Source organism: Falco rusticolus, chromosome 3 (assembly GCF_015220075.1).
Source record: "Falco rusticolus isolate bFalRus1 chromosome 3, bFalRus1.pri, whole genome shotgun sequence".
In the NCBI taxonomy this organism is placed as follows: domain Eukaryota; kingdom Metazoa; phylum Chordata; class Aves; order Falconiformes; family Falconidae; genus Falco; species Falco rusticolus.
This window is the reverse complement of record NC_051189.1, coordinates 114,893,491-115,163,975: the sequence shown is the minus strand read 5'-3', so window position 1 is coordinate 115,163,975 and position 270,485 is coordinate 114,893,491. Positions and strand designations below refer to the sequence as shown.

At 52.7% G+C, this 270,485-nt stretch overlaps 21 protein-coding genes and 4 long non-coding RNA genes across 46 annotated transcripts in view; 14 read left to right on the top strand and 11 right to left on the bottom strand.

The window, feature by feature from the left end:
- The window catches only part of LDLRAP1 (low density lipoprotein receptor adaptor protein 1), a 21,705-nt gene extending 6,561 nt beyond the window's left edge, over positions 1-15,144 (top strand). For 2 of the 8 annotated variants that reach the window (XM_037379832.1, XM_037379836.1), the window contains exons 4-9: positions 953-1,067; positions 3,887-3,959; positions 4,393-4,473; positions 5,825-5,955; positions 7,603-7,637; positions 8,731-8,919. In XM_037379832.1, the coding sequence (XP_037235729.1) occupies positions 953-1,067; positions 3,887-3,959; positions 4,393-4,473; positions 5,825-5,955; positions 7,603-7,637; positions 8,731-8,896 (601 nt within the window). In that variant the 3' untranslated portion in view covers positions 8,897-8,919. Of the gene's footprint in view, positions 1-952; positions 1,068-3,886; positions 3,960-4,392; positions 4,474-5,824; positions 5,956-7,602; positions 7,638-8,043; positions 8,920-9,629; positions 11,726-11,823; positions 12,093-13,374 lie in introns of those variants that run through there. The other 6 variants (XR_005103127.1, XR_005103128.1, XR_005103129.1 and 3 more) reach the window with 6 other exon arrangements.
- A 16,274-nt stretch (positions 15,145-31,418) lies between these two features.
- Positions 31,419-100,159, top strand: MAN1C1 (mannosidase alpha class 1C member 1). The gene is given in 18 exon segments (XM_037381877.1): positions 31,419-31,766; positions 32,523-33,222; positions 33,224-33,526; positions 54,385-54,481; positions 76,713-76,828; positions 79,065-79,145; positions 81,352-81,377; positions 81,379-81,440; positions 85,845-85,912; positions 85,914-85,961; positions 86,175-86,186; positions 88,433-88,526; positions 92,071-92,186; positions 92,375-92,594; positions 94,776-94,837; positions 94,840-94,950; positions 95,848-95,962; positions 96,634-100,159. Coding segments are annotated over 17 exon segments (1,821 nt in total). The 5' UTR covers positions 31,419-31,766; positions 32,523-32,958; the 3' UTR covers positions 96,660-100,159.
- On the top strand, positions 96,896-121,506 carry SELENON (selenoprotein N). Its single transcript, XM_037380073.1, has 15 exons — positions 96,896-96,900; positions 97,388-97,784; positions 98,765-98,866; positions 105,320-105,469; positions 110,404-110,521; positions 111,334-111,464; positions 111,960-112,172; positions 113,016-113,140; positions 113,891-114,028; positions 115,679-115,760; positions 116,756-116,944; positions 118,034-118,139; positions 118,997-119,109; positions 119,812-119,913; positions 121,095-121,506. The coding sequence occupies exons 1-15, from the start codon at positions 96,896-96,898 to the stop codon at positions 121,263-121,265; spliced, it is 2,142 nt and encodes a 713-aa protein (XP_037235970.1). The 3' UTR covers positions 121,266-121,506.
- Positions 105,628-109,079, top strand: LOC119144465. Its single transcript, XR_005103135.1, has 2 exons — positions 105,628-107,359; positions 108,612-109,079. It is a non-coding gene; the product is annotated as an uncharacterized LOC119144465 (long non-coding RNA).
- A 2,533-nt stretch (positions 121,507-124,039) lies between the features above and the next one.
- Positions 124,040-135,693, top strand: MTFR1L (mitochondrial fission regulator 1 like). Of its 6 annotated transcripts, XM_037379928.1 has the most exons (8): positions 124,040-124,134; positions 124,258-124,359; positions 125,121-125,225; positions 125,940-126,049; positions 126,844-127,055; positions 130,367-130,679; positions 133,040-133,261; positions 134,662-134,774. In XM_037379928.1, the coding sequence occupies exons 2-7, from the start codon at positions 124,345-124,347 to the stop codon at positions 133,221-133,223; spliced, it is 939 nt and encodes a 312-aa protein (XP_037235825.1). In that variant the 5' UTR covers positions 124,040-124,134; positions 124,258-124,344; the 3' UTR covers positions 133,224-133,261; positions 134,662-134,774. The 6 variants fall into 6 exon arrangements, with proteins under 6 accessions (XP_037235825.1, XP_037235828.1, XP_037235823.1 ...); XM_037379931.1 differs by lacking the exon at positions 133,040-133,261 and having other exon boundaries at positions 124,041-124,134; positions 134,662-135,693; XM_037379926.1 differs by lacking the exon at positions 124,258-124,359 and having other exon boundaries at positions 124,050-124,134.
- Positions 135,694-137,211: 1,518 nt separating this feature from the next.
- LOC119144463 (aurora kinase A and ninein interacting protein) lies at positions 137,212-141,030 on the bottom strand. Its single transcript, XM_037379925.1, has 3 exons — positions 140,798-141,030; positions 140,197-140,332; positions 137,212-138,359 (listed from the first exon to the last, which is right to left on the bottom strand). The coding sequence occupies exons 1-3, from the start codon at positions 140,888-140,890 to the stop codon at positions 137,416-137,418; spliced, it is 1,173 nt and encodes a 390-aa protein (XP_037235822.1). The 5' UTR covers positions 140,891-141,030; the 3' UTR covers positions 137,212-137,415.
- Positions 141,031-141,908: 878 nt separating this feature from the next.
- On the bottom strand, positions 141,909-147,613 carry PAQR7 (progestin and adipoQ receptor family member 7). Of its 2 annotated transcripts, none has more exons than XM_037379921.1 (3): positions 146,381-147,613; positions 144,056-144,285; positions 141,909-143,249 (listed from the first exon to the last, which is right to left on the bottom strand). In XM_037379921.1, the coding sequence occupies exon 3, from the start codon at positions 143,208-143,210 to the stop codon at positions 142,170-142,172; it is 1,041 nt and encodes a 346-aa protein (XP_037235818.1). In that variant the 5' UTR covers positions 143,211-143,249; positions 144,056-144,285; positions 146,381-147,613; the 3' UTR covers positions 141,909-142,169. The 2 variants fall into 2 exon arrangements, with proteins under 2 accessions (XP_037235818.1, XP_037235819.1); XM_037379922.1 differs by having other exon boundaries at positions 144,056-144,172.
- A 96-nt stretch (positions 147,614-147,709) lies between these two features.
- Positions 147,710-152,077, bottom strand: STMN1 (stathmin 1). The gene is made up of 5 exons (XM_037379924.1): positions 151,993-152,077; positions 150,346-150,416; positions 149,546-149,718; positions 148,558-148,749; positions 147,710-148,206 (listed from the first exon to the last, which is right to left on the bottom strand). The coding sequence occupies exons 2-5, from the start codon at positions 150,356-150,358 to the stop codon at positions 148,138-148,140; spliced, it is 447 nt and encodes a 148-aa protein (XP_037235821.1). The 5' UTR covers positions 150,359-150,416; positions 151,993-152,077; the 3' UTR covers positions 147,710-148,137.
- Positions 151,223-157,335, top strand: LOC119144462. The gene is made up of 2 exons (XR_005103134.1): positions 151,223-151,293; positions 156,302-157,335. It is a non-coding gene; the product is annotated as an uncharacterized LOC119144462 (long non-coding RNA).
- A 6,479-nt stretch (positions 157,336-163,814) lies between these two features.
- Positions 163,815-169,277, bottom strand: PAFAH2 (platelet activating factor acetylhydrolase 2). The gene is made up of 11 exons (XM_037379920.1): positions 169,243-169,277; positions 167,887-167,992; positions 167,588-167,738; positions 167,277-167,373; positions 167,051-167,119; positions 166,822-166,936; positions 165,343-165,456; positions 164,911-165,002; positions 164,641-164,811; positions 164,379-164,527; positions 163,815-164,151 (listed from the first exon to the last, which is right to left on the bottom strand). Exons 2-11 carry the CDS (start codon positions 167,974-167,976, stop codon positions 164,057-164,059), a joined length of 1,143 nt encoding a protein of 380 aa, XP_037235817.1. The 5' UTR covers positions 167,977-167,992; positions 169,243-169,277; the 3' UTR covers positions 163,815-164,056.
- Positions 169,278-171,445: 2,168 nt separating this feature from the next.
- On the top strand, positions 171,446-179,713 carry EXTL1 (exostosin like glycosyltransferase 1). 3 transcript variants are annotated; one of them, XM_037378965.1, is made up of 13 exons: positions 171,446-171,502; positions 171,895-172,061; positions 172,203-173,424; positions 176,461-176,554; positions 176,638-176,745; positions 177,188-177,307; positions 177,398-177,530; positions 177,609-177,727; positions 178,098-178,193; positions 178,632-178,718; positions 178,906-179,066; positions 179,141-179,312; positions 179,396-179,713. In XM_037378965.1, the coding sequence occupies exons 3-13, from the start codon at positions 172,490-172,492 to the stop codon at positions 179,579-179,581; spliced, it is 2,211 nt and encodes a 736-aa protein (XP_037234862.1). In that variant the 5' UTR covers positions 171,446-171,502; positions 171,895-172,061; positions 172,203-172,489; the 3' UTR covers positions 179,582-179,713. The 3 variants fall into 3 exon arrangements, with proteins under 3 accessions (XP_037234862.1, XP_037234863.1, XP_037234860.1); XM_037378966.1 differs by lacking the exon at positions 171,446-171,502 and having other exon boundaries at positions 171,639-172,061; positions 179,504-179,713; XM_037378963.1 differs by lacking the exon at positions 171,446-171,502 and having other exon boundaries at positions 171,642-172,061.
- A 121-nt stretch (positions 179,714-179,834) lies between these two features.
- On the bottom strand, positions 179,835-183,536 carry SLC30A2 (solute carrier family 30 member 2). Its single transcript, XM_037378967.1, has 8 exons — positions 182,507-183,536; positions 182,135-182,340; positions 181,754-181,900; positions 181,291-181,444; positions 181,048-181,204; positions 180,773-180,878; positions 180,544-180,678; positions 179,835-180,461 (listed from the first exon to the last, which is right to left on the bottom strand). Exons 1-8 carry the CDS (start codon positions 182,554-182,556, stop codon positions 180,316-180,318), a joined length of 1,101 nt encoding a protein of 366 aa, XP_037234864.1. The 5' UTR covers positions 182,557-183,536; the 3' UTR covers positions 179,835-180,315.
- Positions 183,537-183,623: 87 nt separating this feature from the next.
- TRIM63 (tripartite motif containing 63) lies at positions 183,624-187,313 on the bottom strand. Of its 4 annotated transcripts, none has more exons than XM_037378970.1 (9): positions 187,079-187,313; positions 186,796-186,962; positions 185,394-185,562; positions 185,005-185,100; positions 184,602-184,835; positions 184,455-184,477; positions 184,144-184,268; positions 183,954-184,031; positions 183,624-183,849 (listed from the first exon to the last, which is right to left on the bottom strand). In XM_037378970.1, exons 1-9 carry the CDS (start codon positions 187,235-187,237, stop codon positions 183,836-183,838), a joined length of 1,065 nt encoding a protein of 354 aa, XP_037234867.1. In that variant the 5' UTR covers positions 187,238-187,313; the 3' UTR covers positions 183,624-183,835. The 4 variants fall into 4 exon arrangements, with proteins under 4 accessions (XP_037234867.1, XP_037234868.1, XP_037234865.1 ...); XM_037378971.1 differs by having other exon boundaries at positions 183,624-183,846; XM_037378968.1 differs by lacking the exon at positions 183,624-183,849 and having other exon boundaries at positions 183,871-184,031.
- A 2,730-nt stretch (positions 187,314-190,043) lies between these two features.
- PDIK1L (PDLIM1 interacting kinase 1 like) lies at positions 190,044-198,408 on the top strand. 2 transcript variants are annotated; one of them, XM_037378973.1, is made up of 3 exons: positions 190,044-190,105; positions 191,125-192,552; positions 195,180-198,408. In XM_037378973.1, the coding sequence occupies exons 2-3, from the start codon at positions 192,268-192,270 to the stop codon at positions 195,918-195,920; spliced, it is 1,026 nt and encodes a 341-aa protein (XP_037234870.1). In that variant the 5' UTR covers positions 190,044-190,105; positions 191,125-192,267; the 3' UTR covers positions 195,921-198,408. The 2 variants fall into 2 exon arrangements, with proteins under 2 accessions (XP_037234870.1, XP_037234871.1); XM_037378974.1 differs by having other exon boundaries at positions 190,051-190,105; positions 192,251-192,552.
- Positions 198,409-205,049: 6,641 nt separating this feature from the next.
- On the top strand, positions 205,050-206,568 carry FAM110D (family with sequence similarity 110 member D). Its single transcript, XM_037378972.1, has one exon. The coding sequence runs from the start codon at positions 205,072-205,074 to the stop codon at positions 206,107-206,109; it is 1,038 nt and encodes a 345-aa protein (XP_037234869.1). The 5' UTR covers positions 205,050-205,071; the 3' UTR covers positions 206,110-206,568.
- A 133-nt stretch (positions 206,569-206,701) lies between these two features.
- On the bottom strand, positions 206,702-208,425 carry C3H1orf232 (chromosome 3 C1orf232 homolog). The gene is made up of 4 exons (XM_037381852.1): positions 207,765-208,425; positions 207,569-207,655; positions 207,383-207,480; positions 206,702-207,126 (listed from the first exon to the last, which is right to left on the bottom strand). The coding sequence occupies exons 1-4, from the start codon at positions 207,849-207,851 to the stop codon at positions 206,877-206,879; spliced, it is 522 nt and encodes a 173-aa protein (XP_037237749.1). The 5' UTR covers positions 207,852-208,425; the 3' UTR covers positions 206,702-206,876.
- A 33-nt stretch (positions 208,426-208,458) lies between these two features.
- ZNF593 (zinc finger protein 593) lies at positions 208,459-210,007 on the top strand. The gene is made up of 3 exons (XM_037381851.1): positions 208,459-208,859; positions 209,343-209,405; positions 209,542-210,007. Exons 1-3 carry the CDS (start codon positions 208,474-208,476, stop codon positions 209,681-209,683), a joined length of 591 nt encoding a protein of 196 aa, XP_037237748.1. The 5' UTR covers positions 208,459-208,473; the 3' UTR covers positions 209,684-210,007.
- Positions 210,008-210,656: 649 nt separating this feature from the next.
- Positions 210,657-212,149, bottom strand: LOC119145410. Its single transcript, XR_005103408.1, has 2 exons — positions 211,873-212,149; positions 210,657-211,550 (listed from the first exon to the last, which is right to left on the bottom strand). It is a non-coding gene; the product is annotated as an uncharacterized LOC119145410 (long non-coding RNA).
- Positions 212,150-213,306: 1,157 nt separating this feature from the next.
- On the top strand, positions 213,307-220,476 carry CNKSR1 (connector enhancer of kinase suppressor of Ras 1). Its single transcript, XM_037380072.1, has 21 exons — positions 213,307-213,331; positions 213,789-213,961; positions 214,312-214,502; positions 214,588-214,672; positions 214,879-214,920; positions 215,006-215,254; positions 215,338-215,397; positions 215,823-215,891; positions 216,281-216,400; positions 216,545-216,630; positions 217,158-217,279; positions 217,365-217,525; positions 217,786-217,816; positions 217,936-218,108; positions 218,211-218,284; positions 218,689-218,760; positions 218,843-218,916; positions 219,189-219,253; positions 219,330-219,444; positions 219,673-219,854; positions 219,936-220,476. Exons 1-21 carry the CDS (start codon positions 213,307-213,309, stop codon positions 220,134-220,136), a joined length of 2,370 nt encoding a protein of 789 aa, XP_037235969.1. The 3' UTR covers positions 220,137-220,476.
- A 711-nt stretch (positions 220,477-221,187) lies between these two features.
- CEP85 (centrosomal protein 85) lies at positions 221,188-233,807 on the top strand. Of its 3 annotated transcripts, XM_037381141.1 has the most exons (14): positions 221,188-221,235; positions 222,684-222,755; positions 223,368-223,520; positions 225,779-226,509; positions 227,170-227,303; positions 228,129-228,246; positions 228,628-228,813; positions 229,176-229,328; positions 229,573-229,727; positions 230,237-230,357; positions 230,807-230,857; positions 230,944-231,051; positions 231,697-231,925; positions 232,204-233,807. In XM_037381141.1, exons 2-14 carry the CDS (start codon positions 222,701-222,703, stop codon positions 232,365-232,367), a joined length of 2,358 nt encoding a protein of 785 aa, XP_037237038.1. In that variant the 5' UTR covers positions 221,188-221,235; positions 222,684-222,700; the 3' UTR covers positions 232,368-233,807. The 3 variants fall into 3 exon arrangements, with proteins under 3 accessions (XP_037237038.1, XP_037237039.1, XP_037237041.1); XM_037381142.1 differs by lacking the exons at positions 231,697-231,925; positions 232,204-233,807 and adding an exon at positions 231,194-231,682; XM_037381144.1 differs by lacking the exons at positions 221,188-221,235; positions 222,684-222,755 and having other exon boundaries at positions 223,408-225,410.
- An 810-nt stretch (positions 233,808-234,617) lies between these two features.
- SH3BGRL3 (SH3 domain binding glutamate rich protein like 3) lies at positions 234,618-236,635 on the top strand. Its single transcript, XM_037381279.1, is given in 4 exon segments — positions 234,618-234,679; positions 234,681-234,798; positions 235,123-235,290; positions 235,687-236,635. Coding segments are annotated over 4 exon segments (414 nt in total). The 3' UTR covers positions 235,753-236,635.
- On the bottom strand, positions 236,262-249,503 carry UBXN11 (UBX domain protein 11). The gene is given in 15 exon segments (XM_037381280.1): positions 236,262-238,400; positions 239,221-239,358; positions 240,142-240,209; positions 240,453-240,553; positions 241,680-241,800; positions 243,217-243,294; positions 243,649-243,807; positions 243,810-243,865; positions 245,246-245,339; positions 245,341-245,358; positions 245,819-245,870; positions 245,872-245,893; positions 246,938-246,992; positions 247,633-247,733; positions 248,019-249,503. Coding segments are annotated over 15 exon segments (1,236 nt in total). The 5' UTR covers positions 248,026-249,503; the 3' UTR covers positions 236,262-238,234.
- Positions 249,504-251,913: 2,410 nt separating this feature from the next.
- LOC119145624 lies at positions 251,914-254,073 on the top strand. The gene is made up of 2 exons (XR_005103465.1): positions 251,914-252,103; positions 253,659-254,073. It is a non-coding gene; the product is annotated as an uncharacterized LOC119145624 (long non-coding RNA).
- Positions 254,074-256,208: 2,135 nt separating this feature from the next.
- On the bottom strand, positions 256,209-264,042 carry CRYBG2 (crystallin beta-gamma domain containing 2). The gene is made up of 19 exons (XM_037380071.1): positions 262,033-264,042; positions 261,508-261,555; positions 261,300-261,418; positions 260,868-261,024; positions 260,643-260,782; positions 260,429-260,555; positions 260,088-260,123; positions 259,881-260,008; positions 259,531-259,657; positions 259,088-259,230; positions 258,880-259,006; positions 258,731-258,763; positions 258,515-258,627; positions 258,254-258,383; positions 257,942-258,081; positions 257,706-257,829; positions 256,984-257,142; positions 256,440-256,599; positions 256,209-256,297 (listed from the first exon to the last, which is right to left on the bottom strand). The coding sequence occupies exons 1-19, from the start codon at positions 264,040-264,042 to the stop codon at positions 256,209-256,211; spliced, it is 4,110 nt and encodes a 1,369-aa protein (XP_037235968.1).
- A 5,368-nt stretch (positions 264,043-269,410) lies between these two features.
- Positions 269,411-270,485, bottom strand: part of ZNF683 (zinc finger protein 683) — a 1,114-nt gene continuing 39 nt past the window's right edge. The window contains exons 1-3 of the mRNA XM_037380070.1: positions 270,369-270,485; positions 269,909-270,037; positions 269,411-269,824 (exon numbers count right to left, since the gene is read on the bottom strand). The exon at positions 270,369-270,485 is cut by the window's right edge and continues 39 nt beyond it. Coding sequence (XP_037235967.1) covers positions 269,411-269,824; positions 269,909-270,037; positions 270,369-270,485 — 660 coding nt within the window. The remainder of the gene's footprint in view (positions 269,825-269,908; positions 270,038-270,368) is intronic.

Below are 270,485 nucleotides of genomic sequence, written 5' to 3'. Positions count from 1 at the left end.
CCTGTTTGATCTGTCCTGTGCTCAGGGAAGAGGCTTTGCTCGCTGCTAGCACCTGCCGCCTTGCACTAAACCTCTGGGGTGCTCCAGCCTGTGCTTGCTGGCTTCAGATGAGACACTCAGTCCTGCAGCTCCTGGCATGGATGGACCCATGGGAGATGGTGGTGGCTGATGCTGAGGGACCCACTGCCCTGCAGAAGGGAGCTGAGCCCTCAGTCACAGCCTGGTCTCCTCGAACAGGTCAGCCTGTTGCACTTCCAGAGCCTTGTTCAGCATTTCAGAGTCAGCTTTGCCCTGCCTGGGGGCTGGGAGGGACACGGCCATCCTGGGGATGCTCCACTGAGGTGGCTGAGCCTCCTTCCCTGTGGCCTGTGTGTTCAGGGGTCTTGGAGCATCCTGTGCATCTGCTACTGCGGATCTCGGAGCTTGAATTTCAGCCTTTTCAACCGCCTTTCTTGGGCACCCCTGCATCAATTTCTTTCCCTGGTTTGAGCCTCAAGATAAAATCGTAGGCTGAGAACAAGTCCTTCTCTCTCCTTGCAAGCTTATTCTCCAAGGAAAATCTTCGAAGTCTCTCTTCTGAAGGCAGAGCATTTGTCAGGTGCAGTCCCAGGCTGGCACACTGCAGAGTCTTTACCTTCTTTAACCTGTCCTTTCCCACAAGGCGAAACATTTCCTCTTCTCTCCTGCCTCTGCGTGTGATGCTTGTGGTGCACGCCATGGCTGCGGGAGTTGCTCCGGGCTTCTCTTACGATCAAGCCAGCGGTATCAACTCCTCTGCTTTGGGAAGGAGTTGCCCTGAAGCCTGGTAATGCTCCCGTGCTCCCTCTGCCTTCCCTGCTTGTCCCCAGAGCTGGAAGTCCTGGGGCAGGCATTGCTGGTAGGTCAGAGGAGGGGTTGGATGATCTCCCTTGTGCGCAGTGCCCCAGACAAGACATTTCATTCTGTCTTTCAGGATATCCTACTGCACAGCAGACAAGATCCACGATAAAGTGTTTGCCTACATTGCCCAGAACCAGCTCAATGAGAACCTGGAGTGCCATGCCTTCCTCTGTACCAAACGGAAAATGGTCAGTCCAGAGGAAGAAATGGGGATGTGGCTGTAGGAGGAGGAAGGAGAGAGAGGCTGTGTCGGTGAGATAACAGCTCTGCCCCGAGGGAGAGCGAGGCGGCCCCGGCAGATGGCCACAGGAGAGCACCCAGCCTCCTGCTGCCACCGCCGCCTGCCCGCCCTGGCAGTGCTGCCCAGTCCCTGGCCACCGCTCTCCAGCAGGTGTAACTCCGGGCTGGATTCAGCCCATCGTCTTGGCAGGTAAAAGCCTTTCTGCCCCAAGGCCCGGGGCAGGAGTGAGAGGTCCTGGCCCTGCACCGGCACCTGAACCCCTTGCCGTGCTGTGGTCCAGCTGCTGGGATTCTTCCCTGCTCAGCATCCACTTCCCCGGGCTGCCAGAGGAGCCGGTCTGAAGTCTGAGCCCAGCGTGCCGAGAGGCTTTGGCAGGCAGGGAGGTCTCCAGGGAGGCTGGCAGCGAGGTGCCCAGGGGCAACCTCATTGATGGGAGGCATTTAGCCAGCGGCTCTGGGCTCGTCGCCCTGGCTTCCTTCCATTTCTTGCCATTGAAGCTCCTTATCCAATTTTTAGCGGTGTCTTTCCAGACGGGGCCGTGTCCTCCTCACAGGAGCAGCGCAGGAGACCCCGCTGTGTGCTGAGGATGGAGCTCAGGGCAGAGACCTGGGTATAGAAAACAGTCTCTGGCTCTCGCTTTGAACTCGCTCATGGGCTTTTTTTCCATCATTTTTGATCCAGTGCATCAGGATGGGCAGGGACCCAGCACTGACGAGCTGGCGAGGGAGAGAAGTGGGTCACTGGGCACCGGCTGCAAGTGGGGCCAGGAGAGCCCCGGGGGTCTCTCCAGTGGAGCCAGAGCTGGGGCTGAGCCCCCTCTGTGTGGCAGGAAGGGGAGGTCAGGTCCCGGGATCTCCTGAATCTGCGGGGAAACAAACCTCCCGAGAGCCATTCCCAGCCGGTGCACCCTGGCATGGGCATTCCTGGGTCCTTACGAGCATCCCTGTGCCCAGAGCGTGGCCACCGCAGCTCTGTTAATATTCTGTGCTTCTCCCGATTTAGGGATTTTTATTTTTTCTGGGGAGAGAATAATAGAAGCTACAACTTGTCTCTCCTTTCTGTGGCGTACGCTCCCATCCTTGCACAGTGAAGATAAGCTTCTCTCTGCAAATTAAAATTTAAATCTCTCCAGTGCTAAAAGAATTATCTCAGTGGTATATCAGCTTAGTGCGTCTCCCTCCAAATAAAGTTCTCCAAGGCCTTTTGTGGCAAAACCTAGAAATATTTCTTTTTTTCCTTGTCTGTAAAATGCAGGAACATCATGCTGGTAAGGTGATGCCCTGCTCCCAGACCAAGGACCATCCCTGCCCCAGGGCAGGGTCCCTGAATGTATGCACAGCTACCAGTCACGGGCATATAATTAGTCCGTATTTTTAGTTCATGGGTAATTCTCAACGGTAGCTGGGTCTATTAAACTTGATTCAGATGTGACAGCTTAAATTGTAAACAGCTGTGAGGAGTTTCATACTTAATTACCATATTTAAGTTTTTGCCATAAAGCGTTTGCACTTCCATCAAAGATGTAAATAGCTCCAACATTCAAATGAGCTCTCCTGCTTTGCAAGGCTTAATTGCCACCGATAGGTTTGCTGGGTTTCCTCACCCTTCCCGTGTGGGAGCGCCTGGCTTTTGGGGGACGCCTGTGCTCCGTTCGTGTTTCCCCCTCATCTCCATCCTCCAAGCTACCAGGGGCTGCGGGTTACGGACCCGGATCTGGGTTTGTTTAGTTTGCAACTTCATAAAACAAACTCACGCCTCAAGGCTCCTGCAGCACGCCAGCCTTGCAGAGTGTTCCTCGTTATCTCCTTGAACTTAAACTGCTCGTGAGCTCTGCCTTCTCCTAATGAAACTGGCATTTATGTCACTATTTATATATCTCCAGCAACTCAGGCTATTTAAGGTGGTGGGTTTTTTTAATGCTGCTCAAGCTCTTGGCTTGGGGAGGAGTGGAGGGACTGAAGGGGAAGGTGTCCCTCCTCCTGCTACTGCCCCGGCTGTTGCAGAACAAACCCACGCTGTTGGTCAAAGCCAGCGAGACCCCGGCTTAGCTTGGGGGAGCCAGGGGAAGACCCTGGTGTCTCTCTTGTCCTGCTTCTAAGACTGCTCCCCATTGGAGAGAGCTGCAAAGCCGTGGCATTTTACCCTCTTGCCCTTGGAGCATCCTTGTGCATGCAGTTGTGCGCGGTGCTGGGGAGGGATGGACCACAGCTCTGCGCATCCCTCCCCAGCACTGGTGTGGCCAACAGCGGCATGGTCCAGCACTCGGCCCAGGCGCTGATTCCCTTCAAGATGTTGGTTGTTCTGGTGGGTGATGCTCTGTGGCGGGTGCAGCGCAGCCGAGCCCTGGAGCAGGGAGCCACATCCTTCAGGGGAGCTGCAGGGATGAGCCTGGGGCTATGCAGCACTTGCATTTGTTTAGGTCATGCTAAGGTGTGGGGTGCAGGAAGAGCTGCGAGTGCCTGACGGTCAGGAGCAGCTCTTCTCTCTCCATCCGTCAGCATGATGGCTGTGACAGCCATGTCCCTGCCTCCTCTGTCTTCCCATTACACCTGAAGACGTGTTTACAATGAGCTGCATGTCCTACATGGAGCAAGGCTCTGCTTCCATCAATATTTGATTACCCCTCCCCAGCCATGCAGGGAGCGTGCAGAGCAGAGGGCTGGTTGGATCCAGGTTGACATGAATCTGCAAAGCAAAACCTCCAGATGATTTAAATCTACATGAGGACCGGTTGATTAACGTGCTGCCTCACCGCTGTCTTTGCAGGCACAGGCGGTCACCCTCACCGTAGCCCAGGCCTTCAAAATTGCGTTTGAGTTCTGGCAAGCAGCTAAGGAAGGTGAGGTTTTTTCCCCTCTTTCCATGAAAGTCCAAGGGATGATTTTGATTTTTTTTCCAGCTTTCAAGTGCCTTTTCCTCTTACTCTCCAAATTGCCAGGCTGCTGTTAAGGTTGGTTCGACCTCTGGTGTGATTTAAGGCATCTTACGTGTTTCTCTTAACAGCCTTTTAAATCCACCCAAATTCTGGCTGCACTGCTTTCTTGCAGGCAGAGTGGGAAGGACCTGGGGCTTGTCTGTGGTACCTCAGAGCCCTGCTGCTGTCAGGATTCTTGCTTTCACCTTCCACGAGATTATAAAACACATCCAGAGCCTGGGCTGCTGTGGGCAAAGGAGACCTGGTGGCCCGTCCTAGCTGTCCCCCGCCGGCCCTCCTCCCTAAAAGCTTGCAGGGGAGTACTCGTGGGCAGTGACAGGGTCTCCTTCTTTTGCAGAGAAGGAGAAGCGGGAAAGATCCATCTTGGAAGAAGGGCCGAGCAGCCCCACCTTGGAAGCCCCAGCCCACCCCAATGCACGTAAGTCACCAATAGCAGAACTTGGCTTCAGGCTTGGCGATGGGGAACAGCCTGAGGGTTTTTGCTGGAACGGGGCAGGCTCCTGGGAGGGGTTTAAAGACCAGCGAGGAGCAAACATTTTTGTCGTAGCAGAGCTGTTGCCCTCAGCAGTGCGCTTGGGATGCAGTGGGTGCCTGCTGAGTCCTTCCATCTCCCTCTTAAATATCTAGTGCAGCCCCTTGTACAGCCACTGCCACCCCGGATCCGTTTACTTCTGTCCTAGGCAAACTGGCCGTAAGATCCTTATGAGATTAGTATGGACCCCCACGTCCCAAGTTTGATTTCAGGTTTGTCTTGGACCTGAAACACTTGGAATCCCATCAGCTGAAGGAGATGGACATCCAAGTGCCACCCTGCCTCCGGCTCCCCAAAGGAAGGAGAGGTGCTTGAAAATGAATAGTAAAGCCCCTAATTCAGCACCTGGCCATGGGTCCTCTGCTACCTCTGAAATGCAAGACGCGTGGCCAGGGAGAAGTGGGGCAAAAGGCTAATCTCTCTTCCATGCTGGCCACTGAGATAAGAGGATTTGGCACAGAGGAAAATAGCATTAAACTGGGCTTCCTTCCAGGCTGGCACATCTCGTTTCTTCATGTGAAGGCCCAGGACTGGAGGAATCTGTCACAAACGGTGGCATATTGGGATAAGCGAGGCCTGGGGCTGCCGCGGGTGTAAGAATGAGCTCCAACATCTGCCTGGGGGATGCTCCACACCCGGGGCTCTTCTGTATCCACCCGTACTGCAGGGGCATGAGGAGGATTTGGGGCTTCCCTGAAACAACCAGCCTGCAGTGTCCCAGCAGCCCCTGAACTATAAACTGTTTGTCACCCAGTGCAGGATTTGCCCTTGGTCCTAAAAAATAATGAGGCATCTCTGTAAGATGCTGAATCAGTGGCGTGGGCTGAGCTGTATCTATCACCCAGGGTCTGTTCCCACCCTGGGGTTGGGATGTCCTGGGGTGGGATGTGTCAGCTTTGCCTGGGGCTGATCCTGACTCATCCCAAACGTAAGTGGGTACCCAGGAGCCTCCCCTGATGGCTGCTGGAGGGACGAGCTGGCTGATCCTCCCCTGCGTCACTGTCAAGAGGGTCTCGGGTGCCTGATCTGAGCATCACTAATTATTCAGGCTGAAACGACAGCCCCTGCTGGGGTGAATGCAGCTCCCTCATGCTAAAATCTGGGGCTATCCTGCAGGAATTTGATGCAACCCTTTGATTCCCCTCTTGAAGGGAAGCGATTACTGCAAAAAGGCTTGGTTTCGCGTCATCTCTGTTTTCCCCTCCCCTGCCTCATTCCCTCTCTGCTCTGTTTGCAGCAGCAGCCACAGGGAACTTGCTGGATTTAGAAGACTCTGCCAAATCACCCCTGACCAGCAGCGCAAACTCCCCACACTTGGACAACAGCATGTTTGGGCCCAGCTCCTCTGTAAATAACAACGTGGTGTGGGTAAGTGTGTGCCCAAGGTCCTGTGGCATTTGCCAAGCCAGGGGGGACGTGCGATGCCACCTCCATTTCATGTGCTCCAGATCCCGTCATGGGGCTTTTTCTTGGAAAAAATCCCTCCCCGGGAGCTCTGGGGTGGCTGAGCGGCTCAGGCAGGGTTTCAGAGATGCCCAAGCGAGCTGAGTTTCAGTGTCCCACTCAAAATGATCAATTAGTGTTCAAGTACCTACTGCCCTTTTTAGGCTCTGTAAATAAATGAACGAGATTGTGTGGCACTCTGAAAAATGCTGCTGTCAAGTAATTGAATATTATTTATTCTTGAGCTGCATTTCTCAGTGGTTTGTCACTTAATTGAGAGACCACCTAACTGCTCTGTTCAGGGGAAAAAATCATTATGTTGATGGTTTTTGTTTACTGTTCACTAAAACCAGGTTATATTTATGTTTGTTATTACTTGTATTTTTCCCTTGGTTTTGTTTGTGGCTCTGTCTGTCTCACCTGAGCATGGATGGTTTCTCTAAAATGTTCTCGGTCATCTGGCTTAATTGTTTCGTGGACCAGTAATAGAAAAATAATTAGCCAGCCCACATGCCTGGCTGTGCATCTGTCCGGGAGCCTCCTCCATGCCTGAGTGCTCCATCACCAGTCGGGCTGGGGCTGATCTTTGAAGCCCCGCTTGACCTGGGACCTTGTCCCAGCCATGAGCACTCTCTGGAAACATGCTGCCTGCTGAATTTTGGAGAACTGAATGATAAAGGCCTTCACCTGGAGCCTGTTTCTTGAGTCTGCTGGGTCTGAGCCTGAGGCTTTTCAGGTTAAACCTGAAGATCAACTCTTAAGTCGTATCAAATCCTTATCGGTGGTCTCTAATCCCTCCCTTGTTGCAGAATTTTCACACTTTACGTATTACGTGAAGTCTGTAAGTGCATCGCGCAATTGTGGGAATAGTCAAGTCTGTCCATAGCAAAGCCCTTGCACAGAGTCCATCTTCCAGCATGGGAAACCTTTCTCCCCCAAGCAACTCAGATGCTTTCCCTGGGAAACCTTAAGAGCAGCTCGGAGGTAAAGCACCCCAGAGCTGCTTTCAAGCAGCTCAGGTGCCCCCTGTGCTGATACAGAGTTGCTCTCCAGGCTCCTGATCCAGAAATGCCCCGAGGGATGCCTGGAGCATCTTGCCAAGCTCTGTCCAGGTCTACCTCTTAGCAGAATCCTGCAGCAGGTGCCAGTCGCCTGCCGAGGGCTGTGGTTAACCCCAGAGGGGATGTGGTCCAGCTGATGGGCCAGATCCAGCCCATGCAGGCAGCGGGGCAGAATTAGCCCAGTTTGGAGGTGGTGGGAAAGGGCCAAGCCCCTGCCCCGTCCCTGGGCTGTGGGAGAAAGGTGGCATCCCCAGCCCGAGCCCTGGGATCTGCTCTGAGGAAACCTGGACCACCCAGAGTTATGCCTTTTGGCCTGGGGCGTGTGCAGGGAGTGAGATAAAACCAATCCAAGGAGGCAGAGAGGAGGCAGATTGCTGAGAGGAGCGTTGCTTCAGGCACTCAGGAGTCAACATACATATATTTTTTGTCTGCTGTGGAGCTGGATCTCTAAATACACTTTTGTGCGTTCTCTTAGCAACTACTTCTCTCTTTTTTTATCTCTTCAACAAAGGAAATGGATGATGGTCTCGACGAGGCATTTTCAAGGTAATTCTAATAACTCCCTTTACAAGTTCACACCACCAGGGACCAGCCTGGGAGACTTGACTAGTGACTGACTTTTAATAATGCTTCTAATCTAATCAACCACTGTGATCTGACCTAGGCAGCTGCCCCATCAGTGCCTCAGCTGTTAATTGAAAGATAGGCTTTGAGGCTGGCTGATAAGCCAAATATTTTGACAACCTTTTAAGGATGGAGAGAGGCTGTGTGTGATAGGGAATTTAATTTCCCAAGCAGTTGGCATGTCCGCTCCCACTTGCCAGGGTGGTTTGAGGCTGTCCATGCTAGCTGCGGCAGTGCTGGTCCCAGCTTCTGGCACCGGGGGCTTTACCCTTCCTCACCCTTCTGTGAGGTTTAGACTAACCCTGAGTCTTCAACCGCAAACCAACAGCAACTGCTGAGGGCAGCCTGCCTGTTCCATCCGTCCCTGTTGCAGTGGGGTCACAGCAGGGCGACTGAAGCACCAATTTGAATTCATGCAGGTGAGCACATTCAGAGTTTGTGGCCACGGTTTCACATGGCTCAGTTTACTTTCCAGTCCAAATTAAGAGCTTCCCTGCGCATGCCTGCCGGCAATCTGGCAGTGTTGAACAAATCCATTTTCTTCTGAATGAGTTTTCCTGGCTGTCCTCGTGCAGGCAGGCCCCCGTGGGGTGATGAGGATGCTTTAGGTTTTGTGGGTCCCATCCTCCAGATCAGCTCATGAAGCCGCCCAGCTGCCATTTGGGCAGCACACCCCGGTTTGGGCAGTGAGCTGCCTTTGGCGCAGATGCCAGAGGCAGCAGAGAGGGAAGGTTCTGAAGGAGGGAGTCAGGCAGCAGCGGGGCTGAGCCTGGTGCTGTCACCTCCCCGAGAGCCGCTCGCCTCTGCCCGGGTTTGGAGCAGTGCAAAAACTGCGTGCTCAGCCCTAAGGAAACAGAACTTCACATCTTGTGTTTAGCTCTCAGGAATGATTTACAGCTTCCGCTTCCATGGTAGCCCTGTCCCAAGTCGTGTTTGATAAAGGGGCTGCTTGAATTTATGTCTTAATGTCATCTATTTTCCTCACCTCTGTTCCTTGCCCTATTGAATTAAGCAGATGTTGTTGGTTGCGGTCTTTTGTTTTGCATTGCTGGATGCCGAGCTGTCACATCACCCTTGGCCTTCTGGTGACTCAGTATTTGGACGGCTCATCCACCAAGGCGGATGCCTCTGAAAGTGTTCCTGCCACAACATCATCGCTGGACATTTTTCTTCTTTATTAAAAAACGTGCATGTGGCTGGTTCAGTCTGAGGCTTATTTGACACCGTGCCTCCCCTGGATGAAAGACCAAATATTTGAGTAAACCTTTGGCCCTGGGAGAAATGATGCTGCAGTGTTACGTTTTCGCAGAGGTACTTAACATAAAAACAGACTGGGGCTTGCTAGGTTTTGCAAAACATCTGGAATGTGCTGAGATGAAGACATCTTAAAGCTCGTCCTGTGGGCTATTAAACATCATCTGAGTCCTGCTGTGTCGTAACCCAAAGAGTTAAATCCTTGGGCCAGGGAGTGAGGCAGGCAGTGACTATGGCACAGCCTGCGTGTCCAGACACACCACCGTGAAAATTGAGTCATTGCAGCGAGGCTGCTCCTTTGGTCGGCAGAGCCTTTACGCTGAGATAAGATCCCAGCAAACGATGCACCCGCCAGCAGTAGCTTGGGGGAGGAAAACAGCAACGTTCTGCCAGACCATTAATATACGGGATGCCCAGACTGCAAATTCCCTGGATGCCTGTAGGGGAAATGTTAGGATAAACCAGCAGCAAAGCTGCAACAAACTTGAGAGAGCTGCAAATGTTATGTGCCAGCTCTCCCCTTACTAAATTATTTCATTCCATTGGAGGATTTTGAAATGTGGAGCTGCAGCTAGGGTTCGGCATTACAGATGCATCAGGCATCCAGGCTATAAACTGCATGGATTTGTGTTCTTACTTTCTGTTTTTATTCCCTCTCAGACTGGCTCAGTCAAGAACAAACCCTCATGTCCTCGATACAGGACTGACAGCTCAAGATATCCAGAGTGCAGAAACACTCTCACCTGTAGACTGGAATAAAATAGATTCCAACGCAGGCGAGAAAGATGATCTGTTCATGTTTTGAGGTCAAATGCATCTGAGAGCTGACGAGAGAATAACCACTAAAAGTCTATGGACTGAATCGTGCTGTTTCGGGTGCTGTACGCAAGGGACTCTTCTGAGGGCTCTTCACCAAGTCAGATGATGTTGCAGCACAGTTTAGACCAAAGCTTTAGAAACCTAATGCAGAGTTTTGTACCTTGCTTTTACCTAAACCACAAGATGCTCTTGAGTATATTTATTCATAGCTGTTACAGTTTACATGTGTATTGGAAGGTGTGTAGAGCATCTGCAGTGTTATGTGGCAATATACCATGGAAGAACCTTCAGCAGTGCCTGTTCCTCTCCGAAAAAAGGCTATGCAACACCAAAGTCTCTCTGTATATACTTTTCTAGACAAAGGTCTGCAGATGGAAATGCAATTGCAAGCACAAACTGTTACTAATCCACTGTTTCTTGAACAACACATCACCTGCCTAGGCGGAGGGGCGGAGATTTGCAGCAGCTGCTAACAGCGTTAAAATCAAAGAGGTAGCAGAGATCTTGCTTTTGTTGTGAATGTCTGTGATACTCTCACAGTTGTCAATCACCCCTATGGGTTCTGGCTGTTTTCTTCACCAGCTTTGTATGGGAATTGACACTTTTTTTTTTACCCAAAGACTCTATGAAGTTTTGCACTTTAAAACTTGGAACTGAAAGCAATGGTCCGAATTGTCAAGGTAAGCAGTGCCTGTAACTTCTCTTCAGAAGCTATTTACCCAAAAAAACCCCAACCTGGCAATGCCGCGGGTCTGTTTCAAAACAAGACTATTCACATGCACCATTTCTGATGTGACACAAAATACTAAGGCTCCGTTGCACTGTTGGCTTTAAAAGCAAAACGGCTGGGGAGTAACAATTTGTTTTGCTAAAGCGCGTTGAAAATTGCAGGTTGGGTGAACCCAGTAGCACAATAGATCTGTGTTCTTAGCTCTGCTAAGTGGATTTGGCTGTGCATGCCTTTTTACTGTCTCAAAACCATTTGGTTGTTGCTCACTCAATAGACTCAAATGGAATTGGATTAGGCAAGACCAATACCTGGATGTTCAATTAGCAGGAGGTGCCCCTTCCAGCGGTACTCCGATCCTCTTCCCCCCGTCTCCCGTGAGGCTTGGGAAGCTGTCTTCATCTGCTCCTGGAACTGAAAATAAGTAATGGAGGTATAAAGCTTATGCTAATTAAAAGATTAAGTTTAATGATCCTAAATAGTCGCACTGACAGTTTGCAGTGTTTGTGGCCTTATGTGAAGTATACTAATCTGTTTTATAGATTTGTAACTTGGTTTTGAAACACTAATTCATTCCGCAGATAGCTCTTTATAACTCTTTTAAAACTGCTTGCAGGAAAAAAAAAAGAAAAAGAAAAACCTCTTTGTCAGCTGTAAGAATTTATTAGGAAACAGCTGAGTGACTCTAACTTAGATTTGATTTTTTTTCCCCCCTAAGTGTTACTGTGATAAGGTACCGAGGACTTGTGAAGTTGACTCATCATGTCTTAATAAAACATGTGCTATGTTTATCTTGCAAAATTGTGTTTAAAGCAATTTTACATCTTGAAACTCTTATGCCCATGACTGACTTGATCTCATATGTAGCATCAGTCTCTTGCGATTGAAGGGATTGCTCAAAGTTTGCCCGTGCTACAGAGGCACACGTAGAGACGTGAACCCATTGTGTAAGCAATGCCAAAACTGCAGGAGTGGTTGTAGCAAGCGCCTTGTCCCGACCCCGAGGAGTGATGATCCTAGGAAAGAGCTTGGGCTGTAGGAATGGACTGTGAGGATTTGTCTGTACATCTTTCCCCTTTTCTAGAGACTCTAGGAGCATATACTGATGCACAATGCTATATATGTATGTATATAGTTTTTTTAAGAAAACCTTGTACTGTAAAGAATATCTGTACTAAGGAAAATAAAAGTTCTGCCATTTTTTGGAGTGTCTGTGCTGGGTGGCTTTATTTTTACCATAGTCCTTTTAATGTGTAGAGGCCTTTGTATTTCTAACTGGTTGAATTCTCCATCTGCTTTGATGCCCAGCAGTAAGTGATCGGAAGCATCCACGGGAAGTTTCTGTCCATCAGAAGGCTGTTCCCAGGGCCATCCAGGTGGGAAGACGGCTGCAGTTAGACACTAGTCTGTGGTGCTGCCTCCAGGAAACAGTTATGGGACTGGATGCAGCCACACAGGGTGCAGGGGGACAGGCAGCAGCCGCTTTCCCTTCTGCGCTGGGCCACGAGGTGACCGTTGCAGCCGGCTCAGTAAATCTGTCCCTGCCTGAGCCCCTGCCTCGCTGCATTGCCCTCCAGGTAAGGGTGTGACAGCAGATGAGAAGAGGGAGGTTGGTGCTTTGAGCTTGTCAGCAGGTAAATGGGGTGTTGGTAACATCAAAAAACAAAATCTCTTAATTGATAGTGTGTCTGAGTCACAGTGCAACGTGCTTCTCCCTTGAGGGGAGTTTAATTCGTGCAGTTGCCTTTTAAATACAGGCAGCCCGGAGAGCCCGGCACAGCCTTGTGCACTTGGCCTCCCCCTGCAATTCCTGCCTTTGCTGGCTGCGAGCTTGGTGTGACTGGGCTCCTGCAGCTACTGGCTAATCACGCTGCTAACGCTTGGCTGGGAAGCACACAGAGAAATTCATTTGGGGATGCTGACAAAAAGATTTAACCTGCGTGTACCACCATGCTCCCTTTGTGGTATCAGAGCTGGGCTGCGGGCAGAGCAAAGGGGCTTTGCAGAGACACCTCTCTTCCCACAGTGTTAGGCTAACCAAAAAAAAAAGAATTAATAAAAGTTCATTTTTTCTATTTAAATTGCCTGTTCAGTGTAAAGAGATGTCCCAGATTATGAGTACTGAGTACCAGCCGTCTGCGCCTTCATGCATAACTGATGGCGATGCTGAGGAACAAATTGATCTTTCAGTTTCGATGTGACCTTTTTTTAAGTGCCAGTTAAGAAACTTTCAGCATCCATTTCCTTCACCTGCGATGGCTGCGTGCTTGGGAGGGAGGGAGGGAGGAAGGGGCTCACGGTGGGAAGACACAACTCTGCCATGAAAAGGCAGCTGCTTGCACAGGGGCTGCAGCATCTGCTGTGAGCTGGGGGAGCTGCCGGCTGTTCTCACCCCAGACCCCTATTTTTCGGGAGGGGACGGGGACACGGGGACGGGGACATGGAGTGACTTCGCTGCCTGTTTTCCTCCCTTTCAGCAGCCACAGCAGCCGAAGTGGCGGTGTGGGCTGCGCTGTGAAATGCTGGTCTGTCACCCTGCTTTGGCACAGGGTGTATATAGGACATTAACAACTCCATCCATCCTACAGGCGGTAGCCAGCATGGGTGAGGAAACTAACTCAGAGCTCATCTTCAACCTCCCTCTCAAAATCACCTGCTGAAGAAACAAAACCTACAGCTAGTGCAAGCCATGTGGTTCAGAGCTAATTTCTTAAACTGCTAGTGCTGTAACTCATTAAACTGATTTAATGCACCCCCTGAAACTGCAACAACCAACCCAGCTTGTTGCTGCCAAGTTACTGGCTGGGTTTACGTGTAGGCATTAAGTTTACCAAGTGTTGCTGTTTCCTCTCTTTTCAGCGAGTGCTCCTGAGTGATGGTCACTTGTGTTATGTGAGTTGAGGCCAAATCCAGCTCCGAGGTTACAAACCGGCTGATTCGGGGAAATGCTGAGCTGTTAAGGACGACAGCGTGCACTGCGGCAGGTACTGAGCTCTGAACTTCTCTCTCCTTGGAGCACTGAGAGAGTTTGTAAATTCGTGCCAAGCTTGAGCGAGAGCTGTAGGGCCGTCGTTACCCAGATCATTCTTTTTTAAAGTACAAATAAAGAGAGCAACATTTCATCTGAACACCTGAATGCTGTATTCTGGGTTTTATAGCCAGCCCCAGGGTGCCAGGAGCTGCGGGCTGCTCTGCAAGGCTTTCTGTGCTCTGAAGCAAGAAGAAATAACCGTCCTTGTGGAGAAGCACAAATGCATTTTGGCTCAGGATGGAGGGAGGTGTTAGTTAAGCGCTGCTCTCCTCCACTCTAACATGTCAGCGTTGCGTGACAGCTGTCTACAACAGCAACAGCAAACTGCCAGACCCTGAAGAGATTCACCCCTGTCGATGCCAAGGGGAGCTGAACCAAAAAAATTGCCAGGCAAAGGCGATGTTTGCTGAAAGCCCCCCCGCCAACCTCGTGGGGACCCCAGCAGGGGCTTGCTCAAGAGGAGCTCACCGCAGGTCAGCAAACGGTCCTGAAGGGGTATTTTGCGAACGCATCTCTGCCTCTGCTTTTGAACTTCTTCCAGGGGGTTGCAGCAGTTAATGGCAGGAGACGAGATTGCAGCGGGAGACCAGAGTGGTGATGCAGCGTTAGCAAATGGCTTTTGTCAAAGTTTCCATTGCAGGGAGCTGTGGAGCCGCGTGCCAACGCAGCTGCCCTCGGTGAACATGAACAACGAAGGGTGTGGGGTTGTTCTGCCAAATCTCTGCTGTGCATGAAAGTATCTCCCGCTAAAAAAGCTGTAATTTGAGTGCCAAAACCCCTTAAATTTCCCAGAGTTAACTTTTTTATGCCTCCCTTCAGAGAAAATCTTGCTGACTGGTCCACCTCTCCCTGAAACCTGGGGCCTCGATTCATCATGTCGATGGTAACCTGGGGGTGACGGTGCCCGTGCTGTGCCCCTGCTCTGCTGCAAAATAAAATCTCCCAGAGCGGCTCCTTCTGTGGAGGCAGCACAAACCCTGCTGGACACCCAGAGCCAAACAAGATGCAACGTGGGCTTGGCAGGACCCAGAAGCTTTCCCCGCACAGAGCAGACCTGGGAGCCCACACCAGCACTGCAGGGCCAGAAGCTGATGAAATTACCCGGTGCAAATGAGAGCGAGTGAGCAGGGCCTCTGCTGCCAGCCCTCAGCTTGAAAGTCATTTTAGCAGCAAGCCGGCATCTGACTGCAAGCAATTTATCAGGAGTGAGTGGATACTGCTTATGACAGAGGGAGTCTTAATATTGCATTACTTCATTTATTTAGCACCTCTCCTCTAATGCCCAGGGGAAGGACAATGGGAAGGAGTGTTGCGGGTTGCTGGGGGCTGGTTGTGATTTTTCTTCCCTGCTAAAAGCAAACGTTTTCCAGCTGGTTCTTGGCTCAGAGAAGAAATATTTGCTTTACAAAAAGAAGGGTTGTCAAGTCATTAAAAGCTGCAGGAAGAGGAAGTCTTCTGAGATGGGAGTGGAAATGGGGCCAAAGAGCTGGAGCCAGAAAGCAGATGTATGAAGAGCAGGAAGATTGGAGGTAGTGAATGTAAGGTAGAAGGTAATTAAGTGACCAAGTGCTGGTTAATTTACTGCCACTGGTATCTCACGCTGGACATGCACTTAGTCCCTTTTTTGCTGGGCTCTGATCTTCATCAGCAGCAATTGCTTCTCGCTCCTGGCTCTGGAGCAGCTCCCAGCACGGCGGCTCTCTCGGCCAGCAGAGCCAAAGGGACCCTCTGCTCTGCCCAGAAAACGGATTAGCACTCTGCTATCAGGGCCACGCGCCGCTGTCAGCCGGTGCTGGCCTGCAGCCAGGCGCCTCGGAGCGGGGAGCCGGAGTCCAGGGTTCTCCATCCTGCCCAGCACCCAGCTGGCACCGCTCACCTTTGGCAGCATTGAGCATCTCCCAGGGCATCAACCTGCCGGAAAGCTGTTGGCCTCGGCTGTGAGCAGAGATGTGTCATTGCAATTGAGTGCTTGTACCTTATTCCCTGTAGTGTGGTCTGGGGGGCCCTTTGGAAGTCAGCAGGAGTCGCAGGAGGTGGGTTATGCCAGCAAACCCAGCACGGGAGTGCAGGGAAAGCGGTGCCGGCTGTGCTCACAGGCAGGGACCCTGCCACCTTCCAGCCCTCCACTTTTCCTTCCAGGAGCCAGGCATGATTATCACCGATGTCACTGCGCCCACGTCAGGGCTGTGGGGTTGCTCCTCTCCCTGCAAAAGAAAATATCAGGAGAGGCAGGTTGTGAAACATCAACCCCGTCAAGTTTTGGCTCTAAAATCCCTGCTGACTTGTGTGATTTATCATTCACCCAGCTGCTACTCACAGCTTGGAAAAGATAAGTGAGGGGAGAAAAAATGGATTTTAAAAGCTTGGCTTTAAAGCCCAGGGCTCAGGCCAAGACTCCTGTCCTGGCTGAGGTAACAGGATGGGAAGAACATTACAGGTCACTGCTGAAATAAAACAGCCATCCACTTCAGGCTGCGGTACACAGGGGTATTTCTGCCACCTTCTCTTCCCTAACACATATCTTTTGAACCATGATGCGAGGAAAACAGTGTTTAGATACCAAAACCCCTGCCATCTTCCTTGTCTTTGGATTTATTCTCCAGGCATCTTGTTTGCCCCAAATTTTTGCCATCGCAGTTTCCATGTCAGGCGAGCAGAAGCAAATACATGCCCAGAGCATCACTGAGCCATCATCTCTCTGGTAGACAGGGTGATGTCCAGGGGATTCTTCTTCCCCTCCTTTCAAACCAGCTGCTCTGCAAACTCCACTCCAGATCACTTGCTTTCTGCCTCCAAGGGGTTTTTTTCACCTTTCCAGCTACTGCTGTCAGCATTCTTTTCCCCAGCAAAAACTCCAGCCTCCATGCAAGAGTTTTCCTGACACTCTCGCTGTAAACCGCAATGGCAGTTTCTGTCTCGGCTGTTAATAATCCCACGGATGGTAACACCACTCCAGGCAAAGTTTTTGCTTAAAAGCTTTAATGATGATACTTTACAGGGAGTTATTTGGCTTGTACCTTTGTGTTTCCATCTCCCTACCCAAACCTTGCTTAACAGCCCCCAAACTCACTGCTTGTCAGGTCTTGTTTTAGCTACAACCCTCCTCCATCCCCTTGCTTGGTGGCACAACTTTTAATGCGACATCCCAGCACCAGGCCTGTCACTTGGCTGTTGCTTGTATCACACACTCATATGTACGAGCCCCAGGTCTAATTAATGTAATAAAATGTGTAAAAGTACTAAATCTCCTCAGACGTGGCAATTTTATCACTTCTATATACTGTCACAGCACAAGTAAAACTGACAGTAAAGAATAAAACAGTTATGTCGCTGGCATTTTTTATTACTTTTAATATGCTACCTTTTTTGTTACTGGAAATTTAAATTATAATGGTATGCTTCGCTTAAAAAAAAGAAAGTATCCATAGCAACAGGAACATCTAAATTATTACAGGCTGATCACTTCTCTCCTAGAGTCACATCACATGCCTTTCAAAGACAGTCCCAGAGGTGCAGGATTTTAATAGAATATTTTTTTTTTACCTTTTTTGCAAATAAACAACTGTATACACAGCACTTTCTCCATCAATATGCTACCTACAGAAAGATCTGAACCTAATAATTGCCAGCATGCTTCATTACCCAGAGAGAGAGGGTTTCAATCCTTACTTCATACGAGTCTTTCTCATCTGAGTCAGTTTTCCCTGGTTATCCCATGTGAAACTGGAAAATTACCATTCACTTCAGCTGATGTAAATTCTGACTTGAATCAGGGGGAAGTAGGAGGGGATGGGGAAGACCCCTGAGCCTGCAGCATCAGGAAGCCGCTTGTTAGATTAGAAGCTGGAGTCAGTTTTATTTGTATTTTATTTTTTAAAAATTCCTGGTTGTCATCCCCAGAAAACAACTTCAGCAGCTGCTTAACATTTAAAAGGCAATCAGTGGGAAAATACTCAGGTATTTTTCAGCCACCATCCCTACATCTGAGTCTCCTTGGTGACTTTTGGTCCAAAGCACTTACAGCTTTCCACTCTTGAAAAATTCCTTCACCTTATTCATGAAAGAGCCCTACCAATACATGCACAGAGCTGTCAAATGTAAGAAGCAAATATGCTGGAAGAAATAGAAGGACTTTTTTTCCTCCAACCTCAATTATAGGAATCATATGCATCATCTGGATCAATAATAGGTTGAAATTGCTCAGCCAGAAAGATTTTATATATAAAAAAGCAGCAGCTGATAGCCTTCTTCTAAGCTCATGTATTATTATGTTATAACTGAAATTATGGTAGTAAACCATGTTTACAGACTCTCTTGGAAAGCTCAGGTTAAGAACAAAGGCTGAATAAATGGATTTGTACATAGTAACAAGATCTCAAACCAAGGCTGTATGTATCTGAGATCTTATCATGTTCAGTAATAGCAGAGAATTGCTTTTTATGTCCTTTGTATCCCACTGCCGTGTGGTACATTCCTGGGTCATCCTTTCCTGCATTTTCCCCCAGAGGTAGCTGCAATTCAAGGAGTGTATATTCACCGAGCAAAACATGCAAATTACAGTGGAACGAGGCAGCCTTTAAAAACATAAAATATTACTTATCACTTAACCTTTGTAGAATAAGAGCTGATGTGCAGACAAGTGGTTGTGGTTCACCAAGGACAGCACAAAGCAGAAATGATAAAACCAAATAAAATGTGTCGGAGTTCCCTGGTTTGATTGGTTTGTGAGGAAGGGTCAGGGAAGCTCTGCATCCATGGGAAAAAAGGGGTCTCCAAGGAGAGAGCTTGCAGGTTTTGGATACGGTCATCAGGGGCAATACCAGGCAAACACTATCACAGGAACCAGGTGTATCGTCTGTCAGTGACTTTCAGATCAACGTGGTTTCATATGTGAGTTACAAAAAAAGTCTGAGTGAGAGAAGGTGGGTGGTTAAAGAGGACAGAGAATGATGCAAAAAATCTGTCGGACCTGCAGATCCAGCTCACATTTGAAAATCACCCTCTTTATGGCTCCCGTGAAATCACCTTTTAATAAAGAGTCTATAACAGGAACCTATAATTTTGTGGTTGATGCATGAGCCAGAAGACAATCTAGTTCACTCCCGTGTAGCTTTATAGCCATGGGTCCAGCTGGAGTGAGAAATACTTACTTACATTGAGCACACAAGATTGTACAGAAATACTGGGTGCTGACCTTTGTAAAGCTGTCATTGCCCGTCCCACCACCTCCCTCCCAGCTGTATGGCATCAGGTCTGGCAGGAAGGCTTCCCTAATCCGCAGGTGGAGCTCTTTGACTCACAGCTTCCCCGAACCCACCCTCTTGACTCTCAGAGTAATTAAATAAATCCCAGAAGCCACAGCCCCAGGTACCTGGGAGTATTTGTCATCCAGTGGGATGTCTGTGGGCTAGGGGGATGGGTCTGTGCTGCTCTGCTTGGCATCAGCTTCTTAAATTGGGCTGGATTGGATCCTCAGTGTTTATGTTGGGGGTTTTGGTGCATCCGTAAGTGTTTTAGGGCTGCGCAGCAGGTAGGAGCTCATTAGCAAAATGTGATTGTAAGTGCCTGAAAACAGTTGGTGCTGGGAGGGGAAGACCTTTGCTTTTAAGGGTGACAAGAAGGTGGAATTTGTTTTTTCGTGTTGGTTAAGACATTGTGATCCAGGGGATGGCTGGTGGTGTGTGAGTCAAGGCTAAACTCTGGGGGAAGACTGTCGGTATCTGGGTTACTTGCTCCTTCATGATCTCCCATTTATATATTGAGCTAACCTGACCTCAGTCTGTGGAATGTGATGGGAGAAGGGGAAAAGCTTCTGGTGAATTTATTCAAGGACTTTAGATGGCATACAAGTCATTTTATAACTATGACAGGAGAAACTTGCCTAGCATGCTAGTTATATTTCATAGGTGCTTCCTCCTGCCCTTGATGCTCTGTGCCTTTCCATTTCTGCTTTTTATGGCCTCAAAATGAGAGCGTGGTCTCCTGAGGCCGGGGTAAGATAGAGCCAGCACAGGCTGGAGTGGATCTTTTCAGTTACAAGTGTTCCCTCGTCTCGTTAACCAGATTGCATAAGGAGGTGCAATACTGCTGAGCTTGAAATTACATCTCTTTATTTCCTACCTGACACAGCAGTAGCAGATGAGAGAGACAGCTGCAAACAAGTTTAAAAGTATTGCTTCCTCAGAGCAAAATTCCGGAGATGAGACGTTTGGGTTTCATCTGGCTAACCAAAAGCCCATGGGGAGTTCTGGATGCCACTGCCTGATGCCTGTGACTGCCACGGCTGTGTGATACCGGCTCTGGGCTGGCCCAGAGCACTGCAGAGCTTTTGAGAGCGCCCACCCGTGTGTTTTGCAACAAGATGTGATTTATGGGATGCCTGTGGAGCAGCTGGTCTCTTTGTGATAACGAAGGAGAGTCTGTGATGTGACTTTCCTGAGAGCCGGGAACAGACTCTTCAGTGCTGGGGGTCCTTTGTCTGTCCCCACAGTGCCACTGCATCCCAGCTGACAATATGATCCCACTTGTCAGCCCCTCTTTGGTCCATGATCAGCAGACCAGGTCTGATGGCTGCAAGATGATCCCCTCATTTTACTCAGAGGGGGTGCAGGCTGGTCCTGCCCTTGTATTGTCAACACTTCCTCCCTCATGCTGTTCCTACCAGCTTTAGTTAAATGTCATTGAATCAGTCTCTTCCGAGTGACTAACCCCTCTCAAACCCTTGGTTTGAACCACATGCTGAGCCAGGAGTGATGGAGCTGGGAGATTTGTAGCTGGAATCTGGGAAATGTTCAGTCTAGAGCAAGGTGAGCCTAATCCTAACCTGCCTCGTGTCTCTTGCTGTGGCTGCAAAGTTTGAAGCAGGGAGTGATAAAGCCTCCTTTAAGCACTGGCTACCCTGATGAGCTCGGGCTTTATCTGATTTGGGACCTACTAAGGCCATTTCAGGAAGGCGCTGAAGTGATAACATAATGCAATAGCTGGAAAGGTGGTTTCTGGCTGTGTGGTAAGAATAAGTGCAATAGATTGTAAAGCCAGGGGAAACCATTATCAGCATGTAGTCTGATTTTATACAGCAACACATGCTTTAAAGATGTCACTTAGTAACATCTGTGCTGGACTTTAAACTACCATCTGAATTACCAGATCTCTCTAAAACCACACGCAGTCTTCAAACTTGGGGGAGGAAAGACAAGAATTTCTTATATCTGAAAGACCTTCCCAGCCCTGACACAATACTGTATTCCCTCTCCTCAAAAGTTTGATCCACCAGGTGCAAAAAGGTGGGCAACTAGTTCAAGAGGAGCATGGTAAAGCTTCCATGTAAAGCAGCATTCTGCAATCAACCATTTGATCATCTGTCCCAGGATTTTTCTTCTTGTCTCTAGGATGACTCTTGGCAATGACTATTTGAGGGCTGAAATTCCTCCTCCTTTTATCTGTCAGAGCTGATGCCAACACTAGGAGGATTTTCTCAGCTTAAATGGGAAGAGCCCCAAGCAAGTTGGGGGAAGAGCTCTGGAAACAGGTCATTACCAAAGTATTAAAGGTTGAGGTGAATTTGCCTTTGGCAAATACAGACAGGCTTCCCTGGTTTCTGCAGGCTTCTTCCTGGCCCTGATTTGAGATGCTACTGGATGCCGCTGCTCCATCCATCCCGCAGGCGAGGAGCCCCGGTGAGCAGGGTGCACGTGTCCGTCTGCCCTCCTCCGCACCACACAGCCCACGGGCTGCCCTTGAGAGCCATCACGGACTCGGTGGCTTGTGTCAGAGCGATGGCTGGAAAAAACACCTGACAAATTGAAGCAGACACCAAGCAACAACGTTCCAAGATCAGCGTAGGTGACATTGCTTTTCCCCTACCAACCAGCTAGAAAATGAGCAATTACAACCTCCCTACGGTGCTAGCTAACTCCTACAAAGCTTCTTGAAAGTACGTGGCCTCGGCACTGGCTATGTTGATTAACTCCATACCCCATTCAGTAGTTACAGTCTGTGGGCTTCTGCTCCAAGGAAGCTCAGCCTATCCTGCACCTCTCTGGCTTCAAAGAGCTACAAAACCTGGGAGAATATCAGCAGCATGAAGACTGTCAGTATTGCAGCTCTCCATCAGAAACCCATCAGCCAGGCTAGAAGACACTGTGTCCCCACAGGTCATGCATTTCATGTCTTGACCAAAAAATCTTTGGCGTTTGGTCCTTCCTGAAGCTGGGACAGGAGGACGCTGCCCTGAAACATTAATTTCCTTAACTTGCCCTTCCCCCATAACTTCATTTCCCCACTCCCTTGCGCTTCTGATACCTGCAAGGTATTTTTATAATCCCTTATTTTGTTATTTTCTGCAGTTCTCATTTCCTATTTTACAGCCTGGCCACCTGGTCAGAGCCTTTTAATCTGTATGCAGTGTGCATGGCTGGTGCAGCCCATAGGAGACCTGTATTTAGAAATGCGTGCTAATATACAACAGCTTGAGGCACAGAAATACAAATGCTTTTTTCCCACTCTCTTTTGGGCACTGCTGCCAGCTGCGGAGTGAGCACACTCGCTCACACAGACATATGTGTTGGGAGAGGGAGAAAGCACCAACCTATACGAGGTTTGTTAGGGTCCTCGAAGGGGATCTGTTTGGTCTGGGTGAGGATCCAAGGAAGATTTTTCTTGTTCTTTGGGGTAATTGGGCATTGCCCTACGTGCAAGCTTAAGGTAGAAAAGGAAAGACCAATGCCTCCTGAGTTGTAATTGGATCTATGGGTCAATTAGATTTCTCATTCCATGGGAACTCTTAGGTGACAGGTGGGGAACGATGGGATGGTGAGTCTGGGCTGGTACCACCCAGAGACATCAGATGAGAGAGGCATTTTCCTGTTTCACAGGGCTTCAGCACCATAGAATTGTTTTATTTTGTACTGACCTAGGAAAAATTGAAAGGCAACTGAGGAAGACTCTTCTGAATTCCGTAGCAACACGGAGGGTCAAACCCCAGTCTCCCACCAGTCTGCAGCAGGCTCCTTCGTACGGCACAGCCTTTGCTGGCACACTTCCACCGGTGAAGCCCTGCAGTAAGGAGCCAGTTGGTACTGGGAAAGGGAGCTCCTCTGTCAGCAGAATGCAATCGCCTCTCCAGTGCTGATGTGGGGATGATGAGGTATCTACAAGCTGTGTCTGTGTCAGAGGATGTGTTTTGCCTGCATATGCCATGACTTAGATGGGACATCTCTGTTCACCAGACTTACGCTGGCAAAATGTCAACAGTTTGGTATAGACCTCCCCAGGCTCACGTATAAATATAGTGTAGACAGTGATTCATCTGAGCCATGTGAGGAGTGACCTGTTTCTCAGGTTGGGACAGATGAATGTCACCCTGAAGGTGACTTAAAAGTTATTCTGGGCTATGCTGGGCCCTCCTCATACTCCAGTATTTAGCAGGGAGCATGGTGCAGTGCACAGCAGAAAGAAGGCAACTGGCTGAGGTGGATTTGGCCTTACAGGAGGATATTGGCATTCAGGGGAAAAGTTGGGGTTTTTTTAAAAAAGTGACAGCCCTGCTTTTCAGGGGGAAAAAAATAACCTGCAAAATAGGACTGTGACACCAGCATGTCTGCAAAGTGCAGATTATTCTTCTTTTATGGCTTTAGCTTATGACTTCCCATGATAATTTAAAATCTTAAGTCGTATTTCTTGTCTGGATACTAATGATCTGACACAGGAACTCCCACTCTGGAAATGTGAACTCCACAGTGTCTCTATTTTCCTGTATTGGTTAATGTCTGGACAGGGAAAAGGGTAATTCTATAATTTGGCAAAGCAATGCATAGCAAAGCGCTTCAACAACTTTTACTCCTCTCTACAGGGAATAGAAATATATTTAGCTGCTGGAACATCTGCCCCGTTAACCTTATCTCTTTTTTTTTTTTTTTTTCTTTTTTCCTACGCACTATTGACCTCTTTGAAAGAGGTTTAAATTCTGCTTACCTTGAAAGTCCCTGGGGAGGGACTCCACCTGCCAGGCACCAGGATCCACGCAAAACATGTGAGGTATTTATCCCAGTCAATAACATGGCAGGTTCAGATCACTGCAGAAAGAGGCTGGGAATATCCAAGTAGTGCCAATAAAATACTCTGGAACTTGTGTATTAATCTTAATATAATTGCCCAAAGGGCATCTACTGACCTACTTTACCCTCCAGCGTAAGTTACTGTACAGTTGACAAATGATTTTAACAGAGCCTTAGTGGTCACCTGGGGATGGCCAATATATCGCGCCGTAAGCTGGAATTTTCATTGCAGCACATAGTTTAAATGACTTTTAACTCTTTGGAAGTGCTTCTTTTTCCCTATAATGGAAATATTTACGTTACCCTATTCAAATGCTCTAAGGTGTCTTTATTTCTCTTGGCCTGGCTCGTAATGGCCTAGTTCAAAAGCATTAAAGTTTAAGGGAGATGAGCTTGGCACCAAGAGAAGTAGGAAAACATTTTTCCCCTCTGCAAGATGGATCTGTTTGCGTTCAGAAGATGCTTGTTCTGTAATGGTGCAGGGTTCTCATTTACCATGTGCAGGGGAGTGTCTCTGCAGCAGATTCAGGGTCCCTCTACATCACTTTAGTAGCACAGGAAAATAATTGAGAGGGGTTGATGGTTTGATCCAATGAGTTTATCAAGGATTTCCTAAACAGTGTCAGAGAGAATCCAATCTAAAGGCAGCAATGTTGGACAGTAACTTAACCTATCTGTAGAAAAATGGCCAGAGGACCTCCAAGCTAGTGGAGTTATCACTTGCCATTAAGTCTAATAATTGCAGTTAATAATCCGACCCAAAGGTTTCTTACACTGCTGTCTCTTGCTGAAAAAAAACCAAGGCTGCTTGTCCTGTAACAGCTATTTTGATAAGTATTTTTGCACCCTCCATAAACCAGCAGGTTTTAGTCTTTGACTTGTGGTCTCCTAAAAACAAATGTCCTCTGTCTAGATTTCCATATGGTTTAAATGAACTTGTTTTTTTCCAGTATTTTTTTATAGATTGCTACAGAGCAGTGTATTAACCCCAAGGGTCTGCTAACCACAAATTGGAGATCACCGTCCTAAATTATTGGAGCACTTATCCATTAGCCCAGAAGAATTCACATACTAATACTCATCTAAAACTATACCCTTTGGGCATGAGCCTCTTCAGTTTCAGCACCAGAGCTGAAAACTGCTGAAATCCCTAACCCCATGGCATAATTATTAACAGAAGTGACAATTCGGGCAGCGGGTCCGAGGTAAACCATTGCTCGTGGGGCTGACGTAAACAGCGAGAGCTCTGAGGCAGGTAATGAAAATGTGTGACTGTGTTTCGTCTTTGCCCAAAACACCGAGCAGAATGAAAAGAATTTTTTTTTTTTTTTCCTTTCTTCTGGTCTGTGGACAATGAATAGGATGAACAGAAAGGCTTTTCCTCCCATGCTCCCACATGATGATTAATCTTCCCAGCATTTGAAGATGTTGGTCATTATTTCCTGGCCTTGAAATCCACTCTCTAAAAAGCAGCAGCAGGATATATTTATATGATGAAAGAAGATTTTTTGTGAAATATGCATTTGTTTCAATGTTCTTGGAGCGAACCTAGCCCAATGCTTCATGGAGAGCAGAGATTATCACATCTGGGGGGAAGCAGAGACTGCTGCAGACATATGAGAATGTCTCTGGATTTGAGACTTGACAAGGGACTACACAGATGATTGTCAAATAAATGAAAATTAACCCTTGGGGAGATTATTTTCCTTTAACCAGACTTCAGTGACTACCAAGAAGCCTGGCAGTTTCTAAAGGCATCATTCTGGTTGGCTTCTTCTGTGGCTGGAAAATTCCTCTGTTTTGTCAAATAGGGTCCCCTGGCACATTTTTGAGCTGCACTTGGTCCCCACCAAGATAAGATGAGACTGTCACCTCCTGGTGTCTTTCCAAGTAGTTTGATGACTGCAGACTTGTTAGGAAACTGAATAGCCAAATTTTACCTGGAAAGGAGGGGAGATCTTCCTGCTCCAAACAACTCCAGGTAAAAAAAAATACTATAGACTGTCGAGGGAAATTCATTCCCCAGGATGCCATTGGGGCCACCGCATCTTATACAAACTGCTTTTTGGGTTGACTCCAGATACTTTTTTTCATCCAAATCAAATGTTTAATTTTGGTTTAAAATTGTTGGGTGTTCTTAATGCTTCTGTTTGTTGAAAGCCATTTTTGTTTCCCTTTTCTTACACAAAACTACTCACCAGTTCATAACCAATTTGTCTGCAGTCCTGGTTAGCCTGAACTGCATTTTCTGACAAGTCAACTCTTTTTCTGAAAATTATTCTTAGACATTTTCCACTTGGGACCTTATTTCCAAAGCCATCTAAATTAAGATGTTGCTTCACATTCACAACAGCAAATTCATTACATTCTTGTGGCCCTTATCTTACTTAAGTAGGGGAAAATGGAATACAGTCATGACAATGATGCAGATTTTAATGAAGAAGAAAAGCCTGTGCAGCCTGTGATATTAGTCACCTGGTGTTACAAGAAAGTAACGAACTAGAACTGTTTCTGCTTTTTCCTCTGTGTACCTTATGCTGTGTTTCTACTTTTGCACTATTTTTCATCTTGGTTTATATTTTCCCTAGCACAGAAGAGGTAAGATCATTGAGATGTAAGCCTCTACCATAATTAAGCAAGATTTCTCCTCTTGTGAAAGCTCATTCCTACCCAGTTCTGGTTTAAGGGACATAGAACAGATTGTTATCTCAGATGTGAATGGCTTTTCCCCTTTTTCTTAGAATACATAAGTCTGGCTTATGTGGTGGTGGGTTTTACATTGTGCAAATGTCTCTCTCCTGCTAGCAGAGAGCTGGCATTTGGATTCTCAGCAAGGCTCCTCTGCATCCCTGAATGGGAGTCTTAATTCAGATAATTAATATCTCGTATGTATGAACGTGGAGTTAAAAGCAGTCAAACCTGCAGATCAGTGCGTGGTGGTGTGTCTCAGTTCAGAGGTTTGGGGTCTAGCTATGTTGTTTTCTGTGGTGTGAATTTGGCTGTAGCTGCTACAAGCATTTCAGTGGCTTCACAGGCAGGATGAGAGTAGCTGCCTTCTCTACATCAGCCGTTCATTCTTGACTGGTAAAGAGACAAGGAGACTTAGTAGCCACTTGCTTTACAGGTTTAACACATGAAAATTATCACATGAAAATTGGATGCTTGCAGAGCACATACCAAATGAAATCAGGGCAAAATCCATGACTGGTTTATCTGTTCTTGTAATTTATAGCCTGAAAACCTCCTCCTTGGCTGCACAAGATGGTCAATATATGCTGATAAATTTGGAAGAGTAGGAGGGCTGCTCTAAAGATCCATGCCTTAAACATGTCCTGTTCGCACAGGAGCGGTGCTCCAGCCCTCTGAGCACCTTTGTGGCCTCCTCCAGACTTGCTCCAACGGGGCTGTGTCCTTATGCCCCAGAGCTGAGGGGCTGAATCACCTCCCTTGACCTGCCAGCCATGCTGCTTTTGATGCAGCCCAGGGTACAGCTGACTTTCTGGGCTACAAGCACACATTGCTGGGCCACATGGAGCTTCTCATCAACCATCACCCCCAAGTCCTTCTCCTCGGAGCTGTTGGGCAGAGAATAGATTGAAAACCTGTATTTGTACTTGGGATTGCCCCAGCCCACATGCAGGGCCTTGTTGAACTGCAGAATACCTCCTACTAAAACAATCCCGGTGATCCATCAGCAATCATGCTTTTCACTCTTTGCTCCTTAAGTAACACAAGGCAACAGCACACTCTGCTAGGTTAAAAGCAAGCTACTATATACACTGTGAAACTGCAATCTACTTTCACATAGCAGATAACAAAGTTCCTAATTATCTAGGCTTCTCAGGAGCCTCATGTCCTCTGCTTGTATTTCTAAGCCTTAAAATAATCAATATCAGACAGATTTCTTCTGTCCTGAGTCATTACATGCCATCAGGGATTGTTTCACTCGTTCTCACCTCGTGTAGATGAGCCCTGCTTTGAGAAAGTTTAGGGTTGTTGTTTGCATAATGTATCAGCCGGTTTAAACATATGGATCTCCCCTTATCTGATCACAACCAGATAAAACGAGGGTAGCTGCAGTGGGCCTGACAGCCTACATGCATCTAAGCCTTTAAACAGAAATGAGACCTCGCTGCTTGCAGGTGAGGAAAAGCAGCCTTGGGGCTGTACCGAGAGGAAAGATGCTGCAGAAGAAGCTTTGTCCTCCCCAAAATGCTCCCTGCTGGGCCACACGTGAGGAAGAGGCCAGGGTGGGAACAGCCAGCAGCCATCTCACACAGCATGAGCCCTCCCTTCCTGGCGGGGAACTCAGCAGCTCATAAGATCAGGCTTCAGAAAGCCGAGCAACAAATTAGGCTCCACGCGGTAAAGTGTCAGAAATCTTTTAACTATGCGCTGAAAGATGGCACCTTGTTCTGTCAGCTGCTCTGCTTGTTCTTTTAGAGGTAAAGGATTCCTTCGTTTTTAAAGCTGGCATTTTCACCAGGTTTTGTTGTCACTATCTATACTTTGTAGTAGCTATCAACAAAGTTTAGGCATCTGGTTTACAGGCTGAGGCTGCCCTGTTTTAAGGATGCATTTAAATGTGCTGTCCCTTTGCACTTCAGTGAAGCAAGGCGATTGGATTGGTTTTCTTTTCTGGTCTTTTCTTTTTCTCTTTTGCAAAACTATGTTAACCCTGCAACCATCTGCCAGTAATACAGAGACTTTCCTCCATCTGCCTGCTCTGTCCTCTCATTGCTGTGATGCCTAAAAATCACAGGTTTGAGTGGTTCTGGGAGTTGGAGAGGGCTTTCTGGCTAAGAACTGGAGTGTGCTCCAGCACAGGGGGAGACATCCCGGCCACTCCGGCAGCCAGAATGGGAACATCTACAGCGAGAGGGGAAAAAAACCCAAGCCTGCTTTAAAAGATAGGCCAGAGGCTTGAGTGTAATTATCTTGCCAAACTCTTTTGCCTTGAGTATTATCTATCACTCAGTAGTTTTATTCCTCACAGAAAGGTAGATATTAAATTCTATTTTTCTTATAGCCATAAAAAAAGTAATTTTCTCAAAATTATTTCTTGCAGTCCTGCTAAAAACAAGAATGATAATGCAGCAGGACCCCCATCTTTCCAGTAATTACACTGCCTCCTAACTCCTTCAACACCAATTTCTCAATTTATTTGCCTTATGTCTGGAACTGCAGTCACAAGCAGAGACTGAGCGCTCTGTCCTATTATTACACAAGCTAAATTGTTTTAAAAATGTAATTAAACATTTACCTTGAAGACAATGCTTTGTCTTCTTTAAGAAGCATATCTTAATTTAACCTAATTTAGAAAATCTTTAATTTCTAAGCATTTACCTTCAAGACAATGTTATGCTAAATACAAAGCAAAACAAAAAGATTTCTTAATTTAACCTAATTAAAAGATAAGCCTTCAACTTTTCTATCACTGCTGTATGAAATGAAAAGCTAGGCATAGCCTTTTGGTCTGTTCAGAACTGTCTATTTTATTATCCCTCTGGTTTGTTCTCAGCTGTTGATTTTATTATCCCTCTTGATGGCCCCAAATCCTCTTAGAAAGCAGAGCTATCTAAACTTTTTGGTCCTGCAGCCATGCATAATAAGATCAAGGGACCACCACCTCAGTAGCGTAGCTTTTTGGTTTGGTGGGGTTTTGTTTGTTTGTTTGTTTGGGTTATTTTTTATAAGGCTGAGACAAAATGCAGCCTGCTGTTGGAGGTGTCCCCAGGGAAGAGGAGATCTGAGGAGGGTGAAGGATTGTTTCCATTCAGTCTGAGGCCAAGGCAGGATGCTAGGTGTTGGAAGAAGGGATGATGGAAGCCCACGGAGCAATGGTCTCTCGCTGGTGCTGATCCCTGAGGGACCATTGATAAATGCATGAGGAAGGGCAGCAGTAAAAGCCTTCCCCACTGCACTGGTGCTCAAAATAACGTAACCAGCAGCTGGCTTTTGGGTTTTCCCCCCCTTCTCCCAAGCTGCCCTGCGAAGACGTGTGAAGAAGCAAAACCAAATCATTTTTTGCCAGCAGCTCCCCTGGGCTCCAATGAGCCTGTGGAGCATCTGCCATGCTCAGCGAGGCTCCTGCACGACCTGCCAAAAGCGAGCAGCCAAATCTACTCCCCTCTCCCTCATGGTGCAGCTACAGGGCAAGGAAAGGGAGAGCAGCTGGGCAGAGCACTCCTCAAGCAGCTGCTCCGGAGAAAACCCTGCGCGGTGGCTGAGAGTGGTGCCTGCATCTCCCTCTTGCTCACACTGAACTGGTCGTGCCTGCAAACCACAGGGGACGGTTCAAAGGACACATTTCAAAATGAAATAATCAAGATGCAAATTTACCTCCGAGGGCAATTGCGTTCAAGGTCTATCGAGCATCCAGCAAAAAGCACAAGGAAGGCTGGCTTTTTTGGTTTTGTTTCGACTAGGTGAAAACCTGCGGTGGTTGTGGAGGGGTAAGGCAGGGTAAGGCAGGAGGCTCACCGGCCTTGGGCACAGCTGGGTCGATGGCAGCTCCTGAATCCTGCTCCCAGAGCCGCTCTGCCGCCTGCTTTATATCACTTAAAGCACTTTTCACAGGAAAATGCCAACACAACCGATTCTCAGCTGCACAGTTCAGAATGCGGGGCCCTGCAACGTGCTCCCACTAGGCCCAGCGATCAGCTCAGGTATTCCTTTCCTGCGGCGTTAGTTATTTATGAAGGAGCGCACCAAGCGCAGGAAGACACAAACAGCAGATGATTTCTTTCCTCACAGCTCCAGCTCCTTTCCAGCCTACAAAATGTTCTCTTTTAGCTCTTCCAAGTTTAGTCACATCAGGGCTTTGGGTGGCTGCAGTTTACCCTTTCCTGTCAGCCTCCTGCTGCAGCAGCTGCTCTATCTCATGCTCGCAGCACCCAAAAATCGCCTCTGGTGGCCTCCTCCACCCTCCTGCTCTGCTCCTGGATGACTTCAGCATCTGCTCTTGGGTGGTGCCCCTTTTTTCTCTCCTCTCCTTTGTTGTTAATTCTGCAGAAGACTTAGGGGTTTTTTTGGTAACGTTTATGAGCAGGAACACTTTGGTTCACCATCTTCACCTCCAGTATAGCACTATGTCACAGCAGTACACTGAAGGTTGAGGTGTGTGGTGATGACTTAAATATTTGGGATTCAGATTTGCTTCATGGCAGTCGACTGTGGGCTCGTAAAACCCAGAAAGGACAGTTCTGTGTGCAGAGCAGCGGTTCCTAAGCTGCCTGAGGGCCCTGCTTCCCTCGTTGTGCCAGGTGGTGCCCGCCAGGCCCTTGAGGTCACACCAGTGGCAGGGGACAAAGTCCTTCCTGAGGGCTTTGAGCCTCCAGCACCGCCAGACCTGGGGTGGGGGACCGCGGGGGGCAATCCCTCCCTCACGACGCCTGAAGGGAAGCGCAGAACGACGCCCGCCGAGCCCGCCCTGCGCCCTCAGCCCCTTTTTAAAGTATCAGGGCCCCCCTCCGCCAATCGCAGCGGCGATGGGGCACACCTCGCAGCCAATGGAAGGCTGGCTGGAGGAAAGGGGCGGAGCGAGGCGCTCCCCCAACTCGAGCCGGGCGACCGTGGTAAACAAGCGGGCGTATCTCCTGGCTTTCCTGGCGTTTGGAACAGCCAACGGGAGAGGGCAGGCTCTGCCAGATAGCCAATAGCGAGCGGGGGTGGAGCGTGGCGGGGGGGGCGAGCGTCACGGCGGGCAGGCCCCTGTCTTCTGATTGGCTCGCGGTGCCCCCGCCTCCCCTCCGGGTGACCGTTGGCAGGCGGAGGGGCGGGGCGGGGGCGGGGCGGGGGGCGGTGCTGCCGGCGCTGTCGCAGTGAGCGGCGGCGGTGGCGGGCGGTGCGGGCGAGCTGTGTGTGCGGGCATCGCCGGCGGGTCCCCTTCGGCGGGGAGGAAGGCGGGGCGGGAAGGAGGTGAAAAGCAGAGGTCTCTAAGCAGCTTGATGCGGTTAGGTGCTTCCCTCTTGGATGCTCGGATGGGCAGGAGGGAGGAGGTGCCCCTCGGAGAGCCCGGCAGGCAGCCAGCTTCTTCCTCTTAATTTCCCGGGCGCTTGTGAGCGCTGACAGCAGCGAGGGGTTCTCGCTTTTGGGATGCGCGGGCAGGACTGAGAAGATTTTGCTCACTGTAGGACCCAGAGTGGCTTGGATGTGTCCGAGGGGTGAGTAAACAGGGCTGGGAGTAGGCAGGCGTCTGCCCAGGGGGTTTGACGGCCTGTTTGGGGGCAGCGCCGTGCCTGCCCGTAGGAGCAGGGGTGATGTGGGGCTGGGACGTAGGTCTTCAAGACGTGTCCTGCTTTTTGAAAGTGGTCCTGCTTGCTTTCGTGGTCTGAAAGTCGAGCTCTGTCTCTGCCAGTATACGTAGGGAGGGGATTGGGTGTGTGTGTGGGGTGAATACCTCTTAACAGAGAGGCACAGATTTGGGAGAAAGGGGGAATTTACAGGGATTTGTTTAGTAAAACCAAAATCCGTAGATTTTTTTCCTCAAGAAACTTCGCCCGAGCCGAGCTTTCCGCATCGCTTGTTTGCAGCCCCATCGTCTCCAGCCCTGTGCGGGCGAGGGCAGCTCCTGGCAGCCTGGTGAAGAGAGGAGCAGCCTCGTCCCTGGCTGGCTGCTCCCTGTCCCCGGTCACCCGGGGTTCTCCTCGCTACCCCTCAGGGCGCGGTTCGCCCCTTGGCCCCGGGGCTGCCCCGCCGGGAGTGCCCGGAGCTGTAGGGGCTGGTGCAGAGCTGGTAGCTGCTCGCAGACTAGAGAGTTGATAGCAGGTCCGGAGAGAGGGAACACCTGGTGTGGCTGGAGAGTGGGGGAACGGCTGAGGCGGTGGCAGACCCGCTGGGACAAAGGCTTATAACGCGGGCTGCACCCTTCCTGGTGTTGAATGAACAGGGTCTTATCTTACCCCCCCCCCCCCCCGCAGAAATGCTGCAGCATGAACCCACCGCCTAGAGAGAAGGGACCGCACCTCCTCAGCGCCGCAGCCTGAGCCAGCCCGACACAGCCGTCCGGCGGGGAGCCTGCTCGGGGGACTGACGCCGGGAGCAGCCCAGCCCTGCCGCTCCGCCGCCCGGCCCCGGCGGGATGCGCTCGCCGCCGCCTTCATGCCGGAGGGGGGGACTGTGAGCCGCCGCTCCGAGCCCTGCAAACCTCTCGGGCAAGAACCTCGGGCAACGGCGCGGCCCCGCGGCGCAGCCCGGTCCGGAGCCATCCACGTGTCACCCGCCGGCGGCCCCCGGTGAAGGCGCCCGCTCCAGCCGGCGGTGCGGGGGGGCACCCCTGAGCCTTTCGCCGCAGAAGCCAGCGGCGCGCCCCGGGGTGGCGGCGGATCCCGCCCGGCGGCCGCGATCCAGTGCCCCATGGTGCTGCTGCGGAAGCTGCCGGGCATGCCGGGCTGGCCGGCGGCGCTGGGGCTGCGGCTGCCGCAGAAGTTCCTGTTCCTGCTTTTCCTCTCGGGCCTGCTCACGCTGTGCTTCGGGGCCCTCTTCCTTCTGCCCGATTCCTCCCGCTTCAAGCGCCTCTTCCTACCCCGCCGGGCCACCGCCTCCGCCTCCTCTTCTTCCTCCGCCTCCTCCGCCGCCGCCTCCTCCTCCTCCACCCGCGACACCGACCTGCCCCGCAGCCCCCCCCGCCGCCGCCGAGCCCCGCCACGCCAGCCCCGCCGCCCCCCGCCGCCTCCGGGAGAAGCTCCGCACCGCCGCCCGCATGGCCGGCCCGCCGGCCCACACCGCGCCGGGCTCCCGACAGCAGGTGCAGGGCGGCGAGCGGCGAGCCGAGCCCGCCACCGGGGCGCCCCCCGCCCGGGAGACGCGAGCTCCGTTCCGCTTCGACTACGAGCGGTTCCGCCGGAGCCTCCGCCACCCGGTGCGGGGCAGGCGGGCCGGCGAGGACCCCGAGACCCGCGCCCGCAGGATGAAGATTAAAGAGGTGAGGAGTCTCCGCGCTGCCCTCCGTCAGCCCTCGCGGCCCCCCTCAGTCGGCCCTCACCTGCCCTCGGGGCCATGGCCTCCCCTCGGTCACACCTTATGGCCGTGTCCCCCCTTGGTCAGCCCTCGCCTCCCCTCAGTTGGCCCTCACGGCTGTGTCCCCCCTCGGTCGGCCCTCACCTGCCCTCACGGCCATGTTCCCCCTCAGTCCCCCCTCAGTCAGCCCTCATGGCCGTGTCCCCCCCTCAGTTGGCCCTCGCCTGCCCTCGCGGCCATGTCCCCCCTCAGTCCTCCCCTCAGCCACCCCTCAGGGCTGTGTCCCCCCTCCCCCCGTCAGTCAGCCCTCACGGCTGTGTCACCCCCTTGGTCAGCCCCTTGCCTCCCCTCAGGGCCATGTGTCCCCCCCCCAGTCATCCCTCACCCATGTGTCCCCCTTGGTCAGTCCCCATGGCTACGTCCCCCACCTCGGTCAGCCCTCCTCCCCCCCCCCCAGGGCCGTGTGTCGTGTCCCCCCCCCAGGGCCATGTGAACCCCGTCGTCCCCCCTGCCCCACCCCGGGCCATGTGACCCCCATCCCCCCCCCCCCCCCCCCCCCAGGGCCATGTGTGTCCCGTCCCTGTCCCCGCCCAGGGCTGTGTCCCCCCTCCATCAGCCCTTGCCACCCCTCATGGCCCCATCTCCTTGCCCCTGCTGTCCTCACACCCCGCTCACTTCCCCAGCCTTGTCCCCATTTCCCAAGGGTCCCTCGGGCCCCTTCCTCTCTCCCTCCTTTTTCCCGGGAAGGCGACGGGACTTGGGGGGTGTCTCTCTAGGTAGGGGGGTCCTGCGGCATGGCCCTGCGCCAGCACCGTGCCCGCGGGCACACCTGCCTGTCGGCGTCGGCACTTAGGGCAGCCTGACAGGGTGTGACTGGAAATTAAAGAACTGAAATTAGGCAAAGGGATATTTCAGCTTGGTTATTAGGGGAAAAAAAACCCCAAACTTGCTTGGCGGGAGGCGGCTGCGGTTGTGCAAGAGGCTCCCTCCCTGGGGTATCAGCATAAACCTGGCTGCTTTACACAAAAGCTGGGAGATGGCGAAACTTGGCGCTGCTCAGTGGGGACAGAGGGATGGGATGTGCCCTCGAAGAAGTCCGGGAGGAGGCACGAGGCCAGCTGTCTGGGTAAACCCTGTTGTCACTTACTCCAGGTGGAGCTGGCTTGTGACTTGCTGCCCACTATCAGCGACCTGAAGGCTGCCCTCGCTTAGACCCCCGCTGAGCCTGGGTAACCTCACCGGTGGGGTTACAGGGGTGTAACGGAGGGGGGAATTTGGCCTGGTGCCTACTGTTTGTGTGTAAAAGCCTGGCAGCCTCGAAAACGTTGCAGAGCAATCTGTGACCTAGTTAACCAAGAGCTGTACATTTTGTGTAGTACTCAATTGTGTTTGTTGTATCTTTTGCTATGATGGATAACCGACTTGGAGTGAATTTTGGTCTAGTAAGAGGTGCCAATAAGTAAAATGCACAGATTTAATTAAGCAGAGTATAAATTTCCTGGGTTTGTTCTCTCACAGAGGTGCAGGCATTCTGCAAAGATGCTGCCCCGGGTTGAGCAGAGAAGAAAGTCAGAGTAACACACCAGGGGCTTTCATCCACTGTGTTTTAAAAGCATTTTTTTAAAGCTCCCCTCCTGGTACCTCTGTCAGTTGTTAAAACAAAGGCTGCACCTCTGGTGAAATTCCAGCTTCTCTGCCAGGCACCCAGACACAACACACCCAGGGGTGCTGGGTTTCTTTATGATCCCAGGCATGACTGAGCCGTCCTATCATTCTGCATCTCAGCTGCAGGGTATTTGGAATATTCCAGTACCTGGCCCTCTTGTGTGCTTGGGAGTTGTGGAGCGTGTGCTTGAATATGCCGTGGACCCTGGCTTCCAAGGTATGCTAGGGTAGCACGACATTCCCGTGAATAACCCAGCTTCCACTCTGTACAAACAAATCAAATTGGAAATCAAATTTATGAAAGCCAGTGGAATTCAGTCCTTTATTTGTAGTTAATTATTTTTTGAATGTAGGATTATTTCAAGTTGTATGGATTCAGCCCCATCTGTTTATAACAGCCATAATCAGTGCCGGGTAGCAGAGTTAGATTTTTCAAGGATGAGAATCCATAAATACTAGTTTTATGCTGACAGCTAATTACTCTTCAAACAGAGCCCTTATTCCTTAAAAGTGCCTGCACTTCTATTTATTCAGAAAGAGACAGAGAAGCAAATACGGTGCTGAGATATGAGATTGAATGTGCAAAACAAGGGATGGTGGTGCAGCTTGTGGAAGAGATAAGGTGTGTCCTTTTTTTTGCAAATCAAAAAGACATGAAGAAAACAAATCAAGAGAGGTTAGAAGACAAATGCTATATAAAAAGAAACAGATGGGTAAAAAAATTGCTAAGGAGAAATAAGTCATGATACAGCATTTGGGTTAGCAAATATTCTTCATGTGATATGAAAGATGCTGGCAGGGGCAGGTAGTAGGTTTGCTGATCATTTTAAGGTGTTGTGTGCAGTAGCAGGAAGTAGCTTTTCTCTCCCTCTTCCAGAGCTTTAAGCCCTGTAATTTGCTAAAATGTGTTCCAGACTGTACTGGTACAGTTTTGGGTTGGGTTTTTTTTCCCTTAGGCCATTCTTTACAGGTCAGCACCTATATACCAGGGAGGATGGATATGGATGGGATCTGTTGGTATTTTTCTCATCTGTCTGCCATAGCCTGGATGAAAGCCAGGAGAAAGTACTGGTGCATGATCAAAGACTGGGGCTGATGCCCCACCTAGAGACTTGGAACTTCCTATTTTCTTGTAGGACCCTTCAGTGTGAGCAGGAGTCCAAGCAGACATCCATGCTTTCCCACCCAGCCTCTCAGCTGCTTCATGCTTCAGCCGAAGAAGAGGGTGTGCCATTAGTTTCCTGGCAGCTAAGTGTGGAAAGTGTCAACTAATGGAGTCTTGCTAGATTTTTTCTGCTTAAAAGATACTGTTGTCCAGAGCATGAAACCCACTGCTGTGGTATCTCCTACTTCACTGCTGTTTGGGAAAGCTCTGAGCAGCGCCAGGGCCACCAGAGCTGTTTGCAGATTAAGGAGTCTGGCCGGGGATATACCTGCCTCACTTGCTCTGTGCTCGAATACTGTGTTTCCTGGTAGTGCAGAAAGGAAAAGATGTGGATGAGCAAGTTGAAATGGCACGTAGAAATCTGTTGAAAGAAGTAAGTGCTGCAGTGAGCTGAGCTGACGTGTGCATGCAGGTATTCTGCTTTGCACTGGGGTAACTTAGCAGAGTAGCAGATTTCTTTGATTTACCTTTCTAAAGGCAAGTCCAAAGTCAATAAGCAGTTGTTTTCCTGAGAAGGAAAAAAGAGAGCACCTGTATTGCACAGACTTGCTTACTGCAAAAGGTCATTGGTCACCTGGAGAATTGCCTAGGATATACTGCTGTGTGTTACCGTGGGCAGCCGACTACTGTGGGCACTCTGACCTTTTGAAGAAAACGGCAGTAAAACCAAGTTAACTATCTCCCCATGCTGCAGGTTGGGAAATTTAAAAGGGCTTGGGATTATTCATCTCTTAAACTGACCTCTGAAAAACATATTAGTTCTGTAATTGATCAGTCATGCATGGCTTCAGGGAATAGCTAATTTTTTACTTGTGCCAAATACTAATCACTGATGTTCAAAAAAAAAAGGAAGGAAAAAAAAAAGTGGTTGTATTTGAAAAAGTGACTGCAGAAATGCCACAGTGGGATTCCGTATTTATTTGCTCTCAACAATTTCCAGATCAAATTGGCTCAGTGAAAAGTCAAAATGATTTCCCCTCCAACTGCTGCTACTGCAAACTCAGCCTCAGATCTGGGAAAATCAGACCGTGTGGTTTCTGCCTTTTGCATCATAACCAGTAATAAAGATTTTGCTGTTGGAGCTGAGCTGACAGTTTTGCTGATGATGGATGAAGCAAAACAGACTGCTTCTTGCTGTACTGTTGCTGTGTTGGCTTCATGGGTCTCATAGGTAGGCAAGCAGTGGGGAGAGAGAACAGCATTTCTCTTGAAGTATTTTTATACCAACCCTACTGTTGCCATCCAGTGCTTAAGGACAACCACGGTAACCAGGTAGACCAGAAAGTGTCTATCAGTGAAATTTAGGTAGCTAGCTTACCTCCAGTCATGAGATGTGAGAAAAATGTGAACAGTGAAAGAGATTTACTGATTTTTCTTTTCCTCTTTGGCTAAAAAGGCAAGTTTCTTTCCCTGATGCCTGAGAATACCTAGTGCTTTAACGTGACAGTGTCCTTTGTCCCTTTCAAATAAGGGAATATGTCAAATTCAGGCAGGCTTTTAGTCCTCTGCTGGGATTGTACCCTTGGGTTTGACACATGCATTCATTTCCTCAGGATTAGTAATACTGAAGCCTATTTGTTTCACAGTGCAGTTCTCTTCATCCTTGCTTTTCTTCCTGTCTCCACCTTCATTTGCCTTACCTTGCTGTCTGCTGTCCTCTTTTAACACAGCTCTAAAGATGTATTTGCTTTCAAAAATCTGACCCCAGGGGGGGGAAGGCCATCAGAGTCCATGTACGCGATTATCCTGCATCACTCTGCAGATTAGCAGGCTCCTATTAAGGTAGATCAGTCTTTTAAACACAAATATCTTGACAGGTTGTCACTAAAAGATAATTAGCAAGAAACAGGAATGTTATCAGGAGCTCAGCTTTTGCGGAAAGTTACTTGGCATTGGTTGCCGAGTTCCCTTTGTGTGGTTTTGACAGCCCTGAGCAGTGATCCCTTCCGCAATGAAGAAGCGGGTGGTGTTGGGGCAGAGCTGGGGCGTGCAGCTTGTTCTCCTCCTGAATTCCTGCCACAGCCCTGACCCTGCGTGGGAGCAGTGTAATCTGGGCAGATGCTCGTCCTGTCTCACACACCGTGGTGGAGGCAAGCCGTGCGTCTTCTCAGGGGAGGATGTGTAAGCACTGGGAACCGGGTTGTGATCACCACTTTATTGAAAGCAGGGCTCAAAACAGTTCTCGGTTTGAGTTACAATTGGCCTGTTGCTACGATGCTGTGAATCACATTATTGGTCGTCCCTGAGCCATCTCATTTCTGAAACCAGCAGTAAAAAGATTTCAGACATCTTCCCTTTCCCTACACTGTGCAACTTCTATACTTCCATTTGGAGAAAATGCCTTTTCTTTCTGTAATCTGGGGATGAACAGTACTACAAGCAAATAATGTAATCTGTCAGTGGCTTCGGTACGTGAGTAGCACCACACACAGTTCTGGATGGAAGTGCACCTCCCCATGCACATCTTTCTCACTGAGACCCGTGGAGAGCGTCTGATCCTTTGTGCTGGTCAAATGTAAATCCAGTGCATTCCAACAGACTCATGGACACTGGGGGTAAAGAAAACTGTTCTCAGTAAAATACTTGTTATAACAGAATAGAGTGATGACCTCAAACCAGTCAGGTATACTGCGATCAGATCCTAGTTCTTTCTCTGGGGTAGAATACCTTGCAATGAGAGAATTTCTCCGCAGCTTGAAGCACAGGCTGGCTCCAGGCTTGCTGTAATTTTCCTTTGCTCTATGCTCCTTCTCATGCATTTATTTACTGAACCTGTGAAAAAGGGTACTATACTGTAAATCCCACAAATGGTGCATACAGTGTGTTTTTTGCTTCACTAGCCTCCGGTGGATTCATGCAAACAAAATTTAGACCTAACCTGTCTCAGCCTCTTTTGGTTGTAGGGTATACAGTTAATTGACTACAAATGTGTTTGTTCTGTTGGCATAATACACAAGGATAGAAAATACTCGCATGCTGTGATCTGTGCTACAGTGCTACTTGCCTTAGAGATGCCAGTGATACCTTAGTGCACACTATTACTGATATTTCTCCAGCTGAGGGCACTTTGGAATTTGAGAGTACTGTGCAATTTGAAGACATTTGTTCTTATCTACAAAATCTAGCAGCGAGAGCACTCTTTCCACAACAACTAAATTTGGTGTGAGGCTAGTTTATAAACAGCTACTTACAAGACAGTGCACTGTTCACACAACAGCAAAATTGCTGGAGTGCGGACCTCTCCAGGCAGATTACAGATAATGACTGAAGGCAAGTGCTGGACATGGTGAAATGAGTTTCCAGGACACACACAGGCATGTCGTGCAGAAGGACCTACATCTTGCTGAATTACTTCAGTAAATACACATAAGCTCTTGGAAAGTTCTCGGATCTGAAGATGAGGGTTTGGGGCAGCAGGGCTGGTGTCTGGTTGCGGCCGTCGGTGACGTCCTGCTGTAACCGTGTTTGCGTACCCTTGGGGAGCAGGACTGAAGGTGGCTGTGGTCCAGGCAGGGGTTGTGCAGCTGGGGGGCTGCGAGGTGGCCTGCTGTGCCTCACTGCGTGGTAACGGTGGTGGGCCAGGCTCCCCTCACCCCCCGTTCTGCCATCAGTCTGGGGACCGTGTATAGACAGTTGTGCAAATATTTACTAAAAAGTAGCCACCTTTGTTAAGATTTCTTCATTCCAGCCAAAATATTTATAGACTCCTGATTAACTTTTAAATCAACAATTAAATCTGCCCCTTAGTGAGAGAAAGACTTTTATGTTTGGTGTTCTTCCCTTTGGATCTGTATGCAAAGCTTTACCGGGTGGTGTTAATCAATCATGTTTGTTTTCTATTAGTCTATTATTGTTGTTTCAATTGTTTATCATTTTGTTTTGATGTTTTTGAATATGTTTTCTGGTATTTAAAACAATTCAGATTTTAGATAGGAGACTGAGGGGGGGAAAGAGAATGTATCTTAGATCAGTCTGTCATTTAGTTCTGAATATAAAATTGACGTGAAGCTGTCAAAAGGAGAAAGAAGGAAAGAGTATTCACTTTGTTGGTGAGAAGAAGAAATCTTGTGCTTGGAGCATTCTAATTTTTAAACTTAGGGAAAAGACTAAATTTACACTCCCCCCCAAAAAAAGTACTTTTCACTGAATGCTGTGAATGGATTTGGCGTGAGGAGCGGACACACTCCCACAATTGCTGTCTTTACTGCATATCCCCTTGGTGCTTCAGTTCATCATATGACACAGTATTTTGGAAGGGCTCCAGAGAAGCTGTCATGGGCAGTGGTGTCAGTGATCCGTGCATAATGCGAGTGTATTGTGCATGATGGACCCAAACCGTTGTAGGAAAGAGAGCACAGTGGGAACACTGAAGGACTGGATAATAAACATCCTCTGTTTATGGGACAGGGATGTTACTCATTTGTACTCTTACTAAAGGGGGCAGAGCATCTACTGTTAATTAGAACAGGACACTGGGTCCTGGGTTCTGTTCCCGATGGCAGATTAATCTGTATGGATCCAGTATGTACCTCTCTAAAACGGGCACAATTTTTTTAATTCCTAATCCAGCAAGGTAATATGCAGCAAAACTGTTTCCTCTCAGGCACTTCAGTGTTCCCTGGGAGGACGCTGGAGCAGAAGTAATGGCTAAAGGTTGCACTAAACTGAAGTGACTTTAGTGCTTCCTTTTTAGCATCTACTTATCTTGACAGCAAAGATGCAGAGTCCCTCATGTGTGTATCTGCTGCGTACTAGAATCAAGGGAGAGATCTCGACGGTGCTTGAAAAAGGAAAGTGTGCTCTTAAGGCTTACTTCTTCCCATAGCAGAAAGGTAACGGGACCTGATTTTCTAGGAACAGGAGTCCTGTGAGCTGGAACCCCCATGCGTCCTTAGACAGCCCTCGAGCAGCTTGTACTTTCTCCATCCTTGTGTTTGTAGTTCCTTGGGTGTCACCCACCCTGCCCCGTGGTGTCTGTTGCTCTTTCCAGTGTTCCCTCTCGGCTGCGTGGGCCAGAGGCAGCGATCCAGCTCTGGGTGCTTGGTACACATAGCTGTCTGCTGCCCAGCGGGCTGTGGCTCGACAGAGCGGGAGCTTGTGCTGCTCCTCTGCCTTTAGTGGAGCACTCCGTGGGTCTCTCCACCAGTCTGCTGGCAATTTGCACTGAACTGTAATTTCTCTGTGGCCTTTCCCCTCTGTTAAACCCGATTGAGGTTCTCCAGCTCAGAAGTTACCGGGGAGGATGGCCAGATGACAGCAGAGCAGAAAACAGTTCTTGGGCTTATTTGAGCTAATTGTTCTGATGGTTGTGATTGAGCAAGAGCCAGGAATTTACTAGTTTCTAATCTGGCCTCCAACACTTCCATTGCATGGCCATGGAGCTGATGTAATAATTCTCTCTCTCCTAGTTTATTAGTGGGTAGAACGATATCCTAAGAGTAAGGCTGCAAAGAATAATAAATGCAAGAGTCTTAGAAATTCTGCAGCATCTCATCGTGCCAACAGCACTTGCACAGGGTGATGATATACAGTGAAGCTGTATGTTCAGTATATCCTAGAGAATGTCTCTACTCTAAGAGCTGGTATTTGCTTCAGAGGAAGTCGGTGACAGAACTCCCACTGATTTACAGAGCAAGATGGCTCTGAAGACTGTCTGCACTGAGAATTGGAGCCATGTTAGTAACATCTGAGCACACTGTGTTTAAAACAGGGTTCTTGCTCTAATTGTGTTAACATGATTTCCCTGGGCAGTAAAGAAAGTGCATAACCATGTACTTTGCAAAGTAACAAAAGATAATTATAATGCAATCACATTTTATCCATCCTCAAACCCTCCTGCTGTCTGGGTTAGCCAGCAATAAAATATTTCCAGTAGAAATGCTCTTCCATCTGAGCCTCCATTTTTTTCTGGAGTTACCTAGGAAGGACGCACATTTATGTTGGCAATTCAGCATTGTGCTAGATGAGCCCAGAAAAATCCTTGGCTCGTTTCTGGTGCTGTTTTGGCTTTCTTGAAAGTCTTCCGCCAGTACTGAGACCATGTTAGGATTCCTCAGTCCTGAAACACCATAGTTGTATTTGATTGTCTTACCTATCAGACCTGTGTTGTGCATGTTAGTGAGCCCTAACAACAAACAGAACATTGTTGCTGCTGGGTGCAGATCTGCCCGCTCTCATCAGTGGATGAACAGTACAATAATTTCCAAAGATTGTTTTTTTGAAAGGCAGCTCCTTTGCTGCTGTAGGATAAAGCTGAAGACAGCTGTCTTCTCTTCTGCTTCTTTCATTTCTGGATTTCAAAGACTTAATTAAAGTTAGTGTTGAATATTAGGGTGAAAATGGGTAAGTGGAACAGAGCTGACGTTTGTTCCTTAGGTCTGGAAAGGAAGCACAGCCAGAGCAGTACTGTTGGAGCCACTCCTACGTTGACAGGGACATGAAGTCTGTGACCTAGGAGGTGCCTTCTGTCTCTAATTTTGATGAATCTTTATGATTCTTTTCTTTAGTTTATTACCCAGATCCCCTAACTTGCCATTTCTTGCTTTATTCGTTCAGCAGTTCATTAATCATTGTCGTGTGATGACTGTCTAGTGCAGTGCTGGAATGATGCCAGGGCCAAGCCCTGGTCCCTCTCATGATGGGAGGTCAGGCTAAATGAAAGCGAGTCCCCGTCATCCTGCCAGCTGAATTCTAACATTGTTCTAACAACCACTCTACCAACTTCATTTTTATTAAAGATACAGTATTTGCCACCTGATTTGTATGATTTATTGTTGACTGTGGGACTCTTGGAAGAGTTTATCAGCCTCTGGCTAATAAATTTGCTGCTGTGGTCCAAGAATTTCTTGTAACACTTTTGTAAGGTGACAACTCTGACATGAAGCTCAAGGGAGGCTGTGAGCAAGTTTCTTGTGTCTGTTATTAGCTATTACCTTTGATAAATTATTGGATTAATCTGTCCTGACTTCTTAATGCTTGAGAATTGCTGTGTTCCTCTCTTCAGAAGTTCAAATCACAAGTAACTCTTGAAAGGGAAGAGGAGGGAGAGGACAGCAATGCTCCCATCTGTCCCTCTGAGCAAGGACTACAAAGACAGATGGGGAGCAGGTGAACCAGCAAGAAATCATTAAACTAAACTCATCCTCCCAGATCTCTCCTGTTAAGCCATCCAAGTGTGAGATAAAGCACAAGGTGTACTGGCAGTTCTCAGCTTCCCTCTTTTCTCCTGTTCCAGCATTTGGACTGAGACAAAGACAGCTTCCAAACAGATGTTTATTCTGTTCCCTAAGTCCGTTCTCACAGTGCAAAACAGGAGCGATGCAGGGTAACACTTGGCCTGTATTTACATTTTTTTTCTTTCTTTCCTTCCTTCAGTCATCCCATCTGCTTATGACTGCTTTTTGGGCCCTTGAGCCATCCATGTGTCAAAAGCAATTCACAGTTTGCTGGTGCTGGGAAGAAAGAGGCAGATCAGATGTGTGGTCCTGAAATGGAACAAGTTAGACGTGTGTATTGAGTCACTGAGGGAACCTGTGACTGTGCTAAGTTTTTCTTCCAAAGAAAAGGACTCCTTTTGTATCGTACATATTCAGAGCTGTGATTCCTTTTTCCAGGTTTAAGGGCCTAACAGAGCCCTGTTCGATCTGTTTAGGTTGTCATTAGCCAAGGTTGTACCTCAAGCCATGGTATGAAGCGTTCAAGTCTATCCACCTGGCTCCCCAGACTGACTTAGCAGCTCCAAGTCACTCATGTTCCAGAGGATTTTGCGGTGTCCTGAGAAATCTCTTCTTCCCAGGAGAGGAGGATCTGGCTGATTGTAAGGGTGGTCTTCACTTTTTATGTCTGAAAATGCTTTGGAGGTGTTTCTTTGGTTGAACTAGAGTTCTTCAGCTGTCCAGCTTGGGCTGCTGGATTCAGAACTTTACAGAACCCCAGCCTTCTGGTACATCGTAATTTCCATGATGGTGCTTCATGGTGACTGTCAGGATTTCTGCTCTGGGCAAGGGAGGTTTTATTTACTTGTCGCAGGATGGTGCTGTGGCAGATTTACAGACAGAGGCTCTGGTCCCTGTTTAGTCGTTCACTTCCATACCCACAGAGTATTCCTGCCATGGTCCCACATCCAAGGCTGAGGAGTACAAAGCCTCATATCTTCTCTGTTTTGTTTCTTTTCATAATTGATCTGTTTGATGTCTGTCCCACAGGCTATCAAACAGGTAGGCCTAATATGTTCTAGAGACTTTTTTTCTTTTCATTACTTTCTTTGAAAAAGAAAAGAAAAACGTCCCCACGCTTTTTTTTTTTTTTTTTTTGCCTTGCAGTCAACCCATTTTTGGTTAGTTATCACTACAGCTTCTTTTAGAGCATCCCCCTGGGCTCTGGCTCTCCAGAAATGAGAATCCTGTGCAGATGGTATCTTCAGGGAAAGAGAAAATGACTTACCTTGTCATAATGCAGGTCTGGAAAAACAATCTTGCTTAGTGTTTGTGTTTCCATCCCCCTTCCCTTTTACCAGGAGAATACTATGGCGAGGAGCTGATGGATTCTGGCCTGGGTGTTTGATTGTTGTACATCACTCACCTGGAATGTTGGTCACTTTTAAGGAGAATTTGTAGTCTGTGTGTAGTTAGGGATTTGTGAAGACTGTGCGGTACATGCTTGAAGGGATGTAGTTGAAATGGAAGAGCCCTCAAGGCAGCCTATAGGTGTGTCACAGTGCCCAAAATCTTAAGAGCTAGGGGAATTTCCTGCATGATTTATGCTGCAGGCACAAAGCTCAGGAGGGGGACTCTGAGGTGACATTTGAAGAAGCACAATTACTAGGCAAGTAATTTTTTTCCGCTTTCTTTCCTCAAAGCATGCTGGGATGAAATAGTAGTCACTAAGAAAAGCCATTACCAGATTGTCCAACCTAGACTTAAAAGGACTTGAAAAATCCAAATAATAGTGTCACACAAAGTGTATTGCTTGCTCTCTGGGTCCGCCTGCCGTCCTTTGTGCAGGCAACCCCTGGCAGTAGCTGTAGAAAAAATTGTTGCGTGTTTGACTGACATCTCCTAATATGCAACTTTGTTAGCAAAAGTAATCTTGTGAAGTGAACCATTACGTTAGTATGTAAAGGTAATGATTTGTGACATCGCAGTAGTGTTGGGGAAAATATTTGCTTGATATGCCCCTTTGTGCATGAAAATCTGTATATATGTATTTGGATATATGGTACCTTTTCACTTCTAAAGTGCAGCACATACAATAATATGTGAAACTAGCTAGCATCATGCTAAAATATAGCACAGTGTGATGTATTTCATAGGTATATTTTAATACTTCTGAGTATCTATTATTATAATAATTATCGAATATTCCAGTATTTTACAAAAAGAGATGGATTTCCTGTCTTCCATTGTTACTTGAACATATTCTGCCATCTTCTACTTTGAAAGCACTTTTAAGTGCTACAGATATATTCTCACAAGTTACACTTCCTTCTAAGAGATCTGTTTTGGGGGAAATATGAACACGTGGAAGTGGTAAACGAGGGCTGAGTTCAAATTCTGCACAGTAATAAAAAAAACCAACCCAGTGTTGTATAGGGACCTTACATTTCTTTTCTGATTTCCTCATACTTACAGATGCTACTGAAAGAGCTACTTCTGCATTCTGTGGTAATAACAAGGGAGATCAGAATTATTACTATGGTTTTAAGCTCATCTTTCTTGAAGTGTCCTCTCTTCAATTTTTAATCTTTCCTGTATCTCACTATTTGCTTTCTGTATGTTTGCTGGCACAACATCTTCACTTTCATCTGTATCACACAAGCTATAGTTAGATTTGCTCTTTGACATTGACCCCAATTTTTTCACAGCATGCCAAATTACCTTTTGAGTATCCATCTATGGAAGAAATCATCCCTCAAATTTAATAGGGTCAGTTCCTCTGGACATCGTGGATTGCCTTTTTGTGCCAGTTCTCTAAACCTCATGACAGCAAGTGCTTGAATAGCAGTTAGATGTAACAAGCTTAGGACAAACAGAATCTTCATCGTTTTTATTGCAGGCCTTGTTGTACAGCATCAGCTTTGGTCATGCTCTGGAATATCGTGTGTTTCATCAGTTATAGGGGCTTGGAGGGAACACAAAGCTGACAGCATTAGGGTGGTCAAGAACACAAATACCTTGTTATTTTTATTAGAATTTTCCACAAGCTTTGATTCTCGGAAGCAAAGGAGACGAGACTACAGCTTTGCTCATCTCTCTACTAAATCACCCTGTGCTTTGGTCTAGACTTGCAAATTTGTTCTCAAACCATTGTCGTCCTCTCACAGTCTAGCATCTCATTAAGGAACTAACTGCAAAATCAACTGCTCTTGCTGACATGTTTCCTGATTTAGATGCAGCTGGATCCAGCTGGGTCTTAATGCCTGAGATAGTCCTATCGAAGGATTTTTTTTAATTCCCCCCCCCAACATGGTTAAATCTAGTTGCATTAGGAATTTAATTAGGAGTTAGTTTAATTGTGTTTTGAGCTGTTCTTTCTCCCATTCAGCTTTCCTAGCAGGGGCTGTGAGGCAGGGAGACTCTGGAGTTCTATTTCTGTCCTTGTCACTAACACTAACGACCTTGGACTGCTCTGTGCTGGGGGTTTTTTGTGTTCCCCGAGTGCAAATCGGGCTTCTAGTCCTGCTTTTTTCCTGATTGTGGTAGGGAGAGAGTGCTTACCTCTGCAGATCTGAGCTGAATAGCTCTCCTTTACTCAGCTGGACTGCCTGTCTGGGAACAGCAAGCAGAAGTTTGAACCTTTTTTTTTTTTTTTTTTTTTTTTTTTTTGTATTGCAACTTGGTGGAAGGTGATTTCTTCTAACTTCATAAAGAATTCCTCCATTACTTCCAGTGATGGATATCAGGTTTTGAGCAATGGTCTGCTGTGTCTTTGGCTATTGTGCGGGAGAGAACGAGCTGTGATAGTAACTGATGTGATAAAAAACCACCCATGCAAGTTTGAAAACAAGACTGCCAGAAATACTGAAGCTAAGGCCCACTTGCCTGTTGCTTGAATTACCATTATATTTACTTCTAGATAAAGCGCCATGTAGCAAGTAATTCACAGTATCTATCTATCTTCTAACACTAAACAATCACCTGATGTATTTACAGTCAGTGGGCTGACAAGGTTTGAAATTTTGTGTTAAAATCCGTTAGAAAAAGCTGGAGCACATGGGAGGGGTTGTGTACTCAGGCTGGTGCTTTGGAAAAACAAACCTTTATCTTGGGTTTAAGGAAACATTGAGTAGGACCGTGGCAAAGGCAGCTGCCAAAGACCTGAGGCTTTCCTGAACTTTGGGCGTCATTCCAAAGGGTGTATTTGCAGAAATTTGCTTTTGAGGAAGTGGGTTTGTGACAGCAATCAGTTTTGTGTTATCTGGGAGGCTGCTCAACCTCCTGCCCTGGTACAGTTGTGCATAATCCCAGTGCTCGCTTGCACACAGCACCCTTTGACTGAGAGGTCTGTTACTGTGATGGTGCAGCTGCAGCAGAGAATTTTATACTCTCCTGAGTTAGGGACTTTGCCCAGGTCCACGCACGTTTTGCTGCCATATCATCATCAGTGATGCCAGGTACGTGCAGACAGGTGTTGAGTTTTGACACTGAATCTGCCGCTGCCTTCTCCTGCAAAATGATCCCGGCTCCTCAAGATCGATGGGCGAAATAATATTGAGCACAAATTCACCGAGTGAACCCAGTCCCACGCTGTTCAATAATACACATTAGTTATTTCTCTTGGTTATGCCTAGTGCTCTTAGAAGAAAAGGATGAGGTCTGTGTTGTGGAGGGGTAAGGTGAGGTACGTGGTGGTGGGACTTGCCCACGGGATGTGTGAGAAGGGTCGGGAATGGAAAGCAGAGGGGAAATACCTCGGTGAGATTGTCTTCCCTTGGGTTTGCCAGGTCTTTCATTTGGTAGTAATGGGCTCAGGTTTTACGTGCAATCGCCCCTTTACCATCAGTTAAAAGAATGATACTTTATTTAAAAGTTATAGAAATGAGGGGACGTTAGATTAACGCTTACCAAGGTGAGACTCCGTAATGGTTAGCTGTTGTTTGAAGGCCTGTTAAATGAAAATCTCTGCAATTCGCTCTAATGTTTTATTCAAAGGCGGAAGCTAACATGGATGCTAGAAAGCAAGCAGGTTAGCTAGTGTGTCTCTAAATTGCTCAAGTTGCTGTTGGGATCTATTGGATTTACTGTAATCTTTAATTATAAAATGTAATTACTTTAGAATGGATTATCAATGTCGGTGTCCGTTTCTGTGGGTTGCTTGGTAACGTCTTTCATGTACTGAAGCACTGTCTGTTCTGCAAGTTACAGGCTTTTAAACCCATGGAGTGAAAGCTTGTGGATATTGGTGTCCGCCTAAATGGAACCTTTCAATCAACTGGAGTTAACACGCAGGTTTTTTGTTATTATTTTGCCATTACGTTAAACATTCCTAAGGACAGTGTCCCAAAAATGTAGCCTGAGAAGTTGCTCCTTTTATACTCAAGTTTTTCAAATAAATTCTAGCCTTTTTATAACATTCTGCCATGGTGTTTGTATGGATATTTATGTCTCTATGTGACAATATTAAAACCAGCAACAGATAATAAACACGGTACTATTTCATTACCTTTCCCGCAGTTAATCCTGACTTATACAAGTGTATGCAAGTCTGATTAGGAAAAAATACCACCCATTATTCCAAATATAAATGGCTTATCCTGTTGTGTTACAGGCAGGCTTTTTCCTCTGTCTTTAAGACTGACAGTTGGTTCCTCTTCTTCTGTGCATCTTGTCATCTGGCAAATGATTTTTTACACAGCTGGGGAAAATATATGGCATTATATTGCAGGTTAAAAATCCAAACTAGAACAGGGCTATTTTGGGGTAGCAAGAAGGTCAGAGATGGGAAAGAACAGGTCCTGGTTTTGCAACTGGTATGACAAGTAATCTTCCTCCAACTGTAGAGAAAGGAAGAGAAACCTGTCTGGTAATTCGTGGTGGGAAAAACCAAGTAAGAAATACAACAGGGAAAAAAATCATAAAAATTACACCCACTCATCACCTTTTTTTTTTTTTTTTTTTTAACCCAATCCTGGAGTTTCTTAGATAGTTCAATAGTTAAATATCTGAAGGGGAGTTGAAGAAAGGAGGCTAAAAAGCCACAGAAATGGTTATCTTCTGAAGATAATGGCTATGTGTGATGTTCCTTGGAAGTTCTTGAAAGGGGCTGATTGGTTGGTATATTTAGATTTCATCTTTTAAGCATTTACTAATTATCCCAGCCTAGATGGATAAAACTAATCAAATAGCTGTTTGGGAATGCTCTGCATTTTGAAATCTTCCCTGGTAACAAAAGGAGGGCAAATGATAGTGTGGGGGATTTTTTTTTTTCTTTTTTCTTTTTCTTTTTTTTCTCTCAACTCTCTGCCTTTTGCAAGTACATAAATCCAGGGAATTTCAGTGGTTTAGTTATTACCTATGTTGAAGAACATCAGATTTGCGCATCTCTTCAGAATGAAAACACTTCCTTGGTCCATTTTTTATCCTGAACCCTGTTTCTGCGTTTCCTGGATCACAGAATTCGTTAAATGCATTTTTTTTTTCCTTAATTCTTCCTGACTGCCTTTCCTCTGGAGTCTGATTTGTCCGTAACCTCAGGTTCCCTGAAAATCAGTAAAGTGGCAGCACTCCAAAAATCAAGACTGTAGTACCTGTGGACAGAAATTGTAAATCCCAGCTGTTTGATGCCGCCGGTGTTACAGCCTGGGTGGCATCCAAAAAGCACCACCAGAGCGAGGAGCAGTGGTGCCCTCCTGTAGTGTGTCACGTAGGATGTGCAGAGGGTGAGTGTTACCAACTTTCTTGTGGCTTTTATTTACTCAGTCTGGAGTGGTGATTTTTATTGTGTGGTTTGGCGTATTTGATCTTGGAAAACGTAGAAATTCTTGTTGAGTTGAAACATGACAAGAGCAAATGGAAATGAGAGAACGGGCAAAGGCGTGGTAGTGGTGCAGGGGCTGTTGTGATGCACAGGTCACGTTGAGCAGATGGAGAAGCTTGGGGCATCAGTGAAAACATTAAATACTTGTAGGATTTCCTGCTGCAGTATTAGAGGGGACACAAGCACTTAGTGTTTGGCCCAGTATTTTAAAGGAGATTATTTATAAAGCTGACTTCTAAATAAAAATCTTTCTGTACATTAAATAAAAAAAAAAAATGCACTGAAAGCAGTTTTAACCTAGCCTTGTTCTACATCACTTTTTTACAATCTAAATACCACAGCGTTGTGAACCTGCAAAGGCATAGTTGAAGACCCTGAACCAGCAAATAGCTTTGTGCGGGATTTTGCTCTTAGTGCCTGGCTCTGAGTGGCTGCAGGCTGCTGCCCATCTGAAATATATACGGGCTTGAGAGCAAGATCTTTTTTTGGATTTGGATGGAGCAGAGCACAAGAAAAGGTAATGGCCTAAATGATGAAACCGATAGTGCGTGTTTTCAGAACTCAGTTTAGTTACTTGTAGTTGATTTTAATAAATAATCATCTAGCTGGGTAGCTGAAACTCTTGAAAGTAAGAAGTGACTTACAGATTATAGAAAAGAAAGAGCAATCTGACAAATTCAATTATAAATTTGGAAGTCTTTCCTATAAATCAGCTGAAAGCCAGGGTGATTAGAATTTCAGGGCCAAATAGATAATTGGCTATTAGATGGCAGATGGCACACTAGTAAGAACAAAATCTAAAATTATGGATCTATTTCCATAATTTTTGTGGTTCTGGTGCCATTTTTCAAATCTAAAGTGGCATAATGTTAATGCTGACGTATTGTGATCTGTCATGACTAGAATGGCATAAAATATTCACTTCTAACCTTGGCGTCTCATCAGAAAGCTGACTTAAAACTCCTCGCTATGCAAATTTCCATTTTGCACCTCTCTGCTCCGTCCCCTTCCATTTCAGCCTGGTATTTGGAACCTCTGTCAGAGGAAGTTTCTGAAAGCTCCATTTCAGTCCTCCGTACGGGATATAAATGTGGAGTCCCCACTTTTAGAAACTTGATGAATCTCTTTAGTGGTTTAGAAGCTGAACTGCTAAATTTGGATTGGAAGACAGCTGCAGAAAGCCAGAATGGGCAGAATGGCACAGATGCTTTTGGCTTTTAAACTTTTCCAGTTGCTGCTTTTGGACCCGTCATTAAGGGAGGAAAGCTTGATCTTGGAAAATGAAAGGGTACCTCATTATGCATCTTGCCTCCCAAATATACAGGGTTTAAAAGCAGTGAGCAAAATTTTGTTCATGTAAAGGAAAACTGACAACGCTTTAGTATGACGAGGCAGCGTATCCAATCTCATCCATCCTCTGTCTGCCTGATTATCGGCTCAGGACAGAACAGAGAAGGAGAGTTTTAAGACACTGCAGCCAACACAGCTCAAGAAATCATTTTGTAGTGGAACTTTTTGCAACACCGTGACAAATGCAGCTTAAATGCTTGAAGAGGCAAATTAAGAATAGATGTATTTATTCAAATAGCACTTGTGAGTCACTTTGGAGAGTCTGTCAGCAGGCCTCATGCAGTCCCTCCCTGTGTGAGAAGAGAGAAGGAAAGAAGGAGATCTCCCTTGGATAAATGGCAGTTGAAGGGAAGCATGGGGTAGTTTTCTTGCCTGTGATGGAGTGTCAGTGAGCTCTGGATCCCAGAGAGCCATCTGCACCAGTGTGGTGGAGGTGCCTTGGTTTCTCACGTGCTTTGAAGAAGAAACTTCAGACCTTCTGGAATGGAGGGGTTAAAAAGGTTGAGGGAAGGAAATAACTTCAAATTTCATACTCAGCTTAAAATGAGGCGGATTCAGAATTACAGCGTTAGGAGTTTTGTGCAACAAAAAAATTTCCACATCCTCTCCATGTCTAGGCTCTCTATGTGCCAGAAGGGTGGGTCCTCCTTCCTCAGCTCTGATTTAGAAGAGAAGTGAACCAAGCAGATCGCTTAGCTGTTTCCTTTTCGGTGCACAAGCCCTGTGGCTCACTGTGGGAAAGCTGGCTTTATGGAAACAGCATCTTTCATGCAGTAAACTTCAGGATCAAGCTCTGAGACATAAAAGCATTTTCTCGGTACCATCAGAGAGAGTGTAGAGTTCCTCAAAGATTTGCCCTGTTACGTTAAAGCAGTATGAGAATTTCCCATTTAGAATAATGCTGCCGCTTACAAAACCCCAGAGACTTAGCAAAAATGAAATGAACACCCTGAGTCATATGACTGAGGCATGTTTGACTGAATTTTGTGAAGGGTTTCTTCTTCTTCCCCCCCCACCTCGGTCATTATTTAGTTTTCTCGGAGCAGAGTGCTCCAGTGACTAATGGATCCCACACTGAGTTTTTAAAACCCAAGTTGACTTTATTTGTTTGTCCAACGTTCCTTCTTCTGGTGGTGTTGGAGTCTGAATGTTGTCAATCAGTTCAGTAAATGTTTATTCTCTAGCTTGGTGAAACTTTACTTTGGAAGCTTGATGTTTAAAAAGGGGAGGGGGGGAAATCTGGTGATGTGGCTTTTTGTGTATGTGTGCTAATTAAGGAGGATAGTGCCAGAGGCTTGCAATGTTAGGTTTGTGAAACGCACAGCTGGAGGGAAGGACAAAAGTAAGAACTGAAATAACAGTAGGAATTTCAGACCAAAGTAACCTGCATATTCTGATCCCAAAATAGAGCTGTAAATGCTGTTGCAGACACTAGACGGGGGCACTCTGTGGAGGAATGATTTGTTTTAAACTGTCATTTTCTCTGAAATGTCTTGTTTTGAGTGAAGCGTTTTAGAAGACTTCTATCTTTGTTGAGCGGCGGTGGAGAATATTGTTGATTCTCTGAAGCTGCCTTCTTTCCCTTTGTTATCTGACTTTTTTTCCAGGGATTGAATCAAAGAATGTACAGGTCACTCCGATGCTGGGGCTGAAACTGCTCAGAGCCAGCCTGTGTGGATTATAAAAGGGAGCTTTATTTAAGGCACTCTTTAGAAGCTGACAAGTCCTAGTCTTTCCTAGCTGAAGAGAGGATACTTGCAGGTTTAATTTTTCCTGCCAGCTGGAGCCAAAGGGGCGGGAGGACAGAAAAAGCTGTGCTGGTGTATATGTGTGTGTGTGTGTTTTGGAACTTGCACAAACACACTGCCTTGCAGTCCTCCGGGAAAGGTTAATGTGCTGAGCCTGGGCAGGACAGTTCAAATGTCCCAAAAGGAATTGTTTGAGTTGGAGGGTGTTTCTCAGAAATCACCCAGCCCATCTGCAGTGTTCTTTCAAGAGGGCACGTTTGAGTTTGGATAGCAAGATACCAAAATGCAATGGATTTCCCTTTTCTCCTTTATAAATGTATTCTGTTCATTAATAGAAAGAAAACTTCTGTGCAGTCCTTAAACAAAGACCAATTTCTTCCTTTGCTCACCGCAGTGTTAAGTGCGTTGTGTACCTCCGTGGTGCTGCGTTGCCAAAGTTGTGCGTGTAACTGCTGCAAGGTGGACACGTAGTAGATGGTTTTGCAGTTTGATCAAGTTACATTTTCACTATCATAAAGAAATGTGAAAACCTGGAACATAACATCGCTATACTTAGGGACGTATCAGCTTTGGCCTTACATTTTTAAGCCCGTTTTTATTACCATTGTGAAATACTGATACTCTGTGAAAAAGGTCAGAAATTCAGAGATGGAGACACCTTTCTAAAATTCGTACTTGGTTCACACAGATCAGGGAAAAAGTGGACTCTCGCTGTGTTGGATACTGTGGTACTTACTTCTGAAATGTCCCAGTCCCAAGTTCCACACCAGGAGCATTCAGTGTGAATTAAGATTTTATAATTAACAGGCCATTGGTTGCCAGGTTTAGCTGCGAACGGGAAACTCCCATTTGTTCCCAGACCTGATGTTCAGAAAACTTTCAGTTCTGTTAAGTGCTTTAATTCAATTTTTCTTTTTACAGATGATGAAATTTGCTTGGGATAACTACAAACAATACGCACTCGGGAAAAATGAACTGCGACCGCTAACTAAGAACGGCCACATCGGTAATATGTTTGGTGAGTTCTGAATCAATTTTACTGCAATTTCATTGAATTTTTTAAAGATCACATGTCCACATCAGTTCCTTTCTCTGCAATGCAGTGAGGTATCTGTAACAGCTTTGGCCTCTTTGCTCTTTCCACTGTTACGAAGCAAGACTTTCAGCACAGCTCCTAGGGGCTACCTATCCATATCCCATTGCTCGGAATCTCATTCCTACAGCATTTCTCAATGCCCAGCCTGTATCACCTCTGTACAGATCTAGCACCAGACGTCTCTGGGAACAGTGCTGAAACCAGTGTCTTTACTAAAACATGAAGTCAGTCCAAACCTGACAATGCTGCTATTTGTCTAAGCTTGTAGACATCAGGACCTGACCAAACAGAGCATTTTCTCTCGTTGCTCCACTGTTGAGCAAGATGTGAATTCCATGAAATATTGAGTAAGTGAATCAATATTAAAGGCTCTTTATGCTATGTGCTTACTGGCTTGTATAATTTCACTTTTTAGCAGATCACCTTTTTTTTCCTGTGAGCCACTTACATAATTTCAGTGCTGTTCATTTCCCTACTCATTCTGGTGGGATACTTGACTTTTTGGGATATAAATTGTCTTTTTCCTCAGTTGCCCTCAAAGCGGTTCACTGTTCTTCTCACTCTGCCCTGGCTTGGCCTTGCCTGCACAGGTTGTGCCGTGGTGAGAAGGCCAGCAGAATCTGCTTTAGCAGCCCTTTCCCACCCGTCCTTGGGGGAATACTTTTTGTACAGAGGTCTCTTGGCTTCTTTCTACGGGAGTCTCTTTTGCAGAGATTATCTCCCAGAGTCCCTGTCCCAGATTAGGGTAGAATAGAGTTTTATTTAGTGGGCAAATTATCTGTGGCCTTTATTTCCTCAGGGCAAAGGGACTGGACTAATACAGTTTGAAGAAACGCTGCCATTCCTGTTTCTGCAACTCTCTAGGTGCCCCAGTCCCCTACATCAGGTTCATGACATGGGTGTGATCTTTCAGACTATAATGTGAAGATCTACTGCTTTGTGTGGAGACTGAGTACAGCCTCCTACGCTGGCCTCATTAGCTTTAGGGAGCTATTAGATGTGTGTGAAAATGAAGGCTCAAAGCTGGAAATAGCATCACATGTCTTCTAGGGTGGCCAGAACCTTGAAGAGCAGCAGCCCCATTTGGCCTCTGGACTGCAAGGGCAGGTGGCCCTGATGATGATGGCAGAGGAAGGGCTGGCTTTTAATTTAGCCATATCACGGGGAGAAACCTTGGTGTTCTGCTTCTGGTGCCGCCGTCAAGTCCTTTTATTGCCTCAGGTGTGCCTCTTAAGTTCCTGCAGAAGTACCAGGAGAGTTAACTCACATCTGGTTGTGCAATACTGTGAGTTGCATGGAAGCTGCGTTGACGATTGCTGTGGTATCTGGAGGATAACCCAGCAGTTTTGGCAGTGTGCCTTGAACTAGCACAAGCTGTGTGTGACCAGCCACTGCTTTTGCCCAGTCTCGCTTTGTCGGGAGCAGTGATTTGGGTTGGTTTGTCCTTTGCCTTCATCTTCAAACAACCCACGAATACGCGGGTTTCTTACTTGAGAATCTGCCTTAACTTCAGCACTAAGTTAAGCACTTTGCAACTTTTCCGTTCTAGCAAGCTTGTCAAAATTCCTCAAGGAGCGTGCCTATGAACAGACAAAAATACTGAAAGCTTTTAAATGTATTTGTCATGCTAAAACAATTGGCAGTACTTGTGCTTGTTTGTAGCGTGCCTGTGAGCACTCTCAAGGAAAATGCTTTGGAGCCCAAGGATTTGCAGGCAATTGCAGAAAAGAAGCTACATGGTACATTTCAGCCTCTTAATAGGCTTTTCCTCCTTTTAACTGTGGCTGGTAAAGAACAGAAGCATGAGGCAATCCATTGCTGCAGCCATCTATCCCTCTTGCCTTCGGAGACTTCAGCAATTAGGACAGGGCACTGTTTGCCTTCTTCATTGTTGCCCATTCCCCCTCTGGTCACATCATGCGTCTTCTTATTCCAAACTACAGATGTAATGGAGGCAAATCGGGTACTCTCCAGGCTGGAGGTGTCAATATTAAGCTGAGATTTTCTGCAGCTGCTTCCATGTAGGAGGGAAGGAACCTCTTTAGGGCTATTCTCAAGTATTTTTGTGTGCATGAGAAACAATCAAGTTCTTCAAGGGTGATACGTTTTCCTGTTGTGGATGTGGTGCTTGCTTGTAGCCTAGCCTTCAGTTTAGCAGCTTCACCCTGGAGGAAGTGGGGAGCTGCTCTTTATCAAATATTCTCTCTAATCAAAGTAGAAATACAAAATAAACACTCACCTTCTGCTCTTACATAGCATTCTGCTTCTCTTAACAGCAATGAGCTAGCATCCCTCCCCAGTGTCTGCCCAGATGGCAGGAAAATGACAAGCAGAAAAGCTCTTGCATCTCCACCCCAGTTAATCTCCTTTCTCCTCTGCCTTGGAAGGTGGCAGCTTGCATCTGGGAGAGTAACTGTACAGTTCCCATACTTCTTCATATAGAGTTCAGACTCACCCACTACCCAAGTAAATGCTAGGCTGCTGCATACCCTGGAAGGCAGCGTTCCCACTCACGTGGGCTTTGATCCGGTAACTTAGTCTTAGGTTCCTAGTTGTGATTGATGCTGCCCAGATCCTCTTCCTAGGGCATCAATTTCATCAAGATTCTCCCATGTTGTGGATGTAGCTTAATGGTACAGAAGTCTTCTGATTTCTGTCATTTATAATCATTGCAACTTGAAAGCCCTTTCATTAAACCCACTAGTTGTGGTTCTTTGGTGATTATTTATTTATTCATCTGTGATGCCTGTGGTAAGATGTGCCATGCTAAACATCCCATCCCATGCCCTCCAGTCGGGTAAACATGTTTTATACTTGCAGCCATTTCAGATATGTGATGATTTCCCTCGAAATTATGCCATGGAAATGGGCAAAGCATACTGCTAGTGTGGAAGGATGATCTCTGTTAGAGCAAAACCTGCACCACAAGGTTCCAATGTGAGTGACTGCACAGCTGTGGAGTTTTCAGAATTATCAGCAAAATTTCTCTCTGTGCTTAATCTCACTCAAGAAAGACCTGCAGAGTATCTGGCTACTGTTAGAATCAGGCCCCAAACATGCTTGCTTAGGAGAACTATTCGAGAAAAATTACACAACAGGGCTTGTGGCTAAAGGTGAAGGCTAGAGATCCACAGGTATGTATTCTGTTCCCAGTGCTGATCTAGTTACTTTAACCCTTTTTATGCCAGCATCTCAACATTCCTATTTTTGGTGTTGTGAGCATTAAATTAATGGATGTTTGCAAAGCATGTTGAATTCCTTGGAGTGAGGCTGCTGGAGAGGGCGACCGTATTATGTAGTGCAGCGCTTGAAATGCACCTGTCACTGTGATATCCAGCATTAGATAGCTGAATTATTATTCTGCCCGCTCCCTGGGTCTGTCATAGCCACTTATTTTTCTGACAAAATGTTTTTAAAATCCTGTTAGATTTACAGAGTTTCTCTAGCTATGGGAGAGTGAGCTGGCATCTTATTTCTGCTCATGCATCAGCTGAATTGTCAGTTAGATTTTGATTGCACAGTCTTTTAACAATGATAAGGTAAGAAGCCTGATTTTCAGATATCTCTTGAAGTGTGCAGTGCTGGCAGCAGAAGAATCCTTCTTTGACTTATAACCTGAGCCAATTTGCTCTGAAATCAGTGACAGCAAGTAAATATGGAACCTTGCTGTGGTGTTAGACAGTCTTTTTTCACCACCTAACTTCACATTAGTATATTAATTTTAGTATAAAAATAGAAGTCCTTTAACTAGGTTCCCCCCCTTTTTTCCTCTCTCCCCACTTGAAATCACACCTAAAATTATGAATTGCCTTGTCACAGCCATTGCTTCTCTCAGCATATGCTGAATTTGTGCATCGTTGTGAAGCTCAGTAGCTTCACCTGATGTGAATCCATGTGACAACTGTCACATCTAGGACACAGCCAGGTCACCAGAGCTGGATGGCAAAGATCTGACAGCAGCTGGATCTAAAAGATGTAAGGCATTTAGGCTTCGTCCTCGTGTAGGACCCTCCACGTTGTTCCACATTTGATTGCTTGGTGACAGAGTACACAGGGCTATCTGCACAGGCTGGGTGTCAGTTCTTGGAAAAAATCAGTGGCTGCTTAGGCTGTGTTTGTGTACTCAGCTCAGACTTTGGCCTGAACTGTCCTAACAGTTTGTTTTGAAGGCAGGTCATTGGTCTCGGTTGCCTGGAAATAGTGCTGCTTTGGCTCTCCGGGATTAAAAAAAGGGTTTGAAGTGGCTGGGGCAGAAGAGTAGTGGCCACATGAATATATACAGAGAGGCCTCTAGAACGTACCAAGTTGATTGTCCTGAGATTCAGAAACCTTCAGGTTTTTTTCTCCCTGGCAGGTGCAGTGCAATCCTAGTGGACTTTCTCACTGCACTGTGACACTATCACCTGCCCAGTCTCTGTTCTGGATGGGGATCCAAGTAACATCTCTCCACTGGGCTCACACCACCCAGCTGCTTTCACAGGAACTTCTAACAGCAGCTAGAGTGCTCTTTGACCGCCACCTCAGGTGCTGGGCCTCCCTGGACACAAAAGGCTCCACACCCTGCAGCTAGTCCCTTCAGCCATCCAGTCTTGCTTGTTGAGCCAAACATTTTCCAAATACCTGCTTCCTTCATCAGTGATTTAGCTAGGGAAACCATGAAGCAAGCAGGAAATGTGCCCACCTCAATTAGAAGCAACAGGAGTTGATGTATGAACATTTAACGTGGGAAAGGTAATTGGATGAAAATACTAATTTAGCAACATTCTAACTACCAGAAGAGAAATGGTAACCTCCAATTGTGCAATCACTTGGTGCAGCTTTTCTGTTCTGCCTATGAATCTGTTTCCCTGTGATCACAAAATTACAAAACCTTGGAGTGTCTTTTTATGTGATTAAAATATTAATAATAATAATAATAATTGCTCTCTGAATTTGTATGCGGAATTATTCCTGCTGCCTATTGCAGATGACATTAGACTGTTGGCTCCATGGGCTCTTTGAAGAGAAAAATATATTGTAATGAAGATGTTGCTCCCTGGCATCATCATCTTTTTTTTTTATGTATAATGTTACCCAGTTGAATATTGTTTTCAGGAAGGACATTTTGAGTTGACATTGGCTTTTGCTGTCACTGAAATCTGTGGCAATAAACTTCTTTCCTGTCAGCAGGAAGCAGTGAATCAGGATATCCCCCAAATATCAAACTCATTGGAGACCAGTCGCATGATTCATGTTAAAGCTGACATTTATCCCTGTTATGGGGTTTTATTCCCCTGCTCTCCATGTGCCAAAGATCATGCCTTCCAGACACCAAGGGTTGTCATTTATACTGCAGGAGATCTGTTCTCACTCTGCTCTCACCTTGGGTCATGCTGAGAACGGTGGCTTCTAAATGATTCTCTGATTGTATGATTCTGTGATTCCTTTAAATGTGCCGTTTCAAGCATTAGCTCAATCATCAGGGCTCCACTGAACCCTAAACCTCACACAGAGAGATTTAAGCTTATTACAGTGGCTCAGCTGACAGGTAGTAACTTGTCAGCTTGAAATACTCATTTAAAAAGTTTAAACAGAAAAAAAATTATTAATGTCTCATATAGTGGCCTGGGGCCTTCTTCAGACACCTTTGCTTGTCAGAGCTTTTATTCTGAGGCTGAACTAGACCTGATAGCTCCATTGTGGCAGCAGTTCTTGAAAAAAAAAAAAAATTATTTGAACCAAATGGTTTCATCTCCCTTCAGCTGAGATTTACATCTTGGAAAACAAAAAACAAACTTGGAAAATTCAGTGGGGAACAGCCTTGGCCTAAGATGCGAAGCATTTATGCACGTTGCAGTGTCTCTCTGCATTCAGCCCTTTGGATCGAAGGACAGCTGCAAAGATTGGACAGCAAGGGTTTGGTCTGGGCCTGTCTTTAGCAGGAAACCGGGCAAACTTCACATTATCTCAGTGTAAAAGCCATTAATCATCTCAGGCTTCCTCATGAGTTTCATGAACTTTCCATTGACCCTGAACAGAGTTTTGAGTTTAATGAGGCCTAAAAGTACGAGAGTGTCTTGGGATTTGTCAGAACTGCTTTGCACAGCAAAATGGAGGAGAAGGAAACAACAAAAAAAATTAGAAAAACAGCCATTAAAGTAGCAAATCAAAGCAGAAAAAGGAAGAAAATTGTGTTGAGATGTTGTGACTAGAGAGTGGTTTTTGGGACCTCTTTTCAGGATGCTGAGGAGCAGAACGTACAGCGGTGTGGAGGAAGCAAGCCACGCACGAGCAGCCCTGTTACCATGTAGACAGGGGAGCAGTCCAGGCTGTAACTGTTTTTTTCCCCTTTTTTCAGACTCTGGGGGCTGCATTTCAAAATACAATGAGCTTTAAGTTTTTTCTCCTGGCCCCCACCCCACCCCCCCAAATCACCCCGTTAGGGATGTTGTTTGTGCCTCATTCTGGACACTAATTATGCGGAAATAATTGTCTAATCTTCAGAGATATTGAGCGTGTGATTAAAAGGCAGCCAACTGAGAGTGGGTGTAGTTGGACTGCTCACTGATTCTTCTCTGGATTCTGAAGGCGGTGGTGGCAACTCCACAGCGAAAGCTGAGTTGGAGGTTTGGCACTTCCAACTGGCTTGAACTAACATCCAGCATCCTCTCCAAGGATCTTAATGGCCCCCCTCTGTGCCGACTTGATAATAACACAGAATATACAGAGCTGAATACCCGACTGCACAGGTACCTCTGCTTTGGCCAGAATATATCTTTCAGATATATATATATTTCTAGCCACCACATGCAGTCAGATGCTTTACGTAGTTTCAGCTGCAGGTGCAAACCCACTTGCAGACATACGCTACCAGAAACTACATTAAAAAGCAGAGCAAGTTAAGAATATTTTTTAAATGTGCTGTTAGCTATGCCTTTTGATGTTGGAAATATCTTGAGACTTCTGGTTTCTTACCTTTACCCCTCTGTATTTAGCTTTTCCTTGTTTATTCAGAGGAGATGGGTAGCTATAAACTGTGTAGCAAAAACCTGATCTTCTTGGGTTTTAATTCACTCCTTTTCCGCTCTTGAAACTTCTGAAGAGATTAGGCAGGTTCAGAACTGGCTTTGCTGTGCTAGATTTCACATTTATAACTTAACTGCTTTATCGTATCTCTTTTTGTGCTACTGCTTAAGTTTCTTGCCACCTTCATTATGTATCTCATTGGATATTCATCTGGATTAGTGTTAGACTTTGACATTTTTCTATTCACCTTTAGGAGATCACATTTCAAATGGCTCCTGCTACAGAATTTCCTTTTCTATAATTTTGCCAGGCACTTGTTTCCAGTATTTTCTCTTTATTTCTGCTGCCTTTTGGGATGAGAGAAGTCTCTCATCTCACTTAATCAGTAGGAGTAACGTCATCCCATAGGATGTCAACTTACAGATTTGTCACTGGTTTCAAGGTTGGATCTATGTGTTCAGAATATTGTGGTGGGCATTTGTCATTTGAAGACCTTTAAACTTTTTAAAAATACTCTCTTTTAGCCTCTCAAGATTGTTCTTGTCTCTAGAGAGGATTTTTTGGAAGTTCAAGAAAATCCCTTAGCCTTTGCTTGAGGCATCATTGTGAAAAATAGGGAGGATTTTTTTTGGACTTACTAAAGTTGTTCATCCTTCTTTGATATTTTATCCTCAAAAAAATCTACTGCACCCTAACATACTCATATGCAGCTCCCAAAAGAAAAAAGGAGAAAAACCTCAGTGCAGGAAAATGAAGATGTTTCAAGAGAAAGTTCTAAAGGCAGAGGTTGTTTCCCTACGAATTTCAATATACCCATAATATCCTTGCTCTGATACAAACATGCAATTAAGAACACCTAAGTTACGCCTATTTCCCGCCACAGTGCTTTTATCTGGATACATGATTACATAGGGTTATCATTTCTTCACAGAGCTGGAGGATGGGAAAGCACAAATTATGTGAGTACTAAAGTGTAGGGTGGTCCAAGAGCACAGCATTCCCAGTGATGGTCCTCACAGCAGCCTTGATTGTCTTTCATCTTAATTTCCAAAGTCAAATTTGTGTTGTGTTCTGCAAGCAAGAGCAGATAATTCAGGAACAAAGAAACTGAGGATCGAGTTTTGCCTGTACGTGAGAGCCGAGCGTTTTCATTGACTTCACCGAGGCCTTCTTCAGGCATCTGGAAGTGGAAGTCGCCTTCAGGCATTAAAATTAACACCTTTCAACTAGGCTAGAACATTCCTTCTCTCTTGGCAGGCTGCATCCTGGTTGCTGTGGGAACAAGCATTTTTAATTTCCTGACTTCTGTGTACATCCAAAATTGTAACTGTGATGTACTCTGTCACTAAGGTAGCTTTGGGGGTTTGCAGGGAACGGAGCCATCAGAAAGTATCTTTTTGTAGCACTTCCTTCCCTCAGAATCACTTTGGTGCATCTCCAAGGGGTATCTTCATGAGGCTTTTTGGAGACCTGCAGTTCTCATTCATCTTTCTGAGTAATCACAGAATATAAAAGGAACAGTGAGAGGTCGTTCAGTCCTTCCTTTCTTAAGCCATCCCTAAACTACCCCACGGCGGAAAGTTCATCGCAGGCATTCTGCTTCGGTGCTTTACAGTTTTAAAGCTTGTGCTGGGATCTGACCTTGCTCTCCTGTGGAATGTTAAGCTGTGACTTCTTGGCCTCTCCCCGTGGATAGGGAGGATGGTTTACCATCTTACTCTCTGCAGCATCACTCTGTGTCTTTGCAAAGTGTTGCCAAGTTCTCTTCAGTCTTCTCCCCTCAAGGCTGAGCGGCCCCAGACCTTTCCAGCTTTAATTGTAGGTCCCATTCTGTGGCCTTCTCAGTGCCACTGCTCCCCTCTGAAGTCTTCAGATGAGCCAAATGTTTCTTGAAGTGGGCTCTGTGTCCTGGGAGGCTTTGCCAGTGCAGAGTGGAGTGCAAGAGCCCTTCCATGCCTTGCACGTGGCACGTGCTGTTTACCCATGCTGGAGTCAGGTTGGCTCCTTTTTGCAACATTACAACATTGTTAATTGGAGCTGAATTTTTGATCTGCTGTAGCCTCGGTATCGTTTTCTTCAGAGTGCTATCTAACCATTTATTCCTTATGCTTCGTGGTTCGTGTTCTTCCTCAGGGTGAAATACGTTGTGTATCCTTATTGAATTGCATCCTGGTTATTTCAGACTCTTTTCCTGATTCGCTGAGATTATTTTGATATCTATCCTGTCAAGCAACATACTGGAGAGCATTTGGAGGCTTCAGCTGGGGTCTTGTTGGTGTGACTTGAACAATATGGGAGAGAAAAGGAAGAATATGGGCAGATGGTTCCAAGTGATGGAGTTATCATGACTTAATGTGTTCCTCCTCATCAGCTGGGACATGGTGATGGACCATTTGTATTCTCCTGACCCATTGCATCCAAAATACATAAAATGTATTAGACTTTTTTTCATTGTGATTATTAGGTATCTTAGTTCAGCCGGTGACCAGTAACTTCAGTGCTTGGCAGTATCTGGATTGAGAGCAGGTGTCCAGGCCCTAGCACCTCCATTCTGTTGCATACAGAACAGAAAAAATTAATCCTATTAGCTTTATTTTGAGGCAAAGAGCAGTTTTCATTCCTGTATCTCTGAATTCTTCTCTGACACCTGGGCTTGTGTTATGGACCAGATGATTTCTGTGAACACGCTGTGGGAGGTGATGATTTGCTTGTCTGGACTGTAGATAAAACCACATCAGGGATATGAGCAGTTTATAACTCAAACTGGAATGCACTGTCTGTTCTGCAAAGCCCATCCAGAGATATCTTATCTGCTGAGGGAAAAATGCCATCTAGAGTTACAAGCTGCATGTGCTGTCATAATACATCTGCCACAGCCGCTTTTGGGAAGTGTGTTTGGAAGATAGAAGGGCATCTTCTTCATGATTATTACAATGAAGCATCTCTCCTTTGAATTCTAAGATGAATTAGCAGTCTCTGCTCATTAACTGCTTCCTATGTCTCTCAAAGACCATGGATAACAGTTGCAGGCAGGACGTGTGTGTTTGTTTTAATAGGCCTGCTGGGACCCCTCACATTAAATGATGCAAGTCCTCAAGGAGGTATTTGGAGGAGCAATAAATAGTATATAATCAGGTTACCTTTAAGCAGTCTAAAATTAATTTCAAACATCCAGAAGAGGAGAAACCAGCAGTATTTTGCCCCACTAGCATTGCTGCTGTGACATCTGCTTAACCTTTTTGACATGTTCCTCCCAGAATTACTCCTTGCTTGTCAAATTACCTACCTTTGCCAGAAGTAATTACCCTCTGCTTCACTGACATCTGAGCCTTGTTGCCCCAAACAAAGGAGGAAAACCTCTTTCCCGAAGGAGCATTTGAATGATTATTGCTTTCAATTTTCTGCTGAGCTCTCCATAGCTGACATAGTCTGCCTGAAATAGAATCTGTGTGTCATGGGAAATGGATTGGATACACGTAGAGAGTGGATTTGCAGTATCTCTCCTGTATCAAGGATTGTGTTCCTGAGGCTCAGTCAAACCACTTCCTCCTCTGTGACACTTTCAAATAGAAACAGTTTGATTCAAGCTCCAGGAGGTCTGGAGTCATGCAGTGGCGGGACGGTGCCTGTTGTTGGAGGATCACTACATAATGAAAGATGGTTGGAGAAACTGGGGAAAAAAGGATTAAATTGGGGAGCAGCTGCCAAGTATTAAATACTTAAGAATCTGTTGGCAATAGGTGCTTATCATATATCTTCTCTCCCCTTCCACTGAAGGAAGTAACTATCTGAAGGGCTGTTACTGTGACAAGCAATTCATTTTTATGCTGAAGACCTTTCTTTTCTTTTTTTTTTTTTCCAGTGCATAATAAGAATATTGCTAAACCTGTTCCCACCAGCCTGATTTCCTCCAGACAGTCTACTTTGCCACTTTCCTAAATGAGCATGAGCTCTCTTTTTTTTCTTTCTCACCCCATCACTTGTTCAGGGGAGAGCTGCCACTGCTAGTTCAGTTTGAATGATAGTCTTAATTCTTCAGGGGAAATTGATATTTGAAAAACATGAGTGGTTTGTAATCCAAAAAAGCTATTTCTTCCCCAGCTGGAACACATTCTGTATTAAATTTGATCATAGCAACCTAAAAGCCAACACTTCAAGATGCTCTTCTGTGATGCCAGATTTACCTAGAAACTGTGCAGCACATATGCTGACACCCATTGCGTAGTGCAGGTGGAACTGTGATTCATTATCGCTTCCCGTGAACTTGGAAGATCACTCCTGTTGACAAGGAAAAACAGACTGAGCTATCTTGTGGACCAGATGTTTGGGCAATCTCCCTAATGCCAGTCTTCAAAATTCTTTGCCTTTAGGTAGGAGGTGGTTCATCCTTGTTTGGCAGATGGCTCTTTCAAGCTGGGGTTACGTTTTAGTCTCCTTGCGTGATCTGATGTACCCCGTAGGCTCTGCTTCATCCCAGCCACGTGCTCCAGCATTAGTTGCTCTCCTGTTCCTAAGCATCTTTTCAGGGAATGATCAGCGCTTTGAGTTCTCCTTAGCTGGGGCAAGTGTGACATTACCTACTACCCTCCAGTGTATAGGACTAGGTTTTGAGTTGATTTAGGTATGAAGCTTATAGAGCGGCAGTAACTTCAGCATTGTCTTGAGTGATGCCCTGCGTCTAGTAAAATGCATGGGGTTCTGATGGATCCACTAAGTGTTTCTTCCAGTACTGCAAGAAAATTAGCATCTCCAGGGCCAGATAATTGATAGCTGAAGAGATTAGTGGCCAGTTGGTAGCCTGCAAAGCAGGGTCAACATTCTGTCAGCTACCAGAGCTAAATCTGTTAGGAATCACAAAGTGGAAGAGATCAGGCATGGCACATCAGCATAAACTGAAATCAAGGCTAGTTTGTGTCTTGGGGTGATGGAGGCTGGTTTGTTGGGATCTGTGGGGGCTTGGTACAGTCCCTGCCAATGTCTGCTGCCCCTGCTACAGGTAAGGACAAGTGGCAGGGAGAGGCAGGATCTGAAGCTAACCAGAACTAACACTGCTAGTGAGCCGGGAGCCACCACAGTGCCCAGCATGTTGCCCCAAGACCTCCGTCCGTGGCTGCTCCCGGCTGAGGCTGGCGGGGGAGCGGAGGACAGAGCTGGCTGTGGCAAACGCCTGTGAGCTGCTGGAGGCCAAGGGCTCAGTGAGTTCTACCCTTCTGCACAGTCACTCCCTGCTCCATACATCAGGGGAGCACACGTGGGGTGGAGAGTGTTTGGGGTGTCACCTTTTGACCAATACCTGGAGAGGAGAGTGAGGAAGATTAATAGGAAGAAGATGGGAAAATGACCTTGGATACGAACTGTTTTCTGATGACGTCTGTGAAGTGCAGATGCAGTGGTTTATTTGGAAAGCAGAGAAAAATGAGGTTGCTCAAAAGCTAATGGACTTTTTCTTTTTTTTTTTAGTCTCCAGGAGAATGTGTTGATAAAAAAAGAAATAGATGTCTTCTAATTCTTGGACTACTTTTTTGTCCCCTTTATCTCTTTCTGCTGCTACCTTGTTGCTCAGATGTAATTTGTTTAGTTTACCTTAAATAAAGGGAATAGAGTTACTCTGTGTTAACAGCTATCAGGTCCGCAGACAAAAACCTCAATAAATAAGACACAGTGGCAAGGCTGTAACTCAGGTCTGGTGGTGTTGGCTTTGCAGACTTCATCTGCAGCATGTAGGTACCATTTGCAGGCAGCTGAAGGACTGGATTGTAATGAGACAATTGGGAAGACTTAACTGAGCAATTTTCTTTCTTCCTGAAAAGGACTGTAACCTGTTTCCTATTTCATTTGGATTTTCTGTTTAATTAGTGTCAGCTGAACAAATAGTACCAGCCCTGTCCTAGAGATCACTGACAACTGGCGTGATCCTGCTTGTAATGTGAACAGATTGTCTTTCTACTTGAGAATATCTTCTGGAACTGGAGTGTAATCATCTTCCAGTACTGACACCTCATCCAAGGTTTTTGTTCTAGGGGACAATTCTGAAAGGAAAAGTGGAAAAAATAAACTGGTGGGAGTGTTTTTGCATGGCCAGCAATGCCGTTGCAGCGGGGAGATGAATGGCTAGCGCAAGGGGCTTGGGATGAACAGAGACAGAAACACCAGGTCAGATAAACTGATGTGATCGAGGGAGGTGGCGAGACAGCAGCTGGTGAGGGAACAGGCCAGTACCCGAGGGGCTGTTTGCTTAGTGTCAGAGGGGTAGCGTGTGCTGTGCAGATGCCTCTTGTTTCTTGTCTTGCTGTACCTGGCACTGAGTAGAACAGGCTAAAACTTCGGTCAATATGCTGCAGCACTATCCCTGAATATGGATTTTTAGATCTTTTTATTTCTTTAATGAGCACGTTGTCTTTATTTCAACTCTTTCTCTTTTTAAACTTGGAGGAAAATGCCTCCTGCTTTTTTGCTGGCAGAAGCAACTAAGGCCCAGAGCAGGCAGGGAGCTCTGGCCAAAACCCCAGATCCTATCTCAGGAGTTCCAGGCTCCCAACCACTTGTTCTGCCTGACCCAGAGCTCCGCAGAGAGGACTGGCAAAGCGTCACTGTAAAGCAGATTTTTCAAGAAACTGTGCAGTGATTTTTCACAGTTTACTTTGTTGCCAAGATAATCCTGAGCTGTGTAGAAAGTCTCTGTGTAGATTTCCCCCAGAATTCGACAGTATGCCACCACCCAGAAGCTGTCTGGTGATGTGGTCTCAGCCAGCTCCCATGCTTCTCGCACAAATCTCTGGATAAATGTCAAAAGTTCAGTCTGGTCTCCAAGCACTATCAATGAGAAAAAGAACCGAAAAGAACAAGAAAAACAGCGTTCAGAGATGGTCGTTTTTCAAACTCCTGTTTTAACAAGGCACTGATTTTAATCAAAGCCAGTTCAATCTTTTGAAGCCTTTGGTACCAGCATAAGCAGAAGAAGGGATCTCAGTGTTTTCAGTTCTTGTTTTGCCCTGCGTCACCTGCACCCCAAGAGGTGAAGATAAATAACCAGTAACAACTGGAATCTTTTGTGCCTCAACAGTTAACAAGTTCATCATGTTTCATAAAAACTGCATCCTAATTTTTATTCCAAACAAGATTTCAGCACTAATTTTTGTTTTGACAAATACGATTTGACATAAGAACAGTGGGAGTCAAGACCTTTCATTTTTGATCTAGGTTTACATTGCACTGATCTAAATTCCTCCCCCCTTTCGCTCTTGCCTTCAATTGTAAACTTGGTTATTAAAGTTAGCAAAAAGCTATTTGAAACTCTCTGTTTGGTAGCATTTAAACAGTCCTGCTATAGGCAAGATTAAGTATGATAGCTTCCTAATGACTTGTGCTGTTCATTTTAAGCATTGGCACAATGCGTTACTGTACAGATTTTTTAAATGGCTTTGTTGAAAATGAAGGATTCGGTTTCTGTTCACTGAGAAACTTCATAAGGGTTTTTTGCCAAATGTCAGGACCAGGTCCCCTGGGTCTTAGTCTCCGTGACATTGGAGACAATATTCCTTAACCTCTTTGCTTGCTCTAGTGCTTTGGCACTGCCTGCTGAATAGGTGTGTTGGTGAGGTTAGTTTGGGCTTCCATCCATCTCCGTGGCAGACAATTCATAACAGCAGTGTAATAGCAACAGCAGGGGTACGTGGCTCTCTAAACACGGGTGATACGGCACAAAGAAGAACTTGATGCGAACTAAACCCTGACATCAGGGAGGTAGTGTTGAAAAGCTGGCGAAGATACTTCTGTCACCTGCTGCTTGGGAATTCTTGCACCATTTCTAGCATTGTAAAGGCACACGCTAAATTCATCATTATTCCTTGCACCTAGGCAGTAAAGCTGGTGAGAGTTGAGACATGGAGACTACCTCGCTGCACGTGATGTATGTGCTATTTTGGCTTTGTGGCAGGGCAGCCACGCTAGATCACACACCTGCAAGCCATCGTGCTTAGTGGCTCCCCAGACAGAGTGACTGTGGGAGTTAGGCATAGCCATTGGGAAAAGGCATTTCTCCTTCCTGAGGAAGAGGGCTATTAAAGACCCCACTCTTAGCTATTCATTTGCTGAAGCATCACTTTTACAGCTTTTTTTAAGGACTCTCAAGGGACAGACTTGCAGCTGGGAGCCCTTCAAGTCTCATATCTGGCCTGTCATACTCCAAGCTGGCTATTTTGGGAAGAGGGGAGTGAAGGAAGGAGACTCTCTCCATCCCTCCCATCACAGCTGCTCCACTTTGTCTAGAAAATCAAACACTTGCTAAGCTGTGGAGGCTGAATACATCCTGGGGTTAGGCCACTTGTTTAGCCGCTGGGAGAAGCAGGTGCAGGTCTGTGTGCTAAGTCTAGTAGCAAAAGGACTTGAAAAGGTAGATCCCGAGCCTGTACATACCTCACTCCAAGGAGGTATTTCATTTTGGCCAAATTCCAAGAGCCTGAGTAACTTCCCACAAAAAATAAAATCCCCAAACCAACAAAACAAAGAAAGAAAAAAAACAACAAAACCAACCCAAAACTAACACAAAACTGATTTTGACAAAGGAGTGCTCTTTGATCCTGAAGAGTGTTATCCGTCAGGTAGGAGAGCAGTTGGACTTTGTAGGAATGGAGCTGGAAAAGCCAGAAGGAAGAGTGAGGGCTTGGTTCAGCTGTCTGAATAGACATTGGAGAGACAATGTCTGAATGGACAATGGTATGGGGAGCATGCAAGGGTGTTTCACAAGATTCTGGAGAGAGGTCCTGAAATGCAAGCTGCTGTACTCGCTGTCCCTTCTGCAGAACAGGTCTGCTGTTCTGCATCCTGCTTCACACAACCCCTCTGAGGTAGGATGAAGGTAAATGAATCGTGCTTTGTTACCAGTGAGTCACTCTGTTGCCTAACGATTGTCTCTTCTCTTGTCAGTGAGTCACTGACACCTTATTAGAGCAGCCTACAGACCCCAGCCCCTGTTCCCACTGGAAGGAGTGTAACGGGGCTTTTGTTTCGACTGCAGCGGAAAAGATGGCATGAGGCTTAGGCCATTTTCTGAGCACAGCAAAAACCACAATCTGTTTTCTGGTGCCAGGGGGACACATTGAAAATATCCTGGATGCTCTTGCAAGTGCTGTGCAGTCTCTTTGGTTTTCATTTTTCTTTCTTCACAGCCTGGTTCTGTCCTTCTTCCCTTTCCTTTCCTAATTTTTGTCCTTTCCTTCAGTCCCTGCTCACTCCTCAGTCATGTAGTTGCTGTTAAGGGAAATCTACCCGGTGCTGTGCATCTCAGCTTGCTATTGTCTGCCCGCAGGGTGCGGAGCATGGAGCAGAGGTTCTTTCAAGCTGAAGGTTTTGACCTTGGCTGCAAGAAGCCATATGAGAAGTTGTGGCTTTCTCTGACGTGACTGTCTTCTGTGCAGCTCCCACAGAGACTGAAGGAGAGCTAAACCCAGGATAGTATATCATCATCTCCCGATAAAAGGCAATTCTTTGATGCAAAAGACTTTGTCTTTTGCTCGGTAGATCATCTTACCTCCTAAAGAGTGTAATCCTGTTCTCTGGGCTCTTTCTAATGGGGGAGCTCAACTGTGCTGTGTGAGCAGTGCCTGGATCAACGTTCTAGCCCGATACAACATGTGGCCAACCCTTGCTATTCCCAGACAAGCCTGGGTTGTAAACATGAGCAGATGCAAAGTGTTCACATAGTTGAATTTTGCATGTGGATTTGGTGGCTCATGGAAGCTTCAGCAAGTTGGATGTAAAAATCTTACTGCTCTACTAATGATCAAACTTGCAGTTTCTGTTGTGTACCTGATGGTGGTATGTTTGATTGGCCTGTTTCTGCCTAAATTGGTGGGTTTGATTTGCAGATAATGGGTAGCTAAAAGGAAGTTCACAGATGCAGCAGCAGTTGCGATTGTTACCACAGTTACACTTAGTCCCTGCTTGGTGCTTTGCGGTGCTTTTCAAGCCTTAATTAGCCCTTACATGTTTGGCAGATGGTAGGGTAGATATTCTCCACCTTTGATCAGCCCTCATGGCCTCCCTTTAAACTATACATTCAGGAGAAAACTGTTCCTTTTTCTCCTCCAGGCAGTGGCTTGCCGGGACGCTGAAGGAGAGCAGGGCCATGGGACATGTGTAAGTGGGTGAACGCTGTGCGTGTGCCAGCGTGCCCCGTCTGTTACTCGTAGTTCCCCCTTTGCCTGGCTTGGAGCTTTTCACCCTTTACAGTCCTTGTTCAGCTCGTGATCAGTGCCACGTATCTCACTTCTTGGCCCTGGGCTCACAGTCGATACAGACCTTCGGGCTGGGGTCAGGGAGCCCCAGGCGGCGGTGGCAGTTCTCTCCTGCCACGTGCTGTGCAGCAGGCTCGGAGGGCTGCGCTTTGCTGCGCCGGGGCAGCCTGGCTGGCGGCTCCCCAGGCAACCCGGCACCTTTTGTACCTCTTGGTTCCTTTGGGTGTTGAGATTGGCATATGTCTTCCAAAGCCTTCCCCCTCTGGCCCCAGTGAACACACACAGACCTCTTCACGAGCCTTTGGAATTGTGTTTTGTCTTGTGAAATCATGCTGCAAGTGGCTTTGACGAACTCCTGAGCGAGCAGGCACCGGGGGCGAGTCAGGGATAGGAACAGAGGATGAGCCCTTCTATTCAGATTATCTACCCCAGACTAGGACAAGCTGCTACAGGCTTTAGAGGATGAGCCCTTCTATTCAGATTATCCACCCTAGACTAGAATGAGCTGCTGCGGGCTTTATCTGTGGTTTTTAGAGACAGCACTACCATTAATTCCCATGAAGGCCTTTCTGAGACTGTATTGCTTGAATGGTCTTGTTCTTCCAGACTGGCATTAACAGCACATTCCCACTGAGGCCGTGGGGGTACGGTGTGCGTACAATGCCATCTCCTCTCCATGGAGTGCTCTATTCAGCACCTTTCACAAGCATTATGTTAATTAATGTAATGTTTGTTCGTGATTTCTGTGGCAGTGTTCACAAGTGAGCGGGTGGATGCTCATTCCTCTGGGTGGGTGGAAGTAGGAACAGAGCAGCCTTGTTGCCTGCATGGATATCTCCATTCTTCTCGTGCACAAAAGAGCAAATACACTTGTGGCTTGGGACGAGGTGGTACGGGCCCTCCTTCAGCTCAAGAAGAGATGAACCTTTGTATTGCTACCATGAGCTGCTGCTTCTGATGTGCTGCTGTTCTCTCACAGAAGAAGCTCCAGGCAGAGGCCCTGCCGCTTGCTGTCACAAGAGCTGCCGTGAAGCCCTTCAGTTAGAAATGCCCCTAGACAAGCATCCCTGCCTTCTGCCTGAGGTCCCAGTTCTTCCCACTGGTCCCAGCAGAGGGTTCCTCTTTCCCATTCAGGATGGTCATAGGCTCTTAGTGGGCAGTTTAGGAGCTGGTGTGGATCCCAGAACTGGGTCCAATAGACACAGCTTCCCTTTTGTCCATCAGCCAAGTGACCTTGCCTCTCCTGAGCGAGGTGTATCTCCACTCCAAGCCAGTTTTGCAGCAGGATGGGGGGAGGGGCTTTTCATAGCACACAGGGCCTTAGATTTGTGGAGACAAGTAGAATCTCAGACGTGGAGTCCTGCTTAAAAGTCATCGCTACCATTTCTGGGTGCTTTCAGAAGGGTGTCTTTTGAGGGTTTCTTAGTTTCTACTTCAAAACTCCCTCAGAGGGAGTACAATAAGGCTGAAACCAGTAATTTAGAGAGGGGAGTGTCAGCAAGAGTCAGAAGTGACAGAGAGGGTTTTGATTCCTTTTCCTTTTGAAGCTGCTTCCCCTTTGATTATATCCCTCACATTATAATGTGTAGATCTGGAAAGGTGATTATTTTTTAACATCTCAAAATAAGCGGCATGTCAAGCAAATATCACCATCTTTACAAATGGGTGCATATATATTGTAATAAGTGTGCTAGGACATGTATAGCACAATCTTTTGACCACTGAATATAATTAGAGCCATTGGACGTTGTATCATGGGCTCTATTATGACCTAATGAAGCAATATCTGAGCAAGAAGGAAGGAAGATGTTCCTGTAGCGAAGAAGTAACATGCCAGTGTGCACGGCGGGGTCAGGGCTGGTCCTAGATGTCCTCTCTGCCCTGGCAAGTGACAGAGACGCAGCAGCAAAGTCCTGATGCCTGGTTTGCCGTCTGCATGGTTGTGGAGGGGAAGGAGGTTCTTTTTTATCATTCTCCTGAGACGGCTGAAGCTGACACGGTAGCTCTTGGTATTGCGATAGACTTTGTTAGCTGCAGGAAAAAAAAGTCAGCCATGCATTTTGCAATTGCTTCAAAGCTAGTTCAGAAGAAAGGAAACATCGACAAGACCCTTGTACAAAACACACAGCCTGCGGTTCTTCAGATACAGAGTGTTTAGGGGAATATTTAAAACAAATGTTTAAAATGACACAAAGGCAAACCAGCAGGGGAGCAAGGTTTGCCCTCCACTTTGTCAAATACAGGGGAGGAAAGCTAAGCAACTCCAAGCTATGCTTTAGCAAAGATCCGAGCATGTTCCTAATCCCCGATGCAATTCATGTGTTTAAAGGCCTTACTTGCTAAAAACATAAAAGGCTCTGTCAATTCAAGCAATATTTTTCACTTCAATTAATCATCCCAGAAAATTGTAACTTTATTGTTTCTTTGTCTCTGTTCAGTTTGAGCGAATCCAACTTTTCTCATTGTCTCTCTGCAGATTATGAAAGACTTTGTGGATTATATCATCAAATTAAATCGAGCCTGTTAGTGTTTCTCTCAGAATATCACAGTAATGGGCTGTGCCTCAGGCAGCATTACTCTTCCTTCTCTTTTTAAAATGTTTGCCGGTGTCTGTGTTGCTCTGAGCTGATGTGTCTCTCCTTGCTAATAGGAAAGTGTATAAAAATCACATCATCATTAATATTGAAGAATCATTAAGGTTGATAAAAGCAGCTCTGACTGTGATGATGATGTTTTTTCGTGGTCACTGCTTTTGGAAAACATGCCATACAAACATCAGCTCAGCTGTTTTTTAGAACCCACCGGTTGATCTCGTGGCTGTTTGACTCCATCTATTGCACTCGTGGAGATAGCTCCAGTTAGATGATCATTTCGCAAGCCTGCAGGAGTAAGTGGATTTCTAGAAGCTGTCTCTGCTGCCTTCATCCCTTTTCCACAGCCCCTGTTTTTGATGCAGACAGCATCCGAAAGCCAGCAATCTATAGTTGAGCAGTAAAGTCTTGGTTGGGTTTTATTAAAGCAATGATGTGCTGACTGGCTGAAAAGTGTCAAAACTGCAATCTTGTAGCATCAACAAAATAAGGCAGGATGCCTTTCTTACGGGAGAGGAATGCTGAAAGCATAAATGAGCCCTGCATGAAACTGGTGGATCTGAGCACGCCTCCTCTGGGGAAAAGGTATGATGTACATCAGACACAATTGCTTTTTTTTCTTAATAAGGAAAGAGCAGAGTCTTAAGGTTCGTGACACATGACTCACCTTTGCCTTCCTCTCGCCTCTGCAGCAGTTCCTTAACAGTGCACCCAGCTGAGTTTTCCTCTCTTAAGCAGAACTAGAATTGAAATAATGCTGAAGGTATTACAAAAGTGCCAAGCCAATCTGAGTGTGCAAAAAAAAGGCTGGGAAAGCTGGGGGAATTTGGGGTAGTATTTTAAAGTCTGTTAGTAAGAGGAAAGAACTGACCTGAGCCAAACTGCAGTCTGTCTCAGGAAAACCCCTGGGCGTAAGCAGCATGTGTGAGTCTTTGCGATTATGCTGGAGACAGAGATGGTAGGGACAGAGCTGGTACAAGCAGTTTTTCCTGCAGAAATAAAACCTGAACCTCATCCAAGCATCTTTGCTGCCAGAGACTCCAAGAGGTCTGACTGTCAGGGGGCGGGTAGGAATGTGGCTGCAACTGAGCGGTGGATGTGTGGGCCCCCACGTGCAGCTTGCTGACAGCACTACAGAGGCAGCTTTACGCCCATGTCCCTGGTGTGTTACATCCGCAGAGGGATGACTGATGATGATTCCAAACTGGAATCTTCCACGTGAGGATTTGTGTTCGCTGACTTACGCAGGAAAGTGACGGCCTTTGTAATTAAAGCGTAGATTTTGAGTCACAGTGTGCTTCATAGCCTTTGCTTTCCAATGCTAGGAATAATTTCAGGGTTCCCTAACAGAAATAGAACTCTTAGCACTGAGATGTTGCAAACCCACGGTTGTTAACATCTCTAGTTTCATTTAGTCTCAACTGCTACGAGATTGTCTGTCTACACACCCTGTATAGTCTTCTTGGCATGGCATGCCACGTCAGTCTGTCTCACTGGAAGTTCTCCTAGAGCCCATTTGCGTAAGACAACACTTGGCACACAGGTTTTTTACATGAATCACATGATTGGTCCAGGTATGTGGTTGGCATTTGCTTTATCTGCATGTGTTCCTTTGCTGCCTGCTGGAGAACATGCTCACAGGGACTGCTATGTTAGCCAAAGGAGGGGAGCTGTCCCTAAAGTCACCTACTCTCTGTTCAGGATCCATTGAGATTAGTTTCAGGTCTCTCTGCCGCCAAATGAAGCTGGGTTTTGTACATACACCGGCAGTGGGACACACTGGGACATGGCACATGTGCAGAAGTACTTTTTGCCCCAGATAACAACACTGCATCAGGACAGAATGATCAAAGTCCTGTCGTGGATGCTTTTGCACAATGAAAATAGAATTTTCTCACTTAGAAGAGGGTTATGCTTGTAACTGGGTTGGAAAGAGGCTGAATTTATGTTTACAGCTGAACAAAGACTAGGGGTGGAGTTGCCTAACCACTTTGGCCAAGACAGGATTGGAAAACAAGACCATGGCTTGCAGTCCTGACTGGTGGCTTGAAGTGTGGACCTTGATCTGTTCCTTGGGGGTGTTCTTTCAGAAATGTCAGCCCTTTGGAAAATGGGCCTTTCCAAAGCAGCTATTTTGGGTAGCAGAACTGACTAGTCCTGTTAGAAGATCTCAGCCTAAACCATGGCCAGTCTGGATCCCATCCAGACATCCCCAGTATTGGGACTGGAAGCTGCTGCCTGTCCCAGCTCCTGAAGATTGATTTAGACCTAAAGAAGACTGCATGAATGGGGCTTCATTGCGCTGTTCTGTTTGCAATGCAGGAGGCCTTCGAGGAGCTACGGTGGTAGACGCCTTAGATACTCTGTACATCATGGAACTCGAGGAGGAATTCCAAGAAGCAAAGACGTGGGTGGAGAAGAGCTTTGACTTGAATGTGGTGAGTCAGTTGCTTGGGAATGCCTGTCTGTGTCACCGAAACAATGTGTGTTTGGCCAGTCCTGATCACAGTCTTCTCTAAGAATCATTTGGGGAGGGGAACTATCAAGTTTGCGGGGGAAGAAACCACTCAACTCTGATTTTTTTTTTTTTTTTTTTTTTTTTTTTTTGAGGCCAAAGGGACTTTGTGATGATTCAGCCCATCTTCTGCCTATACACGGCACAGGGTTCCAGCCAGCGGCCACCAGATCAGACTCAGTGTCTGGCTGAAAACAAGATTCAGTGTTTCAGTGTTCAGTGTTTTTTGTGTTTTGGTCTGGTTTATAAAACCAGCTGTAATTATTAGATATTCCAAGGAAGTTTTGTTCGTTAAAGATCAAGTTCTCTTTCAGCTCAGTTAAATGTCTGCCTGTGATAAGACAAGTTTTCGTTTTACGTGCTATAGATGAAGATTGAAAATGCTGATCTCCTTGCCTGGGCCCTTTGTTGGTATGGCAGTGCTGGGACTTGTGCAGTGGGAGCGTGGCACCACGGCAGCAAAGTGGGAGCACGTTAGTGAGCCTAGATTAGGAAGGAAGGGCATCATCTCCAAAAATGGCCAGAGATACTCACTCTCTCTGGCCCCTGAAGCTTTCCTAGCTACTTCATAGAGCTAGTGTTAGACTCGCTGGGATGCTGGTGCAGCGCATGCCTTGCAATGCTATCACATGTAGGATGCTGTCCTTATCTTGCTTTGTGGCTGAGCCCCTTGCCATAGCTCTGACTGTTGGTCCTCCAGCCAGCTCTTGTATTTGTTGTGGGAGTGCTGATGGGATCTCATCGGTGGCATACAAAGAATGTTAAAACCAGAGTGTAGTTCAAACTTTTATGTTTTTTAATGCCAGCCTAGGTGTCTGTTGTGAAAAATGGTTCTCCCCATGGGAACAATGCATGCATCTGCCTTTATAGAAAAGCATCATTTGGGATGGCATGACTGGCATTCATATATTCATGAAAGGAAGACCACATCTGATAAATTTGGTGAATGCTGTCAGTATGTTACTGAATCGATAAACAAGGGACAAAATCAACTGGGACATAATCTAGCTGGATTTCATAAAAGCTTTTAATCTTGGCCTGGAGAATAGATTGATCAGCAAAGACAAGAATGAATACTATGGATTGATCGGTGGAGTCAGAAAACACAGCAGTGGGAGAGAAGGAGGGAAATTAATTAAAAACTGGCTTTGTACAAGGAACTCTTAATAGTCCAGAAAAGTGAGGCAGGGACTCCAAAGCCCACAAGCTCTGTTTGCAACTGGGTGCCATGATCTGTCTCATGCAATTTCAGTCATCATCTCAAGAAAGCACTTGCTCTGATTTGTAACCTGCAGGTATTTGGAAAGAGCAGGCTAGTGCAAAGGTTCACATGCCCCTTTGCTCGCTGGGAAAGTGCTGTGTTGGTGGAAGATCTTTGTGGGTTTTGGCTTTATGCATTTGCGTGAGGGTAGGAATCATTTATCATGCAGATTCAATGGCCGGGAGCATGTATTTTTTAAAGGCACATTTTGAATGCAATCGTTTTGACATTTGCTGATCATCAGCTGAGTAGGTAAAGCAACGCTTGTTCCAGGTGAGTGGGTTCTTGAGCAATTCAGTGAACCATATCAGTCTGTGTCTGCTGTCTGTGGTGGTGGGGCACGTGGAAATCACACAGTTTTTCTCTCCATAAGCGTGCCCACATGACAGGCACCCTCTAGGCTGTGGTCCTCTCTGAGCCTACAGACAGGTGAGTCCTTGAACGACAGAAAATATCTGCCTAATGTAGGAAGTGCATTACTTCTGTCTAATGCAGTGCCCTCTTCGCAAGAAAGTGGAGAAAATATTTTTTCCATGTGGCTGTACAATTTTCTCTTTAAATGAAACATTTCAAGGGGCAAATTTTTTGCCCTAAACAAACTCACAGCTTTTTGCAAGGCAGAGCCCAAGACAGAGTTGGATGGATGGACAATACATCAGCCCTAACTGATTTACATATTGTCAGCTGGTGATAAATGGGCGGTTTGGTTGTTTCTTTTCTCTTCGGGCTCCACCTGTCACTGTAGAGCAAATAAAGTGCTGTGAGATCTTAGACAAAAAGCTGTGTTACTCTGTGGGTGAGGACTGGGAGACTTAAGTATCTGCCTACAATCTGTTCCCCTTAGCTGCCATTTGTGCGTGCAGACTTTGCAGTCAAGTATATCATTATGTATTTTCAGAACGGAGAAGCATCCTTGTTTGAGGTGAACATCCGCTATATTGGAGGACTGTTGGCCACATACTACTTAACTGGAGAAGAGGTTTGTTTCAGCGGCTCTGCGTGTCTCACACGGTCACCAATAATGAACTGAAAGGATTCTCCAGCAGCTTTTCTCTGAGCATCAGATAATCCCTCCATAACAACAGGCTAAACCTATCATTTTTATGAATATCGAAATGCCACTAATGTTCTTTTAATTAAGTCTCACATAATTACCTTGCACACACCGTGCATGGCTCATTTGCAAAGATCTTTTCTCCTGTGGGCAATTCTAGCAAGACATGTTTTCAGTTGGACACATTGCTCCCCGGTGAAATGCCATTTGCAGCGATCTTTGTCTTTGTACTTGTTCCTTTTTATTCTAAACATAGGCAGTTTTTCATCAAACATCATTCCAGATTCTGCCTTGCACTAAGGAGGGCAACTGATTAGTGGCAAGCGCTCCAAACTCTTCCTGGACAATCTCTCTGCTGCAGCAGTTTCTAAGACCAAGTGCCCTGAGATACAGGGAAGGAGGGTGGCAAACTGCCAGGGCAGAGTATCCGGCCAACTCTTGTGACAAAGTGATACAGCTTCACAAAATGTCCCCTCGCCCAGTGGGCGTGGGCTGGGCACCACAGCCCCTCCGTTAGCATGCTGGAGCAGCCGTTCAGTGGATGCTCCCACCCCCCAGGAGTTCTGGCTAAAGCAGGAGGCTCTCACTTCACTTGCCTTCTTCCTCTCCAGCCTGGTAGAGGCCAGGGCTTAATGCCATAATCTGTTTTATAGTGTGACTGGACTGGAATTTACAGCTGGCAGTAGAGAGATGAAGAGATTATTCCTTTGCCCTGGAAGTCTTAGGCGAAACAGAAACTCTGATTCAAGGGGGAGTTTGGTGAGTGCAGCAGCTGGAAGACTGGCTCTTGAACAAGAGCACAGCTCTCATGCCATACACTGACCGTGGCTGGGTGCTGTCCCACCAAAATAGCATGGGATGGTTATCGCTGCATAGTGGCACCATTGATCTGTGGAGTCACAGGAGCAGCTCTGTCACTTTAGTTGCATTTTAAATGAGTCCAGGAATGACTTCTCTCAGTGATTTCCCTTCAGGGAAAACACTCACAGACTCACTGCCCCAACTCAGGGCCTGTCTCAGTCACAACTTCAACAGGTTTCAGATCAACAGAGCAAAAAGAAACCACATTAAACCAGAAAACTCCAGCGTGACCTCTTGAAGTGCAGTCAGCAGCGATGCTCAGCAGCCAGGGCAGTGCCTGTCATATACCCAGTCAGTGTCACCAGGTTGAAAGGCAAAAATCAAGTCCCCGTCTCTTGCTTTCCCTTCTGAGTCAAACCCCTATCTCCTTGTCAGTGTATCAAAGGTCTGCAAGCCCACAGGAGAGCTCAGGTTCCTCAGGCCTGTATTTTTAGAGCAATAAATTCCTGCTTTCTCAGAACTGCTATGACAGCTTGGGCTGGTATAGGGGGCTAGAGGTAAAAGGTTTGTGCTTTATCTCCTAAGTCACTTACAGGCTTCCCTTGATCAGGGACTAATCTCTGGAGCAAAGATTAGTGCTTCTATCAGTTTGTCCCAAAATAATGGTGCGTGGTGGCTTTGTGCTGCAAGCCACCATAAGCTATAACTGAAAGCCCCAAACTGAGGCATTACAAATGGAAAAGGAGCAGTTTAGCCATGAAACCATGATCCTTCCCGGAAAAGAGTTGCAAGTAAAGGTTGTTGGTTGGAAATCATGTTTTGTTTTACAACAGGACATGACACAAGCTAGGCAAACCCCATTGTAAATCTAACAGTGCTTCACCCTGGAAAGATTTCTTTTGATTTTAATCCAGGCATTTCACTTCCCTGTGTCCTCTGCCACCTGGGAAAAGGGAAGAATTTGTCCCCAAAGAGTACTCTTTGGATCAGTGCAGATCACAGAAATTTGCTGCTGAGGGATTCAGGGTGTTCTGCGCTCTGCAGCTCTGGCTGCCTCATCCAGGCTGAGGTTGGCGGGGGCCTTGGGGCTGGTTTAACGTAGGTTTTAGAGGACATTCAGACAGATACCAAAGTTCAGCCTGGCTTTGGGTTCAGAGCTATCGTGTCACTGGAACTAGGGCAGCAGCATACCTCAGACAGCAGATTCTTGCAGTGCAAGCAGTTTAGGTTTTAATAATGTATGTTTGAAAAGGGATTTGGAAATGAATCACTGTGACCAGTTATAACAAGCAGTCCATCAAATATTTATCCTCTCTTTTTCTTTTAACAGGTGTTCAAGAGTAAAGCTCTGGAACTTGAGAGAAACTTTTGCCAGCTTTAACACCCCCACTGGTATCCCACGTGGCGTCATAAATCGGGCAGGAGCAAGACATACGTCCTTACAAGCATGTCATTTATTACTGATGTTTGTAAAGACCAGGATTCAAGCAGGAACAGCAGCAGTTCCTCAGAGGTGCCCCCTCTAGTGCAGATTCCTTCGAGGTCATTTGTTTTGCCAACTCAAACCAAGAGGTGCCTTGGCAAAGATTGCAGGTGACTCAAGTTAAACCCAGCTGTGTTTTATTAATTTTGGGCTGTCCGCAGTTTCTTCCTCTACCTTGGCAGGGCTCCCTGCTGCAATAGCATTTTCCTCACTCTCATTTTCTTTGAAACATTATTTGTAGTCTGCACGTAGCATGCCGTGCTCTCTGTATTTTTGCAGTGTGCCCAACTAGGTGCATGTGAATTTATCCAGGCTCCATATCTGGAAAAATCGGGAAAGGAACTGGATGGGACTGGCTGACAGTTTTGTTGCTAGCAAGGGGGGAGTATACAGATCCCCTAGTTTTCTCCCTGCCAGCAGCACTCAGCCAGGTGTTATCCTTCACTGAGAGCCACATTTGTGTCAGGTAGGTGGTGTTCTGGTGCTGGAGGGGAGCTTTGAGGCAGCTGGGTTAAATACCTTGCTGAAGGTCTCGGCAAACAGAGGCAAACCTGGAGGCTGGACTCCCAGTTTCTGATTCTCGCTAGTAGACGGTGTTCCCTGCCAAGAAGGGCTTATTGGCTCATTTTGATGCCTGCAAACAAATCCCCCAGGGTAAAAGCTACATGCCGGCTGAAACGGAGACAGCAGGAAATGTGGGTTAACAAAAGCCTTTCATCCTCACCTCTTGCAAAACTCGGAGCAGCAGCCATGAAAATCATTATTCATCTCTTAGCCCAAATCTCCTGTTTGACTCATGTCTCTGTGAAGTGCAAGATTTTCAAATGTTTGGCTCACACTGCTCCATTGCTTAAATATCAATGTCACCCTTCAGTTGCCTTATCTGCACATGATCCCGGTGAAAATTTGAGCCACCACCACGACTTTAAGTGTTTCTTTTTACAGAAGAGACATTCTGCTTCCTCTGTGGCTGACAAAGACTCGGCATAGACTAACCTTTCACAGAAATGCCAAACCCTCCCCTGCCCTTTGTGAAGACAATTGAAACGGACTGTGTCTGCCTAGACATTCCCAAAATGTTTTGCTGATTACCTTGACTAAAAGCAAAGAAAATCAAAATAACACTGAACCTACAATCCAGAACCTGTACTACTGGCTTGAGCTCTGGCTTCAGGGCCCTGAAACTGCTGTGAGGGCTCGGAGTATCAATTGATTTAGGAGCGAGGATGAAACGAGCTAAATCTGTAGTCTTGACTACTGCAGGAACATGATGAACAGCCAAAGGCGATAAACCTGAAGGGGAAGGGAGTTACTCAGTGTGCGATAGCTTGTAGAAGTGGGAGCAGAGGAGAGTAAGGTGATGCAGTGAGGGCATGCTGACCCAAATGTCAGGGCCAAAACAAAGCCCAGAAGAGTTTTGCAAGAAGGAATTCTCTCTCCAGTTCTACTTTTGCAGGGATGTGCTAATTCCAGAGAGACCTCATCATCTCAAAAGGAGGAGACTCTTGCAGCATGTGTAGGCTTTTGTTGGTGGTAGCTTTGGGGGGTGGGTTAAGAATGACATTCAGAAATTTGAAACACAAGCTGGCATTGAGTCAATTCTACGTATACATTTTTGAGGACCTAAAATACAAAGACACCCACCCCCGGCCCAGCTCTTCCCGTAGCCAGCTGGCTTTATCTCTTCCTATCGCCTCACACCACCTTTTCCTCTTGTGTCCCCTCTCTGCTGATGTGCTTCCCTGTGGCCTTTGTTTTCACACAGGCGCTGTATCATCTCTCACACAGGCTTGTTTTCCATCCTGCTGGTCCAACTGCCACGTTGTCTGCCAGGTCCTAGAGTACATTGTCTTCTCAAGCTGCTGCTCTGCGCTCTGCCTGTGTGTTGCACTGTGATTTCTCTCCCGGTGCCTCCTGTGCCAGGTCCCTGGCCCCAGCTTTCCTGCACATCTCCCCAAAACCTGTGCACCTCCAGATTTTTCCTCATCATCCTCTCCTGGTCTCTCTCTTGACTTGGCACCTTTTTGCTGCTTTGAATCTCAGTGAGGGAAGAAGAGAAAACTTCAGTCCATGCTTGCACTAGACAGTGCTTAAAGAAGATGCATTTATCTGGGGGACGGGAAGAGCTCTGGGCATTTTCTTTTGTCTTGAAGACCAAGGTCCTTTTAATGGTAGCTTTCTCCAAGATGTTATAAAACAGGACAGCTGTGAAGGCCCAGTTTGTCCAGTTTGTAATGCTGAAAAAATGTTTCCTGCAGGGGGTCATTTCAGGCTGCTCTTTAACCCGGGGACACATTGCAGACGTACTCTTGTTTCCTCCAGACCACCGCTTCTTGAGTTTTACTGTGATTTGTAACCCAGGGTTTGGGATCCCAACAACACAGTCCTTGCAGGCAGAGCCTGGCTGCATGTTTGGGATGGGAGTTCCCGGGGGAGGGTTGTGTCAGCCGCTGTGACCCCACATTAGCCACTGTCACAACAAACACGGCCCCATTTGGCTGCTACGGAGCCCTCCTCATTTGAGCTAGCTCAGAAGGCAGTTTCTGTTTGTGAGGTCGTTTTGTTACAGTGTCCCTTCAGTGCAGTAAATAAAGAAAGAGGAATTGACTCTTTATAAATATGAGAACACCGTGGGGTTGTTTAGCACACCCATCCCGGCGCCGGCTGCTGCCAGGTTCAGCAGGTAAGTCCGGTGCAGTATTAAATTAATGCCAACGTGAACCTGGGCGCACTGGAGGACCTTTCTGCCTGCACAGGGAGGCTTCTGCCGTCAACACTCGGTGTTATTGGGGTACCCGGTTTAGCCGCATACAGTGTTTTCCAACGCAAAAAGCTGGCGGTACAGCCTCCTGACAGTTTGCAGGGAAGGCTGACGTCTGGCAGTGACTGAGCAATTTGAAACAGCATGAACATATTGCTTATCTAATGGCTCTTTTTGTCTGGAGGCGAAACAAACAGCTCTGGACCTGAAATGGTTTTGCATATATCACACGGAGGGGAAACTTTTGGGGTTTTTTTCCCCCTCCTCAGAAAAATCGTTAGTTTTAGCCTCTTGTAAACCACAGAAACCCTTTTCTTCTAATAGGCAAGCTTTCCGGCGCCATCTAGTGTTACCCCCACCCCCCAGTACTGGAACCTGTTCCCTCACTGGTATCGACCGCAAACAGCGCTGGCAAAAAGATAGGAAAATCAAAGCCGCGTCACTTCTGAGATGGCTCAGCCAAGCATCCCTGGGCCAGCACCTGCAGAGGCTGGTTTGGGAGCAAGGCTGGAGGGCGTAGGACGTTCCCATGTCTGTGTAGATGGCAGAGGTGTGCGGAGCTGTGATCTGTAGCAGTGAGATACAAGAAGTGGTTGAATGTAAAAGCAAATCCAAGGGTGAGGCTGTTGGTGCTTGGAGGAGCCTTTGCACTCCCATGTCCTTTGATTAGTTTTCTTTGAGATTTAAGGGAGAGGTGATGCCCCTCCTCATCCCCAGAACTGACTCATTGGCTTTGCTTCAGTGCTTATTTCTCTCTTTGCATGGATTGGCAGGGTGAGGGAAGACAAACAGAAACTGAGAAGGGATTCCGGTACGTCCCAAGTAGGGGTGGAGGCACTTTGTATGATTGGCTTCTTCAGACAGTGTTTACCACCTTCTGTAGTTTTATGCTGGCCCTCCAGTCTTGCAAGGCACACGAGATGAGCACCGGTGGGGTGTTTTACAGAGCCAGGTTTGTCCGTGCAGATGTTAAGATTCCCCATGGCTTTTCCTTGCAGTCAGGTTTGGCCAGTGGCATCTTTCCCCTAGCACTGGTGTTGCTGTACGCTTTATCCCCCTGCAAGCAAGCCTACAGGGGGAATGTCAGTGTCGGTGTACACACAAAGAGTGTGAGATCTTGTTGAAACAAGGTGCTTAGGGACAGTGTGGATTCTGCATAAAACAGCGGCCTGTTGGACTTGTGGGACATTAAAGTCATGGGCGTTTCTGCTCAAGCTACTTACAGACCTATGTTATCCCAAAGTGTCTTGTGCAGGGCAGGTGTTGGTGTTCTTCCAAAGTTTGCTTTTCAGCTGGTCTGTTTGGGAGGGATTACCCTCCCGCCAAAACGCAGTTTCCCAATATGTGCAGTCTGTGTGTTTGCCCTATCCTAAACAATTACCTGTAACAACTACTGCCCATCCTACTAGACTGTTTGTGTGAGAGTCCTAAAAATCTGTGCACACCTTTACACGGCCTCTGCTGAGACCCTGGGTGTGCACTGTAGGCACGTAACAAAGGCAGGATCTGCACTGGGGCAGGGGGGGACCTCAGGCTTTGGCTGTGTTTTCCTGGCAGTGAAGGCTGTCTTTTCTTCCTTGCAGTGGCATGAGCTGGAGTTGGGGTTGGGCATCCGCGGGAAGCAGCATCTTAGCAGAATTTGGTACCTTTGCACTTGGAATTCCTGCACCTCTCGGAGCTCTCTGGCAACCCCAGTGTTTGCAGAAAAGGCAAGTACTTCCCATCCTGGTCTTTAGTGAATTGGTCTCTTCATACTCCTGGGGTCTGCCTGCAGCAGGACAACGTGGCAGCAAGGTGGTCCTTCTCCCCGATACCAGTACAACTCTGGAAGGAGAAACCTTCTAGAGTGGGACCACAGGTTCAGAAACCTGTGCTTTGCAGGCTGCAGAGGTCACAGGCCTCAGAGCAGCTCACTGAAAAGGTCACAGTGAGCTCTTGTTAGAGATCTGTCATACCCACAGGCCTTGGAAGGCGTTCTACCCAGTGTTTTCTTTGGCCGTTGACATTTGCTGTAGCCCCTCCACATGCCTTTCCATCACCTGCAGCCACCGGGGAGATGGGGACGTTTTTCCCGATGTCTCAGTCATCTGAAGCTTTAGCAAAAACTTACTCAGACAAGGACACAGCCGAAATGAAACCACCTGTTGGATGCAGACTGCAAAGATAATTGTTAATTCTGATATCCTAATGGTAGTGCCTTGTACTTACAGACCTTTTTACACTAAACAGGCATTAAATGTTATGCTCCAGCCAGCAAGATTTCTGCTGAGGTTTCTCGTGTAGGAAAGGCCTGACAGTTGACATATTGGATTCCTTTTGTGTAACCTGTAACTGAAAATCTATTAATATTATACATTACCTTGAGCTTTTTTTTTTTCCACAAGTGATCTTGTAACGCACGTGAGAGCAACTTAATAGATATGCTGTTGTATACCAGTAGGTCATTAGCTTTCGCTGCACGTCCCTGAGGAACCAGCTTTGAGGGAGACAAATTATTCCAGTTAGAATCCAAACTGCCCCCATGAGGCCAGAGGAAATGGGGCCTGTCCAGAGCCCCACGGTGGGCTGAAAGCAGACAGTGCTACTAGGATTGCCGATAAAAAGCTCAAAACGATACTTTTCCAGGATATGTCCACTGCAGGTCTGTCAGTTGCGAAGCAAGAAGAGAATCTGGAGAAGAGATGGGAGAGAAAGAGAAGGAAGCTAGGAAAGTAAAACGGAGAGTAGGATGAAGTGTGTGGAAAGCAGTAAGGGTGGGATTGGCAAGAGGAATGTCTCAGAAGGGTGAGCGGGAGAGAAAAGCAAAGGGTGAAGTAAAACTAGAAATCCAGGAGACTTTTCTGTAGGGAAGATAGACTGGTGACTTGAAATAAAGGAGACAAGCTAAAGATTCTTGAGGATGGTGATAATGATAAATTGCTCAGGGGAAGGTGGAGCTGAGAAAAGACCAGTGAAGGGAACAGTGGTATGGAAAGAAAACGTGCGCAAAGGAAATGCAGAGGCGGTGGGGGCAGAGGTGAGCACTGAAAGCACAAGGGCAAGAAGATGCACTGTTAAAAACTACGATTGCATCCACACTTCAGGTTCAAACTGAGGTATTCTGAGGCAGGGTCAAGCCTCTGTCCCCAGCCTAACATGTTTTCCTCTTTGCCTCCTAAGCCCATAGAGGGGTAAGGGCAGAACCTTTCTAATGGATTCTCCTGAGCTGAGCGAGCCTGATGTGTCACAGAACATGTATTGAATTCATCCGAACGCCCTCTGAGAGAAGAAACGTAGGATGATGTGGGCTCAAACACCCCTTCCTGGGGGAAATTACTTCAGAGGAACAGATCAACTCATTAACTTGCAGCTTGGGACTTGTGTGATTTTAGGAAGAATAAAGTCCATCTGTGTCTTTTATTCAAACTTGTCATTAATATGCCATGCTACTAAACTTCAGTAAATATTATGCAGCCTGACGACTTACTTGGAAGCACCAACTTAAGTCTGTAGCCAGCTTTTGGCGTACAAACTGTCTAATTTTATAAAAGGTTTAGAGTGCATTAGCTGCTCTGTAGGTTATAATAGAATATTTATGCTGCATACCATTTAACTTTGTCCCTTATGGGAAAGGCCTATTGGATTTAATGGGGGTGAAACCAAGGGAGGTTTTAGAGAATAAGTATGGCTGTTCTAGCATATTAAAGGAGCTGTCTGTTGTTGAAATTAAAGGCCCCAATTCATCATGTTAAGTGACCACATGGTGAATTTAAGTACTGTGTGAGTCACTCATCCCTGCCACTCCTTTCCCTTTGGATCATGGAAAAAAATCACCCTCCACATCTCATACATTTCCACCCAGATCCCAAATCCTCGGGATTGCTTCTGGACCACTGTTGGCAAACTGCTTCCACTGCTGAACTGGGGCCTTTGCAGGGTTTTTAGAATAGTTTCTAAAATCCCACAGAGCTGAATAAAGATTGTGCTGAGGAGTCTAGCTCAAAGACCTCTCACTGGAGAGCAATGTCGTTGGGTTCTGCTTGCATGATGATTCACGACGTTACAGGCTGCTGTTCTTGTTCAGCCAGGGATCAGCACTGATGAATTACAGAGTTCTCAGTGACAGTGCAAAACCGTCCGCTTTTTCAGCGAAGAAGTAACATAGTTCTTGTCTCTCATCTCTCCTAGGTGATGAACATCCGCAAAGTCCTGAACAGAGTTGAGAAGCCGCAGGGCCTTTATCCTAACTTTCTCAGCCCAGTGACAGGGAACTGGGTGCAGCGTAGGTATCACTGTGCGTTCGGAGTCCTGCCTGGAGCATTTCAGTCTTTCCATTATTCTTTAGGAAGCATAGCAACTGTCAGAGAAGCAAGCCAAGAAAACGTCTTGTCAGGCAGCCCGTTATACATGTGATTAGATAATGCAACCCGATTTGTAAGAAGCAATGTAGTAATTGCGCACTTATTCCATCAGCCTTGTTTCCAGCTGAGTGTCTCACCTCCAGAGAGAATTAGGGCCTCTCTTGCACAGGGGAGGATAATGGTACATGGTTCAGCACACAGATATTAGAAATCAGCACATCTTTTTAAGACCTCATCCTGCAGTCATCACATAGCCCACAGATCTACTTGGGAGTTGCCCATGAAGGCTGGGAGCAGAACTGCGATGTGATTTACTTCCCGAGTGTGCTGCAGCAAGTGAGGAACCACCTGGAGAGGCAGAGGGCTTGCAGAGTCTTGGATCCCCCTAGGATCTAGGGACGCATTCTCTTGTGTGCGTGTGTGTACCTGTTACCATGGTACCTCTGCACAGTGCAATTTGGTGCAAGAAGGGTGAGACAAGTATGTATTCTTTTCTTCCATCAGGAAGCCAGCACTGAAGACCTGGGCATTAAGCAGATACTGCTCTGATATGAAAGAGGTACAATAACCAGGAAGGAGCTTGGGATTAAAAAAAAAAAAAAAGGAAATACTAGAAGCAGTGTATCCAGGAAAAGATTATATGCTTTCCTGCTTCATGCACGCAACCACTTCCTTACCCAGAGACCAGACCCATCTTTTTGTGCCACCAAAGGGCAGAAGCTTGCCCTCTGGTAGGAACACGAGAGGCTACTTCTGCTGCTGTGCCCTAGACCTCTGACCTCAACTTTCCACTCTGTTAAGGATTTGCTTGTTTTGGAAAGGGAGGGTTGCTGGATTTCGTGTTTGTCTGTCCCAGAAAAGAAAAGTCTCTTTTTGCAGAAGCTGTTCTTAACCTGTCAGTGGATTACATTCATATTGTTTAAGCAGTTTTCTTTGAGTCGTTTCATTACCTGCTGTCCCCGTGTCTTGTTGCCCTGTTTGCTCTGCTAGATCACTCCAGACCTTTCTAACTACTGTATTAATAGCTCTGATTGTAACTGACAGACAATTGCATGGCTGCCATCATCTGAGACAGTGAGAGAGCTCTAGCTGTGAGCAATCCTTGACCTTTAACTGCCACATCAGCACCTCTGATGGCAATCAACAGGGCTTGGCTTCAAAGGTGTCCCAACAAAGCATCTTGGATAGTTGCAGTTGTCCCGTTAAACCAGAGCTGTCCTTTGTTGCCATTGAGGAAGAATATAGTCTTCTGTGTTTGTCCCATTAATTGATCTTCAAAATTATCTTAATCCCTTTGTAAGCAGGTTCAGCTTCCCCTCCGCATTTGTCTCTGCAGAATTGTTGCAATATGTTTCACTTGAAAAGCTAATCTCCTGTCCCCCCACTTACTGCACCCCTGAGATGCCATTTTCTTTAAGTTATTTCCAATGGCAGCCAAAGTGCACATTTTTCCAGACACAAGCCTTAGTTCTGCCTATTCATTGGTGCTGAGAGAAGTGCCTGTCTGTTGCCATAACTGAACATTACGGAATCTTTGGGAAACTGTGTTCTTAATTCAGAAGGTTAAAATACTCAGCTTGATACTCAGTATTCAGCTCTTCTGCCACTAATTTCATTCTATTTATGTCTGCAAATTTTACTTCATTGTACTGACCTGCTCCCACCCCTTGCTGGCGTATAGAGGGGCCTGTTGCTGGTTCTCAGAGCTTATTAAAAGTAGCTTCTGATTACTTGTTCTGGGATAGGCTGATTTATGCCCAAGGACTAGAGATAACCTCTCTCCTAGACTTTTCACGTCACGAGGGCTCATGGCACAGGCTGTTTGTGGCAGTTCTCGTATACGACCTTGCAGTCTGAATCCGTATTCCAGTGAGGGAAAAGACTGATCAGCCTCTTCTGTGTCTCCAATACTGCTGGTGAGAAATAGATTAGGACCAAAGTAGGGAGGCAGCTGCAGCCTGCCACAGAGATGTTCCCTGTAGATGCCAGGCTCTCATTTTCTCTCTGGTTATTAAAGCTCTTTGCAGGAAGCTGTTTTTCTTGGAATTGCTGTGATTTTCTTAAAAGGTGTATCTTTGACCTGGCTGAATGAGCAGATCTTCTAAATGAAGAGGCAGTGCTGCACCTCTTCTGAGTGCAGTTGTTACCTTTAGAAAATTAAAGCACAGTCCCCTGCTGAAATAAGAGATTTGTTTATGCAAAGTGCCTAGGAGGCAAATGCTGGCAAAGCTGATGCCATATGGAAAGCAATTACGCACCAGAGCTCCTGCTTTGGTGATTTTATGAATGACACACTTAGGATCACAGAGCTCCTCTTTAAAGACAGGCTGTGCAGCCGGTGTTTGCAAATAGTCTGTCCTCTTTTTTCTGAATTCATGCATCTAATCTCATTGTTTTGCTATGGATTATTCTGGATCATTGGACACACTGTATCAGGGTATTTGCTCTTCAGGTCGGGAAAATGCATGGCTGTTGATCTGTTGGTAGGATTTAGCATTTAGAATAAGCCTCAGGACTTTATATGTGTACAGTGAAAGGGAAAATAAAAATCTGAACAGCTAACTCTGAAAACCCTGCCGCATCTGCTTACATTTAAAATGAGGATGTGCAGACACAGAGGGGACACTGTTAATTAACAGGGATGGTTCAGTCCATGGTGGGTAATTTGTCTTGTTCTTCTAAAAAGTGGAATACTTGGCCATTTGAAAGAATGAATGCTGCTTTTCCCCCTGTGGTATAGTTTAAAAATAAATCCATCCAGCAGTTCCCCCGGCAGAAACCTGCAGCTGTCATGCCCATTTCGCAGTGCAATTCTTTAGCATCCTCCTGTAAGGTCATAGCATTGTGTACTCTGAACAGATAGCCTTGAAAATCCGATTTCTGCAGAAGAAAATATTCAGTGCACATCCTTGTACCTGACTTTATCATTTCAATACGCCAACAACACCAGCCTCCCCAGGGCACAGAGTCCCACCATGAGCTAGGAATACAAATGGCACGCTCAAGAGGTCCCTACAGCAGCCCCCTGGCAGCTGTGCGTTGATCCACAGGCATCCTCCCTCTCCTGAGGCAGGCAGGCAGCCGCTCAGTGGCTTCATATAAGCAGAGATCTATCAATACCTGCCACTGCTTTTGGTTTATTAGGCTGAGATTTGTGATGATTGCTTCATGAATGGGAAGCTTCTTTAAGTTGCAGTAGAAATAACTGTTGCAAAAGAAGACCTCTGAATAGGTTTGGTCAGGGATACTCATGCTTTTTAAAATGACAGAACATTTTTCTTCTGATTGCGCTTTCCACCTTTCATCCTTGTTTGAAAAAGAAATGCTGCAAGCTTTCCCCAGGAAGCTGGAAAAAGGAAGGAGAGAACAAGGGCGTTAAATAGGACATGGTTGTTTGCTCTTTGTAAAGCAACTGCTGACTGTATATCATGAACCTGAAGTTCCTTTCTGACTTTCCCTCTACAGACCACGTCTCCATTGGGGGGCTTGGGGACAGCTTTTACGAATATCTCCTCAAATCTTGGCTGATGTCAGACAAGAAAGACTCTGAAGCTAAAAAGATGTACAACGATGCACTAGAGGTAAGGAGCAGGTTGCTGCTCTGTATTTTTGGTGGGGGACACTGTTCATCAGAATGCTCCAGGAAAAATGTCTTTGATCTTTCAGTTTCCTTGGTATTCACTCCTGTCCACTAAGTATCTTGAAATGCGTAGGAAGTTATACTTGCTGTCCATTAAGTATCTTGAAATCCTGGCTTTCATCCCTTTAGGCAATAGAAAAGCATTTGGTCAAAAAGTCTGCTGGAGGATTGACCTACATTGCTGAATGGAGAGGTGGCATCTTGGATCACAAAATGGGCCACTTGGCTTGCTTCTCGGGGGGCATGATAGCACTTGGAGCTGAGCACGCTGGAGAGCAGAGGAAGCAACATTACATGGATCTGGCTGCAGAAATAACAAACACATGTCACGAGTCTTATGCACGCTCAGGTAAACCTGTGGGCTGCGTAGAAAGTGTTAGTAAGGGGTCACCTACAGCCGTAGGAGACTCAGCTTTCGGGTGGCCGTGGGGTTTGTGGGTCAGCAGCCCCTGCATCCCTGTGTATGTCTCTCTTGTCTTTTCGGAGATACCTAGAAGAGAAAGCAGCATGTTTTACATGGCAGACAGCTGGAGCGGAGGGACAGGCAGATGAGCTTCTGTGGCAGAGCTGGGAAATGAACGCAGAGCTGGATCCTGGTCCCGCCTGCCAGCCGCAGAGCTAGCCTTCTCCCAGCAAGACTCGAGTTTGAGCCTATCCTTTCACATCCTTCGCAGACAGGAAGGGGATTAGCAGAGATTAATTGCAAGGTGTCCCACCATATGGAGCAAAGCAGCTGAGAAGCCCAACAGGAGAGTGTTGGGAGATTGCAGCTGTCGGTAGGAACCAAAAAAAATGAAGTTACTCGGCCTCTCCTGGCTGTCTCAGCAGAGGCTGGCTAAGTCTTTCTGTTTCACAAGTCCAGTAAAATTTGTTTCGCCACCCTGTGATCAGTCGGCGCTTTGGGAGCAGTGACTGGTGATGAATGAGAAACTGGGGTTAGTTCTCTGCCTGCAGGGCTTTCAGCAAGATGAGCTTGCTGTGGACACCGCTCCTTTCTTTGTAGGCATCTCTGTAGCTCTTCTGAGACTGCAGGCAGTGAAGCAGCAGTCTGCTTGCCGGGACCCTGTCAAGCACAGGTCTGTCTGCACTAACTGTTCCCAAAAACTGTTTCACACCATCACCACATTAGCCAGCCCATATTGGCAGCTGGTGTCCAGCATGTTTGCCCAATAAACTTCAAGCTAGCCTGAAATGATGTTTTCAAATAACTCTTTTTTTTTTTTTCCCCCGCAGCACTTACAGAACTAAAAACAAGCCACCCGAACTAATAACCCTCTGGTTGTGAGTGCCTGGAGCAAATTTTCACCTTCAGCAGTATCCATCAGCATAGAAAGGACAGGAGCAAGCCTGCCCGCACTGGTTACGGTGCTGTCATTTCAGCCAGCTCATTGTTTTGCAGAGAATGTCTGTGCATGTCACTCTGGCTCTCAGCAAACAGTCCAGCTAGCAAACACTGTTAGGTCCCCAAACAGACAGGAGGGCCCAGGGAAGGTGTGCAAAATATTTAGAGAAATAAAATGACTCCCTGAAACACAGCCATGTGGTAGACACGTGGGTGCAGCAAGAGAAACCTTGTGGCATGTTAATAAGCAACCTCTGTGCTCAGTGTCCCTGTTTTTCGAATAGGGAGAGGGCTGGTGTTGGAGTAGGTGGGGTTGAGTGCTAGCTAGTGCTTCCAAGAGATGGAGATTCTCATGGAAGGGAGACTCAAAAAGACCAAAGTACTGTTTGACCTTGATCAAACATTTGATCTATACATATCAGTGGAAATTGCTTAAGCCTTCCCCATCCTCCTGATGTCTTCTTCTCAAAGAAGTGGACCAGAAGGAAAGGCAGAAGATGTGATTGCCGGCCCCAGGTGGCACTTCTTATCAGCCTCCCTGCCACAGCGCAGGTGAAGTGGCTCAGTCTGGTGGGCTGATAATTGTGAAACAAACCCCCTGCCTGGGAGCAGCGTACCAGTATCTCTAGGACAGCAGGGTCAGCTGCATGGCTAGATTTTCCTTTGAATGTGTTTTTTTTCTTTGAGGCTTTACAACAGAATCTTGCCCCTCTGTTCTTTTCTCCATCTGGGTTCTTGAGTTTGTCTTCGGTGATGAAACTCTGCTCTCAGGGTCAAGGACAGTGCAGCTCCTAGGAGCACAGCACAGCAAAAAAAGTGCTGGGACATGGGGGGAGATCTGTACCTGCCCTCTTCACGCTCGAACCTGGTCCGAGTCTGTGTTTTGTCAGTTGTATCCACCCTCAGAAACACTTTATCCTCACTCACCTGGATAGGACCCAGGCATACCACGGAGTGAGCAGCAGCTGGAGCGGCAGTGGGCACAGCCCATGCACTCTTGGGAGCTGCCCCGATTTTGACATCAGCTGTGAGATGGATCTGACACACAAGCATGACTGATACGCTCGTCCTGACCTCACGCAAGCCTTAGCTAAAGGTTGGCAGCCTGAGCAGCGTAAAAACACCCGGACAGTCTGGTTGCGTATTCTCCTCAGACTCATCACTGCGTGTGTGTGTGGTTTTGTCTAGATACCAAACTCGGCCCCGAAGCCTTTCGTTTTGATGCTGGAACGGAAAGCCATGGCGACCAGACTCAGCGAGCTGCTATTACATCCTACGTCCAGAAGTGGTGGAAAGCTACATGTACATGTGGCGGCTGACACACGATCCCAAGTACAGGCAGTGGGGCTGGGAGGTTGTGAAGGTACGGCTGGAAAATTTGCAGTAGTAACTCTTACAGGCTGCTTGGATGCTTACAAAAAATCTTGCCTTCGGTCAATAAAAAGAGCAGAAATTATTTAAATTGTGTCAGGACACAATCAGACACATTAGCAATGGGGCAGGAATCCACAAAATAGCTCGGTTTAGTGCGGCGTCTCTGTTGAGGCATGGTGAATGTTTTCTTCTCCCTATGCTAACAATCAATCAGTCCAATCAAAACAGTGTGTTTGTTTACGGAGAGGAGCGCTGCGACAGTGAAACCTGCTATTAATGTAACAGTCCTCTGCAAAAGGAGTCAACCTTCTATTTGAAGTATCTGGACTGCTCAGAAACCCACTGGGTCATAGTTTGGGACAGGGAAAACCAGCAACCTGCCTTTGCCCTTTGTCTTGTCTTCTGCCCACAAAGACCTCCCGCACAGGGAAGTCCCCCACCTCCTTCTAGCTCAGGCAATGATGTTTATTCTGGGCCATATTGTACACAGTTCATAGACATTTCTTTATACAGAGAATTTATATGTTGGCTGCTGCCCCACGTCCTAGTAGGGCCTGCATCTCAGTGGCAGAACTGTCATTTGGCTTGCTGCCACTGTAAAAGAGGCTCCACAAACGGCTACAGTTGCCACTTGAGAGGTTTTTGCTATTTGTGTAATGTCAGGGTCAATCAATCAACTAACTTAGGTGGTTACGTTTCTCTTGCTGTTTCATTCGAACCAGCTTTATTCCAGAGTCTGGAGTGATCACCACACCTTCAGTGAAAGACAGCGGCTACTACACACCTGGAATTTGATTTGTAAAGCTGACTTGTAATGCAACTGATGATGATTAATGAGTTACTCCATGCTACAGCGTGTTACTGAGATTTCTTTTCCTTTTTTCAGGCCCTGGAAAAACATTGTAGAGTAGAAGCTGGTTTTTCTGGCATCCGAGACGTTTACATCACATCCCCAACCCATGACAACATGCAACAGAGTTTTTTCCTCGCAGAGACTCTGAAGTAAGTCTGGTATCATAGAGGCCTTTCAGAGTAGCAGAATTTTTGAAGCATCAGCACTCTGGTCTGCTTAATAAGTCACTAATAATAAGGGGAAAGTCTTATCCTCTGTGGCAAAAGCTGGGCAAGGGTATGGGTGCTGCAAAGCTTTAGTAGTTTCCTCCTGTAGAACCACTGCTGTCATTGGCACTCTGGAGGTTTCTGCTGATGTGCTGGATTTAAAGCCTGTTCCTGTGATGTAGAGCTGCTCTAAGTGGGAGGCTCTGACTGCTAAGCTCCCTTGAATTTAGCTCTGATGGTTTAAGAGAGAGCCAGCTCCTCTGCCAGGTTAATGTCCTGCATGCAGAGGAGGTGTGACTACAGCCTGAATTTGGTGCCCCTTGGTGCAGGTCTGCCTTTGCTGGTAGCGTGAGCTAGTGTTTGTGGTGTGGCTGAGCGCAGATGCCCACCCCGTTTTGCCACCTTTGCGCCAGGGGGGATAGTTTCCAGCGGGAGAGTGAGGCAGGGAGTCGGGAAATGTGTCACCGCAAACCGTGGCAGCTGAGGGCAATGGCAGCTCCCATCGCAGTCCTGCTGACGACGCTTGCTTGTGCAGGCTCGGAGTCCCACCTGGGTTTCCTTTAATTTCCCTTTGTGTCCATTTTCTCCCTGCCCGCCCTTGCCCTGTGGCTCCAGTACCTCTATCTTCTGTTCTGTTGAGATGACGTGCTGTCCCTGGACGACTGGGTGTTCAACACAGAGGCTCACCCCTGCCAATCAACCACACGAACTTTAAAGCAAGTGTGCAGTAGTGAGGCCATGGCCAGCACCCTGCTTCTGCAGCGTCGGCGGGTTACTGCATTTCCTTTCCATTAAAGGAATTCGCGTTGTTCCTAAAATGGTATTTTGGGGCACTAGTCCAATTCCGGACAGTATTATATTGGGAAGATGAAACCATGACGTAAGCACCTTCTTTTCCTCTGTGAGGAGCTCTATTAGCCTGATAATGAGATGTTTATTCTGGGCCATATTGTACACAGTTCATAGACATTCCTTTATACAGAGAATTTATATGAAATCCACTGACTTTGCTTTATAGTGGCCAAAGGACTGGAAGTTTGCCATAAAATAGACTTCACACACACACACACACACACACATCCTCCTTTCATTTTTCTGTTTCATTTTTGCCTTTTATATACTCTTGGATTTATCACCTTTCTAATTAACAGTTTTCAGCATACTGTGCTTTTGAAGTGGTAGGCTTTCTAGGCTCCTTGGGAAGGACAGGATGGGAGAACGAGGAACGGCAGTTGCCCTTTTTGTGAGAGAGCATCTAGAGTGTGTGGAGCTCTCCTGGGGATGGATGAGGAGCTGACTGAGAGCTTATGGGTTAGGATTAAATAGAGAGCAGGTAAAGGTGACATTATAGCGGGTGTCTGCTATAGGCCACCCCACCAGGAAGAGCGAGAGGATCAGGTCCTCTACAGACAGAGGCGGGCAACCTCAGGTTTGAATTCACAGGCCCTGGTCCTCACGGCGGAATTCAGCCACCCCACCATCTGCAATGACATAAGCAATCCAGGAGGTTCCTTGAGTGGATGGATGATAAATTCCTCCTCCACAGAGGAGCCAACAAAGGGAGGTGCTGTGCTGGACCTCATCGTACTCACCACCAAGCTGGGGCTCGTTGGGCATGTGAAGATCCAAGGCAGCTCTGGCTGCGGTGACCATGAGATGGTGGAGTTCGGGATCCTGAGGGCAGGAAGGAGGATGGAAAGCAAGCTCACAATCCCGGACTTCAGGAGAGCAGACTGTGGCCTCTTCAGAGATCTGCTTGGAAGAGTCCGGTGGGGTAAGACCCTGGAGGGAAGAGGTGCCTGAGAAAGCCAGTTAGTATTCAAGAATCGTGTCCTCCAAGCTCAAGAGAGTTCCGTTCCAATGAGCAGGAAGTTGGGCAAAAATGCCAGGAAGCCTGTGTGGATGAAGAGAGAACTTCTAGCTGAACTCAGACACTAAAAGGAAGCATACAGAGGGTGTAAGCCAGGACGGGAAACCTGGGAGGGCTATGGAAAGGTTGTCTGAGCATCCAGGGCTGACATTAGGAAAGCTAAAGCCCAAGCAGAATGGAATTCAGCCAGGAGTGTCAAAGATGACAGGAAGAGCTTCTATAAGAACATAGGTGACAAAAGGAGAACTGGGAAAATGTGGCCCCACTTCTCAACAAGACAGGGAAGCTGGTTACACAGGACATGGAAGAGGCTGAATACCAATGTTGCCTTTGCCTCAGTCTTTACTAGCAAAACTGGCCTTGGGGAACCCCGGGTTCCACAGACCAGGGGGAAAGGTGGGAGTAAGGGAGGTGTGCCCTCGGTGGAAGAGGATCAGGTCAGGGATACTGAGCAACCGGGCCTTGAAGTGATGCACCCACAGGTGCTGGGGGAGCTGGCACGTGTCATTGCAAGGCCAGTCTCAATATCTTTGATCGATCGTGATGACTGGGAAAAGTGCCTGAAGACGGAGTAAAGCAAATGTCACTCCTGTCTTCAAGAAGGGCAGGAAGGAGGGGCACAGGGAGCTATGGAGCTCTGGGCTCATCAGCCTCACCTCAGTCCCTGGGAAGGTGATGGAGCAGCTAATCCTGGAACCGTTTCAGTTGCACAAACGACAAACAATTCTTCATGAGCAGCCAGCATGGCTTCACCCCAGGGATGTGGTTGGCCAACTTGATAACTTCTACAGTAGATGACTGGCCTTGTAGGTGAGGGGAGAACAGCAGATATTGTTCTCAGATCTGATACTGATCTTGTATACTCCCCTTGTAGGTGGGGGGAGATCAGCAGATACTGAACTTCAGGATGGCCTTTGACGCTGTCCAAAGGATCATCATAAACCAGCTGTCGGTCGATGGCTGGATGAGCAGTGAGGTGGGTTGAAAACTGGCTGAATGGTTGGGCACAGAGGTGGTGATCAGTGGCGTGAAGTCTAGTTAGAAGCCAGTAAAACTAGCAGAGCACCCCAGGGGTCAGTACTGGATCCAGCCTCGTTTAAATCTTCATTCATGATCTAGATGATGGAGCAGAGCATACCCTCGATGTTTGCTGATGACACAAAACCAGGAGGGGGCTGATATGCCCGAGGCTCATGCTGCCGGCCAGAGGGAGCTCGACGGGCTGGAGAAGCGGGTTGGTAAGAACGTAACGAAGTTCAGTAAGCAGAAGTGCCCACTCCTGCACCTGGGTGGGAACAGCCCCGTGCACCAGTGTATGCTGGGGCACCTGCTGGGAGCCAGCGTGGCAGAAAAGGTGTCCTGTGGACACCAAACTGACCATGAGCCAGCGATGAGACCTTGCTGCAAAGAAGGCCAACGGTCTCCTGGGCTGCCTTAGACAAAGTATTGCCAACAGGGTGAGGGACGGGATCCTTCTCCTCTGCTCAGCACTGGTGAGGCCACACCTGGAGTGCTGTGTCCAGTTCTGGGCTCCTCGGTAGAGAAGGGACACCGGGGAGAGTCCAGCAAGGGCGGTGAAGATCCTTAGGGGACTGGAACATCTCTCCTATGAGGAAGGGCTGAGAGAACTGGGACTGCTTAGCCCAGAGGAGAGAAGGCTCCAAGGGGATCTTATTCGTGTCTATAAATACCTGAAGGGTGGGTGCAAAGAGCCGGGCTCTCTCCAGTGGTGCCCAGTGCCAGGACCAGAGGCGGTAGGCACACTGAAACACGGGAGGGTCCCTCTGAACACGAGCGAACACTTTGTGACCGGGAGGGTGACGGAGCACTGGCACAGGTTGCCCACGGAGGCTGTGAAGTCTCCATCCTTGGAGATACTCAAAAGCCACCTGGACGTGGTCCTGGGCAGCTGGGTCTGGGTGGCCCTGCTTGAGCAGGGGGGTTGGGCCAGAAGTCCCTGCCAGCCTCAACCATTCTGCGACTCTGTGATTCTGTAGTGTCAAAACTGTAGCTGAATCAAAACCTGTCTGCAAAATTCTTGATCCTAATGTATTTTTATATACTTTTCCTGTGCTCTTAAAACACATTTACCACACATCACATCTCATTTAACTTTCCTTTATCATTTTTGTGTTTTTCTACTTTTATTTGGAACTAAATGTTATGAGTCACTTGTAATAATTTCACTGCTGTAATAGTCAAATCTGTGAAACAGAATAAAAGTCTTGTAAAATAAAAAGCATGTTTGGGTTGATCCTCTTTAAAGCCATCTGTCAAAGACCTGTTACATCATCCTTGAAATAACTAGGTGACAATACTGGTTGATTTCAAGAATATTTCACAATAGATGTTGATTTTCAGAGTAATCTAGCCAGTGTATGGACAGCAATTCCCATCTGCACCAGCTCTCTTAAATTGCTTGTTCACCATCTGATATGGGTTAGCGGGAGTTCTACTAAATGTCTTTATTTTTCTAGCGAAAAATAAATAGTCCCCAGACAAGTTTGCTTTTCAGTATACATTGTTTCTGGAATGAACAGAAGAAAAAGAAGGGAAAAAGATGGAAGCTAGAATCTTCCGTTTATCTGGCCACTGAACTAGTGGATCCTCTGTGACTCAAAGTAGATGATAACACAGAGATGTTCACACACCGCTGCTGTTCGGAGCCGGGCAGCCGTGAGGACGGCTTAACGGGCTGGATCGGAGATCCGCATCCTTTCTCCCGCAGCCTTTCCTCTGGTACAGCAAAGCTGCCTGGCCCTTGGTGTGGAACCTTTTTTGTGCGTTCTTGTGACATTCTCTTGATACTTGGTTCATTCAGCAACTTGGGAAGATAAAGGTGCTTTGAGCAAAGTCATGAAAACAAAAATGTTTCTGAATTCGTGCCTTTGTAATTCCCCAAGAGAAATAAGGTTGTCAGATGGGGACTTAGCATTATCCCAGGGATAAAGATACTGGTGGTGAGCTTGGCCTGGAGGAACGGTTATTGGTAAATAAACATCTTCAGAGTGAGTTGTGTTATCTGAGAGATTTGGTTACTGGGAAGCTGGTTTATCTCAGAGGATTTTTATAACGGATTAAGGGAATTCCATAAATAAAAATGTCCTGCTCTTGGAGTAACTCAAAACACTGTCCGGCAAAATTTAAACCCACAAAATAAATAGCATGATTCTAGTTTCCTTTAGACGGAGATCCTTGGTGTTACATTAAAGCCCCGCTCTTGTTTTCTTTTCCACACAAGCGAGCAGGAGCGGTATTTGTCAAGTCACGTGCACTTCTAGAGGAGAGCTCCCTGCTTTCCTGCAGATCAATGGCTGCATCACAAATAGGGAGGGTTTTTAGCGGCCCAGCCTGCCCGACGATGTAAAGCTCACTGGTGTTTGCTTACCCAGGCACTGGAATGCAGCTTGGCACCAGCCACAACAAAAGCTTTTTCTTGCAGGTGGCAATGCCTGCCAATTCCTACAATTCTGCAAATAACTTCTGCCCCTGCTCACAGATACCCACAGTTAAATCCCTGAGGCCAGTGGATTAATCACAAGCATCAGGTTAAGCGTGCATGTGTTCAGCAGGAGAAGAGGTTTATTCCAAGGATCAGCTTTGTTCCAAGGCCTGGCCCTGATCCACGACCGGGATTTTTCTGTCCTACAGCAGTGCAGGTAACAGAAGCGCTTGCCCTGCTGGTGTCTTGAAACACTTCTGCTTTTTCCTTGCTCCTCTGCAGGCCCTGAGTCGTGGCTGGATGCTCTTGTTCCACAAGCCCTCCTCCCTGCGAGCCTTGCGTGCCGATCCAGCTCCGGGATTTCACCTCTCTTACTTGCACCCACCCTGTATGCTTCACACTGGGTGGGGGTGGCAGGACCCTTGTCCATCCCGGTGGGAACCCCTCTGTTTTCAGACTTTGCGTAGATAAATGGGGTGTTACGTTGAACCAGAGGTTTGGTTTTAAATACCTAATGGAAAGAATCTGGGAAGATGTGTGTGTTTGGGCTGCTTTCCTGCCTTTCAGTCTCAGGCATGTGAGATACCGGGGGGAATTCTGTTGTTAATTTATGGTGGGGTTTTTTTCTACCTTTGAGCCACCTTACTGGGAAATGCGATCGGCCTCGGTTATTTCCCATCTCCCCTGTTACACTCAAGTTCAGAAGCCGTGATTATCATGTTAATTTTCACCATCAGAACATGTGGCCCTAATTTATGTCAGAAGGAATTTCCTGTAAATGAAGTTCTGATAAAAGGAAGTTGCATTAGTGGTAGAGATGAAAACTCATCGCTTACCCCTTGTAGAATGGCCAGCTGTTGTTGCCTGGCTGTACAAGGAGGTGAGACAAAACTACCCAGAAAACAAATGCATCTTTTTGTAACCCACACTTCATTTTTACAGCGTTATTAAATTCCCTTGGAAGGCTTTCAGCAGAATTGGTTATTGAATTCAAAAGCCTGGCAGTCATGGTATTTTTCCACATACATTTTGATCTGATCTATTTATCTGATTGTTTCAGACGTGATGCATCAAGCGCTGGCTCCCAGTGCTGGCGGTTTCAAAGTTCCAGCAGTTACTTCTGGTCACGTTCGAGTCTTTGGCTTTATTCCCTGTGGAGCCTTAAACAGGTATCGTGCTGTAATTAGGAATCCTCTCAATAAACCACCCCAGCATTGTAAATGCTTTCGTTTGGTGAGAGCCAGCGAGCATCGGGAGCGTGGGTGACCCACCAGGCTGGATTGCTTCCTGCTGGAAAGGGAGGGCCAAGGGGGAGTTCGGAACGCAAGCTCCCGGGAACTGGGGGCACGTTGGCTCTCGCTCTGCAACCAAATGATCTGCTTTGGAATGTCTGAAATCAAACTTCATTTCACCCCGCAGCCTTTGCTGGCCATTCTTTTTCCGGGATGAACTGTATGTTTTCTTCCCTGGCTGTGGAGCTTTGTCACAGCACATCCCCGGAGCAGGATGCCAGCCCCTTCTCTGCAGTAAACGCCTCTCTGGTTTTCTTGTCCCCTTCGAAAAGCCCCGTGTGAAACCAGACTTGGATATTCCTGGTTCCTTACTGTTTTCCAGAGGATTGTTTTTGGGCCTCAGTCTGGTCAGGACTCGCTTCCTCAGCAGGGGTGGGGGTGTCTGTTTTCCAGGTGCTTTCTCCATTTGTGCATGGAGCTCAGATTTTAACGCCGCCTTCCATCACGCCACGCTCGCTCTGACCGTGAAAGTGGCCAGGGTTTCAGGCTGTGGGAGTGGGGCCACCCGCTCGTACAAAGACAGCGTTTCTCTGCTCTCGCAACGCGCAGCCCTGGAATGTGGAGTTACTGCGTGTACTCCAACATATGGAAAATACATCCCTCCACTGCAAAAAAGGTCACTCCCAAGTTTTTCAGCCCTGTTACCAATTTCTCACTAGTTTTCTTATTTTCAGTTGGACTTTCTCCCTGCTGGCAAAGGGGAAATCTGGGGTAGTATTTTGTGCTGGGTGATTTTTTTTGGTGGAAAGCTTCCTTGTTCTTTCTGTCAGAAGAATTTCCTTTGATACAGGTGTGCCTGGATGGGCCACACAGCAGATGTCTGGATATTTAAAATTCTTCCTGAATGCTGTAATCTGTAATCTCAAGAACTAGCAGTGCAGAGCCCGGAGTTACTAGTGTTGTTCTCTTTTGAGGAGGATTCGTTCCCACCAAATGCCCTGCATTATTTCACCTTTTGTCTTCCATTCTTTTTCCTATCGAATAATTCGTCTGTTTGTCATCGTTATATGGTTGCTGACGACACTGGAAATGGTTCAGATGTAAAACGAGCCCCTCTGCTGCTTGTCTAAATGGTATCATCTCGGCTCTGCCAGCCACCCTGTTAGGGCTCCTTCTCCATCTAAGTGTCTGCAGGCTTTGTCATCTCCTATCACCTCTTGCTCTTGCTGGTTTCGCAGCCACCCAGGTACATTTATCCTGTTTCAAAGCTATCTCATCCTGTTACATTGTGTGCTCTGAAGGTACTTGCTGGGTTACGTGAGCTAAGCAACAGCTCTCTCCACACCTCACTGCCCAACCTAATGAGTCTGGGAAGTTTTAAAGCACATCTGCTTAAAAGTGCTTGAGCGCTTAACTCATTCATACCTGTCTCTGCTCCCAGGCATTATTTCAGTGCTCTGTTAATTCCGTTCCTCCCATCTCCTCCCCGTGGCCCAAGCACTGTTTCTGTGATGGATGGGGGTGTTGAGAGCGAAGAGCAGCGGCAGTTCCATGAGTGTTTTCTTCTATGGCAGCGCTGCAGAAGGAACCTTCTCCTTCCCTCCCTTGGCCGTGCCCGTAACAACACTGCTCTGAGTCACAAGTAACCTAGCGTTCGTCCTGGTGCTGGGCTCCCCAGTCTGGGCCGCTGTGTTGGTCGAGCTTGCACCATCGGTGCAAGAGGGACATCAAGGGCTGTGTGGGGGTCTGGGCAGAGTGCGGTGCCCGAGTCCCGAGGAAGGCTGTGCCTCCTCCTCACGGCTGATGGAAACTCCACACGCTCCGGGCTGCTGGGCGCAGGATCCCCGGCCTCGTCCCCCGGCCTTGATGCAGCTGCCACCGCTCTCTTAATGGCTTGGCCATGCTCTCCTCGTCTCCAGCTAAAACGCTCTTTAAACCTAAAACAAAAATGATTAGGCAGGCTTAGGAAACAGCAAAAGCTTCAAAGGATTAAATGCTAACGCTTCCTGCTACCCTTGGAGAGATCAAACGTTCTGTGCTGTTAGCCCTGCAGCAGCAGCAAACGGCACTAAATCTTCCCCAGCAATCAGGGGATTTCGGTGGCGGAGCAAGATTGCATGTAACGAGGAGCAGGAGACTGATTTATGAGGAAAGATTAAAATTACTAAATATATATCTCTTGGCCAAGCCAGTGCGAAAGAGCAACGTGACAACCACCGTGCGCGGCAGAACCTGAAGGGCACAAAGAACGCGGGGGAGGTGGGGGTGTCGTCAGGGATGGCAGGAATGACTGAAAATGTGGGATGAGGGTAGCAAGGACAGAAAGTTTGGGACGAGGCGGTGGGATGATGAGGCGGTGGCGGGAGGCGGGGGCTGGGTGATGCTGCAGGTCAGCCCCATGGCTGCTCCCCCCCCCCCCCCGTTGCCACCCTGCAGCCCCCCGGGGCACCCACTGCTTCCATTATCGGGGGAGGGGGGTGGGGGTGTGTGTGTGTGTGTAAAAAATACCCGTTTTGTCGCGCTGGACCCGAGGGGCAGAGCGGGAGCGGCTCGCTGGGGGCCGTGCTGCACTCAGGCCCGCGGTGGGAGCCCGGGGGACGCCCCCACACACACCCCGAGAGTTTAAAGCAAACCCAGCGCGATGCCGGGGCGACCCCTCCGCCAGAGGCCCCGCGGCCGCTGTTCGGCCCCGGGGCGGTCCCGGCCTCCCCCGGCCCCCCCGCGCCGGGCGCTGCCCGCCTGACGCCTCCCCCGGCCGGCGCGGCCATGGCGGCGCGGCGGCGGCGCTGAGCGGCCATGGCGGGTCCCGGCGCGGCCCCCCCCGCGCCTGGCGCTGGCCCTCGCCGCTCTGGCAGCGCTGGTCGCCGTCAAGTACTACCGGGACGCGGAGGCGGCGCGGCAGCAGGTAGCGGGGGGGCGCGGGGGCGCGGGGCCGGGCCGCGCTGCCCTCACGGCGGGGAGGAGGCGGCGGGAAATGGCGGGCGGTGGCGCCGCCGCGGGGCTCGGCGCGGGGGGCGGCCGGGGGCTGAGGGGGCGGCGGGGCTGGCCGAGGCCGCCGCCGGGCTGAGAAGGGCACCAGGCGCTGGTGGCCGCCGGGGCTGAGGTGGCCGCCGGGGCTGAGGTGGCCGCTGGGGCTGAGGTGGCCACCCCCAGCTTGAGAAGGACACCAGGCACCGGTAGCCATCGGGGTTGAGGTGGCCGCCGGGGTTGTGGTGGCCAGGCTGAGGTGACCACCAGGCAGCAGTGGCCGTGGCGGTTCAGGTGGCCACCCCAGAGCTAAGGAGGGCACCAGGCGCTGGTAGCTAGCAGGGCTGGGGTGGCTACCGGGGTTAAGGTGGCCCTGGCCAGGCTGAAGTTAGCACCAGGCAGCAGTGGCTGTGGCAGTTGAGGTGGCCACCCCTGAACTAAGGAGGCACCAGGTACTGGTGGCCACCAGGGTTGAGGTGCCCAGGCTGAGGTGACCGCCAGGCAGCAGTGGCCATGGCGGTTGGGGTGGCCACCCCCAAGCTAAGGAAGGCACCAGGCCTTGGTAGCTAGTGGGGTTGAGGTGGCTACCGAGGTTCAGGTGGGCTGAGGTTAGCAGCAGGCAGCAGTAGCCATGGGGGTTGAGGTGGCTACCAGGGTTGAGGTGACTGCCTGGCATAGGTGGCCACCAGACACCGCTAAGGAGGGCGCCAGGCATTGGTAGCCACCAGGGCTGAGGTGGCACTGGGGTTGAGGTGGCCATGGCCAAGCTGAGGTTAGCACCAGGCAGCAGCGGCCATTGGGGTTGAGGTGAGTGCTTGGCATCAGTGGCCACCAGAGTTGGGGTGGCCACCGGGACTAAGGTGGCTGTGACCAGGCTGAAGTGACCACCAGGCATTGGTGGCCCCAGGGGCTGAGGAGGCCACTGGGGTTGAAGTGACTGCCAGGCATGAGTGGCCACTGGGACTGAGGTGACCATGGGGACTGAAATACTGCTGCTGGGCCGAGGTGACTGCCATGCATCAGTGGCTCCTGGGTTGAGGTGGCCATCACCAGACTGAGGTGGCCACGGGGCCTTGGTGGCTGCAGTCTTCAGGTGGCTGCCAGGGCAGAGGTGGCCGCCGTCAGGCTGTGAAGCCATGGCAGCCACTGCTCAGCTGTGAGGACAAACAGGTCTCAGCAGCTGCGGACCCTGAGGTGGCCACGACCGAAATGTGGTGACCATTGAGCCACACCAGTGGCTATGGGCTTGAGGTGGCCATGGCCAGGCTGAGGTTTTACAGAGCTGTGGTGGGGCCACTGGGCTTGAGGTGGCCACAGGGATAGTGGTGGCCACACCAGGCTGAAACAACCAGGGAGCCGTGGCAACCACCAGGCACCAGCAGTAGCCACGCCTGTGGGGCTAGCTGCCCCTGCCAGAAGAACGAGGAGTGGGAGCGCCAGCCCCCAGCCCCGCTCTTGGCGTGACGCCTGGTGCCTCCGCTTGACGCGGCCTCTGGAGGTCTTTCCTTCCTGCTTTATTCCCTGGAAAAAAGACCCAAAACTCCGATGTTTGGGGGGGGTTATCCCACTACAAGTGCAGGCCTGGTGTGCCCTGCCTGCGGAGGCAGCAGAAGAACGGACGTGAGCAGAAAAATGAGAAGGGTTTTTTTTTTAGGGTTTTTGTGGTGGTGGTGGTGGTTTTTTTTCAAATTAGGCTGGTTGACATTGTTTTGGACTGTAATCCGTATAATTGGGATGGCTGCTGCATGCTTTGGAGTAAGGCTGCCGTGTGAACGATCGTACTCCCTTGGCTCTTCGCTGCGGCGTGCATCCTTGAACATCTACAAAGGTTCGCAGGGAGGAGCAGGCTTCATGTTCTTGGTATTTCCGTAGTGAAAAGAAAAATATTTTTTAAGGATGCCTCTTTTCTTTGGCTCTTCTTGCATTGCAAAAAGGGGAAAATGCCTCAAATCAGTTAATCAGAAGAATTTTTCTGACAGGGGAAGGCAGGGTGAGGGCGGTCCTTCAGAGGCTGGCCGGGAGGACCCCAGCCCTGCCACATCTTCTGGAGGTTTTGTTTTTTCTAGGACAGGCAGTGGCTTGGTACTGCTGGAGAGGAGAACAAAATGTGAACAGCCCCAGGTTTTTATTTTTCCTTCCTCTTGCTTAAAACATATGTCTTGTCTCTTTCTATGGAAATGTTTGTTTAGCTAAACAACCCACAGGCAGGTGGGAGAAGAAAACTCTTTGTCAAAACCACAACTCTCTACAAAAAGGCTGAGAACTCTCCGTCTTACTCCTCTGCCACAAACAGGGAAACTTTTTATTTCTTGCAATCCTGGATTAGAAAGAAAAAAAGGAATAAACCACAAGCTCTGCAGAGCTTTCTTTAATGTGCATGTTACCGGAAAGCAAAAGGCCAAGCCCTGACATCTCTCTCCCCTTTTAAACATCGTTTTTGTCATCCCTTTTGGCAGCAGGACTGCGTGCTCTGTGGAGGTCCTTGTCCCTCCGTGGCTGGGGTCCTGTCTCTGGCTGGGTGGGTGCTCCCGGGGGTCCCAGCACAGGTGAGGCTGCGGAGGGCTTGGTGCGATGTCGCCGCAGAGCTGCCGTGCTTCTGGAGTGTAGAAATGAACGTTTCCGAAGGGAAGGATCTGTCTCACAGGGCTGCGCAGATCCGATGCGCTGCCCGGAGCGTGCTGCTGCCGGAGCCGTGGCTGCTGTACATGCACGTACGGTGCCTGACCGCAAACCTACCTAGCACTGGCCGGTTGCAGTTGTAGGAATAATTACCTGCTGGTTTTGCAGCTGACGGGTTTTTATTGCTTAACCTCTGTGAAGGGGCAGGCTGAGGGGACGGCAGCCTGCTTCCAGTTCATCTGCAGATTGATTTTTGGATGCTGCCGTCCAGCGCCAGGCACCTCCGTTCCCCACTGTCTTAGATGCAGTCAGTTTTTCTTCTGTACGTGTGGGGTGTAAATGGTTTTCTTTCTGCCTTCGGCCCTGTTAAGTAAATGTTTATGACTTTTTCCTAATACTCCAGCAGCAGGCAGTCTCACCAACTAAAAACTCTGTTGCTCATTTGCCTCCTGTCCCTTGAGGTCTGTGTCTGTGAAGTGTAAAAAGAAAGAAATTCATCAGCGGGGAATTGCTGTGGAGAGGACTAGGAAATGGACCGTCCCTTCAAAGCTCAGTACGCATCCAGGACAGCCTCCTCTGCGGAGGAAGAAGCCACCGTGCGCTCCCTGCACGCTTCCCAGCGCCACGAGCCGGCTCCCAGACAGTGAGCGATCGCGCAGGCCCGTGCGAGGTTAATGCATTACATGCCGTGCACAGGCAAGAGCGAGAGCCCAGAGGGTGCTGAAGCCTGGCCCAAGGCTTACGTGCCATGACCTGGCTGCCAGCAAAGAGGGCAGTTGCTCAGGAAAATGTTGTTATCTGTTTACCAGGGCCAAGGATGTGCATCGCCATCCCTTTGTGGAACAAAGACACCGTTTTGGCCCCAGGAATGTGGACAGTCCAGAGCGGATTGTCCCTGCGCATAAATAAAAAACCATCTTGTTCCTTCATTCCTTTTTTTTCAGCTCTGTAGTTCCTGCACGCTCCCCTCCTCACCTTCCCTCAGCCATGTCTGCAGCCACATCTCTGGTTTTTATTCCAGGGTCTTTATTTCTGTCTGTCTCAGTCCTGAAACTACCCTGGAAGGCTCTTAAGTGCTTTTGTTGCTGCAGTTGACGGGAGCAAAGCCTTCCAGGCTGCATTAGTGCTGCTTCAGGCTGGCAGGCAACAGATGGAAAATAAACTAGTTCAGGAGCTCTGGGGATGGTAGTGGTGCTGCAGGCAATAGAGAATAAACACGGTTAAAGAGCAGAATACAGAGTATTTATCCGTGCAGCTTTAGGCTTTTACAGGGGTGGCGGGGGAAGCTGCCGCAAGTGATGGGTCACAGGGGATGTGCTGCAGGCTGGCTGGCACTGCTGTGGCTTGTCTGACTTGCTGTATGTCTCTCTCTTATGTCTCTCTCTTCCTCTCACACCGACGCGGAGCTCTCTTGTTCTGCCTGCGAGTTGTCCCTTTCCCCTCAGTGCTGAGTGCTGTGGGGTGGAAGTGACTAGAAGCATCTGGAGCCTTTCTGGGGCTGCTCGGAGGAAGACATTGCGTTTCAGTAGAGTTTTCCACTGGATGATCTCTTTGTGGGCTTTGCAGAGGGAGAAGCTGAGGCACAGGGTGGCTGGGATCTTGCAGAAGTTTCTAGAGAGGTCCGTGGGATTTGTGGCTCCCCGGTGTATGGCCGAATGAGCAGGCAGCACTCCCTGCGGAGCAAGGGGCCGAAATGCTCCGTCCAGCCCTAGGGCTGGAGACTTGGAGGGGAGCTGGACTAGAGCAGGGCAGTTGTGTGCAGTAATGCTGGTGTGGATCTCGGCACCGGTGTAAGTTAAGTTGTTTTCTGCAGAGTTACAAGGGCTCAGTTCATTTCCTTTGTGGTTTTGTAATGTAGATAGTCATGTATTTGACTGCCTTTGTTTCACTGGCATCAGTTAATTACAGAAATCACAAACTCCAGGTGCTCTGATTATCTGCTGGTTTAGGACTAACTATCTGGAAAAAGTTGGAAATTTTTCTGACAGAAGACTTTGAGGCTGACTCTGAGCAAATGATTCAGTTTGAATCACTCAGCCAGATGTAGTTTTAATATGCTCATGCCAACAGTTCCTGGACACCGATCCCTATTGTAAATAGCACAAAATCCTGCCAAGGGGTGTTAATCTTTCGATTTGATGGCTGTTTGTGTGCTGGAGAGAATGCAAATCAGCTCTAGAGCTCAGAGGGGCCAGAGTGAATTTCTGCAAGAGGTCGGAATGAAATCTCACTTGCCTCTTTTTCCCAAACCAGGAGCTGGCACTGAAGTCTTTGGGAAATGAGGGGCTGTTTCTCTTTTCTTCTCTGGACACAAACAATGATCTGTACCTCAGTCCAGAAGAGTTCAAGCCGATAGCTGAGAAGCTGACAGGTTGGTATCCGTCTGCCTTGCAGAGCTCTCTGCACAGACCCAGCGAAAGCCAAAGATAATGCACTCAGCAGCTTTTATTTGTGTCTTTTTTTTTTTTTTTTTCCTGGGTGCTGTTTTGGGTCTTACATGAAGAGAGGCTGCTAAGCTTTACATGTTTTTGAAAAGGCTTAAGCACTAACATCACTTCCACGAAGTAGAGTTTTTACAAGGTGGAAGATCCCGTTGCTGGCCTAGCAAAGTACATAAGTGACTTTGTCTGGAGCTTAAAGGGGATTTGGGATGGGTGAATGCAACAAATACAGCTCAGCCCAGGCTGGGCCAAAACTATTAGTAAGTTGCAGCGTTCCATTCATACGTTCCTCCAGCTGTAGCAGCCTCTCTCAGACAGCAATTGTGTGAGATCATGTTTGGAGACTGCATCAGCGTGTAGCAAACGTCTCTTGGTGGTGCCAAGCAGGGAGAAGTGTGGTGATAATAATTTACAGGAGAGCTTACAGTACAGTCGAAATACAGACAGTCGTTTGCTGGTGCTGTGGTGAATTGGCTAAAGCAGGGGTTCGGATCCCTCCTGGGTGAAATGGGACGGCTTGACTGAGCTGTGGGTTTGAGAGAGTCTAAAAGGAGGTAAAAGGAGGGCTCCCCTTCGACTCCTGCAGCTGAAGCAAGTCTCTGGGGTGGGGCTGAGAGCAGAGGGACAGCTGGGAAACTCCCAGTGCTCCTGGATTTGCCAGGATAAATGTGTAATCACTTCATAATTGCTTAAAAGGGGAGGGAGGGGAAGCAGCTGCTTAAACGCCTGTCCCTTTGTCTAGGGGTTGCTCCCATCTCAGATTTTGAAGAGGAGGAGATGCCTGATCCAGGCGGGGAGACGTTGTCCCTTGTGGCTAAATTCCAGCCTCTGGTCATGGAAACAATGACGAAGAGCAAAGATGGTTTCTTGGGAGTAGGTATCACACGGGATGTGTATGGCCAGAACTTGTGGTATAAGCACGTCCGATGGGCTGGTAACACCACCAGGAATAAGTGCTGGCGCATTGGGAGGGGGAGATGGTCTTGCTCAAGCCCGTGGGGTTTGCTCTGCCGAGTGAGCTCACCGCTTTCTACAGCGTTGCGTTGTTTTCAGCGCACTCAGCAGCGCTGTGCCCCAATTAATGCGCCCTTCTGGGGAAGCGTGAAGCAGACGTTAGAGGTGGCTCTCCTGGAGCTAAGTCCGAAAGCGGTGCTGTTACGTGGCGTGTTCCCTTCTCTCCCATTTCCTATCACTCACATAACTGAAACTTGACAGAACTGTTTGTTTGGTGGTGGTTGGGGTGGTAGGAAGAATTTGAAACATGATTATTTTTCTTTTCCCCCCTTCTCCAAAGCCTACTTACATCCACGAGCACTACTGTGCATGTGAAGAGTACATCTAGGCTCTGACAGTGTCTTTTGTTCACAGATTTCTCACGTTGCTCTCTCTGGGCTGAGGAACTGGACTGCCCCAGCAACCCCTATGAGCGTGATGCTTGCCAAGCAGTTTAAAGCATTTCTTCCTCCAAAGAATAAACTGGATCTTGGGGACCCATGGTGGATAATTCCTAGTGAATTGAACATCTTCACTGGGTATCTTTCCAATAACAGATTTTACCCTCCACCTCCCAAGGGCAAAGAGGTGAGATATGAAACTCAACTTCTATATACCTGAGAGGTGGTTTGTATAAATGTTCTGCCTTATGGCTCAGATGAATCACAGGAATCCCTAGAGGGACAAGGCTATTGCATTGTGTCTCCCCAGACTTTCTAAGGGAGCAAAAAGGCTGCAGCGTGCAGCCAGAAGCCTACACTGGAGGTAAAACAGAGCAAGCAAAAGCTCTGGGTGTCTGTCAGAGCCAGGTGAGGCTGACTTGAGTAACTGCACCTTGCTTTGTTTCAGCGTTTGGGTTTTGAAGTGAGTCTCTCCCAGCCAGGGAGGGGAGGGGGTTGTTGGGGAAGCGGTTGTCTGAAGCGCTGCTGCGGGGTGTTTCGTTGCACCCCTAACACGGGTGAGCGTTCCATTGACGAGTGAGACAACGTGCATACCCAGTTTGTAAAGCCAGGCCTGTACGTGGTGCTGCCCTGGGGTGCCGGGGTTGTGTCAGTGATCACACAGCTGATCTGCCTTCACAGCCTGGTGTGTTTATCGATTGCGTACCCACTCTTTCAAAGTCTGAAGTAGTATTGATGGAGGCAGCCTTGTAGATCAGTTTACCACACTCAGGCATTCAACTGACTGGTATGATGGAAAGTTGCAAACAACGGGAATAGGATAAAAAGCCTAGAAGAAGGATTTATTTTTAAAAACAACCTCTCTTGGGTTTATCTCCTTGTTTTGTAATTAGGTAGATCTCTGAGCTAATTTTTAAGTCACAGCGGTTCCCTTGCCTTCCTGATCTGGTAGGGAGTTCCTTTGGAGCTGCAGCTGACCTGCAGTGGACGAACGGTTCTCATTTTTGCTCTCTTACAATCCTTTCTCTAGATCATAATCCACAGGCTTTTGAGCATGTTCCACCCGCGCCCCTTCGTAAAAACCCGCTTTGCTCCCCAGGGAGCTGTGGCCTGCATCCAAGCCATCAGCACCTTCTACTACACCATAGCATTCAGGTAAGGCCTGGGTCCGGGGTGTTAGAGGAGGGTTTGGGGGCACTTCTGGATTTGTTCCATATCTCAGGGGGGTGGGGAAGGCTGCTGTGAGCCCCTGGCAGAGTGCGCATGGCACTGCTTGTGCAGGCGTTTTGCCGAGCAAGACCAGATGTGCCCTGGCTGCAAGGGAAGCAGTACAGCTGGAGGCAGAGGGTGGTTCGCAGCCAGCTCTTGCCTGTGTGTGATGCTTTGCTGACACCCGAAGAGGACACCTGTGCTCCCAGTGTCACTGAGTCCCTGGTGAGGCAGGGACTGTCGCCCAGATGCAGGACAGCCAGCCGTTCTCCAGCACCCTTGGTTTGGAGTGATCCCTGGCTGAAAGAGGAGAGTCTAATTAGCAAGAAATTAGATTTTGGTTAATTGGGGGGTGGAGTGCCTTTTCAAAGGGGAAGAGTCTGGGGAATTGTTCTCTTGTTTTACTGGGAGTGTTACACACAGCTTTTATTTGCCTGATCAAGCTGGAAGGGAGGCTGAAGGGGTCTTAGCCTAAAAGGCATCGATACTGGAGATGATCCTGACCCAGGGGATCTGTTCCAGTCTTTTACTCTCTTCATTGTGTGACATGAAAAGCTTTTTAAACTGAACCTCTCTGCCCTGATTTAGCTTCATAATTTCTGGTGCCTGGAGATGACTTTTCCCTGCTGTCATCTGCAGTGCACGATCCATTCTCTCCTCCTGGCACTGCAGCTGATGGTTCCTTTCTCGTTTTAGGATCCACGCTGAGTTCCAGCTGAACGAGCCACCAGACTTCCCCTTCTGGTTTTCCCCAGGCCAGTTCACAGGTCACATCATCCTCTCCAAGGATTCTTCCCATGTCCGAGAGTTCAAGCTCTTTGTCCCTAACAACAGGTACAGCTGTTTCTCTCTCTTCCTGGGTGCTGAACAGACTTGAGGATTGTTATAAATGTGGCCCCCTGGAACCCAGGGTCTCTGGGATCCTGTCCTGTTCAGGAGTGGGGGCTGCATGTGGCTGGTGGGCTCTTTTCAAATGAAGCCATGAGTACAGTGACAGCCCTGTCCCTTGCGGTCTGTGGGCATCCTGGCCCGTGCAGGGAAGGCAGATCTGCAGCCTGAGCTTTGGCCAGGCTAGTTCTACTGTTTGCTTGTCTGTTTGCCCCACGCATCCTTCTTTGTCAGCGGTCACCGTGGTCATCGTGTCCTCACTTGTCTAGCTACATTTGCTCCCTAAACTGATTCTGATGCAATTTTTCAGGAATAGCTTTGTTTGTCAACAGGTCTGGGGGGCATCTGGCTTGGAAGAGGCAGGGAAGGACAAGAGCAGAGGAAGGACAGGGGAGGAGCAGGGCAGAGGTTTCTGGGGACATGGAGCATGGGCTTGGGGACAGTTATCCTTGCACAACCTGGCTGCAACTGGCACGTGCTTCAGCTGAGTGTCCAAGCCTGAGCTGTCCTGTGCCAAACCCCTTCAGAGGGAGGTACCTGCGGGCACGTGGGAAGACACACAGGGATGGGGAATTTAAGTTGTCCTGGTACCCTGGAGCCAGGCAGCAGCCTCTTTGCTAGCAGCACTGCTGCCAGCACCGTTCTGCTCGAGCTGTCCCAGCAGTCCCTGGCCAGGCAGGGACTCTTGCAGTTGTCAGATACCTGTTGCAAGCTGCAGAAGGTTCCTTGGGTGTCTGTGATGGATGAGCTCATGCTTTTCAGCCAAGTGCCTGGAAAATCTGAGTGAATTGAGCTCTGCAGTTGCCTGTAAAACTGGCAACTGCATCTCTGCTAGTCGCTGAGGATCTCTGACCCATTTCAGGGCCTGATTCACTCACCAGTAACTGTCCCTGGGTACCTGGAGGATGGGGAGGGATGGGCAGGGTGGAGAGCAGCCCTTGGCAATCCCAGTGCCTGGCTTAAAGCACTGAAGTTCTGCAAAGCCTGATGCTTTTGCTTCAACATATTTTTCACTTGGTGTTTCACAGGTTAAGGTTTTGTGTGCATAGCTTCGCACTAGCTCATTCCTGCTCTCTGGCAAGCAGCTGGAAGCATTTCAGGGGAAAGAAGCTTCAAATCTCTTTGCCCATGACGGCTGGAGTGAAAATTCTATTATAAGATTACCCTGGCGACTCAATCCCTATGGCTCTGTCAGCACATTTGTTACAGCAAGCAGACACTTACGGCTCTGCCAGCAACTCCTTACAAAAGCCTTTGGCTTCCAAAAAAATGCTTTTAAAAGTTCAGCAGGATCAGAATGTGCAAGTGCTGAGAGGGAAGGGGGAGCAAAGATACCTCTGTCTTCCGTATTTCAGCAGTGCTCAAAGGTGTGAGCGCACTTGCCTGGAGCGTTGAGTGGGTGCCTGGGCCCTGATCCAGCAGGGATCTAGTGTTGCTGGTCTTGTGCAGGGAACATGGTGATCTCCAAGGAGCCAGAGGCTCTGGGCTTCAGTGCTGACCCTGCAAGAGGAGCACTGGGTGTTCTTGTTTGTTTGGGGTGTCCCGTACACAGTTTTAGCCTTGGGTAACTCTGAACATACTGGGTTTGCCTTGCAGGTCTCTGAACGTGGATATGGAGTGGCTGTATGGAGCGAGTGAAAGCAGCAACATGGAAGTGGACATCGGTTACCTGCCTCAGGTGTGTAGTCACCCTCCATCCTCCATATGTGTGCAGCAGCTCAGCAGGGGTTTATGCTGCCATGGCCCTGAGCTCTATAACCTCAGTTATCCCCGTTCTTTAGAGCTTTGTCTTGAACACTTCAATATAACAATATAATCATATAATCTCTGTTGATCTGCATATGTCCTCTGCAGCTGTGTGGCTCCCTAGTGCCAGTTCTTGTGACATTTTTTCTCCCCTCTGTGTAGGTTGAATCCTAAGCTCCTGGAATCATGTGACTTTTTCCATTTTTAAAAATTTGCCTGTCAGGCAGGGCAGGGGAGATTAGGAGCTGAACCCAGGCCCTGAGCCCAGAGGGTGTATGAACAACAGTGTTTCTGAATTTAGAAACTGCGTGAGGTTATTACTCCTCTTATTTTGTGGTAATCCCAGCTCTTGGGATAGGAAACATAAGTCAGGATTTTGAATGCTTGAATTTAACACTCCCATTTTCTCTTAAACTAGATCCATCTTTCTTTTTAATTGCCAAAAGTCGGGAAAAAAGATCTACAAAATAATTTCAGATGTACCAGAACGCCGAACTACGGGGACGCTCCTGAACGCCTTTCCCTGTTGCACCCTCTCGTGGCTAGCTGCGGGCTGCGTCAGGGCTGCGCTGCTGGCCTGAGCTAGAGCTTCAAACCAGCCCTGCAGGTCCCAGTGGTTTTAAGGATCTGGTGTCCCAGAGCCAAAAGTTGCCACTGGGAAGGTGGGAACACAGCCAACAAGTCTGATGTGTTTCCAGTCTAGTGAGCACAGTCAGATAATAACTGCAGGAAATGAAGGTGCTGTCCTGGCGTTCCCCAATAAAACACAGCTGCAACTGGTGAAGCGCAGCTCCAGGAGACAGTAGATCAAGCTGTATCTTCATTAGAAGCTGCACAGTCTTATTTTGCATCTTTATCCTGTCCTGGAGTACAGAAAAAGCAGGAGTGGGATGTCTGCAATGTCCAACTCAGCCTGTTCTCCCACAGATGGAGCTGGAATCAACAGGACCTTCAATCCCCTCTGTGATCCATGACGAGAACGGAAATGTGATTGACAGCAGGGATCCCTCAGGGGAGCCCATTCAGTTTGTGTTTGAAGAGATAACCTGGCAGCAGGAAATCCCCTGGGAAGAGGCAGCCCAGAAGCTGGAAGTGGCCATGTATCCATTTAAGAAGGTGAGGGAGGGACCGGGCTCTTCCTTGGCACATTTATTTAGGGCAGGTCATCTTCACTGAGATGTCCAGTCACCCCGAGGACCAGCAGAAAGCAGAGGCTGCCACCTGATCGGCATTCAGAACAGCGTGAGCGGCTCCCAGCTCAGCGCGTGCCTCCCAGGCACTGCGTGTGTGGCTTGATGGTCTCCAGGTTCCAGCTGAGGGAGTACAGCATCTCTGAAGGGCCATTTGGGGTCACGCAGCAGCACGGGCAGGAAGCCTAGATGTCATGTGTCCCAGGCTTGCATTGTAAATGTCGGCTCATCCTTCCTTCCTCTTATCAGTAGCTGCCGATGCAATTTCTGAGTGAGGCAGGTAATCGCGCTGCTTACAAATGGTTTTCCTCTGGCATTACTTTTGCAACATTCAGCTACCTTTGGACCAAGCTTTCCTTATCAGCAGAAAACACACAATCTGCCGGTGCCTCTGCATCCTGCAGCGAGACACAAACTTATAGCACTGGGTGACCCAAACTATTTAACATGCCAGTAGCCTGTGGAGCAGATGGCTACTGCCTGTCACTGCTTCCTTGGCTGAGGGGACACGTTTCAATGGCTGCCTCCTTGTGCCTGAGCTTACGAATGTCCCTTTGAGCTGCCAAGATGTTAATAAAGTTCCCTTCATTTGAATGAGTGGAATGATCTCTGGCAGTGAGAGACCCCGCACGGGTTTTAGGCTGTTTCAGTGAGGTTTTGTAATAAATATCTCAAGGCCAGGTTTCCCAGGCTGCTGGGGTGTGTTTGCAGACAGCCTGCCTGCAGTTGTGCACATGCTTTCTGCAGTGTGTAAAGATGGGGCTCTGCAGGTGCTGGTAACAGCCCATGTGCTGTGAAGAGCTTGCTACAGTCTCACCAGGAGATGAAGTTGTCCCTGGGGAGACCACTGCAGTTGTCATTTGCTTTAATCCTGCAGATTAAACTCTGTTCTCCTCTAGGTTAAACTCTGTGTGCATCACCTGTGGGATGTGGCGGGTCCGGTTCCCTCAGACCCTGCTCGTATTTGCAATGGGCTGTTCTGTGTCTGTTTTTCAAGCTGTCCCTCTGCCTGCAGGTCTCCTATCTTCCCTTCACACAAGCCTTTGAGAGAGCAAAAGCAGAAAAGAAGCTGGTGCACTCCATCCTGCTGTGGGGCGCCCTGGACGACCAGTCCTGCTGAGGTGAGGACACTCCCAGCATGGCTGGAGGAACGATGTGCCTCGTTCAGGCTCTGCCAAGAGCTGGAGGTCAGGGAGCTGGTCACGAGCCAGCGGTGAATGTTGTGTTACTTGTTTTGGCACCAAAGATGCTGAATAGAAAAGGGCTGGAAGTGGGGAATCACTGATCAGAGCTCAGGTTCCCAGTGGCAGGATCAGATCTATCCGAGACAAGCCTTAGACCAACTTGCTAATTCAAATGCCTTCACGGAGGTGCAGGTGTGGGTCTGCTCTTTCTCCTTTCTCTTCCCTCTCAGCCTGCTTGGGTAGTAGAGGCAGCACCTGCAGGGTGAAAGAGACAATGCTCTCTGCTTTGTCCCTGACACCTGCACAGGAGAAGCCAGAGCCAGATGCGGGCTCAGGTTTCCCCTGATGTGTAGCTGTTCCACCCCCCTTGCCTAAAAACTTGCATGTACATCGGGCAGGAGCGATGGGTGTGAGAGGGCAGGTGTCTGCAGTCCTGTCTGCCCTTAAAACTGCGGCATGGGTGGGCTCTGCTCAGCACAAACAGCAAGAGGCACTCGGGGTGGGTCTGCAGGGCCTGATCCTTCCCTAAATGCACCGCACATCAGCCTCCATGCCAATCTGGTCCTGCTCCTTCTGTTGCCTCGCAAGCGGCTGGGGTCTGCTCTGCCAGCAGCACACAGAGGGAATGGTAAGCTGGGGAGAACTGCCAAAGAAGGAGAAAAAAGACAATGGCCAGGCTGGGGGGAGTCTGAGCCAGCTGCCGCAGCACCGAGAACGGTGGCATCGCTGTGGCATCAAACATAGCAACAGCCAGCTCAGGAAACACAGCAAACCGCTGCCTGCCTCTCTTCCAGGTTCAGGGCGAACTCTCCGGGAGACGGTCCTGGAAAGTTCGCCCATCCTCGCTCTGCTGAACGAGAGCTTCATTAGCAGCTGGTCACTGGTGAAGGAGCTGGAAGAGCTGCAGGTGAGTGCTGCAGCCGCAGCTGCTGCCTTTGCATTCGGGGCTGGTGAACAGAGACAGTGCTAGGCATGGGGGTGCCAGCAGGAGGGGGGAGCTCACACCCGTGCCAGTGGGGGATTTCGGTTCCAGGCACCCCGTGTCCTAGTGATTGCAGGGGCTAAGCAAACGCCAGATGGAAGCAGGCTAAGAAAATGGCACGATGACCCTCTTCGCTCTGTCACGTTGACAGTTTTAAAAGCTAAACCAGATGCTTCGCTGCGAGATAGCTCTGCCCAAGGCCGTTTGTGCCATCAGCAGGCTGACCTCTCTGTAACCCAGGGAGCAACCAAATACTCTCTGAACTCCGAGTCTCCTGATGGCACCTGTCCCTACGTAGGAGCCTGCCTCTGGGGTCAGTCACAGAGCCAGAGGCTCTGGGAAAAGGGATCAGACTGTTGGTGTGCCTGGGAACTGCCAGTCATGGGGTGATTTTATTGTTTGGGGGAAAAAATCTAGAGCTGAAAAGTGAGAGGGAGCCTGACTGAAAGAGAATAGTAAAGGGAATAGTAAAGCAGATTGTGAGAGTGCAACCAGTGGTGGGAATGGTGGGAACCATGCTGCAGAGCAGCTCTTTGGTCCCTCCCTTCCTCCTGTGTTCAGTGCACTCCTGCATTGTTCTGCTAGTTTTGGTGTGTGCAAACATGTTTCTTTGGGGTCTCCTGACAGACCAACAGAGAGAATGAGTTCTACAGCAAGCTGGCTGACCTGCATCTGGAGAAATACAACTTCCCCGTGGAGATGATCATCTGCCTCCCCAACGGCACGGTGGTACGTTTGTTGCCCCTACAGCTGGGCTTGGCTCTTCCCATGGGAATGCGTTCTCTTCATGGTCATCTGCAGGCCCTGAAGGGAGTGTCTGCCCCCCCAGCCCTTTCCTGGCTCCTCCGGCCTTTGTGGGGCCTCACAGTGCCATGCTCTCAGGGATGCTGTGGTAGGCAGACAGCAGCTCTACCAGGAAATCTGAAATAAATGTGTTTTTATTCAGAGACAGAACAGCAGCGGCTCTGGGTGGGTGTGGGAGACAATCAGACCTGAAGGGAACATCTGCCTGCAATTCCCCGTTGTCCCTGAGTCAGTGACCTTTGGGAAGTGGCTGTAGCTTTTTTCCTGCACCCATGGTGCCTCGTGCTCACACTTTGGAGAAAATCTCCTTGTCAGCACCTTCTAGCACATTTATCTTTCTCCTGATTCCCTGAGTTTGTCACAGCAGATCAGCTATTGACAAGTCCACACGCTTCGGCTCTGCCGTGCTCCCCAGCAGCCCCCCCACCTTGGATTTGAAGGACGACACCATTCCCGACACCTGACAGTGCAGCGCTCTGCTGCATGTCAGCGCCTGGGCGCTCTGTAGTGGAGGATCCTGCCAGGGCTAATCTGACTGTGGCCCACACTTGCCAGATACTGGCTAGTACCACAGGCAGTGGCTCCCTTGCTGGCTGTGTCGTGGCTCCCCTCCAGAGAGGCTGTGCCCTCAGCTCAGCCTGCGGGGTTGCTGTGGTCAGTGGCCACGTGTCCCCCTTCCCCCCCCCGCCCCTGCATGGGGCAGCGGGAAGCGTGGTGGCGTTTGGGTGCAGGGGCTGGTTGTGCAGCTCTGCTGGGCTGGGGGTGCCCCCCTGGCGCTCAGCGTGGTCGGGTTGCCGTCTCCCCAGCCCTCGCGCAGAGCTGGCCTTTACAGCTTCGTGATTGTTCCCAAATCGCCTTTATCTTCTTCTTAACCTGAGTGAGGGGTCGGCACTCCTGGGGGAAGAAACCGACCGCTGTCTTTCACACATCTTTCTCAGAGTGTAAAGTGCAAACCTGAATCCTGAATGCTGAATCAGCTTTTGCAAAGTGTTAAAGATTCTTTAACAATTATTACAGTCTTGTTACCTGTGTCCTGGCTAGAGGCCAGGGCAGTGGATGGGGAATTGTTCTGGCCCTTAAATCTCCTCGTCTGTTTTCTTTCCTAGATTCACCATATCAATGCCAACTACTTCCTGGACATTACTTCTATGAAGCCTGAAGATGTTGAAAGTAGCATCTTTAGTTTCTCAACTAATTTTGAAGACCCTTCAACTGCAACTTACCTCCAGTTCCTGAAGGAAGGACTGCAGAGAGCAAAACCATACCTGCAGACCTAAAAACAAAGGCACCTGAATGCCCCACAGAGATGGCCAAAGACTTCAGAGATCTATTTTGATTACAGCAATTCCTCATCTTCATGCCAGATGTTGATGTTACGATGCAGACAGTCCCAGGACTGGGGCTTTGCTCTGGATGTTGGTTGCAAGTGATACCAGTGTACACAACCTGCCCTTCTGACTTCAGGCACATTTTTACAGGAGTGAAAATACTTGAATCTATAAACATTCCTGGTGCGTACGCCTTGGTTTGCCGCTCAGCCTCATGTTTTTCCAGCTCCTGTTCAGACTCTGTGGCCAAACTCATGTAACAGCTATGCCGAGCGTCACTCAGAAACCCCTGATCTCAAGGACTGGACTGTGTCGAATCACGGAGAACAGCATTGCCATTACGACCAAACACTCGTGGTGAGCGCCTGTGCCCTGTGGGTGAAGGCGCAGAATCCAGCACCGGTGGGAAGCTCCCTCCTGGTAGCCGGTGTCCTCCCCCACACCACCTCGGTGTCCTCCTCCACCTGGGGGCTTGGATACCAGCTCTTCACAACTGTTAGCGACAGCAGTGGCAGCCAGCGCGCAATGGGACTGTAGCTGGTAACACGTAGGGATGAGCGGAGGAGGTTCGGAGTGGAGGCTTGGGCTCTGGCGTGGCTCAGGCTGTGTGAGGCGGTGCGAGAGCCTGCTCACTCACTCAGGTTTCTGCATCTGAGGGAGATGCTGAGGCTGACAGGGTGAAACTAGGAATGGAAACCAGGGCGTTAGAGGGCTGGTGCAGCTCAGAGACGTCAGGTGTGGATTAACGGGGGGGGGGGCGGGGATTAGAGGCCAGAGCCCCTGTTAGCTCCACCAGCGCAGCACGTGCGCTCCAAAGCTACAGGACACTAGTGCATGGTGCCCCTGCCCCGTCAGCACAGGGCTGCTCACCCTGCTGGCTCTGAGCTTCTCCCAGTGCCTCCTCGGGGCTGGTGAAATGCTCTGTCCCTGTTTGCTTTGCACTCCCGAGTCACACTGAATGATGAGCCATGATGGAGTTCCCTTCAGGAATGGGAGGTTCAGCAATGCCCCACCAGCATTAACTGGTTGAGAACTGAGTGGTTTTAAACACCAGCGGCACTAAAGACATTTTCAGGAGCTATTTCCAGAGAAATTGTTCGGACAGAATGCCATTGTCCCTTATCTGGAACCACCCTGAGCAGTTGCTCCGACTCTGAACCAACGCCTGGCTACAGAGGGAGCATCATTAGGGGAAGGAAAGGTTAAATGAAACGGATTTTAGAGCCTATTCCTGTAGATAGGTGAGGAGACAAAGCATCTTTGGTACATGGCTGCAAGCAGCCATTGCTGCTGATGCTTTTTCTTTTCTCTAAAGCACAATTTTGTTGGACCAAATCAAACAGGGGTTAAAAGCATTTTTTTTATTATTTTTTTATTGAGGGGGTATTTTCATTCCTGGGCTCCAGGACCTGGGAGGAACCTGGGGATGGTGATTACCCCATCCCCACCCTGCCCCAGCCCTCCTGTCTGTATCCATGGCTGGAGACCCCGCATAGATAGACCTCTGGGCTGAACCAGTTTAGCTTCACTAATTGCTCTAGTGAGATTAATTACCCCTGGGATGTTTCTCAGTATTGGCTTTATAACTATGCATTAGCTCTGCACTGCTGTCGCACTCCACGGGGCCTGCAGTAACGCCAGGCTGGGCTCTGGCAGCGCTCGCAGCTGTGGAAAGTGCCAAAGCCTCGGGCAGCGTCTGAGCCCCAGCTCCTGGTCTCTGGAGTGGAGGGCAGCAGGGCAGAGCGGTGTGTGCCCCACTCCTGGGGGGCAGGGCTGTGGTGCCCACCTGCCCTTCTGACTTTTACACACCTTCATGTGAGGGATTTTTGCTGCCCCTTTCCCGAGACCCTCGGTCGGGGACTTTGGATTCTGAAGCGGTGGCTGTCAGTAGCGCTCGGGGAAAGAGTTCATTTCACTTGTTTTCCCCCCCACCAGTTTCGCTGCAGAAGGGGCTGGGGAGGGCAGTGCCTGAGCAGGCAGGGATTGCTTTTGGCTGTCAAGACTTGGAAAAACAGGGATAGTTGCAGTTCTGCAGGGCCGGGGAGGCCCGTCCGCCCTGTGTGGTGCCATGGGGCAGCGTCACTCGCTTGAGCCTGCAGGTGCAGAGCTCCCTTGCAGACGGTGCCCACGGGGGTCCCACGCACGGGTGGGGTCCACGCCTGAGCTCAGCCCACACGAAGCCTCCGGGATCCCCTCTGAGTACCTTGAGTTTCCCTCTTGTGAGCCACTGGGCTCCCACCGTGCTGCCCGGGCCACCTCTGGGGCTCTTTGAGCTGGGGGTGCCAGGGGCTGGTCTGACCAGTGGCAGAAGCATCGGGGGGACTCGACCCCCTGTTAACTCATTAACTCCAAACCTGCCTAATTGCTGCGTGGCTGCCCACTCGCTGCTGCGGACAGACGCCGCTGCCCGAGGCCTTGCCGTGCCAAGCTTTCCGTCTCCTATTTGTAAACACTATTTCCCGGTAGGACTGTGGTGCCGGGGGAGGCGCTGCCCTCCCCCACCTCCCGGGCCTTGTGACGCGCCGGCCCGAAGCCCACGGCGGGTCGGAGCCGATGTTTGCCGGGGGGGAGGGGGGGGTCGGTGCCGCGCGGCGGGAGGGGCCCGCGGGCCCCGGCTGTAGCTGCGCTCGTTAAACCCGTCCCACCACGCTCAGCCTCCTGCAGTCCTTGCCTCCGCGGGGGAGGGGGGGGGCGGCCGGGCCGCGGCGCTGCCCCCACCGCCATCTCGGCGCGTGCGCGGGGGCGCCGGAAGCGCGGGGGCGGGTTCTGCTTCCGGGTGATGGCGGCGGAGGGGCCGCGCGGGGCCGCCGCCCCCCAGGTACCGGCGGGGCCCGAGGTGGAGGGGCGGGGGTGGGCACCGCGCTGCCGGCACGGACCGGGGGAGGGCGGGGGGCGCTGCCGGCCGCGGGGGCTCCGTGAGCGGGTCGGTTCTCTGTTGCAGTGAGCGGCGGGAGCGCGGTGAGATGGGCCCGGCCCGCGGCAGCACCCAGCGCTGAGCCCGCCCCGGCGGCCGCCGCAGCAGCCGGAGATGGCAGCGGAGTCCGTAAGTGTCCCGCAGCCGGGCCCCCCGCGCGGGCCCCGCTTCAGCACCCCCGGGACTCCCAGCCTGCCGGCCCGGCGCCCGGGCGGCCTTACCTGCCGGCCCCGGTGCGGTAACGGCTCTGGCGCGGGAGCCTGTCGCGTTCCCGTTTGCCGCCGCGGTGTCCGCTCTCCGGAGCCTCGGGCCGCCTCCTGCACCCCCGTGGCGGCTGTGAAGCGGCCAAAGGACGGGGCGCGTCACCCTCGGAAGCCGGTCCAGAAGCATCCCGCGATGGCTGAAACATCCGCTGTTCCCGCAGTCCCGCTCCGGGCCCGTTCTCACCCGCCCTCGGCTGGGCCAGGCGTCACCTCGCTGCCCTCCGAGGGACACGCACAGCCTTGTCAGAGCTGCCTCTGTCAAATGATGCTGTGGAAGTGAGAGTGTCCTTTTAAATGAGAATTTCTTCTGATTTCACTTTTCTCCTGGGCCCCTCACGCGACGCTGTGTGCCTCCTTTCACCGAGTGCTTTTCATTTTGAGTCCTGAAAACATTCCACCCGTGTTTAAAACGCCCCGTAGCGACCGGCTGACTTTCTGTTCAGCTGAAATGTAGTTTTATAGAGTGAGGACTTTCATTCTTAGCAAGTTCCCAACTAAAAGTATCACTGAGCAAATAAAAAGAGAGCAGAGCTCTTGAGTTGTGTAGGGCAATTTCTCATTTAATAAATTTTAAGAAGGGCAACTGACTTGAAACATTAATTAATTCTATCACATGGATTCTTGTAGACGATCCCCATCTGGCAGAACAAACCCCACGGCTCAGCACGCAGTGTTGTCAGGAGGATTGGGTCAACCCTCCCTTTAAAACCCTGTCCCAGAGCAACCTTTGAGGTAAGCGGGCGCCAAAGGGATCTGGTGATCCCTGTGGGAAGCTGTTGTTCTTGAGCAAGGCAAGCCACTGCCACGAGATGCTGTTCTGCCAGCCACGCATGTCTGCAGAGTTGTATTCACAAAACTCATGTAGCGGTGTAGTTAATTTTAAGACTTTCTTCCTTTTTTTTTTTTTTTAAATTCTGTTCTTGTAAAGTGATTATTGGCAACTTGAGGCAAATACCTGCCCAGACAGTGTCTGTGGATGGGGTTAGCAAAGCTGGGGGAGACAGAAACACAGCGCTGCAGAACTGGTGCTTTGCTGCATGCCCTCCAGTGGGCCACATGCCTTCTGGGCCTGTGCTTCCTGACCAGTAAAAACGGGTTTATGGAAACGCTTACATCACTGTCACTGTTTAAGCTCAAGGACAGTGCTGGGACTTGTAGTGGCCAAGTGTTGCACATGGCCTTGGCAGTGCCCTGAGCCGTATCGAGTGTCCCTTGGCCACCCCCCGTTCGGCTTCGCGAGCGCAGTAACAGCCAGGAGCACATGCTGGAGGCGACACGCGGAAGCGCTGCGTGGCCGCGAGCCAAGCAGTACTGCTGTCACACACCTGGCAGATGCCACCACTGACCTGGTGCGGAGGAGCAAGGCTCTGACAGCCAGTCCCGCACAGCTGGGGCGGCTTCAGGAGACAGCACTCCCACTCATTAATGTAACTTCCTTCTTTTTAGGTTCTCCCAAATGTTTCAGAGCTCTATTTAAATGACGTCCCTCCGGTCCCCACCTTGGCAGACATTGTGTGGATAGCAGCAGATGATGAAGAAACATATGCCAGAGTCAGGTTGGTTTCCTCTTTGTGTCTGCTGGCTCTTCTACATGTTGGTTTATTTGGCACAGCTCAGGCCAGACATTGATCAAATGATCACAACTTCCAGTCCTTTCAAGGTCTGACGTGCCTGTTGAATGGCATTTTTCCCAAGAGACAGGGGGGGAAAAAATATTGGACGAAGGACCCCAGGAGGAATTCCTGTAGCCTGTGCCATGCCGTATTTTACTCACTGAAAGATCTGTGCAGAATAACCCCCCGATCTGTGGTATTTGCTTGTTAGAAAGTTGAATAGTTGAGTTCTCCCAGGATTGCAGTGCCCTGCCCCCAGGAGTTTGGTTCTGGTCGGTTGAACTTGTGTCCTCAAAGCAGAGCGACAGGAGCAGAGACCTTGTGAAAGACAAAACGGACTTTGAAATCAAAGGCAAAAGTTAATTGGGAGGTGACCTTTCCCATGTGCACCTGCGCGCTGCCCGGCAGGGAGGCACAGTTGCTGGAAGAGAAATGACTTGAAACCATGTGAGCACTCCCAGACTTGTGTCCCTGTGTCCTCTCACTGCATCTTGTGCTGTTGCGTCGTGGTTTCTGTGACAGGCTTTGCGTTCCTTGTAACGCAGAGAGCGCACACCACGGCACAGCACGTCTGCAGGGTGGTGTGTGCAGTGGTGTGTACAGCCCGGTGACACAGGGCCTTGCTTCACGGTGTTGCAGTCCTCTGGTGCCCTGAGGTAGAGGCAGGGTGTTGCCAAGCGTTCTTGTCATGGGGGGCTCTGGACCTTGTTAATGACCAATGGGTTTCTGTCCTGTAGAAGTGACACTCGCCCGCTGAAGCACAAGTGGAAGCCAAGTCCCTTCACCGTTATACAGCGAAATGCTTCAGTCCCCAACCTGAGGAAGCAGGAGGAGAAGCTGCTCGCCTTGAAGAAGCCTGGTTTACCAGCACTGAGCCGAACAACAGAGCTCCAGGATGAGCTGAGTCACCTTCGGAGTCAGATAGCTAAAATAGTCGCTGCAGAGTCAGGTAGGAATATAACGAGCTTTTTCTTTGTTGCACGAGAAGGGCTGAGTTAGTGAACGACGTTATCTCCTCCAGACAGACCGACTTGCACGTTGTTGTCCCAGCAGAGCCATGGCTCCCGCTGGGGAGGTGCCACCTTTGGTGTCAGCTCAGCGCTGGCTCCGTGTTTAGCAGCATCTCTTTCACTGGAGGATTCCAGCTTGTTATTAAGAAATACGGAGTGCTGCTTTGTGTCATGTCTGCATTTGCTGCATTTCATCATCATGAGCCAACTCATCTCAAGCACCTGGTTTCCTGAAAACACCCGGTGTGTTCCTGCTCCTCCTGCTCGGAGTCAGCCCTGAGTGCAAGGGCTATGTCCCGATTCGGGTAGGAGTGAGATGTTAGTGTTCATTCTTGTCGCGGAAATGACAGTGCCATTTCTGAAGCAAATCAGGTGTCTGGGGAAAAGCCTCACTGAACTTACTGATTTCTTTCTTTTAGTAAAATCGTATGCAGGTAGAAGCCAAGTTTTAGCCATAGAGCTGAACTGTGAAGAAAGACTTTTTACTTCTCTTCCTTTCATGGCTTTTCCTGTATCCTCAGCTCTGAAAACATGACAGTGTTTGGCAGGATCCAAATCCAAGTTGTTCTGCAGGTCTTGCTGCAGCAGTGGCTGGTTTAGAGTGTGGAAACCAGTAAGTTAGTAACCTCTTGGTATCTGTTTATGGAGTATTCAGAAGGCAGAGTTGTTGATACCCCAACTCAAAAAAACATTCAACAGTTTTGCAAACTAAAGGAATTTAGTCCTTTCTGAAGACAGTTTTTCTTAAAAGCTGCTTTGCTTTTATGCAGAATGCTTTTGCCAACAACCAAGGCGACAGCTGTGTTGTGGCTGCTTTCCAGAGGAAAAGAAGGACCTATAATTCTTCTGATTACTTCAAAAAACAAAAAAAACCAGACAGGGTTGTGCCACACTTGCAGTGACATCAGGCGGGTTAATTCCTGTTTATGATGGGTAATAGTGACTGATGAAACCTTCCTTATCTGACATCTGAAAGCGAATATTTTTTTAAATTCCCAGATTGCTGCCTAGCGCTGCACTGCATCGTGTGTGCACGAGAGCAAATCTCTCATGATCTGCGAAAGACCATGTGGTTGTCTGGTTCTTGTAGCCCTGAGGGACCGGCAGCTTTAATGACTGCTTACATTTAGTCCAGCTACCCACGAGCCATAAACACATTTGAACATGAAACAAGAGTTGTGGTGATCAATTTAGTTGAAATGTTGGTTTCTACATGAGAGATCTGTGGTTCTTTTTCAGTTCTGTGTGGTGGCCAATGGACCCTTAAGAATTTACTCGATAGCAATAATGTAAATATATAAGAATATATGGGAATTTTTTAGCAGGCAGTTGTATTTCAATGAGATCAGGCATTTCTGATGATGCTGCCACTTACGGAGTGCCCATCTCCTTGTGCTGGTGCTTCTTGTCACCTTTGGTCCTGTGGCAGCACGCAGGATCCTGTGTGCCACTCACCTCTTACAGCAGCGTGGTTAAACCAAAGCAGCTCGGGGGGCGAGGGAGCCCCACTGCCCTCAGCTCTGCAGGGAGCAAGTGTCAAACAAGGCATTGCAGGTGTCCCCTTCAGAGAGGCTGCGTGCGTCCTCTTCCCTCTGTGTGAGATCAGAGGAATGACCGAATTAGAATAAAGAACAGGGGAAATCCTCAGCTTTTTTCCTTCTAAGTGTTGTCTCAGCTCTACAGTTGCTCAAGCTGTTTGCTGGAAAAGTCTGGTTTAATTCAAGGAGAGTAATAATGAGGAAAGTTAGAGATTCAGATGGGAGAGAAATGATTAATCATTTAATACCTTCTCTCTCCCTCTCCACTCAGCAGTGGGCCTGGTTGTTATCAGCTGGCATTTGAGAACGGTTTGTATTGACTTCACGTCCTCTCAGTCAATAACGGGGAGCGGTGATTTAGGGCCTAGCTGTAGCTCGGGAATCTGATGAAGGAGATAACTATTTAGCAGGCTTATTTTGGAAAGATTGATGTCAAAAAAGAAATATTGTGCAATCTGCTTTATTATATACTGTTAGAGAAATCCCTAATTGGAAACCGATGACTATCTACAAGTTTACTCTTGAGGCGAAGGGCATTAGTGCTTTAAGGTACAGTTTGTTTTCAACACGGGAAGGTTCTTTCAAGGAGACGTGCAGTAAGCGCGTTCCTGGGGTTTTGGTTGTTTTCCCCTTAATGTTTTACACTAGAAATATCCAAGTCATTTTCACTTAATGCTTGGAATTTATATGGCTGTTTTGTAAAGCATGAGCAAATAATTCCCCTCTTCCCTGTGGAAATAGGTGGATGCTGTTCTCATTTTACAGATGGTGATAGAAAGCAAACGGGTCAAAATGCCTGTAGTCACAGGGTAACTGCTGTGACCATCTAGTGCAAAGTGCTGGAGCTCTCGAACCAGCTCTGTGTTCTCACCAGGTGTAATGGCCATGGGGGGAAGGAGCCTGAAAGGAAAAGGCAGAGCTGGGGCTGTTCTGCTTGGAGGAGAGGAACCTCCAGGGAGACCTCAGAGCAGCTTCCACTACATAAAGGGGCCTGCAAGAAAGCTGGAGAGGGGCTTTTTACGAGAGCCTGTAGCGACAGGACAAGGAGGGGATGGCTTCAAACTGAAAAAGGGGAGATTTAGATGAGATATTGGGAAGATTTAGATGAGATGTGAGGGTGGTGAGGCGCTGGCCCAGGCTGCCCCATCCCTGGCAGTGCCCAAGGCCAGGCTGGACGGGGCTGGGAGCACCCTGGGCTGGTGGGAGGTGTCCCTGCCCGGGGCAGGGGGCTGCAACTGGGTGGGCTTTAAGGTCCTTTCCAACCCAAACCCTTCTGTGATTCTCAAGACGATGAAGAAAAAGAGGAGAACAGTTAATTAAGACCTACATTCTAACACAGGCTCCCTCTGTGACCCCAAGCAGCAGCTAAATCTCTGTTCCTCCATTTCTTATCTGTAAAAACAGAAAGAGTAAACATGAGCTGACTTCTGCAGGGCTGGGATGCAGGTTACAAACTGATAGTGATGGGCACGACAGGAGTACAGATACTTTGGGGGGTAGTGGGATAAAAGGGACTGGAGAAGGTTTTGTGTTGCAGCATGGTGCTGTAGGAGAGTGGAGAGCAACAGAACATGATGAATTTGTTTTCTTATAGCATGGGGAGGCTGGAAGATGATGCCTCTGGATTTATATTGTGTTATTTTTGGGGGGAAAAAAATACCAACATGGTTTGGTATGAGTTTATCCACCAATCTATCTGTTTTCTTTTTCAGCTTCTGCTTCATTAACACCAGACTTATTATCTCCAGGAAGTTCAAATGCATCTTCTCCTTTACCTTGTTTTGGACCCTCTTTCCAATCTACAACTTCCTTTGTCATTAGCGATATCACAGAGGAGGAAGCAGAACTCGAAAGCCCCGAGCTGCCGTCAGTCTCCATGCTCAGTTCTGCAACCTCTGAGTGTTGTAAGCCAGAACCAAAGGATCCTGACGAGGAAGATTCCGTCTCTCTTTCAAAGGCCAGCAGTTTTGCAGATATGATGGGCATTCTTAAGGACATTCATAGGATGAAGCAGAGCAAAGATTTGTAAGTGTTTCCTAAACTCTTTTGAATTTATTTATTTTTTTCCCCCTGTCTGTCAGATCATCGTAGACACTGGACATTGCCTTCACTGCTTGTTGGTGCCGCTCCATAGTCATCATTCACAGGGGGAAACACCTGTTTAGAGCAGAACTTGCTAACACATTTCTGGGTGGTTGTTTATTTTTTTAGTGATGGCTAGAAAGCAGTGGAGGGGAACTTAAACCGATTAGCACAACCTTTGGCTGGTTCAACCTGTTTACCTGAAACTTGCGTTTGGCCAGGTGAAGACCAGGGCTGTGTGTATTGGCAGCCTTCAGAGCAAGGGGTGCGCTGCCCTCCCTGCTGGCAGGGGTTCCGGTGCTGGTGCTTAGGCCATCGTGCAGACCCCAGCAGTTGGGAAGCGCAGCGGCTTTTTCAGCATGGCACGTATGGGGATGAACACATGGAGCCTTTCGGCTTCTCAGCTTTTGCATCTGGCCCAGCTCTGAGCGTGGGCAGAGTGAGTTTTCACTTGTCTTGTGACGAGTTTACACATTGATGATGAGAATGCCTCAAGCTGCCAGCACACCAGCTGCTCACGGCTGAGGCAGGATCCTGCCCAGCTGATAGAGCAGCTTCTTTAACGTTGGCTGAACTGAAATCACAGTGATAAAAGTTCAGATTCCACGTTTTTCAGCCCAAAGATCTGTCCAGCTGCTATGTGTGTAAGACTCCTGGCCAAAAGTAACATGTTGTGCAATGGCTGCTCACAATTGCTATGCCTAATTGGGTTTAAAAGAAATTAAATTCTCAGCACTGAAAAAATTATATAGTCAAATGAGAGAAATATGTTCAGCTTGCATCCAGAATATTCGTAGGGTGTTACACATCCATAATTCACACAGCATACCCTTTTGTTCTTCTTTTCCTAAGTGGTAAATATTACTCAAAACCTAAACGCTTGCTTTATATAAAAGCCTATAATCTCTCTTGGGGGTGAGTAGGATTCATGAACCACAGGTGAATTGCTTCTCTTCTTTCATCCTGTCTATTGCAAAGCAGTGCTTTGTGCATCTAAAACTTATTTTGAATTATTAGGCAAAGGGAGAGAGGATTCTGAAGAAAAATCCTGCTGTTTCATGTGCCTGGCCCACCTTGGCTCCGCAGGGCTTTGGGTTAGGGCTCTATTAAATCCAGGAAGGCTCGCAGAGGCATCGTGTGACATGGGAAGTTTTAGCCTTACCAGAAACATGTACCTCTAGGACTAAGCATTCACATCTAAAAATGTAATTATCAATCTTCTAATTAGTGCGGACTGGTATGTCAGCCTTCTATGGGAGCAGACTTCAGGGTAAGAAAGCTGCCATCTGTGCCAGCTGAAGGTAGGGAAACGTGTGTTATTCAGGGGAAGAAAAACTTGTACAAATACAGATCACGGTAGGGAAATCCGAGGTTTCTTATCCACGCCTGGATATGCCAGTACGGCTCTGGCCGGCACTGGCCACATCATGAGGAGAGCTGGGGGGTGACTGGGGGAGGGGCTGTGAAAAGCAGCGCGTAGATGACAAGGAACATTGCGATATAATGGGTCACAATTTTACTTGAATTTCCTCAACAGAATTTATGAGAACAACTAATAATGTGTGAAGGTGTTTGATCTTGCAGTTACCCTGGGAGAGAAGCTGTGTGAATGAGTGGGAGGAAGAGATGGCTTGGGTGCAAAGAAAGGGTTTGCCAACCACGCTGATTCGTTCTAACGTTGTAGACGATGGGGAGAGCAGAGGTTTTGTACTGTAGAAGATGGGGCAAGGGGATAGCTGCCGAGCCCCTCCTCGCTGGGGTACAGAGGGGGGCAAAAGGACCGAGTCACCAGGACCCTTCCCTTGTGACAGCCTGCTTGGTGGGAGCGGGGTCACGCTGCTGCTGCTGCTTGCATCAGGGCTGGGAACACTTTTATGTAACAGAAAAGCTTCAGACTCTTTTCTTGCTGGAGCTGAACCATCTTCCTCTCATCTGTTTCTCTTATCTCAGCCTCTAACTCATCTCCTACATGCAAAAGCGACATTTTAGGATATGGTTATTCCAGCTTAATTAATGCTGTTTGAAGAATCACAGGTAGTTGAAAAATTACACTAAATATGTCACTAATGTTCATTACTTGGTGAGCTCTAATTCCTGGACGCAATCCTCTAGCGGCAGTGCAGTTTTGCGAGCAGCCCCACACTTCTACAGCTGTACTCGCCCGGTTACACAGAGCCGTTCTGCTAGGAGGTGTGCAGCGCTTTTAACACTTCAAAGGATCATGTACTCTTTAAGTGGATGAAGGTACCAAATGATGCATAATGAGATAACTACATAGATGCTTCTCTGATGCTCCTGTTTAGGACTTGGTGCTTAAACACAACCTTGGAAGCTTCAGGAATGAGTGAGAAACGCTTGCAGAAATGTGCATGTTTCAACAAATGTGAAATAGAGCCTGTTACAGTGTCTGTGATGCCCTCTGCGCGGGCGGTGGCGAGCGGTGTGTCTGCCGGGCCCTGTGCGCAGTGGGGGGTTAAAGGCAGGTAGCGTGAGGAGCTGCTGGGACTGTGAGTACACTTCTACTTGTAAGTACTACTGTTACGGGACTGGACAACTTCATTTTTCCGCCCATCCTTGGCCCCTTGAGTGGCTGTAAAGGGCTGAGACACTGAAGGTTGTGCCTCGCTGGAGGACACTGGTTGCCTTTGGTAGGAGAGGTTCCACTTCTCACCCTGGTGCGGTTATCTGTCTCTTCACTCCTCCTGGGAGAGCTTTTGCTTTTCCTTGGGATCAGCACAGCTCCAGGCTGTGTCAGTGCCATCTTTCCTCACTGCTCTTTGTGTCACCGCCTCCTCTGCCTGCTTCAGTCCCCCCTGTCCCTCTTCCGTGGCAGCTGACGGGTACTTGGGTGACTCCAGATTCTCAGGTAGAAGGCAAGTCTGGGGAGGGCTCCAGACCTTGCACTCTGATCTTTCTCTACACCTTTTTCAGAGGGAACAGTTCTGTCTGAATGAAATCAAAGGCATGCTTCTAGCTACAGAATCAGCTTTTAAATAGTGATGCATTTATGCAGCTGTAAATTAAGAACTTGCATCAGACAAAAATCTGACACAGCACTAAGGGTTACCCTTGAGCAGCTCAGTGGCGCCTTACACAGTTTACCAAGAGCCTTCAGTGTTAATTTGAGAACAAGCCCCTCCCAACCACATATGGAAATACTCCAGGGGGATTTTTTTTTTTTTTTAGGAATATTTAAAAACACCCATGATGTTTTCTGACCGAGGACTTCAGCTATTAAAAAAGAAAAAAAAAAAGAAGTTAAGCTCTGAAATGTATTATTACCCATTCTAAACAAAACCTTAGTGAGCAGTTTGTGATAGCTGAGGAAAAAGAACTGGGGTTTGGCTTCCTGTAAAATAAGCTCACTAACGCTTCTAACGTGAACTGCTTGTCTGAACTGGCTGCAAAAGGCAGAGTGCTTTGGTAACCAGAGAAACTCACATGCAGTAGCTGAGCGGAGGGAAATGTATACCAGCCCTCCTTTAAAATACCCGTAATTACCTATATTTAAATATGAAAGCATATATCCATTGTATAGCAGAATTCATGAAAAAATACTTCCAGGAATTCAACTTAAGCAGCACACCGCTTGTAGATTATATATTGAGGGGATGTAGGCTGTATTAATGAAGTTTTATTTTACTTACTTAACACAGTCGAATAGAAATTATAAAAGAGCTTTGATGCTGAGATTTTCAGGGTACCCCTTGATCCACAAAACAAGCTCCAGGTTTTCTAAGCCAACATAAAAGGCCTGAGTTTTTAGCTGCTTTTTGTTGTTTTGTGTTGTTGTTCTTGCACCTCCTCCACTTGTTACAAAAGCTGCTGATAAAGGCTGCAGAAAAATATTTAAAAAGGCTCTAACCAGAGCTGTAAACCATCCATTTCGCTTTACTAGTACACTGCGCTTTTGTCTTCCATGTAGAAACCGAACTTCAATGAAGGAAGAAGATCCGGCTGTTCTTATAGCGGAAGTGCTGAGAAGAAAATTTGCCCTAAAGGATGAAGATCTGGCCCTGAAGGAGAAATGATGTTACTGTCATTAAACTCTGTAAGCAAAAGTGTTACGCTCCCAAAAATCTCTCCACAGTAGCTGCCTTCCTAAGGATTGAGCCTTTTGCCTCTTTTATTAATTAGGAATGGTTTCTGCACTGGACACTTACTTAGGAAAACCCTACGGATTTGATGTGTTTTCCATGTATTGTTATATTTAAGAAAAAAACCTTTTTAAGAAGATGGGAATTCTTTTCCACCTGCATTTTGATGTTGATTGTTGATAAGGATCTGCTAGAGTGCAGTGAGTGTTGCTGGATGACGTTCTTTCTACCTAAAATTTTCCTTAGGTTCAAATTCAGCATTAAAGTCTAACAGCCTTGTTACAATATAACTAGTTACCATTTCCAGTATAAAGGGATGTCAGACGTCCAGTTCAGTCTGAGTATGGCACAGAGCTGCTGAGAATAAGCTAATGCTTTCAGGTCTTCAGAGTTGGGGAGACTGGTGAATCACAGGGCTAAAAGGCGTCTTCCTGGTAACTTTCACCCGCTGGTAGGATGAAACTGCAGTCAATGATCAAACAGGTCGAAGGGATGCTGCCTGGTTTTGGTGTGCCCCGGGTACTTCTTAACTCATAAATTATTCCCACAGTTGCATGACAGAATGGCTTTAATTTCTTGCCAGTAATTTAATGTTTCATTAATAGTCCTTGTATTCAGATGATGTATTTTATTTAGCACTCAAAAGGTCTATTTATTGAACCACCAATGCTAAGAACTGAACACCCACCACAAGAGCCGTCACCCAAGAAGAGGGAAGCAGGAACTTGGCATTGTCTGTGGCTGCAGTTCTCACTAACTGAAGAGGTTTCCTTCAGCTACACCTTCTCTGCAGTGTTCCTCCTGCCTGTATTTAAAGTATGATTTTTTTTTCCTTTATATAAAATGGAGCCTTAATAAGACAATGGTTGTCCTTGATATTATTAATGTGCAGATGTCCAAACGTGGCATCAGTAGTGCTCGTATCTTGGCTGGCTTGGGAAGGGGGGGGGAGGAATTTCAGCTGCAGCAGCTGAAGTGTTGGCTGCTGGTGCCACAGCTGAAGGTACTCGGATGCAAAGAATTATCTTAATCCACCAGGCCCTCAGCCCTTCAAAAATTAAATCATCACCCCCACTTTAAAAGTGAGAGAAGAGGCTCTTATTGCCTCTGGCCACCCAGTGAGCGAGAGCAGAAATAGCATTTAGACTTAATCAGTTTTACCAGGAGCTGATACAGCTCTTCCCCTCCCAGATGCATGCCAAGGGCCACTGCATGACGTGATCCTTCTCCCTGTCCCAGTAAGGCTCCTCTGCATAAGGCTTCAGCAGGAATACACCTGCCTGTGGAGAAGATGGAGCTGTAAGCCAGAGTCCCTGTTCCCAGGACTGTGCTCCATGTGCAGGCTGGAGGCAGGAGTGTGTCATCAGCGCGGTTAACTTCTGGACTGTGACCTAACTCCAGTCAGATCTATTGTACCAAAATGCTGACCCAATGGGAAGGCAAAGCTATCTTAAATGGCAACATCTGCAGTGTTAAAGATGTACCTCAACATTTAGAAAAAAAATAAAAAACTGGGCAGCTGGTGCTGACAAAGCAGGCTGCTGTTCTGGAGTATGAGCATGGTCACAGATGGGCTCTGCTGCTCATGACCCCTGGAGTTTTGAAGCAGCTGGTCCCTGCCCTTCAAAACACAGAATCTAAAGCATGCCCCCCCGGAATGCTACCAGAAGCAGGGGATTATTTTGAACAAGCAGCACAAGTGGCACCACTGCTGTTAGTGAGATGTGGCAGCCACCAAGCACATTCAAACCAACGCTGACCAGTTCTTACTGCAGCCCAGTGCACTCACTGCTCCGCTTTTCACCTCACCCAGGCTGTAAGCCCCTGCCAGCACCCCACACTCCACCGGGGTGCGTCCCCACCTGTGAAAGAGCTGTAAGTCCAACATTCAGCTTACAGTTCAGACTTACGCAGAACAGATGCACTGCTGCAGTTCCTCCTCTGTCACAATCTTTCTCACGTTAAACCTCTGGTCAGTCAGTCCAGCACCAGCAGTGAAGTGCTGCGATCCCACCTGCAGTGAGCAGAGGTGCATCTTTCACAGTGACAGACGCACACGTGGAAACACATCAGTCTCCCTCCCCTCATGGCCACACACGCTAGCTGTCGTGTACTGGGGCTGGCACAGCCGTGGTTCTAAGATAAGCTGAGCCTATCGCTTCCCAACGGCAGCGAATGTGAAGGAGGCAGGGTGGTTCCTGAGCTGGGCCTAGAAAAACCTTTAAATACAGACTTCCAGGAGCCTAAGAAATACAGGTGCATTCGCGGTGGGCTCTGAACAGCAAGCACGTGAGAAAAACGCCAGGCAGTACTAAAGCCAGGCCTTAGCCACACAGGCTGTAGTCATGACTGAAACAGGCAAGCCATTATAAACATACTCCTTCAGTAATTATTTTTTTTATTAAAGCAAAACTTCAGACAACACAGAGGTCCTGCCTGTTGCATGGGTCTGCTGCGTTTGTTGGCTAGACCATACACACAGAAGCAAGGGGTACACTTACCTAATTCCGACCACTTTCTTATAAAAAAATGCTTTCCTGAGGCTTCACAAGAGGTGACACAGGTGACCCATTTGAGGTCACTTACCAGTGCTTAATCACTCTGTTCCCTTCCGAATCCTGCGTGAACAGTAAATCATAGCACTCATCTAACTGTTGCTCACCCAGTTTGTTCAAGCTCTTTGCAGCGTCGCTGGAACAGCCCTTGCAGGGGGAGTCAGGCAGCTGCCTGCGGGAGCTGCCTTTGTCCTTGCAAGGGGACGGGATGTTCTGGCAGTGGTGAGCAATCACTCTGTTCCCCTCCGAATCCTGGGTGAACAGCTGCCCGCAGGGCCTGCCCAGCCCCGCCTCACTGCCCCATCCCTCCTCGGCCCAACTGTTCTGGCTGCGCTCTCTCAGAGGCTGTGCTCTGGCCGGTCTTCGTGGGGATGAATAAAAGCCAGCAGCCCAGGTGCCGCCTCTCATTATAGTAGGATTTATATTCTCAGTCTCAGTGAAATCAATTAAAGAATTAACACTACTTGATTGCTGTGGTTTCTTATTCTGGTTTGCACCGAGTCTCGGTTGGGAATCAAGGCTGGTCTTGGCCTTCCCTGGGTGCAGCTCGCCCTCGCTTTTGTTTATCCCACAGTCTGAAGTTATGCCACCACTTACTGAAACCATTTCTCCAGCAAATAAATCAGACTCATTTCTGTGAGCAATGACCCGGTTGCCCTCTGAATCCTGGGTGAAGCTGCAGGAGCAGAAGTCCTCTCCTGCCCCACAGGAGGCTTCGCTCTCGCCGGGGGACTCTGCGTGGGGCACCAAGGAGTCTGGTGAAGGAGTTGGCAAGTCCGGCGCTTTCTGTGCACGATGCTGGGGTGTAACCTGCACCGTCTCCTCGACTCTGAAGGATTGTTTCTGGGCTTCCTCCATCTGCGGCAAAGCCAAGATCTTCACAGGGGAGGCAGCTGAAGAAATACCTTTTTCTTTACAGTCTTTATTTGGGATGAAAGGAGATGGCCTGGAGTTTTCTTTGTCTTTTTCATCTGAAAACAACATAGAATTGGTTAAAGCCAGAGCTGACACACACATTTCTCAGTGTTACTCACCACCCCCAGCACCATTCCTTGACGCTGGACTCAGAATTGCCACTTTACTGCTCCCTGGAGCAGCGCCATGCACTGTTCTACACTAGACCAGCACCGCCACTGCCTCACCACGATCTGTACCGCGGGGCTGAGGCTGCGATGGAACGGCAGCCTGCAGTGCTGGAATAGTTCAGATAAGTAAGCTTCCCTCTAGTGAGAGGCAAGAGCTGCAGCTCCAGCTGCTTCAGTCTTTGGCTTCTCTGCCTTCCTCCTCTCAGCTTTCCAGGCAGTTCACCTCTGACATTCTCTTCAAAAGCAGCAGCTCAAGAGGTACAAAACCAAACCAAACAAAAAAACCACTACAAAAAACCCCCCACAAAACTCCACAGTGAAACTTCTACAGCTTTCTGTCACCACCTGATGAAAGCATCAAGTCTCACATTTGCTTCTGAAGCCGTTCAATATAAAACCTAATGAAACTTCTCAATATAAGCAAGCTCATCCTCAATTCAGAGTAAGCTAAAAGGAAAAAAAAACCAACCAACCAACCAAATAAGAAGTACTCCAGCATCTTAAATCCTACAGGCCTCTGGGTGACCAGCAGCAGCATTTGATGAATCCAAACACATACAGCAAGTAAGTGAATGCAACTGATCGAGGGAATCAAGGGGGGGGGGGGGGGGGGGCGGGAAACAGAAGAAAGCATACAACATGTTCAAAAGGAGTACGGATAACAAATCCAAAGCAACAAAACATCAATGACCCTATCACAACACAAAAATTCTGTCAAATAATTAAATTGTACTGTTTATGTAACACTTCCTCTCATCTGCTTATTGCTGAACTAGTTCAATGTTGATGAAGTAGCCATTACACAACTTACAACATACAATGACACAATCCTACGCTGGCGGTTCCTGCATCCATTTCATTTCTCTCCATATTTGTTAATTTGAGACCCCCAGACAAATCACAATTTCTTGTATTCCAGAGCACAAAAGCAGCCTCAAAAGCACAGAGGTTGTGAGCTGGCTTAATTAGCTTAAATATTCCAGAACCCTCATTGGTTCAGTTTGGATTAAACACTGCATTCTTTAGAAGAGGCTTTATCCAATCCTTTATAAAAAGCTTTCCTCGCTCACATCCCGCCTATTTCCCTTACAGGGATGTTTTTGAACCAAGTAACATTAATTTTCACTTCCAGCTATAATGCCCTTCCAAGAGCATTTAACCAACAATTTAGGACTGCTATTGTTTAGAACAAACCTGGCACATATCGCCCTGGACGCTGCCCCTTCCCTGGGCAGGGAGTACTGCCCACAGGACACCACCAGGCTTGGCACTCCTGCCCAGACTGCACCCCATCCCAGCCAAAGTGGTGTTCCCAACTGGACTGTCCTTTATGTGACACCATCAGGCAACCCAGAACTGGACGTCTTGCCACAGTTTGTATCAGCACTGGGGCTGAGTCAGGCTTCCCAACATTCCTCTGAAAACTCCAGTTTTATAGGGAGTAAAGCCTGGTGCATTACTTAGAGTTCAGATTGTTCACCAGTGAAGACTTGGCTGTGACTACTGTTACTTATGTTTAATCTAACACTGCAAAATGTGCCTGCATTTGGATTAACCATCACAAAATCCCTTCTGGGAGTTCAAACCTTCAACCTTTACCCTTTTCACTAGAAAAAATATGCACTTTTCTGCCTAATAAAGCTGCCAAGAGATAAAGTGAGAGGCGTTTTCTATTATGGCCTGAAACTATTTTCCTACAGGGGCATACGCTTTCCTGCATTACCTGTCAGAGTGCTGAAGAAGGTGGAGATGGTGGTTTGCTTGGTGCGTGGCTGAGAGGCTCTTGTCTGTGTGAAAGCGACTGAGGTGTATTTCCTTTCCAGAATCCGATTAAATACTTTTGGCTTGGCTAGGAGAGACTGGGTAGGGAAAGAAACAAGTAGGAAGTGAATATATGCCATGCAAACCAACTCTACCCTTCTTCCAGCGCTGCAGCAACACCTCCCACCTGGCTAAATGCTTCACCTCTTCCCGTGCCACCATCACTGGATGGCTGAGGTTGGAGGGGGCCCATGGAGGCCAGCTTGTCTGACCACCTGCTCAAGCACGGTCACCCAGAGCAGGACACTCAGGGCCAAGGCTGCTGGCTTCTCTGCTGGGTTGCACAGTCCCAGCTTTGCCAACCCCATCACGTCCCTCTCACACCTCTTGAAACGTTTCTGCATCCTCCCCCCGACCCAAGGCCTAGCCCGGCCCCCTCTCCTCACTCGCAGTACCACAGCAGCCCCTACCCCCTGGGCCGGGGATCCGGGCACAGCCCGGCCGGCAGCGCTGGGGGCGGCCCCAGCAGCCCCCCCAGACGGGACCCCCGCTCCGCACCCCACCTGCGACGCGCTCTGCTTCAGCTCGCCGGTGTCCAGCCAGACATCGCACGCTCCGGCCTGCTGGGCCTCGCCGCCCCTGCGCCTGCGCTTCATCCCCGGCACCGGCCGGAGCGCGGAGCTGCGCAAGGCCCCTCCGCGGACCCCGAGGGACGGTCCGGAGCGCTGCCTCAGGCGGCGGGGCCGCGGCGTTCCCTCAGGCGGCAGAGCCGGAGCGTTACCTCAGGCGGCGGCCCCCGCTCCCCGTTCCCGCCGCGCCGCAGGCTCCGCCCCCGCCTAACGGCCGCCCACAGCCACTGCGCGCGCTCCTGGTAGAGAAGGACCAATCCGAGCGGTGGGACAGGATGAGCGGCAGGCGAAGCCACGCCCACCCCAGGCTGTGCCTTATATAATGCGGCGGGCGGCAGCTCGCTGGCTGGAAAGCGCGGCGGCGGGGTCGGGGCTGCGCGGTGCCTCCTCGCCGGGACGGGGCAGAGCGTTCGCAGAGCTGCCAGCGCGGGGTGGGGAGCCGGAGCCCCTGCACAGGGCAGGGGAGCAGCACGAAACAGCTGCATTTTCCCCTCTCTCAGATGCTTCCTGGCCCAGCCGTTTATCGAACCGAACCGGGCCGGGCCCTGGCCTTTCCCGGGCCTTCTCCCCTTGTTACAGGCCGCAGCTGAGGCCCAGCAGGTTCTTGCCCGGCGTTTGCACCCTGTTCAGGTCAGGGCTGTGTGCTTCTAGCCACCACAGCCTGTTTGCAGAGCCTCATCCAGTGCTGAGGGTGCTGTGGGCCCTGTCACTGCCCTGGGGCCACCAAATGACCCCCAGCCATGCTCCCCTGCTCTCTTGCTGCACTAAGGACAGTCTGTACCTCTCTCACACCCACACCCTTGCTGGGTAAGGGGCAGGGCCCTGTCACTGCGTGGTAGCTTGGTACAACTCCCTAGGCCACAAAAAAGGGGCCTGAAATAGTGTTAAACAAATTTGCTGCCCTCACTTGTGTTTTATACAAGCTTCCCCTCAGCCTGTTCCCATGGGTTAGGTTCTGCCACTGCTAACAGGGCCCAGGTGACATCTCCTTACCTTTTGCTCTGAGGCCTGGTAGCTTCCAAGAACCTTGCCTAGCCCACCACAGTCAGGGTAACATGGCTGCAGCGCCGACCACATTTTATTGCAACTATTTATTCAGACATGCGAATTAAACCAGTGTACTATTTTTAAGAACAAGATTGAACTAAAAAAGCAGCTCTTTCTCTCCCTATAGACTGCCAAGTAACAGTTTGCAAAGCGTTTCATTCCTCTTATTGAAGTTTGTGGCCAGGTTCATGCCAGCGTCGCCACAGCTGGCTACAGATCAACCCCTGGGGTGAGCTCACCTGCTTCTCCTTCAGGGCTCTTACTCTTCTTTGAAGCTCAGCTTGTTCTTCACCTTCCGGGCCATGTAAGCAGCCGTGAGGACAGAGCAGATCACAGTGAAGAGGCACAGGGCAGAGAAGTTGTGCGCCAAATCACCCTGAAGAGTGGAATAGATGTGTCGCCTGGACTCATAGTCCAACACTACTGCCTCAATCTGTGCCAGCGTGCAGAGTACCAGGCACATGTGAAAAATCTGATGGCTCTGCCCAAAGAAGTGACATTTCCCTGGGAACCACTTCTCAGGGTAAGGGTGTGAGAAAAAAAAGGCACCAATCAGGAAAAACAGCACCTGGCATTTGTGATACAGAAGGGCCAGGTCAGCCTGCTCGGAGGGCGGCGCGGTGTAGATGCGGTGGACCACAGGGCTGATGTCCAGCATGTACGCCAGGCCAGAGGGCAGCTCCTGGCAGAGCCGGCTCAGAAGGTGCGTGGACTGGTGGTAGCGGAACTTGGCATAGCAGGAACCGGCACAGGACAGCCATGCTAACAGGATGGCCACTGGCATGTAAAACGATTTGATCTTCTCATGCCAGCTTGGCTCGATGGTGTAGTAGTAGTGCCCCAGAGCGCTGCCATACTGGTAAATGGCAACACCCACATAGTCCATGAAGAAGAAGCTGTAGTGCCAGAACTCAGATTTGGCCTGCAGAAGGTGAGCGAGGGTGCTGAACGTCAGGTAGGTGATGGATGCCACGATGATTATGAAGAGGGGCTGGGCATGCAGGTCCTGCTGAAAATCCACTCGCTGCGAGAGCTGCTGGAACCGCAGCAGCAGGATCAGCGCTGCCACCAGATGGGTCCAGACATTGATGGCCTCATTGTGCTGTTGGAAGAGTGTTGAGAAGTAATAGCGCCAGGTCTGCTGCACCGGCCGGTAGCCAGTGTGGATGTAGGGCTTCCAGAAGACCTTTGGCACCTCTGAACTGCTGACGGTGGAGGGAGAAGGGGGGGCCAGCAGCTGGGGGACCTGCCGCACATTAATGAAGAGGCGGCTAAGCTTTTCAGTGATGACCGTCGCCATGATGCAGCCAAACTCCAGGTCCCCACCACGCAAAACAACCTTTGGGATGGAAATAAAGTTTTGCTGCAGGATTTCACAGTGACTTTACTCAAAAAAAAAACCAACAACAAACCCAACCAAAATGCTTTGTTTGGTGTTTGCTTCCCCTAAAGATACGTAAATCATGCAGGACTGGAGAGTGGCCTCATTATAGCTGAAATAAAAGAATCACTAAAAACAGTAATAGGGAGGAGGCTGAAGGAAGATTTAAGAACCCCTGGAGTGCCCTGTGCTGCACAGGTGACAGTCTGGAGGAGTACAGAAGTAGAGGACACAAGTATGGGGTTAACTGACACAATAATTAACACACCAGGACGCATCAGTTGCTAGCTCACCCCTTCCCAGCAGTTTAGGAACTGCTAAACAAACTCCCCACTCCAAGACTGGGCCAGATTTTCCCCTTTGTAAACGGCTTGCAGTATCAGTCTTTACAAATGAGCCACGTTATTTACAAATAATGAGATGACCTGCTCTGCCTCAGGAGGAGTGCATTTGAGAACATAAATAACTATAACACCAGTAACAGAAGATGTAACTTCCATGTTCAGAGTTTTTACCATCTTTTTTCAGCTCCTGATTGTCAGTGCAGCTGTGCACACAGCACAGCTTGAGTGAGTTCATCCTGTTGCATCACTGAGGTCCAGCAGCATAATCTTTGTGAGCAGGCGTTTCCAGGTTTACATTTTTGAAGCTGCTGTCCTTACCAAGATAAAGGCAGCCTCGATGGCTTGTTCTGCCTTTTCACGACAGCCTTAAAAACACATTGAACAGAACGTGCTCAAAATTAAATTTCCCCTCCTCCTTACCTGCTCTTGCTCAGACAAGTTGTGAACAGCCCAGCTCTCGTCCAGCTCCAGTGCCGATTTACACCTCAACTCCAGGCAAGCACAGTCATTTCACGGACAGCTCAGACAGGAAAAGCTCTTCAAAGTTTGGGAAGAGGAGGAGGAGGGGATGGAACTGTTTATTTTCAGTGTCTCTGTAATTTCCTCGTCAAAATGGAGTAGATAGGTCTGTAACTCATGCCTGTCTGAACCTGAGGGGCACAAATGCAGATAAAACCAGACTGTTTGCTGCTCGGCTTCGCTCTCGAATGCTCTTTTCCTACCTCGCCTGGTTAAAGAAGCCCCACGTCAAAAATAACTGGTCTGTCTCAGGGCAGCACCTCAAAGAGGGCAATCCTGACCCTCACGTGGCCTCCTAAACCCTCCTGTAACACTGCGACATGCACAGGCTGCCGGTGAAAAATTAACTTCATAAACCTCTTCCGGACTGTCAGCTACTGTGCTGAAGCAGAACAGCCTTGAGTCCTGCCAGGGAGATGAGAACAAAAAGCAGAACTTCCCGGGTGACCCTATTTTGACCAAAATTTGATAAGCAGGAAGAAAACACTGCCCTTCTACCGCCCAGAGAACTTGCCTGTGTGCCAGGGCTGCCGCTGCCCGCGAGGTGGTGGGGAAGGGGCTCAGCTCCAACCGCGTGTGACCCTGTCACGGCTGCTGAAAGCCAGATTCCTACGGGAAAGGCACCCCAGTTCTGCTCAGGGAGACGCTGTGACAAAAGCAGCGGGAAAAGCTGCGTTGTGAGCAGCCAAGCACGAGGCAGGAAAGGGAGCGGTGTTTACTTCAGAGCCTCCAAAACTAGCTGGAGCAGGAGTTAATTTGCAAAGCTCCTCCTAGCTACAAATGGAGCACATCCTGCGCAGCACTGGAAATCGTTAATCTGGCTTGTACTCCGAATCATAACCCCCACATACCCATGAGATGTCGAGAACGTTACCTCAAACACCTCTTATTTCTGACAGCCTCTCCTTTCTCAAGCAGCAGCCACCCATCTTGCTGAATTTTTCCTTAACAGCACAGACTCAGCCACCAGCAGCTCACACGCCAGTTGGCTCCAGTGCATACAGCTGCTGCTACCCTTCCACAGCACAAATAGTTTTCTATTATTAATATATATTGTACTGGTTTCCTCACAGCACAGGGTCACCAAGCCCCGTGCCCGGGCAGCCTCTCCATCCTCCTGGCAGCACCAGCCCTGCCAAACCCACTTTGGGGGCAGCCAGGGACCGAGCCCCCCTCCCAAGAATTATTATTTTTTTCCCAGGAATTATTTTTCTGTACTTCAGAGCATGAGCACAGCTGGGGCGGGGGGGGGGTGTGGGTCTGGGTCGGTGGGGCTCTGGACCCTCTTTCCTCCCGTTACCCCCCTCCTGCCCCCCCATGGCACGGCACCTGCTGAACCGCCGCAGCTCCGCTCCCTGCCACATGCCAAGCCCCACCAGTGGCCACCCCCATGCTTCTGTAATTTGCTACCGCACAGGGGGCTGCCTGGCCTCAGAAATCCTGCTGTATTTTTACTTTTTTAAAGCCTGTTTACAGTCCAGCTTTCCCCACCAGAGACACTATTATTCCCGGTTTCCTTCCTAAGCCAGTCCCCCCCCACTTCTAGTATCATTCCTATCCTCTTACTATCTGCACCCCTCATCTCATTCCGCCCCCAGCAGCTTTCCGAGGAAGCAGACCAAGCTCAGACCCCAGGCACAAAGCGCGAGTGAAGTGTAACACAGGCAGCCATGTAAAGCAGAACTAAGACGAGGGAACAGAAGGCCCCCGAGCGGAGAGCTGACAGCTTTGGCAAGTGAAAAACATTTAATGTCTCTTTGTGCTCTTAACACCATTTGGGGTTTGGCAGTGCCGTCATTCTCCTCCCCCATCCCTTGAAAAGATAGGAAGAAAACCCACACACAGTATTTGGGACACTTGGTCTTTTCTCAGCAGGCAAAGAAATACATTAAAATGAAAACCTGATTATTTTTTTTTGATTGCTAATTATGCCTGATCTTGTTTATGGGATCTGATCCAGCAATCACTTAAATCTCCATTAGGTAGCCCTAGATGCTCAGCTTCTTGCATAAGCGTGTTCTGTAGCAGGTTCAGGCCTTCGTCTCAAAGTTCAGCCCTGTAGTCCCATCCTCCTCACCACCCCGGTGGATCCTGACCCACATCCCTGTGCTCCCAGCTTTCGCAATGTTGATACATGTGATTAAAACCCCCAAACCTGCACTATGCCCCCACTGCAGCTGGGCGGCAGCTCCCCCGCAGGTAGTTTGGTTTCTTGGTTTCTCTTACCTTAAGTTATGAAGTATCAGAACACTTGTGGAAATGCTTCATGGAAAGGGTCTGATCCCAGCCTTCCAGTGCACCCAGCCTGGCTTTATCTCACTGTTTCGCTTTCACTCAAAAGTGCAATGTCAGCTTTCGGTTAAGTACAATTCCAATGCAATCAAAAGTGGAAAGTGCGATCCATGAAAGCTTTTTAAACTGAGGTTCTTTCTTTAGCGAGCCCTAGTAGGCTGGTCAAGTGGTCCAGGACTCAATCACCCCCCCTCAAAAAAAAAAAAAATAAAATCCCCTACCAGCTTTTCCATCCTCAAAACTTGTTAAGTCTGTCACCTTGGCAGTGCCAGATGCTCCAGTGTGGAGTTAACCTGAAAACAAAGCCAGTGGCCAAGCCACAAGATCACAGACACAAACAGGACCTCACCGAGAGCAGTGCCACCGAGCATTTGACACTAGCAGAGCCGTGAAACCCAGGGCCTCCCTGCTCCGAGGGAATGCACTTACTGAAGCAGAGTACTTCGAGGTTATGTGGCTGCTCATGCCCACCAAGTGCAACCTTGTCTTTCTGCAGAGCTGCACAAATACCTGTGGACACCCTTACAGGAAGGGTTTGGGGTGCTGGTTTTGGTTGTTTGGTTTTTTTCTTTAAGGCACCTGTACAATACAGCAGCTTTGTACCCCATCCACCTAAAAAGTATCTTTCCTCAGAGCACAAGTACAGCTGTACCCACTTCTCACACTTCAGAGAAACCAAAGATGATATGCATCTTGTTTGGGCAGGAGTTAAGATCTTCACATTTGCCCTGTGGCTCAGTGTACTACCCCAACACACCTGCTGCAGACACCAGAATACAAACAACTCTTATCCGCAACAGCATTTTTCAATTCAGGGCTCAATCCCAGCACAAAACAGGTTTCTGACTTTTATGCTCTGGCACTGCAGGAAGCGGTACACAAGTCACCATTCAATAGCACAAGTCATCTTCTAGAAACCCTGGCCATAAGCAAAAAAAAAAAAAAAAAAAGCAGCCTCAGATCAGTCATGTGGTAACAAGGACTTGTTTGTTGAAGTGTCAGCATCCAAAGGGAGGTGGTTCTGAACTCTTTTTAACAAAAAAAAACACGCAACAGCTGACAACTGCTGAGGTGTCAAAACAAAGCTCTGATTGTAAAATTAAGACAATGAGTGTGCTCTAGGGGAGAGGCAGTCATGCAGCATGCCCCTGGACGTGCAGAAAAGTGCTGCTGCAGACCTTTCCACCCAGCACTGGAGAAGGATGTCTGCTGCAGACCTCAGCCAACTGCTTTTGTTCCTTATGTCGTTTTCAGAAGTAATTCTCATGATAACAGCACTGTGCAGCTTTATTTAGTCACTCAGTTACAGCAGTATTTTAGCAGACTGGGACAGAGTCAGATTTTTGAAGTGTAACATATTCAGCATGGAACAGTATACTACGTATTCCTTTCACAAATGTCTTACAGAGCTGATACAGTACTAGCCATCAACCCAGTGGCAAGCACACTGGAGTAGAAAAGGATGCAACAAGAAGATAGCTACACTGGAAAGACAACACTTTAGAAAAAGTGAAACATGTAAGGTCTCCCCTCTAGCCCCCAAAGAAAGTGTACAGTTTGGATCTAATTTTACAGTTCTACATCAGTTTCTAAAAACTTAAAAAAAAAAACAAAAACAAAGATAAAACCACTGGCCAGTACAGTCTTTGGATATTTAGAGGAGGGGGAGAGAGTCAGTTTCCAGAATGAAGTCAGTCAGTTTCAGCCTCACCAGGGTCTTTGCCTTCTTTGTTCTTTCGGACCTCCTCAATATGCTTGTCCTGAAAGACAACAGCAGGGAAGCAGTTAGCTGCCCAGGTGCAGAAAGGCAGGGCTCGGGCGGCACAGCAAGCCCTGGCTTACAGCAGGAACCTACAGGCGTGGGCTACAGGATGAAGGAAGACACTGCTCTAACTCCATCCATCCCCTCTCCCCCAAGAAGGGGATTTCTGCAAAGTCTTTTGCAGAGTTATCATCTTGCAAGATCAGACCACCACTGAACGCCCAGGATGGCTGTCTATTCATAGCACCCCCCCTCACCTGGCCGTTTACTTGGCTTTATTTAACCAGTTTTCAAAGTAAGAAGCATGAATAAACCCTCTCCTAAAGGGAAACTGGGACTCTACACCCACCTTCTCCCTCAAGCGTTCCAGTTTAGCAGCCATTTGTGCCTCGCGGTTTTCTTTGTTAGCTTCCATTTTGTGGGTCAGCTTCTCCTCTGCCATTTTGCTGAAATTGTTGTTCTCTTCAATTGCTTTCTGAAGCACCTCTTTTTCATGCTCCCGCTTCTCAGCTAGCTGCTTCAAGACTTCTGCTTCATGAGACTAACAAAACAGAGGATGCACGCTTTGAACATAACACAGATGAGCTACCCAGACAACTACAGTCGAATTATTCACAACTCCCAAGAGACAAGATTTTCTATTTTACTGCAGAACAGCATAACTTTGTGATGCAGGACAGAGCTCTCTGGTGCTCCCACCACCCACATAACCCATATTTCAGTTACAAACTAACAGGAAAGTTCCATTTCTGTCATACTTGCAAGTCTTGTTAAATGAGATCTTTCTGGAAAAAAGAACATTGATATTTTTAACGTTAACATTGATAGGTCTTTTCTAGAAGATTCTTGCTTCTCAGAACGGTGAATCACTGTGATTCAGGTCACACAGGAGGCTGCACTTCAATTGGCAAGCCTCTGCAGAGTCAGGAGCTCCAAGACACATCTCAACAAGATCTTACATCAAGTCAGACAATGTCTTCACAAACCTTCTCATTAGATTCACCACTACATTTTCTAGGAGAAAACGAGTCTGTTATGATGCCAAAGCCAGGAAAGCCAGTTTCATCCTAAGAGCATCCCCTCTCGACAAAACACTTTCTCCCAATTTTTCAAGTCACCATTCAAGATCACCTTGGGAACAAAGCTATGGCCCTGCAGACCACAACAAAGGTTCATTAGAACCCCAGAGGTTCCAACAAATTTCAATTAATACTTCATTTACCGTAATACAAACGGCTAATCATTCAGCCCAAGCAACAAGAAAAAAAAAAGAAAAGACACTACACAACTTGCACAGACTACCTGAGCAGTGCTCACTTAAGCTGTTTCAAATTTACCTTGCGTCTCTCTTCTGCTGCTTCCAACTTCTTCTGAATCTCTTCCAAGGACACATCCTTCTTCTTTGGGGGAGAAAGAGGGAATTCTGGGACCGCTTCTTTTGAGCGAGGACTGAGTATCAGCTCAAATGCCTGCCCAGAGGCACGCTTTTCCAGTTCCTTCACTTGAATATCTAGGAAGGGGGGGGGGGGGGGCAGGCAAAAACCAACAAACATGCAGTGTTTTAAGCCAGGAACTGGCTTAGGTAACTTGAACAATAGCCTTCAAAAAACATCAATGCCACAAAGCTCACTTAAGGAGACAGCATCTGAGCCGGTAGTTTTGTTGTAAGCAGCAGCACCACCATTCAAAAACATGGCAGGCAATTTTTGTGTGTAATTGTTCATCACTACTACATTACCCAAGCACCTGACGTAGCTAGGAATAGAAACCAGTTTTCAAAGAAATATATGAGCCAGCGTTCTCTCTTCAAATACCTATGAACAGGCACGTCAGCCCTGCACGGCGTCAGTGATGAGAACTGGTGTGCTGGTCCAACTAAGATGTCTTGATGATAGTCAGTTCTGTTCACGGAGCAGATGGCATGCAGATGAGCTGAAGCCCATCTGCTAACAGCCTCGTCTGAGAGGGCCTTTGGTATGTTTTCACAAGCACCCAGTTTTAACAGCTTCTCCAAAACAGCCTAGAGATAGCATGGTGATGACAGTTTACTATATTAGACTTTTAAGTTATTCGTGAGGAAATTAAGAGGAAAAAACCCCAAACCACACAGGACCATTTAGTACATCATACAACATACCAGAAGTAGCCATGACCAAGAAAATATGACTCCAGAAGCCAACTCTGGGAGAACTTCAATCAGCTGGATTCCTAGATAACAAAGAAACATGCCTTTGAACAGTAAGCACATTAATTTCCTTTCTTTTAACTCCTAATAAAAACTGCTATGCATAATTAGACCTGCTGAACAAAAGACAGTCAGGCAGGTTCCTGCAGTCAGTAATTCTGGTCAGTCTGCAGGGCTGACGCTGGTGTACGCTGCTAGGAACATTGGAGAGGTTCTCCATCATTGGTGTTGCAGGATCTGTGCGCACGACTCATAGTTGGGCATTTTCAGTCCCTGTTTTACTCCACCATAATTAAGATACGTGAACAAAGACTCCCATTTTACCATTAAATTAGCAGCATACGGATATTTCACTGATATTGCGCATAGCAGCTGTAGCTCTCTGAATTAAAATAGAGCACACAACAGCCAGGACTCCAGCTGCTACCAAAGATTTAAATTTTGTGCGCATCGAACTCATTTAAAAATTCCGTTTTATTTATGCAGCCGATGCCAGGTGCTGCACATCACGGCAGACAGGGAGCACACACACTGCGCTGCGTCCCTCATCAATAAGGGCGTAATATTAAAAAAAAAAGCACAAAGCGGTGTGAAAAGCCCAAAAGGAGGATTTTTATTTTTTTCCGCCCCCATGTTTTAAGCCGACAGTAAAGCGGGGGCCCGGTGGGTGCGCTGTCTCGGACGGGCGGCGCTGGGACCGCGCACCCCACCCGGCCGCTGGCGGTCCCGCCCCCTTTTCACCGCCAACCAATAGGCGCCGAGGCCGCGGCGCGGCCGGGCGGAGACCCCACCCCCTCCCCGCCCGCGCCCTCCCAACCGCACCGAATTCAAACCGCCGGGGAGAGCGGGCGCGCGCGCGCCCGCCCGCGCGGGGGGCTCGAGGGAGGGCGGAGCCAAACGGTAACATCCGGGCACCTGCCGCCCCCCGCCGCTACGGGGAAGGGGAGGGATGGGGGGGGGCTGTGTGGGTTGGGGGGGGACACAGGGACGGGGACCCTCGCCCCACCACCGCCAAGCGGGGCTCTGCCGCGAGTCCTCGCGTTCGATGGCACCAGGGAGCGGCCGCCCGGGCGCCGCCCCTTCCCCACTAACAATGGCGGGGTCCTGTCAGCGAGGGGAGGGGGCGCCGCTGCCGCGGGTAGGGCGTCGCCCCTCGCAGAGCGTCGCCCCTTCCCCGGACAATAGACACCCCCTTCCCCAGCGGGACAGGGGCAGGGGGGCAGCTGGGGGCGCCCCCCCCCATTGTCTCCCTTCCCTTTGTCACCGCAGCGCCCGAAAAGCGGGCGGGCAGGCGACGCCCGCCAGGCGAAGGGACAAAAGAGGCAGGCGCGGAGCCCCCTCCCCAAGCACCCGCGGAGCCCCCCCGCGGTCCCCCACGCCTTGCCACCCACCCTGAGCCCCCCTCCGCTGCGCCACCGCCACCACCCCCACGGAACACCGGACCTCCGTGAACCCACCACCCCCCGACCACCACCTTATCTAAACCCGATGGGGGGGCCGCCGCCGCCGCCACCGCCACCACGCACAGCGATCCCCCGGGCGGGCCGGGGCCCCGCACGCCGCCCCCAGGCAGGGGCAGCCCCGCCGCCGCGCACCCACCTGCCCGCGCCGCCGCTCCGGCCCCACTCCGCTCCCGCCCGCCCCGCCGCGCACAAAAGCGCCAAACAATGGCACGTGACCCGCCCCGCCCCGCCCCCATTGGCCGAGCGCGCCGGCACGTGCCGCCCGCCGCGGGGGGGGAGGGGGGAGGGCGAGGCGAGGGGTGGGCGCCCCCCCCCTTCCCTCCCCAGACCCCCCACACCCGCTGCATGCCGGGATACGTAGTCCGCCAGCGGCGGGCGGGGGCGGTGCGGGGCGGTGACCCCCGCGGCCCGGTGCGAGCCCGTCGCGGGGTGCGGGACCTTGTCGTGACGCCTCGTGCCCCCGCGGGCCGGCCCCCGGCCCCGCGACCCCCGCGCCGCTGCCACTGCCCCGGGCCGCAGCGTGGCGGGACTCCCTTTGTCTCCCACCGTGGCAGGGGGGAAGCGCGGCCCGGTAAGGCCCCGCTGTCAGGGTCACAGGCCACATCAGGGGTGTTGGGCAGCAGTGGGGCCGTGATCGGGGGCTCACCTCGGGGCTGGCCTCTGACCTCAGGGCCACAGTCACCTCGGGGCCACAGTCACCTCAGGGCCATAGCCGCTTACCTTGAGACCATGGTTGCCACAGGGACACAGTCACCTCAGGGCCATGGGTACTCTACCTCAAGACCACAGTCACCCCAGGACCACAGCCATCTCAGGGCATGGCCACCTCAGGGCCACGGTCACCTCAGGGCCATGGCCATCTCAGGGCATGGCCACGTCAGAGCCACAGTCACCTCAGGGCCATAGTCACCTCAGGACCATGGCCATCTCAGGGCATGGCCACCTCAGAGCCACGGTCACCTCAGGGCCATAGTCACCTCAGGACCATGGCCATCTCAGGGCATGGCCACCTCAGAGCCACGGTCACCTCAGGGCCATAGTCACCTCAGGACCATGGCCATCTCAGGACATGGCCACTTCAGTGCCATGGTCACCTCAGGGCCATGAACACTCTACTTCGAGACCATGGTCACCTCAGAACCATAGCCATCTCAGGACCATGGTCACTTCAGAGCTACGGTTACCCCAGGGCCATGGCCACTTACCTTGAGATCACAGTCACCTCAGAGCCTTAGTCATCTTAGGGCCACAGTTACCTCAGGGCCATGGCCACTCCACCTCAGGGCCCTTGGTCATCTCAGGGCCACAGCCACCTACCTCAGAGCTTTCGGTGACCTTGGGACTACAGTCACCTCATGGCCATGGCCACTTACCTCGGGGCCATGGTCACCTCATGGCCCTTTATCACCTCAAGACCATGATCATCTCAGGGCCATGGTTACCTCAGGGTCATCACCACTTACCTCGGGGCCACGGTCACCTCTGGGCCACGGTCACCTGCCTGAGGGCATAGTCACCTCAGGGCCAGTCAGTTATCTGAGGGCCACAATAACCTCAGGGCTCTTGATCATCATCAAGATGACCACCATGTTCCTTTGGTCACCTCAGGGTCACAGCCACCACAGGCCAACCCCACAGAGGATCTATGGGTCTGACAATGCCTTGGCCCCACAGCCCCTGCAGGCAGTGTGTTTTGGGGTACAACCACATGGCCACCCTCTCCTTTGGGGTGACACCAGCAAGTCAAAAGCATGTCTAGAAAAGCCATCGTTCATGCAGATTCCACAGCCTGTGGGTAATGGCTCGCAAACGTGCTTTAGATGAACTGGCTGCGTTTGCGAATCTTCCATACAAATGCCTTTGTGCCACTCCCGTGGTGGTTCCCATCCCACCATCACTCGAGTCGCACCAAGAGTTGAGAGGCACAAAAGGCAGAGGGATGAAGGATGGCACAAATCTTCTGCCACAACGCAAGCCCAGCCCAGCAGCCTCCATACCCTAAACATCAAAGAAAGGACTTTTCTGAGGGGACTCACCCTTGTTGTGCACACTCCTAAAACCAAGGATTTTGCACCAAAAAAAAAAAGAAAATAAATCCTACCTTGAGGAAGGTTAATATTGTGACAGAAATGCATAAAGCATTCAAAACAGAGATTATTTTAAACACTTGCCCTGTTTTTTGCTGATCTGACGTCTATTTCCATGGAAACCACATCCAGCCGCCGAGCTGCTCGAACTGGGAGAGGTTTCTGCCGGAGTGGCTCGCCGGGCATGGGAAGAGCCATTTTCCAGCAGCATGGTAGAAGGTTTTTGTGGAACTGAAGGGATTTCACATTCAAAATGCTGTGGCTGCTTGGCCCTTCAGGATCACGCCTGGTACATTCAGGAGGTTCCTGGCTCAGTACCACCGGTACACGCGTAGATATCACACGCAACATGCATGTTTTTAAACGAAACATCTTGAGTGCTTGGATTAAATAGCATCAAATGTTGCTGGAAGACAAAGCAGCCAAAAGACCATGCCATCAGCCTGTGTTTCACTTTATCATTTATTAATTATCATCTGTGCAGCTCAACAGCGTGTTGGATGCTTTAATATTAATGCATTTTAGTAAAATCAATGAGCTTATCCTGGGATGATCTCAGGATTTCCCAGAGGAAACAAGGCTTCCTGGGCTCAGGGCTTTTTGTTTGGTACCTGTGTGACTGCCTTTAGTCAATCCTCACACCCTGGAGAGATGATGATGAAATATCATTTAGTGCTTTTGAAGAAGGGATGTGCAGGCTGAGATAAAGCTACGAGTCATGCAGGGTCTGTTCTCAGCACTTTCCATCTTATTTCCTGGGCTTCTTACGGTTGGGGGTGGGGGGAGGGAGGAGGAAAAGAAAAAAAAAAAAAGAGGAAGAAAAAATTAAAAAAAAAAAAAAAAAGACCTGAATGTAACGTACCTTCCTTTGCAGCAGATTGGCTTTAAAGCCAAAAACATTTATTTCAGATAAGCACTCTCTTAGCTAAGAGGCAACATGGTTTATGGATGGGAGGCACTGAGCTGGGAAACAGATTCGGGATTTGTTTTCAGCTCTGGCATTTTACATGCCGTGTCACTTAGGCTGAGGCTCTTCAGCAACCCCTTTATAACACCTGCCACAACTGTTTTCAATTTCAACCAAAATCTTTGGGTATTATTGTGATACAAAGAGAAGTAACAGCTCCTAGCAGCTGGAAGGGCATGGAGACGATCTCATTTTTGGCTTCATTGCAAGAGCGGTTTTATTTTTGGAACATTTCATAAAACCCGTTTGTTTATGTGGCATTTATTTTTGTCTGATCTCAAGAATAATGGAGTATATGAAAAGCTTTTATTTAATTTGCATTTGATTTGTGTTTATTGACACATTTACTGTGATTCTAAACAGACTTTTCTCATTGAGCCTAGCAGCCTGTGGCTGTGGTGGGTTTTTTCTACTGGATTCCTTATCACCAACAAAAGCTTTTTGCTATAATTCCAGTTTTTCCAAAAAAGAAGCAAGCAGCAGCATGAGAAATTTCCGCCAACGTGTCACTACTGAGCCCCAAAACAGCGTTTGAGAAGGAAGACACCGTTTCAAGCCCAAATCTAACCCTCTCAGCCAGATGAATTTGTGCATCCTGAGGAAAATAAAGGACCACAGCACAACCTGCAGAAGGTATTCCCAGAGTAGGAAGGGACAAAGGCTCCATAAATTGCAAATATGACCCATTCTCAGGGTCGGTGGCTATCATGCACCTGGAGCTGGTGATAACTGCACCCGCTTAAAATCCTTCCCCTTGTGCAACTCGCAGCCACAGCTGTAACTGCCCACCGGTCGCTCAAGGCAGGCTCGTCCTCAGCACAGGCAGAACACAAGGCTTTGGTCCAACACGCTCAGCTCTCCGTGAAACATAAGTCAAGGTCTCACTCCCTGTACGTATGAATTTAGGATGTGACGTGATCAGATTTAGCATAAAGATTAAAGCGTCTCCTCTGATGTTTTTATCAAAATATCCCACAAAGAGACTGACATAATTAGGTGACAACTCAGCCCACGGCAGCTCTTTTAACTTGCAAAAATATTTAATCTTGAGTATTAAATTGCCACCCTCAAGCACTGGTGGTGGATGGACTGACAGCTTATTTGTGAATCAGGGAATGTTTTGAAGCACCTGGGTAAGTAATATTAGCAAGTATTTGCTAAGACTGGTGACAGTCACTGCATTAGCAAAGTTCATTTTAAAACTAGAAATTCAATATACTATTTGACCTGAGTCAATCAGTGTAAGCGATTTAATAAATAACCCGCTGGAGGAGATAGTAATTTAAAAGAAACTTGTTCTCAGGGGTAGAAAGAAGGGCTACAAGACTTCTTTCTATCCATGTTTTTCAGTCTCTGTATTAACCTTCAGCAAATGTTTCTCCACACTGCAGCTTACCCGTCTTCACTCGGGCTGTACTGACGTGCTGCTGCCCAACAAAGGTGTCGAAATGAAAATTAGTGGCTGCAAAAGTCTCACTGATCTTCAGATAAGAGTATATTTAATCCAAATGCAGCCAAGGATTCAGCAGAACTGAAGAATAAAACAAGATTTTTAGGGAGCATCTCCCTCACAATGAAAGCTCTTCCATGGGCAAGAAATGTTTAAGGTAATTGATATTTGTTTACTGGAGGTGTTTAGGCTGATACTATATTTATGCTGAAAAACACCATTAAGAAAATGTTCCCTTAGGAACAAATTTGCACTTGCCAATGTGCTGTTGGAAATGATTTTTTCAAATCAAACAGGGTGCCTGGCTTCCATTGTTAGTTTGGTTTTTGAGAAATTCCCTCAAACTCATCTAATTCCTCCATAAAACGAGACAAGTAAAAGCACTCACCACAGATGGCGATTGCGCCTGCAGCAAGAGGGATGAAAATATCATTTAATTGCTTTGATATTGGGGCAATATAACCCTGAAATGTCATACTCCCCTCTTCAAATGCAGTTATAGGACTGTACTGCATCAGATCGAAATACCGTGGTGATGAGGGCTGACAAAGCTCTGGAGTAGAAAAACAATGTAAGCTTCTAATGAACTAAAGACAAAGGCCCCACAAGCACTCTGCTGTCCTTGTGAAAAATTCTCCAACACACTGAAATGGTGACAGACCCCAAAGTGATGGCAGCGGCTGCGGGAGCCACACGTGAGCATCTTCACCCTGGCTGCAGCCAGGCTGCTGGAGGGGATCTGGTCTTTCTCCTAACAGTGAGGTGTGTCTTTGATCCAGCCTGGACAAAGGAATAGCAGAATTCCCTTCCCAGCCTGCTGGTAGATCTTCTGGCATGTTTTTCATCCTTTGTTTCCTAAGAAAATAAGTTTTTCACATGATCAAACTTCTTCCATATCTCTGACTAGTCTTCTCTCCCTGCTTTTAGCTTTGTGAGCCAGCCTCTGCCCCTCCAATAAATATGGATAAGAGCTCAGTGACATGAATTCCACAAGTTTCTTGAAAACAGATGGCGGGGGAGAGGCAAGAGTGGGGAAAAGGCTTCAGCACAAGCCCAACTATTATTAGAGACCAGAGACTTCACACCAGGGAGAGCTACCACGGCCGCTCCCAAGGGAGGGTACAGTTTCAGAGCTGATTGTTTTCTTCACGGCACCAGCGGATCCTCCATGTGCAGTTGTGCTCTCCTGGCAGCTACCTGCCACATACAAGGATGGATCTGTGGGGATGCTGGCTCCCACCTCCACTACATCCAGAACCACGCAGTGAAGCTGGCCTGGAGGTCTCCTCACATTGCTTCCCCCCCTCCTTGCTCCCATAGCTCCCAACCGAGCCGGGAGCCTCAACCCATTTCTCTGCATCCCCTCGCTGCTTCTCCCTTTCTGCTCCCAACCAGACTTCACAAATTTGCATTTCCCATATGGAGCACCCAGAGCTTTGCTATTCAAGGAAGCCCATAAACAACTTGCTGCCGAGGGTTCAAAAATAACTGTGCTGCACAGAGCTGCATCACTCAGCGATAGCAAGTGGTGGGGTAGAAACATGAAGGGATGGGGGGGGGCGGGTGTGAGCCAACAGGAGATGCACTAATTAGATTTCTAAAGTGTCAGTCAGCCATTTCAGCTGGGATAGAGCAAAGGAGACAGTGTGATTTTGACAACCACATGGAATAGCAATGCATCGGGAAGCCATAAAATATTCAACAGCCATAGAAGATTCCAGTAAAGACATTTGCTTTGGCTCTTTGAAAATGAAGTGGAGGTTAAGAAAAGCTGGGTATAGCACTAATTATTCCCCAGTTCCTAATTAGTTCCTTGAATTTAAAATATGGGTTCAGCTCTACCAGCAGCTCAGCAAGCCTATTGTGCTATTAATACTTCCCTGGCGTGATATAGTTAAAAATACTCCCACCCTTTCAAGACAAAATGTAGCTTGGAAGTGTCATGATGGGAGGAGTTCAGGGATGGAAATCCTCTTAAAGGAATATGACTTCCCCAATGTCAAATAAACAATATGAATGAGCTTGTAACAGCCCCCAGACTGAGCCTGTTCCCACTAAGAGCAAATTTGAAAATAATGCTCAATGCAGAGCTCTCAGGCCACTTGCTACCAAAGCTGTTTCACTGACAAAATTGGTACGCAGCCAGATGGTAACAGGTTTTACTGATTTTTCAGAGAGATCTGCTGCCTGGGGAGCAGGTGGGTTTGCAATTCTCAAGTGCCTGGCTTCCTTCAGACAGACAGCGCAAGGTCAAATTCTGATCGAAAGGCAGGGTCCTGACACGCACCCCCCTCTTTGCCTCCAGCCCCACACTCGGATAACGCTGGAGATCCTGACCTTATTAGCCACAGCTAATTTTTCCGTGGCAGTATCTATAGGTGCTGTTTCTGGATGAGATCTGACAGACGCCATGGGCAGAATAAAACATACTTCTTCCCACAGGATTTATGAACCAAGGAAACAGGTTGGTTGTGTTGGGTTTTTTTATGGCACCTTTTGACTTCAGTCCGATGAGAAGGTCTAGGTCTATGCTTTCACACTTTAGCTCCTCTCAGGATAATAAGCAGTTCCCCTCCCATCTCCACCAACAATTCTGCATCAAAATGGGTTAATTCCCGCTCCATCCCGCTGGCTCTTCACCCACTGCCTGTAATCGCTCAGCAGTACCAGCACGGAAACAATACCTGCACTTAACATTTGCTCAGTGCTGTTTGATCCCTTTTCCCTTACTAATTTGAGTTCATAATAGATCAATATATATATTAAAAGAAAAAAGACCAGACGCATCCACTGCAGCTGTGAGAAGGGGCAAACAAAGCCAGCCTTTCTGGACGAAAAACACATCTCTGTCTTTTATGCAATAAACCAGCAAACTGCTGCCGTACGCTAAAATCAATACCCAGAGAGACACCCTTATGTTGCGATTGCCAATGTAAGTGCTTTATTTTAATAAAAAAAAAACCAACAAAACCACACACAAAAAATCCCAATCCAGGCCTTGTGTGATGGATGTCATTAAAAAACCACTATTGATGTGAGGAAACGAAGGCATCCTGAGGCTGGTGTGTTGGGGGGGGGCACGGTGCTGCCATGTCACCCGGGGAGGGGTGCTGACAGTCTCAGCACCTCCCTGCACCCCGCTCCAGGCTGGAAGGCGTAAGCCAAAGGGTTAAAAAGGAGGATGGGACATTTGGGGTCCCCGCCTCGCCCAGCCCCCACCTGCTCTCCCCCAGCACCACTCTGGGGGCTGGGGCTGAGCTCAGCCTGTCCTTCCTAAAATGGGGGAAATCTGGATAGTGACCAAAACCGATCCCTCCAATCTGTTTCAGGGGCTTTTTTTGGAATAGCCTGGAACTAGAGAGACCTCACACAGCCCCTTCTTCTCCAGCACCTCAGTTTCCCTTCTCAATCCTTTCTTCCTGTTTATTCAGGAATCATCTCTAGGGTCAGCAAGAGACCACTCCAGCCTGAAACGGGGCTTCTGCTGCAGAGTGAAAACTGTCAAAAAACCAGTTGTGCCCTCAAAATACCCTTGATGGCTGGCAGAATGGAACCCTCCTGGCCCACAGCATTAAATTTTGAAGGCCACGGAACTCAGCAAGCATCACGCCTGCTGTCCAGCCCTGTGGCATTGCACCTTGAAGCTGGGAAGCACGTGCCCTGCACTGGATCCCAAGGGTCTGCCCATCCAGAAGAGCCCTGGTCCTGCCCTGTAACCCAGCATGGGAGGAACTGGTGCTTGGGAAGATGACAAAATTGAGCTGATGCTCGGGGCTGCGAGCATCCGGGGTTTTCAGTGCAAGGCAGCCTGGAAACTGATGCACTAGATGGTAACAATTTGCTTCAGGGATGAAGAAACTTAATTTTTCTTCAGAACTTCACCCAGCGCAAAGTTTTGATTTGCCAAATAGAAAAATCGATATAAAACCAAGCATATACTCACCAATCAAAGGAATCTAGGGAACTCTGCCCGAGAGGGTGCTGCCCGGGTTTGGCTTGGGAGCAGGGTCAGCTCTGCACCTGCATCCGCGCTGGTCTTCGGGGTCAGGATCGCAGCCCACAGCTGGACACCGAGCTCCTCTACCAGAGCTCGTGTGGTTCTCACTGGGCTCAGCTTGCACGGCCGTGGACCTTCCTCAGCTGTTGTGAATCCAGGCCTTTACTATTTTCCCTAAAAATACAAGAAAAAGGGAAAAAAACCCACCCCATGACAGCTTGACGGTAATTACAAGGAGGTTTTAACACATGTCTCAATCTGCATTAATTAAATCAACAGGGAAGCTTCAATTGAGTAAATGAGGTTTTTTTCTGAGCAGCAGCAAATGCTGAGGCTGGTAACTCCAGTTTGCTGCATGCATGTGCAGTGGGATGGGGAGGGATCTGCCGGCTGGAAGGGGCTTCCCAGGAGGGAGGGAGCCGCAGGCAGGATGAGCTGGGGGTGGGGAGGATGAGAAGGCTCTCAGCCCTAAGAGACGAAGAGCTTGGAGCCAGGTCTGTGCCGACAGTCGGATTTCAGCCCCAAGCCCTGAGAGCAGAGAGCTTTGAAGCTGAAGCCTGTCGGAGAGCGGAGGTTGCTCTGTGGAGATAAGCCGTGGGGAAGAGGAATGCGTCCATTCATACCCCAGCCATGCTGCAAGCACAGCTGTGAGGGGAATATCAATGGGCAGGAGTGGCTTGTTTGGGGTTTTTTATTTATTTATTTCAAAAGCCACTGTTTTGAATATTGAGGCAGATCAGACACATCGAAATGCTTGACTGCAAGGGAACTCTTCCCAACACACAGCCCTCCAGGGCAGGGGTGGGCTGCCAACCGGCAAGCAGGGCAGGTGCCCCCGCTACCGACCCTGCTCATGTAACAGTGCTGGTGTTCCCTTCCCACGTCCCCGAGAAGCAAAATCTCTCTGTGAATAAAACACGGGGGATTTATGGATATAAAACCCGGCTAGCTCACATTCAAACCCCAACCTGTGAGTTGTAACAATGCAGCAACCACGAGCTGGTGCCGGTGGGCTGCTGTGGCAGATTGCACACCCGGCTAACCCTGAACTCCTGCTTTTTGCCAGAAAACTTTTCAGCGCGGCACAGGCAAGCCTGGAGCAGCCCGGGCCACCCCAAAGACTGGCCGGCTGGCCCCTCTGGTTGCTGGCCCGGGTGGGTGACAAGGAATGATGCTCTGTCGCTGCCCACAGCTGGCCTGGGAAATGCTGGCTCTGGCAGAGCGGTCCCAACCCCCTTTCTTTCCAACTTCTCAGGCCCAGCAAAGCGATCCAAGCAAGCTGGGACGTGGGGAAAACACCTTCCTCATGTGCTACGCCGGGGATTTGTGCCACATCTTTCACACACGCTGCCTCCAGCCTCAAGGCTGGAGCGTGTCATGGGGACCTGGAGGAAAGTGCTGCTTGCAAGGGAGGGGAGCCTGGCTGAAGAGATAGCTCCGGGCTGGATTTTAAAGCAGATGCAGCAAGTCAGCGGAGTAGGAAAATGCTTGGAAAGTGCTCCTGCACCACCACATCCCACAGAGAGCAGAGAGGGGCCAATGCAGCAGAAGAAAGAGGGTGTCTGCCCTGCCCAAGTGACCCCGGGGCTTTTTGGAACTCTCCTCTCTCTTCTGGTGGGGTTTTCGTCCGAAGGCACAAAGACAATTGGAAATGTGGTCCCAGGTGCAGAGGCTGGCTCTGGAGTGGGGAGCAAAGGAATGCAGGACCAGGCAGAAGGACATCTGTCCGCTTCCCCACTCCCCCAGACCCATGGGCACTGAGATGGGAATAAGTAGCTTTCTGTGAACCAAAGGGTTAATGAATGTCAGAGTCACCCTCTGAGCACAGCCGGTTTCTGCCACCCCTGTCCATAAAGCCTTTACATCTTTACGTAAGAGTCTTGCAGAATTTATAGCCTGCCTCAGCTATGCCGTGCTGGAGCCATGACCAGGCTGCTCCCCTCTAGCTGCCAGCGCAGATCCTTGGCCGTGCTAATTCAGGGAGGAAAATGAGATTTGATTTCTGCACCAGTCACTGTCTCTCACTGTTAAAGCGGGACCTGACAGGCTCTGTTCATTCCCCCCCGGCTCACCCACACAATTCATCGACCTTGAACATTCCCCACCCATCTCAGCATCCCAGCAGAGCGGTCCTGAAGCTCCCTGGGTTGTCACACCCCGGCTTGCTCCCAGGGCTAGAAATGGTGGTTTCAGTGTAAAACAATTTAAAAAATATATATCTGGAAGCCTCAAAAGCACCGGGGTTTTGTGGTCCTGTTCACGTCAGTCCTTTGTGTCACCGGAGAGTGGAGGAGATGTTGAAAGATGTCCTCCCTGCTGCTGCACAGCGCTGCGCCATCCCCCGAGGCCATCCTGGAGCATCCTCAGCCCTAGGACTCGCCTGCGACTAAGATGGGCCAGGGGCTCAAGGCGAGGACGTGGCCGTCACTGACGGTGACACAAGCAACTCGGGAAGAGTGAGATACTGCTTTTCCATTCCCCTTTCTTCCCCTGGGGTGAGGGCTTTGCTGGCACCCACGTCACCCACCGTCACTGGGTGAGGAATAGCACGTGCCACCCAAACCCCACTCTCCTCCAGCCATGGCACCCCAGGAAATCCTGGCTCCGTGCACCCCTGAGCCTTGTCGTCTGCAGCAGCTTCTCTCTGCAATGGCAGAAGGTGAAGCAAAGCCGCTGCCGTCCCACCACGTGTCCCCCAGCAGGAACCCCACGCCGCTGCCGGCGGGGACAATGCAAAAGCAGATGGTGTGCCAGGAGCCTGGATGTTCCCAGCAGCTGCCAAGGCAGCATGTCCAGGATTGCCTGCCGCTTCTCCCACCACAGTGCCAGCCAGGACCCTGGGGAGGGTCTCCAGTGGGCCAAATCCATGCAGCTCCACCAGCTTCAGCCCTTCCTCAGGATCGCCGAGGATCAGACCTCCTCTCCTAAAAAGCACCCCTTGCTCTACTGTCTCTGGTGTTACCCAAGGGCTGTAGGTGCCTCCGAAGAGCCTTATTCCCATGGCCAGCACGTGCCTGTTTGCAGCGGCATTGCTCTCCATGCTGCAAAACCAGGCTGGGCTGTTTTCCTTCCATCCCCCGGGCTGATCTTGGTCCCTGTTTCACACCCCTGCACTGCTGGGGTGCTCACAGATGCTTCCAGCCGGCCTCTCCTTTAAAACGGTCCTCTTTCTTTTTCTCCCCCAGATTTTAGGTGTGGAGCCAACAATCTGGCCAGCTTCCCAGGACAATGCTAAGATTTTCATTACCCTTGTGCTTGGAGCCCTGATGCTGAATCCCTTTGCGCTGGTTCTTCTGGCCACGGTTGAACTACCCCCAGCCCCTGTGGAACGACCCCACTGCCTGCTCCTGCCAGATGTGCCACAGCTGCAGCAGATCCAGCGATGGCTCGATGCCCACCAGCCCGCTGGGTGCAAGGGGGGTGTCAACTCGGGCCCAAGTGACAGCCAACTCAGTCCTTGTCCACGGGGATTTTATTCCCTTAGCCCCACAGCCCTCACTGCGGGCAGTGCCTGTGCAGGGAGGGCTCTCCCAGCACGCTCGCTGAGCACCCCGGCCACCAGATGTCCTGGGAGCACGGACCTCAGGTCCTGCTCTCCCCATGGATCCTTCTGCCCTTCCTGGCTCCCAGCTGGCTCATTTTGGACAAGAAGCAGCCACTTTGCTGGTACCTGGCTCCTGCCAGCCACCTCGGAGCAGGCTACAGGTTGGAGCGGCAGAATGGTGCTTCTGGAACCACCGAGTCTCCGATGCCTTCGAGGAGGTTGTCCCATCGATCGAACTCCTCTTCCAGGTCTGCACGGGGCAGAGACGGTGACAGGGTTACGACAGCAACTATCAGCCCGGCTCCAGGTGTAAAGGAGGAGGAGCAGCCACCGGATCCCTTTGCTTTGTGCAATGGGATGGGAAGCACCAAACCCAAGCCTGCGGAGGCAGCGGCCCCCCCGCAGCCCCCTGCAAGTGGGGGAGCTCTGGTGCCCTCCCGAACCCCCAGCCAACGTGCCCTCCACCCTGCGCCGTACTGAGGTGCCTTTGCAGGAAGGCCAGAGCCGCCCGGCTGGTGATGTCCAGACCCTTGTAGGGGTCAAGGGTCCCTCTTGCGCCAAAGATGCGGGTGTTGAGCTTCCCAGTGAGAAAGGTGAAGTCGGTCTGGCTCTGGTGCACGGATCCCCTGGGACACAGAAGGGATCTGCTTCAGTGGGAGCTGGGGAGGGGTCCTCCTGCTGGGAGGTAGGTGTTCCCAGGAGGGTACCGGCAGGGGGGTACCCCCAGCCCCTGACTCACAGGATGGTTATAATCTTCGTCTGGCTGTTCCTGGAGCTCAGCCTCTTCATTTTGGCAATGCTTTCTGGTGTCTGGAACTTCTCGGTGTTGATGAAGAGCACGGGCTTGGGCACCTCCGGGTACAGCACGTTCTCCAGGGGGAACATCCAGGCGTCGAGAGCCACTGCACACCTGCAGCAGGATGGATGCACGCCACGGCTTCCCTTCCCACCGGGATGAGCCACGGGTCCCTGGAGCTTCCTGGGGCTCCTCGTCCCTGCTGCAGCTTACCTGAAACTGGGCTCTTTCACCAAGGCCAGCACTGCTGTCACCCCACCGAAGGAATGGCCCATGACGGCGACTTTGGTCAGATCAACGCTGTCCTGCAAAAAGGAGAAGGCTGAGGAGCCTGTGCTCAAACCCTGCAGAAGGGTCCTAATTAGGAAAGAAAAAGCCAAGGGAAGAACATCAGCAAAGCCCCACTGCTCTGCCCTCTACAAGGGACACTCTGTCCCATTTCCATGGCTGGTGGAAGGAAAAAGGAGAAGAGAGGCACCAAGAAGCCAGGACATGGAAGGCTGTGGCTCTGCACAGACCCTGCTTCTCCCAGGAGGAAAAGTCTCACACAACAAGGACTGATCCTGCCAGCAAAGGGTACCCCACCCCCCACCGTCGGCCAACCGATGCCCCGGCTGGTCCTTCAGCACAGACAGACCCAGATACCTTCAGCATGGAGAGATCAAAGTCCTGGTGAAGGATGTTTGGGACAGATTTACCGCTGCTGATGTCCTTGAAAAGCCGGAGCGCTCGCACACATTCCTCTGCTCTCTGATGAACCTGGGAGTGAGAGCCGCCCCTTCCCCGGTTAAGCCAGCTCCTCCACCCCACAAGTTTGTGGCCAGATCCTCTCCCCGACGCCCACCCACACTCATCCCTCCAAAACAGCAGCGCTCAGACCCGACGGGGCTTTCCCTGAATTACAGCAAATGTAAAAGCAAGCGAGAGGCTGCACCGCAGCGGCTCCCGTGGGGATGCAATGAATTTATTGGAATGGTTTCTTTTTTTTGTTTGTTTTTAATTCAGTTAATCTGATAGCACAGACGGCTGGAGATGAGCAAAAGAACTCTGCTCCGGCGAGGAAGCAGTGGGGTGTGCAGGGGAGGGAGAGCCCGGTTTCCTTGCCAGCTGCCCCCCAGTCAAGCCTGCTGAAGCCATTCGCCAGTGCGAACACCCACGGGGGGCCTGGACCCCCCATCCCACCCCAGCTGCCAGGAGCAAACCTGGAGGTCACCCTGAAACCCAGCTCGGGGGCTCTACCCAGGAGCGGCTCAACAGCCCAAACGGTGGGTTCAGGGAGAGGAAGCCCTGACCTGGAGCCACGTCGGCGCTATGTCCCCTGCTCCCCAAAGGCCACAAATGCTGTCGGCCACACACATTTAAAGGCCTTCCATTGACAAAAAACTCCGACACAAACGTCTCTCCATTCCTCCCTGCTCCCTCTAACACAGAAGATGCCGTAACTGAGGCTGACCTGGCAACCATTTCCCTCTATTTATAAATTATTTCTCATTCACCCTCAGCATTCATGCTCACAGGTTCATCTTTACAGGAAAACTGTCTCCCTTGTTCATGCAACGTGTCATGAGACGGAGTATACACAAAAAAAAAGAGGCTGGGACGTGATTTAAGACTGCCAAAAGCACCTCCAACCACCATGTTTCCTAGAGAGCTTGTCTACAACAAATCTTGACGCGACGTTCTTTTAAACGAGGCAGAAACAAGCAGGGAGGAACCTGGCTCAGCAGGAAACCTTCCCGCTCCCCAGCAAGCAGCTGTCTGGGATAATCCCACAGGGACAAAAATCAGAGTGTGAACAAACCCAGCAGCCGGCACGAAGCCCTGGGCTGGGCAAAGAGCCTGTTTCTCCCCGGGGTGCTGGTGACGTTAAGCATCCAGGGATCCAGCAAAGCCCAGCTCAGCTCCTGCCAGGGTCAGCTGGAGCTGGGCAGAGGGACCCCACAGAGATAAACAGGTTGAACAGATTTTTCTCAGCTTGCAAGGAGAAAGCTGAGCCCCAGCATCGTGGCGGTACAAGCTTGGGAAGGGTTGGAGATGAACACCCCAGGGACAGGGGCTGGCTCAGCTTGCAGGAGGGATTTCACACCTCCTGGGTTGCCCACCCTCAACCTCCAACCCTGGTACCTGCTTGTTTCGGAAATAAAACTCCTTCTGCCCTTGGGGTACCCGTTGGTAGGGGATCCACTCCTCTCTCCCAGCTTCTGCCGTGCAGAAATATGTTGCAGAGGCAGAATGGTCCCTGCAGTGGCAGAAGGGCAGGCGGCCACGTCACGGGGGCACCGGCAGCCCCCTGGGACACCATGCCCTGCCAGCCCGGCCACGGCTGCCAAATGTGGGGGGACCGGGTGCCCACCTGTGCTCCAGTGCCGCCACCACGAAGCCCCAGGATGCCAGCTCTGAGCAGACCGAGGAGTACAGGGTCCTGCAAGGGAGCCGGGGGGCAGCAGCATCAGCACTGTGCTGCCAACACAAGGCAGGTGTGAGTGGGGCTGGGGGGGCCGGGACACCTGCATCCCCATCCTGGCTCTGGCCTGGAGCAGGGGCTCAGCATCTCCTGCCCTGCTCGGGGCTCATCCTACCGAAAGGCTCCCAGGCCGTGGGAGAAGATGATCAGCGGGTACCCACTGCTACAGGGCTTGAGAGGCCCGTTCCAGCTCACTGGCACTCTGCAGGAGCCTGCAGGGAAGAGGAACCCCCCCCAGGAGAAGGGGGGACACGGGCAGCGGGGTGCTGCTGCTGCAGCAGGACCCCGCTCAGCTCCATCCCTGCCTGTAGCTTCCACCGGCGAGCCGGGGATGGGCTGGGTGACCTTGAACCCCACTAAGGGAGTGGGTCCCTAAGGATGGGGGAGCACCCAGGATGGGGGACGTGGTGCCCGCCACCCCCTTACCGATGGTGATGCTGAGCAGGGGTGCGCACCAGCGCCGGCTGCGGTGGGCAAAGTCGGCCAGCCCGCCGCAGTACTCATAGCGCGGGATCCAGAGCGGCCACTCAGCCCCGGCCCGGGGCAGGCAGGGGTAGAAGAGGCGGAGGAAGAGCCCCTGGGGGAGAGAGGGGAAGGGGGGACGCGATGGGGACAGCAAGGGGCAGCGGTGGCCATGTCCTCAGCAAGCTCAGTTCTTGCAAGACCCAGCTGGCTGCAGTGCATGGAAGCCTGTCTCTGTCCCCGTCCCCATCCCTGTCCCGTACCTGCCGTGTCTGGCCCACCATGACATCCGTGCAGCCCACGTGGTGAGGCCCCTTCCCCAGGGGCAGCGCCAGCGACTGCGTCCCCCCCATGCCGTCACGGCCCAGCCTAGGCAGATGCACAGGGTCAGCATCTGTCCCCCACCTGGGGGACCCCGACTCGGCTCTTCTCCTTCCCCCAGCCCTCTCCCCGTGGTCCAGACCCCCAGCATCCCCCCAGCACTGCACCAGCCAACACACCGAGGTTCCCAATGCCCCCTGCACAGAATTCCCACGGGCACAGTCCTGCAGGGATGCTCAAGGATGAAACCCTACAGTTTCTCTCCCAAGAGCTGCTGGACTGGGACAGAGGGGCTGACAGTGGGTTTGGGGGGCTGACGGTGGGACAGTGGGGCTGATGGTGGAGCTGACAGCGGGATGATGGAGCTGATGGTGGGACTGGGGGAATGATGGCAGGACAGTGAGACAGTGGGGCTAATGGTGGGACAGGGGGACTGGTGGTGGGGCAGTGGGGCTGGTGGTGGGATGGCAGGGCTGACGGGGGGCGGGGCGCTGACAGTGGGACGACGGGGCTGACGGCTGGTCAGTGCCCAGTGGGGCAGGTGGGGCTCAGCAGAACCTGCTCCATGGCCACCCTGCTGAGGGGCAGCCACCCCCGTCCCCCCGCCCCCGGGGAGCTGAGGGCAGGGGAGGCAGCACGGGCCGGCGCTGCAGAGCTGGGGCGGCACCGGGATGTGTGGATGGGGGGTCAGTGCGGGGCTGGTGGGGGCGTCGGCCAGCCCCGGGCACCCCCGGCAGCCGCTGAGGAGCCCAGTACCCCCCAGTGCAGAACTACAGCTCCCAGCAGCCCTGGGCCGGGGAACCACAACTCCCAGCATGGCCCTAGGCTGGGACTACACCTCCCAGTATGCGCTGGGCCTCCAGACTACACCTCCCAGTATCCCCAGCTGAACTACAGATCCCAGTGCTTCCCGGAGGCCGGCTCCCACACCCCTCCCGCAGCCCCTAGTCCCTGTGTCCCCCCCCAGCACCCCCAGTTACCATCGCAGCTCTCAGTGCTTCCCCCAGCTCCCAGTGACCCCCAGCTCCACCTCCAGCTCCCAGTACCCCCCAAATTCCCAGTGCCCTCACTGACCCTTGCAGCTCCCTCCCAGTGCTCCCCAATGAGCTCCCAGTGCCCCGTAACCCCAGCTCCCCCTGCAGCTCCCAGTGCCCCTCCCAAGCTCCCAGGGCTCCTACAGCTCCCAGTTTCCCTCTGTGCACCCCAGCTCCCAGCACCCCCACCCCAGTATCCCCCATTCCCTCCCTTCCCAGCCATATCCGTCCCCCGTGTCGTTCCCCCCCCCTCCCCGCACTCACCAGTGCAACAGGGTCACAGCTCCCAGCACGCACCAGTGCGCCCTGCACTACAGCTCCCAGTACCCCCCGTGCACGTGGACTACAGTTCCCAGTAGTACCCGGTGCAAAACCACAGCTCCCAGTGCTCCCAGTGCAAAACCACAGCTCCCAGTGCCACCAAGCCAAGACGCAGCTCCCAGTCCCACCAGCACAAAACCACAGCTCCCAGCGCCCCCAGTGCGGGTTGCAACCCCAGACCCCCCATCGCAGCCGCGGCCCCTCCGTGGGGGGCTGTGCCCATGGGCAGCACCTTGACCCTGGGGCTGCCCTGTCCCTGTCTGCACCCCAGCCGGGTTCCTGCTCCCCAGGGCTGGAGACTGTCCCCATGGGTGTCCCCCCCCAGAACCCAGGGGGTGCCTGGGGCTCCCGCTGCCCACCCCCACGTTCCCTGTCCTTTGGCTAATCCGCTTTCCGAAGCTAAGGCAGCCCAGGGCCGCAGTAATCCCCTCTGTGTCGGGGGGATTAACTCCCTCCCGGGGCTGAGCTGGCCGGGCCTGGCAAATAAATATCCCAAGATTTGGTAAAAACCATCGCTACCAAGCTGGCACGCACACAGCCCCTTGCCGGGCTGCCCAGCACCGTCCCCTGCCTGCATGGGGAAACTAAGGCACAGCCCCTAGGGCTGTCACTGTGTGTGTCCCCTGGGTCCCACTCGGCTGGCAGGGCAGGGGGAGGGGACCCCAGCCCACAGCCACCAGTACAGCCACCCTGGGGTGCTGGGCTGAGGCTCCTGGCACCCTGTTCCATACGGAGCAGAATCCTGCCCAGAGGCCGGGCCACCTGCAGGCTGAGGCCGGCCGGGTTGTTACACCCATGGGTGGGATCCAGCACCCGTCCCGGCTTGCCCGGCCGGCGGGGCAGGGCGGAGGGCGGCTGGCGTGGCCGGGGATGCCAGCGCAGGGTGGGAGAGTCGAGCCCCGACCTGCCCTCGCTGCCCAATCCAGCCCACGCCTGGCTCCCCACGCTGGGGCTCAGCACCCCCAGCACGCCCCCGTATCACCCCAGCAGAGGGTCCTGGCTGGTCATGGTGGGGGCTGCTCAAGACATCGAGACTTGATGGGGGGGGCGGGGATCCTGCTCTCATCTCCGATGGAGCCCTGCAGGACGGGGGTGTGGGGGTCCTGCAGGTGAACCACTGGGGTTCCAGTTGCGTGGGTGTCACTGGGGGCTTTGCTGCTGACCATGTTGCTTTCTTTAAAGGGATTGTCTCTGCCCACAGCTCCTGTTCCAGCCATCCCAGCAAGTGTTCTCGGAGCTGTGCGCTGTGGATGGCTGATCTGGGGGGGTCAGGCCAGGCTGGGACCCCCACCTCTGCCTCACCGTCCACAGCTGGCTTTGTGCCATGGTCCGGGCTCCAGGGCACGGCCACGTTGGGAGCTGGCTTTGACTTGGGCAAGAGATGTTGGGCTGGGGGGGGGGGGGGCTTGTGCCTCCTACCCCTCCTACCCCGTGCTGGGACCCCGGGGTCGCAGGAGCCCGGGGGTGGCATCGGAACCTGGGTGTTGCTGGAGCGTGGGAGTGACATCGGAGCCTGGAGGTGCCATAGGAGCCCAGGGGTGCCACTAGTGGACGTGGCCCCAGCTGTGTTTCAGTCCCTGCTCCCCGTCGCTACCCCACCGTGACCCCATTGCTGCCCTTTGGGGGCTCCCCGGGGGACTCCGGGGCACAGAAGGGCTGGGGGCCTGAAGGCACTCGAGGGCTGAGCCCACCGGGGCACGCTGCTCCCATCGGGGCTCGGCACCGGCCCCCCTCTGCAAGCGGGGACGCGAGGGGGGACACGGGACGTGGGACGTCCCTCGCGTGGGGTCCCACAGCGGGCGGGCGGCGCAGGGACCCTGCGGAGCCCCGGGCACCTCCGGGCACCCCCGCGGTGTGCGGGGATCCCCCGTCCCACGTGGGCGCCCTGCGGCCGGCGGGGTACAGCCAATGGGAAGGCTCCGCAGAAGGGGGCTCCTCAGGTCCCGCCCACTGGCCGGCATGGGCCCCGCCCACAGGTGAGCGAAGGACCAATGGGAGGCAGGTGGGCGTGGCTAAGAGCGAATGTTGTGACGGTGGGAATAGGACACGGTGTAACAGATGGGGGGGGCACGGAGGGGGGGGCACCGAGGGGGGAGGCACGGAACGGGGAGGAACGGAACGGGGGGGCACGGAACGGGGGGGAACGGAACGGAGGAGTCGCGGAGGGGGAGCACGGAGCAGGGAGAACGGGGGGAGCACGGAGGTGGGGCACGGAGGGGGGCACGGAACGGGGTGGGCACGGAGCGGTGGAAACGGGGGGAGCACGGAGCGGGGGGGCACGGAGCGGAGGAGCGCGGAGCGGGGGGGCACGGAGCGGGGGGGCACGGGGGGGTGATGGAGCACGGGAACCAGCCCGGCAGCGGGGCCGGGCACTGACCAGGGCAGAGGGAAGGGGACAAGGGGACAGCCAGCCCCGGCGGGGGCAGCCAGCCGGCCGGGAGTCAGCCCGCCCCGGGGCGGGGGGGGACACCGGCAGCCTGACACGGGGCAGGCGGACAGGCAGGCACGGGGGGCACAGCCAGACGGGGGACACGGGGACAGGCAGCCCGCGGCAGGGCCAGACGGACAAGGTGACACGGGACCCCCCCCCCGCAGGCACCCCCGGGGCAGGCGAGCCCCCCGGGCCCGGGGCTGCGCGGAGCCGGGCGAGGCGGCGCAGCTGGAGCGGGGGGAGACCGGCCCGGCCCGGGGATGCGGCCGGCGGGGACCCGCGGCGTGGGACAGCGGGGCCCGACCCCCCCCGGCGCTGCGTGTCCCCGCAGGTAACGGGCGGAGGGAGCGGGTGGGCGCTCCGCGGGGAGGGTGTTATTTTGGGAAGGGGGGTCCCCCGCTGGGGGGACCTTGCGGTGACACGGGTGGCGGTGGCAGCGGATGGCGACGGCGCGACCTCTCCCCTTCCCCAGGGATTTGAAGCTGGGCCAAGCGGCGATGGGAATGTCATTGTCGCAGCCCGGGGACCCGACGCAGTAAAGGTGGTCCCGAGCTCTGCCCCACACCGCTCGGCGGGGCCGCGGGGGGACCGGGGGTCCATCGCCCTCCTGCAGGCTGCGGGGGCTGCAGGAGCACCTGGGGGCCGGGAGCCATCCCACCATCCCACCGCCTGCTCGGGGACCCACCGGGACATCGGCCTTTCCACCGGACTCTGGCGCCTGTCGGAGCCCGATGAGGAGCCGGGGCCGTGCATGACCCTATGCAGACCAGGAAGAAATACATTTTCCTGACTTTCCTTGCCTCTTGGCTCCTGCTTTTCTTCTTTGGAGGAGACCAGCTACGCCGTTTCCCTTTCTTTTCTGGGAGGAAAGTCGAAGCCCGGAGGAACTGGCCACACTGGACGGATCGGTCCCTTCTCACCAGCTTTGCGGACCCCAGGGAGCTCCAGGGCAATGAGGACCCCTCACTGCCATCACCCCGGGAGCGGCGGGCGGCACAGCTGAGCGTCTACAAGAACAGCAGATGTCGGATGGAAACCTGCTTCGACTTCTCCAGGTGCGAGAAGCACGGCTTCAAAGTCTTCACCTACCCTCGGGAGAGGGACCAGCCCCTCTCAGAGAGTTACAGCAAAATCCTCGCCTCCCTTGAGCGTTCCCGCTACTACACCCCCAACCCCGAGGAAGCCTGCCTCTTCATCCTCAGCATCGACACACTGGACCGCGACCATCTCTCGGGTCAGTATGTCCGGAACGTTGATGAGAAAATCCGCGGCTTCCCGCTCTGGAACGGTGGCCGTAACCATCTCATCTTCAACCTCTACTCGGGCACTTGGCCCAACTACACCGAGGACCTGGGCTTCGACATTGGCCAGGCCATCCTGGCCAAAGCCAGCTTCTACACCGACAGCTTCAGGCCTGGCTTCGACATCTCCATCCCTCTCTTCTCCAAGGACCACCCGCAGCGCGGCGGGGAGAGGGGGTGGTTGTACCAGCACTCGATCCCCCCAAAAAAGAAATACTTGTTGGTGTTCAAGGGGAAGCGGTACCTGACCGGCATCGGCTCCGGCACCAGGAACGCGCTGCACCACATCCACAACGGGAAGGACATCATCTCACTCACTACCTGCAAGCACGGCAAGGACTGGGAGAAGCACAAGGACACCCGTTGCGACAAGGATAATGTCGACTACGAAAAGTGAGTCGGAGATGAGGTGGGAAAGGGGGTCTATGGTGGGGGGGACACCCCACAAATGTTCCTGCCCCTCTGCAGGGTGCAGCCGTGCCCATCTGTGGCAGCTGGAACTCCAGGCGTGGGGAGAGAGGGAAGTTTTGGGCTCTTCCCAAAGTAGGTTTTGGTTTCCATAGTGGGGAGCGAGGCGCTGATTGTTCAGGGCTTTCGTATTAAAGTTCAAGTAATCTGGCGAGAGCGGCTCGTATCTGCAATCACCGCGGCCGCCTCTAATACGATTTCCCTTTTCCCTAACACTGATGAATGATGCTTTTCTTCTCCCCCCCTCCTGCCCTCCCCTAAGATAAATGTTTCTCTTGGAGATGAGCCCGAAACACCCCCCCCCTCACTGGCTCCACTAAAAATCCCACAAAACTGGTGGGTCCTTGGGCATCCCAGCACGGACAGCTCTGAGCTGATGTGGACATGGTGGGATGGAGGTGCCCCTGTCCTGTGTCCCCCCTTGCAAATGGGGATGGTGGCAACGGCATGTGATGCACCTTGGCGGAAAAATTGGGGGACCGAAGCTCTGTGAGGGTGGAGGCTCTGTGCTGTGGGGCACACACCAGCTCCTCACCTCCCCACCCTGTCACCTGGGACCTGTCACCAGCTGCCTGCTCCAGGGCAGGTCAGCACAGACCTCCGTCCTGCTGGTGATGGGCAGGTCCCCGTCCCATTGCCTGGGGACATTCTGCAGCCACCCAGCCGGAGAGCAGATGGGGAGAGGCCACGCTGGGCATGATCCTCAAAGCATCTTAGGAGGTGCTGGGAGGTAAAAGCGGAGCCGGGGTGCTGTGGGCACCGGGATTAGCCAGGGCTTTGGGGTGGCTCCGGCACCACGTGGCCCTGTCTGGTGGCTGTCACCAGCCCAGCAGGGTCAGCCCCTGCAGCAGAGCCTTTTTGGGGACGGAGCATCGCAGGATGGTGCGAGATGCTGTGGGCTGGTGGGACAGGGGGGCCCAGGTCTGCGCTGTGCCATGGCAATGGGTAGTGGGATGGGAAACCCCCCTCCTGCCAGGCCCAGGTAATCCCCTAATGCCGTTTGCAAGTACGGGGAGATTTACACCTCGCCTGGGATGGCCTGGGGCAGCAGAGAGATGGGGAGCACGTGGCACAGGGCACTGTGCTCCTGCGTGACCCCCGGCTTCTGCCATCCTGCTTGTCCCCACGGGACACCCAGGCAAAAAGCCATCCATGTCTCCATCACGCTGGGCGAGCTCTGCCTGACCTCACGTCGGGGATTTATTTTCCCTGTGCCGGGAAAAGATGTCCCCAGACACAGGACATCTGAGACAATGGATGCAGGACAGTGGGGAGGTGACAACCAGGGTTGGCAAAGCGAGACCCCAGCTGTCCCCTTCACCTGGGGCACTGGGGACGTCCCCGTTTGCTCAGCGCAGCAGAGGAAGGTTTTGCTGGGGGTTCCATCCTGCTCCTCACAACAAACCTGTTCTGTGCCCGGATAAAGGGCGGCTTGTAGCAGCACCGTGGGCTACCCCGGGTTGACAGCAACCCAGGCAGGTTGGGAAAGGTTCTCTGGAGCCGCTGAGTCCCCCGGCGGCACCGTGCCTGGCCAGATCCATGGAGGGGCCGGACGGAGGGAGCACGGTGGGCGCCCGTCCCAGCTCCTAACAAAACAAGGAAGCCCTGACGGTGTGATTACTCGGAAACCGCAGCGCGTCAGGAGCAAAGTATTTCCATCGGGAGGTTTTGGCCCCGCAGCCCAGCCGGCGCCAGCTTCCCCACGACGGCTGCCTGCGAGGGGAAGCCTGCCCACGGCCGCTCTGCCCCCCGGGACGCATCCTGCTGCCCGCCCAGCCCTGGCACTGGGAATGGCCCTGTGGAGGTGCTGAGGGTCACAGCCGGGTTTGGGGTCCCCAAGGAGCCCCGAGGGTGAGCGCTGGCAGTGTCTGGCCCTGGGGATGTGGCTGCTGCTGCTGCAGTTTCTTGGGGTGGGGGGTCTGGGCCCTGTTGAACCGTGCTCGCCCCTCTGGCAGGTCGCTTGGCTAGGAGCTGGGGTGTTAACGAGGCAGGGTGTGCTAATGGGGTTTTCGGCATCCATTGGAGACATTGGGGTGGTTCATCCAGAGGTGGGTTTTGATCGTAAAACTTTGTGCCTTGCCATTGCGGCTGGTTTCCCACATCCCGGGGTGCCAGGATGCTCCAGGGTGCTCCAGCACCCATGGAAGGGACACGTCCTCAACCCCCAGGCTGGCATCAGCCCCATGCCCCCACCACAGGGACACCCTTCCCCCTGGGGACCAGCACATTTCAGGCAATCCCTTTGGCCTCATGGCCCCCCCAGCTGGACCACGCACATCCCCCCCAGCCCATCCAGGACCCGGCTGCCCCATCCCTCCCTCCCCGCGGGCAGGAACAGACGGGGTCTGTCCCGACCTAAAGTCAATATTGGATTTTCCGGCGTGGTCACAGGGACCCGGCAGCCGCCGTGCCACTCCCCACTGACCGCACAGAAGGGGCTTTCATAGCCCCACGGCGTGAGACTGGGGCGGGGGGGGGGCACGCTGCCTGCACCCCTGCCAGCAGCCAGCCCTCTGCCCCTGCCGGAGCGCTGCCAGGGCAGGCAGGGCTGGTCCTGCCCAGCAAGCCTGGGCTTGGCAGAGGAGTCGCTGCAGTTTCGGGCTTGGGGGTTTGGGTGCTGGCTTTGCCTGGGGTTTCATTACGGGCAGGTGGAGGGAGCAGGGTAGTGCCTTTGAAGGGCACTGGGGGTCTCATCCTGACCCCCCCCTCTTTAAGCGATGCCTGGGTGCATGCCCCCATTACTCATGATGCATCACTCGTGAGCATCTCTGCTCCACCGGCCCCACCGAGCCAGGGCTGTTCAGAGCCCAAATCAGCCCCGATCAATCCTAACGCTGCCCTGGGCTGGTCCCACACTCCCCAGGAGGGATGCTCAGCCTTGCCAGATGCCAGTGAGACCACTCGGGATGCTCACAGGTCAGGGGGGGCCATGCCTGACCCCCACCCCATCTCCCATCCCAGGTTCGACTACCAGGAGCTGCTGCACAACTCCACCTTCTGCATCGTGCCCCGGGGCAGGCGCTTGGGCTCCTTCCGCTTCCTGGAGGCACTGCAGGTACAGGGTGGGGGTGGGACACAAGGGACCCCTCTCCCGGGGGCTGGAGGATCTGTCCCAGCCCTTGTGGGGTCCTGCCACAGGCTGCCTGCATCCCCGTGCTGCTGAGTGATGGCTGGGAGCTGCCCTTCGCCGAGGCCATCGACTGGAGCAAAGCAGCCGTCGTGGGCAGCGAGAAGCTGCTGCTGCAGGTACAGTGGCCGGATCCTGCCCATGCTGGACACGAGGGACCCCCCGAGTGCCAATACTGGTGGTGGTGGAGCCCCCAGCCAAGCTTGGGGGTGAAACCACCACAGCTGAGCCCAGCAGCCCTCCCGCGGGTGGATGCAAGAGGGTCTCATCCAGCCTGGAGCTGGGGGTCCCATCCCAGCCACAGCCCTGGGTATCGTTCATCTCGGGGCGGGGGGGGGGGGAGTGCTGAGCATCTCCCCAGACCCAAAACCTTTGGAGGTCCTGGGCCAGATCCTGCTCCAGAGAGAGGAGGTGGCAGAGCCGTAGCAGGGTGGTGGCACAGCATCCTTGGCCAGGGGGTGTCCATTGGGATGGCATGGAGGTGGTGGAGGGGAGACAGCCCTGCTGGGGGGGGGTGGGGCGGGCCAAGGTGAGAGACCATCTCCCCCTCCGCTGGCACAGATCCCCTCCACCGTCCGCTGCATCCACCCGGAGCGCGTGCTGGCTTTCCAGCAGCAGACGCAGTTCCTGTGGGATGCATACTTCTCCTCTGTCGACAAGATCGTGCACACCACGCTGGAGGTGAGCCCCCCCCCCCACCTTCTCCCCCCCGCCCCCCCGCTCCTGGGGTCACAACCTGCATGCTGCAAGCATCACTCTGGCCTCTGGCAGATCATCAAGGACCGGCTGCTCCCGCACCGTTCCCGCTCCCGCTTCCTCTGGAACACGCTGCCGGGGGGGCTCCTGGCCCTGCCTGACTTCTCCACCCACCCCGGGGACTTTCCCTTCTACTACCTGCAGCAGGGTAGGACCCCCTGCCCCGGCTGGGCACCGCAGACTCGGTGCATGCCACAACGCCTATTCTCTCCCCCTCTTCTGGCAGGTTCCAGCCCCTCTGGGAAGTTCACAGCTTTCATCCGGGCTGTCTCGCCAGTGGGCTCCCTCTCCCAGCCCATCCTCAGGCTCATCCAAGCCGTCTCCGGCTCCCAGTATTGCGCCCAGGTGGGGGGTGCTGAGCCCTGCGCCGCTCGGTGCAGCTCCTGCGAGTGTGGTGGGAGGGCTGGGGCAGGGTCCCATGGGCTGGGAAGGGCGCGGGTGAGTTTAGGGGTGGGAGTGGGTGGCTGATGTTGTCACCCTTGGGTGACAGAGCTGTCTCCAGCCCACTAGGGTGGAGGTGGGACCACCTGTGGCTTTATTCTGGTCCAAACAGCCAAGGGATGGTTGTGGGGTGGGGTGAGCTGGCTGGAGCAGGTCCCGCTGTGGGACCGGGGGGGCTCAGCCACGGCCGCCCTGCAAACACCGATGCACCAACGCACCCCGATGGGTCAGCCCGGCCAAACACCCCTGGACACGCCAGTGCTCCCCCCGGCAGATCCTGGTGCTGTGGAGCTGCGAGAAGCCACCACCGCCGAGTGGGAAATGGCCCCAGACCACCGTGCCTCTGACCATCATCCAGGGCAGCAGGAAGGTGAGAGGAGCCAGGATGCAAACAGGGAGCTGGGACATGGGACAGGGAGCTGGGACACGGGGCAGGGAGCTGGGACATGGGACAGGGAGCTGGGACATGGGGCAGGAAGGTGGGTCACGGGGCAGGGAGCTGGGACACGGGGCAGGGAGCTGGGACACGGAGTTGGGACACGGGGCAGGGAGCTGGGACACGGGGCAGGGAGCTGGGACATGGAGCAGGAAGGTGGGACATAGGACAGGGAGCTGGGACATGGGACAGGGAGCTGGGACACGGAGTTGGGACACGGGGCAGGGAGCTGGGACACGGAGTTGGGACATGGGGCAGGGAGCTGGGACACGGGGCAGGGAGCTGGGGCACAGACAGGGAGCTGGGACACGGGGCAGGGAGCCGGGAAACCCACCCCATGGCACATCTCAACCTGGTTTTCCCCCCCTGTAGCTCAGCGACCGCTTCCTCCCCTACGCAGCCATTGGGACGGACGCCGTGCTGAGCCTGGACGAGCACACCAGCCTCTCGACCAGCGAGGTGAGGCCATGGGTGCCATAGTCCCCAGCCCCGTTGGTGCTCAGCGGTCACCCCAGGGCTGGCAGGGAGCGGTGCCCGCTGTCCCCATGTCCCCACAAGCACACCTCCAGGGGAAGGCAGAGGTGGCAGTGGGCCCCCTCCCGTGGGTCCCTGCAGACGGGTGACACTGTCCCCTGTCCCATGCCAGGTGGATTTTGCCTTTGGGGTGTGGCGCAGCTTCCCCGAGCGCATCGTGGGCTTCCCCACGCAGAGCCACTTCTGGGACCCCGAGCAGAGGCGCTGGGGCTACACGTCCAAGTGGACCAACGAGCTCTCCATCGTCCTCACCGCTGCCGCCTTCTACCACAGGTACCTGGTGGCAAAAGGGCCGGTGGGGTGGGGGACTTGGCTGCATCCTGGCCCCCCCCACCCTCCCCCCCCAGGTATTATCACAGCCTCTTCACGGAGTATCTGCCGGTGGGGTTGAGGGAGCTGGTGGACGGGCTGGCCGCCTGCGAGGACATCCTGATGAACGTCCTCGTGGCTGCTGTCACCAAGCTGCCACCCATCAAGGTCACCCAGCGCAAGCAGCACAAGGAGAATGTGCCCCAGCAGGTAGGGTGCAAGGATGGGGATGTGGGTGGACCCCTGGCTGGGGAGTGGAGCCCCTCACCCCCCTGCGCTTTCCTTCTGCCAAGGTGAAGGGCACGGCGGGGGCGGCCGGCGGCCGGCGTTTCTCCCAGCGGCAGGATTGCCTCAACCAGTTGGTGGACTGGTTCGGCTACATGCCCCTGGTGTCCTCCCAGCTGCGCCTGGACCCTGTCCTCTTCAAGGACCAGGTCTCCATCCTGCGCAAGAAATACCCACGCTTGGAGAAACCCTGAGAGCTGCGGGGGATCGGGGTGGGGGTGCCCCGTTCCGGGTGCACGGAGCCCTCCCGGCGCAGGCGGTCGCTGCTGACGGGGTTTTACTCGTTATTGGGTTTTACCAGTGCAATAAAGGTGGGTGGAGAGGCAGAGTCCGGCCGGTGGCTGTGGGACGTGGGGCAGCGGGATGTGCCGGGCAGGGAGCACCGGCAGCACACCGGGATTTTGGTGTGCTGGTGTTTCTGCCGTTTCTGTCATCGGCGGCTGCCCAGCCACCCTGGGAATCCACCGTCCAGCACCCAGCCGTGCGCGCAGCCCCCGGCCTCAGCCCCGTGGGGAGGGCGAGCGCTTTGGCTTCCCAAGGACAAACAGCGGAGCGATAAGAGGCAAGAGCAGGGCGAGTGTGTCCTCCCTCCCCCATGCTGGGATAGATCCCCCCTCAGCCCCCGGGCACCCCAGCACCCCACTGCCGTACAGTGCTCCCCGAAGAAGGGAAAAGGGTTTTTTCAGCTGCTTTCCCCCCCAGCTGAATAGAAATAGGGAAAATTAGGGCTGCTAGCCTCCAACGGCTGCTCTGCTCCGGCTCCCACAGCCGTGGGTCCATCCTTGCTGCCTTTGCTTCTATCAGGCACCTGAGATAACACCCCGGCGCCGCCGGACCTAACAACCCTCCCTGCACACACCCTGTGCTCTACTTTATTTTCCATTCATAAAAAGTCCCCCCCAGGACACGAGGGGGCTGCCGGGGGGGCTCAGTCGCGGGGGGGCTGGCACTCCCGGCAGTCCCGCATCTCCTCGGAGTAGCTCTCCACCTGGATGGTGGTGGTGTGGAAGCGGAAGGTGCCCTGCAGCCGGGAGCTGGCCTCCTCCAGCACCTCCTGTGCACTGGCACCCGCATCTGCAAGGGGCGAGGGAGTGCATGTCGGGGTGCAGGTGGACCCCAAATCCCCCTCCCCTTCCACTGCGTCCCCGACACTCACTGATGGCGATGTGCACTGAGAGCAGTGGCTGCGCTGCTGTCAGCGCCCAGATGTGGAGGCTGTGCACGGCCTCCACACCCGCCACCGCCAGCAGCGTCTCCTGCACAGCGTTGAAGTCCATCCCTTTGGGGGTGCCTGGGGAGGGAGAGCTGTGGGTGCTGGAAGGACAGGGGCTGCAGCACCTATGGGTGGCACCATGGCACAGACCCACCCCCCAGCGGGTCCCTACCCTCCATGAGGACGAGGAGGACGTCACGGAGGATGGTCAGTGTCGTCCCCAGCACCAGTGCAGAGAAGAGGAAGGTGCAGATGGGATCCACATACTTGTACTCGGGCTGAAGGGGGTGGGAGAGGGTGAGGCCCCTTTGGCACCCCAAATTCCCGTTGGCACCAGCAGGGAGGGGACACGATCCCTTCCATCTCACCCCTGTGCCTGGCCAGGGCTGGCTGAAGCCACTGTCCCCATGTCCCCAGCATCCCCTTTGCCCCCACTAACACCCAGACCTTAAAGAAGATGATGTAGGATGCGATGAGGACACCGACACTCTGCAGCAGGTCCCCCACGATGTGGACAAAGGCGGCACGGACGCTGGGGTTGGGCTGCTCGCCAGCTGCCCCATGGCTGTGCCCGTGCCCCGTCTGGTGCAGAGCCACCCCCATCCTGCGAGCAGGGCAGTGGTGACAGCCCTGGGGCCACCAGGCATGGGGTGGGGGACACCAGGGAGGGCGAGAGCCGCCTGTACGTACACGATGTTGACGGCCACGGCGCAGGCAGAGGTGATGAGCATGACGCTGCCCTCGATGTCGTAGTCGGCCAAGAGCAAGCGCTGGGCCGCCAGGTAGACCAGGACGCCTGTCACCACCCAGATGGAGAGCACGGAGAGCAGGGCGCCCAAGATCTCTGTGGAGAGCCCCCCCAGTCCCACATTGCTGCTTCGCTGCCCTGCCAAGCCTGACCACACTCCCAGTCCCTCCAGCAGCACTGGAGCACGGGGTGGGCACTCAGCACCCATCCCTGGGGTTGCTCCCTGCATGGGGACAGTGGTGCCTCTGCCCTCTCCTGCCCATGCACGTGGTGCTGGGGGTCCCCATGCCCCCCAGGGCTCCCTGAGTCAGCCAGTCCCCACGGGGAGGGCACCCTGGGGTGCTCTGGGTGCTCCCTGAGGTCTCCAGGAGCAGAACAGCCACCCTGGGGGTGCTGCCCCGTTACCTGCCCGGTGCCAGCCAAAGTTCATGGTTTTGGTGGGGGGGCGTGAGGACACCCAAAGCGCAGAGAGGCTGATCATGATGCTGGCGAAGTCCGTCAGGAGGTGGGCTGCGTCCGTCAGGATGGCCAGGCTGTGTGCCAGGTACCCGCCTGCGGAGCGGGGACAGCGGGGACGTCGGGGGGGCACGGGGGGGCCCAAACCAGGTCACCCCGTGCCACAGTGTGGGCTCCACTGGGTGCTTTGACCCACCAAAAAGCAACAGGGAGCCCTGCTCCCACCCTGCCTGCGCCCGTGGCGGGGAATCAGGGCAAGAGGGGCTGCAGGCACCCCCTGGGGGTACCCCATAGGGACCCCCCCAGCCGGACCCTGCACCCCCCACTCACCCACAGCTTCCCCCACCATGAAGACGAGGCAGATGCCGGCGGCCAGGTAGAGCTTCCTGCGTGCCCGCTGCTGCTGGCCGGGGTGGCCGGTGACCCCCTGTGCGTGGCAGTGCCGGCCGCGCCGTGCCCCCAGCTCCAGGGCAGCCCCCTGCCCCTGCCCCTGCCCCGGGCTGGGCCCGCTCCTCTGCGCAGCCCCCGGGCGGGACCTGCCGGCGAGAAGGGGGGCTGGAGCGGGGGGCTCGGGGGGGGTTCGGAGGGTGGGTTGGATCCCAGTGCTCCCCCCCAGCCCCAGCCCCAGCCACACACCCCACCTGGGAGCCCCACGGGGAAGAGGGGGCGCCGCACCCCCAGCCCCCCTGGGCACCCCCCTACCCGCCGGCGCCCTCGCTCAGCAGGTGCCGTTTCTCCTCGCCGGCTGCCATCGTCCTGCGGGGCGGGGGGCCAGGCTGGGTGACCCCGGCGTGTGGCCCCCGGTGGCGTGTGGCCCCCGGTGGCGCGTGGCCGCGCTGGTGGCGGCCGGTGGCCTTGGCCCGTGTGAAGTGGCGGGGACTCGTGTGCAAAGCCCGGCCGAGGGAGGGAGGGGGCCAGGCCGGCTGCAAAGCGCCTGCGGCCGCTTGCCCCACACGGCCCCTGGGGGGCTGCTGGTGGGGGGGGGAGTGCTCTGTGACCCCCGTGGGCACCCCCCAGGACCCAGACACCGGGGCACGGATGCAGCCCCCGAGGCTGGGGGAGGATGGAACATCGCTCCGTCTCCCCTAAGGGCACCCAGTACCCCCCTCCCCGCTCCGGGGAGCCCCCCCCCCAGTTTAGATCCAGCTGCAGATCAGCCATGTGACAGATAAGCCTGGGACCAGCCCCCTCCCCAGCATGACTCCTGCCCACCACCCCAGATGAGGAGCACTAATTGCCCTGGAGTTAATTGCAATTGTGGCATAGCCCAGAGCACCGCTGCGGGCGCTGCCTCAGTTTCCTTTCAACCAGGTGCTGAGCATGGGCTTATGCTTTTGCAGGAGAAAATTTTTGGGGGGGTATTTTTGCATTCTCAGTATAGTTTTGCAGTTGTGTGAGCTCAGCCAGCAGCAAACCAGTTGCTCAATGCCGATGCTGTCCCCACTTCGGGGACTGGCACAGCCTGGAGCATCCTCACCCCTGTCCCCGCCACGTCCCCAGGCCTGGGCAAACACTGGTCCTGGGCACCCCATCACCAGGAGATAAATCCTGCCACATGCCAACCCATCACATCCCTGGGCTGGCGGCCAGGCACGGGGTGCCAGCGCTGCCAGAGGTGCTAATGAGGCCGAAAATTAATTGTTGGACTGGGATATGTCCCTCTGCCACTCCAGGTGCTGACAGGGACACTGGTGATGACAGTGGCCCGGCAAACCCACCTGCATCCCCAGTGCCCATGGTGGGGTTGACAGACCGAGAGCAAGAGGTGAGGAAAAAAAAACCACCCAACACACCAGTTTTCTTTACAAAATACACAAAATTCAAATCCGTGACAATTATATACAAAACAAGGAAGATACAAAACGTGCGGAATTGTTCTGTTTGCACCCGTATAGAAAAGTGTCCCGTGCTGGAGCAGGTGCCGGCTCGCGAGGCTGCCAGCCCCTGCGGTGTGTCCCCCACCGGCCCGAGTCCCATCGCTGGGCATCCTGCGCCCGCGGCGTCCCTCCTGTGCCGGCGGTGTCACCGCGGCTACTGGGGAGCTGCTGGGGGGAGAGGATGGGGGGTCAGGGGGGGTCCAAGCCCCTGGAGCTCCCCCGTGGGCGCTCCAGGGTCCTGGGGAGGTGAGCTCAGCTGTGCTGCCCCTTACCCATCACCACCCTCTCGGGCACTGCGTCCTCCTCTATGTCGTCTTCCTCCCCATCAAAGTACTCCTCATCTTCCTCGGCTGCAAACAGGCAGCCAAACGTCACCCCAGGGCCGCCAGGAAAGGCGATGGGTGCCACTGGGTCAGTGGGAGTTGGTAAAGGGGCATCGGGGGGGGTCAGGGGCTGAATTACCGGGGCTGAAGTCCAAGGTGCGGACCGCCTCGGCGAGGTGGTCCAGGCTCACTGAGAAGGCGTCCATGCTCTCGTAGCCGTGCTCGATCTTCTCCAGCCTGCCGCCCTTGGATGCCTCCACGATCCTGGGCAGGGAGAGCATGGTTGTGTCCCCCCTTCCCCTCACTGAGCTGGGGGACAGCGGGGTGCCAGGGTGGGGGGCCGCACACCCCATACTCGCTGCCTGGGCACCGCTGGCAAAGCCTTGCGGCCAAATCCTGCCCAGCTGCAGGGCTGAGGGTCACTGCATTGTCCCCAGTTTGGACACTTACGTTTTAATGAGCTGCTTGGCATTCTGCAAGAGGGGAGCAAGAGAAAAGTGGTGAGTGAAGCCACGTGGCAGCTGTCCAGATGTCCCCAAGCCTGTGGGGACCCCATGCGGGCACCAGTAGGGATGGGGGGAGGTTTGGGGGTCTCACCATGAGGAAGGTGGCCCCCCCGGTCTCCTCCATGGCCTGGATGGCTGTTTCCACCAGCCGGCTTGACTTCTCCAGCTGCTCCTTGTACTGGTGGATGAGGCCCTGGACGAAGCCCACCTTGTCGCCCTGCTCACGGGTGATGCGCTGGAGCAGCTCTGACTTCTTCTCCTCCAGCAGCGCTGCCAAGGCATCGAAGCGAGCGCACAGCTCCCGCTTGGCCGCCTCGCTGTTCTTCTGCAGGGACAAGGGACAAGGGATGCCACCTGTGTGTCCCTCAGCACCAGCAGCAGCCCGGGGGCTTCCCTGCTCCGTGGGCTCCAGCTCCCCTCCCAGCTGTCCCAGATAACTCCCAGCTGAGGTTTCAGCCCGGGTTTCCGAGGGTTCCTTCTCCCCCTTTACTCACCTCGGTGCTCTGGCACGAGTCCTCCAGCTGGGAGATGATCGTCTGGATCCGGTCGTTCCCCGCCACCAGCATGGAGATGCAGTTGTTCAGCTCGGTCTGGGCAGGGGCAGAGGGACAGAAACAGCTTGAAGCCCAGCGGGGAGGGGGGACATCTCCCACCCTGATGTGGGGACGGGCTGGGCAATGCCCAGCCCCAGCTCTGCTCCCCCCGTGTCCCCCACAAGCTGCAGCTGCTCTAAATATAGGCTGTCTCCTGGGCGAAGTCACCCGGGGGCTATTAATACCCCATGAGCGGGTCCCAGTGCTATTTGCGGCCGCCCCAGCTCAGCACATCACCCTGGGACCTGCCATGTCCCCTGTGCCCCCCCTCAGCCCCCCCCGCACAGCACCTTCTGGCCCTGGAAGATGGTTTGCAGGGGGGCAACCTCGCAGTCCTTGTGGGCACCAAAGACTTTGCACATGGAGCATGTGGGGACCTCGCAGGTGACGCAGTAAATGTTGATCCGCTCGTCCTCGTGCTCCTTGCACATGGGGTGCTCCCCCTTCTTCAGCGGCCTGCTGGAGAGAGCGCCACAGCCACGGTGATGTCCACGTCATGGTGACAACCCTACCGGGGTGATGTCCCCATTGTGGTGACATCCCTGCCGCAATGATGTCCCCATTGCAGCAGCATCCCCGCCGATGCTGTGCAGGCACCACAAAATCAGGTCCCCAGGGAAGAGGACAGATCCTGGCGTAATCCCACGCTTCTCCTTCAGGAACCACTGGCCTCCATGCCTCTGTAAGCCCCAGGCCCAGTAAATCCCAGTTTAAACCAGTGTGGCACTGAGCACGGCAGCAGGGAGCACCGGTGGGTGGGGGGCCTGGGGCCACGCTCCAGGGACGCTACACAACTCCCTAATTTTAGCCTTGGGCTGCTGGGATTTGTTGTTGTCACCCAACGCGTGACCAGGGCTTGGGCACCCAGAAACCCCGGGGGGGTCCCAGCCAGGGGCTGCAGCCCAGTCATCCCCTCTGCAGCCAGGGGGGGTGTGGGGACAAGCCAAGCCGCTGGAGCAAAGACAGGGCTGGGCCCCCCAAGCCCCCCCGGCAGCCTCAGCCACCTGCCACGTGCCATCGTCCCCGTCCCCATGGCTTTCAAACAATATTTACAGTGGGGCAGGGAATTTGGCCAGGAGAACCTGTGACACACACACCCCCCCGCCGCCCCCCAGCTGCGTGCTTTGACCAAGTGCCCCCCTCCCCCCCCTCCAAACTGTCCCTCTGCCCCTTATCAGCCAACAGCACCCGCTGTCACCAGCAGAGTCTGGATTTGTCCCCCACACCTCAGATGTCCCACGAACGCTCCAGCTGCAGAGTGCAGGGCGGGGGGGTGGGACTGCCCTGGGACCCACCGCCCCCCTGAGCCACCCAGAGACCCAAACTGGTCAGGACTGGAAGGGGATTTGGGTCAGGGGAGGACGATTTGGGTCTGGAGAAGAAGTTTGGGGTTCAAGGAGGAAGATTTGGGTCTGGGGAAGAAGTTTGGGGTTCGAGGAGGAAGATTTGTGTCAGGGGAAGAAATCTGGGTTTAAAAGAGGAAGACTTGGATCTGGGGAGGAAGATTTGGATGGGGGACCACTGAACCAGCAGAAAAGCCCCCCGATTTCTTGCCCAGCTGCAATCTCCTGTGGTCTCGACAATGGTGCTATGGCTCGGGGGGTGGGCATCCCCACATCCCCACATCTCTGTGTCCCCATGTCCCCCCCTGGGACAAGGCACAAGACATCAGCCACAGCCCCCCAAGCCCACCTGGAGCACTCTTGCTTGTAGATGTCGATGATGTTCTCCACCAGCAGGTTCCTCTGCAGCCCGTAGACCCCATGACGGTCCAGCAGCACTTCGTGGCGACACGACGGGCAGCGGAATCGGCCCCCCGAAATCACGCTGCCCCGGCTCTGCCAGTACGGGTTGGCCGCCTGGGAGGGGAAGATGCACATTGGATGGTCAATGAGCATCCCCACAGCACCATGAGCATCCCGGTGACCTCCAGCCCAGGCAGGGCGGGGGAATGGGCGCAGGGACCCCCTCTCACCTGGAAGACGTCATTGGCACACTTGCGGCAGAGGTTGTGCTGGCAAGGCAGGATCACCACCGGCTTGCTGAACATCTCCAGGCAGATGGGGCAGATGAGCTGCTTCTCCAGGCTCTCCATGGGATTGCCATCCCGCAGGATGCCGGCTTGGAAATCCATTGGCACGACGGTACACTCCTCTCACCCACTCTTGGCTGCCGGCAGCACCCCTCGTCCCGTTATTTATAAGTCGCTCCCTGGTCACGCGGAGCCAAATCCCAACACGGGGTCGGGTGTCCTGGGAAGCAGCAGCACCTGTCACACGGGACTGAGCCATCGGGATGCCACCAGCCGCAGTAAACAAGCTGGGGACAGGCTGTCCGGGAGGCCCTACCCACCCGTGCCGAAACAAGAGCTGGGGGGCAAACAGGGCCAGGCTTTGCCCTGGGACCAAATTCCCACACCCCCCCGGGGGCGGCGGGGCCAGATCCTGGGGCTGGAACCCCCCCAGCATCAGGGTCGGGGTGAGAAGGGGCAATAAACAGCCCCGCAGACATTAAGCCATCATGGTGATGCCAGGAATGGGGCAGAGCTGGGCTGGTGGCAGCGGGGGGTGGCTTGTACAGAGCATCTCCCTTTGCCACCCCCCCACCCCCCAAAATGTGACCGCTTCTGGGGTCAACACACACCTTGCCAGTGGGTCCCCAGTGGGCTTGGAGGGGAGATGCAGCCCCGAAGCGACACAGCCCCCATGCCCAGCACATGCACTGGGGTGCCCCCTCCCCAGGCAGGAATGGGGGGGCTCTCCTGTACCCCCAGAGGCAGGGGCAGCCATGGGGAGGGCTGCGAGGGCTGCTCCCCAGGAGGGCATGCACGGCCATGACCCAGCTGTGCAACCCACTTGGTTGCAAAACCTGACCCAGAAATGGCTGGGGAGGGGGAAGCGGCTGAGCACAGCCCCTCGGGACCTGCACCCACCGGGGAAAACAGCCCCGGCGCACGGTGCCGGCCAGTGTGGTGATAAACAGGGTGCTGTGCCAAATGCCAGCACCCGTCCGCCCAGGGACCTGCGAATATTGGCAGCTGCAGCAGGAGAGAGGGGTAATTATAGCGCCGTTGCCTCTGGCTCATGCTGGGGGGGACGACAGGGGAGGGGGATGGTGGCTGCTGCTGCGGTGGCCCACAGTGACTGTGGGTGGGGGGGACAGGTGCTGGGGTGCAGGGCTGCAGAAGTAGAGGTGTACGTGGCTGCGAGAGTATGCGGGTGCATGAAGTTCTCCACCAGCAGGTTCCTCTGCAGCCCGTAGACCCCATGACGGTCCAGCAGCACAAATGGGTGCAGGGGTGCAGTGGTATGTGGGTGCATGGGCACAGGGGTGAAAGGGTCCATAGGTGCATGGGTACCCAGGGACCGTAGGCGCATGGGTGCAGAGGTACATGGATGCATAGATGCAGAGGTGCAACGGGTACACAGGTGGATGGGTACAGGGGTGCAAGGCTATACGGGTGCATAGGTGCATGGGTACACAGGGACCATGGGTGCATGAGTTCATGGGTGCATAGTTACATGCGTAAATAAAGCATGTGTGCAGGGGTACATGGGTGCTTGGGTGAAAAAGTCCATGGGTGCATAGGTGCATGGGTACCCAGGAACCACGGGTACATGGGTGCAGAGGTGCAGGGGTACACAGGGATCATGGGTGCGTAGTTACATGGGTAAATGGATGCATGGGTGCAGGAGTACATGGGTGCGCAGGTGCAGGTGGACACAGGCAGACAGGCATGGGGGTGCAGGGGTATGCAGGGACCGTGGGTACACAGAGGCACAAGTCCGTGGGTGCACAGAGCACCCTTCGTGCGGGACAGGGCAGCCCCACGGCTGTTTGGGTGCTCCTTCCGGGCAAGCTCACATGTCGACCCAGTGACTGTGCTGGGACCAGCCAAGCACATCTTGCAAAATTGTCCCCGTTTCGGCACTTGGGGCTCTTCCAGGGAAGAGTGGCACGGCAGCAGGGCTGACCAGGCACGCGGGAGGGCAGCGTGGGGGTCAGCCACCGACCAGTGCTGGGAGGGGGGCACCCAGATGTGGACCCAACCCTACACCCCCGAGCTGGCCCTGCCAGGGACTGGCATTGATTAACTAATTGCTTCTGGGCTTGATTAAGGGGATTCGTGGGAATGGAGGGTTTATAATGCCCTAATCAGCTTTCAGAACCCACAAGGGGCTCGTTGGCCCCTAATTGGCTTGGGGCAGCTTAGGCAGGGCTGGGGGCACTAATCGCCACTGGGCTCCTTCCCAATTAACCTGGCAGCAGCAGGAGAGCAGTTGCTCTGGTGGGGTGTATCTGAACGGCCTCTGCTTGGTCTCCGCCAGGCTCTGAGCAGCGGGTGGCCCTGGCTTCTCCCAGAACGGCCCCGTGGTGGGTGGGCAATGGGTGGAGGAGACAGCGGGGGCCGTGACAGGAGCCCTGCGCCCCCAGCTCCTGTGCACGGGGGGCACCTCCAGCCCCGCAGCCTGCGGAGTAAAAGGGGCAACGGCAGAGAGCAGGGCACAGAGGGGAGGGGACAGCTCAATGCCAGGAGCCGCGTCACTGTCACACAAAGCCAGAGTGCAACCAAAGATGCAAGGGACTGTACTGACTTTTATTTTTTTCTTAATGCAAAGCAATAAATTAATAAATAAAAAGACCAGAATCCCCAGAACAGGAGGGCCGCTGATGCAAAGGGGGGGTGAGCGCAGCGGTGGGGGCGGGGCAGAAGGGGATGCACAGGCCGACGTGCAAAGCACCTTGCACCGCGGGCGCAGGCGGCGGCGGCGCGCGCGGCCCGCGCAGCGCGGGAACAGCGCGCGCAACTCCCGCGCCCCCCGACGACAGGCGCGGGGGGGGGGGGGGGGGGGGGCGCGCGCTTCCCACGCCCCCCTCGCCGCCCGACCAATCAGGGGGCGCACCGAGGGCGTGTCCCGCGCGGGGCGGGGCGGCGGCGGCGCAGGGCGGGGGCAGCCCTATAATGGCGGTCGGGCGGAGGCGGCGCGGCGGCGGCGCTGAGGTAACGCGGGGCCTGGCCCGGCCCGGCCCGGCCCGAGGGCGGCGGGGAGCGGGGTCGGCGGTTGCCCCCTCCGGTGCGTCACAGTGGGGGCTGCGCCGGGCCCGGGCGGGGCCTGCCCGCTCCAGGTGTGTGGAGGGGCCGGTACCTGCCGGGGCGGGCTCCCCCTCAGGCCGCGCTCCCCCTCAGCTGGCGGGCTGCGGGGCGAGCGGTGCCCCGGTAATTAATGTCCCTCCGGAGTGGGGTCCCCCGGGTGTGGGTGGTGTGACAGCCCTTGCGGAGCCTCCCTGGAGGAGCAGGGTGAAGAGGAGGGGGGTAACTTATTGTATTCCGTCATTATCGCCGCTAACGAGGCGGCCGGGGAGGGCCGTCGCCTCCCCGGCGGGCGCGGGCCTGCAGGAGGGAGCGGGGCCGGCCCAGGCTGTCGGCCTTGCCCCGGCCTGGCCCGCTCCCGGCCCCGCGCCTTGGCCTGCGCCGCCCTGCGCCGGGCAGTGGGCCTCGGTGCGTACCCGAGCCCCCGTGGGGGTGGCGGCGGGCAGGTGGCAGCCCCCAGGCTCGGTAGGGTGGCAGGTCTGGCCCGGTAGCGGCACACGGCTGGGCTGCCGGCGCGGGGGGCCTTTTTCTGTTCATTTTGAACTTGGTGTGATAGTGTTCGAGGAACGCAGGCTTGCCCTCAAGAGTTGTTTGGCTGCTGGGGAGGTGACAGGTCCTGCTCCCCTCTCCTGCCTGGGAGGGGCTGTTGGCTCAGCCGATCTTAATGCTGAGGCCATAACCTTAATCTGTTCCTCACCGTCTTGCTGCAGGTGCAGGCTCAGTGCGGTTGGTGAGCAGAAGCTCATGGTAACTAGTTTCTCGGGCATGTCACATTTCGGTTCAAAGTGTTCCTGTAACTGCATCACAGAACTTTGCTGAAAGGTTATAGTCCACCGTAATATTGCTCTGAGACTGATGATACCTTTTTTCTCTCTCTTTTTCTTTTTTTTTTCTCCTTTTTTCTAAAAAAACCCCAAACCCTAAACTAGTGGAAATACTTGAAAGCTTCTTACTAATAACAGGCTGTTTAGATGTGGTCCTTATTGCCTGGTTTACTGACATAAAGAGAATTAAATTTGTCACTGGCAGTCTTACAAACTACTTTAGTTCTGATACACTAGCTGTGACTTATTTTTTTTAATTTTGTTTTGTATTTTGTTCAGTTTGACCAGTGATAATTGGCTAGCCAAACTTTTGTTTTTTTCCTGTCTATAGTCAGTGCCCCATTTTTGTTTGGTTGTGTGAAGGTGGTGCTGGTGTGTTTTGGTTTGTGAATCTTGCAGGGAAGTGTTCAGGGAAGGACATAAATCTGTGGCAGTGTTTGGTGGCATTGTTTTTTTTGTGTGTGTGTGTCTTGTTTTACTTATAGAGCAACATCTTAACTTCTGTCCTTGCCCTGTTGAGCAAAAGTGAAAGTTAGATGCTGAGTACAAGCTTCTGCAGTTACAGCCTTTAACGTTTTGTAACTGTATAGGCTCCTCATTCAGAGGAGACTAGGTGAAAAATCGTAGTAACATTTAAAAATACACTGGAAGTGATCCGAAGCATCATCCTATCTTAGTATCAGTAAAAGATTTTCATGATTAAATCGTAACAGCAAAATTTACTTACGCAGTCGCCTCCATAAAAGGCAGTACTAATTAAATCTGTTACTGCCCAACCACAGGCTTCAACTAGAACCTCTTCCCTGCTATCCCAGGCGTGGATGGAGAACATGATACCATACTATTATTCCCACAGATGTTCATGGAAGACACTGAGAGAAAGGAGCAGAAGCATATGCGATAGTCCTGTCTCTGCACAATACAAGTCTAAGTTTGAATTGTTGCCACCTTGAAAAACTGGGCTGTATTTGAAATCTTAATAATCCCACCAAAATGATGTAATTTCACGTTTAATTAGTCCGTGGCAACAGGTACAGGTTTACAGAATAGCTTCTGGAATGTTCTAGCACTCATATGCAGTGTTGCATTCAGTGTAACGCTCGCAGGCACTGCCCTGTTAATTGCAGGGTTTTGGTAGGTCTGGTATTGCTGCACCAAGCCCTATGGGGGAAAATACAGCCCAGTTCTTGCTCATAAGTTTTAGTTCTGTGGGTTTTTCCCCCTTCCCCAGAACCCTTGATCTTGAAGATGGTGAGTAGCCAGCCTAAGTACGATCTAATACGGGAGGTTGGTCGTGGCAGTTATGGTGTGGTGTACGAAGCAGTCGTCAGGAAGACCTCTGCACGGGTCGCGGTGAAAAAGATTCGGTGCCATGCTCCAGAGAACGTGGAACTAGCTCTGCGTGAGTTCTGGGCACTTAGCAGTATCAAGAGCCAACATCCCAACGTCATTCACCTGGAGGAGTGCATCTTGCAGAAAGATGGTATGGTGCAGAAGATGTCCCATGGCTCCAGTTCCTCCCTTTATTTACAGGTACATGAAGCTGAGGTAATGGGGTGGAAGTAATTAACGTGGATGTGTAGCTGGGAGGGAAGGAGGTGGGTAGCTAAGATCACTCTTTTTGGAGGTGTGCTTAGTTAGGAGAGGGTACTGTTTGCATTGCTGACACCCCAAAATTATTATGTATCTTTAAAAGAGCATATCTATTGAACAGTCACCCGTATTTTGTAATTTGAAGCCATGCCACTCAAAAAGGCTGCAGGGTTTTTTTAATGCAAACCTGCTTTGATAATTTGAGGAAACACCACAGATAGTGGTGCGGGAGGGAGGCACAGGCTGTTGTATTACTTGGGAGAAGCCCTGCTGCAGTGTTAATGAGCAGACAGGTACTAATGTCTTGGGACATAGCTCTGAAGAATTTCTTAGTCTCAGATGTCCTTGGAAGAGGAAGTAACCATCTTGATTTAGGAAGCCAACACTTAAAATTCTTTCAGAAATAATAAGCAATTTGTAGCATGCGGTGAGCTGGTTTTCTTTTTTGAATATAGAACTATTAAGCTTTTCAAAGAGAGATAAAGGTATAGTAAATAAGGGAATAAATGTCGCTCCCCCTGTGTGGCTACTGAGAATGTCCTTTAAGTCTCCTTTAAGTTTGAAGATGCATATTTTTGAAGAATAAGTACCTTTGGAAAGACTTTGAAAGATAATCTGGTTCATTCCCTTGTCAAGATGCTGCCCCAACTACAAATCATCCCCTGGCAGAAATTTGTGTCTCTGGTTTAGAAAGTCAGTAGCCTGCTCAATGTTTATTGTGTCATCCCTAGTCAGCTTTTATCATTTCAGTTTTTATTGTTGTCATTCTTGCATGTCTAATGTAGGACCTTTTGTTAGTGACCGTTTGTCTGACAACCCTTCACAGCTGTCCAGGTCCCATTGTGCTGAGTGCTGTACAAGCCTGAGAAAGGATTCTTGTCTTTATAAACTCTCTGTAGCTTGGTGGTCATTGCTGACCTGCTTTCACGAAGGGATTAGGGTAAAATAATACTGGCCAGCTCGTGGGAGAAATTAGTGCCTTACCTTCTAGTCATTAGTGGATCTGTGAGAGATGGCATCAGACTTGTGGATGGCTGCACAGGGAGGAGCTTAAAAAAAACAGGGTGGAACTGCAAGGTGGGGAAGAGCTTCCAGATCACCTGCAGCGTTGGGTTTTGATGCTAGCGCCTGTTAACAGTGCGACGTGTAGATCTCACCCCTGTTGGGTGCAAGTTCTACAGGTCGTTTTCCTGCTCCAGAGAGCAAGGAGCAAAGGGCAGGGCTGAGCTGACTCTGAAGAGACTGGGATCACTTTATAATTAACAGCATGTGCTAAAATAGGGAAAATTGGATCTCCCTTGGCTTGGCCCTCTCCTCTCCCCACTCCAGGTGATCCTGCATTACAGAGCTGAGCTGGTGCAGCATGCGGGGAGGCTGGCTGGGGAAGGGCTTTGGGGCAGATGCTTAGCTGTGGTCAGCTGAACTAAGTTGGGTGAGAGTCCTCAACTAGCCTGGTGCTGTGGTGCTTTGCTACTGTCACAGCCATGGCAGCGGGTTTTGTTGTCTTAATGCTCTGAACTGAGGTGCAAGTACAGCTTCGGTAAAGCCGTGTGGAGGGCAAAGCTGTGTGTTGGTGCTCGCTTGGCAAAGGAGACTCCCTGCTGTCCTGTGATAACGTAATCTCACTGTTATTGACTATAAACCCTAAATAATAGTTTTCTAGTTCTGACATGGATTTACTGTTTTAAGGTGGTCTGGTTTGAGTACTAGTTGTGCTAGCAGTTAGGGAGTGCTATAAATTACTACCAGTTTTGCTCTTGGATGGAAAAGGTCACTTCTTTTAAAGCACTTTAAAATGCGCCTCTAAATATTAGTAGCTACCTTAATTTTTGAAAGCCTGTAGGAGCTACGTTTGGTTTGGTATACATTGGTTTACTACTAACAGAAATAATTGCAAGACTTACCTTCTAGCACATGCTAAGATCCACCTCAGAGGAGCTGAAGAGGCAAATGTGTAGCTGTGTGAACAGGATTAGTAAAACTGATTGCTGGTTCTACTTTGCTTTTTGTGTGCAGCAGCTGTTAGAACTGGCTGCTCGAGCTACTCACTGTTATACTGTAGAAAATAGCTAGTGGATCGTGATGGTGGGAAGGGTGTTACGTGCACGTGTAAAGAATGGAGAACGGGCTTTAAAAATGTATTGTGGTGCCACTTCATCAGCAAAGGGCAAATACAACCCCCTGCGCTGTACGGACTTACTTAATAAGACTGTTTATACATTAAAGTTGTTGGCAAAATGGGTGGGACGCTGACCAGCTGAAACAGATAGGAGTGCAATGGCCTAGTAGTATCTTTCAAAACACTGTTATCTGGGTCTAGCTCTCCTTCTGGGCAGGAGCGTGAACTTGATATGCTTCGCACACAGAAAAATAAGGAGGCTGTCAAATACGTTGTGATTATTTTTTTTTTTAACATCGGAAATTTTGCATAAAGTTTTCTTTTCACCAGTTGCAATCTTGCTCTCTGGATTGTTGAGAGAAAGATCCAAACTTCATACATTTTTCCATCGTATCTTTACATTTTTGTGATCATCAGGTGGTTATGACATCTCTTTTCCTTGTTGCAGCTTGTAGAGACCTCATTAAAAGGAGAAATAGTCTTTGACCCCAGAAGTGCTTATTACCTCTGGTTCGTAATGGATTTCTGTGATGGAGGAGACATGAATGAGTATCTGTTGTCCCGAAAGCCAAACCGCAAGACCAACACCAGTTTCATGCTTCAGCTCAGCAGCGCGCTGGCGTTCCTGCACAAAAATCAGATTATTCATCGTGATCTCAAACCTGACAACATTCTGATCTCTCAGAGCAGGATGGATGCTAGTGACTTGGAGCCTACCCTGAAAGTAGCTGATTTTGGGCTGAGTAAAGTATGTTCAGCCTCAGGACAGAATCCTGAGGAACCAGTCAATGTAAATAAGTGTTTTCTATCAACTGCATGTGGGACTGACTTCTATATGGCCCCCGAGGTCTGGGAAGGACACTACACTGCCAAGGCAGACATCTTTGCATTGGGGATTATAATCTGGGCAATGTTGGAAAGAATCACGTTTATAGATACCGAAACAAAGAAAGAACTTCTGGGGAGTTACGTCAAGCAAGGGACAGCGATCGTGCCTGTTGGAGAGGCGCTTCTAGAAAACCCAAAAATGGAACTACTCATTCCCGTAAAGAAAAAATCGATGAATGCTCGAATGAAACAGCTGATCAAGGAAATGCTGGCTGCCAACCCACAGGACAGACCTGATGCTTTTGAACTGGAACTGCGATTAGTCAACATAGCTTTTAAAGACAGCAGCTGGGATACGTGACCTGCCAAGTCCTGTCTCTCTCTCAATCGAGCTGCTTATCACCCAACTGATGGTGCAACTTCATGGCAGTAAAAGAGCCTGAACTCAAACCTGCGGGGTGTAGTTTGTACCGAACGAATCCTTTTTGAGTTTCATGATAGGAGTGTTGAGTTGGCCGTTGTGTTACCGATGCATTGATGTGTATAATAGCAGGATGTTGGGGATGATGTTCGTGTGTGTATGCTGGCGGTGGGATGTCTTAAGAGCTGAGACCTGATTTCCAGTGTTAATGTCTTGGAGTATTTCGTACATTCCAGTTTCCTCTGTCAGTATTAGGAACTCTTGTGGGGGGAAAAAAGATTTGCATGCTGGTAGTGCAGATCTTCAGGCTTTGTAGAGTACTTCTGTGTATATATTTATGTATACGAGCGACTGGGAGTGTATGCCACTTTTCTTAAATTATTTGCTATGGGTCTGAATGATTGAGATCTGCTAGAAAACTAGGTGAAGATCGATGAGAAGCATTCCTTCTCCAGGCCTGAATAACTTTATTATTTATTTTTGTTATCTAATGTCAAAGGTAGGGTCCGAGACTTGACTTTGTAGACACACAAAAAAAATGCAATGCAAGGGGATCAGCAGTTTTTAAAGTGCTGACATGACTGAGCTTGTCACCGAGGGAGTCAAATTATAAATGTATGCAATCAGGTGCTGGCATGTTGGCTAGTTCATTAATCATTCTTTTTTTTGCTATCTTTGAATAATGCTTTATGAAGTCAGTTAAATCTACAGTTCCACAACATGCGCCTTACTCTTGTATCTGTAATCCAATAGCACCTTGAGGTTTTGTCATAGCAGAGTACTGTGGGCTTAAGTTATGCAAAGGTGGATGAGAGAACGCTGCAGCAGAGAGCGTTATTTTTAGGGTTCTTCAGAACGTGCTGACAGCAGCTTTCCCGTTAACTGAATCTAACTAGTAATAGTGATTGTGGCCTCCTCCTTTCTGGCGCTGCCTCTAACCTGGCAGTGATGAGGAGATAAAGCGGTGTGACTGTCTCTCTCCTAGAGCACACCTGTTCTCAAACATGGAGAATATTCAGTAACCAGTATGTGAAAGGTATTCCTGTGGCAGCCTTGGCTGATTTTTTGGGGCTGGTTTTCCTCCTTTTAAAGAAGTAATATTTCTTTAAAAGCACAGATGGTAGGATGGAAAGCTTTGAAGTAGTTGAAAGGCTGCTTGTCCCCAGCTCTTAGTCCACAGAAGCAGATTGATATGCTAGAGGTTTCACTGAGGCCACCTGACACTGTAGGGCAGACAGAAGCTGCTTTGTAGTAGTGTAACACTTTGTTCTTTTGGGTGCAGGACTATGACCTTTCTTGTGAATTTGACCTTTTGGGGAAAAGTAGTCTCAAAAAATTGCCTTTTAAGCTGCAACAGAGGCCAGCTTTCTTAATAAAATCAATGTTTTATTTCCCCAAATCTTACCTGAAAACTGCTGTATTTCCTTGTATAATTTGCTTCTTAGATACTCTTCCCTCTTAGTGCTGTGACAGCAGTTCTGATTGGTGTTTATTCTGCCCAAGTGTGAATAAACAGCACAAACAAAATACAATTTTATTTTTTTTTGTACTTCCAAAAGCAAAGGATTCTGATTCTACCAAACTTCCGAGGCTTTACAGACTACAGGCAGTTCTTAATTGGTGCTGTTCAGAACTGGTGGCAGTTACCCAGGGGGCCTTAGTCCTTAATTCTTGTTATTTTGCAAAACCTCTCGCTGTCTGTGCCAATGCAGTTTCACAGTACTTGCATTTCAGCGTGGTCATTGGATGAGTCACGTTTTAAGAGGGTATATAATTTTTCCACATTAAACTTGAGAGCTTTTTAAAAATACATTGCAAACTTCCTCCTCTCCTGTGCACTCAAAAATCAGAATTAGCTATGTTATCTTAAAGCATGACTCTACTACAAACTAATACTACTCACCTTTAAGACACTTAGCAAATCATCTGATTACTCTCTGAAGTATTTCAGAGGATGAACACTGAAGGTGCTGCCTGCCTGCAGTACAGAAATGAGTGAACGGCACAGGAAAGTTGGGGTGGTTTTGACTCTCGAAGTGTTTCTTTGCACTGATTGCCACTTTAAAGGGTGGGGGTACCTGAAATCCCTCTCATGGTGCTTACTTTGCCTTGCTGTTGGGTGACACTGTTTCCTTGTTTAACACTTGAATAGTAGTCGTTGAGGTCTGTGTTCTGTTTGATTTTTTGTTGTTGTTGTTGTCTGAGGTCTTTGTTTTTAAAACCTTTTGATAAATCAAGTTGTTGTAGCAGCTACAGAGTTATTCACCAGCGTGACACAAAGTCAAGATACTTTTCAGCACTCAAAAGACTTTTTTTCCAAGTCTTTCTTTAAAAACTGTAAAATATATTTTATGGAGAATTTATAATAAGGAAGATTGTGTAATTTATTAAGTTCATGACACTTTTTGAAATAAAATCTGAATTTTGATGAAGTTTTTGAACTTTATGCAGAGAAATGCTTTTTTTTTTCAGTTAGCGCAATGTCATCTACCTGTGAGCAAAGATCTGGAGAGGTTTATTTGCTGTGCAGGACAGGAGTAAGCCATAGTGCCTCATCACAGTTATACCCGAAGCGATCCTAGGCTTGTAAAAGAGGCTAGGTTGGCTAGTAGCTGTGTTGCTTGTCTTCTGTGAGTAGTGGCAGTGCCAGACTTCCACGGATGTGTAATGTGCTGCTGGAGGACTTGACAGAGCGAGACCAAACTGGATGTGAAAACAGAGCTGGCTCCTGGACTGGTGGAGGTGAGCCATGTCTGTGTGGACCCTGTGGCTGCTGCCGAGCCCTTTAAGAATAAAAAAAGGTGCTCTTCTGGGTGTACCTCATTTTCAAAGAGGGGATTAAAGACTAAAAGCAGCATTCTTGTATCCAGTATGTACTTGAAGTTGTTATTACAAGCAGACTGAATACCACCCTGGGCTGTAAGGAAATCTCTGGCAAGCTCTGCCTACCCCACTACTGGTACTACTGGATTTTTGAGGCTGCAAATAGATGATACTGCTGTCCTGGGCACTGCCACTCCTCTTGCTGTTGCCTTTCCCCACTAATTCCCACGTGTGCTGGAGTAGAATTTTGCCCAAAAAGCTGCCAGCCCTTGTCCTGTGGGTGGGTGCCGTTTGTGAGGGACGGTGGCCTGCTGGTCTGTGTGCCCTGAGAAACTCTTTGAAATAAGAGTGAGGACACACCATTACTTATACGTGATACAAAAGCCTATTAGTCATTTGCATGTCTTAATTAAGTGCCCTGGAACAAAGGGTTGTACAGACTGGGAGTGGCAATAGTACAGGCTGGAAATGCTGTAAGGTGTTTTATCTTTGCCATTTCTTTATCCCCTGCAACAAACCCCAGCCCAGTCATCTCCTGCGTGCCGTGCACTTGCTTCGTCACCTGCGGATTCCTGCGTATCCTGGTGCTGGAAACAGGCAGATTCCCCACCTGGCAGGAGCTGTGTGGTTAAATCAGTAAGTCAATGCAGCTGTTGCAAAGGAGGAAGGGATTGAAATTTAGAATATTTTTTATTAGAGGATAAACACCTTAAAGGAGAAAGGCCACCCCACTTTGATTAGTTGTAAGAGTGGTGATTTTAAACACAGAGACAAGCTAAATTCCCCTCCCCCTGCAAAATGAAGAAAATTAAGCCTACATACTTGAAATACATCTAGTCCATAGGGGAGGGGTGAAAACTGGCAAGGAGATGCCCTGGTGCAGAAGTTAGATGTAACCGAGGCTGCATCTCTGCTCAAATAACCCACCCTCTGCTGTATTTCCCTTCCTGTGCAGGATGCTGAGGCCTGGGGCTCCAGTTTGCCCGAGCTGTTGCCTCGGGCAGGGCTTGGTTTGGCGATCCTCGCTGGGCTGGGGAACTAGTCTTGTTTGGATTTTCACTTTGTGTTGGTTTAAACAGTTTTTCCTTCGCCGCAACCCCTGCGCGAACTGCAGCGTAATGGCAGATGTTGCTTTGTGGTTGAGATAAAGTCCTGTCGTGGGGAGCCTGAGCCGCCTGCCTGCCCGCCCCTTGGAAGGGTGCCCTCGCTTCAGAGAAACGGCTTGTGGTGGTTTTTTTCCACCCTGCTGCGTGGTGGGTGGCTGCACAGATACGCTCAGGTGGCCTTTGGACCACGGGCAGCGTGACGGGCTGGCTTTTTGTGTTGCTTTTCCCTTTCCTCCACCGATGTCCCACAGATTTTCTATGGGGTATCGATCGTTAAAGTGCTTTTTATTGTTAGCTGGTGGTTTGTGTGGTGAGCACAAGGAGTCCTGGTTAGGAGTGTTTAAACACAAACTCTGTTTAATGGACACTGCTGAGCACTGACTGTTTCGTTTCCCTTTCGGTCATGGGAGCTGCAGAGCTGTTTATGCAATGTGCAGTTTCTCTTTTTAAGTGCCATGAAGGAAGAGGGGTGTATCTGAAATGCCACAAACGGTCCAGAGTATTTGCGCTCTTTGGGGAGAGGTGGAAATACAAGACTGAGCTGCTGTGGATCTCTGTTCACTCGCTCTGTAAGCGCTTTTGGGGAGTCTGAGGCCGCACGCTCTTAGAAGCTTGGGTGACCTGAAGGATGAGCCAGCAGCACCACTGCATCGCTGTGAAAGGAGCCGCAGCCCAGGCCACCTTCTTCTTAAATCCCTTTGTTCCCAGGTGAATTTCCCGATAATTTGGGTGCCTGAAGCAGGCAGGAATTGTGTAAAGGGCTGCAGTTTGTACGGAGCAGCCAGGGCCAGAGCAGGGGCCCGGGCTGAGCTGTGGGGCTGAGCTGGCAGGAGCTGTGGCCGCTCTCCTTGGGGCACCCCCGCGTGCCCAGCTTCCATCCCGCACTCCACCAGCTGAAGTGTGCTGGAGGACACAGCTGACGTGCTTTCTTTCTGCTGAAGAGAGCAAAGGGAGAACTGCTGCCACAATTGCCATTGCTCAGAGGCCTCTTCAATCTCTAGGGTTTGAGGTAAAAACAGATGCAACCTAAAAACCTTTGTGGGTGCCTTGTAGCAGGTGGGTTCAGCCCAGATGCTCATCTCTGACCCCAGGGAGGCTTCCTTCAGTGCTGGCAGCTCCTTCCATCTCTTGCTGTCTTTCCTGTCTGTCTCCATGGTCCCAGTACTGACCTATTTTGCTTTGCAGACACCAGGCAGCCAGCAGAAGCCTGTCATCACCCTCTGTGGGTTTTGAAGCCACGTTGAGGGTATGAATATCCACAGGAGCCTTGGTGTCTTCTCCTGGGCCCAGCTGCTGTCTAGTTCCTTCTTGCACAGACTTGTGGATGGCTGCCTTAGATTAGGTGGTAGTTTCAGATTTATTCATGCCCATTTGAGCCCTTGATATTTTTAAACTTGTATAGCCAGCCTTCCCCTCCCCTCTCCTGAAGGAAGGCACCTGCACCCTGGGCCTTCTCTGGCTTGCAGCCACCCAGCTCCTGTGGGCTGCTCTTCAAGTGGTGGCATTTGCATGGACCTCTCCACCAGAAGGGGCTTTTGTGGGCTGTAAAAAGTAAACCAGCAAGTAGAGACAGATGGCTGTCTTATCAGGTGCTGCAGTTCTGTCTGCACCTGGTTATGGTGGAGTTAAGGTGTTTTGGTTTTTTTTTTTTTCCTTTCTTTTTAAAGGAGAAATGCATCTGGAAAGGATGACTGGCTTCAGCTCTCCTGCTGCCTGTGGGCATGGCAGCTTCTGGCTTCCCCTGCCTATTTGCCTGGATCCATCGGAGTAGCACTGGGAGCCCTGTGCTGGCCGTGCTGCTCTGCTGCTGCTCCTCAGGCCTGGTCTGTGGGTTGTGACACGGGGACATCATTAGCAGGGCTGAGAGGGCTCTGTCGCGAGCTGGGAGGGAGCAGGGCTGTTTAATTAGGAGCTAGGCATGCTCTGACCAATGGTGTTGGAAGGAGGAGGATCTGTGCTCTGGGACTTGTAACCTTCAAGGACTTTCCCAGACTTTTCTCACCTACTACAGGGGCTGGAAGTTTCCATACTGGCCCCAGCTGTGGCTGGGTTTTCCCCGGGGTTGCTTTGCTTGCCTGGCACTGTGCTTGCTCGCTGGTGAGCTGGGGGGGAAGCAGAGCCCCGCTGAGGAGCCGAGCATGCCCTGTGAGAGCTCTGAGGAACCTGAAATAAAACCAAGGGACTCTGAGCATCCATGTGACTAAGAAAAGCCACCTGGTGCATTCACAAGGGGCTGATTAATTGGGTAAATCCCTTCCTAGAAGCTGAAGTGACAAAACCCCCATCTCCTCCCTGGGGGATGCTGATGCCAGGAAGGACCCCTCAAATCATTCCTTTTTCTATCCTGAAGGGAATCTGTCTTGTCCAAATAAAACTGTTGAACAGCAAGGGGCTGGCAGGTGCTCCGAGGAGGAGCTGGAGCGGAGCGCAGTTGCTCTGGAACAGAGGCAGGTATTTGGTAGGAGCATCCCATGGGAACTGCCTGCATCTGCCAGAGAAAGGTGAATCCAAGGCTGCTGTTACTCACTTGTGGTTTTACGGGAATCGCTGCCGGGATTCCAGCTTGGAAAATAAAACCTGTCCTAATAAACAGTGATTCATGTTGCCTGGAGTTAAAAATAAGGTCCTGTCAGCTGCCCCTCTCCCACGTGGGAGCGTAGGCGCTCTCATCCCAGGGCTGCCACAGCTTCTTCCATGACTTGGCCCCATCCTTTTCCCTTCCCCTTCCATCTTGGTTTTTCACTGGGTGGTGGTGGGTTTGTTTTTTTTTTTGGGGGGGGGTGTTTGAATGCCTGCATAGCTCAGACAAGCTCTGGCCGCTCTCATCCTGCTCAGCCTCCATTTTAGTGTCTGTTTTTGTCAGCGCAGGAGTCCCAGCCCCTTCCTGGCACCGGTGCTGTCGCCCAGGGAGGTGCTGGACACGGAGCCAGCCCCGGTTCCCGGCACCGCTCCCGAGCAGCAGCGCTGCAGGAAGGAACTGGGGCGGGGGCCAGCAGTGCTGGGGGCCAGGTTCCCCCCTCCTCCGGGGACAGAGCACCCCGGCCTGCGTGTCCCAGGCCGAATGCTGTGACTTTGTCCCTGCTGGGGCTTCCTGAGTCCCTGCAAGCAGCCTGGGCTGGGCTGTGCCCCAGCTCTTCATCCATGCTGGGTGCCAGAGAGATGGGGGGAGCTGGGGGGTCCCTAGGGAGCACTGGGGGCTTTCTGTGACCCCGCTCCAAGGGGCTGGCAGCCCAGCTCGGGGTGCAGCATATCTTTTCCCTGCTGGCTGCTGCAATGCCACGTTTGCAGTCCCCTGGGCAGGTGCTGGGGGGCTCGGGGTGGGGGGTCCCCCTGTGGGAGCACTCAGCCCTCGGGAAGGGGAGAGGGCAGTGATAAAAATAACGCCTGGGCTGGCTCCAGCCCCTTGTGGTGGCTTCCTGCGATTTACAGCCCTTCCCGGGGGGAAGAAGCAGGAACAGGCCCAGTGCGGGGCTGGCTTTGACCCTTTCGCCACCAGCAGGGAAGGTGCCAGAAGGACCCTTCCTCCCTCATCCCTTGCCAGCTGGGGCAGGATCCTGGGGAAGGGGATCGTGGTGGGCTCCTGCTCCTGAGCTGCACCCAGTGTCTCAGGGTGGACATAGAAGGAGAAGCTGCTAGAGTGAGCATGGTTTCCCTGTCCCATTCCTGATGCCTCCTGTGCTGGGGGGACAGAGAGACTCAGTCCTGTGTGGGAAGAGGCAGAGATCTCTGCTGCGGATCCCGAAATCAGGCTCCCCTAAGGAGGCGGTGGGAGGAGAAGAGCGGGCAGGATGCTGGCTGGGCAGGAGCAGGACTCCAGGGTGTGAAGGCTGGGGCACGGGGGGCATGCTGGCGGGGTGGGCTCCTGCTGATGGGGCTGGGCTGGCAGGGGTTAATGGGGTGGCTCTTCCTCATCCTCTATAAGAGGCTCCTGCCGGCTCTGGGCTCAGTTTGCTGCCAGCAACCAGAGGGGCAGAGGCTGAGTGAGACAGAGCATCCCTACATCCCATCCCTGTATCCCATCCCTGCATCCCTGTGAGGGCTCAGGTGAGTGTGAGCATCCTCTGCCTGCTGAGCCGCGGCTGGGCACAGGTCCTGGCAGCGGGGCTGGGCTGGGGACCCTGCAGGTGCGCTCGCATGAGCAGTTGCACACTGGATCTGCCGGGGCAAAGCTGGTGGGTGACGGGACCACGTGCTTGGGACACCTTCCCTCGAGCCGCGCCGGAGCTCTGCCTGGACTGGGGGAAGCAGGGAGCTCATCCCTTGGGAGCACAGGAGCAGACAAACCACGTGCCTCAGTTTCCCCATCTGTGCACCAGGGGTGGGTGCGGTGTCACGGCCCGTGGGGGTGTGTGGGCAGAGGGCTCCTGGGCTGTTCGCTTTCTAGTGAGCCTTGCTCTGGCTGGTCCCCGCTGTCACCCGGGGAGGCTGCGGGGCTGGCTCAGCCGCTGGCTTTTTGTGGCTATTCAGGCCTTTTTGCTCAGCAAAACCATCTGCTTTGGGCATTTACAGCCCCCAGCTCAGGCTCCAGGCCCCCTTCCCCCAGCACCCACCTCCACCACCAGATTCACAGCCAAGACCCACAGCGATGCTCGGGTACAGCTGAGCAAGAGCCGTGGCAGCCCAGGGCTGATAAAAGCCCCCCCGCATCGAGCAGGAGAGGTACCTTCCCTCCAGGGAAGCCCGGCTGCAGGAAGCATGGCACGGAGACCCCCAGACATCCCCCAGCCCCTGCCCTGCTGCCCCCGGCCGGGGCAGCTCGCCAGCTCTCCCGAGCACGGGCTTTGTTCTGCTGGCCCTGCACTCGGGAAGATAAGGTGGCCGGCTCCGGTATTTTTTCCTGTTGGAAGCCGCTCCTGGGATGCGGGTGAAGCCGGCGGATGCTCGGCGCTTCTCTCTTCCTGCCCGTGGATTGTTCCTGCCTGGGCTGCCAGGGCTCGCTGCCGGCTGCCTGCCTGCTTGGGATCGCGGGGACCCCCGGCTCTGCTTCACCCCCCATCCTCCTCCTGCCACTGCTGCACCCTCGGTGCTGACCCCGGCTCCTCTCTCCTCCCAGGGACGAATCCAGGAGCTTCGGGAGCCTCCCCAGCCGCAGCACAGAACCCCCCCCAGCCGCTCAGCGGGGACCAGAGCGCCCAGGCGTGCCATTTCGGGGCTGGGGGGTGATGGTGCCCCTGGGCAGTCCCCCTCTTGCCATCTGCACCTCCAGCAACCTGCGCCTTGTGGCCCCCAGCCACGGCTCCCCCCTGGCCTGGCTGAACCGTGGCCCTGAGTGCCCGCGGGAGCCGGGGGGCGGCGGGGGCCGCACACCCAGTGCCGTGGAGCGGCTGGAGGCTGACAAAGCCAAATACGTCAAATCCCAACAAGTTATCAACAGCCGGCAGGAGCCGGCGCTGCGGGGCAGCTCGCCCCGGCTCTCCCCGCGTGGCCGGCGCCTCCTCGCCTACCAGCAGTGTAACGAGCTGTGCCAGGGCTCAGAGCTGAGCCGGGAGGGTCCCAGGAAGCTGCCGTGCCCCCAGTCCCCCGTGGCACGCCGGGCCGGTGGCAGGCGCCTGCTGAGGCCCGACTCCCTCATCATCTACCGGCAGAAACGGGATTGCCCAGGCACGGACAAGGAGAATGCCAAGGGCTCCGGGCTGGTGCGACGCCTCTTCCAGGGACCCCTCAGAGACAAGCCCTCCAGCTCTCCCCCAGCCAAGGGGCTGGGCGAGGGGCCACCAGCCCCCCAGAACCATGAGACCCCCATGCTGTGGGTGCCTGCGGAGAAGGAGAAGGCGAGGACGCCGAGTGCCGGCAGTGACGGTGGCGGTGGTGGCATCTTCCCTCTGCCAGGCAGCCCCATGGCGCAGCCCCCCCAGCCCCCCGGCAAGCCGGCGCTGGCTCTGCGCATCTCCCTGCCACTCTCAGAGCAGGAGCGGTTCTTCAATTACTGCGGGCTGGACCGGGCGCTGGTAGAGCTGCTGGGCCAGGAGCGGTTCGGGCCGGCGGGCTGGGATAACGCCTCGGCTCGGCCCCCCGGCTCCTGTGAGTCGGAGCCTGGGCAGGCCTCGGGGGGCAGCGAGGGGGATGCGGGGCCGGGCGAGGAGGAGCCAGACAGCCGGCTGGGCTCTGCCGTCTCGGTGGTGGAGCGCAACGCCCGTGTCATCAAGTGGCTCTACGGCTGCCAGAGAGCCTGGGCAGCTGCCAAGGAGTCCACCGTCTGAGCAAAGACAGCCTGGCGGGGGATGAAGCCGCCCGTGTAGCTCCCACTGGCTGGATGTGGCCCCTCGCCCTCGCAGGAGGTGGTCGACAGGCTGGTGGCATTCACAGTCCTGGTGCTATGGGGCTGCTGCTGGCTGGGAGGGCCACCAGGTCTACCCCAGAGCCAGGGCGGGGGCACCTGAGGAAGGGGCTCCCCAGGGTGTGTCACCCCTTGCCCCCAGGGCTGGCAGGCTGCTGCCCCAGTTCTGTGACCCGTCTTCATCCTCCCTGTCTCCAGCCCAGGGTGGTGGGATGGGCCTGCAGCCCCTATCAGCTGCAGGCTAGGGGGAGTAGGGGCAAAGCCTGAGCCCCCCACCCCCATTGCGGACAGTGCCCACCCCACAGCCCCCTCCTCCCTAGAAAAGGGGCTGCTGGGGTCAGAGCAGTGCTCAATAAACCTGGTTTTGTTGTTTTTTTTCTAACCTGGCAGCATGCGTGGTTTGTGTGGGCAGAGCCCAGGGTGGGCAAGAGGATACTTCGAGGCCGGGGGTGGCAGCTCCCCATCCCCACCATGGGGGCTGCACTGCTCCAGGGGCGCTGGGCTGCTGGGGGGAGGGTGAGGGCAAAAAAGCACCAGGCAGGGCTCGGGGAAAAGGGGCACCTCGGGGTCTTTAGTGCAGACACGTAGCCAAACCCCCCCATGGAGCTCTCAGCTGTGGGCAGGGGGCTGCCCACCAGCAGTAGGGGGGGGCACTCACACTGCTGGAGAGTCTGGCCAGCACATTCTCCTCTAGTTGCCCTTGGGGGCATTTTTATTCCGGATTTCGGCCAGTTTGCTGGCCAGGAAGCCCCAGTGGAAGGCCCCTTCCTCTGGCTCCCGTAGGTCGCTGCCATCGTCACCCGGCGGCTCCCCAGGGCTCTCGCCCGGCTCCGGGGGGGGCGCCTCCTTGTCCGGCCCTGACGCCTGCTGCCACTTGGTAGCAAAGAGATCCCAAAAGCTGGGCGCGTTCTCAGACGGGGGCGGCTCGGCGGCCAGCGGGCTGGGGAGAGAGGGGGGACAGGGACATTGGTGTGGGTACCCTTCTTGCCAAGTCCCACAGTGACCAGGACTGGGACGGCCCCCAAGACCCACCTCGTCCCCCCTCCATGCTGGCTCTCCTCCTGCTGCACCCCCAGCCCCATGGGTGTAGGCAAGGGAAAGGGATACAGGTGACAGGACAGGGGGGTGTGGGGGCTCAGCAGCTTCCAGGGGCTTGGTCTGGGCTTTGGGGGGTTCCCCACCAATCTGCAACTTACTGGTCTGCGCAGGGCTCCGGGCTGAGCAGCTGGTGCTCGTCCTCACGGGTGAAGAGGGACGAAAGTGTCCGCCAGCCCCGGGCACCCACCCCCTGCACCTGCAGGGGAGGCAGCACCAGGCTCACTGGGGACCTCCAGGTCCCAGCAGGCCCCCCCCGTCCCCACTTCCCCCAGCCCCATCCTCACCTTCCTTGCCAGCTGGGACATGGGACTGGGTCCCTCCTCCATCAGCGCTGGGGGCTCAGCTGTCTCCATCAGCTCAGGGGGGTCTCCCTGCAATGAAGCCCCCAGGTGAGGGCAGGGTGCAGGCGGGGGGGGGAGCAGGGAGGTTGGTCACCCTGCTTCAGGGGGACCCAGGCTTGGTGGTGACCCCCCACCTTACCTCTTCCTGCAGCGCCCCGTCCGCCCGTGCCCCCCCCAGGGTCTGCAGCACTTTGGTCTTGTAGAGTCGCCAGAAGCCCTGGGCCATGGTGAGGGGCTCAGCGGGGCCTGGAGCCGGTGGGTGCCGTGGGGAGCAGGAGGGGTGGGGGGCTGGGTGCCCCCGTGCCGCCCTGGCGATCCGGTGGCTTCATTAAAGTTTCAGGGGCCACTTCCAATGCACAAAGGGGAACCTGAGCCCGGCCTGAGCCGGGGGCAGCGCAGGGACAGCGGCTCTGGTCACCCCCAACACCCCCCTCTGTCTCCCTACCCCAGCCCCCCAGTGCCCTTGGCCCACAGGGGACCCCCAGGGCTGGGGCCACCCCAAGCCCAGAGTGCAGAGCAGGCGCTGGGGCTCGGGGCCCCCCCCGCCGTGGCTCCCCATCTATAATTAATCACCCGGGGTGGAGGAAACACGATCGGTGCCGGGACACGCTGCGCTGAGCCCTGCCCAACTCATCACAGCAGTGACCGGGGCAGCACAGGTGCCTGTCACCCCCTGCCCGACGCCAGGCCCTGTGCCGCATGCGGGGACAGCTTGGGGACGGCTGCCACCGGGTGCTGGGGCTCTTGGGGACGGGCCTTGGCCCCCCTGCCCGCCCCGGGGTCGTTCCCGGGGTCTGCGCACGGCGGTAGCGCAGACACACGCCGCTGAGGGCGTGGCCTGTTGGCCCATGGGCGTGGCCCCCCGTGTTATGGGCGTGGCTTCACGACTCGTGGGCGTGGCATCAGACCCGGTGTCCGCACTGCGCCTCACGGAGGGGCGTGGCTTCCGCGTTGTGGGCGGAGCGGGAAGAGCGGGGGCGGGGCTTGCGGCCTCCCGCGCCTGCGCACTGCGGAGGGCGGCGCGGCGTGGGGCCGCCATGTCGCCGCGCAATGGCCGGTGCACCGGCGCGCACCGGGCGCACTCCCTGGCCCGGCAGCTGAAGACGAAGCGGCGCCGCCGCGACCTGGATGAGATCCACGGGGACCTGCGGCCCGAGAACGCCGCTCGGCTGCTGCGGCAGGAGCCCGACCCCGACCTGCCGGGCTGCGCCCAGTTCTACTGCCTGCACTGCGCGTGCGTGCGCCGGGGCCGGGGCTTGGGGGGTCCCTGTGATCCCGGGGGGGGGGCTGTCCCCGTGCCCCCGGGGTGTGTGTGTGTGTGTGTGTCCCCGTGCCCCCGGGGATGGGGGGGTGTGTGTTCCCGTGCCCCGGGGGGGATGTCCCTGGCTCCTGGGGGCGGCTGTCCCTGGCTCCTCGTGGGAGGGTGATGTCCCCTGGCTGCTGTGGTGGTTTACCTGGTCCTGGGGGGGGTCTCCCTGGCTCTTGGGGGGGCTTGGTCCTGGCTAGGGGAGCTCTGGCACCTGGAGGGGGGTCTTGTCCTCATCTTGGGAGGGACCCTGGCCCATGGGGGGAGCTTGTTCTGGTGTCAGAGGCGACCCTGGCCCATGGGGGACTGGCCCTAGGTGTGGGGGAGGGCCCTGGCCCCTCAGTAAGGGCCCTCCTCTGCCCCGCTCCCGCCTCGGGATCCCCCTGACCCCCAGTCTCTGCCACCCCCCAGGCGCTACTTTGTGGACCTGACCAGTATGAAGGAGCACTTCAGGTCCAAGGTGCACAAGAAGAGGTAAGGGGGGGCTGAGGCCGTGGCCCCTGCTCCTACCTCACCGGGGCAAGGCAGGTGCTGGTGCCGGCCCTGGGCCCGTCTGCTTTTGAGGAGCTGGGCTGAAATGCTCCAGCCCTCCTCCCTGCCCCCCCGGCAGGCTGAAGCAGCTGCGGGAGGCACCGTACACGCAGGAGGAGGCCGAGCGTGCCGCCGGGATGGGCTCCTACATCCCCCCCAAGAAGGTGGAAGTACAGACCCAGCCGCTGGAGGAAGTCACCGAGATGGAGACGTCCAGCTGAGCGCCAGGCGGCTCCGTAAAGGCCTCTTTGTCTTCAGCTTTGTGAGAAAAACATGCCCTGGCCCAGCGTGCCAGCGAGCAGGAGCGCCGCTCCTCCCGACATCCCTCGTCGCCGGAGCATTAACGAGAAGAAGGAGCCAGCAAGACCCCGGGTGCCCTCACTGCGTGTCCTCCTCCTCCTGGGCGAAGCGGCAAGCGCTTGTTCCCGACACGCTGGCGTGACTGTACGCTCGTCTCTTTGTTTTTAAAGCGGTTTTAGGGCCTCTCTCCTTGGGTCAGAGGTTTATGCCGCTGACTCGCCCATTAAAATATGTCATCCAACAGGCTGGTGGTGTTGGGAGCTCTGAGCGTGAGCCAGGCCCTGGCTGGAGCGTGGCAGCTGCCCCTTGGGGTGGGGGGTGTCCTCTCCGTGTCCTCCTCTTGAGCACGCAAAGGGAAATATTGCCAGTCTGGAGGGGCAGCCTTGTCCTGCTGCCCCTGTCCTGGCAGGGGGTCCAGCTGCCCCTGCCCTCCTGGCAGCGGGTTCCCAGCTTACGGGTAGCAGCTGCGGGGCTGGTTTTTAGGGGAATATGTGCTGAGTGAACTTTTCATCAAGCACTTGGGTATGTAGCGAGCAGCTCGTGGTGCTGGTCCTGCCCATTTGGGCCTCGAGGTGCTGGTGTCCCCCTGGCAGGGATACTTTGAGGCTCCTGTTCCCTAAAACCCAGGTGAGTTCACCTGCCAGAGAGCTGTGGCGGGATCAGCCTCCCCACCTCCCATCCCCCACACTGATGCTGCTGCCATCTCACCCGTGACCTGGCTCTTGGGGGTCTTTGTGTGACAATGCCAACCACCCGCCGCGGTGAATTCCTGCAGTGGGTCTCCCCGATGCAGCCCTGGCAGCAAATCCCTGGGGTTGGTGGGTTGATCCCTCCTGCTAAGCCAGGGACGAGGCGCTGGGCTGGGGCAGCAGAAAGGCAGAGCCACAAGGCAGCTGTGCTCGTCGGGAAAGGATTTATTCCACGTAGCCTGCTCGGATTTGTGTCCTCTGCCCACCCTGGGGAGATGGAGAGCGCTGCAAGCCCCTGCAGCTGTGTGTGCATGGGGGTTGGCACCATCCCAGTGGGATGCGCCTGCCCAGGGGACACATCACGGACCCCCGTGGCCCCATCTGCCCCCTGCCCCGTTTTTGGCAGAGGCTGGGCTTGTCCCAGCCCACCTCCCCCTCCGCCGTGCCGTGTTACCTAACAGTGCTTGGTGCTGGCCTCCTTTCCGCAGTGCTGTGGCCACAGCACAGTCCCTGTGGGGACAGGGGGGCTGCAGGGCTGCCAGTGGGGTGCAAGGGATCCCCCCGGACCCCTCTGCTTGCGGGGGGAGATGGAGATGGGTGCAGCACTGGGCTCTGCCATCCATCTCTGTTCAGCCTCTGGTTTTCTTGTAGCCGGGTCCTGGTGGCTCGGGCAGGGGCTCGGCCGGCAGCTCTGGAGCGGAGGTGGCTTCTCTGCTCTCCATCGCGGGCCGTGAACCGGCTCCCAAAAGCGGAGACAGGCGGGGGACAGAGGTGCATGTGTCCCCCCGGCCGCAGAGCATCACGCCGCCCAGGCGTGGAGGGAAGGGCTGGATGTGGCGCAGATCGGCTGGAAAGCTGCCACAGCCGGCAGCTGCGCTCAGGCAGGGGCCAGCGGGCAGAGGGGGACCCTGGCACCCCCCTGGGCACCGTCCCCGCAGCCCCAGCAGCCCCCTCCTCACGGCTCCGGTGGGGCCTTGGTGGGGCTGGCCATCCTCCGGGCGCTGTAGAAGGAGAGGCAGAGCCCGGCGGCTGCCAGCAGCAGGGCCAGGGGGGTCAGCAGCCCCCCCGGCTCAGCCCCCCGCCCTGCCGCCAGCTGCATCTGCGGGGGGAGAGGGGAGCACCGTGAGACCCCGAGCCCCAAACCCGCCGGGGACAAGGGCTCTGTGGCCGTGCCCTGAACGTCCCCATCATGCTCAGCTGCAATGTAAGGGCGATGGGGGCCGCTGCGTGGCCCCCCCAGGGTGTCCGGGGGTGCTTTTCCCATGCAGCACGTGGGGCTCCCCCGCAGCACCCTCGCTGCGAACCCAGAGCCAGGATGCGGCCAGGCACAGCTCCCGTGGCCAGCAGGCCTGGTGGGCAGCATGGGCAGGGTGCCGGGGGTCCCCATGGGCTCCCCCCCCCCCACCCTGCTTCCCCCTTACCTGGAGCAGACGGAAATACCCCGGGGTTAAGCGTCTGGGGCGGATGATCATGGCGCAGTGGGGAGCAGCAGGATCAGGCCCCGTGGGTCAGCAGCAGTGGGGCTGGGCCTCTGCCCCCCCAGTCCTGGGACCACTGTGGTGGGGGGCTGCGTCTGTCGCCCGCCTGCCGGCCCTGCAGCCCCTTCAGAAAGGGCGGCACGCACCCGGCGAGCACCGAGCAGCTGTCAGCCGCGATCAGCGCCCGCTGCTCCCCCAAGCGCACACGCCGGGGCGGGGGGAGACGGGCGCTGAGGTGCTGGCGGGGGGGCTGCTGCCAGCCCAGGGCAGATTTGGGGGGGCCAGAGAGCTGAGCTCGGCTCAGGGGCAGCCCCTCCACAGGCCTAGTGCGGGCTGCCCCCTGCCTCAGTTTCCCCACCTGCAAAGGGAGGGGTGGGAATTATGCCTGGGGGGGGGTGGGGGGTGTCACCCCCCCTTCCCCAAAACCCCTGGGCAGGGGGGAGGTGGCAAAGCAGGGGCTCTCCTGTCGGGTTGTGTGGCCAAACCTCACAGGGCACCTGTCTCCTGGGGGACACCCACTAGTGTCATTAGTTCTGTTGGGTCTCAGCCCTCGATGAGCTAGCTGCATGCAGCAGCTGTGGCTGGCGGGGGGAGGGGGGGGCCCCCCGATCTCACCCCCCCATCTCACCCCCCCCCATCTTACTCCCCCATCTCACAGCGGAGCCTGGGGGAGGCTCCCTGGGTGGGTGCTGTTTCCCCGGGGGGATTTTGGCTGCCATGCATCACTGGCTGGTGACTCAGTGGGGTGCGTCGCAGGGCCTCACCCTGCGGGGCAGGCGGGAGGCCAGGGTGAGGGGCACACAGTGGTGGGGACACAGTGAGGGGCGCATGGTGAGGGGGGCACAGTGATGGGGACACGGTGAGGGGTGCACAGTGAGGGGGACTCGGTGATGGGGACATGGTGAGGACCACACGATGAGGGGCACACAGTGACGGGGACATGGTGGGGGGGCACAGTGATGGGGACATGGTGAGGGGTGCACGGTGAGGGGGACATGGTGAGGGGTGCACGGTGAGGGGGACATGGTGGGCAGCACACGGTGACGGGACACGGTGACGGGACACGGTGAGCAACACACGGTGAGCAGCACACGGTGACGGGACACGGTGAGCAGCACACGGTGAGCAGCACACAGTGACGGGACACGGTGAGCAGCACACGGTGACGGGACACGGTGAGCAGCACACGGTGAGCAGCACACAGTGACGGGACACGGTGAGCAGCACACGGTGAGCAGCACACAGTGACGGGACACGGTGAGCAGCACACGGTGAGCAGCACACAGTGACGGGACACGGTGAGCAGCACACGGTGAGCGGGACACGGTGAGCAGCACACGGTGAGCAGCACACGGCGAGTGCCACGCGGCTGCGCCAATGGGGCCGCCCGTGCCTGGCGCAGGTGAGCGGCCGCTCCCACCGCCATGTTCCGGCTCGGCTGCCATGGAGCCTGTGGGTGCCTGGGGCCCCGTGCGGGTGGCTGCCTGGCTCCGAGGTGAGACCCCCCCTTGCCCTGCCCTGCACCCTGGCTGACACCCAACCCGGCCATGGGGCGGGGGGCTGGGGTGGGTTGGCCCTGGTTTGGGGATGTGTGGGTGGGCTGGGGTGGCTGGGAGGGGTGGCAGCCCTTCCCTGTCCCTTGCGCCTTGTCCCTGGGCGGGGGGGGGTCAGTCCCTGGGTCCGTCTAGGAGTGGGGGGTCCGGCCATCCCCACCATCTGGGCTGAGACCGGGCAAACTCATTGCACGGAGAGGGCTCTCCCAGTAGCCTGGCGTCACCCCCTGGGGTCACCCAGCCAGGGGCTGGCGGGGATGCGGGTGGGGAGGTGCTGAGCCCCCCCGGTGCCCGGCTGGCACTAAGGCAAGGCTGTGGCAGGGCTGGACGCGGCGGTGCAGGGGTACCCCTTCGAGGCCTGGGGGCTGTCGGGGCCCGACCTGCTGGGGCTGTCGGCGGGGGCCCTGGAGGTGCTGGGCGTGCGGTGCCTGGGGCACCAGGAACTGCTGCTGGAGGCCGTGGAGCAGCTCCGCGCCCTGGTGAGTGCCAGCACCCATGGGTGCTGCAGGGTGCCTGTGGCAGAAGGGGGGATGTGGGTGTACCCTGCACTGGGCGGAGGGGGGGTACACGGGGGCACCCAGGAGCTGGTTGCTCAGGGGACACGGGGACACCCTGGGCTGGGTGTTGGGGGGACACTGGGGCACCCTGGGGCTGGGGGGACACTGGGAGACCCTGGGGCTGTGTGCTGGGGGGACATGGGGCACCCTGGGCTTGGTAGAGGAGGGGGGACATGGAGCACCCTAGGTTGGGTGAAGGTGGGGATGCAGGGGAACTGCAGAGACCCCCCACTGCCCTCCCACCCCCCCCGTGTCCATGTGCCCCCCCGCAGGATGCAGGGCTGGCGAGCACCAGCCTGCGGACGCTGACGGAGAAGCTGCGGGAGCTGGCGTTGGGCACCCAGAGGCTGGTGCTGGGGGGGCTGCAAGCGGGGGCTGCCTGCCGGCCACCCCCCCTTACCCTCCTGGCCCACGTCGTCGACCTGGTTGGGGCTGCCAAGGGGCTCTTCTCCTGGCTCAACAGGTCTGGGGCGGGTGAGGGCACCCATGGGTGCTGGGTGCCCCCCGTCCCTGGGGCTGAGGTCTCTGCCTACACCCCCTCCCCCCAGGTACCTCTTCTCCACCCTTAATGACTTCTCGGCCACCCGGGACATCATCCTGCTCTGCGCCCAGCTGGCAGAGACCCTGCAAGTGGTGGGTGCCCGAGGCCACAGTGATGGGCACGGGGGTGTGGGGGGAGCCAGCTGTCTGCCTGCCTTCCTCTCCCACAAAGCTCTGCCTTCTGGAAGGGGGGGGAGAGCTGGGGTGAGGGCAGGGGGGTCCCTGTGGGGCCCCCCCAGCTGGGATGGAAGGGGGCTGAGCCATCCCGTCCCACTCAGCTCCATGTCTTGTCCCCCCAGGATTGTCCTGCGGCTGAGAGGGACAGCCAGATCGTGCGGATTGTAAGTGCTGAGTGAAAAAGGGGGTGGCATGGGGGGGGTCCAGTGCTGCCAGAGCCCCCCCTCAGCCCCCCACTGTCACCTGCAGTGCCAGCACATCGTGGGCATCTGTGAGAGCATCGTGGGCTGCAGCCCCCCAGCACTGCTGGACTGTAGGGCTGTGCTGCAGCCTGTGGGGCTAGAACTGCCCCCCGGCCCATGGGGCAGCCCATCGACATCCCCCCACACCCCAACACTGTCCCCCAGCCCAGCAGAGAGCCCTCCACCATCTCCTGACACTCCGACGCCACCCTCTGACCCCCTGGAGAGCCCCCCACTGCTCCTCACAGCCTTGCTGGTGAGTCCCCACTGCCCCGGTGCCCCCCACTGTCGCCGGACCCCCTGGCACCCAGCTCATACCTCCATCCCATCCCCCCCCAGGGCCTTGAGATCACCTCCACCAGCTCTTGCCTGCACTTTGTGTCTGCAGCCACCTCGCAGGTGAGTGAGGGGCTGCCTCTCCCAATCTGTCCCCACCCTGTGCCACCCTGTGCCTGTCACCCCCTTTTAGCGCCTGGGGGGGGGAATACCACCCATCCCAGCTGCAACCCACCCGGCCGCACCCTGCGAGCCTCTTGGGACCCTAACCCACCCCCCACGCCCCCGACCCAGAGCTGGGGGTGGCTGACTGCAGCTGAGACTGGGCAACTCATCTCATGAGTGAGCACGGCCTGGGCCATGGGGGGAGCCCCCATCTACACCCCGATCCCACCAGCCGCCCTGGTGCTGTGCAAGGTCAGGCTGCCGGTTAATGTTTAACCCCCCTGCCCGCCGGTTCTCCCCGTCCCTGGGTCTGGATTAGCTTTGGGGGGGTGGGCGTGAGTGCCTGGGGTGGTCACCCAGCTCCCACCCTACCTCTGCCCCAGGCTTTGGCTGCCCACGGGGGCCGCATCCTGCCCGGGGACGAGATCGTGCAGGTCAATGAGCAGGTCGTGGTGAGTTGGAGAGGACGGGGGCTTGAGCGTGGTGCTGGTTTTGGCAGTGGAGTGGTGGACAGGGAGCTGTGGGGCTGGGAGGACTGGGGGGATATGAGGGCTGTGGGTGGGAGGATTTGGGGGGATACAGGGGTTGTGGGCAGGAGGATATGGGGGGACACGGGGGCTGTGATCTGCAGAATGCAGGAGCCATGGCTGGGAAAGGTCTGGGGGACACAGGAACCACTGCTGGGGGGTTGGGGGACTCAGGAGTTGCTGCAGAGGATTTGGGGGGTGTGGGATCTGTGGCAGGGGAGGGTTTGGGGGATGTGGGAGCTGTGAGGGAGCAGGGGGCCGGGGGGCAGCGTGGGGCCAGGGCCATGTCCCACGACTCACCAGGGGGTGTGCAGGTGGGTTGGACACGCATCAACCTGGAGAAGAAGCTGCTGGAGAAGACGAGCGGGGTGACGCTGGTGCTGAAGAAGATCCCTCTCGACTTGCCTGGCTCACCCCCCTCTCCCAGGCAGCAGGTGAGTGATCCCAGTGCTGCACTGGACTGTGCTGGGAACCAGGCAGGGATGCTTGGAGCCAGGCATCTCCCATTGAGCTGGTGGTCCCTAAAGCTCTGGAGGACCACGGTGGGATGCGGGCTGGCCCTGACACTCCGTCTGCAGCTCCTAGGAGCATTTTTGGATGCTGAGGATCCCCCCAGCACCAGGAGCTGTGAATGCCCGGGCAGCCCCATGTCCCTGACCTCCAGGTGAGCCCTGTCCCCTGACACCCCAACACCCCCAGCCCAGCCAGTGCGAGGTGTCTGGGTGCTCCCAAGGCCCCTTCCCAGCTCTTTTTTGGAGGTAGAGGTGCTGGCAGCGCAGCAGCTGCCTGTGGGCAACCCGGGAAGCTGCCAGTTGACTTAAGGAACACACAGAGGAAAAAAAAAAAAGTGCTTGTGTTTGTAATTCATTCACTTGGTAACATTTTAATGGGGTTGAAACTATATTTAGACATGACCCTTCTCCTCTCCCGGAATGGAAAGGCTGCGCAGAGCCGGTGGCAGCGCGGGCGAGCCGGACAGGAGCTGCCGGGCTGGGCTCTGATCCTGCTGGGAAGCTCAGAGGCCGGTGGAGCCGGTGTGGAGCCACCACCGCCACGTTGCCTTCAGCCCCGCTCCTCCTCGGGCAGGGAGAACTGGGGGTGCCCGGGCGAGTGGGGGACCAGCCGGAGCCCCACAGCAGGACCCCTGCGGAGGGTGAAGGGGTTTGTGGCTCAGGGATCCTTTTTTCCCAGTGCTGCTGCCGACTTGGACTCGGGGCCAGACTCTGCGCCGGACCCTGGCACTGACGAAGAGGAGGAAGAGAACGAGCGGGACTCGAGGCTGCCCAGGGTGGCTGTGCAGGGACACCACGACGGTAAGGGGGGAGCAGAGGGGGTGTCCGGGGACGGAAGGGTTTCTCCCCCAGGATGGGAGGCTGGAGCCCTGCCTGCTGTTTGCAGGTGCTGCAGAGGAGGTGGTGTGGGAGACCAGCACCCCACCGGGCACCCCGTGCTCTCCGGGCACCCTCGGTGCTGCCGGACCCTGCGCCGCGGAGCTCAGCCCCACAGCAGCCCCTGCCACGGGGGCTGGGGGCACAGAGCCCGGCCAGCTCCCTGCGGAGGTGAGAGCTGGTGGGAGAGGAGCGCTCAGCCTTGGGGGGACACTGGGAGGACATCGGGAGACACACACAGGACTTCATGTCCCACCCGAACTGGGAGGCAAAATGCCCGTGTGTGGGTGGGCTCTCTTCTGAGCTCGCTGCTGTGTGAGTGGGGGGTCCCGGCAGGGGCTGCGGGTGCTGCTGGGGGGGGCTCAGCTAATGCTGCCCTGCCCTCACCCCCTGCATCATCCCTAACCGCTCATCTCTGTCTCCCGGCCCAGGGCAGCCCACAGAGGGGACGCAGACCAAAAGGTGAGCGGGACCCCGCTGGGGCTGGGGTAAATGGGGCTGGGGGCTCTCCTGGGCTCTGCCCCCTGCTCCCCCTTCCCTGATCTTGACTCACACACCCCTGCCAATGCCATGGCCGGCAGGAGTGGCGACCAGGCTGAGCCGCCGGCGGGTCTCATGCCGGGACCTGGGCCGGGTGGACTGTGATGGCTGGCTCCTGAAGAAGAAGGACCACGTGGGCTTCATGGCCCAGAAGTGGAAGCGATGCTGGTTCGTGCTGAAGGGCCACACGCTCTACTGGTACCACCACCCCAATGTGAGTGGGGACACGGGGTGTCCTCGCCCCTCACCTAGGGCAGTCAGGCTCTCCCATCCCCAGCGCCAGGGCGGGTGGTGGACATGGCTGTCTTCCACGCAGGATGAGAAGGCTGCAGGACTCATCAACGTGGCCACCTATGACCTGGAAAGCACGAGGGAGCAGAAGAAGAAATAGTGAGTGGGGTCTGTCCTCCCCATGGACCTGCCGGCGGGGGGTGGAAGGGGAGGATGCTGTCCCAAGGGTGCGTACCAATAAGCCACACTGGGTACCCCCTGTGTGGGTACCCCATGGGGCTGGGGGGGTCCCCGCAGGGTTGGGGGGGGGGTGCCCTCACAGGGCTGGCCATCTTGCAATACAGGAGCCTACGCTCTGAGCAAGACATGTATTGTGCTACTGGTATTATCTGGGACAAGGCTGAGGACTGAAGCATCTCCAACGGCAGGGAAAAGCCCAAACGCCTGGGTTGGGTCAGGATGGGGGGGCTGCGGTGCAGGAGGGGATTGTCAGGGGCTCAGGGCTGGCTCTGGTGCTGGGTAACTGCAGCAGCAAAGGCAGCTGCTCGCTTGTCCTCCTCCAGCGTGTTCCAGCTTTCCCATCAGAGGTACAAGCCCTTCATCTTCGCCGCAGAGACGCTGGCCGATTTGAGCATGTGAGTAAAGCACCAGCCAGTGCCAGTCCCACCACACCGGGCTGGCCATGACCCTCTGTCTGTCTGTCTTTTCCTTCCCCAGGTGGGTCAGTCGCCTAATAACAGCCAAAACGCAGTACACACTGGCCCACCAGTCTGTCCCAGACAGGGAGGAAGGTAACAGGCCCTTGCTGGGGTGGGAGAAGGGGTCAGTTCCCCCGTGGGAGACGGGGACCCTGTGGGGAGCTATGGGTCCTGGTGGGGCAGCCGTGCCAGGTGCTACGGCCCCTGGGACCACTGGGAGCTTTGCCCCTGATTTGGGGGAAATGTGAGAAATGCTCCCTGCAAGGAGGGCTGGGGTGATGCTCAGCCCTAGGGAGGGCTGGGGGGGGGGCAGTGGGGGGCTTCCCGCTCCCTCTGCTCCCACTGTTCTCCCCTGTGACCTCCAGACTGCTACAGTGAGACAGAAGCTGAGGACCCCGATGATGAGTCCCCCAGGCGTGGATGCAACTCGGTGAGTGGCCCTAGGGGACATCCTGGGGAGGGGACAGAGGATCCTCATCTCACCTCCCACCCCATCTGTCCCTCAGCCAAGGAAGAGGCCTCAAAACACTCCAGAGAAAACCCAGCTCTTTTCAGCCAGCGGTGAGCCCAGCAGCACAGCCAGCAGCCCCCAGGGCAGCCCCCGGCCCTGCTCACCCATGGGTAGGTGCTGGGGGGTAACATCTGTCACCCTGTCACGTTGAGTGCACCCTTTATTCGCGGTTAGGGCCTCCCTTTCATGCATGTGTAGTGGGGGTGCCTCGTCGAGATGTATTTGAGTGACAACTGTGCAGTGTCTCAGGATGCTCTCGGGGCAGGGTCACACGTGGGGACAGCCCCAGGGGGTTTTGGCGCTGCCCTCCTGCTACAGTGGCCCCTCTCCTTGCCCAGACCCCGCTGGGGAGGATCTCGAGTGCCTGATGCAGTGCCTGAAGCAGGGAGGGGTGTCCCTTATCGGGCAGCAGCGGTTCCTGACACAGGAGCAGTGCCGCAAGTCCTTCATCCGCCGCAACAAGAACCCCCACATCAACGAGAAGGTGCACATGGTGCGGGCCCTACAGAGCACGCTCAAGGTGGGAGCCCACAGCCCCCTGACCCCCCAAAGCCCCCCTGCTCATGGGTGGCCGCCCCAAAATGTGCCCCTTTCTCGGCAGGCGAAGCTGGCAGAGCTGCAGGCCCTGGAGCAGCTGCTCAGCGATGCTGCGCTCACCTCAGAGAAGTTCACGCGCTGGAAGGAAGAGCACCAGGACCTGTACCAGGAGCTGCGGGAGTGGTGGGCAGGGCGTCTGGGTGAGGACCCTGATGGGGGGCTTGGGGCTGAGCATGGCCCCCCTGAAGAAGCAGCTGAACCCTGACACCCCACCAAGACCTCTCTGGCACGAATCACTGCCGATAAAAACCATGGTGCTGTGGGAGCAAAGCAGGCGCTCTGCCCGTGCTGGGGGGCGGTGGGGGTTTGAGAACATTTTTGAAGGCTCAGCCCGCAGCATGGACTTGCTGTAGAAGTGGCTTCTGCTACATCCCCCCTCCCCGGGGTGGGACGTTGCGGTGACAGGCTTCCTTTAGTCAAGGGTGCCTCGGCTGCACGTTGGCAACAGGGACTTTTCCCTGGAGGAACGTGCCCCTGCCACAGCGCTGCCAGCCGGCCTGGCCGGGGTCTCTTCCACTGTAAATAAAACTGTGTCAAGGGCTGATTGTGCCCTGGTTTTCCTTGTCCCCGCCATGACAGCCACCCCCCAACCGTGCCATGTGCCACCAACCCCGAGGGGCTGTGACCCCGCCGTGCCCTGCTCCCCTCTCCCCGCAGACTGCACCAGGAAGCCCCCACCAACCCCCAGCAGCACCCATGGGGGCCAGCGCCAGACCCCACACCAGGGGCAGGGTCCTGTGGCTGGGGAGGGGTCGCTGCTGGCAGTGCCCTGCTCCAGCCGGGGCGTGCCCTGCCTGCGGAGCCGGGGAGGGCAGGTGGCCCCCACCACACGCGAGGCCTGCGGGGACCAGGCCCAGCACCACTGCCTCCCCACCGAGGAGACCCAGCTGGGGGCGACCGCCTGGCCTTGACCTCAGCCTGGGCTGGGTGAGAGGGCGATGGGGCCTGTAGGGGCTGCGCGCAGCCGGGGCGGCAGAGCCGGGCGCGCCGCCCTCCCTCACCCGCCGGCGGCCGCACTGCGCATGCGCGGGGAAAGGGGCGGCCAGGCCCCGCCCTACGGGTGGCGGCTGCGGCCAGTTTTCCTCCGCCACAAGCAGGCCCTTCCTCCGCCAACCTGCGGGGCGGGGAAATTAGCCTTGGATGAACCAATAAGAGAGGGGAAGGGGCGGGGCCAGGGCGGCCGATAGGCTGCGGAGCAGGGAAGGCGGGCGGGGCGCCACCCCTTCCCCTCTGCCACACCCCCTCCCCCGCGGCGGTAACGGTCGCTGGCGCGCGGGGCAGCGCGGGCGCCGCGGCGGAGGCAGGTGAGGGGGTCGGGCCCGCCCGGGAGCCGTTCGGCTGCTGGGCCTCAGGGGCGGGCCCCGGCAGCGCCCCCTGCGCTCCTTCCTCGGGGGAGCCCCTGCTTCTCTTCCGTCCCGGGCAGCTCGGCCTCCCCCTGCCCCCCCCAGCCCCTCGGGGACCGGCCCCCACCCCCTCCAGTCCCTCGGGCTCAGGCCCCTCAGGGTCTGCTCGCACCTTCCAGGCAGCTGGGCCCCCCACTCCCCTCCACCTTCCCCTCTCCTTCCACCCAAATCACCTTTCTCCCGATCCCTTTCTGGGGGGTGAAGGGCTCCCCCCACACCCTGGCTTCACGTTGCTCCCCACTCCCACCGAGCTCCTCCCTTCCATCCCTGACCACCTCTCCCTTCCCACCTTCTGCTGGGAAGGGGTGCTCTGTAGGGTGCTGTGGGTGCCTTTGGGGGTGTTTGGAAAAGGGTGGTGCTGAGTGAGGTAGGGATGATGTGGTTGCTTCATCTATTCTATAATTTCAGGAGCTTATGCTTGAATTTCCCTGCTATAACTGTCTGACTGTAGTGCTGGAGACTGAGGTTTAAACCCAGGAATTTCAGAAACGTACACAAATTAAATATTATAAGCACTACATCTAGCTGTGTTTTATTTCTTCACTGAGAGAAATGTTGCTTCTGTTTCGTTATCCTCATATTCCTAATGTCTATCCTATGTTGCAGAATCTGTGTACGTGTGTTTTCTAAGAATTAATGGTTTCTGTGAGCTCTGTGGATCAGTTAACCAAAAATCTGTAAGACCTGGCAATCGAGGATTTGGTATTTGACTGGTGGAGTGGAAAGAGGCCTTGAATTTCCACGGTGAGGTCTGAGAGCTGCAGATTATACTCTCATCACTGGAGATGGGAAATTCACTGTCTGAAGTACTCGAGATAAGCAGATAAATTAAACCAAAGCCCTGGATAGATAATGATTGCCATTTATGGAACAGTAGCGCTAAGTTTTGAATGACTGCATTTCTGCATGTAGTTGCACAGTGACTGCTACAGAGGGCAGAAATGAACAGGTTTAGAGTTAAGACTTTTAATGGGAATTTTTTAGTCTTTATAGATGTAAAGCCAGCGTGTAGGTACCATGGTGACTGATGCTCTATAAATAACTACTATGGGGATAGCACATGCCCCGGTTGAAAGATGCTGCTGTGTACCTGGAGAACGTCGCCAACAGGAACTCTCTCGTTTCTCAGGCACTGAGAAAAGCTACAATAACTGCAAAGGTTTTCAAAGTGTTGCCTTTGTTGCTGTGGGGATGAAACAGAGGTGTTCTTGGGAGGAGGTGCTAATTACACATGAAATACTGTGTTACTCTGAAGAGCAGCTGATGTGTATGTACCCTTTGCTTGGTTAGTGGGAACAGGATTTGGTTTATACTGACTTAAAATATGATTTTTATTTATTGCTCTGTAGTTCACTGGATAGATAAGATGGCTGCTCTTGAGAAACATCCAGACCTGAGGCTCCAGCAGGACAATCCATCAGGTAAGGATAGTCTTTTCTTTAAAGTCCTGCTGCTGTCAGATCCTGTTTCAGTTTCTCTGAGGAGACATGTGGCCCTGAGAAGAGTTCTTTACCACCAGCTTTTTATTAAAAAAAAAAAAGTCTTATTCCTGCAAAACAAAACAGTTGTACGGTTATCTAAGGGTAGAGACTCATTTGATAAAAGATAGGTTCATTGGGTGATAACTGATAAATCTGGAAGAGTTCTTAACAGTTAATGCAAAAATGTATCTTTAAGTTAACCAGGTTTGCTGTGTGCCAGTGCTGCTGCTCTTCTTTTTAGTCTGAGTACCAGGGGATCAGCTGGGTGTAATATCACAGAACTTATAAAATGGAATATAATTGATTGCTTTTGCATTCTGACTTCTGTAACAGGATTTGTTTTCAGTCTCATGCGGATATTATTTGACTTCCTTGTGTTTGCTGCCATTTTCTTTTGCAAACCAGAATTCTTTAGCAATAATACAGGGAATCGGGTAGGGATCAGTTTGGGTTTTGGTAGCAGAGGTAATTAGATATGACTTAGTTAGGTGTATTAAAAAGCTTTCTAGTCTGTTGGCTAAAACATAAATTTCCTTGTCTTTTTCCTTCCAGATCCCAGCACCAATCAGAAGAGCCATTACTTGGAGACTGACTGGAAAACACCAATGTTGTCTGTGAAGTTCCAGAGCCGTGTCAGTCGCTGCTCAAGTGTGGCCGACAGTGGGGATGGGGGCATTGGGACCTCCTGTTCAGACAGCACAGAAGGTGATGGTCAGCGTGGGATCACACAGTAGCAGCCAAAGACTTTTAGGTTTTCTTAGGGGACTGACAAGCATTAAATAGCTTGGTGTTACTGAACCCTAGAGTGTAAAACTTTGGGAAGAGCAGAATCTGTAATGATGTTTGGAGACTGTTTCAAAACCAGTGCCTCAGTATACAGATATGCTGCCTGAAATATAAACAAGTCATTTAGGGACTTGCTGTTTCTCCAAGTTAGTTTGGTTATCTTCTAACTGTAGTAAGCCAGTCTTTAACTAAAAGAGCCACAATGATGATTTGCTGGTTTCTATTGACCAATAAGTGATTCATCAGCAAATCTGTGTGATTTGTATTTTTTATTTTAAGAAATAATTTATAGGTGCCTCTAGAGACTCCAGAGCAGCGTGCCTTTGTGCGTAAGTCTCCTCAGTGTTAGAGCTGGGCGTTTCTCAGTGAAGAGTGCTGCAGCCTGGCCCTCTGCTGAGGCACATTCTGAGAAATCACTTGTCCCAGCAATCCTTTCCACATATTTTCATCTTCATTGATGGAAGTGACATAAACCACTATTGATTCACTGATTTTTCTTTCAGCAGTGGGGAAGTTTGTGGTCTTCTTTAAAACAATGCACTTCACATTCATACGTTTCATGAGTTGCTCTGAGCCTTTTGAATGAGCCATAGGTCTTAATAATGCGTGAGCTGAAGGCTTTTTAGAAAGTCTGGCTTGTGGAAATGTTGCTAGAAATATTACTAAAGCATATGTTTAAGCGTCCTATCTAGCCTCTCTCAGGATAATAAAACGTAGTTGCATGCTGAGAGCAGGGGAGGTAATGACGGCCCTTTGGGAAACTGCCCTTCTGAACATTTGTAATGTTGTAACCTTGTTTGTAAGAGCTGAGGCTGGATTGTGGCACTGACAGCTGGCTGAAGCACGCTGGCTTTCAGGTCAGTACATTAGCCAGAAATGTTGTGACGACCCTTAGCACAGTCAAGGAACCGATTGCAGCATCCACACGTGGCGTGCTGGTCAGAGAACTCGAGTTCCTGATCATGATACTGAGGTATAAATTTAGGGGCTGTAAACGGAAATTGTACTGTCCCTTCTGTTTGCCAAGGAGAACGTGCCTGTGACTGCTCGGTAGCACGGTGTTCTCTGGAGCTCCTAGGCACAGCCAAGTAACATCTAAGAGATGTTTTCTCCCTGCTTCCCGCTCATGTTGAGCGGGGGGGGACAGGTCTTGTGCCTTTGTTGTGACAGTTTCCCTGCAGTTTGATGATGGTCTTTCCAGAATCTGGTTTCAGTCATATGAAAACTGTGGTCTTTTATTCCTCTTTGTAGCAATGCTTTGAGGTTACAAACAGGTGAAAGGGTGACCTTGCAGTCCTGATGTTGGATTAAGGAAACATCATGTGAGGATGGGCCTTTAGCAAAACCCATGGAGAAAACAAGTTTCTGTATCTGGGGGAAACCTGGAATTCCTATGATACACAATGTATCAGGGCGAGGAGTGGGAACAGGCACTTTGTTGTTTGCCCTTCTCAGCTCAGGCTGTTGCTGTATTGAAATCTGAGAGTTGCTAAGAATAACCCTGTACTTCCACGGAGCCAGGTTTGGTGCCCGTCTGACAGGACGGGCTCACGTTGGGGTGCGAGTGCTGAACTCTATCTCATTTCCTGTGGTAATAAGGTGAGAGCCATTAATTTAGCCTTTAGAAGAAGTTCTTTTGCTGCAGCGTCCTAGAGGAGTTCAAAGGCCAACTACTTGGTCATCTAGTGTTCAGCTGTGTTTGAAGCTCATCATGGGCTTAGTGAAGGCTCCGGTTCGCTTTGGTTACGGTTCAGAGTCGCTGAGCAGTGGGACGGTCAGAACAGATTCAAGGTCTCAGTGTCCAGCTGAGTAAGTTTCAGCTTTTTTATTCAATTTAAACGACTTGATTTCTTAACCTATAGGAAGATAACGTTATTGATTTAAGATTATACTACAGTAGCTTAAAACCAAGGGATCAAAAATGTGTACTGAATTAAACTTGGATTCTCTCTGTGGTTTACGGTGGTAGGAAAATGTCAGCAGGGTCCTGAAGCTTGTAGTGAGGGGGAACATAGGTGTGCCTTAGTCTTGCTGCTGCCGCTGCTTAGGAGAATGTGTTCAGGGGGAAAAGAAAGGTTTTTTTAAAATTGTTTCAGAAAGTTCAGTAGAGGAGTGGCTGTTTGTATCAGAATATTTTCAGGATTGTAATTAGAGTATCACTCTTCTTCTTTCCCTAGACTTTTGCAATTCCAATTCCAGTAATGGTTCCTCATTCCAGCCCATCAAAACCCAAGTGACCATCCCAACAGCCCATGTCATGCCTTCTACATTGGGTGCCTCACCCTCCAAGCTGTGCTCTGCAGGAGACCAGAGGTGTTCACAGGGCACTTCAGAAACTGCTATGCCAGGATCTGCTGCTGAAAATGCAGCGCTCCTGAGAAACGGCGATTTTAATGCCGGGAAGTCTTCCCAGGTGCCACCCAGGGATCTCTTGCATCTCCACGGGACTTCAGGGGAAAACCGTTTTGAGCAATCCTGGCATCCTGTTTCTGATCACATGAGAACAGAAGATGCTTGGAAGTTTGACACCCCTGCCATTGAGTGCACCCTTAACCAGTCTCTCTTTCTGGATAGTTTGTGCACAGATCCTCTCCATAGGTTCCAGAAGTTCAATCCAAACTCTGGGGCAGCTGGGGCAGGAAAGGACCATTATAAGGTGCTGCCAGAGAGTAATCAAGTGGCAGGGGCTAATGGAGTCTGTGAGCCCCAGGACAGAGCGTGGCCAAGCGGGAGCAGACTGATGCCAACAGGACTCCAGGCCAACAATTTCTTTTCGAAACCTGTAACTCCTCCATCTCAAGCATGGATGCAAGAAGCCTGCACGCTACATCCCCACGAGAGGGTCTGTGAGCTCAGTGCTTGGAAACAACAGCTGGAGAAAGTACGGTTGCAAGTAGAGCAAATGCAGGTAGGGAGCTGCATGTGTGGATGTATGAGTTTGAAACCCTTCCTGTCTCTTTAGTCATGAATTATTGTCCCAGACTTACGAAGCAAGGGGGAAAATGTCTCATGCTTCTCCCTGTCTTACACTAAAAGTCTCTTAATGATCTGTTTTTACAACACGTGGTGTCACAGGTATCATTTGGCGTGCTGCTTGTGTAGAGCAGCCCTGTATTGTGTTACAGCACTGCAGGTTGGTCCAGATCAAGAGATGAAACCTGTCCACTGGAAACTGTAAAAAAAAAAAAAAAAAAAAAAGGCATGCCGAGACATTCATAACAGTTTCTAGAATAATGGTATTCTATATCTAGAATTAAGAAACACTTATTCTGAAAAGATGCATGAATCTAATTTCAGTTTGCTAGGTGGAAAGAGTTTATCACCTCCCACCAGCTGTATCCTAATGGAGACAAGTTGTTACCAGCGAGCTAGCACAGTGATCTAAAATTATTTGTTAATCTCCAGTTGTGCTTGGGCAAAGTTACTTGTTCTTGGACGTTGACGGAGACTGAAATAACTGTGTCCTGGCATGCAGATGAGCACACAGTGTGCAAAATAGCTCGACCAATGTTGCAATTACCTCTGTGGAGCACAAACTTCTCCCTCCTCATTTTGTCTCCTCTTTCAGTTACAAAATGGAGGCGCCGGCCACCATCCCTTGATGTATTCTGCTTCTCTGCCTACACCTGATCCAGCTCAGTGGATCAGTATCCTGAACTCCAATGAAAACCTACTCAAGGAGAAGGAGCTCCTCATTGACAGGTGAGAGTTTGATACTGACACGTGGCTTAAAGACTCCAGTGCATTTCCTTTTGGAAAGGGGGGGTTTTGAAGGTACCAAGGAGAGCTCATATCTTAGAGTTCATTTTACCCAACTGAGCTTTTTGGGTGCAAAGAACGATATAATGACCTTTGAGAACAGCCTCCTTTCTTTTTCATGAGTTCTTCCCTTCCTCTTGGAATTAGGATGATGTTCCTGAAGGGTTCAAATAAATCAATTTTGGTTAGGGCTTTCTGTGTTTTATAAGGGATGAAGACATCACAATTATCTGGAATGTCAAAACTACTGCCTTTTTGCTTGAGGACTTTCTGGGAGCTCTTTGAGATCTTTATTCTAAATTTGTTCTTTGTGAGATTGGGCTGGCAAACGGTGTTGCTCGTACCTAATGCTAGTGGTCCATAAGCTTTTATGGAAAACTACCTTCAGCATTTGGACTGTAAATACTTCTTCTGCTTGCTCATTTTGACTCATATGATGTCTGTTCATTTTACCCATAAGATCCAAAGCCAAGCTGGATCCTCCAAAGCATGCAAGGCGTGTGGGTTTTATCTGTAATCATTGCTGGGGGGGATGCTTTGAAGGGAGGGAAGGGAAGAAGAGTCAATACCAATTGTAAAAAAAAAAAAAAAATAAAAAAAATTAAACGGATATCTTTCAGATTGTTTCTCTGCAGGTCAGTTCTGAGTTGCAGAGTTGTCTTTCTGTTCCGCCTGTTGCTGTATGGAGCATTAGTCACGGTGGCACTATTCATGTTGCATTGCTCTCTACTGTAGATTTGAGAACAGTATGTTACCTGTTTTTTACAGACAAAGACAACACATATCCCAGTTGGAGCAGAAGGTCCGGGAAAGCGAACTGCAGGTTCACAGTGCTCTGCTTGGCTGTCCAGCGCCCTATGGAGATGTCTACATGTTGAGAATGCAGGTAATAGGGTACAACAGGGTGTTAGTAAGAAGTGTGTACTGAATCCAGTGGCCCTACTGCTTCTCAGTAGGTGTTTCCTGAGTAGGAGGGCTATGCAGAGTAAAATTATCCTTTGTATGGGGACCCGATCACCTGTCATCTCTGAGATCTTCTGTGTCTCTTGAGGTTTCAAGCCCTGAAATACTACGGTTTGTTTAGAAGCTGTCTAGCGATGCAAACGCCTGACAGCACTGACAAGTGCTATTTCAGATACTGCCGTATATAAGGTGGGCTGAATGATGTTTGGGAATTAGGAGGGCCGAGAACACAGCTCTGAGGCAGCGCAGCTGCTTAGTGCCAGTTTGTAACTACACTGAACTCATAAGCTGTCTCTCTTTGCAGGAGCTGCAGCGGGAGAACACATTTCTTCGAGCACAGTTCACAGAGAAGACTGAATCTCTCAGTAAGGAAAAGATTGAATTGGAGAGAAAACTGGCTGCTGCAGAGGTGGATGCAAAGCTGATCCGGGAGTCGCTGAAGGAAACTATGCAGAAACATGCAGAGGAGTTAAAGAAACAGGAAGAAAGGGTAATGGTCCCATTGCCCTAGAGGTGGAAGGTGTTTTTTCTTTGAGAAGCTAAAAGTCAGTGTAGTGCCTAGATGAAAGTTTTCTGTGGCAGTGTGTTATTGCAGGTGTCTTCTGATCTCCTTGTACTTTGGTTTATAAGCAGAAGCTCTTCCTCCTGCAGTTAGAAGTATTTCAGTACCTCCTCTTTTAACTAGAGAAGAAGCCTGTCTTTAGCTAAGTGAGCAGAAACGCTGCTGAGTTAAGGTGATCTTGTATTTTGGTGTTGAGTGCTGTACAAAAAGGTAAAGGGGTGGGCTTACAGAAGACTGAAGAATGGATAAGGAATTATATAAACTAAACTTGTATGTGACTGTCCCTGCAGGTAAAGGGAAGAGACAAACACATTAATAACCTTAAAAAGAAATGCCAGAAGGAATCTGAACAAAACAGAGAGAGACAACAGAGAATTGAGACCCTAGAACGATACCTGGCTGATTTACCAACCCTTGAGGACCACCAGAAACAGAGTCAGAAGGTAAAACTCCCTCTGAGTTGTAATGATTGCTCTTCACATACTTGTTCAGGTGACCTTTCTACAGCTGCAGTTAATCCCCTGTGCAGCTGCTGAAGTAAAGTTGTGGTCTGGCCTTTTTGCAGGAGGAATGTTCTGAGCTATAGCTGAGAACTGTCACATAGGTAGTTAAAATGTAGTTGAAACATGGTGTGTATGGTGAAAGGCCTGGGACATCTGTTGAGTGTTATGATGGTCTTTGTTGCAGCTGAAGGAATCTGAACTGAAGAGTGCTACTATGCAGGAAACAGTGCTGGCACTGGAAACAGAGCTTGGAGATGTCCGGGCTGCTTTCAGGGAGCAAAAAGTGCAGCTAGAAACCCAAAAACACAAGGAGCTGGAGCTTCTTTCCACAGTGCGCAGGTAAAAATCAGCCGGATTAGAATAAGCTTCATCTTACTGCTGAAGTCATTGCTGCACAAGAACAGTGATGGTTCAGTACAACTGCTGTCCCACCTGTCAGAACCAGGTTACCGTGAATTTGTGATGATTATGCGAGTGCTCACTAAACCACGGTGTTCAGATTCTGCGTGCCAACAGCAGAGGGTGGGAGCAGAACCATGTGGCTGAAAGGGGGCCCCTCTTTTGTCACCTGGGTTTGTCGGTGTCCTCGGGTTATTGCTGTCAACTGCAACTCCTTGCAAAATGGACCTACGTAATCTGCAATCGCTGGGTCTCTGCAAATGTGCCAATATTGTGGGTAGGGCTGTGTCTAGGGCGAGGGACTCCTGTCACAGCCCTGGCAGTTTGCAAGCTGGGATCCAAACAGGGCAATGCTGACATCTGATATGAAAATGATTTGTTTCCCTCCTCCTAGTGAGGGAAACATCCTGAATAAAGCTGGTTTTCCCATGGTGTTCTGCTAATTTCAGCTTGCAGGACAAGGTGCAGCAGTGTGTAAAGAACACGGAGAGAGGACTCCCTGCCCAGGATGGGGAGAGACAGAAAATAGAAAATGACTCTCTGAAGAAAGAATGCGACTGCCTCAGGAAGGTAACAGGCTGTCCTAACCGGGAATCACACATTTTTCCTTCCAGTTAGTCACGGCAGGCACTATAATGAGATCAGGAGCTCTTGCAGTCATAACTGCACTTTCCTGTGCAGTTCCTGGAATTCCAAACTGAGGGGTTTTAAAAGCTGTTCTTGGTGTGATAGTCATGCACTCCTGCAGTAACACTGGAGGGAAGCTGCAGAATGCAGAAGGGAGAGGAAAACCACAAGAATGCGACTTCTCCAGTTTGTTTTTAGCTGATACTTCTAATGGTGCCTTTTATCAGGGGCCTTTCATTGAGGAATCTAAGCCCACTACTAACAAGCAGTGATTAAAGCAGTAAATGGACAGGAAAGAGAAGGAGAGGGAACGCTGTCCTGCTGAAGGAGAAATCCTGGCGGCATTACTGAGTCTGTGTGGTCAGTTCTGATGCCTCTGCTTTTGATTCCAGATTGTGGACAAACAGCAGAAGAAGGTGGAGCAGTTGGCCTTGGAAGTAAAGGTGAGAAGTGACTGCAGAGGGACCTAGAACTTGAGAATCTGCTGTGAAGTGAGTTAGACTTACTACTTTCCCATGGTCTGTTCCAGAACCTGGAAGAACAGGTGGCCCAGGAAGAGGGGACAAGCCAAGCTTTGAAAGAGGAAGCGATGAGAAGAGAAAATGCGCTGCAGCAGCTCCGGACTGCTGTGAAAGAGGTCAGAGCAGGAGTGTTTAGAGTGTCAGTTGAATGAACTATGGATTGTCTTTTAGCAAGGCCCTTAATTTGCAGTCAGCAGCACAACCTCTCCTGCTTCCTGCTAGTCAGTGCTCTGAAAGGAGCTCTTCTCTGTTCAAAAGCAGGAGAAAGACAGTTTCTGCCTTGGGAACTTCAGCTGGGGCTGCGGGATGTGGTGGAGGATCCTGAGTTTGCCAGTTGAGGGCAGCAAGGTGGTGAGCAAGGTCCAAACTCGACTACAGACCTGGCTGAAGGGCAGGGCTGAGCCCCACACTCAAGCCTAAAGGAGGTCAAGCTACAGTGGCAGCCCTTGAGGGAAGGGATGGCCAGTGCTGGGGTGAGCAGGTGGTGCACAACCTCCTGGAAGCTTATTTTGTTGTGTCATGCTTTGGCAGGGACAGTGCAGTGTCATGGGGCGCTTTCTGTCTGAGCCAGTGAAGCTGAACACTTGCACCCTGTAAGACTGACACTCGCTCGTCTGGTGAGAGCCTGCAGGGCTTGATGTAAACCAGCTCCTCCTGCCCTCCGTGCTCCCATCATCGTCAAGCACTTGTGTTAAGTTGCTTTAAGTGTGCTGCTAGTTCTGTACCAAGTAGCCACCAACCTGCAGTATCTGTTTGTTCAGCTTTCAGCGCAGAATCAGGAGCTCATCGAGAAGAACCTGACCCTTCAGGAACGACTCCGGCAGGCAGAGCTAATAACCCAGCCGCTGCCTGCTGAGACAGCCCGCCTCACCCAGGAGCTGCACAGCGAGCTGGCCAGTTGTCTGCAGGATTTGCAGTCTGTCTACAGCATTGTCACTCAGAGGGCTCAGGGCAAGGACCCCAACCTCTCCCTGCTGCTGGGCATTTGCTGTAAGTATGCGGAGTGATGGCAGAGCAAACCCTTTGGTTCCTGTGCTGTGGCAGAATTAAGTAACTCGCATATATTATAGGCTGGCAGGTTCTCACCTTTCTGGGATTCTGAACCTTCTTTCTGCAGTTAGCTAGCTCTAAACGTGTATGCTGCAGTAACTGAATTTTAAGTAGTGCCTCTTTTGCAAATATACGTTGGTTTTTCTGGCTTGCTTGCAAATGTGTGTGATCCTTGGTCGGAATTGCGTGTGAGGTAACTCCCCTCTCTGACTCCACAGCTGCGCAGTACTCTGCTAAGGAGAAGGATGACTTGCTGAGCCCTGATGGACTTGCAAAGAAACTGGTGGAGGTAAAAGAGCTTCACAAGGAGGTGCAGGACTTAAGGACGGCAATATCTGACAGATACGCTCAGGACATGGGAGACAACTGCATCACCCAGTAAAGAACGCTCCCCAAAGTAAGGCAGGAAATGAAGACTCGAAACCCTCAGGAGACTAGAGCTCCTACAACCCAAAACCTATTCAGCACTTTACCATCCCTCTGCTCGGGTACAAGACATGTGACTTATCCAATCCGTGAGAAATCAGGGGGTTTGTTGCCAGAAGTGTTTAGCTGCTGACTGACTAACTGGAATCATTCAGGGCTTCGGTGTCGGGCTTTGCAGTAGCTTTGATCTTGTGGAATGTGTTTATGCTGTGTTTGCTGGAGCTGGTGTGGTCTCTGATGCTGGGAGATGAATTCTGAATTGCCTTCCAGGCATGTCAAATGCTGAACATGCAAATGTGACAGTCAAAATCATCACTAAAAGGAAATGTATGCCCTGGTCTTTCTGATAAATTCTCTGCACAGATCCTGTGTGACTAGTAAGACCAGAGGATTATCAGAGTGTTCAGGGGATATCTGTGGACTTCAGAGGCAAGAGGTGGGCCAGTTATGCTGCCACAGGCTCCTCAGATGCTGTATGCACTGTTCTGCCTTGGATGTTTTTGTAGCCATCTGTGGAGCAGGACCTGCTTTCCTCGGGTAAATGCAACTGGAGTCTTTCAGTAGCTAACAGGAGTTGGGGAATAAAGCAATACTAAAAGAAGACTCTGAAAACACTCCCCCTGGGCACTGTTGCCCCAAAAGCCTTAAGCCTTTTGTTGCCCCAAAATAGCACTCTTGAGTGTGGGTATGATTCCAGCTGCAGAGGAAGCGGATTGATGCTGAAGTGCCTTAATGTGCTAGAGAAACGTCCTGTCCCCATGCTGCTTCGTGCCTAATGCGTCTGCTGGCAGCGTGAGGAACTGCTGTTTCTTGTAGCAGCCTTTAGAGCCCTCGCAAACCATCTGGGGAGCCTTGAATGTCTGTAGCCCCTGCCAGAGCCGCAGAGAGCCTCTATGCCCCCAGGGGAGCCCGCTGCAGGCCAGCGGGGAGACATGCCTCTGTTTGGCTCCCCTCTTGCTGGGGAGAAAGCCATTCTGGTCCTGACATAGCACGATGGTCCAGCTGGATCCAAGAGCTCTTCCTGATGCCCCACTCGGGCTTTGTTGTAGCCCTGCCCCTTGCTCTCTGGGAGCTCCCTGCTCCTCTGCTAAATAATGGGATTTCTAAATAAATCAGCATGGGATGAGGTTCACTTTATCACAACCCTCCTTAGCCTTAGTGGCAACTTTACAGTACTAAGTGCTTGCTTGTGACAACGCTGTAGTGCCAAGGGTAGAACTTGTTTGGTTTTCAGCTTGAGTTAAGAGCAAGATGCAAAGTCAGTTATAATAACAAGGAGGGAAAATACTGCTGAAACTTCTGCTCTTTGGTTGCTCTTGGTTCATGTCGGGGCTGCGAGCCCCAGGTTTGGGAGAAATGTTTTTGTTATTCCTTTGTGTTAAATTTTAAGACCAAATCTGTTTTGTTCTTAAATGTTTGGCTACCACGGGTGATGGTGGCGACAGATCGGTTAGCTTGCTGTCCTCAGCTACCTGCTGTACAGCGTGGGGAGCGGGTGCAGCAGTGTCTGCTGGGCAGACAGAACTGTTCTTTCCTCATCTGGTGTGTTACATTGGTGGCTGTTTCTGTTCTCAGACTGCTGATGCCATGTACTGAGCTAAATGTGGGCCAAGGCGAATTCTTGAGGTCATTTGTCCTGACTGCTGAGAGCTCTGTAGGCACTGGGGTGTGTGTGGAGCAGCACCAGCTGTGAAAGTTGCTCGCTCCCGCAGGTTAGCGGGGTGCTGCTGAGCACCAGCCCTGTTCCCCGTGTTCTTCTTTGGGTGCAAGACCCAGTTTCCAGGCGATGTGTGGGGACATGTTTGCCCTCTGCCCTGACAGAGCTGGCTGTGAAAAGGAGATCGTGGCTGGGCTGCCCAGGTCGCGTGTCCCTCCCTGGGGAAATGTCCCCTCTTCATTCTCCTGCAAAACGGGATCAGTCTGTCTCGGGCAGTGATCCCATCCGGGCTGTACGGGACTGCTGCTCTCCGTGCAGGGGCAATCTTGGAGCTCTACCGAGCACCCGGGACAGGGGCGCAGGGCCACGTCCCCCCTTGTCCCATGTCCCCCCCCCCTTGTCTCACACGCTGTCCCCTTGGTGCGGTCGGGTCCCCCTGGCGCTGCGCGTTGGATGCGGAGTGTTTACACCCGCCCTTGTCTCACCCGCTTGTTTGTACCGAGTGTTTGGGGCGCGGAGCGGGGCCGCCCCCGTCCCCGCCGATGCCGCATGCCCGGTCCCGCCGGCCCCATTGGTCCCCGCGGTCACATGCCGGGCGGCGGCGGGGCCGCCCGCTCCCTCCCTCCTTCCCTCCGCGCCTCCCTCCGCCGCGCCGAGCGCAGGGAGCGGCCGCGATCGCAGCATGAGCACCCTCAAGGTCTACAGCACCTCGGTGACCGGCTCCCGGGAGGTGAGCGGGGCGGCAGGGCGGGCTGCGCCGGGGCCCCTCTTCCCGGGGGCGGGCGTCTCATCCCCGCGGAGCTGCGAAGCCCCCCCGCCCCATCCCGGGTGTGTTCCCTCCTCTGCTCACCCTGCACCGGCCCCTTCCTCCCCCGAATCCATCCCCCGGTGCTAGGTGTTACCCCCCCGCCGCGCAGAGCCGAGCCCCGTGGCCCCTGCGGAGCAGTCGCTCCGGGAGCGCTGTGCTGACTGTGGCTGGCGCGCTGGGGTGCGTGCCCGCCCTTCGGGCTCCTCTCCAGCTCCCCGTAACCTGCCTTTCCCGCCCGGGTTCCAGATCAAATCCCAACAGAGCGAAGTAACCAGAATCCTCGATGGGAAAAACATCAAGTACGAGCTGGTGGATATCTCCCAGGACAACGCTCTCCGGGAGGAGATGAGGGTGAAGGCAGGCAACCCCAAAGCCATCCCGCCCCAGATTGTCAACGGAGACCACTACTGCGGGGTAAGGCTCATGCTCTGCACTGGGGATAAGGACCATGGAGGTTGGGTGGTGGGCAGGAACCCCAGCCCCTTGTTTTTCCTGTGTGATGTTAAGATGCCTTTTAAAAGGCATTTCATGAGGTGCACAGACAAGGCACTGCCAGGGTTAATGGCCACTTGGGGCATGGTGGCTTGTGAAAAATGGGGCTCAGGCAGGGGGGTCTCTGGATGACTTTGGGCAGTGGGGCTGTGCTGTCCAGGGCTGTCCCCTCTTTGTCCTGTCATCCTCCGCACGACTGACGGGCACCCGTGCTGCAAACCGGTCTGTGCTGCGCTCAGGGGACCCTGGGCTGCCTGACCGATGGGAGCGTGTAACTCCCTCTTGTCTCGTGAGCGACCGTGTGGCTTTTCCCTGCAGGATTACGAGCTCTTTGTGGAAGCGGTGGAGCAAAACACCCTGCAAGAGTTCCTGAAGCTAGCCTGAGCCCTGGGGTCCCCTCCCGTCTTGGACTCTACCTGCATTCCTGAGCACCCTCATCTCCGACCACCTTCACTTCCAGGTTGTCAGCACTGTCCTGGCACCACGACCTGTATCCCAGCACAGGGAAACCCATGACCAAAACTACTCATTGCAGCTGCCTACGATCCCCTCCTGCCTAACCCTTGATATCATCTCAGAGGGATCCAAAGAAAGTCTGACGCTCGCTGCGCATGGCTTTTGAACAAAGCCGGGCCTGGCTCCCCGCAGCTTCCAGTGCCTCTGTAAACAGCAAAGCCTCTGGGGCTGTGCGAAGTGCGGCCGGCCGTCAGCCCTCTCCTCTGCAGGGAGAGCTTCGGCTTCAGGAGGGAAGGGCTTAGGGTTGCGTGTTACTTCCCACTTCTCCCAGTTGCTGTTAAAATTGTTAAATCCTGCTGCCTCACTTCCTCGCTCACTTTTTTTTTTTGGTTTGTTTGTTCTTCATCTCAACTGCAGAGATATGGCGACCAAGTTGATTTTTTTTGTTTGTCTTAATTTAATGCAAAAATACTGCACAGAGCTGGGGTCTGACCACCCACTGCAGAGAAGCCCGGGGCTGGGGACGAAGGCCAGTGTCACTTAGCAGGCTGCCTGGGGGGGTGGATGGGCCTAGAAGTGGGACCCATGCTGCTCCGGCTGCCCTCTGCTGTGATGTGGTGCAGGGCTGACCTCGTGGGCGTTAATGGCTCAGGGCTGCTCCAGAACAGCTGATGCTCCAGCTGTCTTACCTTTCCTCTTTGAGCTGGCTTTTTTGCAACCCGGACCAAGTGCATTTTGTTTTCCTGCCAAAAAGCAAGTTTATAACCAATGTTGTCTTCCGAGATGCTATTAAATGTTACTGTACCTTTCATATCGGTACTGGTGGGTTTCTTTAAAATCTGGTTTTATTTTGACTACAGGTTAAACATCACCCTGCGTAATGATTCTGAGTCATTTCCAGCTCAGAGAAGCCGAGTCAGTTGTACTCACTGCTGCAGCCTGACACAAAGATCTTAACACCTTAGATTGCTGCCGCTAATCAAAGGCTCACAGGACTTGTCTGAATATCCGACAGTGCGGTAGTGACAGGTACCTCTCTCAAGCATTCCTCTCTGCGTGGTAAGAAAGGCAGCCTGGGGGAGGGACAGCTTCAGCCAGACATGTGAGCGATAAAAAACCCCTGGCACAGAGATTACCTGGCTGGTTATAGAGCAGGGTATAGAGAGGCAGTGGAAAAGGCTGCCCTATGGGAGGGTCCTGACTACGCTCCTATATCTGCCGTAGGTGGAAAAAGGAGGAAACTAACTTAGAGCTGTGAGGACTGAGTCACTGCCCACAGGGAGCCCAGGGAAGCAGCTGGTTTGCACGGGTGGTGCTTCCTGTATTTGAGTTCTGCGGGGTCCAGCTCTGGTCGGAGGGTTCTGGGAAAAGCTCTGGGCATCCTGCCCCCTTCCACAGCAACTGTGCCTTTGAAATCTAATGGAAGTGGAAACTGCAACTTAAACGGTTTTATTGGGAGCCTTTAATGAGGGTCTCTGCTAAAAGGGAACCTGCCAGAAGGTGCTGCCTCTCGCAAGTGGGAGTGCCGTCGGCTGGGAGTCAAGTGGGAGCTTGTCCCAGCTGAAACAGGAAGAGTGTGTTGGGGAAAGGGGCCTGCGGAGTGCAGCCCCAGCCCACAGGAGAGCAGGGAAGATGCTTTATTCAGGGTTCAGCAGAGACGCAGCGAAGGGTTTATGCTCTTCTCCAATGACACGGTGTCCTGTTGCAGCATCCAGCTCCTGGCTGCAGCAGGCTGCCAGGGAGGGAGGCAGGCAGGCTGGCAGCCGGGGCTGGGAGCCGGGGCCCTGCCGGAGCTGGGGGCTGTCCAAGGGAAGGAGTCATTCACGTACAGGAAACCCAGCAGCAGGATCTCCTGGCTGAGTCTGGCTCTGTCCCAGCATTGCAGTGGCTCAGGGCCTTTTGGTTTAGTTTTACTGGGGACCATATAACTGAGCCTGTTTCTCTCGTGGTATAAATGCATTGAAATCTCTGGGGAGCAGCTGTGTGTGGAAAGCAAATTGACCCTGGCTGTTTGTCCATCCTATAGAGAATCCCTGAGCCCAGCTAAACAACTGCCCGGTCCCAGCGTAAAGCTGGTGGCCTTCCCTGGGTGGGGATGAGCCTGTGTAACCTTCAGCAGAGGTGAGAAACCAGGTCTTGGGCTTGAGCTGACACAAGTGCCCCGGTGTTAGGAGCCCATTTGTCTCGGGGAAAGGCAGCCACCCATGAGGCAGCAGGACTGGGCCTGGCACCCTGTGCTGAAAGGAGAGGCCACGCCGCTGCCTCTGAACTCTTCCGTCCGTCCTGGGTAACGGCGCAGTGAAACTAAATCTGGAAAGACAACCCTCTCCTCTCTTCCCAGCTGGGGAGGTTTTAACACAACTAACAGTGCAAGGCAGCTTCTTGCTCTTGCAGCGCTTGGGGCGAGCTGTTAAGCTGTTTGCAGCCCTGTCCCCTCGTGTTGGGAGGGGTCTCTTCTCCGCAGCAGCAAGAAGGCACTGGGGATCAGTCCACATTCCTGCAGGCTCCTGGAGTTGTCCATGTACACCCTCTGGGGAAAGGTGCTGATGATCTCATACGAGTTGGAGTCTCCACCCCTAGGAAAGAACAGCACAATCTTTCCTACACACAGGATCCCCCAAGGTTTCGCTGAGATGCTCTAGTTGATCCAGCTGTGGTTATGTAAGAGCAAAGGGAGAGACTGTTTCACAAGCACAAGCTGAGCAGAAAAAAGGGCTTCCCGCCCAAACTGCAGCCAGCCAGGCACGGAGCAGCCGTTCCAGGCCGCACAGCTGCAGTGGGGAAGGAGGCTCTTGCATCCCAACAGCAGTGAGCTCATCGTGGGCTTCCCAGGAGTGGGAAGAGGGGAGAGCAAAGGGGTCCCCACAGCCATCTGGAACTGTCCCCAAAGGGATGTGTGAGCCCTTGGGCAGCGTTAAATGCGTTGGGATACAGAGCTGGCTGAGCCAAGGGTGGTGTTTATCCAACAGCGGATCCAGCAGCTAGGCTGAAGGCTGCAGCTCGGCTTCCAGGCTGCACTGACGCCTTGGGAATGGTGGCAATAGTTGGGTGAGTGCTGCTGAGCATTTGGAAGGAGGTGACAGCAGTGGTGGGCCTGGGTCAGATGGTAGTTTTGAGAGGACAAAAGAGGCTTCTCTGCTGCTGTCGGCTTTTTGGAAGGTGGATGCTGAATGCTCTGAGCTAAGCATAACCCCGGCAGCGCTGCCTAGAAAGCACCTCTGCTGGTGGAGCCACAGCAGCAGAAGTCACCCAGCAGCGGCTGGGGCTGTAACCCTCAGCCCTGCTCAGCTCCAGCAGATTGAAGCGCAGCTCCAGGGCCTTCAGCAGCAGGAGAGAAACTTTCCCTGGGGCTCTACAGAACTGGGTGGAGAGCGAGGAGGGAAGTCCTAGGCCTACCTGGCATGGGCGAGGCGTTGGCGCAGGTCCCCTATGGTGTCCGTGAACAACATCTTTACAATATATGTCTGCTCCCCGCTCTCAGACTTGATGCGGAGAGTGCAGATATCAGGGGCAGAAGCTTCAGCTGTCTTTTCCCTGGGGGTTATAAAACCTTGTCAGCTGAGGAGTGAGTGCTCTGCCAGTGGCAGAGCCCTTGAGCTCCACGGAACAGCAGAGCCTTTGGGCTGCCTGGGTGATCCAAACAGGGGAGAGTTGTTTCAGGTCTGGGAATGACCATCTCATCCTTGAGATGAATGAGGCTCCATCTGACTGTGGCCGAGCAGAACAGCCCATGGACCAAAATGCTGCTTTGCTTTCCCTGCTTAAAGGTGCCTTGAAAAGAGGGTTGCTGACCTTTTTTAGCTTTTTCATTTTAGAACGGGGCTGTCTGGTAAGTACTTCGGCCTACTTCTTTGATTAAAAATAATCTGCTTGGGGTTTTTTTTTCATTAGCTATTTGGGTCTTGTCTTGCCAGAAGACTATGAGTGGAAAAGTGCTGTTAGTGTGACCTCCCACTTGGGCATCAGTTTCCTGGAGGGATTCTCCCGTTTAACGTGACCGCAAACATCATCTTAGGTAGTTTCAGACTCTTAGGCTTTGGCTTGCTGTCGGGAAAGGTATTTCACAGCAGTAAGGAAGTAACATTTTGAGCAACAAAAGCTTTTGTTAGAGCTGTAAAAGATGGCAGGGTTCCTGTAAACAATTCAGTGGTCTTCCCAAAAGACCACACTTGGCCTTTTTTTCTAACTATTCCGAAGGTATAAAAGGGGCAAGTCCATTTATTTCCTCAAGTGAAACCCCCTGAAGTAAACCCGCAGTGATCGACAGGAGGAAGATGAGAGCCTGATAGGGCAGGGGTCAGGGGGCTGTGCCTGTACCTCTCCAGTGCAGACAGCCTGGGTGTCTCCAGAAGAATCTCTTTGCTGCTCCGCACCCCATCAGAGCCCTAAAACCAAACCAGGTAAACGTCACCGCTGCCTGCTCTGCACAGAGAGCCACCCCGTGGCCGGGAAAGCCCAGGAGCAGGTGCCAAAGTGCCACGTGTGCACTGGTGGAGCCTCTCTTGGAGGAGGAGGCTGTGCAGGGCTGAGAGAGGGCTGAGGGGAGGGGGTGCTGGTGCTGTGCAGGGTGCTGAGCCCAGGGAATTGCTGCTGGCCTCCTGTGGGTGTTTGGGGGGGTCCACTCATACCTGCTGTGCTGCTTTGGCTGAGCCTTGGACACTGATTGCTTCTCTGTTTTTCAACGGCTTGGAAAGCTTGTTGATTAACTGCTCCAAGGAGACTTTGGGACCTACCAGGGCAGAGGGAAGAACATTTTGATAATTTCCCCCAGAATAGGCTGGTTTGGTGAAATGAGAGTGCAACAGCCGACAGGGAGAGCTCTAGCCTCCCATAGCTAGGTTGAGACTGGCTCCCCGTCTCTGTTGAAGCTTGTCCTACTTTCTGGCCCACTAAATGTTTGATTGTCAACATCAACCAGTGAGCAACCCTGCAGCCTGTTCAGCACACACCTGGGATGCACAGCAGGTGGAAACCTGGTTAGTCCTGCTGTGAACGGGAAAAACCTGAAACTATGACAATTTTTACAGACTTAGAAAATTTTTTGTCTTGTGAGGGTGCATTTGTAGGTGTCCCTTTTTCTGTGGTGGCACCGGGCAATTATATTTTACTACTTGGATAAAGGAAACATTTATCACAGCTTCTGTTTGTGAGTGGCCTTGAGATGAACGAGCAAGTAGTACAGTTTCATATAAACAGGAAGACGTTGCTGATGGGCCATGCATGTGGTCGGGTTATTTAGTTATGCATGCACAAACCCACAAGTTTCTCTCTATACGACTGGACTGCATCTGACTTTCCAACCCTGACAGGTATTGCTCACACAGATTGCTAGCGTCTAGAAGCAAAATGAGGATTCTGCCCTGACCTATGTCCCATTTCTCTTGTGAAATCTGAAGAGGAGTTGTTCCGTTGGTGCAGTTAAGCTCAGACTGGCTTGACAATGTCCGCCTTTATGGAATAAGCATGTAGGAGAACCAAAGGTTGTTTGCAGGCTACCCCCTTGAGATCTGCAGGGTTCCCTCAGCATCCTTGATGCGGCTGGAGGTGAAGCTAGAACGACTCGGCCTTTCAGAAAGGCACAGGACAGACATGTTTTTGGAAACCCACTGATCTCCTGGGCTTTTACTGCTTGTCCATGTCTCATTCTTCAAGAGGATTTAATTATGAGAGGACATCGTGTGTGCTGCCTGGCTCCCAGCTCCTGAGGCTCCGCTGGGGCTACAAGCACAGGGCTCTGACCCAGAAGTGTTGCTTTCCTCACTGAGACTCTACACATTCCTACCAGCTGCCCTGGTAAGGTTTTGATTCTCCTTTTTGGGAGTTAGCTGTGTTTTTGAGCAGGTTTAAAGATGTACCTGGGATATCAATGGTTTCCTGCATCTCACTTGATTTTGAATGGCCAACCACTTGGCCGTGGCCAGGAAAACTCCCTGGAAGGTGTCTCTCCCGAAATACCACGTCCCTTCTGTCAGTGACCTGTTGAATTAAGGCCAACTGCCATAAGCAACTCTTGACTGTTGCACAAGCTAATTCTCACTGCATCAGAGCACAATAAACGACAGCGATGACAACTAAGAGTTGTAAACCCCAAACAAAACCAAGACAGTTTCCAAGGAAGCTGCTCTAGCTGTGCAACTCAATTTTTCAGCTCCTATAAGCTCTCTAACAAAGCAAATCCCAGGGATTTGGGTGGGATGGCCCACCCAGACCACAAGGTATTTGTTCATCCATCTCAAACAGGCACTGGGCAGCAGCTCCTTTCCATGAGTTGTCAGAAATATGCTTGGACCGGATCTTTCCTCTGTGTCTGCTTCCACAGCTGAAAATGCTGAGTGGAAAGTGATGTGGTAGCAGCATGCTGGGGTTGGGGAGGGATTTGGCAGTACGAGGCCTGCACTGGGGACTGTCGGGTGCTGTAACAACCGAGGGAGGCAGAGTGCTACCCTGAGGCCACCAGCAGTGGGGAAAGCTGTATAAGTAGGGGTCAGTCCTTCTGTCTGCGTTCCACTCATGTTCCTCTTACAGTGGCTGACCATATCGCAGGTGGATGCACTCTGTGTCTGTATTTACCCCAGATTATTGTCTTGTGGCTTCCAGACGTGGCCAGCTATGCACAGATTACAGCCAGCCACAGCCCCCCAAGAGCCTTGCACCATCCTCCTCCTTCCAGTTGACTTTCCAACCACCCTGTACACCTACCAGCTGACGCTGGCTGTCCTGACTCATGCTTGCCCACGCAGTTGTGCCCTGCTTTCTTCATGGCAGTGGGTAGGTGCACCCCTCTGGTTGTGCCTCCTAGTGTTTCAGGTGCACTTGAAGACCTAATTAGAGTCCTCTGAGGCACTCTACCTGGTTTTGGCCTGAAAACGTGGCCTTGGCTTTTTGCCATTTCTGAGAAATCAAAAACAGGGCCCGAAAAAAAACTCAGATGGCCAAATCCATTAAAATTGTGGCAAAATAAACTCGCCCAACATCCTCCTTGAGAGATACTTTTTCAACCTGGGTTTAAAAGCTCTTCTGAGGGAGCTATTTGAGAGCTTTGTTTCTCCTTTTTGTTACATAGCTCTTCAGATGCTGCACATCCTACTTCTCTTCTACAGTCTGCTATGCTCTTAGAAGCCTTGTACCAAGCCAAGATTCACTGTGGCAGAGAAACCATTCCCTCCTAATACGAGAAGCCAGTGAGCGTTTCTGCAACAGCTCTAGCAGGTGTGCTCCCGCCGAGACACACATGCACAGAATGAAGCTGCATGTATGCTGTGTTCCAAAACCTCAAACTTAATTTGCCGTGGGGAGTAGCCAGCAGACTAGTGAAAGAAACCTGAATTTTCTTGGGAAGTGAGAGAGCAATTTCTTCCAAAAAGCTGATGAATAGGTTTTTGCACTGCTTACCCGCAAAGGGATGCCATCTGGGTAGCGCATCTGCAACTCTGAAGGGAAATAGCCATCCATAATATCCTGCAGGCATTGCTGAAATAAACAGAAAGTCTGAGGTATAACCACAAGCTCTCATTTTATCTCACGACTGATACGTTCCTTCTGGGCTGCTCCTATTTGCAGTGTTATTGCTGTGCAGAAAAGTCTGCATAAAGACCCAGAACCTCCATCTCTAAAAATTACTACACAGACATATAGTCTTTTAAAGGCACCACGGGAATGCAGGTGAGAAGCCGGAGGTCTGGGTAGCTGCTTCTAAAGCGGTATTAAAGTACCGTCCTTGGGTACTGAGATGAGCTCACAGGGCCTATTCACCCCCTTTCCTGAGGCTCAGTGAATGACAGCAGGATGGCTCTGAGTCCGATTCCTCTACAGCCCTTTCCGTACCTGTGCGGATGGGTCCTCGTAGGGCCGAAAGGGTCCATTGACCACGATCCCATTTTGATACAGCGTGAGGGGAAGGGGTTCTGGCTGTCTCAGCCGAGCACCCCCAGGCGTGTGCTCGATTTGAGAAATGCCTTCTCCAGCCAGCACATTCAAATCCTTTCACGTTTTTCCAAGATTAAATCGAAATCAATCTGGTGTTTGGAAACAACTGCTTCACCTGTGGTGGAGGGATCAGAGTTACAGGGGAAGGGGATGCCAGCTAAGCAGCTTTCCCCTCTGTGTGAATTTGAGTCCTAACAATTTTGGGCTGTCAGTGCTGCCTCTCCGTGCTTCACCTTTCACCCTACGCGTGGTGCGACACCGCTGCTGTGGCACAGCGTTGCCAGGTTTGCATGGGTGTGTGCAAAACCACAGGGAAACAGCCCTCTTGCCACAAGCTAATGTCACTCCAGAGGCAGCCACAGACGCAGCCGGCTCTTTAGAGACCACAGCTTGCTTGTCTTTGGTTGTAATTCCAGAAGTGTTGCGTTGTCCCTTAATCTGGTGCTGTAAAACGCAAGGAGTGAGGAACTTAACTAGTTGGATTAACTAGATTGGATAAATGGATCAGGGCAGACTTGCTGAAGAAATGCCAGTGTAAACACTGGCAGCTGCCTGCTGCTTGCCACCAGCAGCTTGCTCGCTCTTGCTGGGACGCTGCTGAGGATGTTTACTTGGGTGCTTGAGGAGGGTGGCAGGGTGAAGCAGTAAGGGTTGCGAGGAGACAGAAAAATGAAATCAGAAGAGGAAATGAAAAAGGAGATGTAAGCAGAAGTAAACCCTTTGGTATTTTCTGTTCTGCTTTTTTATGATTTGATAAAGGAGGGCGGGGAAAATAGCCCTTAAAAAGCATGAGGTGAAAACAATTAAAATTATTTGTACAGCTTCCCCTGTCTTCTCCCCTCCTGTATCTAAGGGAGGGAAGGATTAGCTAGCTAATATTTGCATGGTGGTTAGGAAGCAGCATTGGCTCTACAGCCCAAGTATTATTACTTTTTTTTCCTCTGTTACCACTTCCTCAGAAGCGATTGCCAAGTATGCTTGGACCCCATACAGCACAATCAGGTCTCAATTAAACCACTCACGTGGTGGTTGGGAGGAAAGGCAAACAATACTCTGATGGAGTCAGACAACACGGGTAAGTTACTACAGCTGCTATATACACAAAGCATCTGATTCGGTTTTCCACCCATTTTACATCAGTTATTAGAGCAACCAAGCTTCAAATGTTTAGGGTATGCGAACTCTTCAGGAAGCAGCTGCTGCGAGGGTATCCTTCCAAATGGCTGAGCCATCAGGTTCTCTCCTCTTCCCCTAGATGGAGCTTACAAAATATGGTATATAAAATACCAACGTCCTGCCTGGCTTAGCTCCTGTTAAATTGCTCAATGTCTCTGGACCCTGAGGTGGACTGATGGAGACCTCAGCGTAGGATCACAAATTCTGAAGACCTGAATTCTGGGTCTCTGATGCTTACCTACTCTGGGGAGCATCGTATTTTCTCTAAGCATGCAGTGGGAGCTAGGACAGCTGCCAGCAAGGAGTGCTGGTGCTTTACCCTGCTTCCAGAGGCTCCTTGCTGGCAGCTCTTCTTCATCCTTGAACGATTCTAAATCTTTCCAGTTGTTCTGTCTCTCTCCAACCCAGATCAGGACCATAGTCATTTAGAAACTGCGTAAGAGGAAGTATGAGTCAGCATTGGTAGACCAGAGCTTCAAAAAGGAAGCCTGAGTGTGGTCGGCTGTGACATGGGAAGCAGAAGGGAGGGTTTGTCTTGGGCTCTTTGGCTGCTGGCAAACAAACTCACTAGCAGGGTAGTAGTAGCAGCTCTAGTAGTAGTAGGCAAAAGGGAGAATTGAAATACTATAGTGACACAGTAATCTCCCAGATTGTAGTCATAGAAATCAAAATTAACAGCTTGCAGGAGGCACAAATGTTTGTGTATTTTAAAAAAACCCTCCTGCTACCTTGTAGCTTGCATTCAACTCATGTTTCCTTTTCAGGCAGGGTGAGGTGAAGAATTGTGACGATCAAAAGTGGCAGCTTGTAAAAGACCAAGCAGCCTGAGGACCGCAGTGATCTCAAACTGAAGGTGCAGGTGGGCTTAGGGCAAGTGAAGTAGGTGTCTCACCTCCATCTCCCAGACCTGGCTCTGCAGCTGAAGGCACCTCGTTTCCAGTTCTTGCTGTGGATGAGTCAGGGGCATCTGAAAGGGAAGACTTGTTTTTCCGATGTACAGTCTTAAAGAGGAGCTGATACCACACAGCGCAGATGCCCCAGCTGTGCCTGCCTGTACCGCTGGTGAACTCAAGCCCATAGAACGCAGGAGCTGAACGCGAGCTCTGCATGCTGGTCCCTGACAATGCAACGTGCATGGGTTTGATGAAGGTGCTGACAGACTAAAAGCTAGTTGTGAACAATACTGGTGAAGTTTTATGCCGCAGGAAGCTGATGTGAGGGGTGCTGTCCGCCATTATACATGAGAACTGTTTTGCTTACGCAGTGCTGAAGGGACCTATAAAAAATGAGCAGGTGTCCACTAAAGCTGGATCCAGAAACTTAGGCTGAATGGCCAGAACAATGGACGATGAGGCACAAAACACATGTTTGTGGTCTGACAGGCATATTCTTGTTCTCTGCTCAGGAAATTGAGAATTTACCATAGCTTTGTGCTACAAGGTAGTTCAGCCGTTGTAGGAAATGTGTCTGGGCTCAGCTGGAGAGCTGCTGGATTCCAAGGAACTGAATGGGGGCAGGGAAAGACCTTCACTTGCTCCAAGCTGGGTTCAATTTATTTAGGCTGCCTTACAGGATGAGTGAGCCTGGACCTATAGTACTGTTTGAGACTCCAAGCAGATTTTTGGTTTTACTTAGCTGTGAGCAGCTCTGGTCTTTCAGCCTGTCTGAACTCTGCACTATTTAACATTCTCTTTTCTTCTCACCATCCTTAGGTATCTGCGTGGCTGGTCTGTGCTCACGGAAACCTAGTAACCCATAGAAAATAGGTCAGGAAATAGTGTTTTGCACTGTACCAGTAAAGCTGAGTAGCAGGTGCAAGTATAAAGCGTGGATCTGCTTTGGCAAACAGTGCCGCGTCTGTGTAACTGATACCACTCACCAAAGAGGCTCTTGGGCTTTTAGGGCAAGGATGGCTCAGAGAGGAGGTCTCCAAGCCTGCTCTGTTGCAGTACCAGGAGTTCCGTAGCTCTCCCACAGGTAGGAGCGAGGTGCCGAGTACAACAATTTTTACCTGCTCTTTGCTGAAGAGTCTTCATCTTCTCTTCAAGTTCAGCAATCCTCCTGTCCTTCAGGACCAGAACAAATAATGACTTTGTTTAGTTCCTTGGCCTTTGGAACCCTGAGGCACAGCTTGCACAATGAGTCCTGGCTAGGTGACTCAGCGGTGCACGTACTCTCACCCCACCCAGAGACAGGCAAAATAAGGTTCAGAAAGGCTGTATCACCTCACAAGTACCTTAATTAGACTCAAATGATGGGTGGGATATAAACACACTGCGCCAAGGATAGGTGAGGGACACACTGACCTATCTCCCCCTTCTCTGTCTGCACAAGAGCTGTAGGCAACCTCACAGACTCCTGCCTCTGTGCTTCCTGCTCAGGCACAGCTCGTGCTCTGACCTGCAGCAAGTGGCTGATCTAAAAAAGAAACCAGCACCTCTGCAACCACCTCTTAAAAAAAAAGGGGGGGGGGGGAGGGGAAAAAAAGGGGTCATTACTTTGCGAGAGTCATTAAGAAGTCTCCCACCCCAAGGACTGATACAATTGCACTGCTGCTTTGCAAAGGCCTGTGTGTGTAATTAACAGAGCAGACTACAGATTAACTTGTTTTAGCCCAAACTGGGTCTGAGCAGGGGTAATGCTACTGCGGCTTCAACTGTCAAAGCAAGGCACAGAACAGGTTCAGTAAGGGGCAGGATTTTTTACCTTCAGTTGCATTTCTTGTGCTTGTTTCTCTATTTTTTGTTCCAACAGAGTGATTTTTTGCATCATGGAGGACATGAGTTCCGTGTCAGTGCCAGCTGTGTCTGGAAGCACAAATACGTGTTACCTCTCTAAAACAGCAATTGGTATTGGAGGCTTGCCCGTACCGTAGGGCCCCACCCCCCCCCAGGAATTCCTGTTCTGCCACAGAGGTGTGACAGGGGTACCTTTTGCAGGTACTGGGTAGAAATTCCTGACTGGTAGGGAGATGGCTGTGTATGCGAGAGGGGGACCACAGGAGTTAGCCCTGACCTGGGGTACTGAGTCCACCAGGCTGTCACTGAGAAACTGTGATGGCCCAGAATCCCCTAACCATTGATGGACTTTACCCTGCATATTCTTTTTCAGTGGTGAGCACCTTGAGCAGGAGGGGAGACTGCCTTGCACTGGATTCTTTGTCCTAGGAGACAGGCTGTCATCTTCTGAGAAGACGCATAAAGAGCATGTAAGAAAGAAAACAGTTCAGCATTCCAAAATCAGGTCAAGAAATACTGGAGTTATGCAGAGGGAAAGAGAGGGCCCAGTCCAGGGCAGGAGAAAGCAGGATGGCCCAGTCCATTCAATCCCATAAGCACTGTCAGACTAATGAACGTACATGAGCACTCGTTATGAGCCAGGGCCCAAGGGAAGGTACAATCATAGCAGCTGGGAAGAGTGAACACAAAACAGGGCTTGCAGAAAGAGACCATGATGCCAGTACAGAGCATCCTGCGCTGCACAGTGAGGCAGAAAGTGGAAATATTGAGCTATTTTGGCAAAAAGCACAACGCTCTGGGATTAACAGAAGCAGCAAACTTCACTGGGAATGGAAAGGGAGTTTTTGCTCTAAGATCTAGTAGGAAGAATTTGACCTAAAATTGAACCGTAAAAATAGATGAGGCTCTAATGTGCTCTAGGGCTTGCTGAGACTATGGAAACCTTTTGTTACTTATCTGATTTTGGACACATGTAGGAGAGGAAGAGCTACAACCATTGCAAAATATGTAGGAGGGTGAGAAAAGCCTCACTGGTGGAGGCAATGAACTTGGACAGCTCTGCCCTTTTAGTAAAAATAAGAGGGGATAATATGTAACAATAAAGCATAGCCTCATTAACTGTGGGAGGATTTGCTTGATGTGCAATTTTTTTAAAAATGTAATTGAAAGGCTATCAAAAAAAGCCCAACTGTTCATTTTTTTTTCACTAGCTCATCTTCCCGGTCCACACATTCTTGATTTCTGGGCAGAGTGGCTATTCATACACCCACACTACTGCTGTAGTAGCAGTTAAAACCCATGAGCAGTTAAAATCTGTGGGAGCTGCCTGAGAGCAGAAGGGGTGAGACCCAGGTGAGTGAGGTGCAGGGGTGCCCGCTGCGTCAGGGCAGCAGCGGGTGAGAGCACCAACACTTGCGATGCCGTTGCAGCTGCAGAAAGCGACTCTTCTCTGCTGGAAACTGAAGAAACACAAACGCGACATGAACCTGTGTGACGTGTGACTGACCAGTATCCCCAGTACCTCTGAGATGCCAGCCAGGAGGCAGCAGGTAAGGAATTTGGGGAGTTTTATTCCAGCTGGTGTTGTTTCTAAGCCTGTCCCATCACGTGCAGCCCTGCGGGTCCCCAGGTGGCCGGTAGCGATCAGCTTTTTTAAAGGATCATTGGCAAAAAGGGGCTCAGAATAACGGGGGTACCCGGGTACCACCCGGGGGTGCCCGTGTATGTGGGCCCTGGGGGGCCCGACGTGGGTGGCAGCGCTGGGGGCACCGTGTGCTGGGGGGGACCGTCACGGTGTGTGTGGGGAGTCCCAGCCCGCGAGGGGTCCCGCCGCTGGCGCACCACTCACCCCACCGCCGCCATTACCCCACCGCCGCCATCTTGTTTACCAGCGGTTGCCGCGGCGACGCAGGGCCGCTGCGATTGGCGTAGCCCTGGTCACGTGGAGGGCGGGGCAGCGGGAGGACTACACATCCCAGCATGCAGCGCGCCGCCTTCCACCGCGGGACGGCGGCCATGGCGGCAGGGCGCCGGGTGCAGGGTGCAGCGCGGGTGGGCGCCGGGCCCAGGGCACTGCGACGGCCCCACCACGGCCACCCTGGCAGCCGCCACCCCCGGTGCTGCCCGGGTGGCTCCGGGCACCAGCGCGGCCCCGCTTGGCCCCTCGGGGGCCACCCGAAGCCAGCCGGGCCTGCGCGGTGGGTGATGCGGCCCGTGGCGGGGCCTGCGGCCCCCCGTAGCCGCCTCTGGAGGAGGGGGAAGCCCGAGGCAGCCCCTCAGGTGTGTCGCTGGAGCAGGGAGGCCCGGGCTGCTGCAGGCTCTGCTCTGCGCCACCGCCAGCCAGGCAGAATGCACCCTGCCTGCCCTTTGCCCCGCATCCCTGCCTGCGGAGCGCTGCTGCTGTGGGGCAGAGCCCCTGGAAGTTTTACTGAATCTTTCTGTATGTTGTGTTTGTTTGTGGAACAGTTAGCTATAAGAACATCTTGATTTTGAAGAGTTAACCTCCATGTTAGCTATGCTGCTTGTTATCTGAGACTGTGTTGCTTAAAGTCCCTATTCTATAGACCATAACAACCCTAATCCTTACTCTCCAGACCATAACCAGAGCACCCAGGTTCTATTGTGTATAGGATGACTTATTGGACAAATTGGCAAGGCAGATGTATAGCTGTCCAACTTGGCAACAAAACTGACTTTTAAGGTGTCCTGAAGTGAACTACCTTCATTATAATACTAAAAACCAGACCCGCAGGTCAGGAAGACCCTTGCCCAGGTGAAGACCCTTCCCCTGCGCAAGTGTAGTAACAGACAGAAGAGGATGGCACAGCAGATATTATAATTATATGCAAATAACTAATCAGTCGTAACTGGTAGTGTACGACCTTGTAATTGTGTATAAATGTAACAGTGAAATCTGCACAGATGTGCTTGATTTGCGGTGATGCCACCGAGCACCCAGCACGGCAACAGAGTGGCTGCTGCTTAATACTACTACAGTGGCGTTAAGAGCTTTGATTCCTGATTTCAGTGGCAGCTTCAGCCTCTGGTCGCTGCAGATGCTTTGCCAGGTGCTGGGGCGGGACCTGATGCCGGAGCACCACACGCAGCTGTGCTTTCTTCCCTCAGCCACCCTCTGCACACCCTCAGCTTCAGCTCATAGATGGTCTGTGGCACAGCCTGACCTGAGGCATCACTCACTGTACAGCTGCTCCGGATTTCCTCACCTCTTTCTTTTGTCTGTTTTCTCACCCAGGCACTGCTGCACACTTGTTTTGCCTCGCTGATGCTCAGAACTCCACCTAGCACTTGCTGCTGTCTGGGGAGCCCTCCCTGCCTATGTCCTGTCCTGCTCGCCACTGCTGTGCTGCTCCACTCTCCGGAGAACTCGGCCTCAGCAGGCTGATTTTTAGCACCTTTTATGGGATGTTGGCTGTCCCCGAGAGGCTTTAGTTTCAACACATCATGAAGTGCAAAAACTAAATTTGGTGAAGCTTTGCCGCAGAGGAGCCTGTGCTGTGATGCGCTTGGCTAATGCAAAACCAGACAACAGACAGGTGTACATGCTTGGTGCGTTTCAGTAGCTTTACTGATTTCAGACCATCTTAAAATAACCAGATCCTTTTTGTGTGCTGCTGCTGCAGCTGAGGGGATGAGGGAGCTGAGAGATCTGTAAGGAAGGGGATACTGGCAGGCTAGAAAAAGGTGTTTCCCTGATCCATTACCCGGATCAGACTACCCCAGGCATGTAACTGAAATTCAGAGGGACAGCTTGGATCCAGCTTCTGCTCTGAGTTGCAGGGAAGGAGGTTTGTTACACGGTGCAACGCAGAGCCCTTGTTGAAATGCTGGCTGTGATTTGCAAACCCTCCCAGTGAACCAGGAGGGATTTTAACCCATAACCCCTATTAGTCCTTCATGAGTGTGGGGCACAGGACAGGAAGCCCCTGGGGAGAAGCAGAGCTTTTGAGATGTGGGAGAAGGCAGGGTGAGGGGTTTGCTGCCTTTGCTGGAGACTGTGGCCAGGGCAGCCCACTCGGAGCTGGCTGTGTGGCCATGTTGGGGAACAGGGAGCAGGAGCTGTTCTTGTGCAGGGTGATGCAGATGGATGGCTCTGGAGAAGTGAGGCTGAAAGGGCTGTATGGTGGCGTTCACATCTGGAGATCCCCCATGCCGTGTCTTCTTCCTCACAGCACTGGCAACGGATGCGATGTCCCCGAATTGCCTTGGGTTCAAGTGACCCTTTGAGGTGGCGGGGCTGGTGCAGGGAAGGAAGGTGTGATTGGTGAGACAGGGCTGCTGCTCTGCTTAAAGCTTCCGACTGCAGTTGCTGCAAGCAGATGAGGAAGTGTTAACGGCACACCCTGAGTTGAGCCCCAACCATGCAGCCCCTCCAGCGCGCCCACCTGCTCCTCCTGCTCACCCTGCTCATCCTCTGCATGGTAAGAGAAACCCTGTGGCACAGGGCCCTGCCAAGGCCAGGGGGTCCAGCCACCTCTGTCCTGTGGGTGTGATGGCAGTCAAGGGGCTGTGGGGTTCAGCCAGTGGGAGAATTTGTTCCTTCAGCTGGAAACCTGAACCTTTTATATTCTATTTCACTTTAACCCTGACTGCCTTACCAGGAGCTTTGCGCTGTGGTCTATAAGGTCTAAATACTGCCATATATTGCCTTTTTTAAAGTGTTTTTTAACTTAAGAACATCACTCCTACCTGTAACATTTGCTCTTAGCTCTCCACCCCATCTTGCAGCCTCTCCTTTGCCTGCTGGCACCTGTGCCTGGTGTGGGGATGCTGAGCGTGGCTGCGGATACGCTGGAGATGCTGGCCACAGCTGTGGGGATGCTGGGTGGGCACGCAGCTGAGAAGTTTGTTTCCTTTCACCTCTCCCTGCTGGAGGTTATTTTCCTTCCTGCTGGGAAGCTCCATGGGGGCTTGATTCAAGTGGCGCGCTGGTGGATGTCAGCTTTCTCCTGGGTGGGGACCGTTGTGTGGGAGGAATGAATGTGCCAGCGCTTTCGAAGAGAGCGATGCTATTTGGAACAGCTGTCGGGATGTGGGGGGTTTTCTACAGCATGTTGGTAATGAGGCCAGATTTGTCTGTGCTTATTTTGCTCAAAGACTCCATGCAGCTGTGACCTGCTGCTGGCTCCAGAGGATGCATTTATGTTTCAGGAGTCTCACTCTGTGGCTGGACAAACTAGCCAAAAACCCTCACAGCACCCTGGTGAGGGGACAGAGCTGGACGTTGGGGCCCCATTCCTGGCCCTGTCCTGGCTCCGGAGGGATCCGAGGAGCCGTGTGAACCAGTGTGGGGGCTGGCTCATGGAGGGAAATGTCTCCCTTTTCCAGCAGCCCAGGGCAGCGCTTTTTGCTGCACTTCACTGTTCACAGGCACAATGCACAGCTGTTTACACCAGGATTTCCAGGAAAGGACCAAAAATCCAGAGGTCCCACAGAGCCAAGGCACAAGGGATTCACACAAACATCTTAATTTTGAAGGTGCCAGTCTTCAGAGACGGAAGGAAACTGCCCTGTTAATGTTTCCCACACTGACTGCAATGTTCCTGCTTGCGACAGCGCGCGGTGCTGGGTTGCTGGGTGTCCCTCCTCTTCCTCCTCACTCCTGCACCCCACATCCTCCACTGTAGGGCCAATGGGCCACCATGTCCCCAGCCACTTCCTCGCAGCCACCTGGAGGGCAGAGACAGTCCCCCAGCTTCTGCTTCCTCCCTCAGATTTCTAAAAGCCCCTGCCTAGAACCGGGGCAGTGCTGTGTGAGAGAGCTGGCTTTGCTCCCTGTGTTGGGAGAACCCAACAGTCAATGGGGATTTCTGTGTGTGGTGTGAAGGGGAACCTGCTGGGGGAGGGGAGGCTGGGTGTGTCGGCTGGGGAAGGGGCAGAGTGGGCCCCAGCGTGCCCCCGGCTCCTTTCTGCCCCCAGGGCAGCCAGGCGAGGGGTCTCAACCCTGCGATACCGGACTTTTGGGTTTTTTTCCAGCCCTTTGGCCAGATGGACAACCTGGACGCCAAGGACCCCAAGCCCGTGACCACCCTCCCCAGCAATCAAAGCATCTCCCAGAGCAGCCTAAGCCCCCCGTGGGGCAGCCCATCCCTCTTCTCCCTCACCCTGGGGCTGGCTGCAGCTTTCTTCCTGGGGCTGCGCTGACCGGAGCGGGCCACCGTGCACCCCACCCTCGCTGACCCCCTCAAGAAGACACCCCCAGGATGGCACCCCCTGCACCTGCACATCCTTGGACCCTCGCAGCGTGGAGCTGCCATCCCTGCCTCCCTCCCCTCAGTGCTCCAGCCTCAAAACAAAACCCCGAAGCTGCCCCAGCTGGAAGTGAAGCCCTGGGGCCGGCTCGGGAGCGGGGCTGCTGCGAGGCTCTGAGAAATAAAGCACTGGTGTAGAGGCCCCTGGCTGCTCCGCTGCGGGGCTGGGGGGGACCCCGAGGGGTTGGGGGGTCGAGCCCCGGGCCGTGAACCCTCCGTGCAGCAGGGGCTGGGTGGAACCGCAGCCCTGCGAGCGGTTGAGGGGTGAGATCGGGGGGAGCACAGCCCTGTCCTCCCGGCCACGCCGCAGTCGGGGCTGGGCTGTGGTTCCGGATAGGCCCGCGGCAGGGCTGGGAGGGGCTGGGGGTAGGCCCGGGGCCCGGGGGCTGGGGTAGGCCTGGGGAGGGGCCGGGGTTGGCCAGGCCCTGGGGCGGGCCGGGGGCCGGGGGCTGAGGTAGGGGTAGGGCGGGGGCCGGGGTAGGCCGAGGGCCGGAGCGGGTACAGCGCCCCCCGCAGGCCGGGCGGGCTCCCACCGCACCGCCCTCAGCGCCGCGGTGAGTCCTGGCCAATCGCACAGCAGGGGCCTGTGCTCCCCACCAATCCGGCGCTGCCAAGCTCCCCGTTATTAGCCAATCCCGGCCTGGCGGGGGCTATATAAGGGTGGCTGAGGCAGGCGGCACTTCCGTCGCCCAGCCGGGGGAGCGGAGCCGTGGGAGTCGGATCTGCGTTCTGCGTGTCCGCGCACGGGGCCGCTCTGAGCGGTTTTTCCCCTTCAGCAGCGTCTCTGTCCGCAGAGCTGGGCTCCGCCTGTGTGTTTCGAGGTCCCTCCGCGGCTTCCAGGCGCTACAGGCCCAGCTCAGGCTGTACAGGGCCTGCGTGCCTCCTGGGCCCTCGCCCTCCGTGCTCTGGTGGCCCCCTCTGCCTTCCCACCAGCATTTCCTTATGGCACGGCGGTGGGGTTGTGGTGCCAGCCTGGCACTCGGTGTCTGTGTGTCTGGCAGCTCTGCAGGCCCAGCATTGCCCTCTGCAAGCTGCCCTGCAGGTCCCTGCTTCCAGCGGGCAGTGCTTTGGGCTGGGGCCAGCAGGAGCGTGGCCTGCTGGGCATCCTTGTGCCACACACACTGCTCCTGTCGTGCGGTTATGTGTCCTCCTGCCCAAACAGGTCTTGGGTAACTGGGGACATGCTTCAGTATAAAGATGGACGTTGGATAGTGGCTGTTGGTGGAAGCCAGGGCAGTGGTGGGCCGGCTGGAGATGCCTGGTGTAAGGACCTCGGTGCACCCGAGTCTGCTGAGGGAGCCTCCCGCAGAGGCACCGCGCTGTTTGTCGCCACCAGAACAGCCCCGTTTCGCTGCGGGGTTGGTAAGTGATGGCTGCCCCAACGCAGTGAGTCCCCAGACTGGGCTCAACCTGCTCAGCGAACCAGGCCCTTGCTGGCAGCTGTCTCCTCTCCCCAGCAGTGAGGACAGAAGCGCTCGATGTCTCCGTGTATGGATTTTTCACCCCGCGTCCCTTCTGGCTCTGAGTCACATCCCCAGGGAGCTCCTGCCCTCACCCAGGTGGAGAAGACCTCTGGCCCTGGGACCTTGAAGACCTGCGCCACGATGCAGCTCTGCAGCACGGACACAGCGCTGCCGAAGCAGAGCTCACCCTGGGGTGATACAACTGGAACGCCTCCGAGCCCGCAGGTTGGGCTCCCCCCTGAGCTGCAGCTGGTGGGGTCTCTGCCATGGCCTGCGCCTCCCTTCTGGAAACCCAGGGCCTTGGTGCTGCTTGTGGCCTGTGGACACTAGAGGGCACCGAGCTCCCGTGCCGGGAGCAGGATTAGGCCCAGAGCTGGTGGTGGGCAAGGTGCTGGAGTGGGAGGCAGCTCCCCAGCATAGCAGCTGCCAGGCTGTGGCCAGTGCAAGGACAAGGACACCAACCACCCAGAGGCAGAGCTGGCCCAGACGAGGAAGGCCGTATCTTACACACGTACATAAATACAGTTCAGAGGGGGAAGCTGGTGAGGAGGGGGCTCTGCTGCTTTCCGGAGGGTTCTGCACCGGTCGTGTCCGTGGGGTCCTTCATGAGCCCGAGGAGGGGGGTGGTGTGGTTCCCCCTCGTGATGGAGGGGATGGTGGGCACCCTTCACACCAGCAGCCATGGCACAGGGGTGTTGGGGATGCGGTGTGCGTGGGGTAGGAGGCCTCCCGTCCCAGTGCAGGGACACTGGCAGAGTGTCCCCCTCCTGCCCCAATGACACTTCTGAGTGTGAGGGCCGCACGCCGCCCCCTCATAGCACCTGTATGTCCCAGATCTGTGTGGGTCTTTCCTCAGCCATGTCCCAAACGATGGCGTGGTCCCGGTCGTAGGATCTGCCACCTGTGGAGCAACAGGAGGGTTTCAGGAGGGCAGACCCTGCTCCTGATGGTGGTGAAGGGGTGGGTGCCCCATCTCGTGGCCAAACACCCTGCTTTGGGGCGTCCCTGGAAAAGCAGCCCCTGTGCCGGCACCAAGGCCTCACCCTTTATATCAAGGATCATGTCCTCGAACATCTGGCTGTGGATCCGTCCCTGAGAATCGATGCTCCAGGTCTGACGTGGCATCCGGGTCTCCGACCAGAGCACAGCCTTTGCGCCCTTCCCGGCTGGCCCGATGACCTGCAGGCTCATGTTGGGGGCCACCTGCAAGGAGTGGTGGTGGCTGGGTCAGCCCACTTTTCTCCATCGTCTCCGCCCAGCACAAAGGCTCAGAGCTCAGAGGGGTTTCCCTGAAAGTGCAGCTGGTTCTGGGGTGGGATGAGCAGGAAAACCCCTTGGTGAGAGGTGGGGATGATTAGGGTGACAAAAACTCCTCTGGAAAGGCAGGGATGCCTTCACATCTCCAGGGGAGATCTAGGGAGGAGTGAATGAACTATTCTGTGGGGACAAGGCTGCGGTCAGATGCTGGGAAAAGCTGTTACAGACCCTAAAAGATTGCTGTGGGGTGGCAGGTATCCCAGCAGGGGTCCTGCCAGGGGCTCCCCCAGGTCCCCTCTGCCGTTCTGGCTATCACACGTCAACCCTGACCTGGTTTTTGATCAGCCCATCCTCGTAGTACCAGACAGAGCTGCTCTGCTCGCTCAGGCTGGAGACCACCACCCGCCCCGCTTTCATGTCCTCCACATCATCGGGGACCATGAGGTAGAGCTCCAGCTCCCTGCTCCTGATACGGAAATAGATCCGTCTCTGCAAAGAGAAAAACCTTTTTTGCACCTAAAAGCCCTGCTGCCTGTGCCTCCAGCCCTGCCAGCCACAGCTGGCTGAGAAGGGACCTCACCCAGCTTGTGGCTTAGGGAAGGGAGGACCACGGTCCCCTGGGGTGGCTGCCCAAAGGGTCCTCCCTGTCCCCCCTTCCCCCGAGCGGTCCCTGCCTCTCCCCAGGGCGATGGCTGTGGCCCTGGCCTGTCTGGTAGCTGGCACAGGCAGGGCTCACTTGCTGGGATGCCGGGGCATTGCGCAAGGTCCCTGCTCATGGGGAGCATTTTGCCACCAAAGGGGCCCCTCCCAGGGCAGGGGACGGGGATCAGGGTGACAGTGCTGGGCTGGTGGCACCTTTCATGGGCCGAAGCTGCCAGCAGCGCCTGGGCTGTGCCCTCCTCCCTCCTCCAGCTCAGCCGGAGCCACTCATCCTCCTCCCAGCCATCGGCACTGGCGGCTCTTCAGCGCCTCGTGAGCTGCCTGCCCCGAGGTTTTGGGGTTCACCCCATCGGGTGCCAGCACCCCGTCCCCTCCCGCAGGGTGGCACGCACCTGGCGGATGGGGTAGAGGGATCCCACGTGCTGCAGCCCGCTGTACGTCAGCCAGTTGGTGATTTCGGTGCAGTCTAGCAGCCACTGGCGCCCTCGGAAGTCACCGTGTTCGCACAGCACCCAGCTGTGGGGGATGGGGCAGGATGGGGTGGGACGGGCAGGGCACGGTCACCCCTGGGTGGGCAGATGGCACCCACCAGCCGGGGCGGGTGAGAGCAGGGCTGGGGCTCACTTACATCCCGCCTTTGATGCGCACCGACAGCACGTGGTTGTTGAAACCCTCTGCCTGGAGGCTCCGCACTTCGTTGTTCAGCTCGATCTCCTTCCCCTCGAAACATTCCAGCCCGTGCAGGAAGATGGAGGGCTCCGAGAAAAACTGTGGGGTGGGGGAAGAGGTGAGGCAGGAGGAGTGAGCACCCATGGGTGCAGAAGGGCTCCAAGGCCACACAGAGCCAGGACTGGGGGCACCCGTGGCAGAGGAAAAAGGTTCCTGGGGGGTTTTTTTGCCCCCAGCGCCGGCGGGAAGGGAAGGAGGGGCTGGTACTCACCACCGGGACCTTCCTCAAGGAGCGGATGGTGGTGGAGGAGAGGCAGCCCATGGCGCTGAGCGTGGGGTACTCGCCCTCAGACAGCACGTGCTGCTCGCCGGCGAAGGCCTGCCCGTCGAACAGGATCCAGCTGGCGGGGAGGAGCGTGCCTGGGCTGACGTGGCCGTCCTGGTGCGCATCCATCCCTCCTGCGGCTCCCCAGCACCCCTTATCCCACCCACCCTCCCGGGGAGCCCCCAGGGTGCCTGTGGGACACCCTACCTGCCCCCGCGGACTCTGCAGGAGCGCGGGATGAAGGTGGCGGGCAGGGCGTCCTGGTCCTCCTCGAAGGTGACATGATCCCCAGAGAATTCAGGCTCTGAGAAGAGCAGGATCTGGGGAGCAGAGGGGCTCAGTGAGGGGGGCAAGATGCCACCACCCCGCAAGGGGCTGCATCCCCCGGGGGGCGCATCCCCCTCCCCATCCGCTGCCCCTGACCTTGGAGACGAAATGGAGGTTGTGTTCCCCGACCTGGAAGCAGACGGACGGGGGCTGGTTGGCACCTTGGACCGGTCCAGCCCCCACCAGCCCGGTGTGTGGTGGCACCGGGGGGTCCCACGGCGAAGGGGGGAGTGCGGAGCTCTCACCTGCAGGATGGGCTGCGCCGAGGCGATGCAGCAATCCGTGGCGCCCCAGTCTTCGCAGCTGCGGTACACCCCCTTCTCCAGGATGTACTGCTCGCCCGAGAAGTTGGTGCCCTCGTAGGCCACCCACCTGCCGGGAAAATGTGGGTGCTGGCTCAGCCCCCCCTTATCTGTCCCCTCTGACCCCCCTCTCCCCCATCCCCACACTCACACGCCGCTCAGCACGTGGATGGACTGGGTGACGGTGCCGTAGCCGGCCAGCTGCGTGTCGGGGAGCGCCTCGCTCAGCTCCACGCTGGGGCCCTCCTCGAAGTCCATGGCCTCGAAGAGGACCAGCGCCGGGTGGGAGAAGTCCTGTGGGGAGAAGGACCCCCCTGAGCCCCTCGGTCTGTCAGGGGGAAGGGGCTGCAGGCCGGGCGCTCTCCACACACGCAGCCAGGGTCCTGCCTGGCCTCAGGGTGCCCAGGGGGGTGGGAGCAGCTCTGGGCACCCGGACCTCTGCGTGTGATGAGGTTGGGAGATCTCAGGCCATCCCGGCTGCCTGGTGCAGGCACGGAAGGTTCTCTTTGGGGGATGAGGATGGGTCTGGGGGTTCTGGCTCTCTCTGCCCACACAGGGTCCATCCCCAAGTGATGCCGCTACCCCTGCCCTCACCGTCCGTATCAGCCGTAAGGACAACAGCTCCTTGCTGTAGCCGCCCCACTGCCTCCAGTCCTGGTACTCCCCTTCCTCCAGCAGGTACTGGTGGCCGCGGAAGCCCTCCTTCTCGTAGCCGACCCAGCTGTGGCACAGGCAGACACAGGCAGTCGGCTCTCCAGAGGATTTCCACGTGCCGGGACATGGGGCCACCACCCCCACCGCTCCAGTGCCACCCTGTCCCCCAAGCTGCCCGCAGCCATCCCACAGCCCCAGGCAGCTCCTGCAAGCCCTTTCCCGGGGGTGACCGTCACCTTCCCACCCTGCTCCAGCCGGGATGCCAGCCCTGCCCACCCCACGCTGCTCACCAGCCACCCAGGACGTGCAGGGAGCCCACGGTGGGCAGTGCTGGCCCAGGCAGGTGCTTCAGGTCGTAGATGTCTCGGCTGATGGTGAAGCTGCGGCCCTGGAAACCCGCGGCCTCGTAGATCAGCACCTGGGGACACGGCAGGGTGAGCACAGCACCGCAGCCAGCCCGGCCCCGCAGCCTCGCCGGGCACTGCCCGGGCGCTCACCTGCGGCTCGCCGGGTCTCTCCACGACGGGGCAGCCCTGGAAGATGAAGGAGCCCCAGTGAGGCTGTGGCAGCAGGAGGGGATGATGTAGGGTCGTCCCATTCCCCCCCCCTTCAAAGCCTGAGCTGGTTTTTGGGTCGTTTTCATTCAAGACCAAGCTTTTTTGGACTTTGTTTTATTGCTTTCCCTCACCACCAGCGCTCAGGAGCGTGTCCCAGAGCCACGCTTGGCACATTTCCACACCAACATTCAGTGACGGAAACTGGGAACTGCTGGGAGATGCTCCTGCCTGTTGTGCCCAGGGCTGGATATGGCCCCAGTGTCCCAGTAACCAGCACTCACCAGCCTGATAGGGTGCATGGAACAGATGGATGGGTCCTTTGCTCCCCAAGCCTTTAAATTAGGATACCCGCCTGGCTCCAAAACATAGGGGTCGTCGTCGAAGAAAGGCTTGGAGTAAACCAGCCACCTGGGGAAGCGGCAGAAAGCATCACGCCCTGCTCCAGCCCATGCTGGAGCCCATCTGGCACCCACCCGTCCCCACGGTCCCACTCACAGGCCCGAGTGGACGATGATGGAGGCGGCAGCAAGTGCCTGGCCCCGTGTGCGGGTGTCCTCGGCTGAGCCGGTGAACTTCAACCGGGCGCCTTCGCCGTTCTCCTCCGCAAAGAGGCTGATCTCAGGGGTGCGGTAATCCTGGCATGGGGCGGAGCAGTGTTATGGGGGTCCGGCACCCCCACCTTGGCGGGTGAGTGGGTGGCTGGGGGGTCCCTGGGCTTACCCGCACCACCCTCTTGAAGGAGCCAATGCGGAAGGGCCGGCTGCCGTGGGGCTGCCCGCTCTGCCCATACGCCGTCCAGGGGTTGTCGATCTCCACATCCCCCTCGGCCAGCACGCACTTGCGCCCGTGGAACCGTGGCTTCTCGTACATCACCCACCTGGCAGCGGAGTGGGAGCAAAAGGGGGGAAATCCTGCTTTTATCTGCTGCCCCACAGCCATCAGGAGCCTCGGGGCAGACCGTGGGTGGGGACATCCTGCCACCACCGCGATGCTGGATTGCAGCCGCAGTAATTAGTGCTGGCAGGACAGTCACTCCTGAAGCCCAGGCTGGGACCCAGCTGCCGTCCCCGGCACAGGGAGCGCGTGAGCCCTGGCTAAGCCCTCCCTCCGTGTGCCCTCGCCGTGTGCCCTCGCCTTGCTGCTGTCCCCTACCCGCCTCGGATGACCCGGATGGAGATGGTTTGCGAGAGCTCCCAGGACGTGGCGTCAGGGATGTTGCCCCAAATCTCCCGTTTCTGGCCTGCGAAGCCAGCCTCGGAGAAGAGGATGATCTGGGAAGGGGTGACAGATGAAGAGGTGCTGCCGTACCGCACCGCACCGCATCGCACCATGCCCCAGCCAGCCCAGCCCAACCCTGTACCTTGCCAGGTCTTGTGTTGATCTTCTTGAAGCCCTCCTTGTCCTCCTGCTGCAAACACCCAAGGGGACAGGCGCGTGAGGAGCGCAGAGGGACATCAGCTGCACCAGCCATCTCCCCGCAGCCCAAGGAAGCCGCAGCTGCCGCCGCAGCCTCGCGTCTGGCGTCTGCCAAACCCTCCCACCGCCCCGAGCAGCCACACCTCGAGCATTCCTGCACTGCTGGGGCTCAGCCTCCCCGCCTGCCCCAGGACCCTCCCAGCACTCATGGTGGCACCCTCCCATCACTTGACCTGGTACCCTCCTGTCACCCACTCTGGTACTTGCCCAGTACCTTTCCATCACCCATCCCAGTACCCTCCATCACCCATCCCAGTACCCTCCCATCGCACCAGGGGCTTTCACCCGGTGGCCTCTCTGATGGGATGGCAACAGGAAAAGATGCTCCAGGGTTCAGGCCCCGCCACCTCCCCGTGTGCCCCGGCAGGCAGAGCATCTCCCCAGGTGCCGCGTTGCGGGATGCACTCACCAGGACATCAGCGGGGCACAGGGCCACGGTGCAATCTGGCTCTTCAGTGACAGGAGGGATGGAGCCAGGTCCCGGGGCCTCCAGCATGGCCATCTTGGGGCTGAGGTGATCACCAGGGCCCAGCCCATTGTGGTCCCCAGGGATGGGTGAGCCCGTGCCCCCAGCATCCCTGCCGGGCAGCTCAAGCAGGGTGGTGCTGGGGGAGACGAAGCGGCTGTAGAGCACACTGTTGTCCAAGCGTGAGTAGGGCTTGCTCTCGTCAGCCGCCGTCGCCCGGTGCTCCAAGAAGTGGGAGAGCAGTGCCATGCCCTTGAGAACGTTCCCTCGGAAGAGCACGCTCCCCTCGGCCAAGCCCCCGGCCACCGGTTTGACCTTTTCCTCTGCTCCCACCTGCCTCAGTGTCCCCAGGACCGAGCCCTCCTCCACCCAGCCATCACCAGCCACACCGTCCCTGGGCTCCCCACGGGGTGTCCCGGCCAGCGCCTGCTCGCTGGGGCTCAGGTAGGGGTTCTCAATCTCCACCTCCTCCTCGAGGCTCTCCTCCTGCCGCCCCGGCGGGCCCCGCATCAGCAGCTCGCGCAGGGCCTCGGGCAGGGAGATGGGGGCGCGGGGAGCCACGCGGTCCTCGTGGATGGGGGGCAGAGCGGCACAGCGGCCCAGCGATGATGGCCGGGGCTGGCGTGGGGCTTTGGGCGCCTTCCGCATCTCTGAGGGCTCCATGTTGCGTAGCGTGTCCACAAAGATCTCCATGTCCACCAGCAGCTCAGGGTCCTCCTCGGTTGCATCAGGGGAGGTCTCAGCTGGGGTGTCAGGGGCTGGGGGCTCAGCAGGGGGCTCTGGGCTGCTCTCAGGCTCTTGGGCCATGCCCTGGGGTTCTTCTGTTGTCTCACCCCCCTCCAACTCAAGTTCAGCCTTTGGAGATGCTGGTGCTTCAGATGGACCATCACTTGCCTCCGAGGAGGGGTCCTCAGGCATGCTGCCAGCTCCCGGGGGGCGCTCTGTCCTCGGTGGCGTGGCTGAAATGGTGCCGTCCCCGTCTGCCATGCTTCCCTCTCCCGCACCAGCTGGATCAGCCCGGCCACCGGCGCCTGCCGAGGGACACTGCGGGGAGCTGGTTATACTGGTTTGTGGGTCCCCAGGCCTGTCGCTGTCTCTCGGGGTTGCGTTATCCAGCGTGGCTTCAGCTTGCGGCAAGTGTTTCTCCCCGGGGGATCCCTCGGCCAGGAGCCCAGTGGCCTCTGCGGTGCCCGGTGAGCTCTCGGTGCCCACCGTGGCCCCAGCAAAGCTGCTGCCGTCCTGCCTGCAGCTCTCCAGCTGCGGCAGGGCCACTGTGGCACCGGCAGTGCTGCGCGTCCCGTTTGGGGCTCCCCTTCCCTCCGCCAGCCCCGGCTCCAGCCTGGCTGCATCCCTGCCCGTCCGCAGCACCGTGATGTGCCTGGCCCTGGGCAGGGCAGGGGTACAGCCAGGCTCGGCCGCGCACGGGGCACCAGGACCTTTACCGGGACCCCCCGTGAGGCACTCGGCAGGCCGGGTGGGGAGGAGGGTGCCATGCACGTAGCTCTCCCTGTGCACGGGCATCTCACGGGGGGGACCCACCGGTGGGAGGATGCCATCGCTGCCGCCACCGGCCCCCGTCTTCCCCCTCTCATCCTGCCGCCGGGGCTTCTGTGTGGGGGAATACACCTGCGAGAAGATGGGGCCGTGCGCCGTGAAGTCCTTGAGGAGGTTGATGGAGGACGAGCGTTCCCGGTGTGCCAGGCTGGCGGGGCCGGACGCCGTCTGCTCCACGATCTCCCTCTCCCAGGCCTGCAGCAGGAGGGACACGCGCGAGGGGCTCCCGTCCCGGCCCCGCGTGCTCCCCGCGCTCTCCAGCCGCCGCGACACCAGCGAGACCTTCTGGAAGCGGGACCTGCCCTCGGTCCCCGGAGCACTCGCCGCTGCCTGCTTCATGCTCAGCTCCGCACTGGAGACGAAGCCTCTGGCCTTGGTGTGTCGCAAGGGCGGATCCATGCTGGGGGTCTGGGGAGGGGGCTGCCACGGCCTCGTAACACCCCGCGCTGCCGGGCTCGGCCCCCGCGGCTGCCACGCTGGGGCTGGCAGAGCTGCAGGGAGAGGAAGGTGCTGGGAGAGTTGAGCAGAAACCACCCTGGGGGACCAGCCCTGGACCCCAAGCCAGACCCTAAAGCCCCCCTACGCCTCCCTCTGATCCTGCAGGACATTTTGTGGGTTCCCAGGAGCATAGGAGGTGGCTCTGGGGCTCTCTTCAATTCTCAGGGTGCTCACATCATCCATCCTGGCACGTGCAGGATGTGGTGGGCACTGTGGGCCCCTCTCCTGCCTGTGCCAACACTTCTGCATCCAGCAGGGATGGTGGGGAGCTCTGCCGTGCCACCTGGGTGGGCTCTGGCAGAGCCCGGCGGGCTGGCACAACACAGGTGAGCGTGCAGGATCCGGCCCGGCCGTGCTGTTCCCCGAGCCATGCCATGCCCCAAGCTGCGGGATGAGTCAGGCGGGCAGCAGGGCTGCGCCGAGTCAGCAAATGCAGCAAACAAACAAGCCCAAAAATCAACAGGGAAGCTGTTCTGGGGGGGGGAAAGGGCCCTGGCCAGGACCAGGACGAGGGCTGGGGCAGCTGTGGGGTTTGCAGGAGGAGGTGGGGACCTGAGCAGCATCTTCCCTTGACCCTTCCCTGCCACTGCACGGCAAAGGTGGGATGGCTCCATCCACCTCTGCAGCCCCATCAGCAGGAGAAAAGGAGCTGCGCTAGCCACCCGGCACTTGCACCCTGACCCAAGGTGGTACCCGGCGCTCAGCTCCTGCACCCTTGTGTTCGGTGCTGCAGGGTGGGCATCGCTGGGGTCCCTGGGGCGCAGGGCAGGGGACAGGGACACCCACGCCGCCTTGGCTGGGGGGGATGCCGGTGGAGGCGTCGCTGTGCCGTGGCTGCGTCCCTGCCCCAGAAGGGTTTTATTGCTGGGTTTGGGAAGTAGCTGACGCAGCAGGTGCCGGGGAGGGAGCCGGAAGCGCTCCAGCATCTCGGCATCTCCCAATTAGGACCTGTTTGGTGTCACCGCCCGGCTACAGGGACAGCGGCAGGGATGGGGCTTCAGGCTCAGCCCCGAGGACAGGCTGAGCTTGGGGTCTTCTGGCCAGGGATGGGGACACCTCCCTGCACAGCCACTCCTTAGGCTGGTTTTCCTGGGTGACACCTTGGAAATGGGTCTCATCCTGCACTACCTGGGGCTGAGCTCCCTCCACCAGTTGGGCTTTACCAGTCCCTAAGGGGGGTCGAGGAGGCTGGGGACAGGCAGAGAAGTGCTGGGTGCAGGCAGCTGCCTGCCCCTTCTGCCAGCCTGCCATGCGCCCTCTGCGTCTTGCTCTCCCTGGCCCGGCAGGTCTTTCCAGTACAGATAGGAAGAGTTTGTGTCATTTTCCAGGAGGCGATGAGACCTCGTCTGGGACAGCCAGCGCCGCTCGAGTCTGGGACCAGCCTGGGCGGGACCACACATCTGCATGGGCAAAGCCACATCTGCATGGGCAAAGCCACATCTGCATGGGCAAAGCCACAGCTGGGTCCCCGGGGCCACAGCTGTGTCCCCAGGGCCACAGCACCTGCCAGTGGAAGCAGGATGGGTGCGCTCACCAGTGCGGAGGAAAAGCTGCTTAAACCTGCCAGGGTCAAGATGGGTATCAAGGCAAACAGCCAAGAGCAGGGTCAGGCTGGAGGGACCCCCAGCACCCCGAGTCTGGGGCTCTGCGGTGGCACAGGGGGACCCTCGTGCCAGGGCAGTGCAGTTTGCACAGGGCCGTGGCCCCTCTCTGCCCTGCCGTACTGCCATCCCACCGGAGCGGGAGCCGGAGCCGCCTGGCACCTGGTTGCACCCCGGGTTTGCCTCAGCGCTGGTTTCTCAAGCGCTCGCTGGCAGTGCCCGGCTCCGCCGTGCCCGTGGCCCCGGGGTGGCACCAGGACAGGGACGCTGGCTCTGCACAGCACTGGGGTGCTGGGGGGAGGCGGGAGCTGCTGACTCAGCATCACGGCTGCCTCTTGCCTGGAGCCAGATTTCCAAAGATCTCCAGGTCTGTCTTTCCCATCCCTTCCCTGCAGCTGGATCCAGCACCCGGTGCCGTGCCGGGCTGCCCGGTGCCCCAGCGGCCCTGGGAAAGGAGCTCACCCCGGAGCCCTGCTCTGCCCCAGAACCCCATTTTTTCACCAAAATATTTCCTACTGTTGATGGTTGCTCAAGGACACAAGGACATGAGGATACAAGGACACAAGGGCGAGACCCTGTGACCTCCCTGCTGCTCATGCCAGCCATCCCTGCCCACCAGGACATGCTGCACTGGATCCCAGTGGAATTGCCACACCAGGGCACCCGGCACAGTTAATTAATCCCCCCCTGGCCAAGCCAAGCCAGCCCGCTCAGCTCGTTTGCTGCCTCCCATCACCCAAAGGGTCTCCCAGCACCCAGCCCAGGTCTTCCAGCACCCAAGTAAAAGGTGCAAGGTGCCATCTAATATTCAGAAGAGACAGAGAGGCCAACGGCAGCAGCTGCAGGTGCCTTTGAGCCGGTGACCATGGATTAAGCCGAGCCTCCGGCCACACCGGGCTGAGCCCCATCGCCACGGGGTGAGAGCGGACCTGCCGCCTTCGGGAAAATCAGGGCTTGGTTTGTGTGGCTGCTGTGCAGGCTGGGGTTCATAACCAGGGCAGGGGATCCACCACCTCCCCTCCTGCCCCTGCGTCCCCCCTGCTGAGCTGTGCCACAGGCAGCCGTGTGCCCTGTGAGGAGGAGGGGGACAGGGGTGCTGGGGGAGCCCCACCGTGCCCCCAGCCCGGCTTGCAAAGCCACCAGAGGTGGAGAAGCCCCAGCTTGTTCCTGTGGCTCTGGGGATGTGCTTCGGTGGCAGGAGCAGGGTTACAACCCCAGCAGCCCCCCAAATCTGGGGACTGAAGGTGAGAGGGGCACAGCCAGGCTCAGCCCCCACTTCCCAGCCCTGTCCCCCCTCCCTGGCCGGTGCCAATCTCTGGAGCAGTAGGGACCCATCCCAGCACCCCCCAATCTGGGACATGGGTCCAGGCACTGGGCAGCATCCTATGGGTGGCAGGCAGGACAGGAGCACCAGTACCTCCGGCTCCCAGCACTGCAAAGCCTCCCTCTCCACCAGCACCCGTGCAAGCGGGGCCAGCCCAGGCAGCACCCTGTGCCTGGGGGTCTCCCACCCTGCACCCCCACGTACCTGCTGGCCGAGGGTCCCGCTGTGCCAGCCGGGTGGCGAGCGGGGTGCTGTGCTGTGCTGTGCCGTGCCGAGCGGGGCTGGGGGTGCTGCTCCCTGCACGCCACAGCTGGGCGGACCGGCAGAGTCACCCGCCGAGCACCCAGCCCTCAGCACCCAGCCCTCAGCACCCAGCCCTGGCGCAGCGGAGGTTTGGCATTCCTCAGGTGCTGACAGCCGGGGAGCCGGTCAGGCTGGTTCCCCAGCACCCAGCTCCTCCGTTTCCTCCGACTCAGCAGCGCCGGGAGGGAGCCTGGCTGGCCTGGGTGGCTCTGGGCCCCTCAGACCCCTGCCCAGCCACCCCCTCCCCGCCACCCATCTCGGTGAGGGCGATGGTAACCTTGGAGGGGATCTCAGCGACCAGCTGTGTCCCTGCACCTGCAGCCAGCCCACCAGGGCACCGTGTCGGCCGGGCTCAGCTGGGCCATGGGGCTAGTGGGGTCCCAACACACTGTGGTGAGGGGCTGGAGGTCCCCAGGGCTGTGGGGTTGCATGCGGATTAATCAGCTACATGGGGGTCCCACACGGAGCCCCCAGCACTGCAGCACATTCCCAGGAGGCTCCTAGTACTGGGAGGTCTCCCAGGTCTTGCAGAGCTGGGGGTCTCAATGGGCTTCATGCTGGCTAGGGGACAGAGTGGGGTCACAGTAGCCCTGGGCCACCGCAGGAGACCTGACCCCGGGGTGCAAGGCCCTTTCCCGGCAGGGCTTGGAGCGACAGCAGAGCCATCACCCGCCCTGTATCCTCGCCCTGCCCTCCCGCTCCTCCCCAGCACCCACAGGTGCCCCGCTGCGGTGCCAGACTCACCCCAGGGCCACCACTCCCAGTTGCTGGCCCAGCCTGGGAGCCTCCCTGGCCACTGCCAGCCCAGTGCAAGTGGCCGCAGTTCAGGTCCGGTTGGGGTGCCCGGGGCCACCCAGCTCTGGGTGCCACCACTCACATGCTGGGGAAACTGAGGCAGAGCTGAGCTCCATCTGCACCTTGGCCAGCAGGACCAGGGGCTGGCTGGGGCTGGGGGCTCGTGTGTGGCCGTCCCCCACCTGCTGCCCCACCGGCTTTGCTGCCCTGGAGAAGTGTCGGGTCGTGGTGGGGCTGGAGCGTGTCAGCCGGACCCTGCCCTCTCCCTCCCTGCTGGAGCTGGTGGGACACGGTTGTGAACCCCTCCGGCTGGAGCCACGCGCCACTGAGGGCAGCCACGGGGGCTGTGTCCCCAACTCCAGCTGGAGAAGAGTCTCTGAAGCCCCCCCAAGTCCCCGTTGGGGGGAGCAGGCCCTTGACTCCCAGAGGAGGGGGCTCCAGGGCCACCAGCCCCTGGCCCCGAGCCATGCGGCACTCCAGCACTGGAAGAAGTGGCTCCATCCCATGTCCCACGCCCTTCCAAGGGACACCCGCGGTGATGGGTGATGCCCTGGGGACAACAGGGACCCTCCTGCCCCTCCCTGGGGAGCTGCACCGGGCTGAGCCCTGCCGAGGGCAGGTGGGCTGCAGAGGCAGAAAGGTTTATTGAATAAAATAACAGGAGGGATGTCACCCACCGGCCCAGCCTCAGCAGCCGGGGCTGTCACATCCTTTGGGGGTGAGCGAGGTGCTCAGGGTGCAAGCAGGATGCGGGAGCAGCACCCAGAGGTATTGGAGCTGGGGATGCCCCCCCTGGCATGGCACACTCGGACAGACCCCTGGAGGGTTCGGTGGTGGCACCGAGCCGACAAAATCTGCGATGGGCAGAGCTGTGTCCCCATGGGAGCTGTGGGGGTGACATGCCAGGAGCTCGGAGGGCACCTGAGATTGAGGGGGGCTGAGAAATTAAAGCTTTTTCCCCAGGAAAAGGGGGGGGGGGTTGTACTCCAGGCACAGCCCCGGGGCGACACTGCTGCAGGGTGGGGGCACAGATGGCCTGGGAGGAGGGGCTGGCTGGAGGGAGACCCTCCCCGAGGGCTCTGGGGACACGGAGATGCTTGTCACTTTGGGGGACCCCCCTCCATCCTTGTCCCCAAGGCTGGGGCAGCATTGATGGAGCCAGTGGATGGTGGTGGCAGCTCCTCCTGGCTCTGAGGGGCTAGGGGGGCAGCCCCCCTCCCTGTGCAGCCCACAGGGCTGTCCCAGCTCAGACAGGCCCTGCTGGGGGACATTGCTGCTCCCTGGGGACACCGTGGCGGGTCCCCACATCCACCTCTGCCCACCCAGACAGCCCCTTCCCCACCTCCCCCAGTACAAAGCCCTGCAGCAGTGTCATAGCCTGGCCTGGCCAGCTCCCTCCTTCATCCTCATCCTCCTCCTCCTTCTGCACTGGCCACCCAGCAACCAGGCTGGAGCACCCACCAGCCTGGGCTAGGTGGCCGGGGGGGACCGGGGATCTGGGAGGTGGGTGCCAGCAGTGGTGTAGGCACCGGTGGAGCTGGAGGTGGATGTGCTGGGAGAACTGTCTGTGGCACTGGTGGCACTGGAAACGCTTCTCGCCCGAGTGCAGCCGCAGGTGGGTCTTCAGGTTGCTGCTGCTGCTGAAGCGCTTGTGGCATGTCTGCAGGGGCAAGAGGATGAAGGGCTTGGTGTGGGTGCTAGTTTGGGACCCTCCCCACCCTCCCAGCACCCAGTGGGTGCTTACCAGGCACTGGTGGGGCTTCTCGCCAGTGTGCACCAGCCGGTGCTTCTGCAGATGTACCAGCTGTGTGAAGCACTTCTTGCAGATGGGGCACTGGAAGGGCCGCTCACCACTGTGCACCCTCAGGTGGACCTGCCGGGGAGGGGGGGGGGCAACGGGGCAATGGGGGGGCATCTGGGGAGCCCTGGAGTCTGGGTTGCCCCAGCCCCCCACCCCAGGAGCATCCTGCAGCCCCTGGGCACAGCTGGAGCACGGGGGGCTGTAACCGCAGCCCAGATCAGAGCACTTCACACCGCTGGGCACTTTGCCGTGGGGAAACTGAGGCACGGGGAGAAGCCCACAACCTGCCAGCCCAGCTGGGATGAACCACCACTGTCCCTTGTCCCCAGTGCGGGCTGACCCTAGGGAGGCAGGAGGGGTGGGCAAGGGTGGGGGGGAGCAGGTGCTGGGGCACCCCAGGTACCTTGAGGTTGGACAGCTGCCCAAAGCTCTTGGTGCAGATGTTGCACTTGTACTTGCTCCTGCCAACGTCCTTCCCCGGTGGGTACGGCCGGGTGCTGGCAAGTGGCTTGGTCACGCC

What these genes read in the sequence shown, in the direction of transcription:
- PAQR7 (XM_037379921.1), bottom strand. Translation starts at nt 143,210, where the DNA reads ATGGCGACGGTCATCACTGAAAAGCTTAGCCGCCTCTTCATTAATGTG.
- ZNF593 (XM_037381851.1), top strand. Translation starts at nt 208,474, where the DNA reads ATGGGCGTGGCCCCCCGTGTTATGGGCGTGGCTTCACGACTCGTGGGC. An exon ending in TTCTACTGCCTGCACTGCGC is followed by an intron (nt 208,860 to 209,342) that starts GTGCGTGCGCCG and finishes GCCACCCCCCAG; the next exon opens with GCGCTACTTTGTGGACCTGA. An exon ending in TCCAAGGTGCACAAGAAGAG is followed by an intron (nt 209,406 to 209,541) that starts GTAAGGGGGGGC and finishes CCCCCCCGGCAG; the next exon opens with GCTGAAGCAGCTGCGGGAGG.
- FAM110D (XM_037378972.1), top strand. Translation starts at nt 205,072, where the DNA reads ATGGTGCCCCTGGGCAGTCCCCCTCTTGCCATCTGCACCTCCAGCAAC.
- LOC119144463 (XM_037379925.1), bottom strand. Translation starts at nt 140,890, where the DNA reads ATGAAGCGCAGGCGCAGGGGCGGCGAGGCCCAGCAGGCCGGAGCGTGC. An exon ending in TGAAGCAGAGCGCGTCGCAG is followed by an intron (nt 140,333 to 140,797) that starts GTGGGGTGCGGA and finishes TTCCCTACCCAG; the next exon opens with TCTCTCCTAGCCAAGCCAAA. An exon ending in CTTCTTCAGCACTCTGACAG is followed by an intron (nt 138,360 to 140,196) that starts GTAATGCAGGAA and finishes TGTTGTTTTCAG; the next exon opens with ATGAAAAAGACAAAGAAAAC.
- PDIK1L (XM_037378973.1), top strand. Translation starts at nt 192,268, where the DNA reads ATGGTGAGTAGCCAGCCTAAGTACGATCTAATACGGGAGGTTGGTCGT. An exon ending in GTTCCTCCCTTTATTTACAG is followed by an intron (nt 192,553 to 195,179) that starts GTACATGAAGCT and finishes TCCTTGTTGCAG; the next exon opens with CTTGTAGAGACCTCATTAAA.
- CNKSR1 (XM_037380072.1), top strand. Translation starts at nt 213,307, where the DNA reads ATGGGGCCGCCCGTGCCTGGCGCAG. An exon ending in TGGAGCAGCTCCGCGCCCTG is followed by an intron (nt 213,962 to 214,311) that starts GTGAGTGCCAGC and finishes GCCCCCCCGCAG; the next exon opens with GATGCAGGGCTGGCGAGCAC. An exon ending in TGGCAGAGACCCTGCAAGTG is followed by an intron (nt 214,673 to 214,878) that starts GTGGGTGCCCGA and finishes TTGTCCCCCCAG; the next exon opens with GATTGTCCTGCGGCTGAGAG.
- STMN1 (XM_037379924.1), bottom strand. An exon ending in CAGCAGAAGAGAGACGCAAG is followed by an intron (nt 148,750 to 149,545) that starts GTAAATTTGAAA and finishes CTGTTTTGTTAG; the next exon opens with TCTCATGAAGCAGAAGTCTT. An exon ending in TGGAACGCTTGAGGGAGAAG is followed by an intron (nt 148,207 to 148,557) that starts GTGGGTGTAGAG and finishes GTTGTCTTTCAG; the next exon opens with GACAAGCATATTGAGGAGGT.
- MTFR1L (XM_037379926.1), top strand. Translation starts at nt 124,096, where the DNA reads ATGGCGGCGGAGGGGCCGCGCGGGGCCGCCGCCCCCCAG. An exon ending in GTCCCAGAGCAACCTTTGAG is followed by an intron (nt 125,226 to 125,939) that starts GTAAGCGGGCGC and finishes CCTTCTTTTTAG; the next exon opens with GTTCTCCCAAATGTTTCAGA. An exon ending in ATGAAGCAGAGCAAAGATTT is followed by an intron (nt 130,680 to 133,039) that starts GTAAGTGTTTCC and finishes GCTCCTGTTTAG; the next exon opens with GACTTGGTGCTTAAACACAA.
- SLC30A2 (XM_037378967.1), bottom strand. Translation starts at nt 182,556, where the DNA reads ATGGCAGCCGGCGAGGAGAAACGGCACCTGCTGAGCGAGGGCGCCGGC. An exon ending in CTGAGCGAGGGCGCCGGCGG is followed by an intron (nt 182,341 to 182,506) that starts GTAGGGGGGTGC and finishes TCTCGCCGGCAG; the next exon opens with GTCCCGCCCGGGGGCTGCGC. An exon ending in GCCGTGGCCGTCAACATCGT is followed by an intron (nt 181,205 to 181,290) that starts GTACGTACAGGC and finishes CCCTGCTCGCAG; the next exon opens with GATGGGGGTGGCTCTGCACC.
- CEP85 (XM_037381141.1), top strand. Translation starts at nt 222,701, where the DNA reads ATGGCTGCTCTTGAGAAACATCCAGACCTGAGGCTCCAGCAGGACAAT. An exon ending in ACCAGAAACAGAGTCAGAAG is followed by an intron (nt 229,329 to 229,572) that starts GTAAAACTCCCT and finishes TCTTTGTTGCAG; the next exon opens with CTGAAGGAATCTGAACTGAA. An exon ending in AGTTGGCCTTGGAAGTAAAG is followed by an intron (nt 230,858 to 230,943) that starts GTGAGAAGTGAC and finishes GGTCTGTTCCAG; the next exon opens with AACCTGGAAGAACAGGTGGC.
- C3H1orf232 (XM_037381852.1), bottom strand. Translation starts at nt 207,851, where the DNA reads ATGGCCCAGGGCTTCTGGCGACTCTACAAGACCAAAGTGCTGCAGACC. An exon ending in TGTCCCAGCTGGCAAGGAAG is followed by an intron (nt 207,481 to 207,568) that starts GTGAGGATGGGG and finishes CCTCCCCTGCAG; the next exon opens with GTGCAGGGGGTGGGTGCCCG. An exon ending in CCGGAGCCCTGCGCAGACCA is followed by an intron (nt 207,127 to 207,382) that starts GTAAGTTGCAGA and finishes CTCTCTCCCCAG; the next exon opens with CCCGCTGGCCGCCGAGCCGC.
- CRYBG2 (XM_037380071.1), bottom strand. Translation starts at nt 264,042, where the DNA reads ATGGATCCGCCCTTGCGACACACCAAGGCCAGAGGCTTCGTCTCCAGT. An exon ending in TCAACACAAGACCTGGCAAG is followed by an intron (nt 261,419 to 261,507) that starts GTACAGGGTTGG and finishes ACCCCTTCCCAG; the next exon opens with ATCATCCTCTTCTCCGAGGC. An exon ending in ATGGGCTGATCAAAAACCAG is followed by an intron (nt 256,600 to 256,983) that starts GTCAGGGTTGAC and finishes CACTCCTTGCAG; the next exon opens with GTGGCCCCCAACATGAGCCT.
- TRIM63 (XM_037378968.1), bottom strand. Translation starts at nt 187,237, where the DNA reads ATGGATTTCCAAGCCGGCATCCTGCGGGATGGCAATCCCATGGAGAGC. An exon ending in CCATCTTCCAGGGCCAGAAG is followed by an intron (nt 185,101 to 185,393) that starts GTGCTGTGCGGG and finishes GCCCCTGCCCAG; the next exon opens with ACCGAGCTGAACAACTGCAT. An exon ending in ACTCGTGCCAGAGCACCGAG is followed by an intron (nt 184,836 to 185,004) that starts GTGAGTAAAGGG and finishes TTGTCCCTGCAG; the next exon opens with AAGAACAGCGAGGCGGCCAA.
- EXTL1 (XM_037378965.1), top strand. Translation starts at nt 172,490, where the DNA reads ATGCAGACCAGGAAGAAATACATTTTCCTGACTTTCCTTGCCTCTTGG. An exon ending in GCTCCCAGTATTGCGCCCAG is followed by an intron (nt 177,728 to 178,097) that starts GTGGGGGGTGCT and finishes TCCCCCCGGCAG; the next exon opens with ATCCTGGTGCTGTGGAGCTG. An exon ending in AGGAGAATGTGCCCCAGCAG is followed by an intron (nt 179,313 to 179,395) that starts GTAGGGTGCAAG and finishes CCTTCTGCCAAG; the next exon opens with GTGAAGGGCACGGCGGGGGC.
- PAFAH2 (XM_037379920.1), bottom strand. Translation starts at nt 167,976, where the DNA reads ATGGGGGGGACGCAGTCGCTGGCGCTGCCCCTGGGGAAGGGGCCTCAC. An exon ending in GTGGCGGCACTGGAGCACAG is followed by an intron (nt 166,937 to 167,050) that starts GTGGGCACCCGG and finishes CTGCCACTGCAG; the next exon opens with GGACCATTCTGCCTCTGCAA. An exon ending in TTTATTTCCGAAACAAGCAG is followed by an intron (nt 165,457 to 166,821) that starts GTACCAGGGTTG and finishes TCTCACTCCCAG; the next exon opens with GTTCATCAGAGAGCAGAGGA.